This window comes from Oncorhynchus nerka, linkage group LG13 (assembly GCF_034236695.1).
Source record: "Oncorhynchus nerka isolate Pitt River linkage group LG13, Oner_Uvic_2.0, whole genome shotgun sequence".
Lineage (NCBI taxonomy): Eukaryota > Metazoa > Chordata > Actinopteri > Salmoniformes > Salmonidae > Oncorhynchus > Oncorhynchus nerka.
Window position 1 is genome coordinate 55476282 of NC_088408.1, and position 288358 is coordinate 55764639.

The window sequence follows — 288358 nt, forward strand, 5'->3', positions numbered from 1 at the left end:
GTGTTTTACGTAAAAAAAAATTAAAAAAATTGGTACAAAGCTGATTATTATGGGGGAAAAATACATAATGGTTGTTTTTGTTCAGTTCTATTAAATGAAATTAGAATTATTTTTCCAACATCACTTCTAGGTTTCTGTGATTACAAAGTAACTTGTTGTAGTATTTCCCTGTTGGTTGTTTAAAAAACTAAACAGTATGATATGATTATGTAAAGTAACTTCCTGCTTCACGTTTCATGCTTTGTATGCTGTTTTTCATCAATAACGAAATATACCTTTAAAATAGTATTTTGTATTTTAATGTGGGAACAAAAACTAATGAGACCTGTAATATATATATGAGCTAGAGTTTAAGAGTATCATGAGTTCGTAAATGGTATAGGCTACTATTTGTAAATGTGGAGTAAATGCAGGGAACACAAACCATACACACTTGTAGAATGACAAAGCAAAATAAACCAAAATGCATGTCATTATACATTCTTATGTACAAGAGAGGTGTATTAAGACTTAATGACTTTAAAAAAAAACTCTCACTTCAAAGAGACAGTTTGATTTACAAGTAGCATTTTTCGTTTATGTGAAATTAGCACAACGCTATCAATTAGTATCAGATAGGAATACCATGCTGCTTGGATAAAAAAAGAAAAGAAGTGTAGATAAAACACAGATTATGCACACATATAATAACACCGATACAGGAACAAGAAAGACAGTCCCTTACAACATGGAAAACGCTGTTAAATGTACCAAGGGAACGACACATCCACACAGACAGTATGCTAATAGTAACAACAATCACCAGAATATTAGGTTGTAATAAGAGGGACTGATTGAGCCTGCAGACATCCCATCTCTGGTGCTCCCTCTCTTTCCCAGTCCTCCTCCTTGTGGAGTGAAGGATGGGGGGGGGGGGGGGGGGGATCTTGCTAGTCCACAACTGTGTGTTTCGGCCAGCTAGGAGTCTGCCAGTGGTTAGAACAGGAGACACTGGCTTCCCCCACAACACAGCCGAGTCAGAAGGGGAATGAAATTATCGCATGGAATCCAATGGAAGTTGTTCAATGTGCCTATTGAAGTTAAGGGGTCTATGTATGCAGCATGTATACTATGGTGCTTTCACTATATGGGGAATGAGTGTTCAGTCCCTGAGTGTGTGTGTGTGTGTGTGTGTGTCTGTGGGTGTCTAGATGGTCTCCACGTAATTGGCTGGGAAGAGTCCCAGGCGTCCATCTTTACTGAAGCCACGCCACCAGACCTTGTCCACCGTTTCCACAGCACTTATGATGTCACCTGGCTCAAAGGAGATCTCTGATTCGTCCTCTGTGGAAAAAAAGAGAAAGCAAGGTTTAACACACTCAGAGAGCATCATAGAGGGGATAGGTGTGTATGTGGTCCATGGTATGAGTTACACTTGGAACTGACCTGCTTGGTAGTCATAGAGAGCTCGAACACACATCTGTCTGTCTGGAGAAATCTGAAAGAAAAAGCGAGAAAAGCTTTCACAAATGGCCCCAGCCTGGGGAAAATTGAATTTTTCCTATTGTAGAGCCCTCTCTTGGTTCTCATCGACATGGCATTCATATTAAATGAGTCATTCTTCAATCCTGTTCCTGGGCTAGACTTGAAGCACAGTAGTAAATACGATGGCATAGCAGGGGACAGAGGGCCATATTACTTTGTTGATTGTGTTACATTCCGTACCTCTTTTCCATTCTCTGAAATCTCCTGGTCCTCAATCTCTTCAACAAAGTCCTCCTCAATTTCATCATCGAAACAAACAGCCAACTCCGGAGTATCTTGGTCCCTTTCAGGTGGACTCGTGGATCGTTCTGGAAAATAGGAATCATGAGAGGGGTTGGATTCTCATTCCCTACTAAACAAGCAAGTGTGTAGTATTTCAAACCCCTTCATGAGCTTAAAAATCCATGAGGAAGAGGATTTCTGGAAAAGGATAGGGAATTGTAACATAGCATACCGGTATGTCTATTCTACATTATCTCATCAATATAAATCCTGTTTGAGAGCAACTTGGGCAATGTAGGCTAGCGTAGAGTAGAGATAACTAAATGGCTGAGTGTGGTTACATACCTGTACCATTGTGTTCCACCAACTCCCCCTCATCTCTCACCCCATTGGTGGATGGGACCACAACCTCCTGTGTGATTGGCTGAAGAATAACCTCTGCATCTGAACATAACAAGACATGGGTTAGATTGTGTTAGATGTGTCAGACACTCTTTGCACAACCTTCTTATACATACAACTCCTCACTCTTCTTCTCTTTTAATTGTTGTATTTGACCTTTTTGAATTTGTATAACAGGACAGGCCTGTACAAGATACAAAACAATGTACTTTACCTGTGACAGCTGGCTCCTCATCCTCTTCTGAAAGCTCCACCAGCACTGGCTTAGCAGAGGCCTGGACATCATCTGATTGGTCCTCCTTCTCTTGTTCCTCTGCCACAGGCTCCTGCACCGATAAAGAGTCTGAATCTGGTGCTGAGCCCTCCTCTCCCTCCTCCATGTTTGGGCTTGGCTCTGTATTCCCAACACTGGGCTCTGCCTGTTCTTCCTCATCTTCCTCTTCCTCCACCAGTACGGCTTGTACGGCTGTGTACTGCTCTGGATTGGAGATAATGAACCATTGTGGTTTTAAGTACAGTCATGCCAAACTGACAACACAAATCTATAACGGCTTGACAGACACCATTGGTCATTCTACAGTAGGCTGTGTGTATGATGAGGACCTACCTGTTGACTGCAGTGGACTCTCTGGCAGGGGGACAGTGGGAGGCTGTGGTGCTGGTGCAGGCTCCAGGGAGACTAGTGGAGAGGGGGAGCACTCAGGCTGGGACTGGGGAGGGGTATCGGGGGGAAATGGTGGCAGAACCTGAGCCTGGTACTGGTTCTCTGGAATGGTGGGGGTCAGGGTGGCTAGGAGGCCTGGAGAGGCTGGGGGCAGAGGGCTGGGTTGGAGGCTGAGACTGGGGGCTGGGTGATGGGAGGGTAGGCCGGGCTGAGACAGCAGGGGCGGAGTGGAGGGGTGATGTGGGAGGGGACACCAGAGGGGCGCGGGGCTCTGGGGAGAGGTGATTGGGCGGAAGCTGGTGCTGGGTGGAGACATGGTGCGGTGGAAGGGGGAGGAGGGGACACGGGAGAAGGGTGAAACCAATGTTGGACTGCGGGGGGAGGTCGGAGTGGGGCCGTCCCATTTCCCAAAGATGAATGCTGTGTCGGTCAGGCTGCGCTGGTACCGCCTTAATGGAGGTTTGCCTTTGTGGAGAGAGAGAGAGGGAGGGAAGAAAGACCCAAATTAAGAAATGCACTGCAACAAGACCGATAATGGTTGTTTAGGTTCATGCACGATTGACTGACTGGCTTCATAATCACACACTGCGTAGACGAGCCACACCTTGGTTTGCCAATGCTTATTAACAGACACACAGTGAATTTACCTGTACGGGGGGAGCCGGGGCTGGATGGGCTTTGGGACGATGATGATGACAGCTGTCTGAAGAACTCTCTGGGGTTCATGGAGCGCTGTGATACCAGCACTGCTGCCTCCTACGGGTAGGAAGAGGAATCACACCACACTGTTTTACCCGAATGATGTAAAGGAAACTACAGCCAGGTCTCAATAGTCTAAAGCTATCCCCTCTCCTCCTTCTTTCCTTTCCTTCATCTGCACTGGTGTGAAAGAAGTGGACAGGTTCCCACGATAGGCCATATTCCTTTTGACCTATCCTGTGTTTTCAGATCAGTGCAGATGAAGGACAGGAGACAAGGAGAGGAAGCCACTTCAGAGCGTTGGGACACACCATATGACATGAACAAGAGGTGAGGTGTTTAGGGAAGAGTAGTAAGGGAGTTTATTGGGATTAGAGAGGTCAGTAAGAGAGACACTCACTGCTGCTTTCTCGATGGACTCGCTGCGTCTCAAGCGAGCTCTCATGTCCTCCTCATGCTCTCTCTGCTGCAGCTCCTGTCACACACCAACAGAGAGGTCAGAGTTCAGACACACACAGGCACAGAGTTCAGCGTAAAGATGCATGCAAAAACACAGAGTTCAGAAGTCAGAAACACCTAGAGGTCGAGTCGCCCAATAACTTTCTCACTCATTCATTCTTTCTCTCACCCATCTTGATTTCTCCTGCTTCCTCACTTCTGCCTCCAGCTGGGCCTGCATTCTCCTGGGAGATACAGAGATGTCAGAAACCTCAGAATATTAGCCTTAAGTAGCCTTTACTTTGACAACACATTCAAATACCTGATAGTGACACAAGAGAATACCCTTGAGTCAGAGATTGTGTTAGTAAGTCTTGAGTCAGTGTGTGTGTGTGTGTGTGTGCGTGCCCAACTTCCTGACCTCTGCCCTTCGATCATCTGTAGTTTCTCGTTCATTTTCCTCTCCCTCTCGTCAGCCTCTTTCCGTTCCTTCAGCACTCTCTCTTTCTCCCAACGGCGTCTCTCCTCCACTGCTCGCTTCCGCTCTTCCTCCTTCCTCTCTTCCTCCTCACGCTTAGAGAGAGCGAGAGAGAAAGAGGAAGATGGAACACAATAGATGAAGACTTATTACAGTTGACAATGTGAACATTAAAGATGTGACGTGATGTGAACATTAAAGATGTGAAGTGATGTGAACATTAAATATGCGAACATTAAAGATGTGAAGTGATATGAACATTAAAGATGTGAACATTAAAGATGTGACGTGATGTGAACATTAAAGATATGATGTGAACATTAAAGATGTGATGTGAACATTAAAGATGTGATGTGAACATTAAAGATGTGACGTGATGTGAACATTAAAGAGGACAACTACTTTTCTCCTGTTGCATTGACGAATTACTAGAAAAACTGTATAAAACTATGAGGGTAACTGTGACTACGTTTCTGTGTAGGCTACCTCTGCACGTGCCCAGAAGGAGTCTCTGTTGGCCCGTCTCATCTCCATGGCAGCGTTAGTCTTCCTGTAGTTAGTGCCCTAACAACAGAGAGCGGCAGATGCAGAGGAAAGAGAGTGTGACTGGAGAACAACACCGTATGTACATATATAAAACCCAGTTTGTAACTCATGCTATTTGCATAAGGAGCCTTGGTTGTTTGTAACTCATAATTGCTAAAGTATGAAAAAATGTTCAAAACATACAGTAGGTATAGAGGAAGTACAATGCATGACAGAGATTCAAACTGAGAGAATCTAACTGTGTGGGATCCTCCATGTAAAAGCACAGTTCCGGGTTTTGCCCCCTCCTGTGGACAGAGATGGTATTGCAGGAGGAGCACTCACCACTGTCTCCTCCTTGTCCTTGGACCGACTGCTTCTTCTGACATGCTCTGTCTGAGGGCGGACTTTACTGAGCTCAGTGCCTATCTTCTCCTCTGTGACATCCTCAGTACTCTCAGCACTGATAAACACATGAGCCTCCTGCAAAAAAAAGGGAAAAAAAGAAGACAAGAAAGAAGAGAAGAGAAAGAAGAGAGGAGAAAGAAGAGAAGAGAAGAGAAAGAAGAGAGAAAGGAGAGAAGAGAAAGGAGAGAGAAAGGAGAGAAGAGAAAGGAGAGAGAAAGGAGAGAAGAGAAGAGAAACGAGAAAGAAGAGAGAAAGGAGAGCGAGAAAGAAGAGAGAAAGAAGAGAGAGAAAGAAGAGAGAGAAAGAAGAGAGAAAGAAGAGAGAGAAAGAAGAGAGAGAAAGGAGAGAAAGAAGAGAGAGAAAGGAGAGAAAGGAGAGAAAGGAGAGAAAGAAGAGAGAAAGGAGAGAAAGAAAGGAGAGAAAGAAGAGAGTTGCTGTTAATCTTTGTTACACAGTGCCATGACACTTGCTCCAAAGCGTGTAAGCATGACAGCTCGAGTCCCTTCAATAATCTGAGGTCCTGAACATCCTTTCGGTATTTTAGGTGAACATTCCAAGGAAGGACTTCAGCTGTCCAGCAAATTGGTGCATTTTTTTGGCCTGCACACATCAACATTGCCACAGACACTTGATGTCACTTGATCCTTTCCAGAATTTTTGGGAACAAGAATGTCATTTTTATTGGCTGCTATGATCTACGGTGTCAAACGTGTGAAACTTCAAACTCCAATACAATTCTGCTACAGCATTCCAGACGAGGGAAAGAGAAGGGGACATTTCCCCTCCTTTTTCATGTACCCACTGACCCTGTGAATACATATGTGCACAGACGCACAAACACCCAAACTCGCATGCACGCACACACACACACTCTCTCTCTCCGAAAGTAGTTCTTTGAAAGCTTTCCCCCCTCAGTGGTTCCTCTTGGCTGTGGCCTTTGGGCTGTAGCTAAACTATACAGTTGTATATCAGCTTGTAGCTAGTATCTGGCTTACACACTAGAGAAGACAAGAAGGAATCTATTGGTTTGGAAGAGTGTGTAGTGGAGAATTCACAGAGAGCACAAGGAACGTGAAATGAGGTGAGGGGAGAGTGGAGAGAGCAGAGAGGATGCAGAGATTTCAACAATGACAAATGACCACAGAACAGTACACTGTGTTCCACTGCTAAACTGTCACTGTACTGATACACTTCAGATAGGCCTGTGTGTGTACGTGGGTACGTGTGTGTGGGTGTGTGTTTGCACCCAATTCTGTGTGTGTGTTGAGAAATATTAAAACACCCTCACAGGCCCAGCCCCAACTCTAAATCACACACACATGCACACACACACACACACGCACACACAGTGCGAGGTGCCACTGAGGGAGGATGGAGGGAGTTGTGGATGGTGAAGAGGATTTACATGATCTCCTCTGTCTCTCCTAACTGTCTGCTATTATGCTTCAGACGATAGGCCTCTCCCTAATATTGTCTAACACGGCTAAGAGCGTGCTCATTAACCTTACACACACACAGCTGCTACTCCTCCCCTCTTTTCCCCTGTCCTCTCCCACACACCCACCCCTGTCCTTTCCTATTTCATAGAAGTCTCATATCCTTCCATTCTTACTCCTCCCCTCTATCCTCACCTGTACCTTCCTCCTCCTGTCTTGTTCCCTTCATTCTCATCTTCTCCTGAATAGCCCCCCACCCGCCCAAACTCCTTCCACTGTCGCGTCATTTAGCTGATGCTCTTATCCAGAGCGATTTACAGGAGCAATTATAGTGAAGTGCCTTGCTCAAGGACACATCGGCAGATTTTTCAACTAGTCGGCTCGGGTATTTTAACCAGCGACCTTCCGGTTACTGGCCAAAGGCCTACTGGTCTGTACAACATGATAGAATGTACACAGTCCACAATGCAGACGTCCTGCTCAATGTTAATCAATTACTCTCGTCGAGCAACAATGAGCCCATTTGCAAAAAGACTCCCACGCTTAGCTTCGGCATCACCAACTGATACAATAATATTGTTTCACATTAGGATACACATTCAGACACCGCTGGTGATTCACCGTCTCTCACACGGCCCTCTGTTGCTGGTTGAGACTTGCAGAGGTAGATGGAGAGAAAGAGAGACACCAGAGAATAGAAGTGCCACGGGGGCATTCTGACTGTCGAAGCACGTCCTAATCCCGACTATTCATTCGGAGGTTTTTGGGACAAACAAACAATAACAGAGAGTTCTCATTACTCACTCAATCATTCATCCTTCAAATCGACACAAGGATTATTACTAAGCTTCAACACAGAGCAGGATCAGGCTTGCTGGTGGTCCTGCAGTGTCTATTGCACTCGTGCCATTTCCACCACACCACACATGGGAAATAAGACCTAACTCACCAAAGCAGGAGGTTAGGTGAGCTTTGTACTCATCAAATAACGCAGTACCACTGTAGGACACAGGTCTCATGTGGTTTTAGAGACCCTACAAAAGGCGATAAGAGAGAATAGGTTGACAAATATGTGTAGCATCAATGAGAGGCGGAAAGCCTAAGTCTCCCAGAATGGGGTCATCAAATATTGAGGACAGCAGGACTGCAATGTGAAGGGCTGTAAAATGCCACACAGATGCTTTCGTGTTTGTTTAATCGCTTTGGGGCAACTTTCACAACTCTTAGTACAAAACTCAAAAGATGATCGTCAAAAAAGGCAGTTGGTTCAAAATACGCACATTTTCAATTGACTAAGAACAATACAAAATCACAGTCAGTTTTTCACCAAACCTAATCAGTGTTTCATCTATTTGTGTGGCAGATAGCCTAGCGTTTAGAGCATTGGGCCACTAACTGGAAGGTTACTGGGTTGAATAACCGGGCCGACAAGGTGCGAAATCTGTCCTTGAGCAAGACACTTAAACCCCAATTTGCTCCAGGGGTGCCGTACTACTATGGCTGACCCTGTAAAACAACACATTTGACTGCACCTATCTGGTGCATGTGGCGGTCATAACATTTTGTTGGCCTGGTTATTGTCATGCAAAAGTCTGCCAATTAATATAAAACACGTTTAGCATCTCCAATCCTCCACATGTTCAGGCCACTGATTCGCGCCTTTGGAACATCTGCATGTAAAAAAAGTAGAATACATTCATTTAATATATCATCACAAATGAATTATGTATTTGTCAGGTCTAAAGAAACATGATATGAAGAAAATATGAGTTGGCCTATTTTAGGGCTATGTTATGTGGCTATGCTCCATGCCATAGGCTGTAGGCTTCTTCATTTAGCTGACAAGATATCCTTTTAAATCCCATACTATTATTTTACTTTATGATTTTATAGTAAGAAGAATATATACTGGACAAAAATAAAAACCGCAACATGTAACGTGGAATAAAAGATCCCTGAAATGTTCCATACGCACGAAAAGATTAGATCTCCAAAATGCACAATTGTTTCCATCCGTTAGTGAGCATTTCTCCTTTACCAAAATAATCCATCCACCTGACAGGTGTGGAATATCAAGAAGCTGATTAAACAGCATGGTCATTACAGAGGTGCACCTTGTGCTGGGGACAATAAAAGGCCACTCTAAAATGCGCAGTTTCGCCACACAACACAATGCCACATATGTCTCAAGTTTTTGGGGAGCGTGCAATTGGCATGCTGACTGCAGAAATGTCCACCAGAGCTGTTGCCAGAGAATTTAATATTAATTTCTCCACCAACATCATTTTAGAGAATTTGGCAGTTTGTCCAACCAGTTTCACAATTTCAGACCACGTGTAACCACGCCAGCCCAGCACCACATCCAGCTTCTTCACCTGTGGGATTGTCTAAAACCAGCAACCCAGAAAGCTGATGAAACTGAGGAGTATTTCTGTCTGTAATAAAGCCCTTTTGTGGTGAAAAACTCATTCTGATTGGCTGGGCCTGGCTCCCCAGTGGGTGGCCCTACCTCCCAAGTGGGTGCGCATGTTGCATTTATATTTTTGTTCAGTATAATTGAACTTAGCTGAAAAAAATGGAATATTTTATATATATATATATTTTCCCCATTATGGAGCGAGTGCGCATATGAAGTGGCTATGTTGAGCGTAAAAGTGATCATTTGAAACAGGTCCTATATGCTAGATGTAGAGTTATTTGGCAACTTTAATTGTGAATAATACAAACCTTAGAATGTCTTAGAAAACAAAACATATAAAATCGGTTGCATGGTGCGACTACAGGCTATTGATGATTTGAGAAAGTAGCCTTGCCTCCGGCTGCACAGTTATTCTCTCATCAAGTGATCAATATATTCACCCATCAGACTATTCTCAATTTAATCTCGTCTTTACTAATATCACAAATTAGTTTTGATTTAGAATGGCCCATTATCAAATGGGCAGGAACATGGGCAAAAATACATGTCATCTGTGTGCACTCGAATAGTGAATGGAGGCGGAGTGCTTTCCCACACGTTTTGTAGGCGACTTCGCTTTTATGGCTGAGCTGTGCTTAACACGAGCAGCTGAGAAATACATACAAGAACATGTATTTCACTCCAAGCATGAACCACTGCTTGCGGAGCATGGTCTCGCTGCCGACAGGTGATATCCCGCACAAACTGTTGCCCATGGGCTCTCCAACCTTGTTCATGCAGCTACCCAGTGCTTGATTTGGGAAGCTAAGTGAAATCTGTTCGGGAACATTGATAGTAGTTCTTTTCAACAAAATATTGTCACGGCCCCTCCTCTGCAGTGCAGGGGCGGTTCCTCTTGCAGGCAGAGGAGGGTCGTTAGTGATTGGAGTCACCGGTGCTCAAAGTATTTAAACTGTTTCACTAATCACTCTTGTCTCTCTCTCTCTGCTCCTCCAGGTATGATCCTGTTTTGTTTGTTCCTTTGTAGTTTTGCATAGTTTTCACTCAGTCATTCACACACACAGATTCACGCATCCCTGCACTTCACATACACCTTACATTATGATACTTTCACACCTCATTCCATTATCTTTGTTTAAAGTTAATAGTTTTGGTTTACAATAAAGAACCTTTTTGATTGGTCTATACCTGTTGTTCGTGTCTCCTCATTTTTGCCACAGCCTATGAGCCGGCCTGTGACAATATAGTTCACTAAACTGTTGACAGCCCGTCTGCGCGCACGAGAAAGGAATAAAGTAGAGATAGGAGATGGAAACGCATGTCGGTGAGATATTCTGTATGGCTAAAGGTAATGTGTCACCCAATTAAATATGAAAATATAAAAACATGACCTATTGCTAGGCTATTCAAAATCAAATGCACACATTTTTGGCTAACTAAACCAATCAATTAAACAACAGCATCACCTAGGGCTATACGTTCTCTCCGGGACTCATGGATATACATTTTGAAGGGAACAGTAGCACAAGGTTAGCAGTCCTTCCAATATGCATTATAATACAGTCCACACTCAAAGGCGATTACTCAAATGTGTTAATATTGGGAGTATAGGCTAGACCTATTAAGTGCCAAAGATAATCTTAAATCAGTTTGATGTGTAATATGCGGTAGGCTGAGTATTGTATAACAGCACAATCATACTTTTAATTCAGTTTTCTTTTTTTTATAAACCTATGCATATGCATAATCTCTAATATTCATGTGGGTGTTTTGAATGAATCATCATCTTCGAAAGCTACTGTGTTACGCTTTGTAGACATCCACATCAACCATGTTTTACACAGTTTCAACCTGCTGTTTATCCTCTTTCTTGGTTACTACATTACCTTTTGACTGGTACTGTGTATATATACACACGTTTCACATTGCAATACATGTTCATATGAAGTGATTGCCTTCCACAATGCTCACAGTACTTTTAATATGATTCTTTTCTGTTAAAAAGACATTTTACTATTACCTTAATCCGACTGCTCTTAACTGACAATCACTAAAACGTTTGGTAAACCTATAGATTTGACATGTAAACCTGTTTATCTACTACAGAGTTGGTGAACTACATTATGAAAATGTATGTCTGTATTGTAAAAACATTAAGTATGATATATCCTCGAATGTACTTCTATGACTAATATGATTAAAATAAAATCTAATATTGACAATATTAGAGCTGTACTGTATGTAACAAATCAAATCTCAATGTATTGGTCGTGTACAACGATTAGCAGATGGTACAGCAGGTGTAGCGAAATGCTTGTGTTTCTAGCTTCTACAGTGCAGTAATACAATACCAATACAATACCAATAAGCAAATATTCCAGAAGGTTCAAAACAATAAATAAATACACCCCTATTAAAACAAGGATCTAAAATTAAGTTGCTGGGGTCTTTTTGATGGGGGGGGGGGGGGGGGGGGTCACACCCTGACCTTAGAGATCCCTGTTTATTCTCTAAAGTTTGGTTAGGTCAGGGTGTGACTAGGGTGGGTACTCTAGCTTTTGTATATCTATGTTTTCTTTTTCTTCGTTGGCCTAGTATGATTCCCAATTAGAGGCAGCTGTCTATCGTTGTATCTGATTGGGGATCATACATAGGCAGCCCTTTTTCCCACCTTCAGTTGTGGGATCTTGTCTTTGTTTGGCTGCATGGATTTTTGCACGACGAAGCTTTTCGTTCGTTGTATTGTTTATAGTTTTGTTTCGCTGGCTCACATTTCAATAAAATAGGATGAATTCAAATCACGCTGCGCCTTGGTCTACCCTTAACGACGAACGTTACAGGGGGGTTTCACACTGCTTTACTAAAACGTCAGTGGCCAATACAGTACTGTAATACCCGTAATATATGCCATTTATGTAACAGTCCACACATTTTGGTATGTGTTCCCAATGAGGATAGAACCCACAACTCTGGTGTAACAAGTGCCATGTTCTTATGAGCCACGTACAGGACCACTACAATACATAAGTACAATATAATACTAGAAAATACAATGCACAATTAATTCACCACAGACTTGTGAAAATAACACCGAAGCGACAATAAAAAAAAATATGGTAATATGACATTAGTGCAGTCAAAATGCTATATTGTATCTGACTGGAAGTGAGTGTGTGTGTGTGTGTGTGTGTGTGTGAAGCATACATGTGTGTATGTGTGTGTTCAGTTAGGGATCCTTCTCCTCCCACACTTCAGAGGGCTATTCCTACACAAATATGTGGGTTCAGACCCTGTCGACTACAGTGTGTCACCATCAGTATTTTATCAAGGAATGACCCACAGTGCAGCCCAGGGGCCAAGAACACATATAGAAACACACACATTCATATTACGTAATAAACAAACACACACACACATATCTGAGACTGGGGGTCACAGAGGTGCCTGGCCAAATACCTAATTGAGTGTTAAAAAAAGAGAGACAAAAACTAAAATCAAACATTCCAGGGATGCTTCTGGAGTTGACCGGGTGATGCCTTAATATGGAAACTAGTTCAAATGGGGTCTGACTATAGGCTGAATGGACGACCCATAACCTTCTCTGCAGTTAGATGGAAATGTTAAATAAACACCGTTTTAGGGGCACACATGGAGGGACACAGCAGACAGATCTACCAGCATCTGGCCACTTAACACACACTGTGGCGCACGCACACACACACACCACACACACACGCATACACATCCGCTCACACACACACACACACACACACACACACACACACACACACACACACACACACTCCTCCTTCTCCCTGTATTCCCCCATTCCTTTCTCCGTTTCCTGCCAGGCTCTGTCACCACTTAGTAAGTGGTTGTTTGTGTTGTGCCTGTCGGTGGCCCATCTCCCCATCTTGGTGGCACCAGGAACAATAGGGTCAGGAAGAGTGGACCCCAGCCTGGGTATGGGCCCAGCCCACAACTGGACCAGACCAACCTATGCAGTAGGAAGTGCTCTGAGGACCGGAAGACGTACAACAATGGAAGGTAAACTACTGTGTGTAAATATAGAGCATGTGTGTGTGTGTGTGTGTGTGTGTGTGTGTGTGTGTGTGTGTGTGTGTATCTATGTTTGTATGTGTGAGAAACAGAGAGAAGTTGTGTGTGTGTGTGTGGGGGAGGGTTGTGTGTGTGTGCCTGCTGGTGCATATTTACTGATGTATGCGTGTGCCCATAATGCACGTGCTGGTGTGGGTTTGATGTGTGTGTGTGTGTTTCTAAGTGTGTGTGACAACATGACTATTCATTCCCTCGGGCCTGGTCAGGCGAGTTCCACCCTTCCCACACTAGCATCACCCAGCTCTCTCTGTATAGCCTTGACAGTTACTACCGGAGCCCGTTTACCCATTATTCATCGTTAGAGAAACAGAGTGAAGAGACAAAACAGCCACCCACGGAGAGCTACATTCCACAACGGTACCGACACGGGATTGTAGGAGATGGATAGAGAAAGTGAGTGAAAGAGAGAAATCTGTATCGTGCCTCTCCTGAATGCTATCAAATGCTGCAGCTGCAATAAGGCCCCTCAAACTGGCTGCATGACCAACAGACAAACTGGTAGCGCAGGGCAGGGCAGGGATAGGAGTGGTGTGGTACCGTACCTTGAAGAAGGCCTTGATAGCGGGCACATGGCTGGCACATTCCGTCCTGCGGTATTCATCCACGTTTGGCCCGACCTGGAGACAAACACAGGAAACACACAGGGGGTGTTGAGCTCTTTTTAACCCAAGCCTCTGTTCACTATCAGAAAGTCTAGTTTCAGTCTTTTGTCATTAGGTACCTGCATGTACACCATTTGACAATGTTAGGGAGTAAGCATAACGTTATTAGCAAGTTACACATCTTCTACGAGATAATTAAGGTACACTGACATTTTTTTGAGGTACAGTAGGTTTCACAATTTTCACATTTGTGTGTGTGTTTTGACTGGTTACAGATGCACCCCTGACCCACACCACAACATTCCACAAGGTCGCCATAGAGACGGGACCAGCGAAGCACATTGTGAACATTCTAAGCATCTGCTCCCCTGCTTGTGTGTGTGTGTGTTCATCGGTCAAAATATTTGGTATCAGTCAGAAGATAGGCCTGGCGTCCCGAGTCCGCAAGTTCACTGACACATCACACACGTTGACCCCTAACCAACGGGCCAATCAAAACACATCCAACAGTAGCTAGAACCAGTGGGAGACGACAGCTTGAAACAGCTTGCCTATAACCTGATACAGGGTCAGATATTTTTTCATCCTCCTAATGGTTAAGGTTAGGTTTGAGGGTAGAGAATCTGATCTGTGGTTATGGTCAACTTCTACCTCAAGCATCATGTCATTGGAGTTCATCAGGTAACATACTGTATGGCATGTCCATACGACTGTATGAGAGGGCCATGCTGTAGTGGATGACACTCACCCAGCAGATCATGGCGACCCGAGGGCCTCCTGTCTCGGCTGAGCCAGCCCTGCAAAGCCCATACAAAGGCCTGGCTATGTGGAACTTCCCTGACAACTCCACCACTCCACCCGCTGTAGGACAGACATGGGGGGAGAGAGAGAAAGAGAGAGGAGAGAGAGAGCTTAATAAACACCACCAACTTTCCGTCTTTATCATTTAAAGGGGAAAAAGTCACAAAAAACAATTAAGTGGAAAGTTAGAACTGTCCAGTTAGCTTTAGTCATTTTCTGTCATTTCAGCAAGCCATGACACCCACCATCTCACATTGTTTTGAAATGGATTCTGTAGTGAGAAACAGGTAACATTGGCATTCCTGAAACATTATTTTATTGAAATGTAATTTTATCTCAGATAAATTAAGCTAATTGATTGCACCCAAATTGGCTATTTTAATTTATAGGATTCAAATAACAATTAATAAATATATTACCCAACATCCAATTTGGACCAAAATTCTTGATGAGTAAGCCACCCACGGACTCCCCACACCCGTGCCAATCCCACCCCAACAACCAACATACAGTATCAGCTATCTATGTTTGACAAGTAGTATGAAGCTGTGGCTTGGAGTATTGCTTCTCCATACTATGTCATGTATTCCCTGTGAATCTGGTGATTTTTCCCACCCCTTGTTCAGAGAAATGTGTAATTGATGTCCCTTGCATTATCTACCATAAAGTAATGTGAAAGTACCAGGTTCTGACAACTAGACACTGCTGTTCCTGCTATACCACCACACTCTTTTATAAATGTTGCTGGTGTCATTCATTATTATTATTAATTATTATTATTAAATACATCAACTTTGGGTAGAAAACCAATAGATTCGGCTCATGATGAAAATAAATTGTGTGGTCCTCCACACATTTCAAGTCAACCAGTTGTTAGGGTGGGATTGGCATGGGGTGTGGAGGGGGTCTGTGGGTGGCTATTGACACATTTTTGGTGATTCCTCATCTTACTCATTGCAAGGAAGAAGTTTGGTCCAAATCGGATTTTGGGTACTATATTTATTGACTGAATCATAAACATGTAAATGGCCAATTTGGGTGCAATAAATTAGCTTCTCAGATATCAAATTATATTTCACCAAAATAATGTTTCAGGAATGCTAATCGTATCTGTTACTAACTACAGGTGGAACTACCCTTTACCTCCAGAGTCAGCCAGTTTGAGGTTGTTGGTGACCCCATCGTAGGTAAATAGAGCCCTGTGGAGAGATAGAGAAAGACAGCTTAGGGACAGGAGCACAAACACACTACATCATCACAACCATGGATCCAGCGATTCAGTGAGCCAACATTTGGTTTGTTACAGCTTAGCACTAGTATCGCGTTGGCAGGTAGCCTAGCTGTTAAAAGCATTGTGCCAGTAACAGAAAGGTCGCTGGTTTAAATCCCTGAGCCGAATACGTGAAAAATATGTTGATGTAAAGAGCAAGGCACTTAACACTAGCTGCCGAGTTGTGCAGGGTTCTAAGGCACTGCATCCAGTGGTGTACAGTACTTAAGTAAAAATATTAGTAGTACTTAAGTAGTTTTTTGGGGATATCTGTACTTTACTATTTATTTTACTACTTGTACTTTTACTTCACTACATTCCTTAAGAAAATAATGTACTTTTTACTCCATACATTTTCCTTGACACCCAAAAGTACTAGTTACATTTTGAATGCTTAGCAGGACAGAAAAATAGTCCAATTCACACACTTATCAACAGAACATCCCTGGTCATCCCTACGGTCTCTGATCTGGAGGACTCACTAAACACACATGCTTAATTTGGAAGTGATGTCTGAGTGTTGGAGTGTGCCCCTGGCTTTCCATAAAGAAAACAAAAAACAAGAAAATGGTGCCACCACTAAGCAGTTTGAAGAAGGTTGCTAAATATCTCTAGTGCAATTGCTAACTAGTGGTGTTAGCGCAATGACTGGAAGTCTATGGGTATCTGCTAGCACCCAGATACCCATAGACTTCCAGTCAGTGTGCTAGATACACATAAACTCCCAGTCATTGCGCTAACGCTAGTTAGCATTGGCTCATGAAAATTCTCCTAACATAATGGACATGCATACAAATGGTATCCACAAGTTCATCTGACTCTGGGGAGGTAGATAAAGGGCCTCATTGCCAAAATATCATTTTAAGTCGACAGTACACGCACACACACTCATACGCACGCTCATATAAGTACACGTACAAACGCACGCATGCACACACACACACACACACACAGTTGGCATTGGTTGCGGATACATTTGCCTAAATCCTAGCGAGCATTCCCAGAGAGTGATGCCTGTCCAAAATGTGCCAGCAGATGAGCTCTGTTCAAGCATGACTCTCTCCCTTTCCTCTCATTCCATCCCTCGCTCTTTCTTCCTCTCCGTTATGCCTGTTCATAATTTTTTTTTTTACCCTTATTTGACCTTGTTGGCGAAGGGCCCTGCGTAAGACAGTGAGGCACTTATTACACAACATCTGAACAATAGCACACAGTGACATTGTTTCCTCAGTCTCACCTGGAACCCATGTAAGCTATGCTCGGTGCACTGCAGGGTTTTCGTTCCACACAAGAAAACCTGGCCTGCTGCTCTCTGCTCACTCAAGTCACACAGTCTCTCAAAGAGGACTTTCGTACCGTAATGAGATCCCTGAAAATACGCAACACTACACACACACACACACACACGAGATGGCGTATAGGCATAACAGTAGGTTCATTCACATGACCGAGGCTGGTAGCATAGCCAAACATAGGACTTTTGTTTGGCTGTCCCATCAGACCACTTCACCAGTATCATCATAATATAAAATATGTTTTGCTGTCCCATACACCGGATAGGTGCAGTGAAACGTGTTGTTTTACAGGGTCAGCATAGTAGTACAGCACACCTGGAGCAAATTAGGGTTAAGTGCCTTCCACTGAAAAATACTTACTTTCCACCATCATTTGCAAATAAATTCATTAGAAATCCTACAATGTGATTTTCTGGATTTTCCCCCCCTCGTTTTGTCTGTCATAGTTGAAGTGTACCTATGATGAAAATTACAGGCCTCTCTCATCTTTTTAAGTGGGAGAACTTGCACAATTGGTGGCTGACTAAATACTTTTTTTGCCCCACTGTATATAAATAAATACAAATAAGAGCGAGAGAGAGAGAGAATATGTGATCTCTATGCCCTACGAGCAAAACACCATGAACCATTCACCTCACTTTCAAGCCCATGAGAAACAGAGCAGAAACAGTTTACTGTTGAGACAGTGCCTGCCAACCTCTCTCCGACTCGGATTACTTTATGGAGTCACATATAGTGTAGAGCATGACAGGACAGGTAACATTGAATATCACATCATTTGTTCAAGTTACTCCCATTGAGACGTTGATAGATTTTTTTGTTTTTTTTAAAGAGCCCTTTCAAATTTCACCAGTATCAGCACATTGACAAATTAGATTACATCACACATTTGCCTTGTGTCTATGAACACAGAGGCAATGACGTTTTGCTATATGAATCTCCTATACAAGGCATATACAGTAGAGTACAGCAAAGTAGGGACCTCAACAAAGACAGAATAGAAGACGTTATAAGGAAGAGGTCACTGTGGCTAGTGCTGGCCAGAGGCAGGCCATTCTAAAAGACCCACACAGTAGCCCACATACACTGAGGACATTGATTGACCCTTAAACCTCACCTCTATAAAGACCTCAGCAGACAGGCTAACTGGGTAACCATGTCTGAATTAGTGAATGATTGTGAAATCATTGTGCAAAATGAATAAGTCAGTGTGTGTGAGTGTGTGTGTGAGATGAGTGATGAGGAACAGTGTTGGGGAAATGAGATACAAAAGTAACAAGTCACAAAAAGAACAATCTGCAGTAATATGACTTTTAGGAGTAACAGAGTAATTCAAGGAGTTACTGTCTTCAAATATTGTTCTATTATTACAGTTTAAGCAAATGTATCCATTACTTTCAGAATCATCTCTCTCTCTCTCAGCGTGTTATATACATACAAACATACATATACACACACACAGTTGAAGTCGGAAGTTTACATACACTTAGGTTGCAGTCATTAAAACTTGTTTTCAACCCTCCACAAATTTCTTGTTAACAAACTATAGTTTACGCAATCTACTTTGTGCATGACAAGTAATTTTTCCAACAATTGGAAACAGACAGATTATTTCACTGTATCATAATTCCAGTGGGTCAGAAGTTTACAAACACTAAATTGACTGTGCCTTTAAACAGCTTGAAAAATTCCAGAAAATGATGTCATGGCTTTCGAAGCTTCTGATAGGCTAATTGACATCATTACAGTCAATTGGAGGTGTACCCGTGGATGCATTTCAAGGCCTACCTTCAAACTCGGTGCCTCTTTGCTTGACATCATGGGAAAATCAAAAGAAATCAGCCAAGACCTCAGAAAAACAAAATTGTAGACCTCCATAAGTCTGGTTCATAATTGGGAGCAATTTCCAAATGCCTGAGGGTACCACGTTCATCCGTACAAACAATAGTACGCAAGTATAAACACCATGAGACCACTCAGCCTTCATAAAGTTCAAGAAGGAAACACGTTTTGTCTCCTAGAGATGAACGTACTTTGGTGCGAAAAGTGCAAATCAATCCCAGAACAACAGCAAAGGACATTGTGAAGATGCTGGAGGAAACGGTTACAAAAGTATCTATATCCACAGTGAAACGAATCCTCTACCTACATAACCTGAAAGGCCGCTCAGCAAGGAAGAAGCCACTGCTCCAAAACTGCTATTAAAAAGAAAGAAAGACAGGGTCCTGAAATAGGGACGTTTCTTTTTTTGAGTTTATATATACACACACTACCGTTCAAAGGTTTGGTGTCACTTAGAAATGTCCTTGATTTTGAAAGAAAATTTCATTATTTGGCTATTAAAATAACATCAAATTGATCAGAAATACAGTGTAGACATTGTTAATGTTGTAAATGACTATTGTAGCTGGCAGCAGCTGATATTTAATGGAATATCTGCATAGGCGTACAGAGGCCCATTATCAGCAACCATCACTCTTGTGTTCCAATGGCACATTGTGTTAGCTAATCCAAGTTTATACATTTTAAAAGGCTAATTGATCATTAGACAATATTTACCAAGTAGGCTAGAATAAAAAGTAAGAATGATGCTCCAGATACTCAACTCGTCTAAAATAGGCCAGTTTTTTCTTTCTTTAACAATGTTTTTCAGCTGTGCTCACATAACCCTTTTGTAATTTCCTAATGATAAATTAGCCTTTTAAAATGATAAACTTGGATTAGCCGTTTCCAGCTACAATAGTAATTTACAACATTAGCAATGTCTACACTATTTCTGATCAATTAAATGTCATTTTAAATCTTTCAAAAACAAGGACATTTCTAAGTGACCCCAAACTTTTGAAAAGGTAGAGTATATATATAAAACATGTTTAAATTATTATTTGGTTTGGGGCACCTCCGCCTTGCAGGTGGCTGCGGAGGTGTGTGGTACGCCACTGCTTATAACTATAACAAATAGTATCCAGCTCAGACCTCCAGCTATGCATTTGGTTTGCTAACCTGCTAGCTAAGTGGCTAGATGTCAAGGGCAAGCTTCTTGGTTACAGCAGAGACGTTCAATCCCCTCCTGGATCAAGAGCCCTGTTGCCTGTACGGTGCATTTCGGAAAGTAATCAGACCCCTATACTTTATCACAATGTTGTTACGTTACAGCCTAATTCTAAAATGGATTTAAATCAAAATTCCCCCTCAATCTACAAACAGTGCCCCATAATGACAAAGCAAAAACAGCTTTTTAGAAATTTTAGCAAATATATTCAAAATCAAACACTGAAATATCACATTTATGTAAGTATTCAGACCCTTTACTCAGTACTTTATTGAAGCCGTTGGCAGCGATTACAGCCTTGAGTCGTCTTGGGTATGAAACTACAAACTTGATACACACCTGTATTTGGGGAGTTTCTCCCATTCTTCTCTGCAGATCCTCTCAAACTCTATCGTGTTGGATGGGGATCGTCGCTACCCAGGTATTTTCAGGTCTCTCCAGAGATGTTCAGTCGGGTTCAAGTCCGGGCTCTGGATTGGCCACTCGACATTCAGAGACTTGTCCTGAAGCCACTCCTGCGTTGTCTTGGCTGTGTGCTTTGGGTTGTGGTCCTGTTGGAAGGTGAACCATTGCCCCAGTCTGAGGTCCTGAGAGCTGTGGAGTAGGTTTTCATCAAGGAGCTCTCTGTAATTTGCTCCATTCATCTTTCCCTCTATCCTGGGTAGTCTCCCAGTCCCTGCTGCTGAAAAACATCCCCACAGAACGATGCTGCCACCACCATGCTTCACCATAGGGATGTTGCCAGGTTTCCTCCAGACGTGATGCTTGGCATTCAGACCAAAGAGTTCAATCTTGGTTTCTTCAGACCAGGGAATCTTGTTTCCCGTGATCTGAGAGTCCTTTAGGTGCCTGTCAAGTGCCATTTTCTGAGAAATGGCTTTCATCTGGCCACTCCACCATCCAGGCCTGATTCGTGGAGTGCTGCATAGATGGTTGTCCTTCTGGAAGGTTCTCCCATCTCCACAGAGGAACTTTGGAGCTCTGTCAGAGTGATCATTGAATTCTTGGTCACCTCCCTGACCAAGGTCCTTCTCCCCCGATTGCGCAGTTTGGCCGGGTGGCCAGCTCTAGGAAGAGTCTTGGTGGTTCCAAACTTCTTCCATTTAAGAATGGAGACCACTGTGCTCTTGGGGACCTTCAATGGTGCAGACATTTTTTAGTACCCTTCCCCAGATCTGTGCTTCAACACAAACCTGTCTTTGAGCTGTACGGACAATTCCTTCAACCTTATGGCTTGGTTTTTGCTCTGACATGCATTGTCAACTGTGGGACCTTTTGTAGACAGGTGTAGACAATCATGTCCAATCAATTGAATTGAAGGATGATCAATTGTAACAGGAGGCAACTGAGCTCAATTTTGATTCTCATAGAAAAGGGTCTGAACACTTTTTTTTCTTTTTCTAAAAACCTTTTTTTCCCTTTGTCATTATGGGGTATTGTGTGTAGATTGATGACACTGGTTTTTAATCAACTTTAGAATAAGGCTGTAACATAAGAAAATGTGGGAAAGCTCTAGGGGTCTGCAGACTTTCCGAATACACTGAATCTCACTCCAGATATCTCCCTGGACTCATTTAGTAGCAGCTAGATTTCGGAGGTCCGGATTGGATGCATGTCGGAACTGTCCCGTTACAGAGAATACCCTAGCTCCATACAAGAAATTAAGGAAATGCGTATCTGGAACATTTTTGTTCAGAATTGATAAAGATATCCCATGATATTGACCCTAACAGCCGCTGGATGCACGGACCGTAACAGCTTCTGGTTTGTCAGCATTTTGAACTTGCAAACTCGGAGATGTTCGTTCAGGGCACAGATGTCTAGAATGAGGTGTAAAACCCCTGTCCCATTCCGGAACCAGGAAATATCGACTGTACCAGCCGAACAGGGCATCCGGGAAAGTCGCCATTGGTAACCCCAAGCTTCCTCAGGAATGCTTACACGCCTTTCCAGGGAGTTTGCATGCAGCATATGGCAATGCGCATATGGACTGGTTTGAGCGAGGGCCGCCTGAGCGTGTGAATATCTCTCAAGAGAAATAGTATAACCACACGACTGGGGGCATGATCTCGACCCCGAATCCGGCTTAGCCATTGTCGTCTCGGTTGCTTTCTTAGCCATCTTACTCATTGCTCCAGCAAATTGAAGAATAACTAAGTGTTTGTGATTAGGAAACTTGTGAGAACAAATACAAAAACTTCAGCACATAATGTCAAGGGGGTGAGCACGCTCTACCACTATGGGATAGTTTAGTTGGCGCTACGTAAGACAGTCTCGTTTTCCAATTGTTTTGTTTTTGTACCACGAATCGTTCCTATTCAAACCGAGGTGAAGAGCGTATTAATTGATCGAGTGAATCCAAGCCTCGCGCTTATTCTCCTGCGGAAGGTGGGGCTTCCAGCGAGGCACAGATTTCATTGGCCTCGTCAGGCGTGATTGTAGATCATTCAACCAAAGTCGCGAGAGTGCGACTCCCAATAGTATGATGTACCGAAGTTGACTGACTGAAAAGGAAACCCCTGTTAGTGTTTGCAGTGTGCTGGCTCAGCGTGTGACAAGGCAGACTGACACAGCTCTCTCTGGGGGTTGTGGTGGGAACATGACCATACACACACATTCAGTAGCCTGGCTTAGATTCAGCTCATCTCTACCAAGCACAACCACCACAAAAGCCATGCACCCATCCATTGTGTCTGTCTGACTGAGCCTTGTGTCGGTCTGTCTAGCTTCATCATATGAGTGACCTAAGTCTCTGTTTCCCACTTGAGATCAATGTGAATAACTTTGGTGGAAGCCATGCCCTTGGCTGCTCCACTCTGATTAGTGCTAGAGGCATTCCCAAAGGTCAGAGGTCACCGTCTGCAACAGGGTCCGGTTCAAAGGTCACAGAGGCACGGAAGGAATCGTGATTGCATGCACAAATTCTCAACCCACAGGGAGTTGGCTGGCTGTGAGGGTCCACAGTGTTTAACAGGCTTGCTTTGTTAAGGTCTGTGGGAGTCAGGCTCTCACATATAGAGATGCAAATTCAGGCCACAGACATGCTTCCCAGATCAAAAACGCCACAAGTGAATAAACAGATTTAACGATACAATCAATGTAAAATAACTCATGTTGTACTTCACGTCGATAATAGGGTGTGGCTAAATAATACAGTGGATTCAACACATTTTTGCCATGGTGCAGAGAGAAAATGTTGCCGTTTTAAAGCTAATATCCTGCTATTCTACACTTTTTGCCATGGTGCAGAGAGAAAATGTTGCCGTTTTAAAGCTAATATCCTGCTATTCTACACTTTTTGCCATGGTGCAGAGAGAAAATGTTGCCGTTTTAAAGCTAATATCCTGCTATTCTACACTTTTTGCCATGGTGCAGAGAGAAAATGTTGCCGTTTTAAAGCTAATATCCTGCTATTCTACACTTTTTGCCATGGGACAGGGGAAAAAATATGGGATAACTAATAGGATCCAGAGCAAGTTAGAGCTCTCTGTCCCTCTCTTGCTCGTTCTCTCTCTCTCTCTGGATTTACATGAGTAAAATATGTCTAGTGGGATCTCTCTCACAAAATCAGATTTGCAACTTCCCTGGATGTGGTGTGGCCAAAGCCACAGTCCTACTTCATGTGTGGGTGCAGCTGTTAGCATACCGTAAATACCATCGTATATAGAGAAGCAAAATAACGTCCGCAATTCAATACATGAGCTTCTCATCTAAACCATGTTGCACATTTGATTAATGCAATGATTCACAAATGTGTGGGGATTTTAAAAGCCTTTCGTTTTAAATTTAGCTAACAGAGGAAAAAAATACTGTCTGCTAGCATTAAGGCTTTTCTCGCAGGGACACGTGGAGTGGAAGAGCCGTCGTCTTTACACTGTACCAAACATAGATCAGTTGAGCTTGTTCACTCAGGCCGTTTACCATATATAAAAAAGTGTTCATTTAGGTCTACTTAACCATAGACTTCAATGCAATGCAATATCAGCTGGGTCTGGTCTACTTCGTTAATTCACTTTTCATTGAACGAGAAACAAAATGGCGGGGAAAAAAACAGCGAGTGGGGTGTCTCACTTCCTTTTCAATGTCTGACTGTTCCACTCAGGGTTTGTGGTGTAGATGTCTCTCACACTACCTTCGGATGTAGTGTGGGAGACATCTCTTAAAGAGAGTGATCTGATTCTAGATGCGCCTCTTTACACGACGTACTGAGTCTCTCCTGGACCTAGTTGGTGTCGTCTACGCCGTGTAATGTAAAGGTGTCCTGTCTTTCTCTTCACACATGTGGGTTTCCTGCGTGCACAGGCTTATTGGAATAACAGACCAAGCTCTGTACAACAGCCCACTTCTACGCCAGCCAACTATGAGCTCAGACAGAGAGGGAGGGATAGAAGAAGAAAAAAAGAGGTGGACAGCGAAAAAGGGGGATGTTGGGAAGGAGAAAGAAGGAGGGGGGGGGGGACCATTACCAAGGTGGGCAGTGTAGACAAAGTGAGGATAGGGAGAACAAAAGAGAAGGATTTGAAAGGAAGAGAGAAGAGAACGAGAAAGATGCTGTCATAACTAGGAACTTTGTCAAATATTTTTGTGGAAGCAATTAACAATGGTAATTACATTACTGGAGCCGACCAAGCTAACCTCAATGCAGTCATAAACAAACAAGGCGAAGATTGAGCATGCACGTTGTCTTTTGCACACACACACACACACACACACACACACACAGTGATTTCAATGGGTCTTTCTCTATTCTGATTGTTTTATACTGTTCAATTCAACTTCAACCAAAAATAAATTTTCAGCATTTTAAATCAATTTCTGCATTTCCTGCACTCATTCGTGATCCTTTCCACACTACCACGGCTACATTGAATGTTTTCTCTTAGCTACTTCACGTAGGCCTGATTAGCAACAATGATGAGACAGCCTACAGGGAGGAGGTGAGGGCCCTGGAAGAGTGGTGCCAGGAAAATAACCTCTCCCTCAACGTCAACAAAATGAAGGAGATGATCGTGGACTTCAGGTCACAGAAGAAGGAGCACGCCCCTCTCCCCATCCACATGAAGGTAAAAATCTTCAAGTTCCTCGGCGTACACATCACTGACAATCTGAAATGGTCCACCCACGCAGACAGGATCCTCGTCAACCTCAGGAGGCTGAATAAATTCGACTTGGCCCCTAAGACCCTCACAAACTTTTACAGATGCACAATTGAAAGCATCCTGTCAGGCTGTATCACCGCCTGGAATGGCAACTGCACCTCCCACAAGCGCAGGGCTCTCCAGAGGGTGGTGCGGTCTGCCTAACGCGTCACCAGGGGGCACACTGCCTACCCTCCAGGACACCTACAGCACCCAATGTCACAGGAAGGCCAAAAAGATCATCAAGGACATCAACCACCCGAGCCGAGGCCTGTACACTTCGCTATCATCCAGAAGGCAAGGTCAGTGCATCACAGCTGGGACTGAGAGAGAGAAAAACAGCTTCTATCTCAAGGCCATCAGACTGTTAAATAGCCATCACTAGCCGGCTACCACCCGGTTAGTCAACATTGCACCTAGAAGCTGCTGCCCTACAGTATGTACATTGACATGGCATCACTAGTCACTTTAATAATGTTTACATACTGCTTTACTCATTTCATACAGTTGAAGTCGGAGGTTTACATACACTTAGGTTGGAGTCATTCAAACTCGTTTTTCCACTCCACAAATGTCTTGTTAACAAACTTTAATTTTGGCAAGTCGGTTAAGACATCTACTTTGTGCATGACACAAGTCAATTTTCCAACAATTGTTTACAGGCAGATTATTTCACTTATAATTCACTGTATCACAATTCCAGTGGGTCAGAAGTTTACATACACTAAGTTGACTGTGCCTTTAAACAGCTTGGAAAGTTCCAGAAAATGATGTCATGGCTTTATAAGCTTCTGATAGGCTAATTGACATAATTTGAGTCAATTGGAGGTGTACCTGTGGATGTATTTCAAGGCCTACCTTCAAACTCAATGCCTCTTTGCTTTACCTTCATTGTAGAAGGTAAAGTAAAAACCCATACTGGTCCGTGCATCAATTCCGGTATATCGTAAAACACGGTATACCGCCCAGCCCTAACACACACACACACACACACAGAGGGAGAGAAAGAGAAAGCCAGTAACCTCACCAATCGTTTATTTTGGACAGCAGCAGAGCCTGTAGTACCTCCAAACACGCTCTGCTCGACGAGTTCAAAGATGAACATGACATAAGCAGATGGTGCAGTACAGAGGAGAGGGCTAAGATTTTACTTAAAGACACACTCCAGGGGTTTTTGAACGTTTCCTGCGGAAAAGTGATATCCCAAGTATAAATATAATAAAAGTACACACACTAAAGGGTCATTGTAAAACATTTTGAGCAGAATATATATATATATATTTGACACGACTGCAAACTTCAAGGAGTAGAGCATGCATGGACTGAGGCTGATGGGAATTTGTGATGTCATCGGCCTCCCCCCTTGCTTGAGAAACAATGGAGGAAAAGCCCCCCCCCCCCCACCACCACATGTGCTTTGTCCTGACATACCTGGTAAATCAGCTGTTAAATGACGTGAAAAGACTGGAATGTCACTTAATAGTCAAGCTTTTACCATTCGCTAGTCCCTCTCAGCCATTTTACTATCTGTGTGTGTGTGTGTGTGTGTGTGTGTACGCACGACACACCACACTGAACAAAGGTATCTTCCTGTTCCGAACTCTAAACAGACTTGGATCCTAATGTACACTGTATTACCGTCTTTCCGCCGGTGGCTTATTGTCAGATCATTCCAGAATGTTTTGTGAAGTTTCTAAAATTCACGTTTACATCCTTTACTTGAATGATGAGAACAGCAACTCCATGTCTTGCAAAATACTGCCGTTGTACAACAAACAGGTACATAACCCCCCAAAAAACAACAGTCATCATTTAACATTTTTTTATCATCACCCTTTTTTTTGTCTCACTCTCTACCCATCCTACACAAAAATGGCATATCTTTCCACTCTAACTCCCTTGTTTCCACGCTTTCCAGCCTACACCTCGCCTACAAAACAATAGTAACATCCCTAGTCACAGACAAGCCCTCCGTTGAAGACAGTGGAGAGTTGAGAGATTTGTAGGGTGCATACTCGGGTACATGATACAACTTCCTGTAGACACAGAGATAGTGGGGACCAGATGGTTCGGTTTCATGCCAAGATATACTACTTAGAGCAAACTCTTAACGGGATATCTAGGGGAAGCCATCATGTGTTTATGGTATATCTGTGCTCTGGGTATGATAGAACATCAGTCAAGAGCGCTGCCTCCTTTTCCCCCAAAAGGTATCTCTTTGGTGATAACTATGGAGAGAGAGAATGAGAGGTTGTGTTGTGTCCTCCCAATCTTTTCAACCCCTACTTTCCTCTGTTCTTCTTTTCGGTGCCATCTATTGGCCTCTTTGTTTTTCCTTCCCCCCGTTATTCATTTTTCCTCCTACATCTTCCCCTTCATGTTCATTTTCTCTTTCCTCCCCCCATTCTTCCTCTCCCTCTTGGCTCCTGTGTCTGAGTTGTGACCTGGGCTCAGGCTTCTATTTATAGCCATTAGCCAGTCAGTCAAGTCTGTGTGTCTGACTGTGTGTTGGAGTGGAGACAGACTGGAGTTGTGTGGAAGAACACGGAGACGTCGCTCAGCTCAGTACTAGTTTCCTCTCTCCAAACACCAGACAAAAACAGCCAGACCAGAACAGGCTTGGTGCCAGCACAGTGAACCTGTCGGTCAATGACTCCGTCTGTGTGGAACGGCTGTACAGTATACAGGGGTAGCTATGGGCTGCTTCTGTTTCTCCTCCGTGTGAGCTGATGGGGTATCAGAATAAACATCCTGACCGACTTACCTGATGCGGTGGAGCGCCATGGGGCGAACACATTCCTCTAACAGTGGGTCGGGCGCAGACAAAAATAAGTCTTAAAGACTTAAGAAGTGCACTGTGAGCAGTGGAGGAAAAAAAGCGGGGGAAAAATATCAAATGCCTTATTTATTTTTTTACTATATTCACTTGGACAATATTACACTGAATGTGTCCATGTGGACACCATAACAACCAAGCCCTTTTCCCAATAGGGCTTCCGACATTGACCGCAGACCATCACAATAAGAAAGGCCGTTCGCTTCAGTAAGCGCTGACAGGTGGAAGTCAGGTCAGGAGATTTAGACTGTGGCTGAGCCACGGTGTTCATGAAAACCTCTCCGAGCTCATCGAAACCCAATAGGGGAAATGACCTGTGAATAGAGAGATGGAGAGATGAAGGGGGAAAGATAAAAAAAGGGGTAGAGAGCCCCGCTCCAGCTATAGTTATTCTGTACTCATGTACTCAATGACTGTTCATTCAGGTACACCGCAGACAGGGACGGACGGGACGGACAGACACCCACAGACAGAGATCCCCTCACAGAGCCAGCAGCCGTCCAATATAATGAGAGCTGGTGGGGAAATGCATGAGGAGGTACATACAGGGGGACAGGCACACAGGGACGGACGGGGGAATAAAGGAACACACATACTGTAGCCAAGAAAGGAGCAAGCCAAACTGCCTCAGGCCAACACATTGTAATATCCCCTTTATTGTCATCTCAGCTGCTGGTTAGCATTTAGCATGCTAGTCTAACCCCTACAGAGTGGAGATGGACGACCAGGGAGGCCCACAGGAGATGTCGCTGTACTTGTTGGGAAGAAAATAAAACGCATCTGAGGTGCCATTCCCAGTGCCCGTAGTGTTAGAGAATGTGTTTGTCCATTAGTATTATACTCAAGTCTCATTCTGCTTCAGACAATAAACATGTTTTAATTGACTGCATTTTAACTGACTGTAAGTAAACTCTAATCCGAGGAATGTTGGTTTGCCCAAACTATATACCCAAATTGTATGTGTATAACATGAATTCCACACGGGTTGTTCTTTAGTAAAGTCCCTTGTCCTTCCCTTGTCCTGGAGGAAGTTGTGTGTCGTCATAGAGGTTTCACTATAGAGACACCTTGGCACAGATATGCCATACACTGTAGGCATGTTACTGCCTGGCACAGTACAATGCCAAAGTCCCAATCAGCACAGTTTAAGTGGCCAAACACTCTGGTAGACTGAGACCGGTCTACTGGTCTGCTGCACACAAGCCATTTACTCTCAACACTACACATATAAATATCTACTGTTGTATTTATCATTTGTATCATTGGGATATGATGTGCTTCATGTTTGGATTGAATATGACGCACGCCAAAGGCAAGTCCCTATTGTGAGCTGAACTTTTGACTTTTGAACACATTTCCTAATTCTTTGGGAAAAAACAAAATTTCCAATTTAATAATCATAACTCCACAGTTGAAATGGTGTGTGTTTCCTGCATATTTCCCACTGGTTGTAAATTCATACAGAGAGAACAGAAGGGGGACCTTGTGCCGCCCAATACGTGAGAGAGCAGTGGCTGCTGGGATCTGGCTGGGCGAAGGACTCCCCCGAGTAGCCATTACAGGCCAGCAGAGCTATTTGCGGAGAGGGAAAAGGAACGATAGAAATACGAGAGAGGCTCCGTCAAGGGTAGAGAAGGAGGGAATGGAAAAGCAGGAGAGAGGCAATTGAGGAGAAAAGAAAGAAAACAGACCCGAAATGGAGAGAGGCAAGAGTGTGTCAAAAAGACATGCATGGGAAGGGAAGAGAGAAAAAGTTTCAAATAAAGAGAAAGGAATGGCTAGGGAGTGGGAGAGAGTGAAAGGGGGAGAGGGTTAGAGGGAGAGCGGATGGAATGTTGAGGGGAGGAATGGAAATGTCTGCCTTCAGCAAAACCTAGAGCCAGAGAGCTTTAAAAAAAAAAAGACAAACCAAATAAACATATATATATATATATATATATATATATATATATATATATATATATATCTCTCTCTGCCAAGGATCTGCGAGACGTAACAACTGTACTGAACCAGATTAGAAAAGAGGCTAGGGGGGGGGGGGGGAGGTGGGGTCCCCTATCAAAAACATGCCTCTGTTTTTTGACTGTCAGATTATCTAAATCTGGCTCAAAATATCATCTCTAATCACGAATGAAACCAAGATTATCAGGAAGAGTTGAGCTCTAGTTAAACCTGGACCAAACCGGTGAGTGGAGCATTCACTGTAAGGCCATGGACATGGCGCTCTGTCTGAAGGGAGTGGAGTCGAGCGTTGAGAGGACAACAGAACGTCTGCTGTAACAGGGGCTGGCTACTAATCCCAAAATAACCTTATAGCTTCTAATCGTGTAAGTGTGTCACAGAACAGTCATTACTTAGTTACCACAGTCCTCACTCTGTAACCTCATCTATACGGTGTGTGTGTGTGTGAGTGTAATAAGAAAATGGTCATGTGGAGGGCATGCAGTTTATCAGTATATTCCAGTCCGCCTCGAAAGCAACACCAGAAATATATTTCCTTGAGAGCATATAGGTCTTTTTCATGTTAAGGGGAAGTCGTCTAGGCCTCCCCTGGTGTCGTTATCAGTGTGTTAACGGGAGAGAGAGGGACCAAACCAGCTCCCATTTACACACACATGGCATGGCTATATGGAATCAATCAACACTAAAATGACCACTATAGAGGGAATTCACTATACTGAATAACGAGCTATCATTTGGCAATTAGAATATCTCGATTTTTGGGGGGTGAAAAGCCTATGGATGTTGATATCAATTCACGGTCTACCGCATTCAATGGATCTAGAGTAAGATCCCTGAGTTCTACTGTTGAGTGTACAAATGTTCACACTAAATTCAAGAAAGCGCGTTTCCTGTGTGTACAGTACACCGATGCAGCCCTATTCTCCAGGCATTGATGATGAGAGTGTACTATTGTGGGCCCATGGGGTGTGTTGCTAAGAAGAGGGTGTGTAGGGGTGCCTTGACAGGGGTGCGTTAAGGCAAAGGGGGGTTAGACTACACACTGGGAGGGCTTAATGCTAAGGAGGTCTGGGAATTCAAACAAGCACTAAAGGCATAGGTTGAGAGGGGTGCATAGTGCATACAGGGGTTGCATGCTGCTGTTTACACACAGGGAAGGCTATATGGGGTGGTCGCGGGATAGGGATAGGGTGTGTGTGTTCAGAGGGGGGTACTGGTCCCGCTCTCTACAGATGATGGGACAGCTGAGGGGGACAGGTGAGGAAGGGGGGTGACTGATGGCCCAACCTGGTCTCAGAGCATTTCGTATTATTCTGTACGTGTCATTCCATTTAGTATGATATGGTACGTTACGTATGGTAGGTATTCATTTGTGGATGTCCATCACCCATTTCGTATAATACGTATGAATTACAATTATTATTTGTTATGAATTTCCAAAATGTACAATATGTTACGAACTTGCAAAAAGTATAATATGTTATGAATTTGCCAAATGTATGACATGTTTACGAATTCTAGCTAGCTGGCTAGTATTAGCTAGGCAGGAGTTAGTGTTAAGGTTAAGTTCAGGAGTGAAAAATGGCTAATTAGCTAAAATGCTAAAGTTATTTGTCATTGTCAAGATTCAACCTCACAACCTTTGGGTTGCTGGACGTTGACGTTGTACCCATCCACCCTGACTAACCTCCCTACTTTCGTTTTTGCTTTAAGTAACCATTCCAAACGTAACATATCATATTAATTTGAGTGTCCCGCATTTACATTTACTATGTTACGTCTAGTCTATGTGACCAGGCTGGATGGCCAGATGGGCCCCTCTAAATTAGCACTCCTCTGGGACAGCTCTGGCATTTCCTGCCCAGGCAGTCACACACACTCACGATTGCACGCACACGCCACATACTTCCCTATTACGCACAACGTTAAGAGCGATATATACCGAAGCAAGAATCATTCCCTTACCCACAAAGTAGCCCCTCTACTTCTCGCTTTCACAAAACCTCTCCTGCTCTCTTTTTGCTGCTCTTCTTCTCTGTAGCGTACAGTTTCATCTCTTTCATCCTTTACTCTCCTCTTACTTACTCCTCCACTCTTTCCTCTACTACTCTATCACTCTGCTCATCTCCAACCTCTCACATTCTCCTCCTTTCCCCCCTCTATCTCTTCTGCTTCTTTTCGTAAAACACTGTCCTCTGCATTTCTTCCCACAATGCCTCTTCTTCTCTTGCTCTGTGTTCCTCATCTCTACCACTTCATCCCCCACTCTCCATGTCCCTCACTCCCCCTCTTCCCTTCTACTCACACAATCAACAACCTTGGACCTCCCGGCAAGGGTGAGCATGACAACGGTGCCCTGGAACTATTGTTCCAGTGTGAAGCCATGGCTACCACAGAAGCACACAGCTAGCTCGCTAGCCTTCAAACTGTCATGGAATCACTGTCTGTTTTGTTACCACTCCAGTGCTAAATTAGTATGTTAGCATACTTAGCTTTGATGCTACTTAACACCGTCAGACTGCTCGGAGATGAGTGAAGGAAAGGAAAGGAAAGGAAAAGAAAAGAGAGAGAGAGAGGGGGGAAGAGGGTGAAGTAGAGGGATGTGCCTGATGATTTTATAAGAGTAATTATTGAACATTATAACCCCGTTGAACATTGTGGAGAGATTTATTGCTGTCAAACGGTGCTAGGGCTGGTTTGGCACATGCACAAAGAACACTCCAGTCAAGCCAAACCAACACAAAACAAGACGGAGACCCTCCCAAGTTCCAGCATGCCTCGCCTCGGTTAGAATCCCTCACGTCACTCCTGTCAGTCTTCACCCTGGCTCATCATTTATCAAACATTGTTATGTAATGTGGTCTACCTCATTGACACGATCAAGAGATGTGTGTGCTGCCTCATGCAGCAACTGTCTTAACAAAAGGAAGAATTTGAGTTGAGCAGTGATCAACTTTTCAGGTCATATCTGGACTGGAATCATATTTGCTTAGAGTCAGAACAGTTGAAATATCTCCAGAAGATGACCCTCTTCCAGAGCTCTGGCTGAGGCGAAGACTTTAGTAAGAGCATCATTTCCATAACCTCTTAGTTCCTCTGACATGAGCCATCTGTGTGGGAGCAGAACTGGAGAGCACAGTGGAGACGCTACAACAGAGTACATTGTGTTTCTGTCGCCTGGCCTCCACACTTAGCCTCAGCCCAGGCAGCAGCAGCAGAGTGGAATGGGACAGTCTGCTTTATGGCAGCGTACAGTGTTTCCAGTCCCACAAGAGAGGTGGATTGAGGCCCAATAGGGGGTATGGGAATGAATACAATGTGTGTGTGTGTGAGGCTGTGTGTGTGTGTGCATGTTGACTACAGCATATGGGGCGGCAGGGTAGCCTAGTGGTTAGAGTGTTGGACTAGTAACCGGAAGGTTGCAAGTTCAAACCCCTGAGCTGACAAGGTACAAATCTGTCATTCTGCCCCTGAACAGGCAGTTAACCCACTGTTCCTTGGCCGTCATTGAAAATAAGAAATTGCTCTTAACTGACTTTCCTAGTTAAATAAAGGTAAAATAAATATGGACAGTGATGAGAGAGAGAGAGACACTGCCTCCCCATTGCCATTTAGGGCAAAAATACCTTCTATATAAATATATGGATGAGCAATGACAGAGCGGCTGTATGAAATACATTATATACATATGAGATGAGTGATGCAAGAAATGTAAACATTATGACAGTGGCATTAACTTCTTAAGGTATAGGGGGCAGCATTTTCACTTTTGGATAAATAGCGTGCCCAATTTCAACTTCCTGCTACTCATGCCAAGAATATAAGATGTGCATATTATTAGTAGATTTGGATAGAAAACACTCGGAAGTTTCTAAAACTGTTTGAAGCATGTCTGTAAGTATAACATCACTTATGTAGCAGTCAAAACCCCGAGGACTAACCGTTCAGGATTTTTCTTTTTAGGTCTCTGTCTGTTCAGTGAGTTCTCATTGGCAAACAATATTTCTTAGGAACTTGATTTCAGTTCCTACCGCTTCCACTGGATGTCACCAGTCTTTGAAATTTGGTTGAGGTTATTCATTTGTGCAATGAAGAAGTACGGCCATCTAGGAACTGCATAACACTGTTGAGAGTTGCGCAAGACTTGAAAAGTAGCTGGGTTTGTTGTCTTCCTGTATTGAACACAGATAGACCCGTCTTCAATTTGATCGATTATTAACGTTTAAAAATACCTAAAGTGTATAGGCAACTTTTGAAATATTTTGTAGTTTGGAAGCTATTTTTCTTCTTGCTCAAACGCGCCAAATAAAATGGACATTTTGGATATATATGGACGAATTAATCGAACAAAATGACCAATTGTGATGTTTATGGGACATATTGGAGTGCCAACAAAAGAAGCTTGTCAAAGGTAAGGCATGTTTTATATTTTATTTCTGCGTTTTGTGTAGCGCCTGCAGGGTTGAAATATGCTACCCTCTTTGTTTACTGTTGTTCCATCATCAGATAATAGCTTCTTATGCTTTCGCCGAAAAGCCTTTTTAAAATCTGACATGTTGGCTGGATTCACAACGAGTGTAGCTTTAATTGAGTATCTTATATGTGTGATTTAATGAAAGTTTGATTTTTAAATAATTTTCTTTGAATTTGCCGCGCTGCATTTTCCCTGGCTTTTGGCCAAGTGAGATGCAAGCGTCCCCTATACCATAAGAAGTTAAATAATTGGATCACTAGTCACTTTATTAAGTGGCCAATGATTTCAAGTCTGTATGTAGGCAGCAACCTCTCTGTGTTAGTGATGGCTGTTTAACAGTCTGATGGCCTTGAGATAACTGACCTCGCCTTCTGGATGATAGCGGGGTGAATAAGCAGTGGCTCGGGTGGTTGTTGTCCTTGATGATCTTTTTGGCCTTCCTGTGACATCAGGTGCTGTAGGTGTCCTGGAGGGCAGGTAGTTTTCCCACGGTGATGCGTTGTGCAGACCTCACTACTCTTTGGAGATCCCTGCGGTTGTGGGCGGTACAGTTGCCGTACCAGGCGGTGATACAGCCTGACAGGATGCTCTCAATTGTAACACAGCCCAACAGGATGCTCTCATCCGTAAAAGTTTGAGGGTTTTAGGTGACAAGCCACATTTCTTCAGCCTGCTGGAGGTTGAAGAGGCGCTGTTGCGCCTTCTTAACCGCACTGTCTGTGTGGGTGGACCATTTCAGTTTTTCGTGATGTGTACGCAGAGGAAAAAAAATAATCCCCTTTGTGCATGTGCATAACTAAAGAAATCCGATAAACTCTCCTGAGTGATGAAAGTTGGACAGAGGATCTCAAAATCTCTGAGCAAGAAACACTTGGACGAACATCAAAAAACTGTTAGGCTATTTTCTGGCAATTGTGCTGTTATGTGCCAGATGTCAAGACTACAAACCATTATAAAATAGCCCATTTGCGAGATTGACTTGTCATTTCAATAGGCATAGGCTACAGACTCAAATCTGGGTTTACGATTGTAATTCAACATCCGAGCTAATTTATTTAATGCACTCTAGTCCGCCCAAAGTTGTTTACTAGTGTTTTATCGCCATTATTTCTTGTTGTGCATCAGTTCTAGCGTATTAAAATGGTTTACGAAAAAGGGTTGGAAATATGTGTCTACATAATGACAATCTAAATAACTTCTCACCAGTTGTAGGTAGGCTATCAAAGTGCACGCGTGCTGCTCTCTCTCCTCTCACTCACGTGCCTCAGCCCAAAACTGTAGTGCTCCTCCCCCCTCCGTCACTCAGCAGCAGGTCACAGTGAAATATATATTATTTAAAGAGAAACGCCATGGCGGCCGCAGTGAAACTTAGAAATAACCCAAAAACCCTGCAAACCGCGACCAATACATTTTCACCCGCGACATCGTCTTCAAAGTAGCCCAATTTAGCTGGAAAACCGCAAACATGGCAACACTGGCTGCATGAGCTCTGATAGGTTGGAGGACGTCCTCCGGGAAGTTGTCATAATAACAAATTATTGTGTAAGTGTCACGCCCTGACCTTCGAGAGTCTGTTTATTTCTCTATTTTGTTAGGTCAGGGTGTGATTTGAGTGGGCATTCTAGTTTGTCTATTTCTTTGTTGGCCTAGTATGGTTCCCAATCAGAGGCAGCTGTTTATCATTGTCTCTGTTTGGGGATCATACTTAGGCAGCCCTTTTTCCCACCTTCAGTTGTGGGATCTTGTTTTGTGTGTAGTTGCCTTCTGCGCTGCATAGAGCTTTACATTCGTTTTTGCATTTAGTTGTTTTTGGTATCTTTGAAAATAAAAGTAATGTGTACGCCTACGACGCTGCACCTTGGTCTCCTTCCGACAGCAAACGCGACAGTAAGTCTATGGAAGGAAGTGAGAACCATGAGCCTCCTAGATTTTGTATTGAAGTCAATGTACCCAGAGGAGGACAGAATCTAGCTGTCCTCCGGCTACACCATGGTGCAACCCTACAGAGTGCTGCTGAAGACCTTCATTGCAAAACAGTGTGTTTTAATCAAGTATTTGGTGACAAAAAGGATAACTTTGTTTATGTTTCACTATTTTCATTTTTATGAAATTCACTGAGGATGATCCTCCCCTGAGGAGCCTCCACTGGTGTAAATTGTTCAAAGTAGTCCTTGTGCAGCCTCCCGAGTGGCGCAGTGGTTAAGGGCGCTGTACTGCAGCGCCAGCTGTGCCACCAGAGACCCTAGGTTCGCGCCCAGGCTCTGTAGTAACCGGCCGTGACGTCAGTGGGGCGACACACAATTGGCCTAGTGTCGTCCGGGTTAGGGAGGGCTTGGCCGGTAGGGATATTCTTGTCTCATCGCGCACCAGTGACTCCTGTGGCGGGCCGGGCGCAGTGCGCGCTAACCAAGGTGCAAGGTGTTTCCTCTGACAAATTGGAGCGGCTGGCTTCCGGGTTGGATGCGAGCTGTGTTAAGAAGCAGTGCGGCTTGGTTGGGTTGTGTATCAGAGGATGCATGACTTTCAACCTTCGTCTCTCCTGAGCCCGTACAGGAGTTGTAGTGATGAGACAAGATAGTAGCTACTAAAAAAAGAAATGGTCTTTGTCTAGCATATATTTTAAGTGAATAATCTGAGTCTCAGCGCAATATCATTACCGTAGAATTGCCCATATATTCTGTAGTTTTATACAAACAGTGTGTGTGTGTGTGTTTCAGAGTCATGTCTCATCATGCCAGACCTGAGATTACCCGACAGCCTCCACAACAACCCTACACACATAAACAGTGTTTAAGAGAGCAGTAGGCAGTTGTTTAAAGATTAACATCACTTCAGTTTCAAAGCTGACTTAAACACGGGAGCCATGCCCTTTACAGCAACCCCCATCACTAGCATCATCATCAATCAACCTGCCACACACATATCTGGATGCCACCCTGCTAGGCCATCACCTGGGAAAGTGATGCCTAGAGAAAGAAAATAGAGAAATAATAAAAAGGTTACCATAAATACACAATAAATAACAAGCATTTGGCTACATACACAGGGTACCAGTACCAAATCGATGTGCAGGGGTACAAGGTAATTGAAGTAGATATGTACATATAACTAGGAATAAAGTGACTAGGCAACAGCATAGATAATAAACAGTAGCAGCAGCGGATGTGATTGTGCAAGGGCAGAGCTGTGCACCTAACCTGCATACGGGATCCCCATCTCTTCCTGAATGTGTATTGATCAAGCCCCCACTCTCTTTAACCTCTCTCCCACACTCCACCCAAACGTAAACACATCCGGTACTGTAAAAAGCCCTCACCCCCCACCACTTATGATCATTAGAGTGATAACTAACTACAAAGGGAGTGAGGTCTGGGTCCCTGCCCATAAGGACAAATGTTGTCACGATACAATAATTTTGACACAAAAATTGTACAAAAACGATACCACTGCAAAAAAAATACAAGGAGTAGTCACAGAATAACCTCTGGGTATCTTTTGAGTTTTTGTTGTACTTTGTGTGAAGTTCTAGCATGAATATAACGGTAGGCTGACTCACGTTAGCTGTTGGTGGGAGTGGTGGGACTTGACGTCTGTGTTTAAAATAAGAGAAACCAATAATGTATAAGGACAGACGCCGGGGACAAGAAGCTGGTACAGGGAGTGAACATTTTATGAATAACGGACATGAAGCAGAACAGGAACAGAATACGGACAGCGTCTGGACGGGAAACGGAAACAACAAAAATGCTGATACAGAGAACACACGGGGAAGCAGACAGAAATAGGGAAGGCAGTCAACACATTAAAGGAATCCAGGTGAGTCCATCATGCTGCGCGTGATGGTGACCGGTGATGAAGCGCAGATGCGCGTAATGATGGAGACAGGTGTGTGTAATGAAGGCGGTCTGGCACCCTCGAGCTCCAGAGAGGGAGAGCGGGAGCAGGTGTGACAATAGGGGCACCACCCGGCATCCCACCTGGGCGAGCCTGACGGGCCAGCTGAAGCATGGGCGCTGGACAACCTGGCTGGGGCGTAGAAGCCCGATGAACCGGCAGAGGCGTGGGAGCCTGGCGAGCCGGCTCAGGCGTGGGAGCCTGACGATCTGGCTGAGGCATGACAGCCCTACGATCCCCCTGAGGCGGGGAGCCCGACGAACCGGCTGAGGCGTGGGATCCTGATGGCCGGCTGAAGCATGACTTGGGGTGGGCACCTGTCGAGCCAGCAAAAGGTGTGCTGACGAGCTGACTGAGGCACCCCAGTTCCCTTGGCGACGGCACCCGGACCCGACTTCACCAAATAAAACAAAAAAACTCCCTGATGCTTCCTTAGTGGCATCAGCATTCTGCAATGACAGACGCAAGGGAAGAGAAGTAGGTACAGGGTGTGAACATTTAATGAATAACGGGCTTGAAACAGAACAGGAACAGAATACGGACAGCGTCTGGACAGGGGAAACGGAAACGACAACAACGCTGATACAGGGAACACACGGGGAAGCAGACAGAAATAGTCAACACATTAAAGGAACAAAGTCCAGGTGAGTCCAATGATGCACTGCTGCGTGTGATGGTGACCGGTAATGAAGTGCAGGTGCGCGTAACAATGGTGACATAATGAAGGCAGTCTGGTGCCCTCGAGCTCCAGAGAGGTAGAGCGGGAGCAGGCGTGACAAATGAGATGCAGAAACGTAGCCTAAAATCCTTCTACAAAACTACACATGAGACTCAAGAGCAAACAAAATAATTGTGCAAATTAATGTAAAGGGTTTTAAAATGTAATTTGATACATATCAATATATATTTCAAAGTTCATTTTAAGATATCTCACATTTCGAAATAAGACATGGCCCCTTTAAGAAAGATTGAATCTGATCTCCAGGATCCATTTCACCGTGGGAATCTGGTGTGTAACTGTGAATAAGCATAGCTAGAGAAACTCCATGGATACGTTTGTGTTTGTGTGCGTGTGCCTACGGACAGCGTCTGTCCGTGTGTGTGAGAGAGTTTGTGTGTCTGCAGCTGCGATAAGCAGCAAGAAGATCTATGTGGCTCAGACATTGGGATAACTCTAAATAGCAGCCAGAAAGATAATGGTTGTTTAGGTTCACGCATGTTTGACTGTGACCAGCGTCATAATACCACACACACACACACTGCATATGAACACACCTTGGCTTCTCAGTACCACACACACACACTGCATAAGAACACACCTTGGCTTCTCAGTACCACACACACACACTGCATAACAACACACCTTGGCTTCTCAGTACCACACACGCACACTGCATAAGAACACACCTTGGCTTCTCAGTACCACACACACACACTGCATAAGAACACACCTTGGCTTTTCAGTACCACACACACACACTGCAGTCACTCGCCCACACACATGCACGCACGCGCACAAACACACACAGCCCCCCAGACACAGGTGTGTCTTCCACCAGGTAACCTTAAGACACCAGCACCCTAAAGGTCTCCCTTTATCATGCACCGACGGAAGGCCTCCCAAACACAAACACCTGGGATAAAATCACCAAAACCATTTCAAATCAACAGGTGATTCCTCTCACACAAGATCGAAGGCCTTAATGTGACAGATAGCACAGGGGGGGGCTCAGTGGGTTGTTTGATGACTTAGATAAATTGCATTACAGCATTATATTCCCAAAGACTAATCCACCGGATACACAGAATAACAAGGTATTCTAATTCAAACAGGTTAAGCAACATCATAGGGAAATAATATGTCAGAAAAAGGGAGGAAGAGTAGTGAGAATTGGAGGGATGAGGACTTGTTCATTCAGGCCTTTCATGAAACTATAAGAAGTCATACATTACAGGCACTACTCGTTATATATCCAAAGACTGCATTTTGAGGTTTCTCCCTACCATGTACATGGCATGTGTGCCATCCTCTGGAAATGCCTACACGGTCAGATCCTTGAGGAGTTGTCCTTGCCTGTTGCCAACAAGATGTCATTTAAACAACATCTTCCTTGGAACAGGAAGATGAGTGAGTGTGTCACGCCAGATTCAAACCAAAGAGTGTGTGAAAACTATGGCTGGCACAATTACCGTTTAACTGTGTAACCGATGGTTATGGTTGAAGACCGTCATGAAAATAAAATAACTGTCATAACCATAATTTAAATTATATATATATATATATATATAAATTGTCCTTTTTTTGGGAAAAAACAGCTGACTGAAGACGGAATGGCTGAGCATTCGTGCATTTGAGTACGTTTTTGCACTAACATGGACTCTTAAAACAACGTGATTAAACTTTGTTGCTCCTTGCTGAAACAACCAAGGTGTTGTAGAACCTTTAACCCTGGCAATTTGACCGGTAAACTCATGGATACACTAGCAATGGCTGCCTGGTATTGTGATGCAATCATTTCCATGGTTATGTAATGTTCATCCAAATTATGTTGACTGATGTGGCTCATGCAATGGAATGTATTATTTGTAATGTCAGTTGAGTTGAATCAACAAATCACATCACAGTGGGTACACTTTAACTTCCTACTTTGTTCCTATGGGTACATTCACAATTGCCACCAGTCCGCCTGTTAAGCCATAATTGACAAGAATGGGGATTCCCGTTCTATTCATTCTAGTTCTAAGGCAGCACATGCAGTTAGGAGTGGAGAAGAGAAAATGTGCTATTTGAATGGCTATTACAGAGACCACAGTCATTTGGCTGGCCAATTACCATCTTCCAAATTTCCCAAGACCGTCACAGCCTTAGTGAGAACACCAAAGCCAAGAAATGATAGAAAACACTAAAACCCAGATTGTCTTCGGACAGCCTGTGACCCTTTTAACACAATATAATAACACATTCTACCAAATCATTGTGTCATGACTGTCCACGAAAATCCAAATAGGTCAGATCAGGTTTGCAATGAATAACTTCAACCAGACCCCGTCTCCCCCTAGGGGGAAGGAAAGAACTAGTCGGGATTAACAACTCACACCCTGTTGTAAATCAAGGGAGAAGATTCAGCCCTGCGCTCTCAAGATTCACCAAAGGAATGTGCATGTTTCAACAGACTTTTTCCGGCTGAAACTCTAACACATTCAAAAGCGAATACTGGGACAAAATTTCTAACATAGAATATGGGGAATGGTGGTGAGGTGATCCACTCCAGAGGTGATCTATAGACCACTAATGCCATTTTGTGATGTCATTAAAAAAAATATATAAAATAAAATACTTTAACTACATATATGAAGTTTCCATACTCTGCGTTGTGCATGTAATATGAAAAATGATTAAAGTAATTTTGTTAAGAGAGGGAAGCTATAAGAGAGAAGCTATAAGAGATAATAGTTTTACCTAACTTTGCACAGTGAGTAGTTACCGCCCGGAGTGAGGTCAGAGAGCGTGCCGGCCTGCCACCCCTTTCCAGCAAACTGTATGAATGGTGGGTTAAGAAAAAAACACGTTTAAAAGTGGTTTGACCTTTGAATCTCAACACGAGTTGGAGACAATAAACTCACCTCCAAGACAATCACTGGTACTGCTGATTAGCTGTCCTAAGTAAAGTATCTTCGAAAACTAATTTAGGTAGGACCATCCTGTTACTCTGCTCAAACCATTGATACGGCTGGCTAGCCTATCTAACAAGAGCGAATGGAAGGAAAATAAATGATGCTGTTCTGTTCAGGACTACACGACAAGTCACTGGATACCGGAGCCCTACAAAAAGAGGACAACAGTAGAATACTTTTTGGAACCATTTTGGACAATCAGAGCCTTACAAGCATGCCGCGAACAGGCCCAACCCCCTTTCCAAGGCTGCCCTGTCCACCGAGAGACCCCCGGCAAACCCAGGCATTTCACGTAAATACAGTCATGATTTCTTATTCAAAGCAGGCGGCGGTTTGTATGCAAAGTATATGGTTACTGTACGTGAAAGTAGTTTCCGAATGTACCAATGTTAAGTGTCACTGTCCCGCTCTCTTTCTCTCCATCTCTTCGTTAACTGAATCATAAGTAAGGCCCAGGTTCTTGCAGATGCAAGGAGGTTACGACCGTTCAGAATAATTATATGATACGAGGTTATGATTAGTACGTTGACTGTTTATAGATGTGATAAGTAAAGACCTTTCAGAATTTCATTCTGGAGATGGTAACTCTTTAAAGAACTGCTCTCGTGGTGCCCCAGATCCTAATGAGATAATTGTTACATGATTCATTTAATTGGGTAAAATTAAACATAGTTAGATAAATAACAGTTTTCAGATTAATGTTTAAGTCATGACAATTGCAACTGCTCACAAACTTCTCAGTTTAGCTTTGGAAGCGAACCCATCTCACTTCTCTTTTGAAAACACTATCACAAAAAAATGTAAAAGGTTGAAATGTTACTTTGGGCCGTTTGGGAAGTTATCGAATGTGTACCGTATCGCCATCCAAATCAGCAGTGGTTAGATCTTCGCAACTAGTCAAAACCAACTAATTGTGAAAATGCTCCCCCAACCACGACCATCCACAGTCAACACATAGTCTGCCAAGAGCAGTGGGAAGAACAAGGTGTGTTTGACAGTGTTCAAAGTCACCAGAGCCCACAGATGGTTAGATACAGCCCACACCCAAAGGTAATGAATAGGGGTCGCGCCCCCATTGAGCTCTAAATGAATTCCATGTGATAATGTGCAAACCAAAAGCTGTACACTTTTAGTTTGATGAAACATCTATTTAGTGAATACCATTGGTGGTTAATATGAGGGTTTCAGCATGAAATATCCTTTATATATATTTGTTTTTACAAAGATGTATTTATTTTACTATGTCAATATGTACAGTGCATTCAGAAAGTTCACACCACTTGATTTTCCCCCCACTTTTTGTTGTGTTATAGCCTGAATTTAAAATGTATTAAATTGAGATTTTGTGTCACTGACCTAGACACAATACCCCATAATGTCAAAGTGGAATTGACTTTTTAGAATGTTGTTTTTCAAATGAATAAAAAAAAAATCAAAGCTGACATGTCTTGAGCACAATAAGTATTCAACCCCTTTGTTATGGCAAGCGTAAATAAGGACAGGAGTAACAAAGAAAACTGTGTGATATAACATGATGTTTAAATGACTAACCCATCTCTGCACCAAACACAATTATCGGTAAGGTCCCTCAGTCGAGAAGTGAATTTCAAGCACAGATTCAACCACAAAGACCAGGGAGGTTTTCCAATGCCACGCAAAGGAAGGCACCTATTGGTAGATAGGTGAAAATGTAAAAAAAGCAGACACTGAATATCCCTTTGAGCATGGTGAAATAATCAATTACGCTTTGGATGATGTATCAATACACCCAGTCACTAAGATAGAGGCGTCCTTCCTAACTCAGTTGCCGGAGGGGAAGGAAACCGCTCAAGGATTTCCCCATGAGGCCAATGGTGATTTAAAAAAAGTTAGAGTTTAATGTCTGTGATAGGAAAAATGTAGGATGGATCAACAATAGAGCTGTCCCCAACTAAAAAAATCTTGCTTGACCGAGAGTCATCTGTTCTTTCAACATTTACATTACATTTACATTTAAGTCATTTAGCAGACGCTCTTATCCAGAGCGACTTACAAATTGGTGCATTCACCTTATGACATCCAGTGGAACAGTAGTGCAGTAGTGCATCTATGATTCAACCAATCCATTTTACCATATACAGTGCCTTCAGAAAGTATTCAGACCCTTTGACTTTTCCACATTTTGTTATGTTACAGACATATTCTAAAATTGTTTAAATTGTATTTTCCCTGATCAATCTACACACATTACCAAATAATGAAAAAGAAAAAAAAAATTTTGAACATTTTGCACATTTATAAAAAACATCTAAAACTGAAATATCACATTTACATAAGTATTCAGACCCTTTACTCAGTACTTTGTTGAAGTACTTTGTTTGGCAATGATTACAGTAACGATTCTTCTTGGGTATTACGCTTGGCACACCTGTATTTGGGGACTTTTTTTCATTCTTTTCGGCAGTTCATCTCAAGCTCTGTCAGGTTGGGTTGGGGAGCATTGCTGCACAGCTATTTTCTGGTCTCTCCAGAGATGTACGATCGGCTTCAAGTCCAGGTTCTGGCTTGGCCACTCAAGGACGTTCAAGATGGCGCTGACATACATGGCAGCTCTGCTTCTAGCTCCTAAGCAACTTTGCAGTATTTCGTTTTTTGGGATGTTATTTCTTAGATTATCAGCCCAGAAAGTTTTTTTTGTGTTATTACATACAGCCGCAAATAACTATTGGATATCAGAGCGGCGGTAACTCCCCATCATTACAACCAGGAATACAACTTTCCAGAAATTGATCCTTTGTTCGTACGCCAGAGGCTGCTCCAAGACGCCATCGGCAGAGAAGAGGTATTCGGAGTGGACTTCTAGTCTGACTCAGGAGGCGTGCCATTCACTGCTTCTGAGAATATTACTCACTAATGTTCAATCTCTGGACAATAAAGTAGACAAGCTCAGGGCGAGGATCTCCTTGCAGAGAGACCTCAGGGACTGTAACATACTCTGTTTAATGGAATCATGGCTCTCTCCAGATATACTGGATAGACAGGAATAAAGAACTCTCCAGGAAGAAGAAAGGCGGTGGTGTATGTTTCATGATTAACTACTCATGGTGTGATTGTGATAATGTACAGAAACTCAAGTCCTTTTGTTCACCCGACCTAGAATTCCTCACAATCAAATGTCGACCGTATTACCTCCCAAGAGAATTCTCTTTGGTTATAGTCACAGCCGTGCATATTCCCACTCAAGCCGATACCACGGCAGCCTTCAAGGAACTACACTGGACGTTGCGCAAACTGGAAACCACATATCCTGAGGCCGCATTTTTTGTATCTGGGGATTTTAACAATGCAAATTTGAGGAAAACGCAAATTAAGTTCTATCAACACATTGACTGTAGTAATCGTGCAGCTAAAATACTTGACCACTGCTACTCCCCCTTCCGGGATGCCTACAAGGCCCTCTCCCACCCTCCCTTCGGCAAATCAGATCGCGACTCCATCCTGCTCCTCCCTTCCTATAGGCAGAAACTCAAGTAGGAAGCACCCGTGCTAAGGTCTATTCAACACTGGTCTGACCAATCATAATCCATGCTTCAAGCTTCTTTTGATCACGCTGACTGGGATATATTCCGGGTAGCCTCTGAAAATACCATTACAAAGGGAAAACCAGCCAAGTCGGACACCGACGTCTTGCTCCTAGACAAGCTAAATACCTTCTTCGCCCGCTTTGAGGATAACACAGTGCCACCGACGAGGGCCACTCCCAAGGACTGTGGGCTCTCGTTGTCCATGGCCGACGTGAGTAAGACATCTAAGCCTGTTAACCCCGGCCCAGGTGGCATCCCTAGCCACGTCCTCAGAGCATGTGCAGAACAGTTGGCTGGAACTGTTTACGGACAGATTCAATCCATACCTATCCCAGTCTGCTGTCCCCACTTGCTTCAAGATGTCCACCATTGCTTTCTTGCATACAGGAACAAAGGTAACTGAAGTAAATGACTATCGCCCCATAGCACTCACTTCTGTCATCATAAAGTGCTTTGAGAGGCTAGTTAAGGATAATTTCACCATTACCTTACCTGACACCCTAGACCCACTTCAATTTGCATACCTCCCCAATAGATCCACAGACTATGTAGTCGCCATCGCACTGCACACTGCCCTATTTCATCTGGTCAAGAGGAATACCTATGTAAGAATGCTGTTCATTGACTACAGCTCAGCCTTCAACACCATAGTACCCTCCAAGCTCATCATTACGTTTGTGGCCCTGGGTCTGAACACCGCCCTGTGCAACTGGGTCCTGGACTTCCTGGCAGGCCGCCCCCAGGTGGTGAAGGTAGGAAATAACACCTCCACTTCGAGGATCCTCAACAAAGGGGACCCACAATGGGGTGCATGCTCAGCTCCCTCCTGTACTCCTTGTTCACCCATGACTGCGTGGCCACGCATGCCTCCAACACGCCTCCACAACAGTAGTAGGCCTGATTACCAACAATGATGAGACAGCCTACAGGGAGGAGGTGAGGGCCATGGCGGAGTGGTGCCAGGTGGTGGAGGCTGAAGAAATTTGGCTTGGCCCCTAAGACCCTCAGAAACTTTTACAGATGCACAATTAAGAGCATCCTATTGGACTGTATCACCACCTGGTACAGTAACCGGTGGGACCGAGAGACTGAAAAACAGCTTCTATTTCAAGGCCATCAGACTGTTAAGTAGCCATCACTAGCTGGCTACCACCCGGTTACTCAACCCTGCACCTTAAAGGCTGCTGCCCTATATACATAGACACGGGATCACTGGTCACTTTCAATTTTACATTCTGCTTTACTCATTTAATATGTATATAATATTATATTCTACTGTATTTTAGTCAATGCCACTCCGACATTGCTCATCCTAATATTTATATATTTCTTAATTCCATTCTTTTCCATTTAGATTTGTGTCTATTGTTGTGAATTGTTAGATAGTATTGCATTGTTTGAGCTAGGAACACAAGCATTTCGCTACACCCTCAATAACATCTGCTAAATATGTGTATGTGACCAATCAAATTTGATTGATTTGAGACTTGTCCCGAAGCCACTCCTGCGTTGTACTTTGCGCAGCGAGTGTTGATGTCTCTGATGATCTGGTGAAATTTGCTCTACCCTCAACTTCCGGACTAGTCTCCATCTTGTTGTGCTGTTTGTTGCTCCTTGGCTATCTGACAAACTTTTTGGTTCTTACTTTGAATACATTTACCTACGTCTTAGTTTGTTCCTCATGCTACTTTTTTCATTCAACTTTTTTACCCCCGGACGCTTTATCTGGACATGGTTCTACAGGACCTCCACCAGCCGAAAAAGCTAAGTAGTAACATTAACACTATACCATCTAATTGCAGTCGCTGTACTCATAATATAAAGGAGAACTATCACCTTATGGTGAGGATAGCCGTGTTGCAAGCACAGCTTCAGACGCAATCGTTAGGCAGAGGGTCATTTAAGCGTAGTAGGAAAGGATGAAACAGCGTTTGACCCACCAGTAAGTCCAGATAGTAGTATAAATCCCTCCGCACAGTCCCCGCAGCCAGACAATTTTCTCAAGGCTTCTGGAAAGAAATGCTGTTGGCATGCTCAACCGGTCTCGCTCATTCAGCCTGACAAACTTTCAACCGGTTCTTCCCATTAAAGCAACGAGTCAGAGTCAGAGGCCGAGCCTTCTCAGGTATCTCCTCCACCCGTTACGGGGTCTGTGCTGCCGAAGCCTCCCACCATTAGCTCTGACAAATTGAAAACCCTAATCATTGGCGACACCATTACCCACAATATTAGACTTAAAAAGAATCATCCAGCAATCATACACTGTTTACCAGGGTGCAGGGCTACCGACGTAATGGCTAATCTGAAGATGGTGCTGGCTGAGGCTAAAACTGGCGAGTGAAGAGAGTATAGGGATATTGTTATCCACGTCAGCACCAACGATGTTAGGATGAAACAGTTAGAGGTCACCAATCGCAACATAGTTTCAGCGTGTAAATCAGCTAGAAAGATGTGTCGGCATCGAGTAATTGTCTCTGGTCCCTTCCCAGTTTGGGGGAGTGATGAGTTCTACAGCAGAGTCTCATAACTCAATTGCTGGTTGAAAACTGTTTTCTGCCCCTCCCAAAAGAGAGAATTTGTAGATCATTGGACCTCTTTCTGGGACTCCCCCACAAACAGGACCAAGCCTGGCCTACTGAGGAGTGACAGACTCCATCCTAGCTGGAAGGATGCTCTCATATTATCTATGAACATAGACATGGCTCAACTCCTCTAGCTCCACAATGAGACAGCAGGCTATCTGGCCTGCACCCTGTTAGCCAGCCTTTCAGCTTAGTGGAGTCTGACAATAGCACAGTCAGTGTTGTCAGCTCGGCTATCCCCATTGAGACCGTGTCTGTGCCTTGATCTAGGTTGAGAAAAACAAAACATGGCGGCGTTTGCCTTCGCAATCTCAATGGAATAAAGACCTCCTCCATTCCTGCCATTATTGAAGGAGATTGTGATATCACACATCTCAAAATAGGGGTACTTAATGTTAGATCCCTCACTTTCAAGGCAGTCATAGTCAATGAACTAATCACTGATCATAATCTCGATGTGAATGGCTTGACTGAGACATGGCTCAAGCCTGATGAATTTACTGTGTTAAATGAGGCCTCCCCTCCTGGTTCCCGCAAAGGCGGAGGTGTTGCTAACATTTATGACAGCAAATTTCAATTTACAATACTTTTTTTTCTCTGCATTTTGGTCTTTTGAACTTCTAGTCATGAAATCTATGCCTACTCAATCACTTTTTTTTTAATAACTACTGTTTACAGGCCTCCTGATCCGTATACAGCATTCCTCATGGAGTTCCCCGAGTTCCTATTGGACCTTGTAGTTATGGCAGATAATATTCACATTTTTGATGACTTTAATATTCACGTGGAAAAGTCCACAGACCCACTCCAAAAGGCTTTCGGAGCCATCATTGACTCAGTGGGTTTTGTCCAACATGTCTCCAGACCTACTCAATGCCACAGTCATACCCTGGATCTAGTTTTGTCCCATGGAATGGATCTAAATGTTTTTCCTCATAATCCTGGACTATGGGACCACCATTTTATTAAATTTGAAATTGCAACAAATAATCTGCTCAGACCCCAACCAAGGATCATCAAAAGCTGTGCTATAAATTCTCGGACAACCCAAAGATTCCTCGATGCCCTGACAGAGTCCCTCCACCTACCCAAGGCCGTCGGAGTACAAAAATCGGTTAACCACCTAACTGATGATCTAAACGTAACCTTACGTAATACCCTATATGCAGTCGCACCCCTAAAAACAAAACAAATTTGTCACAAGAAATTTGCTCCCTGGTATACAGAAAATACCCGATCCCTGAAGCAATCTTCCAGAAAATTGGAACGGAAATATCGCTCCACCAAACTAAAAGTCTTCCGACTAGCTTGAAAAGACAGTAACGTGCAATACCAAAGAGTCCTCACTGCTGCCCGATCATCCTATTTTTTCAACCAAATTAAGGAGAATAAGAACAATCCAAAGTGTATTTTTGACACTGTCGCAAAGCTAACTAAAAATAAGTATTCAACAAGAGAGGATAGCTTTCACTTCAGCAGTGATAAATTCATGAACTTGTTCGATGAAGAGATCATGATCCTTAGAAAGCAAATTATGGATTCTACTTTGAATCTGCAATTTCTCCAAAGCCTGCACAGAACTGCCAGGACATAGGATCAATGGAGGATCAATGGAGACATTCAAGTTGTTTAATCCTGTATCTCGTCACACATTCATGAAAATAGTTATGGCCTCTAAACCGTCAAGCTGCATACAGGACCCTATTCCAACTAAACTACTGAAAGAGCAGGAAGTATCCTGTGCTTGGCCCTCCTATATTGAACATATAAATGGATCCCTGTCCACCGGATGTGTACCAAACTCGCTAAGTGTCAGTAATAAAGCCTCTATTGAAAAAGCCAAACCTTGACCCGGAATTTTTGTTTTGTTTTTACAAATCAGCCTATATCGAATCTCTCATCTCCCCCCAAAAATATGTTATGCAGAAACTCACTGCCTTCCTGAAGACAAATAATGTATATGAAATGCTTCAGTCTGGTTTTAGACCCCAGCATAGCAACTGAGACAGCACTCACAAAGGTGGTAAATTACCTTTAAATGGCGTCAGACCAAGGCTCTCCATCCATCCTAGTGCTCCTAGACTTAGTGCTACTTTTGACACCATCGAGCACCACGTTCTTTTGGAGAGATTAGAACTCCTAATTGGTCTACACCAGGGGTGGGCAATTCCAGTCCTCAAGGGCCTGATTGGTATCCCAGTTTTGCCCCAGCTAGCACACCTGACTCCAATAATCACATAATCATGATCTTCAGTTTAGAATGCAATTTGATTAATCAGCTGTCTTTGCTAGGGATGGAAAAAAAGTGTGACACCAATAAGGCCGCTCTCCCTCCCTGGCACTCGAGGCCCTGCATTACGCACTCCTGCCACCATCACTACGCACACCTGATTCCCTCGTTACGCGCATCAGCGATTCATTGCACTCACCTGGACTCAAATCGTCATGTTATTACCTCCCCAATATCTGTCTGTTCCCCAGCTCTGTTCCCCTCTTCTGCATTAATGTTTGTATGTCTTGTATACCTGGTTATGATGCTCTTCCTGTCTTGTTCATGTCTGTGCTAAATTAAAATGTTCAACTCTTCGTACCTGCCCTCTCATCTCCAGTGTTGGTTCTTACAGCGTGCATATTATATGTGCCAAACAGGTGCTGTTAGATTACAATATCATTTTTCTGACCATCTGGAACAATGTACACAACACTAAATAAATGCTAAGCGTACCAGAGAGTCTGTTGCAATGTTTAGTTCAAAATAAATAATTGTAAAGCCTTTATTACAGCAAACACTAAAAACAAATTGCATTCATTCGTGAACTCAATTTCCGACATGGACCAGTTTATTTATCGTTTTCGCTAATTATTCAAGGGTAGCTTTATTTTATTTTCAAACGGAAATGCTTGATTTCATTTCAAATGATAAATGACTCATGCTGTGTGATGACATTTATGAATGAATTAATGAATGATACAGTAGCCTATATACGTTTTGAAATATAGGCTTACGTTACGGTATTAAAACTAAACAGTATGTACTCTTTGGCCTAGAGCACGATGGTGGTTCTACAAGGCTGCTATACTAAGCCAACGATATTGCTTATTATAAATGATGATCATCATAATAAGTCATAATAACAAGGAGATCAAGAAAAAGGAGGGTTATTATTATACGTTTTATTTTTCTGACAATTTGGAAGAGTAAACAACACTAAATAACTTATAAGTAATACCAGAGAGGCTGTTCTAATATATTTAAAAAAGTGTAAAGCCTTTATTACAGCAAAGCAAAGATTAAAAACAGACGAATTTGTGAAATTGTTTATCCCACATGTGGTTGCGTGAGGCTTGGTGCTCACAGAATCAGTAGGCTATTGATCAAGCACTCAAACAGAAGCAGGATCTGTCTTATTTCTCTAGATATACAGTATATGGATGATTTACAGTATAAAGCCAGGCACATTTAACAATTAGGCTATTGATTATAGACCTATTGCCATTTCCGCTCTCCTCACTTTTCTTAGAAAAGTATGGCAAGTGCTGTTTTCTTGTCTCCTAACTCGGCTGCTGCCTCCGCCGCATTCTTCTCAACATCAATATGCTGGTTAACTATTATGCACATAGCGTCATGGTCTAAGAAAAGACGGCAATTCAGTGCACTGATATTTCAGAACCACGGTCAGCAATCGCGATCCAATGCGAGAGAAAGCAACATGAATAAAAAATAGTGTTGCACCAATGTTTTTACGTAATATAACCATATACGATTTTAGTAGCACGTCTTAGTGATGGACTGTGCCATCCCCACGGCCTCCACAATGGATTAGTCCACTCAGACAAGCGCGAATCAGAGAAGTGCCTTGTACACCATGAAATTCTATATATGTTTTGCTACTGCTCGACTAAAGAAATATCGACCGACCAACTGCCTATCAACTAAATGGGATCAGCTCTTAACAGCATTGTAAATACTAACCTAAATGACAGGGTGAAAAAAAGGAAGCCTATACAGAATAAAATATTCCAAAACATGTATCCTGTTTGTAATAAGGCACTAAAGTAATACTACAAAAAAATGGAAAATAAAATGTACTTTTTGTCCTAAATACAAAGTGTTAAGTTTGGGGCAAATCCAACAAAACACATCACAGAGTACCACTTTTTAAAAAATATTTACAAGCATGGTGGTGGCTGCATCGTGTTATGGATATGCTTGTCATCGGCAAGGACTGGGGAGTTTTTTAGGATAAAAATTACAGTAATAGAGCTAAGCACAGGCAAAATCTTAAAGGAAGAACTGGTACAGTCTGCTTTCCAACAGACACTGGGAGACAAACCTCACCTTTCAGCAGGACAATAACCTAAAGAACAAGGACAAATATACACTGGAGTTGCTTATAAAGACGACATTGAATGTTCCTGAGTGGCCTAGTTACAGTTTTGAAAATCTATGGTAAAACTTAAAAATGGCTATCAATCAATGATCAACAACCAACAAGAGCTTGAAGAAATGTTCAAAGAATAAATGGGCAAATATTGTACAATCCAGGTATGCAAAGCTCTTAGAGACTTACCCAAAAACACTCAGCTGTAATCGCTGCCAAATGTGATTCGAACATGTATGGACTCAGGTGGTTGAATACTTATCTAAGCAAGATATATTAGCATTTAATTTTTCAAATATTTTTTTTAAATCGGAAAATTCTTCATCCACTTTGACATTGTTGTGGATTGTTGACAAAAAAGGACAATTAAATACATTTTATTCCCACTTTGTAACAAACAGTCAAGGATTGTGAATACTTTCTGAAGGCACTTTATTTGTCGTCAATGTTCGGAATATTTAAAAAAAAAAGTTATTCAAGTATAAATTACCCAAAGTTACGATAGATTGGCATAGATTTTCTGTTAATTACCTCAATTATTGAAGATGCTGGTGACTTTGGTAAATTACTGGTAGCTTTGCAACCCCAGTTATACTGGATTGGTACAACAATACACTGTCTATTTGGTATTCCAACAACACTGCTGCCCATATATGCAGTCTGCCTGACAAGAGTACACCCAAAAACGTCTGCAGAGAAATTACATTTAGATCGTGAAATTCTGGCATAAACATTCCTCAAGTCTACACAGTGCCCAGTCCTTTTGGATGGAAAGTAAATTAAAGTGTGTCTGCCTTTGATCAGCATTAGGAGCATGGCTACTGACTGAGGTATTTTATGGAGTCATGAAAAGTGAGAAAGGGGAATTTTTCAGCCCTTAGTGTGCTGTTGCTAAAATAAGCTGTAGCTGTACTTTTATGAGGGTTACAATCAGAATGAAGAAGTATGTGAGTTAATAGTGTGCGTGAGACAGCTTACAACCATTTCCATTTGCAGCCTTGTACATTGCCATATATGTCTCTTTGGACTTACAATAAGTGTCTGATTTACAAAGTTACAGTAGTAGGGTGTATGTTCATGTCATTTTGACTACTGCTTCAGACACTGACACACACAAATAACACACACCAGTTTGGAGGCTGTGTGCGAAACAGTCTAGAGTCCACAGTCATTAAAGGGAACAAGGAGAGACCTCCGGAGCGGTGTTGTTGATTAGGCAGCCCCTCTATTCTTAGGTGCCTTCCCATACAGAGGCTGGTTCCCCATTCACAACACAAGGTCATTAGATAATACACAGCGGGACCTCAAGACCAACACGGTGGGGGTGGGAGGGCCACGCTACAAAACAACCTTTTCCCCAACTCAAACTCCCCCTTCTCGGTCTCTCTACACACAACACACACACATGAATGATGATGTCATTATTACGCCCCCTTCTCAATTCAGTCCAGTGTTATTCAGCCTTTCAGTGTGGGTTTCCGCTCTCTCGGTGTCTGTTATTAGAGACAGGGCATCAATATACGCTTCTACACCTGCATTGCTTGCTGTTTGGGGTTTTAGGCTGGGTTTCTGTACAGCACTTTGAGATATCAGCTGATGTAAGAAGCCCTTTAGAAATAAATTAGATTTGATTTGATAATGTGACCTACTGTCACAAGAAAAGGGCAACCAGTGAAGAAAAAACACCATTGTACAACCCACATTTATTTTCCCTTTTGTACTTTAACTATTTGCACATCGCTACAACATATGACATTTGAAATGTCTTTATTCTTTTGGAACTTCTGTGAGTGGAATATTTACTGTTCATTTTTATTGTTCATTTCACTTTTGTTTATGATCTACTTCACTTGCATTGGCAATGTTAACATATGTTTCCCATGCCAATAAAGCCCCTTGAATTGAATTGAGAGAGATATCTACTGAGTGTTTGGCCTCAATGGTTTCTCTCAGCTCCCAGCATGATCTATTTTGGTGATGACAAGAACTAATGCTGAGGGAGCACTATGGCCTATTGATTTACACTGATGCTCAGCTCAGGAATGAGTGAGAGACAGAGAGACAGACCAGGTTGGAGAAACAGAAACAGAGAGGAGTGTGAAAACCAGCGAGACAAAGATTTGTAGTAATTGAGCAAACAATTAGGCTTGCGCCCTGCTACAATCCACTAAAGCTGAAGCCTGTATTTTGTTTTATTGTAACTTTAGTTAACTAGGCAAGTCAGTTTAAGAACAATTTCTTATTTTCAATGGTGGCCTAGGAACAGTGGGCGGAACGACAGATTTTTACCTTGTCAGCTCGGGGATTTGATCTTGCAACCTTTCGGTTACATGTCCAACACTCGAACCACTAGGCTACCTGCCACCCCAATTTTAATCCCACTTTGTAACATAAAAAGTCAAGGGTTGTGAATACATTTGTCATCAGTAGGGTATGTGGACACAGCATAGTGATGGTAACAGCCCAGTTCCTGTGGGGATAGCTTGGCAGCCAATGACGGTATGTCTGCCCTTCCTAGCCAAACGCTGTTTGGCTAAGTCACCATGACGACGGAGCTGCCAAGCCTCATTTCAAAAACTCTAGTCTGTGCTCAACTCTGTGGATGAAATCATCATGGAGTTGAGGTACTTGGCAATGACACAATGTACTCCTGCACGCGTACATTTCTCTGTCAACCTTCTCTTTGTCGGAGGTAGACATTATTAGTTCACTGTTTGAGAAAGCATACTTACTCTGGTTGAGTGTGTCAAGAGGTTTCTGAGTCAATAGAGCAGTTATTATGCATTCATGAATCAGCAACGTATTTTCTATGACGTTCAACATCATACGACCTATAAACCTCGGATGGGTGATAGATGGGTGGTAAACCACAAAGCGGAGCCCACAGATCATTATGACATCACCATGGCAACATATCTCTATTATCTATAATTGTGTGGGACCACAGATCACCCACATTCAGAAGTTCATCAAAGGAACATGGCACTAATTGGGCATAATTGAAGGTGTCCTAAATATGTGTCTCTGAGCTATCCGCCACAGGGTTCAAACATGTGGGGATGCAGATTATTTTTTGTCTGCCTGCACTACAGACGCTTATATCGGTCGCTAATACAAGACTAGTAAAGGCCCAGTGCACTACTTTGATGTTTTTTTCCTTTTTTCCCCCCGATTTTTCAGGGGGTGCTGCAGCACCCTCAGCCCTCGAACTTCTCGGAGCTTTGGGTTCAAAGGGAAAAATGGGTCCATTAAAGTGGATTTGCAAATATTTGCCCGCTAATAGAATTCAGGAGGGGAAATAAATAGGCTATTTATTCTCCATTACAATGCATGGTATTCTATGCGTCAATGCTGTTCGTGTGTGTCTCTATGTCTGTGGGTGCGTGTACTGTTTAGTACCTCTCTGTGTTGAATTACAGTCTATCTCAAAGATCGCCATGTATGCAGACACCCGAGCTGTGCGCTGAGCACAAAGAATAAAGTCAAAGAGCCCTGGGGAGAATAGCCGAGTCACTCCACGCGAGGCCAGAAAAAGCGCAGGCCAGGTGCTAAAAGCAAGACGTGCACGCCACACAGGTAGCCAACAGTTTGGCACGCGCACTAACCTCCGTTGGTTGTATGGTAAGGACACTCTGCAGGCTACCTGCACTAACGCCTCAATAATACCTACAGTGAATTGCGCAAAATGGCACGCAGCATCACCTGGATGTGTGCAACAAATGTTCAACATTCACATTCCGTTAATATTTCTGGCAAGCTGTCAACGCATACAATGTGATGCATAGCCTGCGTTCGATAAATCCAAAGTATGCGCCACACAGAACTGCAATGTTGCACGGCAAACGCAGCGTTCCGTTCCATTGGAAATGCATGTTCTTCTGGTGTCCCAGGGTGCAAACAAACACTATCGGTGTGATCGAGGCGTAACTGTGCCACCTGAGTTGCCCTGACTATCAGTGATACTATCACTATCACTTCCTCTATGCCTAGCCTATATCTAGACCTAGAACACAGTTTTATGTTATCCTTTGACTACCTCCATAATATATCCACTCCTGGAACCAATTCAATCAAGTTTGAATTACACAACACCCTTTCTTTTTGTAAACGAGAAAACAAGATCCAAATGCTGGGACCGTTTACGTAGCTCTGAATGAAACCGGATATTTATGTAACGAACTATCAAATAAGTATTTAGAAACTTCCTTATTGGGAGTTTAAAATGCGACTAAAGGTATACTCAACTTGAGCTTGCAACTATATTCAGGCACTGAAGAGCAAATAAGGATGTTTAGGCCTACCAGTTGGTTGATGAGCGGGGGTTGAGAATGTCCTCTTTGGCCGTGAGCAGTGACAGGCTATAGGTATCGAGGTTAATCGCTCGCATCGTGATGGTGAAGTTTTCTACAATCCACTTCCGAAGATTTCTTCACTTCGCAAGTCGCACTAGAAACGTACTAGAAACTGAACACGGCCACACTGACGCGCTTTCACGGCCGGGAGAACGATTAGTAAGTAGGCTTATCTCATGCAAAGTAATGGAAGTTTCAAGTGGAGAAGAAGGTGACAGTCCGCCAGCAAGCTATGCAGGCTGCAAACACACACACTGGGTGGTTGAGGCTGTTGCAGACTTTCTGCAGTGAGATGGAAATACGTTTTCACTCAAAGCCCCACCTCCTCCTGACGAATGGGGGGAAGCTGAGTTACATTCTAGCTGGTCCTGGTCCAAACTTCAACTTCACACACCATTTTCTTCACCTCCATTCCTCACTTTAATAATAAGGTGGAATTGTGGAAAAATATATATTTTTATAATTAAAGCTAGAATCTTTAAGTGAAACAATAGCAAAGCTGACACCACACCTCTGTTTTGGTATAAAGCAAAGGGATTGGCTTGGAGAAATGTAATCACTCTCAAATTCATAGACAGAGCTATGGATGCAAGGACTGACCATCAATGTTTTGAAGCTATACAGGGTTTGTTTACGTTCACATTGTTTACGAACATTGTAGTAAAACAAGCTTATATTTCTGGTGGGGTACAACAGTTGGACTAAGTTCATGAGGCATTTCTAGGTTCTATTTTTCAAGAATCAATCGGTATATACTGTATCATTAATTGATAGGTCCAAAATTGGAAGTAACTAAGGGTTCTAGCATTAACTTGCCTTAAAGAGACATTCTGAACTTTGCTGACTAGGGGTAAGTCATTTTTTTACCTCACGTTTTGTGTCAATGTGTAGTTCATACTTGCATTATATATGAGCAGAATTACTGTCTTACCTCAACTAGCCACGAAATCTTTAGCTTGAAAGCGACTGTTTTCTGGAAGTTTTGTATCGCAATTTTGAGTACTGTGAACTTGGCCTTCTGGGCCAGCACCTAGCAATTTGAGTTCCAGCCAATGAGCTTCAGGCCCTGGCCATTTGAGTGACAAGATGCACATGCACATTGGACGAGTTACACAGTGAAAGAAGAAGGCTGGGCCAGGCCTGCCCAGCATTATCCATTGAGGTTGCATAGCGGGCCCAATGGCTGAGTGACACAGCAGAGAAAGCGAGAGAGAGCAATGATGTACTGCACATATCTGCACATATATGATGTAGTAGGACATTTTCGGGGACCAGTTTTGGTTCTTGAGCTTTACTTTCAGAACTACTGGCTAGAATGTATGATAATATTCCATAAAGTATCTTCAAGTGATGTGCATACAACCACAATTAACTATTTTGAGAGCCATTCATGTACATCATCTCTCACTTTCTGTGAGCTAACATTATCCAGAAAACCAACGGATACACAAGACAGCTGATGATGTCCCCATCAGCTATCCCCATTGAGACCGTGTCTGTGCCTCGACCTAGGTTGGGCAAAACAAAACATGGCGGTGTTCGCCATAGCAATCTCACTAGAATAAAGACCTCCTCCATTCCTGCCATTATTGAAAGAGATTGTGATACCTCACATCTCAAAATAGGGCTACTTAATGTTAGATCCCTCACTTCCAAGGCAGTCATAGTCAATGAACTAATCACTGATCATAAATTGATGTGATTGGCCTGACTGAAACATGGCTTAAGCCTGATGAATTTACTGTGTTAAAATGAGGCCTCCCCTCCTGGATACACTAGTGACCATATCCCACGTGCATCCCGCAAAGGCGGAGGTGTTGCTAACATTTACGATAGCAAATTTAAATTTACAACAAAAAAACAGACGTTTTCGTCTTTTGAGCTTCTAGCCATGAAATCTATGCAGCCTACTCAATCACTTTTTATAGCTACTGTTTACAGGCATCCTGGGCCATATACAGCGTTCCTCACTGAGTTCCCTGAATTCCTATCGGACCTTGTAGTCATAGCAGATAATATTCACATTTTTGGTGACTTTAATATTCACATGGAAAAGTCCACAGACCACTCCAAAAGGCTTTAGGAGCCATCATCGACTCAGTGGGTTTTGTCCAACATGTGTCTGGACCTACTCACTGCCACAGCCATACTCTGGACCTAGTTTTGTCCTATGGAATAAATATTGTGGATCTTAATGTTTTCCTCATAATCCTGGACTATCAGACCACCATTTTATTACGTTTGCAATCGCAACTAATAATCTGCTCAGACCCCAACCAAGGAGCATCAAAAGTCGTGCTATAAATTCTCAGACAACCCAAAGATTCCTTGATGCCTTTCCAGACTCATTCTGCCTACCCAAGGACGTGAGAGTTAATTAGTTAACCACCTAACCAAGGAACTCAATTTAACCTTGCGCAATACCCTAGATGCAGTCACGCCCCTAAAAACTAAAAACCTTTGTCATAGAAACTAGCTCCCTAGTATACAGAAAATACCCGAGCTCTAAAGCAAGCTTCCAGAAAATTGGAACGGAAATGGCGCCACACCAAACTGGAAGTCTTCCGACTAGCTTGGAAAGACAGTACCTTGCAGTATCGAAGATCATCCTATTTTTCCAACTTAATTGAGAAAGATAAGAACAATCAGAAATGTATTTTTGATACTGTCGCAAAGCTTACTAAAAAGCAGCATTCCCCAAGAGAGGATGGCTTTCACTTCAGTAGTAATAAATTCATGAACTTCTTTGAGGAAAAGATCATGATCATTAGAAAGCAGATTACGGACTCCTCTTTAAATCTGTGTATTCCTCCAAAGCTCAGTTGTCCTGAGTCTGCACAACTCTGCCAGGACATAGGATCAAGAGAGACACTCAAGGGTTTTAGTACTATATCTATTGACACAATGATGAAAATAATCATGGCCTCTCAACCTTCAAGCTGCATACTGGACCCTATTCCAACTAAACTACTGAAAGAGCTGCTTCCTCTGCTTGGCCCTCCTATGTTGAACATAATAAATGGCTCTCTATCCACCGGATGTGTACCAAACTCATTAAAAGTGGCAGTAATAAAAGCCTCTCTTGAAAAAGCCAAACCTTGACCCAGAAAATATAAAAAACTATCGGCCTATATCGAATCTTCCATTCCTCTCTAAAATTTTAGAAAAGGCTGTTGCGCAGCAACTCACTGCCTTCCAGAAGACAAACAATGTATATGAAATGCTTCAGTCTGGTTTTAGACCCCATTATAGCACTGAGACTGCACTTGTGAAGGTGGTAAATTACCTTTTAATGGCGTTAGACCGACCTCGTGCTCCTAGACCTTAGTGCTGCTTTTGATACCATCAATCACCACATTCTTTTGGAGAGACTGGAAACCCAAATTGGTCTACACGGACAAGTTCTGGCCTGGTTTAGATCTTATCTGTCGGAAAGATATCAGTTTGTCTCTGTGAATAGTTTGTCCTCTGACAAATCAACTGTACATTTCGGTGTTCCTCAAAGTTCCGTTTTAGGACCACTATTGTTTTCACTATATATTTTACCTCTTGGGGATGTCATCCGAAAACATAATGTTAACTTTCACTGCTATGCGGATGACACAAAGCTGTACATTTCAATGAAACACGGTGAAGCCCCAAAATTGCCTTCGCTAGAAGCCTGTGTTTCAAACATAAGGACAAAACAGAGATGCTTGTTCTAGGTCCCAAGAAACAAAGAGATCTTCTGTTGAATCTGACAATTAATCTTGATGGTTTAAGTCTTTACTGAAGAATAATCTCTTCAGTAGGTCATATGATTGAGTGTAGTCTGGCCCAGGAGTGTGAAGGTGAACGGAAAGGCTCTGGAGCAACGAACCGCCCTTGCTGTCTCTGCCTGGCCGGTTCCCCTCTCTCCACTGGGATTCTCTGCCTCTAACCCTATTACAGGGGCTGAGTCACTGGCTTACTAGTGCTCTTCCATGCCGTCCCTAGGAGGGGTGCGTCACTTGATTGGGTTGAGTCACTGACGTGGTCTTCCTGTCTGGGTTGGCGCCCCCCCTGGGTTGTGCCGTAGCAGAGATCTTTGTGGGCTATACTCGGCCTTGTCTCAGGATAGTAAGTTGGTGGTTGAAAATATCCCTCTAGTGGTGTGGGGGCTGTGCTTTGGCAAAGTCGGTGGGGTTATATCCTGCCTGTTTGGCCCTGTCTGGGGGTATCATCGAATGGGGCCACAGTGTCTCCTGACCCCTCCTGTCTCAGCCTCCAGTATTTATGCTGCAGTAGTTTGTGTCGGGGGGCTAGGGTCAGTCTGCTATATCTGGAGTACTTCTCCTGTCTTATCCGGTGTCCTGTGTGAATTTAAGTATGCTCTCTCTAATTCTCTCTTTCTCTCTTTATTTCTTTCACTCTCTCTTGGAGGACCTGAGCTCTAGGACCATACCTCAGGACTACCTGGCATGATGACTCCTTGCTGTCCCCAGTCCACTTGGCCGTGCTGCTGCTCCAGTTTCAACTGTTCTGCCTGCGGTTATGGAACCCTGACCTGTTCACCGGACGTGCTACCTGTCACAGACCTGCTGTTTTCAACTCTCTAGAAACAGCAGGAGCGGTAAAGATACTCTGAATGATCGGCTATGAAAAGCCAACTGACATTTACTCCTGAGGTGCTGACTTGTTGCACCCTTGACAACTATTGTGATTATTATTATTTGACCATGCTGGTCATTTATGAACATTGGAACATCTTGGCCATGTTCTGTTATAATCTCCACCCGGCACAGCCAGAAGAGGACTGGCCACCCCTCATAGCCTGGTTCCTCTCTAGGTTTCTTCCTAGGTTTTGGCCTTTCTAGGGAGTTTTTCCTAGCCACCGTGCTTCTACACCTGCATTGCTTGCTGTTTGGGGTTTTAGGCTGGGTTTCTGTACAGCACTTTGAGATATCAGCTGATGTAAGAAGGGCTATATAAATACTTTTGATTTGATGATGTGTATCTGTCTGGCATGGTTTATGTCAGGTTCATGAAAAGCCGCAGGAAAACACACCACTTTATATTGGCATTCGGAGGGATGGGGAAAACGTCCGTGTGAGGAGTGCCAGTGAAGGAGAGGTGGTGATGCTGCTTAGGTTCAGAGGAGGCATGGGGGTGGGGGTGTGGGGGAGCTGTCACTCTCTCTTTGTCCCCCCAGCCATTTGAGTAGGCCCCAAGCAGCCCTTGGCAGCTGCCAGAGAAGCCATTTACAGTGAGGGCCATCTCCATCAAGACCCTTGAAGAAACAGAGGGACCAATTTCATGGGAACTGTGTCTGAGGTAGCCAGCATGTAAAAAATGTTTTTTTAAAGTACAGGGGCTTTTTTCTGTGTTTGAGAACAGCTGGGGGTCTGGACAATACATGCCCAGTGCCATACACATGCACACACACGCACGCACACACACACACACACGCACACACACACACACACACACACACACACACACACACACACACACACACACACACACACACACACACATTTTCAGACTCAGTTCTCTGTGATAAGAGCGTCTGCTAAATGACTTAAATGTAAAATGTAAATGAGTGTAGGGGAGGGGGTATGCATAGACCTTACGTTTAGGAAAGTTTCTCAGTATTTTCTTCATTGTAAATTTGTGATAATTCAGTGCAGATGTGTCATTTGATAGATGGTATTTTTGTTTTTGGTGTGCCAATCCAGAGTTTCCCCTTAGATCTTCAGAGATTCAGTGAACAGACAGAGAGTGACTAAGCTCCAGTGAATATCTGCTCATCAGACTCTGGCATATCAAACCATAACCACCTTAAAATAAAAAATACGGAACCATGCTTTCTCCATCTTCCTCTTTTTTTTGTACAATCACCAGGCTTTTGGGGACCCTAAGCGCAATTTGGTTGGAGGGCCCCCTACCTCGCGGCAAAACATTTTAATGGCCCTCCTCTTGACGGTGAAGAGAAGAATTTAAGTTTTAAAGTTAATTTCCTGCAATTCTATAAATTTGCCATGGGGAGTAGATAAAATGTTGCAGTATTGAAGGCCCAGTGCCGGCAAAAACGTGATTTTTCTTTGTGTTTTATATTTCTTATATTTCCACACTGAGGCTGAAATAATACTGTTAAATTACTAACATGAGACCACCTGAAATCTCTACCAGTTTTGGTGGGATGGAGTTTTGGCTTTCCATGGTGATATCCCCTTGCAATAAATGAGTTATCTGACCAATAAGAAAGAGAGTTCCAAACCTCTCTGCCAATAAGAGCATATATTTTTTACAATTTAATTGAAAACAATCACAGTCAGGAACTTAATTGTTACCAAAAATGTATTTGATATTGAAATAAATACAGCTACATTGGACAATTGAAGAATGTTTTCTGCAATTCTACACACTATGCCATGGGATGGAGAGAAAACGTTGAACAAATGTCAGGCATTTATACTCATTTTGCCATGGGGCAGAGATGATTTATTTTCTCCAGTTTTACAGATCATTTCCTGCAATTCTACCCATTTTGACATGGGGTGGAGATATATTTTTGCAGTCTTAAAGTTAATTTAAACTCTACACATTTATGTCTGTCACGATCATCGTAAGAACATTCGGACCAAAGCGCAGCGTGATATGGGTCCCCCCCCCACCCCAAGTTGCGGACTCTGACCGCAAAACCTGACACTATAGGTGGGTCCGTATGGGCATCTAGCGTCTGTGGCGGCTCCGGTGCGGGGTGAAGTACCCACTCAGCTCGCGGATCCACCAGCAATCGGTGGCGGCTCTGGTGCGAGCCGAAGAACCTGCTCAACCCGCGGAATCCGCCAGCATCGGGGGCGGCTCTGGTGCGGAATGAAGAACCCGCTCAGCTCGCGGATCCACCAGCTTTGATGGCGGCTCTGGTGCGTGGTGAAGAACCCGCTCATCCCGCAGATCCAGCCATGGACCCGGGCTGAACACTGTGCCTGGACTGGACCTCTGTGTCAAGGAAGGCTCCTGACATGGAGCGGGACTGGACACCAGCCCTGGCCTGGACATCGGTGCAGAGGAAGGCTCCTGCCATGGAGCGGGACAGGACGCCATATCTGGTCTGAGCAACGGCGCAGAAGAAGACTCCGGCCATGGACCAGGACTGGACACCGTGTTTGGACTGGACACCGGCGCAGAGGAAGGCTCCTGCCCTGGAGCAGGACTGGACGCCTTGCCTGGAAGCTCTGAACCGTGGACCATCGCTGGAGGTTCCGGACTGTGGACCACCGCTGGAGGTTCCGGACTGTGTACCGTCGCAGGAGGTTCCGGACTATGTACCGTCGCAGGAGGTTCCGGACTATGTACCGTCGTAGGAGGTTCCGGACTGTGAACCGTCGCCGGAATCTCTGGACCTAGTGCGTGGAGCCGGTATAGGTGGCACCGAACTGGTGACACACACTTCAGGGCAAGTGAGTGGAGCTGGCACAGGACATACCGAACTGGAGAGGCACACTGGAGGCCTGATGCGTGGAGCCGGCACAGGTGGTACCGGACTGCGAAGGCACACGGGAGGCCTAGTGCGTGGAGCTGGCACAGGACGTACTGGGCTGTGGAGAAGTACTGGAGACCTGGTGCGTATAACCGGCATCAATTGTTCCCGGAACGATGACACACTTCGCAAGGCAAGTGCGAGGAGCTGGCACAGGACATACTGGACTGTGAAGGCGCACTGGAGACATGGTGCATATAGCCGGCATCAATTGTACCGGAACGATGACACACTTCGCACGGCGAGTTTGGAGAGCTGGCACAGGACGTACTGGGCTGTGGAGGCGTACTGGAGACCTGGTGCGTGGAGCCGGCACAGATTTCACCAGACTCATAGCATGCTCCTCAGGACGAGTATGGAGAGCTGACTCAGAGCTGACTCAGGTGGCATTAAACTGATAACACGCTCCTTAGGGAAAATGTCGTGCATCTTCCACCAACTCAAGAACTCTTTCCGTTCTCTCTCCTCCAATATCTCCATCCACTCACTGATGGTCTCTGACTCTCTCCGTTCACTCTCCTCCAGTTTCGGAGGACACATGACTTTCAACCTTCGTCTCTCCCGAGCCTGTACGGGAGTTGTAGCGATGAGACAAGATAGTAGCTACTACAACAATTGGATACCACGAAATTGGGGAGAAAAAGGGGTAAAATTCAAAAAAATAAAAACACAGCGTGATATGGGTTCCTCATGTTAAATGAATGAAATGTACAAAAACAATAAAGAACAAACAAAACTTGAAGTCAATGAATAGCTCACAGGCAAATACACATAAACAAGATCCCACAAAACACAGTGGGGAAATGGCTGCCTAAATATGATCCCCAATCAGAGACAACGATAAACAGCTCCCTCTGATTGGGAAACATACCAGGCCATCATAGAAATAAACACACTAGATTACCCACCCTAGTCACACCCCGACCTAACCAAAATAGAGAATAACAAGGCTCTCTATGGTCAGGGCGTGACAATGTCACTTATGCCTGGAACCGGCCCTGTCAATCCCTTTAATCTGACAAGGCACTCTCTACACACTCTTTACTACTGCATGTACAGTAGTGCTACCACAAACTCCTATCCACCTGTGCCACCTCTGCAGTCGATTTCACTGCATCGCTCCTTAAAATGCTAAACCTCCACGGGAGCCCACCTACAACCCCGCACCTACCACCCCAGCCACCCCCTGGCTCCCCCTCCACTGGTTCATCGCCAAGGCTATAGGACAGAGGGCAAGACATCCCTATATCCCCATGCATCTATTATTCTTACAACTTCCTGTCATTAGGAGCTTCTCTCTGGCCTGTCTGGTGCCCCTGGCTGGATGTGAACTGTTGTGCTGTTACGCTTCACTTCAGACGGCTCTGGCATTTCCTCTGCTTGGGTGCGGTGGCAGGCAGTTTTTGTTGGATGTGGCTTTTAGTGAGAGAAGGGGGAGGTGAGATTCGGAGGGGGGCTGTTTGGGGAGGCGGGGGGGTATTCATTTGACTTTTTACTGAAACTATTTCTCTCTCTAAATTGGCTTAAGAGAATTTGCTGTTGGATGCTTTCCTGTGGCCTGAAATACCCACACGGAGTTTGTTCAGGCTAACAGAGTGTTGAGATGAGTATCCCAAAGGCAACATTCTGTCTCAGCTCTCTCGATTGTGTGTCTAGGCGGTTGTTATTGGTCACTATGTACAGTATATCCATTGCTAGAAATGGTAGGCTCATTCACGTTTATAAGCAGGGTTATAGGCATGGTTGATTACACAGTACATTGTTGCACGGCGATGTATTTCCTTGTAGTATATAAGCAGAGGTTTTCAGCTATAGAAAGGTGTTCTATAATGAAGATGTTATTTTGTGAGTGAAGTGTAATGTGCACAGCTGCCCATACCTTACATGACTAGGTCATTCTTCAGGAAGAGAATATCTTCTCAAAATGTACTTTAAAAACACTTGCGCAGTATGAGCTATGGCTGGTATGCTTTACTGTCTGCTTATTGAACCGATAAGTACAGCCTTTCCCAGGACATTATCATGTTTAGTTGTCTCGTGAATTTACTACTTGCTGGAATGTTTCCTACCTTTGAAGGCTGTGTGCTGTGTTTTGGTCATTACCGTGCTACACAGCATTATCTATCCTCCAAGGAAAACACTGCCATAGGCAAATCAGCAGAGGGAATCATTCTCAGGCATTCAATGCTGTAGTCTTTCCATCTATTCTGATCTATTAAGCTCACAGCCATGTTGAGGTTCAATTATGAATAACGATATGCAGGCTTGGCTGAAAAATATTTATCTTTACACATATCTCTCAAAGACATCAGCACATGATTTGTATGAAGTTCCAAGCTACGTGATCATACACTATATGTAAAATTGCGCACGCAGCCATGCAATCTCCATAGACAAGCATTGGCAGTAGAATGGCCTTACTGAAGAGCTCAGTGACTTTCAATGTGGCACCGGCATAGGATTTCCATCCAGTCAGTTCGTCACATTTCTGCCCTACTAGAGCAGCCCCGGTCAACTGTAAGTGCTGTTATTGTGAAGTGGAAACGTTTAGGAGCAACAACGGCTCAGCCACAAAGTGGTAGGCCACACAAGCTCGCAGAATGGGATCACAGAGTGCTGAAGAGCGTACAAATCGTCTGTCCTCGGTTGCAACACTCACTACAGAGTTCCAAAATGGCTCTGGAAGCAACGTCAGCACAATAACTGTTCATCGGGAGCTTCATGAAAGTTAAAGTTTGCCGCCATTGGACGCTGGAGCAGTTCTTTGGAGTGATGAATGACACTTCACCATCTGCCAATCTGACGGACAAATGTGGGTTTTGGCGAATGCCAGGACAACTGTAAAGTTTGGCGGAGGATAAATAATGGTCTGGGGCTGTTTTTCATGGTTCGGGCTAGGCCCCTTAGTCCCAGTGAAGGGAAATCTTAACACTACAGCATGCAATGACATTCTAGACGCTTCTGTGCTTCCAACTTTGGGGAAGGTCCTTTCCTGTTTCAGCATGACTGCTCTGGACTGTGCTTCCTAACCCAGCTGGGATGAGCTAACACACTGGCAGCCTGATACTAGGTTGTGTTCTGGAAGCACCCTTCACCAGGGTGTGTGTATGTGTGTGCAGGAGAGAGAGAAAGGAGGGAGAGAGAAACTGCACAGATTCTGTCAGGCCTGGGCCCTGACAGTAAATCTCAGTAGGACAAAAATAGTTGTGTTCTAAAAAAGGTCCAGTTGCAAAGACCACAAATACTAATACTATCTAGACATCAGCGCCACAGGTAACTTCCACAAAGCTGTGAACGATCTGAGAGACAAGGCAAGAATAGTTTATTTAATTTGTATTTCACCTTTGTTCAACTAGGCATGTCAGAAGGAGAAGGGCCTTCTATGCCGTCAAAAGGAACATAACATTTGACATACCAATTAGGATCTGGCTAAAAATACTTGAATCAGTTATAAAACCCATTGCCCTATATGGTTGTGAGGTCTGGGGTCCTCTCACCAATCCAGAATTCACAAAATGGGACAATTACCAAAATTGAGACCTTGCATGAAGAATTCTGCAAGAATATCCTCTGTGTACAACACCAAATAATTCATGCAGAGCAGAATTAGGCCCATACCTGCTAATTATCAAAATCCAGAAAAGAGCTGTTAAATTCTGCAACTGCCTAAAAGGAAGAGATTCCCAAACCTAGCTTAACAAAGCCACCACCTACAGAGAGATGAACCTGGAGAAGAGTCCCCTAAGCAAGCTGGGGCTGTTCACAAACACAAAAAGATCCCACAGAGCCCCAGGACAGCAACACAATTAGACCCAACCAAATTGGAAAGAAATAACAAAAAAAACTGAGCAAACTAGAATGCTATTTGGCCCTAAACAGAGAGTACACAGTGGCAGAATACCTGAAGGAAAGCTTTGACTATGTACAGACTCCGTGAGCATAGCCTTGCTATTGAGAAAGGCTGCCGTAGGCAGACCTGGCTCTCAAGAGAAGACAGGCTATGTGCACACTGCCCACAAAACGAGGTGGAAACTGAGCTGCACTTCCTAACCTCCTGCCAAATATATGACCACATTAGAGACACACATTTCCCTCAGATTACATAAACCCACATAAACCCACAAAGATTTCGAAAACAAATCCAATTTTGATAAACTCCCATATCTATTGGGTGACATAACACAATGTACAGCAGCAAGATTTGTGACCTATTGCCACAAGAAAAGGGCAACCAGTGAAGAACAAACACCATTGTAAATACAACCCATATTTACGTTTATTTATTTTCTCTTTTTTACTTTAACTATTTGCACATCGTTACAACACTGTATATAGACATAATATGACATTTGAAATGTCTTTATTCTTTTGGAACTTGTGTGAGTGTAATATTTACTGTTCATTTTTATTGTTTATTTCACTTTTGTTTGTCCATTTCACTTGCTTTGGCAATTTAAACATATGTTTCCCATGCCAATAAAGCCCCTTGATTTGAATTGAGGGAGGGAGGGAGGGAGGAAGGAAGAGAGTGAGAGAGAGAGAGAGAGAGAGAGAGAGAGAGAGAGAGAGAGAGAGAGAGAGAGAATGCAGGCCTGTAGTAGTATATATTATGTGTCTGCTCTCTGACAGGGTTGAAGCTCCTGGCCTCTCAGGTGAGGTCACCCCTCAGCTATGCGCCTCCCCAGCTACTCTGACTGACTTATCTTCCCCTGGAGCCCCAGTGTGTCTTACATACACACACACATGCGCACGCACACACACACACACTTTACACACACGCACTGGCAAAATACTTAGACTTACTAAACACATTGTATAACTCTCTCTCTTTCTCTCCACCTCTCTTTCTCTCTTCCGGTCCCTCTCTCTGTTTGACAAAGACTTTACTGATGAATCTTTGCTACTGACCAATCACCAACGAAGGGGCGTAGACTTTGGCGCCGAACATCGGCTTGCCTCCAGAAAGAAATGTTGGTGCCCGGATAGCCTGAAAAAACCCTCACCGAAATCCAAACAAACAAAAACGTCACAAAATGTCACCATAATGTACGCACAAACTCTACTGAACTGTTTCGGCTGGGAAGCATGCGGACGCCTTTAGAGTCCCCCGTCCATCACAAAGTTGCCATTTCTCTGAGAGATGGGTTGCTTGAGTCGATTATCGATATTTTCATCGCAAGTTGACGTGCTTGCTCTTGAAACGTCAGCTCAAATACATTTCTTGTTAGCTGCATGGCAATATTCTCCCTCCTTTCTTCACAGATTCACATCCTCTCATCCTCTTCCTGGAGAAAGCTCTGAAACGAGAGCCACATGTGGTGGTGGTGATGTCACCGTGTGTCACTAGCTCTTAGACTGCGTTAAACGAGGCTGTGGCGGCAGTGCTCAGTGGGAATGCTGAACACATCCCTGATAAAGCAGCGGACACAGGGTTAAGGCCTGTAATCACTGCCTCACTGACGTCTCTGGCCAGGCGACACACAGCAACCCAGTGGTCACCGCCACACACACACACGTTTGTAAATCCCCCCATTTACTACAATATGAGAAGAAATGACGTCAGTTATAAAGGAGTTTGGGTGGCAGTCGGTTACTGGTGATGCCGGGGTGTTGTCAACATTGTGGCACATGTGAGGGTTGTTATTGCCATCGAACAATTTTGCATGCACGCAGACACAATTACACACTCACCCTGCACACACACACAGACCCGGATTGAGATGGCGTGGGTACAAGAACTCCATGACCTGTAACCACCCACCCACCCCCACTGCCCTTCTAATATTACCCATGAGCCACATCACTACAAGTAACCATGGCAACCCAGCAATCCCCAGCCCAGTTTGCGTGGCGTTTACTAAACGCTTACCAGACTTCCTCTATTAAAACACAAAACTCTGACGGTTGGAAAGACTATATCTTAATGATTCATGTCTGCTATGAATAGACCAGTGAGCAAAATGGCAAAGATTTGCGCTTACTCAGTGTACAGTCTGTCTGTCTGACTTCCAGAACCTTTCAGGAAACTTAGAAAGTAGAATACCATTCTGGATACAGGCAGAATACGAGATGTTTTGTCAGAAAGCCATTACATGTTGGAGGGAACAAGTAGAGCAAGCTGGGGAATGGCATTTCAAAATGAGGTAACGGTTTGGTTTGTGTGGGAATTGTTATTAGACAGTCCACAACCATTATGGGGATATACAGTCACATCCCAAATGATTGACACCCTTGCAAAAGATGAGCAAAAAGGATTTTACAACAATTATATTATTTTATACTAATAAAATTGCTCAGCATAAGAGTAATTACTTTTTTCTTTCAAAAAGATTAAGTGTCAGAAATGTTGTCACTCCTAAAGATTCGTATAAATAAAATCAAACAAAAATGTTATCTGCATTGACATTCTACTTTTTTCTCAATTTAAGGAACTGTATTGTGGCCTTCCATGTCTTCCTGTTTCACTGGGGTATGAAAATGAGGTACACAAATGTGAAATCCCTATGTCATCCATTACCATGGAAAAAGGCAAAGAACTCACAAACGAAAAGATTGGTAAAAAAAAAATATATATACCACTTAATCCCTATTAGGGCAACAATTAAGAAGTTTAAATCCACTGGAACAGTGGTAAACGTTTCTGGTATTGGACTCAAGTGTATCTTGACGTACAGTGAGGAAGATGGTTTGTGATGCAAAGAAAAATCTAAGGGCCAATATATGAGAATTACAGGACTCGGTCACATCTTCGGGTCAACAAGTATCCAAATCTACAATTAGACTCAACCTCCATGCCAATAGACTCTGTGGAAAAAAAGCCTTTATTGAGAGCGACCAAAAATGTGAACGCCTGGAGTTTTCTAAATGGCATTGGCACTTGGATTGGAACCAGTACTATGGTCAGATGAGACAAAAATAGAGCTCTTATGCCACACACACTAGGGGGGGTTTGGCATTGAAAGAAGGATACATATGCAGAAAACACCTACTGTAAAATATGTTGGTTGATCTTTGATGTTATGGGGCTGTTTCGCTTCCACTGGTGCTGGGGCCCTTGTTATTAAGGTCAATGGCATCATGAACTCTAGCATGTACCAGGACATTTTAGCCAACAACCTGGTTGACTCTGCCGGGAGGTTGAAACTTGGCTTTAAGTGGATCTTCCACGAAGACAATAACCCCAAGCACACATCAACATCCACAAATAAATGGTTAATTGACAACGAAATCAACATTTTGCAATGGCCATCTCAGTCCCAGACTCGAACCCCCATTGAAAAGCTATGGTTTGAATTGAATAGGGCAGGCAATAAGGGCAGACCGAAGGACATACATGATAACTTATTAAACTAAATGGTTAAATATAGTATTTGTGTTATTTATTTTATAGTCTTATTTGCTCATCTTTATCAAGGGTGATTATTTTGGACGCGACTGTATAGGTAAACGGGCTATAGTCTACTGATCAGTTCACTGAGTAGATGATCAATATCAATGGGTTGTGTTGATCTCCCACATTTCATCTTGCTCAAATGAGGAACTTCACTGGAGTTGTCGCTCTTTTCTTCTTCTTCCGCCTTCTCTCCACTCAACAATCTGTCTCCTTTATGACAAGAACAGCAGCAATAATAACAGAGCTTGAGGTGACATGCTCAGTGTGCATGTTGTGGCGCTAGAGACAGAAACCCAGTGTGTGTGTGTGTGGTGCTACAGCTTCACGTCGTCATACTCCATTCCCTCTGTATAGGCCAAGGCTGGGATCGTTCCAATAGGTCCACAGGCTTACTGAGACTCTGGCGTTGTTCCTCACTCCAAGGGGAAAAAAACGCTAGAGCATGGAGATCACATGAGCTTATGTGAAGGAAGGAGAGCAGGGTACTGCTGTGGATCAGGTGTAGGTAGGCCCCACTTTTATAGACTTTAGCTAGGACCCAGAGTTTTTCCAGGTCAGGTTACAGGATAGGCCAGTTCTTATTCAAAACCACTGGTGGAAAACGTACCCAGTTGTCATACTTGAATAAAAGTAAAGATACTTTAATAGAAAATGACTAAAGTAAAAGTGAGTCACCCAGTAAAATACTACTTGAGTAAAAGTCTAAAAGTGTTTAGTTTTAAATATATTTAAATATCAAAAGTAAATGTAATTTCTCAAATATACTTAAGTATCAAAAGTAAAAGTTCAAGAATAAATAATTTCAAATTCCTTATATTAATTAAGCAAACCAGACTGCACCATTTTCTTGTTATTTTAATGTACGGATAGCCCTGTGGCACACTCCAACACTCAGACATCATTTACAAACGAAGCATGTGTGTTCAGTGAGTCTACCAGATCAGATGCAGTAGGATGACCAGGGATGTTCTCTTGATAAGTGCTTGAAATGGACAATTTTCCTGTCCTGCTAAGCATTCAAAATGGAACTTTTGAGTACTTTTGAGTGCCAGGGAAAATGTCTGGAGTAAAAAGTACATTATTGTCTTCAGGAATGTAGTGAAGTAAATGTAAAAGTAGTCAAAAATAGTAAAGTAAAGTACCCCCCAAAAACAACTTAAGTAGTCCTTTAAAGTATTTTTTACTTAAGTACTTTGCACCACTGTTAAAAACCAATAAAATGTCGTGATGTTAGGGCTATGCTTGACCCTTTAAATTCAATCCAGTATATCTGCAATGATGTGATGGTTGACTGTGGTTGATGTGGTTATGCAGTGTCCTATAAAACTATACACCCAATACCTTACCTAAACAGGTCTAAGTTTAAATACATCAAACTTGAATTCTCAAAAGGATCTCGATTTGTTGTGATGATTGAGGCATTATTATGTCATAAACTGAGGCAGGAACTATGAGGAAGAAAGAGTAGGAGGCAACATTGATCTCTAGCCCCATCTACTGGTTACATAGATGAGTCTCCTGACACAGACACAGACCAATGACTGTATATATGAACGCACAAAGCCATTGATCACATGACACCATTCATTCCTTTGTGAAGACTCAATAGCCATTGAAGTCAAAAAGTTGGTTACGATGGCATCTCATTGAGACAGAACATGAGCAGTTTGAGCTACTCCAGGAAGTGACGTTGCAGGCTAGCTCAGTGCTGCCCCCTCTCACTGAGTAACTCAAATTGAAGGCCAGCCGGGCTACTGCAGGCTGCCATAAATCAAATCAAATCAATCCAATGTAATTGTCACACACTTCGTAAACAACAGGTGTAAACTAACAGTGAAACGCTTACTTATGGGCCCTTCCCAACAACGCAGAACACAATAAATAATAATGATACAATTTTTTTCTAACACAAGGAATACATACACAATGAGCAATGATAGCGTGGCTATATAAAGTGCCTTCATAAAGTATTCAGACCCTAAGACTTTTTAAACATTTTGTTACACTACAGCCTTATTCGTAATTGATTGAATAAAAATAGAAATCCTCACAGCAATCTACACATAATAACCCATAATGACAAAGCATAAACATGTTTTTAGAAATGTACAAATCAAAAACAGAAATACCATATTAACATAATTATTCAGACCTTTTGCTATTAGATTCGAAATTGAGCTCAGATGCATCCTGTTTCCAATGATCATCCTTGAGATTTTTCTACAATTTGTGGTAAATTCAATTGACTGGACATGATTATACAAGGTCCCACAGTTGACAGTGCATGTAAGATTAAAAACCAAGCCATGAGGTCGAAGGAATTGTCCGTAGAGCTCCGAGACAGGATTGCGTCGAGGCACAGATCTGGGGAAGGGTACCAACAATTGTGTGCAGCATTGAAGGTCCCCAAGAACACAGTGTCCTCCATCATTCTTAAATGGAAGAAGTTTGCAACCACCAAGACTCTTCCTAGAGCTGGCCCAATGGCCAAACTGAGCAATCGATGGAGAAGGGCCTTGGTCAGGGAGGTGACAAAGAACCCAATGGTCACTCTGACAGAGCTCTAGAGTTCCTCTGTGGAGATTGGAGAACCTTACAGAAGTACAATCTCTGCAGCATTCCACCAATTAGGCCTTTATGGTAGAGTGGCCAGACAGAAACCACTCCTCAGTAAAAGGCACATAACAGCCCAAAGGCACCTAAAGACTCCCAGACCATGAGAAACAAGATTCTCTCCTCTGATGAAACCAAGATTGAACTCTTTGGCCTGAATGCCAAGCATCACGTCTGGAGGAAATCTGGCACCATCCCTACAGTGAAGCATGGTGGTGGCAGCATCATGCTGTGGGGATGTTTTTCAGCGTCAGGGACTGGGAGACTGGTCGGAATCGAGGCATAGATGAACGGAGCAAAGTACAGAGATCCTTGATGAAAACCTGCTCTAGAGTGCTCAGGACCTCAGACTGGGGCGAAGGTTCACCTTCTAACAGGAAAACGACACTAAGCACACAACTAAGACAACGCAGGAGTGGCTTCTGGACAAGTCTCTGAATGTCCTTGAGTGGCCCAGCCAGAGCCTGGACTTGGAACCCGATTGAACATCTCCGGAGAGACCTGAAAATAGCTGTGCAGCAACGCTCCCTATCCAACCTGACATAGCTTGACAGGATCTGCAGAGAAGAATGGTAGAAACTCCCCAAATACAGTCTGCCAAGCTTGTGGTCATACCCAAGAAGAATTGATGCTGTAATTGCTGCCAAAGGTGCTTCAACAAAGTACAGAGTAAAGGGTCTGAATATTTAAGTAAGTAAAATGTTTGTTGTTTTCTTCTTATAAATTAGCAAACATTTGTAAAAACCTATTTTTGCTTTGTCATTATGGGATATTGTGTGTAAATTGATCAGAATAAAAACAATGTAATCACATTTACAACAAGGCCGTAACGTAACAAAATGTAACAAGAAGTCAAGGGGTCTGAAAACTTTCCGAAGGCACTGTATTTGGGGTACCAGTACCGAGTCGATGTGCAGGGCTATTAGGAATTTGAGGTAGATATGTACATTTAGTTAGCGGTAAAGTGACTAAGCAACAGGATAGATAATAAACAGTAGCAGCAGAATGTGTTGGAGTGTCAGTGTAAGTACTGTATGTGTGAGCAGAGTCCAGTATGTGTGCATACTGTCTGAGTTATTGCAAAAAGGGTAAACTATTTAGCAGTTTTATGACTTGGGTGAAGAAGCTGTTCAGGAGCCGTTTTCTCCTAGACTTAGCGCTCTGGTACCGCTTGCTGTGCGGTAGCAGAGAGAACAGTCTGTGACTTGGGTGACTGCAGTCTGACAATTTTTAGGGCCTTACTATGACACCGCCTGGTATAGAGGTCCTGGATGGCAGGGAGATGTGAGCGCCAGGGGTAATAGTCATTTAAACAGGTTACCTTGGTGTTCTTCAGCACAGGGACTATGGTGGTCTGTTTAAAACATGTAGGTATTACCGACTGCATCAGGGAAAGGTTGAAAATGTCAGTGAAGAAAGACACTTGCCAGCTGGTCAGGGCATGATCTGAGTACGCATCATTTTAATCCGTCTGGCCCTGCGGCCTTGTGGATGTTAACCTGTTTAAAGATCTTACTCACATCGGCTACAGAGAGCGTGATCAGACAGTCGTCCAGAACAGCTGGTGCTCTCACATATGGTTCAGTGTTGCTTGCCTCGACGCGAGTATAGAAAGCATTTCCCTCGTCTGCTAAGCTCGCCTCACTGGGCATCTTTCAGCTTGTTTTCTCTTTTAATCTGTGATGGTTTGCAAGTTCTGCCACATCCGACGAGCATCAGAGACGGTATAATAGGATTCAATCTTATTCTTGTAGTGACACTTTGCCTGTTTGATCATTAGTCGGAGGGCGTATCAGGATTTCTTTTTAGTGTTTCGCTCTTTGAAAGCGGCAGCTCTAGCCTTTAGCTCAGTGCGGATGTTGCCTGAAATCCATGGCTTCTGGTTGGGATGTGTACATACTGTCACTGTAGGGACCACGTCGTCAATGCACTTATTAATGAAGTTGGTGACTGATGTGGTAAACTCCTCAATGCCATCGGATGAATCCCAGAATATATTCCAGTCTGTGCTAGCGAAACAGTCCTGTACCTTAGCATCAGCTTCATCGGACCACTTCCGTATTGTACTTCCTGTTTGAGTTTTTACTTGCAAGCAGGAATCTGGACGATAACAGTTATAGTCAGATTTGCCAAATGTGGGGTGAGTGAGAGCTTTGTATGCATCTCTGTGTGTGCAGTAAAGATGATCTACAGCCCCCTCTAGTTGCACAGGTGACATGCTGGTAGAAATGAGGTAAAACACTTTTTTTTCCTGCATTAAAATCACTGGCCACTGGAAGCGCCTCCTGTGGAAAAGCATTTTCTTTTTCACTTATGGCCCTATACAGCTCGTTGAGTGTGGTCTTAGTACCAGCATCGGTTTGTGGTAAACAGGTAAACAGCATGGTCTAACTTCCTTAATATTAGAGATTGTGCACCAGTCTTTGTTGACAATGAGACACACCCCACCCCCACGGATCTTCCCGGACGCTACTGTTCTGTCGATGCATGACAAACCCTGTGTATTATCCATGTCCTTGTTTATTCACTCACCACCGTAGTCTTGTCAATGTGCCTGTCTGGTGACCTCGATAACAACGTGTTTTCCTCTTCCGAGTGTCGGGGATTAGGGTCTGCTCTGAGGTGAGCGCAGTATGTCCTGTGCCGAAGACTAATTTATTTAACCTTTAATCAACTAGGCAAATCAGTTAAGAACAAATTCTTATTTACAATGACAGCCTACCCCGGCCGTACCCGGACGATGCTGGGCCAACTGTGCGCCGCCCTATGGGACTCCCAATCACGGCCGGATGTGATTCAGCCTGGATTCAAACTAGGGACTGCCTCTTGCACTTAAATGCAGTGCCTTAGACCGCTGCGCCACTCATTGAAGTAGAAGTCTTCGTCCAGATTGAGGTGAGTGATTGCTGTTCTGATGTCCAGAATCTTTTTTCAGTCATAGGAAATGGCAGAAACCTCATGAACAAAAAAAAGGAAGATCAGCGCAAACTAAATAACAAAATTGGTTAGGAGCCCGATAATTGCGGCTATGCATCCAAGAGCCATCTTTATACAACAATTAGCAGGTTAGCATTTATTGAGATGACTCATGTACTGGATGCAGCTATGCAGAGTGGTCACAAGCTGCATAGCCACAAAGTCATAAAATCAGATTTTAAATCTAACCTTAACCACCTTAAATTAAGTTCAGAAAGCACATTTTCGTTTTCATGAAGTTTTACAATATAGCAATTTTTTTACTTTGCAGCTGGTCCGTCGAGCAGAAACTGCTCATTTCTGCCTCCAGGGAAAGACTCATGACAATAAATGACAAACTGAACTAAATGATTCCTTCTTCGTATGATTTTAAAATAATACATTCAAGGACATACATTTGGTGTATTAGAAGCAACTTTTGGTAACATGATTGTCTTTCAAACATTTCTTTTATTTACACAAAGATTGACCACGAAGATCACCTTTTTTAATTCACTATAATATGGGATCTTGTTTTGTTCTAAAGATGCCTGCAGTACCTGCGGTTGGCCTTGAACCTCCGTGGTTTCAATGAGAGGGCAGTCGCTTTCCCCTGACACAGACACGACACACATTTTACTATCCTAGTGAGGACCAAACAACTGATTCACATTCAAAATCCTATTTTCCCTAATCCCTAACCATAATCCTAATCTTAGCTCCTAAACCTAATTCTAACCCTAACTCCTAAGCCTAAAATAGCCTGTTTCCTTGTGGGTACCAGTGAAATGTTCCCACTTGTCACACACACACACACAGTTTCTAAAACATTTCTGTGCACAAGAAGCATCATGGAGAATTGATATAGAACAATAGGCTCAAAAGACAAAAGGACAAATAGATAATATTTACTTAGGGTTTAATTAAAAGCCAGGTGAAACATTAAAATACTGAAACGGCAAAAAAATTATATTTTGTTTCCTTTTTGTTTTCTTTTTTTACAAATCAGTGGTTAAAAAATATTACAAAGGATTATTCAAAACATTTTTGCAAAAGCAGCAAAACATTCTGATTGTTGTCTTTAAAAAAAGCCCTTAATATTGTGTGTACGTGGTGTTGTGTGTGTCTGTGTGCTTTTTCAGTTTCAGAAACATTAACACAAGCAGTTAATACCAATATTCATTTGAAATGCGAAGAGGGAAACAGAAGTGCATATTAATACTATGTATAAGTCACAATGAAAATGTCACAGAGCAGAGATACACCTACAACCTACCAAGGCTTCTGTCCCTCCCAGCTCTCTCCGTCCTGGGCTAATGACGCATTCATGTGCTAATTGGAACTATTAAAACTCTAAAAAATGTGTGACTTGCTAACTGCTGGTGGTTATACACGTGCCCTGTTCAAGAAGTTAGCAAGTCGGAAATTTCGGAGTTTCCGAGTTCCTGACTAGCGAGTGATCGCGGCGTAACACACAGTTTTGGGTCAAACAAGTGGAGATCAGGTTTACAAAATTAACTGGAGAGTATCGTTGCAGCAGAGGAGCAGTTGTGCCATTTTGTAGACACTGGTAGAAAAGGTAGACACTGTAGTGCTCAACTTCACATTTTGTGGTACTGTCTCCCTTCTTTATTGGTGGTACTCCCCGCCCCTACACCGTGGGACGGTTCACTACATCTCTAATGAATAGCCCAGTTCTACACTAGTGCCATCTCTGCCACAAGGAGAGAGAGAGAGAGAGAGAGAGGGGAAGAGAGAGGAAGAGAGAGGAAGAGAGAAAGAAAGAGAGAAAGAGAGAGAGAGAGGCAGAGAGAGAGAGAGCGAGAGAGAGAGAGAGAGAGAGAGCAGGAGCGAGAGTTGGGTTGAAGCCATTTGTGACTGCCGAGGCAAGCTGGTAAAACTGGGTTTAATAATCCATTAGTACACACATGGTGTAAACTTAAGGCTACATAATAGACAGAAAGGACATGCCTTGACAGACTGCCAAGTGCAAAAGATCAGTTTGTTCATGGATCTGAAATCTGTTGGTTCTCAATGTTTTCTCAACAATTTAGTATCTACAGCCTGGCTTGGTTTGGACGATGTGACGACAAGGTTTGGGTGACATATTTGTAAAGCTCCAAGTCAGGGGCCTTATGCACTGTGTACCCCACAGCTACTGTAGACTACTGTAGGCCTCAACAACATAGGCCCTTTGGTACACAGCATAGGATGGCGGAATCATTGGTCAATCCACAGGCACTAAGAGACAAGGAGGAAACCCGCCTGGTCCAATGTGTGTGCACATGTGTTTTTAGCCTGCATGGTGGGTGCTAACCTGAACCCAGAAGGCATTGGTTTAGAGGCCCCTCCTCATATGTACAGTAAGCCTATAGAGTACCATGGTATGAGTCATTATCGTTTTTCCACCATTCATTTTTACCATAGGAGATTTTAGAAACACCTCAAATAAGGGCTGTGTTTCGTGTAAATCTCTCTAGGACAAGGTGACTTTTATCAAAATATTTGCCTGTATTTAAAAAATGAAATGCTAATTAGAGGCTAATGTGGCTATCATAAAGAACTACAAATGCTTTGATGATCTGGGCGAGACTGCCGAATCGAGGCAAAGGTAAGAATATCTGGATTAACTATCTAATGTTAGCTAAATGTAGTTATGAAAAGCGTCAACATTTATATAAATTGACAATTATGTAAACGGTCTTGTGCATGTTTTAAATTGACACAAAACCAGTTAGCAAAGGTGTCAGTTACAGATGACGGGCATGAGCTTGCAGGGATTTGTAGTCTTTCATGATGTCTACTTTGATGCTAATTAGAATGTTCAAATCTGAAAGTAAATAGAGCTAAATATAGTGATCCAATTTATTTTAAGTGTTTCTAAAATTCCCTAACAGAAAAATGAATGGTGGAAAAAACGATCGGAACCATTTCCCTGTTTGACCGCTAGAGGCTCGACAAGAGGGCGCCAGCATGAGGTCATATCAAAAGGCACAGGAGACGCCAGACCAGGGGCAAACAACAACAACAACAAGGGGTTCTCTGTCAATAAGCGGCACGGTCGAAAATATTCTTCAAATTCTCAGCAATACTCATGTTTTCTTTGGACAATACTACACTCTTGAGCTGATGCAAAATTAAGGTGATGTGAAAGTGACATCAAAAGAGTATGGACTTAATGTGACGTTTCAAATCACAGGTACAGAAATGGGCCAATAGGGGGCAATGTGGGTCAACTATTGACGGCTGTTCAAAGCCAAAGATCCACTTCGTAATTTGTTTCCCTGTGTATACATGCATTTCAGCCCAATCAAAACATTCCTCTCACTGTAGCTCCCAAGGCTGCCCGATTTATAAATAGGACATTCCCAAGGTGTATGAATTCATATAGCGTTAGAACGTGAGCACAACCTACCACAACTGTACCAGCACACTGGGGAAACCATGGTCCCACACCTGGTAAAATACTGCTTTAACACTGTACAAGAAGCAACACATCTTGCTAACGTCAATAACCATTGTCATTAGTTACTGACATGTACACACATTCCTGTGTACCCTCAATGTCATGATGAGATCCCCAATGACGTTACATTTAGGCTGTACTCAAGCCAACTGAACGTATGAGGATAATATTATATACAATTACAATAGTATGACTGACTTGAGAGGCTTCACACATAATGGACAGAGGCTTTCATTTCAGTCACTAATACTACGCTACTACAGCTGAGCCCGGGTTGCCTTTGTATGTGAGCATGACGAGATAGATACACACTCAGTCAAAGCCCTAGAAAGCCACATGGACAGTTGAAGGGAGAAAGGAAGATCCCATGCTACAAAATATCACATTTTTAAAACAACCCGGTTAAAGAATTGTCCATGCCAAGCACAAAAAAGTCAGAGCTAAAAAGACCACAAAAGGAAGGAAAGTGCAACCCGATGCTGAAAAACTGAGAAAGGTGCATTTACAAAACCAAAATTAGGCCATGATGCAAAAATAATAACCACATCCCACAAGTGTTGAACAGCATTCACACAAGGCAACCAGTATTCTCAAGCGTTCGCATCCCCTAGATCACAGGTGTCTAAACCTTGGTCTCTAGGGCATTACAGAGGGTAATCGGCTAGTTTGTAGACTAAATCAGTTTCCCAAACCGAAACAGACTAAGAGAACTTACAATACTAACAGCCCCTTCGCCTACTAACTTAAGGCCTGTGTTTCCACTGACCACCCGAAGACCCAGAAACTCTCCGGGAGTAGCGCTGGGGTCTGCAGCCCCAGAGGGAGACTCAGACGTGGGAGGAAGGCGAGGGAGAGGCCTGCCTCTCTGGCCTGGTTGAGTGGGTGAGACTGGGTGTATAAGCATTAACCAGAGACTGAATCAATCAGCTCTACTATTATCCTTTGTAGAACCTGTCTGCAACTGTATACCACTACCTTACACTGTACATTTTGAGTATACTCCGATTCCTAATAGTGGATGTGCACTTCCATGAGGGAAGGCTTTGTAGGGCATGTCTACCATTAGTAAGACAACTTTAATAGCTCATCCTTGGGGCACTGAAAGGGGACATGGAAGTCAAATAGCTCTATGTTCCTATGTCAACCCCAGATTAATGTTCCAATATCCTAGTCCGAAATAGGGGCGCAAGGACTATTTCAGTGTTCCAATTCCAAATATGCAGGTTTGCAGTTTTTTTGGGGGGTAAAAATCAGCCCAATTCTCACTTGGGTCTCATGAGATCCTATCGCATAGCTATTTCAGTAGCTGTTGATGACTAGAACACGCATCCCGTGAAGAAAAGATTAAAAAAAAAAAAAGTTTCACGCCATCCATCTATCTCCCACAGTCACCTGGGTAAAGGCGGGGGTGGAAATCTCAAACCCACAAATAGAACGAAGGTGGTAAAGAGAAACATGTTACAAAGTCTTCTTTTTTTCCACACAACTACCACTTTTGTGCAAAAAGAAGGCAATTAAAATACAGTAATAATGCCTTGTTAGTTATTGTTTTCTTCTTCTTCCAACTTGCCTGTTGTAATACAATGTCTTGGATTCATTAAGATCTTGACGGTGCCGTGGGTTATTAAGATGTTCTCAGCAGCCCAAAATCCAACTCCATAGCACTCAACTAAAAGACAGTACTACACATTCCCTTTGTTGACAAAATGATTGAAGCAGCACACTCCCTCACAACGAAAACAGAACTGCACTCTGCAGCGCAAGAAATCAAAAAAAGCAAGTGAAACATTTGGTCTAGCGCGGCATTGAAAACGACAGAATGCCGTCAAATAAATGGAAAGATTCAACTTCAAAGCTCATACTGAAAAGACCAACATTGAAATTCATAATACTATGAATATATTCACTAACGTTAATGTGTATTAGACACCTTTTAATAAGAAAAAAAATAACCCTAGTGCAGCACATCTGAATGTAACACTATATGGGTAGATTGAAAGGTTTCCGTATATTAACACTGATGAAGGGCTGAGCAGACATAAACCCCCCAAAATAGTGGACCGAAAAGACAGGTACAAGTGTAAATGTGAGTGTGTATGTATGTATGTTTAAGTGTGTGTGTGTCATAAACATACTGTCTTTTTAGTGGACATCCTGAGCGCCATTTTCAATTCCAGCTAAAGGAGTGGAAGTCCTGCAGTGGCACCTGGGTTTTACCTGACATTGCAGCTTTATAAAAACATACTGAGAGGGGGGGGGGGGGTCAAAAAGTTGATCTTCCTCTATTCCTTATTCCCTTCCTCCCCACATTTGCCATGTTATGGAGGAGGCAAGAAGAGGAAGGCAAGGAGACAGGAGGGAGGGAACATGTCAGCCTCATTTTTTTGGTATAATACATGTGCTTTCAACACTCAGTGAGGACAAAAGACTACAGTTGACTTTCAAATACAGCTGTAATAAAATAAAGTTAAAAGACACTAGAATTAAGGATATATGCAGGCAGGGGAGAAAACTCCTGTTTGCTCCTGGTGAGGGTTGATGATGGAACCCTGAGCAGTGCTGCCCCCTGTGGTACGGGGGAGTTAAGGCAGGCTGGCTGAGGGGCACCCTAGTGGTCAATTAAGACAGAGCAAGAAGAAATCTGTTCAGTTCGGCTTCTTACACCCTCCCATGGCAGTGGTATAAAATAGCCCTCTGATCCAGAAATGCTATCAAGTGTTCACTTTGAATGTCATTGAGGGGGATTTGTTCAGCACTGTTGGCCTCTCCTCTTGGTGTTATGTGGGGGATCACGATGGGTGCTTGAATCACAAACCACCACCTTTGCTTGAGCAGGTACCTCAACCCAGACTAACCACCTCTACTGCCTCTCCCTTGCACAGCTGATTCTAGAACAGAACCTCCAACACGGAGCTTCACTGGGATGAAACCCGGGAGAAAACAAAATGGTGTCAAACCTGTCCAAAGTGGATGACAAAGTCTGTGGAAGAGAAGTCAGACAGGCATAGGTGGTGGTCAGAGACTCTGAGGCAAAACACCCAACTCTGGGATGGGCTCTACTCTAATTTCAAATCCCTAAGCGAAATAAAACCAAACAAAGCATCCTTCCATGTGTTGAAGCAGAGCTGGCGCCCCCTGGCTTCTGGTCTTGTCCAGTGTGCTAACAGTCTAATAGACGTGAAGGCAGAGGTAACCTCCCCATAGGGGAGTCTTAGCAGTGGTCTGTGGAATGGTCTTTAGATTCTGTGTGACTGAGGGGCAGAGAGAGAGAGCCCTTTTGTTCCCAGTCTCGTCACCCCCAGGCTGGTGGGTGGATCTCAGGGGGAGGAGGCAGGACTGGACTGGTCACTGAGGCCCAGCTAGGTGAGACCATCTTGGGCACAGAGAACTGGACTGGTCACTGAGCCTCCCCCCAATACACAATCGTACAGAAGGGAGACTTGGCTCTCCCGTCATGGAGAGGTGGTAGACTCATAGCTGGCTCCCTCAGTCTGGGGTGAGAGGTCAGAAGCAGGAGGGGTCATGGAGGGGTGACAGCCTCAGGAGACATGGGGCGAGGAGGACGGGTGTCTCGAGAAGCACCAGCCTCTCTTGGTGCGCAGCTTGCGTAGGATCTCCTCCTCGCGCTCGCGCTCCTTCTGAGAGCGCAGGTAGCGGTCCTCCTCCTTCAGGAACCACACCGGAGGCCACCGCTGCTTCTCAAAGTGCCTCTGGTTCTCTACAAACAGAGAGAGGGGGGGGGAGAACATAAGAGATGCATAAACAGACATAGAAAGAAAGCGTGAATACAAGGGACCAAAAAGTAACGTTAGAAACAAGTGAGAGATGGGGAGCGAAGTTGGGGATCGGAGGTGGGACTGGAGGTACAAAAGAGATGAAAAATGTAGAACAGAGCGGATGAGGAGACACACACAGACGTAGAGAAGAGAAAGGGAATGCGGTCTGTACCTGGAGACATGACCTTCATGTCTTTAGGGAACTTGCGACAGACGCTGTTGTAGTTGGTGCAGATGTGATGGAGACACCAGGCAGACAGCTGCTTGGCATTGTGGAACTGCAAGGGATGAATGAATAGGTGATCAGTCCATCAAAAAGGTCCAATGGAAAAAAAAGACCTCAAACTTTCTTACTTTACAAATAAGAAAGATGAACTTGAATGGGAAGTGGACAAATGACTTTTAAAGATGAATGTCACCTGCCATTGTAGAACAAAGTTTTCTATAGTTGGGTATCTGATATAGGCCTGAGCTATAGGGTGGTCCGATCCTTCTTGGATATCAATTAGAATGTTCTCTCCAGTGAAATAGTATTTTCCTAACAACAGAATGTAGTATGTGTATTACAGTAACAGTGTCATCAGTACAACTGTCATTCAGAGTATACGGTACGTGTAAAGACTCACCTGAGCCAACTCCAGGTAAGCCAGCACCTGTCCGTCGATGTCCACTCCCTTCATCGCCCACTGGAGCAGCTCATTCACAGCATGCTGCTCTGTGAGGGCAACAAGGCGTGGCAGACACAGCCGGTTGGATAGGACGATAAGCTCAATAGGCTCCAGATCAGGACAGGGTGAAAGCAGTCCACAGTACATGAACTCCAACACTGCACGCATACAGGAGCTACTGGTGTCAGGGATGGACACCTGGAGGAGGGGGAGAGAAAGTTGGATAGAGAGATTCAAATTTTGTGAATTAGAAAATAATAATACTATGTCTTCTAAACTCAGCAAAAAAAGAAACGTGCTCTCACCGTCAAATGCGTTTATTTTCAGCAAACTTAACATGTGTAAATATTTGTATGAACATAACAAGATTCAACAATTGAGACATAAACTGAACAAGTTCCACAGACATGTGACTAACAGAAATGTAATAATGTGTCCCTGAACAAAGGGGGGGTCAAAATCAAAAGTAACAGTCAGTATCTGGTGTGGCCATCAGCTGCATTAAGTACTGCAGTGCATCTCCTCCTCATGGACTGCACCAGATTTGCTAGTTCTTGCTGCGAGATGTTACCCCACTCTTCCTCCAAGGCACCTGCAAGTTCCCTGACTTTTCTGGGGTGAATGGCCCTAGTCCTCACCCTCCGATCCAAATGGTCCCAGACGTGCTTAATGGGATTGAGATCGGGGCTCTTCGCTGGCCATGGCAGATCACTGACATGACACACTGACACTGACCAGCAGTATGGCTGGTGGCATTGTCATGCTGGAGGGTCATGTCAGGATGAGTCTGCAGGAAGGGTACCACATGAGGGAGGAGGATGTCTTCCATGTAACGCACAGCGTTGAGATTGCCTGCAATGACAACAAGCTCAGTCCGATGATGCTGTGACACACCGCACTAGACCATGAAGGACCCTCCACCTCCAAATCACCCCTGGTGAGATAAAACCGCGACTCGTCAGTGAAGAGCACTTTTTGCCAGTTCTGTCTGGTCCAGCGACGGTATGTTTGTGCCCAAAGGCGACGTTGTTGCCGGTGACGTCTGGTGAGGACCTGCCTTACAACAGGCCTACAAGCCAAGCCCTCAGTCCAGCCTCTCTCCGTCTACTGTGGACAGTCTGAGCACTGATGGAGGGATTGTACGTTCCTGGTGTAACTCGGGCAGTTGTTGTTGCCATCCTGTAGCTGTCCCGCAGGTGTGCTGTTCGGATGCACCGATCCTATGCAGGTGGTGTTACACGTGGTCTGCCACTGCGAGGACGATCAGCTGTCCTTCCTGTCTCCCTGTAGCGCTATCTTAGGCATCTCACGGTACGGACATTGAAATGTGTTGCCCTGGCCACATCTGCAGTCCTCATACCTCCTTGCAGCATGCCTAAGGCATGTTCATGCAGATGAGCAGGGACCCTGGGCATCTTTCATTTGGTGTTTTTCAGTGTCAGTAGAAAGGCCTCTTTAGTGTCCTAAGATTTCATAACTGTGAACTTAATTGCCTACTGTCTGTAAGCTGTTAGTGTCTTAACGAGCGTTCCACTGGTGCATGTTCATTAATTGTTTATGGTTCATTGAACAAGCATGGGAAACAGTGTTTAAACCCTTCACAATGAAGATCTGTGAAGTTATTTGGATTTTTACAAATTATCTTTGAAAGACATGATCCTGAAAAAGCGCAGTTTATTCCTGAGTTGAGTAGTTGTTTAAGTGATAATGCCAGAGAAGCCGGTGTTTGTCGGATATATTGGCACGGGTGTTGTTAAGCCCGAGACGAAGTTCGGGTACAAATTTGTTTACATCCCTGTTATTGTGTATTTCTCCTTCGCCAAGATATTCCATCCAGTTGACAGGTGTGACATATCAAGAAGCTGATTAAACAGCATGATCATTACAAAGGTGCACCTTGTGCTGGGGACAATAAAAGGTCACTCTAAAATGTGCAGTTTTGTCACACAACAATACCACAGATGCCTCAAGTTCTGGTCACTGAAGGAATGTCCACCAGAACTGTTGCCAGAGAATTGAATGTTCATTTCTCTACAATAATGTTTTAAAAAAATAGAATTTGGCAGTATGTCCAATCGGCTTCACAACCGCAGACCACATGTAATCACACCAGCCCAGGACCTCCACATCTAGCTTCTTTACCTGTGGGATCATCTGAGACCAGCCACCCGGACAGTTGATGAAACTGAAGAGTATTTTGGTCTGGAATAAAGCCCTTTTGTAAGGAAAAACTCCTTCCGATTGGCTCATGTGAAATCCATAGATTAGGGCCTATTAAATGTATTTCAATTGACATATTTCCTTATATGAACTGCAACTCAGAAAAATCGTTGAGATTGTTGCATGTTGCATTTATATTTTTGTTCAGTATAGACTGATATATAGTCCTATACTGTATATAGATGTCCTAGCCTACCTATTTCAGGTAATACATTCAATGCAGTATTGGCCTTATATTTAGCTAATTCATGATTGGTTATGATTAATAAGCCTATAACGTATAACCTCTGTCTCTTGCACAATACACAAGCACCTGTGCTCTGCTGACCTCTCCTTATAAAAAATGCTCCTTAGCTCTTGGAGTCCCCTGCAGGAAAAGCTAGACTAGAATAGCTTATGGGACATCATTTTTTTTTGTTGCATTTCTTATACTAAGACTATTCCAAGGGACGCAAGCTCTTTTTTTGCTGTATGTTAAATAGAGTAGCCCAATAGAACTCATGGATAGTTCGAAAGAAGAACGAACGCACGATGGCAGTGGGCTATAGCAGTTATTTATTCAGACCCATAACCATTCAATCTTCGCGAAGAGAAGTGAAAGACTTCTGCATCTAATTCAAGTACTATATTATAAGAATGTCATTAGAATGGTGAAGACAAGGACAACAAAACATATTCCATTTAACTGTTGAAAGCGAGGAAGGAAAGAAGCAACAAGAGGGAGAAAGAGGAGGTAGGCTAATAGCATTAGGGGAAACATTATAAATAGGTATATATGCGTCAACCTGCTAATTATACAAATTATATTTCAAAATTAAAATCAAATTCAATAGCCTATACTTGTAACTTTGTAGGCTGCATGTGCTGAACCAGAATCGCATGTTTTCTGCCTTATCATGGTTTGAACAACGTGCGAAATTCCAATCCATACAATACAGTATAATACAGTTCACACTCAAAAATATTAGCCTACTGGAGAAAGTTTCATGTATTTACCCAGGAGAGATAGCCACATCTATGGGATTTTATGTTTTTCTGTCGTACGTAATATGCAGTAGCCTACATCATCTACAGTGCATTCGGAAAGTATTCAGTCCCCTTCACTTTTTCCACATTTTGTTACTGTTACAGCCTTATTCTAGAAGGATTACATTTTTTCCCCACCTCAATCTACACATATTACCCCATAATGACAAAACAGAAAGATTATTTTTTTGCAGATGTAATAAACTGAAAAATGATAATTACAGATGTCCATCACTGGGATGGGGCCAGATTTCCTCCAGACGTCACACTTGGCATTCAGGCCAAAGAGTTCAACCTTGCTTTCACCAGACCAGAGAATCTTGTTTCTTATGATCTGAGTCTTTAGGTGCCTTTTGACAAACTCAAAGCAGGCTGTCATCTGCCTTTTACTAAAGAGTGGATTCTGTTTGGCCACTCTACCATAAAGGCCTGATTGGTGGAGTGCTGCAGAGATGGTTGTCCTTCTGGAAGGTTCTCCCTTCTACGCAGAGAAATCTGCGGCTCTGTCAGAGTGACCATCGGGTTATTGGCCACCTCTCTGACCAAGGCCCTTCTCCCCTGATTTCTCACGGTGGTTCCAAACTTCTTCCATAAGAATGAGGGAGGCCACGGTGTTCTTGGGAACCTTCAATGCTGCAGAAATGTTTTGATACCTTTCTCCAGATCTCTGCCTCGACACAATCTATGGACAACTCCTTCGACCTCATGGCTTGGTTTTTGCTCTGACATGCACTGTCAACTGTGGGTCCTTATATAGACAGGTGTGTGCCTTTCCTAATCATGTCCAGTCAATTTAATTGACCACAGGTGGACTCCAATCAAGTCGTAGAAACATCTCAAGGATTTTAAGTCTCATAGCAAAGGGTCTGATTACTTATGTAAATAAGATATGTTTAAACATTTTAATACATTTGCAAAAATGTCTACAAACCTGTTTTTGGTTATGGGGAATTATGTGTGGGCTCTGTACTGCATTTAGTCTTTTTTGGGCTTGGGCTTATTAATGTAGGGCTCATAAAATGTATTTAATATAGGTCTCATCAGGCTCAGGTAGCATCAGGTTAGATTTTTTAATGCTCTAATCAAATCCAGACATATTTACATGCTTTAATGCTTTTGAATGACACTTCCTGTTTTGGCGGGAAATAACGGGTTCCCTGGGTGAAAAGTGATTTGTTCTCCGGATGGAACATTTGTAAAATACCGGGAAAATATTAAACTCTAACACCAACCTTCAATGTAAGGGCATGGGTGGGTGGATCACGTAAGTAAAGTGATGTCAGAGTGATGTCACAGGAAGTAGCGTGGGGGAATGGGGTTGTGCAAGGTGAAGGGCAGTCCGTCTCCAGGCGAGTAGAACCTTTTGATCCTGCCAGAGATGAAAGCTCCGGGCCCGCCAGGGAGGCGTTGACGCTAGCTAGCACTGTGGCTAAGGGTAACAGCCTCAAAGCACTCCAGAATAACCCCACTCGGCCAGTCGCTGCACGTGTCACAGAAGGCTTGGATGTCATTGTGGGACCGAGCTTGAAGCAGAGCTGTGGGATGGACTGAGGAGAAAACACCTCTGAATGGACCATTTTACGTAAGCACATCCAAAACGGAGCAGTACACACAAAAAGAAAAGCTAATGCGTCCCCATATTACGGATAAAACAAGTACAAAAGTACAGCTACAGAAAATAAGGTAATATTCGCTCACTGTTTGGTTCTCACTGTGTCCTGCTCCAATAAGATTGTCTGTTGTTGGAGCAGTAGCACACAGGCTGACCAGACCTACCCATACAGGCAGAATGGGCTGGGCTTGAGGTGCAATAGACATGTGGCTGTGTGGTTCTTTGAAGAGTTCGGTTCAGGAAAACAGTTAACCTCTCAGGAACACTGGATCAGTGTTAATTTTGTCAACAATAACCATGGTGAAAAATACTCTTCAACAACCTATTTTTCCTGACTAAAACTATGGCGATAATCAGTCGAAATGCTCTGCAAAAAAAACGATTACAAATCCCTTCTCATTTTAGTTGACGAACATCTAACGAGACGAGAATTCCATGTGAGATCAATGGACCTATAATTTGACATGAAGCTGCTTTTCAACAGTTATGTCCAATCCTAAACATGCATGCAGCATATCATCTCATTGGCAGAATTGACATCTTTCAGTTGCACGGTCAGATTGAGCTGATCTGCCCAGCCCTCCTCCTACACAGCCCCCAGGTGGTCACTTAAGTCACTCGTCAATCTTTTGAACTGATGCGAAGCCAGGTCCTTTGACTTGTAACTAACCTCAACTATACTTAAAAATATAAAGTGTTGGTCTCATGTTTTCATGAGCTGAAATAAAAAGACCCCAGTAATTTTACATTACACACAAAAAGTATATTTCTCTCAAATTTTGGGGACAAATTGACTTTACATCCCTGTTAGTGAGCATTTCTGGTTTGCCAAGATAATCCATCCGTCATTGAAATTGATGCATGTTGCATTTATATTTTTGTTCAGTATAGAAGCGATGTTAAACCTCTCACTTTCATGTAGGCTATTTTTGCTTTTATCACATCTGAAGTTCTACTTTTCCATGTGCGTTTCTATTCATTAATCTGTGTTTCCTGCTCTCGTGCCGCGGTCCTCGAATGCAAGTTGCGGTTGCCTTATTCTACTGGGGAAAGAATGCTATTTGTTGAATATTAGGAGGACAGTAATAGTTTGGGGGATTTTTGGAAAGCTCAAATTCTACCCTTTAAGGAAACCAACTTATTTACCCCCTTGTTGGTTATGACGGGGAGAAAATCAGAGCTGTTAATTGTACAACCTGTAGCCAAGGCTTTAAGCCTATATGGTTAATTATGGCATTAGTTACAATCAGCTACAATATCAATGTTGCCAGCCAATCTATACGAGGGGAAAGTAGGCCTAATTGGACAAGCCATCTGCCTAAATATTCATTATTTAATAGAAAAAAATACACGGACTATTATGTGACTAAAATGGTTGGGACTAAAACTAGCCAAACATTGCCTAGAGTTTTAGTCGACTGATAATGACTAAAACTAGCCAAACATTGCCTAGAGTTTTAGTCGACTGATAATGACTAAAACTAACAAAGGAAGAAATGACTAAAATGTGACTAAGACTAAAAAGGTATTTTAAGACTAAAACTAAATCTAAAATAGCTGCCAAAATGATCACTGCCCCACTGAAGAAAATTGACGGAGGAGAAGTTCTGTTAAGAAAATACCAGATTCATGAAGACTACTCTATCCTTAGTGCAGTGTATGAGTTGACGTTAGGCCAAGACCCCCCCCCATCTTGAAACTTGTTCAGAACCTGGAGAGGAACCAAGAGCAAACAAAGGCACACTTATTCCCACAGCCACAGTGACGGCCAAGGAGTTTTACAGGGGGCGATTTTGGGAGGGATAGAAACAAAACTGCTGAGACTGCAGATTGCACCATCGGACCATGGTAACCCCCTTCTCTTCATCTACTCCCACCCGCCCTCACACACATGCGCACACACATAGTATACATTTCTAAAAACGTCAGGGAAAATGTATGGAGTAAAAAGTATATTATTTTCTTTAGGAATGTAGTGGAGTAAAAGTAAAAGTTGTCAAAAATTTAAATAGTAAAGAACAGATATATATATATAAAATAAAAAAACTACATGAGTATTTCTAATGTTTTATTTAATTTAACTAGGTAAGTCAGTTAAGAACAAATTCTTATTTACAATGACGGTCTACCCCGGCCAAACCTGGAAGACGCTGGGCCAAATGTGCACTGCCCTATGGGACTCCCAATCACAGCTGGATGTGATGCAGCCTGGATTCGAACCAGGGAAACAGTGACGCCTCATGCACGGAGATACAGTGTCTTAGACCGCTGCGCCACTCATGCGTTTACTCTAAAGTACTTACAACCTCTGATACCAACAACCCCTCGAAGTGCCTTATTGCTATTAAAAACTGGTTATCAACGTAATTAGAGCAGCAAAAATAAATGTTTATAATACATTATAACTGTGCTTCTGATCAAGGTACAATTACATAATTTGTTTTACATGTCATCCTTTCAGCCTAATATGTTGGTCAAACGGTTCTATTAAAAGAACACGACATTTAAAAAAAGTCTCAGAGCAGTCTCAACACCACTATTGAGCAATGCCATGTGGTCTAGCCAGGAGAGGGTTAGAGGTGGGTAGAGCTATGGGAACCACAGGGGTCCTTCCTCAGTCCCAGGGGTGCCCCTCACCTGCCTGTCTCTGTGCCAATTAGGAGAATGTCAGCATGGCAGTGACCCTTTATTATGGAGGAAAGATCAAGGTAGAGACACAGGTGGACGCTCCTGTTCAAAGTTCTCTTACTCAGACAGAGGAGCGGGGGAATGTATGGACACCAGAGACAGGGAGACATAGGGAACGTTATGGGGGCCCAGGGCAATTTAGGGATTTTCCTGTCATTCAGCATCCTTTCCCAACTCACCCTCGTTGGTTTAGGAAGTGATTAGTGGACAGAAAAAAAGGTAATGGAGACAAGTAACTTTAGAGAACACGACAGAGAAAAGGTAGCCGAGGGGGAAAAAAGTTGAAGTAAGCGGTGTCAAAATGTCAAACGGCACGTCGTCAGAAACCAAACCGCCGTTACCACCATGAGAAAGATTTTGAAAGAAAGAGAGCAAGAGGAGCTGGAGAGTGGTGGCAGTAACACCTCCTACCATTATACTTCTGTTGCAAACGTACACTGTCCCTCCCTCCCTCCCTTCACCCCTTCCATCGTGTCTCCTGTCACCGTTAGTCTTGTGTGAGAGGAATGTGACAGGCTTTCACACTCAACTAGTCAGAGATAAGCCACTGGGGCACACACACTCACATGGAAAACCACAGTGGTTATTATAGTTTTGTGATTTTTCTATTAGCTTTCATTTCTATTCGTTTTTTAGATTTTTATTTTAAATTCTGTTGAGTTTCAGTTAGTTTTCAAACTAGATTCACTCATTTTTATTTAGTTTGAGTTTAATAAAATAATTTATATTTCGTTTTGATATTTTTAGTGTTATGGACAGAAAGTAGCCTTGCGTGTGGGAGGCTAGGAGTCATTTATGTGTCGTAGGCCTATAGTTTGTGTTTTTTGGGATGTCACTTCTTGCCACTGGGTGATGGGTCAAGTCATAAGTTTGGTTAGTAAAATATACGAAGAGCTGATCTGGGAGGACCATGAACAATGAGCAGTAGGTACCAGTGTATATGGTTCCACTGCCACAGGTCTGTCCAACAAGTCCAGATGTCGTTAGAAAAGGTTTATTACAGATAATGGTTCTTTAATGGATGACTCATCCTTATTCTGACTGGACATTCTGTAGTGGTTGCTACCAGCCTTAAGCCAGCAACTAAGGTTTCTTATTCCATTTATGGCCCTTCGACTCTCTACAACCTACCCCTATTTTCCAAGTTTAAATTATAAATCAATCTTAAAGTGACTTGGATTTAAAAGGATAATCGTCATTGTCCAACTCAGACTCAGACATTTCTGCCACGCCATTCAAAGCTATGGCCAGCTCTGGAGGTTGAGCAACGCATGCTGTGCCTTGTTGGAGAAGGGGTGATAGAAGCAGGCTGATATGCCCATAAGCGAAACAGTCAGTCCTTTCTTGATCCATCGGTCTACACACAGGGTTATTTTTCATGGCTCTTTCAAGAATCTCATTAACTTCCTGAGTTGCTGTATCCATTTGCAAAACAATCAACTCGTTTACTCTAGCAGTGACAGGACTTTTACATTTGGGATCAAGTGTTTGGTAGAATCTTCTGAAGGCTGGCTAATCTTGTGGACTTGCCAGACTGGATGAATAAATTAACCAGTGCTTCTTCTCTTTTTTAAACTCATTTGAATTAGGTTGTCATGTTTCTGCTCTTTTAATGCAAACTGCTAACGTTGGTTGTCCTGACATCCTGACAGGCTGTCTTACCATGTCTTTATCCTGAAATTGTTTGTATGATTCTTTGTGAGTGCTGTTCAGATGAACTTTGATGAACTCCTTATCAGAAGGGCATTCAAACCAAACTATCCAATCAGGGAGGGGCTTATTGAGTTTATTGTTGGCAGGACCAGAATAGCAGTGTTTTCACAGCACCGCATGAACACGAAGAGTGAGTCTAAAAATATGTGTGAAGGAAGTGAGAGTGGAGTGTGGCGAGTCAACTCAAAGGGAAAGGTGTTAAAGAAGGCACTGTGCTGGCTGATGGCAGACAGATAGAAATCCAGTCTCGCTCAAACGGAGGACAATTTTTTTGTTGTTGCTTTGCTTAGCAGCAAGGCCGTGGAACGACCGTTTTTTCAGGCTCCGCTCTATTCAGGAGGAAAATAACTCAGAGAGGTGGTCAGGGTTGAAAAGAAGAAAGAAGAAGTGAAACTCGACACACTTTGAAACAGAGGCGCAAGATGAGTCACGGTACAGTACACGGTTTGGTCAGAGACTCCAAAGACTCTCCCCATCCCTCTGACAAAGAGGCACGCTTCTCCACGCGCACCCATCGCTCTTACAAAGACGCACGCTTCTCCATGTGCACCCATCGCTCTGACAAAGACACACGCTTCTCCACGCGCACCCATCGCTCTGACAAAGACGCACGCTTCTCCACGCGCACCCATCGCTCTGACAAAGACACACGCTTCTCCACATGCACCCATCACTCTGACAAAGACGCATGCTTCTCCACGCGCACCCATCACTCTGACAAAGACACACGCTTCTCCACGTGCACCCATCACTCTGACAAAGACGCACACTTCTCCACGCACACCCATCACTCTGACAAGTGCTCTCGCCTCCCACGCCCTTTTTCAGAAGTCTCTTTTCAACCTTTCTCTCGTTTTGTTTTCCTTTCACTCGTGGAGTTTCACTTCTTCTTTCTTCTTTTCAACCCTGACCACCTCTTGGAGTTATTTTCCTCCTGAATAGAGAGGAGCCTGAAAAACGGTCATTCCAGGGCTGTGCTGCTAAGCAAAGCAACAACAAAGAATTGAACTCCGTTTGAGCGTCTGTGTTAAGTGCTACATCAAGTGTCTTGCCTCTGCTCCATTGAGGCTGGCTCAGAAAATAGCCAGACATTCACCAGGCAGAATTTTATTTTTTATTTCACCTTTATTTAACCAGGTAGGCTAGTTGAGAACAAGTTCTCATTTACAACTGCGACCTGGCCAAGATAAAGCAAAGCGACACAAACAACAACACAGAGTTACACATGGAATAAACAAACATACAATAGAAAAAAATCTATATACAGTGTGTGCAAATGAGGTAAGATTAGAGAGGTAAGACAATAAATAGGCTATGGTGGCGAAGTAATTACAATTTAGCAATTCAACACTGGAGTGAAAGACGTGCAGGAGATGAATGTGCAAGTAGAGATACTGGGGTGCAAAGGAGAATAAAAATAAATAACAATATGGGAATGAGGTAGTTGGATGAGCTATTTACAGGTGCAATGATCTGTGAGCTGCTCTGACAGCTGATGCTGAAAGTTAGTGAGGGAGATATGAGTCTCCAGCTTCAGTGATTTTTGCAATTCGTTCCAGTAATTGGCAGCAGAGAACTGGAAGGAAATGAGGCCAAAGGACAAATTGGCTTTGGGGGTACCCAGTGAAATATACCTGTTTGAGCGTGTGCTATGGGTGGGTGCTGCTATGGTGACCAGTGAGCTGAGATATGGGGCCAGTGGAGCCAGTGGGTTTGGCAACGAATTTGAAGCGAGGGCAAGCCAACGAGAGCATACAGGTCGCAGTGGTGGGTAGTATATGGGGCTATGGTGACAAAACGGATGGCACTGTGATAGACTAAATCCAATTAGCTGAGTAGAGTGTTGAGGGTATTTTGTAAATGACATCACCGATGTCAAGAATCGGTAGGATAGTCAGTTTTACGAGGGTGTTTGGCAACATGAGTGCACGATGCTTTGTTGCGAAATAGGAGCCAATTCTAGATTTCATTTTGGATTGGAGATGTTTAATGTGAGTCTGGAAGGAGAGTTTACAGTCTAACCAGACACCTAGGTATTTGTAGTTGTCCACAAATTCTAAGTCAGAACCGTCCAGAGTAGTAATGCTGGACGAGCAGGCAGGTGCGGGCAGAGATCGGTTGAAGAGCATGCATTTAGTTTTACTTGCATTTAAGAGCAGTTGGAGGCCACGGAAGAGAGAGCTTGTCTGGAGGTTAGATAACACAGTGTCCAAAGAAGGGCCAGAAGTATACAGAATGGTGTCGTCTACGTAGAGATGGTTCAGCAGCAAGAGCAACATTATTGATGTATACAGAGAAAAGAGTCGGCCCGAGAATTTAACCCTGTGACACCCCCATAGAGACTGCCAGAGGTCCGGACAACAGGCCCTCCGATTTGACACACTGAACTCTATCAGAGAAGTAGTTGGTGAACTAGGCGAGGCAGTCATTTGAGAAACCGAGGCTGTTGAGTCTGCCGATAAGAATGTGGTGATTGACAGAGTCGAAAGTCTTGGCCAGGTCGATGAATACGGCTGCACAGTATTGTCTCTTATCAAGGGCGGTTATGATATCGTTTAGGACCTTGAGAGTGGCTGAGGTGCACCTATGACCAGCTCGGAAACCAGATTGCATAGCGGAGAAGGTACGGTGAAATTCAAAATGGTTGGTGATCTGTTTGTTAACTAGGCTTTCAAAAGACCTTAGAAAGGCAGGGTAGGATAGAAATAGATCTGTAACAGTTTGGGTCTAGAGTGTCTCCCTCTTTGAAGAGGGGGATGACCACGGAAGCTTTCCAATCTTTGGGGATCTCAGACGATACGAAAGAGAGGTTGAACAGGCTAGTAATAGGGGTTGCAACAATTGCAGCAGATAATTTTAGAAAGAGGGTCCAGATTGTCTAGCCCAGCTGATTTGTAGGGGTCCAGATTTCACAACTCTTTCAGAACATCAGCTATCTGGATTTGGGTGAAGGAGAAATGGGGAGGCTTGGGCAAGTTGCTGTGGGGCGCGCAGAGCTGTTGACCGGGGTAGGGGTAGCCAGGTGGAAAGCATGGCCAACCGTAGAAAAATGCTTATTGAAATTCTCAATTATCATTGATTTATCAGTGGTGACAGTGTTTCCTAGCCTCAGTGCAGTGGGCAGCTGGGAGGAGGTGCTCTTATTCTCCATGGACTTTACAGTGTCCCAGAACTTTTTGGAGTTAGTGCTACAGGATGTAAATTTCTGTTTGAAAAAGCTAGCCTTTGCTTTCCTAACTGCCTCTGTATATTGGTTCCTAACTTCCCTGAAAAGTTGCATATTCGATGCTAATGCAGAACGCCACAGGATGTTTTTGTGCTGTTCAAGGACAGTCTTATCTGGAGTGAACCAAGAGCTATATCTGTGCCTGGTTCTACATTTTTGGAATGGGGCACCCTGATGGCGAGGAAAGCACTTTTAATGAATAACCATGCATCCTCTACTGACGGAATGAGGTCAATACTAGAGGTCGACCAATTAATTGGAATGGCCGATTAATTAGGGCCGATTTCAAGTTTTCATAACAATCGGAAATCGATTTGGCCAATTTTTTTTTTTTACACCTTTATTTAACTAGGCAAGTCGGTGAAGAACACATTCTTATTTTCAATGACGGCCCTAGAAACGGTGGGTTAACTGCCTTGTTCAGGGGCAGAACGACAGACTTTTACCTTGTCAGCCCCGGGATTCAATCTTGCAACCTTACAGTTAACTAGTCCAACGCCCTAACCACCTGCCTCTCATTGCACTCCAAGTTGCTAGCTAGCATTAAACTTATCTAATAAAAAAACAATCAATCAATCATAATCACTAGTTAACTACACATTGGTTGATGATATTACAAGTTTATCTAGCGTGTCCTGCATTGCATAATCAATGCAACGCAGGGGGATGATTTAACAAAAGCGCATTTGCAAAAAAAGCACAATCGTTGCACGACTGTACCTAACCATAAACACCAATGCATTTCTAGAAATCAATACACAGAAGTATATATTTTTAAACCTGCATATTTAGCTAAAAGAAATCCAGGTTAGCAGGCAATATTAACCAGGTGAAATTGTGTCACTTCTCTTGCGTTCATTGCACGCAGAGTCAGGGTATATGCAACAGTTTGGGCAGCCTGGCTCATTGCGAACTAATTTACCAGAATTTTACGTAATTATGACATAACATTGAAGGTTGTAGAATGTAACAGGAATATTTAGACTTAGGGATGCAACCAGTTAGATGAAATAACGAAAGGTTCCGTATTTCACTGAAATAATAAACGTTTTGTTTTCGAAATGATAGTTTCCGGATTCGACCATATTAATGACCAAAGGCTCGTATTTCTGTGTGTCATTATGTTATAATTAAGTCTATGATTTGATATTTGATAGAGCAGTCTGACTGAGCGATGGTAGGCAGCAGCAGGCTCGTAAGCATTCATTCAAAACAGCACTTTTGTGCGTTTTGCCAGCAGCAAGCATTGAGCTGTTTATGACTTCAAGCCTATCAACTCCCGAGATTAGGCTGGTGTAAACGATGTGAAATGGCTAGCTAGTTAGCGGGGTGCGCGCTAATAGCGTTTCTAACGTCACTCGCTCTGAGACTTGGAGTGGTTGTTCCCCTTACTCTGCATGGGTAACGCTGCTTCGAGGGTGGCTGTTGTCGATGTGTTCCTGGTTCGAGCCCAGGTAGGGGCGAGGAGAGGGACGGAAGCTATACTGTTACACTGGCAATACTAAATTGCCTATAAGAACATCCAATAGTCAAAGATATATGAAATACAAAATGGTATAGAGAGAAATAGTCCTATAAATACTATATTAACTACAACCTAAAACCTTGGAATATTGAAGTCTCATGTTAAAAGGAACCACCAACTTTCATATGCTCTCATGTTCTGAGCAAGGAACATAAACGTTAGCTTTCTTACATGGCACATATTGCACTTTTACTCTCTTCTCCAACACTTTGTTTTTGCATTATTTAAACCAAATTGAACATGTTTCATTATTTATTTGAGTCTAAATAGATTTTTATTGATGTATTATATTAAGTTAAAATAAGTGTTCATTCAGTATTGTTGTAATTGTCATTATTACAAATAAATAAATAAAAATTGTCCGATTAATCGGTATCGGCTTTTTTTTTGGGTCCTCCAATAATCGGTATCGGTGTTGAAAAATCATAATCCGTCGACCTCTAGTCAACACCCTTCCAGGATACCGGGCCAGGTCGATAAGAAAGGCCTGTTCGCTGAAGTGTTTTAGGGAGTGTTTGACAGTGATGAGGGGCGGTCGTTTGACCGCAGACCCATTACGGACGCAGGCAATGAGGCAGAGGTGTATTTCAAGGGTTATTTCAAGGGTTCTGCCTGGTAGGTTCATTGATCATTTGTGTGAGATTGAGGGCATCTAGCTTAGATTGGAGGACGGCCGGGGTGTTAAGCATGTCCCAGTTTAGGTCACCAAACAGTACGAGCTCTGAAGATAGATGGGGGGCAATCAATTCCCATATGGTGTTCAGTGCACAGCTGGGACAGGTGGTCGAGAACAAGCGGCAATGGTGAGAGACTTGTTTCTAGAAAGGTGGATTTTTAGAAGTAGAAGCTCAAATTGTTTGGGCACAGACCTGGATAGTATGACAGAACTCTGCAGGCTCTCTCTGCAGTAAGATTGCAACTCCACCCCCTTTGGCGGGTCTATCTTGTCAGAAAAGGTTATAGTTAGGGATGGACATTTCTGGATTTTTTGTGGCCTTCCGAAGCCAGGATTCAGACATGGCTAGGACACCCGGGTTGGCAGAGTGTGCTAAAACACTGAATAAAACAAACTTAGGGAGGAGGCTTCTAATTTTAACATGCATGAAACCAAGGCTTTTACGGTTACAGAAGTCAGCAAATGAGAGCGCCTGGGGAATGGGAGTGGAGCTAGGCGCTGCAGGGCCTGGATTAACCTCTACATCACCAGAGGAGGAGTAGGGCTAAAGGCTATAAGAACGGGTCGTCCAGTGCGTTAGGAAGAGAGAGTAAAAGGAGCAGGTTTCTGGGTGCGGAAGAATAGATTCAAGGCATAATGTACAGACAAGACTATGGTAGGATGTGAATATAGTGGAGGTAAACCTAGGCATTGAGTGACGATCAGAGAGGTTTTGTCTCTAGGGACACCCTTTAAACCAGATGAGGTCACCGCATGTGTGGGAGGTGGAACAAAAGGGCTAGCTAAGGCATATTGAGCAGGGCTGGAGGCTCTATAGTGAAATAAGACAATAATCACAAACCAAAACAGCAATGGACAAGGCATACTGACATTAGGGAGAGGCATGCGTAACCGAGTGATCATAGGGACCAGTGAGTAGCTAGGCGAGCTGGAGACACGGCGATTCAGACAGCTAGCATGCCGGGGCTAGCAGAAGGGCCTTAGGGGGACGTCGCGACGGAAGAGTCTGTTGTAGCCCTCTCGGACGGTTACGTCGGCAGACCAGTCGTGATGGATCGGCAGGGCTCCGTGTAGGCAGTAAAAGGGTCCAGGCCAATTGACAAAATAGGTATTTTAGCCCAAGAAATTAACTGATGGACCTCTTCAGCTAACAGTCCAATATACTCTAGACAGCTAGTGGGCCATGGCTAGCAGGCTAGCGGATGGGCCTTCAGGGGATGTTGCGACGGAGGAGCCTGTTGAAACCCCCTCGGGCAGATTACGTAGGTAGACCAGTCATGATGGATCGACGAGGCTCTGTGTCGGCAGTAAAAGGGATACAGGCCAATTGTCAAAATAGGCATTGTAGCCTAAGGAGTATCTGATGCACCTCTTCAGCTAGCCGGGAGATGGGCCTAGCACGAGGCTAGTTCCAGGCTAACTGGTGCTTGCTTCGGGAGATGAGTCTCAGACAGCACGTGGAAATGCATTAGTGACAAGGGGACCCATCTGCCTGCATCAGGCACAATGGCACTGCTCACAACCACAGCCACATTGGTGCCACTCCAACAGAGGCTTTGTCCATGCACCGCAGGGCCTGCCAGCTAAGCAGTGAAAAAGAGGGATGTGTGAGGGTTTTTGTGCCTGAGATTTCAAACTGAGGTGAGTGTGCAACCGTAAGCATCTAGGACTCTATCCCACTATCCTGGCTGCTCCACTATATAAATCTCACATGCACACACAATGACGGCATCACATTGTCCAGTTTCTCAGTCTTTGTTAGATGTGCACCTGGCCACTGCACTGTGCCAGCGAAACGCCATAAAGAGTGCCACAATGGGACAAACATGAAGCTTTCAGGGTTACCATGGATACTGGCAAGCATCCCGGTAGCCTCCACTGTCGACCCCAACCCTCACTGCTTTTACTGTTTTACAAATGTCCTTATAGACAAAATGACCCTGTCCACTCCACCTTAACCCCCAACCCTCCCTCCCTGTAGATTCTGGCTGTAAGAGCATCTATCGGACCATGCCAGCGTCCTGGGGCTGCCGGCTTCCTGGAAGGGCTGTAACCCAAAGCCTGTAACCATACCTGGGGTATCTAGTTCATCAGAAGGACACAGGCAGCAGACACCCACAGCCCCCAGAGACAGGCGTTCCCCTCCCTGGGTGGGTTGGCCCGGTCCGTAGCCCTGTCCTGGAGGAGTAGTGTTTCTAGAAACCAAGCCGTCAGAGAGAAACTGGGGGTAACCGGACACCCCGTACAGGGAATACTGACCTGGGTATGGGGCTCGGAGAATCCGGAACCTGATAAGAGAATTCTGTTCTCCTGTTCATTACCCAATTCAATTATATTACTCTCAGTCTGTTTTATCAGGATTTGTAAGATACGGATGGAAATGAAAACAGACAGAGGTCCAGCTAAATGGTCAAAAAGGTTTATTCACGGAACGTTCTAATGTCAAAAATACAAAACAATTCATTTTATACTGACTTCTCACACCCACACATACACACAAACATACGCACACACATACGCACACACGCCCTGCTACGCACACACTGTCTGTCTCACTACCCAGCCAACAGAGATAGTGACCTTGTCCTTGAGACGTACTCCCCGTTCTCTCCCAAATCTCTAATCAGGTCGGCACCAAGCTCAGACAGTCTGTGTTTAAAATACCATAAAGACGTATTGTTTTACCCTAATTCTGACTAGGACTACACATTTATTGATTATGATTTTATACATTCTAATCAATTCCATACAATTATATGTTTCAGAGCGGAATATTCTAATCATTCAATTAACAGACAATTCTCACCTATCAGTTCCACAATATCCTGTGTCATGACGTTGGCCTGGGGGTAGGTTTATGACAATCATAAATACCTCTTCCCCCCTTTTTTCCTCTCTCTACCCTACTGATGTTACATTTGCAAACACCTTGGTTAACATAGAGATTCTGGGAACATCAGAAGGTGTGGGGAAATTAACTATATTCTGGTAATCCGACCAATTGAACATATGCGGTGGTACTTAATGAATATGATGTCAGTTCGGTTGTCATCTGAGACATTCTCATCAATGATAAGATGACATAAACTCTACAGTGGAAAGTCTACACAGAGTTATCGGATTCACATGGAATTGTTGTTCAATTTAAATGTTTGAATATGAAATTATTCGTGATGGGATGAAATGTGATTTTAGCTTCTAAAATGTGAGATTTGGGTTTTCATAAGGTAGGGCTCTGCTCAATCAGTGGCCCGCCCCTGTGAAGGGACATGGGCTGTAAAACTTTTCAAACACGCCCTCCTCTCCCTTCCTATATAAAGCCTTGATGACAATATAACCTCCTGTTCCGAGGATGTGAGGACGACGGTCCGATGTCAGAATGGTTCAGATAATAACTACAGAACGAAGCCAACATCAGCGTGAGCTTTGGTTGCGAATGGTATGAACGTTGAACTCTTATTCACTACAGAAGTGATACCTCCTAACCGTTGAGTTAGCAACAGCAGCTGCAAACGCAGGTTAGGAAGGAACAGACAGAGTATTCCATCTACCACACAACAACGTTACTACAACGTATCTAATTACCAGCAGAGACATTCTTCAAAGGACTCGGTTGGGCAACACGGCCTTCCATCTACCAAAAACCTACGGAAGCGCAGCTCAGAGTAAATATTTATTGCATTTCCCTTTTCCAAATGGGTGGTAATTTAGAATTTTATTTTTTATTTTTTCACCTTTATTTAACCAGGTAGGCTAGTTGAGAACAAGTTCTCATTTGCAACTGCGACCTGGCCAAGATAAAGCATAGCAGTGTGAACAGACAACACAGAGTTACACATGGAGTAAACAATTAACAAGTCAATAACACAGTAGAAAAAAAATGGGCAGTCTATATACAATGTGTGCAAAAGGCATGAGGAGGTAGGCGAATAATAAAATTTTGCAGATTAACACTGGAGTGATAAATGATCAGATGGTCATGTACAGGTAGAGATATTGGTGTGCAAAAGAGCAGAAAAGTAAATACATTTTTAAAAAACAGTATAAAAACAGTATGGGAATGAGGTAGGTGAAAATGGGTGGGCTATTTACCAATAGACTATGTACAGCTGCAGCGATCGGTTAGCTGCTCGGATAGCTGATGTTTGAAGTTGGTGAGGGAAGTCTCCAACTTCAGCGATTTTTGCAGTTCGTTCCAGTCACAGGCAGCAGAGTACTGGAACGAAAGGCGGCCAAATGAGGTGTTGGCTTTAGGGATGATCAGTGAGATACACCTGCTGGAGCGTGTGCTACGGATGGGTGTTGCCATCATGACCAGTGAACTGAGATAAGGCGGAGCTTTACCTAGCATGGACTTGTAGATGACCTGGAGCCAGTGGGTCTGGCGACGAATATGTAGCGAGGGCCAGCCGACTAGAGCATACAAGTCGCAGTGGTGGGTGGTATAAGGTGCTTTGGTGACAAAACGGATGGCACTGTGATAGACTGCATCCAGTTTGCTGAGTAGTGTTGGAAGCCATTTTGTAGATGACATCGCCGAAGTCGAGGATCGGTAGGATAGTCAGTTTTACTAGGGTAAGCTTGGCGGCGTGGGTGAAGGAGGCTTTGTTGCGGAATAGAAAGCCGACTCTTGATTTGATTTTCGATTGGAGATGTTTGATGTGAGTCTGGAAGGAGAGTTTGCAGTCTAGCCAGACACCTAGGTACTTATAGATGTCCACATATTCAAGGTCGGAACCATCCAGGGTGGTGATGCTAGTCGGGCATGCGGGTGCAGGCAGCGATCGGTTGAAAAGCATGCATTTGGTTTTACTCGCGTTTAAGAGCAGTTGGAGGCCACGGAAGGAGTGCTGTATGGCATTGAAGCTCGTTTGGAGGTTAGATAGCACAGTGTCCAATGACGGACCGAAAGTATATAGAATGGTGTCGTCTGCGTAGAGGTGGATCAGGGAATCGCCCGCAGCAAGAGCAACATCATTGATATATACAGAGAAAAGAGTCGGCCCGAGAATTGAACCCTGTGGCACCCCCATAGAGACTGCCAGAGGACCGGACAGCATGCCCTCCGATTTGACACACTGAACTCTGTCTGCAAAGTAATTGGTGAACCAGGCAAGGCAGTCATCCGAGAAACCGAGGCTATTGAGTCTGCCGATAAGAATATGGTGATTGACAGAGTCGAAAGCCTTGGCGAGGTCGATGAAGACGGCTGCACAGTACTGTCTTTTATCGATGGCGGTTATGATATCGTTTAGTACCTTGAGCGTGGCTGAGGTGCACCCGTGACCGGCTCGGAAACCAGATTGCACAGCGGAGAAGGTACGGTGGGATTCGAGATGGTCAGTGACCTGTTTGTTGACTTGGCTTTCGAAGACCTTAGATAGGCAGGGCAGGATGGATATAGGTCTATAGCAGTTTGGGTCCAGGGTGTCTCCCCTTTGAAGAGGGGGATGACTGCGGCAGCTTTCCAATCCTTGGGGATCTCAGACGATATGAAAGAGAGGTTGAACAGGCTGGTAATAGGGGTTGCGACAATGGCGGCAGATAGTTTCAGAAATAGAGGGTCCAGATTGTCAAGCCCAGCTGATTTGTACGGGTCTAGGTTTTGCAGCTCTTTCAGAACATCTGCTATCTGGATTTGGGTAAAGGAGAACCTGGAGAGGCTTGGGCGAGGAGCTGCGGGGGGGGCGGAGCTGTTGGCCGAGGTTGGAGTAGCCAGGCGGAAGGCATGGCCAGCCGTTGAGAAGTGCTTATTGAAGCATTCGATAATCGTGGATTTATCGGTGGAGACCGTGTTACCTAGCCTCAGTGCAGTGGGCAGCTGGGAGGAGGTGCTCTTGTTCTCCATGGACTTCACAGTGTCCCAGAACTTTTTGGAGTTGGAGCTACAGGATGCAAACTTCTGCCTGCGTGTATTGGTTCCTGACTTCCCTGAACAGTTGCATATCACGGGGGCTATTCGATGCTATTGCAGTCCGCCACAGGATGTTTTTGTGCTGGTCGAGGGCAGTCAGGTCTGGAGTGAACCAAGGGCTGTATCTGTTCTTGGTTCTGCATTTTTAGAACGGAGCATGCTTATCTAAAATGGTGAGGAAGTTACTTTTAAAGAATGACCAGGCATCCTCAACTGACGGGATGAGGTCAATGTCCTTCCAGGATACCCGGGCCAGGTCGATTAGAAAGGCCTGCTCACAGAAGTGTTTTAGGGAGCGTTTGACAGTGATGAGGGGTGGTCGTTTGACTGCGGCTCCGTGGCGGATACAGGCAATGAGGCAGTGATCGCTGAGATCCTGGTTGAAGACAGCGGAGGTGTATTTGGAGGGCCAGTTGGTCAGGATGACGTCTATGAGGGTGCCCTTGTTTACAGAGTTAGGGTTGTACCTGGTGGGTTCCTTGATGATTTGAGTGAGATTGAGGGCATCTAGTATACATTGTAGGACTGCCGGGGTGTTAAGCATATCCCAGTTTAGGTCACCTAACAGAACAAACTCTGAAGCTAGATGGGGGGCGATCAATTCACAAATGGTGTCCAGGGCACAGCTGGGAGCTGAGGGTGGTCGGTAGCAGGCGGCAACAGTGAGAGACTTATTTCTGGAGAGGGTAATTTTCAAAATTAGTAGTTCGAACTGTTTGGGTATGGACCTGGAAAGTATGACATTACTTTGCAGGCTATCTCTGCAGTAGACTGCAACTCCGCCCCCTTTGGCAGTTCTATCTTGACGGAAGATGTTATAGTTGGGTATGGAAATCTCTGATGGCCTTCCTGGTGGCCTTCCTGAGCCAGGATTCAGACACGGCAAGGACATCAGGGTTAGCAGAGTGTGCTAAAGCAGTGAGTAAAACAAACTTGGGGAGGAGGCTTCTGATGTTGACATGCATAAAACCAAGGCTTTTTCGATCACAGAAGTCAACAAATGAGGGTACCTGGGGACATGCAGGGCCTGGGTTTACCTCCACATCACCCGCAGAACAGAGAAGGAGTAGTATGAGGGTGCGGCTAAAGGCTATCAAAACTGGTCGCCTAGAGCGTTGGGGGCAGAGGATAAGAGGAGCAGGTTTCTGGGCATGGTAGAATATATTCAGGGCATAATGCGCAGACAGGGGTATGGTGGGGTGCGGGTACAGCGGAGGTAGGCCCAGGCACTGGGTGATGATGAGAGAGGTTGTATCTCTGGACATGCTGGTTGTAATGGGTGAGGTCACCGCATGTGTGGGAGGTGGGACAAAGGAGGTAACAGGGGTATGCAGAGTGGGTCTAGGGGCTCCATTGTGAACTAAAACAATGATAACTAACCTGAACAACAGTATACAAGGCATATTGACATCTGAGAGAGACATACAGCGAGGAATACAGTAATCACAGGTGTTGAATTTGGAAAGCTAGCTAAAAACAGTAGGCGAGGCTAATCCGCTAGCACAACAAACAGCAGGTAAAATGGCGTTGACTAGGCAACGGGGCCGACAGGTAAGACAAACTAGCAGAAAGGAGTACCGTGATTAATGGACAGTCCAGCGTGCGTCAGCTATGTAGCCAAGAGATCAGTGTCCAGGGGGCAGCGGTGGATGGGCAGGGAGGCTGGGCTGGCGAGTGTTATCCAGGTTTTTAAAAAACTAACAATGACTAAATAGCTTGTAGCTAGTTAGCTGGTTAGCGTCTGGAGGTTCTTGAGTGTGTCATAAAAATAAAAATAAGAGTAAAAGTAATAGCGATTCCGTATCACATTGGGTGAGGCAGGTTTCCGGAAGGTAAAAATCAAAAAGAGATAGGGAGTAAATGGGGTCAGAGAGTGATTGGGACGCGGTGGTTCAGACGGTTAGCAGGCCTGAGCTAACAAGCTAACAGTTCGTAGGCCCGAGCTAGACAAGGTAGCAGTTAGCGGACCGGAGCTTGACAAGCTAGCCGTTAGCAGGCCGAATTAGCAAGCAGGGAGATAGCGAGGGCTAGAGAGTTAACCTTTGGGGGACGTCGCGATGGGGTGAGTCTGTTTATTCCTCTTCATGCGGTGAGCTGGAGATACAGCGATTCAGAAAGCTCGCGGGCCTTGGCCAGCAGATGGATCTTTGGCGATGTCGCAGCGGAAAAGCCTGTTGAAATCCCCTCGGACGATTATGTCGGCGGACCAGTCGTGATGGATCGGCGGGGCTCCGAGTCGGCAGTAGAGGGTCCAGGCCAATTGGCAAAATAGGTATTGTTGGACCTCTTCGGCTAGTCGGGAGATGGGCTTAGCTCGAGGCTAGCTCCAGGCTAACTGGTGCTTGCTCTGGGACAGAGACGTTAGCCAGGAGTAGCCACTCGGATTGCAGCTAGCTAGTTGCGATGATCCGGTGTAAAGGTTCAGAGCTTGCGGTAGGAATCCGGAGATGTGGTAGAGAAAAAGCAGTCTGATATGCTTTGGGTAGATGTCGCGCTGGTGTCCTAGTTAGCGTTGAAGAGCGCAAGCAGTGGCTAGCTACTAGCTAGTAGCTAGTTAGCTGGCTAGCTTCTGATGAGGGTTCCGATTCTAAAGTATAGAAAAAGCAGATCCGTACCACATTGGGTGATGCGGGTTGCAGGAGAGTATATTCAGCCTGTAGTTGGAAAGTGAGATTAAAATATGTACGAAATATATACAGAAAAAAAACGAGGAAAAACTATATTTACACTATACAGGACGGGACAAGACAAAACACACGTCCGACTGCTACGCCATCTTGGAACCAATGCATAAGATTCTGTACTTACGATAGCACAGATTCACCCTTTGTTCCTCAGTCTTCCCGCTCTTTCACTCAAACCCAGCCCTTTTCTTTTGTGTAACCTGCTGTCATATCTTTTCCGCCCGCTAGCGACGTTTTCCTTTATGACGTAATTTGTAATCAAGTTATGATTAATTATGTGTATGTGTAATTCTTTGTGATTAGTTAGGTAGTAAATAAATAACTAAACCCAATTTTGTATTGCTGATTCAACTTGTTAGCCAGGGTTCGTGCAGATAACCAAGAATTTACAACTTTCAGATGAGACTGAATTAAGATGACGATTAATATTGACTGCTATTGATGTAAAATATTACTAGGTCTTTAAGAGTTTATTCGGAAGATAACAGCTCTATAAATATTATTTTGTGGTGCCCCGACTCTCTAGTTAATTACTGCTAGGTTTAACTGGGAAATGTGTGTCTGGTTTGACATTGTAACCCCAGCATCTCTCTCTCTTAAGGGCATAAAATCTAATTGCGATTTCATTTAACCAAATATTGCGATTGGACTTGAACTGTGGTGCTCGAGTGACAGGGGGCGAAGGCTTGGTGTGTGTGGGAAGCAGCCGCAAGAGGAGAGAGGGAGACGTCGAAAAGAGCAAACCATAAAAATGGACGTTACACATGGCTGAGTGGCGTTTGAAAATATTGCATGCAATATGGATCTCTTGCGATATGGATATTGCATATATCAAGATTGCAATTTGGATGTGCATTTCGATTATTTGTGCAGTCTGACTCCTGACTCACCTCCTCGATGTAGCTCTCCACGAAGGATCCCCGGAACATGGCCGCCATCCAGTCGCAGCTGGAGATGAGCAGGGGCTTGTGGGCCGGCAGGTATCCATCGTCCAGGTGGAACACCACATCTAAAACCAGGGGGAGGGAAAAGACTGAGCACTCATCTCGGAGTGAGCCACAGAGTCGAGGCTACAGAAAGACGGGAAGACAGATGGACAGACACAAACACACAGACAAACGCAGACAGACAGATGCACACGGAGACATAGAGAGAGGTAGACAGAGCATGAGAGAAATCGACAAACGGGAGGGATAGGGTGGCACACAGTGACAAGCAGAGTTTAGATACTAAGTTTGAAACCTATATATGCACACACTTGAAGGGCTCGAACTGTCCCTTTATTCTGTTGGAGGCCGAAAGATGTCCTTCTAAAGAAGAAGCATTCTATAAAAAAAATCTAAACCAATCCCCAGGGCAGACTTATAGACCTCGCCAATCTTCATAGGGCATAGAAACCACTAGAGCGTGTAAATAATTTATATTCACTACATGACCATATGTATGTGGACACCTGCTCGTCGAACATCTCATTCCAAAATCATGGGTATTAAATATGGAGTTCCTTCTATAAACAGCCTCCACTCTTCTGGGAAGGTTTTCCACTAGATGTTGGAACATTGCTTTTGGGATTTGCTTCCATTCAGCCACAAGAGCATTAGTGAGGTCAGGCACTGATGTTGGTCGATTAAGCCTGGCTCGCAGTCAGTGTTCCAATTCATCCCAAAAGTGTTTATGGGATTTTTATGAATAATGACTAAATGATGTATACATTTAACATAGAACTATAACTAAACAGAATACTATTCTGTCACTGTATGAATCTTATTATAATCATAACACTAAATATAATGTGTGTAGTTTTAGTCAAGAATTAGAACAAGGACTTTCTGTTCCTTGTTAGAAACGAATGGAGCTATCGTCAGACCGGCTGGAATACTGTGTTCCTTACAGGACATTCTGTCCCCACCCAGGGAGGGGAGAGACCTTGGGCTTGTAGTAGATTGTTTAACAGGTGGCAGACAATGTAAGAAGGCTTGTGAACTATATTGCCATTGTATCTGAGAGGAGGATGGACATTTATGATGAAAATGTGAGGTATATAAACCAATGTACATGCTATTATGAGCAGAGCTCTCGAGAATAAACGCTATTGGCTAATTTTGGTGGCTGGTCTCTGTCCATTTTATGCAAATAAGAACCTTACAAATTCTTAGAAACGGACAGAGTGTTTTAATTGAATTGGTTAATGAACGCATAAGAATTCAATTAATCTAACAGTGTTCGATGGTGTTGAGGTTAGGGATCTGTGCAGGCCTGTCAAGTTCTTCCACACCGATCTTTACAAACCATTTCTGTATGGACCTCGCTTTGTGCACAGGGGAATTGTCATGCTGAAACAGGACAGGGCCTTCCCCAAACTGTTGCCACCACAATGTTGTAAACACAGAATCGTCTAGAATGTCATTGTATGCTGTAGTATTAACATTTCCCTTCACTGGAACGGCCTATCCAGGACCATGAAAAACAGCCACAGACCATTATCCCTCCTCAACCAAACTTTACAGTTCCAGATCCAACAATAATATCAAGTGCCGAGAAATTCTGGGCTTAAAAACAAAAAGTGTCATTGCACACTGATAATTCATGTTCTTTTAAATCTACCATTTGGATCCCTCTGTAGCCTCATAGAGCATCTAGACAATTTTTCAAACCTCTCTGGATTACAATAAAATTATGATAAGTGTACTATATTTAAGCCCGAGGGGGTGTGGCATATGGTCAATATACCACAGCTAAGGGCTGTTCTTATGCAAGACACAACACGAAGTGTTTGGATACAGACCTTAGCAGCAGTATATTGGCCATATATACCACACCTCCTCGTGCCTTATTGCATAAATATACGACAGCTGTCAGCCAATCAGCATTCTGGGCTTGAACCACCCAGTTTATAATATGCATTGGATCACAAAAAAATACAACTTTTACATTAGCTTGTAGTTTACCAATAAAATGGTCTGATGGTGAAGTGGAAATACTCATTCAATCATATCCCGAAAGAAAAAAATGATCTCAATACAATACATTTGAATAGAAAGTTAGCAAAAATAGTTAAGGTCTTGCTACAGTCGAAAGGAAAATACATGTTTTTGGAAAACTCACCCTGATTAACTCTTAGTCATATCCCAGTTTACCCATTTGCTTATGGCCTTGCATGCACCTAGAAACGTGTTTTTGAAATTATATGAGCAAAAATGTTTCAATTGTTTCAAACGGCATGCCAGACACCTTGGCAACGATTACAGCATCGAGCCTTGGGAAGGACGCTACAAGCTTGGCACACCTGTATTTGGGGAGTTTCTCCCATTCTTCTCTGCAGATGCTCACAAGCTCTGTCAGGTTTGATAGGGAGCTTTGTTGCACAGCTATTTTCAGGTCTCTCCAGAGATGTTTGATTGGGTTCAAGTCTGGGGTCTGGCTGGGCCAATCAAGGACATTGAGACTTGTCCCGAAGCCACTCCTGCGTTGTATTGGCTGTGTGCTTAGGGTCGTGGTCCTGTTGGAAGGTGAACTTTCGCATCAGTCTGAAGTCCTGAGCACTCTGGATCAGGTTCTCATCAATGATCTCTCTGTACTTTGCTCCATTCATCTTTCCCTTGATCCTGACCAGTTTCCCAGTCCCTGCCTCTGAAAATCATCCACACAGAATGATGCTGCAACCACCATGCTTCACCGTAGGGGTGGTGCCAGGTTTCCTCCAGACGTGACACTTGGCATTCAGAACAAAGAGTTCAATCTTGCTTTCATCAGACCAGAGAATCTTGTTTCTCATGGTCTGAGAGTCCTTCAGGTGCCTTTTGGTAAACTCCAAGCGGGATGTCATGTGCCTTTTACTGAAGAGTGGCTTTCGTCTCGCAACTCTACCATAAAGGACTGATTGCTGGAGTGTTGCAGAGAGGGTTGTCCTTCTGGAAGGTTCTCCCATCTCCACAAAGGAATTCTAGAGCTCTGTCAGAGTGACCATCGGGTTCTTGGTCACCTCCCTGACCAAGGCCCTTCTCCCCCGACTGCTCAGTTTGGCCGGGCAGCCAGTTCTAGGAAGAGTCTTGATGGTTCCAAACTTCTTCCATTTAAAAATGATAGAGGCCACTGTGTTCTTTTATATATTTACAAAGCAAATATATGGGGGATTGAAAATGAAGCAGACAATTACATTGATGGAAGCCACAATCTATTTGCTACAATGATCTGCTCCCTAAAAATACAAAAATCAACTTTACAGTTGGCACTATGAATTGGGGCAGGTAGCATTCTCCTGGCATCCGCCAAACCCAGGTTTGTCTGCCAAACTGCCAGATGGCGAAGTGGGATTCAGCACTCCAGAGAACGTTTTCCACTGCTCCAGAGTCCAATGGCAGCGAGCTTTACATCACTCCAGCCGACGCTTGGCATTGCGCATGCTGATCTTAGGCGTGTGTGTGGCTGCTCGGCCATGTAAACCCATTTCATGAAGCTCCCGGCGCACAGTTCTTGTGCTGACGTTTGGAACTGAGGACAGACGATTTTTACTCGCTATGCGCTTCAGCACTCAGAGGTCCCGTTCTGTGAGCTTGTGCATCCTACCACCTCGCGGCTGAGCCGTTGAAGCTCCTAGATGTTTCCACTTCACAATAACAGCATTTACAGTTGACCGGTGCAGCTCTAGCAGGGCAGAAATTTCACTTACTGACTTGTTGGAAAGGAGGCATACTATGACGGTGCCACGTTGAAAGTCACTGAGCTCTTCGGTAAGGCCATTCTGCTGCCAATGTTTGTCTATGGAGATTGCATGGCTGTGTGCATTTTTTTAAATTTTTATTTTTTATTTTTTTTACACCTGTCAGCAACAGGTGTGGCTGAAATAGCCGAATCCACTAAATTGAAGGGGTGTCCACAGACTTCTGTGTATATTGAAAAAGAAATACCCACGGAAACAGACACAATGACTATAAAATAAGGATTGTGGTATGCCAGCTGATGGTAGAAAAGTCTACAGTTACTTTAGAGATGGTATAGGACTCTCACCTTGAGGTAAACGCTATAGCCAATATGCACACACACACACACACACACACACACACACACACACACACACAAACCAGAAATAAGTGACGTAAAGAAACACATGGGCACGGCACACATACGGAGAAAGCAGAGAAGCTCAGCGACACATATTTAGATCGATGACACCAAATGAAGGACAGGACACACAAACAAAATATTGCAGATAGGAAAAGCAATATCTTGGCCACAGATTCAGATGTGTGAATTCATGGGAGAATATTGGAATAAAGTGGGAATGCTAAACGTGCTGTGCACACACACACACAAACGCACGCAAACGCATGCACACTAGCTCTGAGAACGCAGTATGTCAAGGAAAGTGGGGGCAGTGTGTTTACCGGCGAAGGTACCCTTGCTGAGGCACTCTTTGATGCGGTTGGCTCGGCGGACATGGAAGGCCTTGGTGATCTCCTGGTTCATGAAGCTTTCACGGTTCAGCACGTTGGCCACCATCATCCTCAGGTCAAACACCTCCAGCAGCTCGGCGATGGTGGCCACCTGCATCAGGCCCCCTCGGCTCTCGTCCAGACTGCCTGTGTACAGGTACTGCAGCACCGCCTGGAACCACAGCAAAGTTGAAAAAATAATAAACACCCTCTCGGAAGAGTATTAAGCCAAGCAGTGGTATAAATTAAGTTAATAAACACCATTTGATGTGTTTGGATTAACTTCACTTTAATGACCTTTAATTCTCCTTTAAAATGTCTTTGTTGCCCTAAAATGTGTTATGGTTGGAATGACCAGTAGGGGACATTCTTCACAGTGAACTAAAATGATTATACAACCCTGGAACAGTGATGGGAATGGGAACCTCACGGTGTAGCTGGTTTTGCATGATTTAATATAGTGATTTAGCAGACGCTATTATCCAAAGCATCTTGCAAGACTTGTTTTGTTGGTATCTGATCTTACCTGGAAGGGTTCTTCCTGTATGAGACCGTCCATGGAGACCACAGTCATGAGGCGAAGTCGCCCTGTCTCAGGGTCAGCTATGTGCTCCAGGTACACACTCAGGAAGCCCCTCCCCCATCCCGAGAGGCCACGGCCGGCTCCCAGGGGCCCCAGAGGGCACTGGCTCCTGGCGGGGAGGGCGTTATCACTTTTGGAAGTCCTCAGGGAGCCCTGCTGGAGCATGGGTGGCCGTTTGAGTCCCCTGGCGCCCCCCTCCCCCTCCTTATCGATGTCCAAGCTCTTCGTGCGCCCCGCCTGCTCTTTGGCCCCTCTCCTGTTCTGCTCGTCCTCCTCCCCACTCTCGGCTCGCTCCTCTCCCTCCCAATCTGACTCAGTAGCCAGCAGGTCCAGGGTGAAGAGGTCATAGAACTTGGAGCAGGATGTGGCCAGGTAGACTTTGTGTGCGAAGACGCGCGTAGCACCGCCCTGGAGGAGGAAGAGGACGTCGGCGCACAGCGACTGGCAGAAGAGGGAATCAGGGGCCTCTCCATCGATGGGAGGGGGGTCGGGGATGCCAACCACAGGGCGAGGGGGACGGGGGGGCAGGAACGGGGCCTGGAGGAGGGGCCGCTGGACTCTCTTCAGGTGGGACTTCCAGAACTGGAGGTGGCGACGGGAGATAAGGGCAGAACGGATAGCATTGTCGAACACATCCTTTACCCCAAACTGGGCCACGATGCTGGTCTCAAAGTAGGGAATGCCCAGCTCCTTTGCCACCTCGTGGCCTCTCTCTGGAGGTAGGATGTCTGTAGGCTTGATGGGTCTGAGAACAAAGGGAGAGGGTTAGAGAATTAGCAGAGAGATAGATATCTAATGAAATGATTGTGCTATAACTGTGCTATCGTGGGCTGTAACTGAGTCAAGAATGTATTAGACAATAACAAGGAAAGAAACTATGGACAGACAGAAGGCTGGACAGGTATGTTTGCGATTCAATCAAATGCCAAACATCCAGCCAATGGATGTGATGGGACTGCTGCGGTCAAGGTGGTCCAGACCTGGGTTCAAAAACTATTTTAAGTATTTCAATTACTTTCAAAGAGTCAAATATGGCCATTTATTTGAAAATACTGAAATACAGACAAGTGTATTTTCAAACACAAATATTTAAATACTGCATTTGTTCCCTGGTCTGTTTTGTCCTAGGGGATACTTGAGATATATTTGGAAACAAATATTGTTGGCTATTTGAAAATAGTTTCAAATGGTAGGTCTATTTCTAGGAAATAATTTGAAAATACTTTCAAATACTTAAAATAAAAGTAGTTGGATTTGGGCACATTACTTGAAAATAAAAACGTTAAATAAAAAAGTAAATATGCTTATAATGGCGCCGGAGGGGATGGGTGACGATTTACAGGCTCCTAACCAACTGTGCTATTGTGTGTGTTTTTTCGTACATTATTTTGTACATAATGTTGCTGCTACCGTCTCTTATGACCGAAAACAGCTTCTGGATATCAGATCAGCGATTACTCACCTTAACCTGCACCAACAAGCTATCATGTTTAAACACACCAAGACAGTTGTGAAGAGGGCATGACAAAACCTTTTACCCCCCCCCAGGACACTGAAAATATTTGACATGGGTCCCCAGATCCTCTAGAAGTTCTACAGCTGCACCATCGAGAGGATCCTGACCAGTTGAATCACCGTCTGGCATCCGACCGTAAGGCGCTAGAGGGTAGTGCATACTGCCCCCCCGTGATTTTACACTGCTGCTACTCGCTGTTTATTATCTATGCAGGCACTACACCCCTACCTACATGTGCAAATTACCTCGACTAACCTGTACCCCCGCACATAGCCTCGGTACTGTTATTTTCTTGTGTTACTTTACATTTTTTACTTTAGTTTATTTAGTAAATATTTCTTGAACCGCATTGTTGGTTAAGAGCTTGTAAGTAAGCATTTCACGATAAGGTCTACACCTGTTGTATTCGGCGCATGTGACAAATACGATTTGATTTTAAACCAGGGTCTGACATGGACCCGTCTCAGGAAGACCAGGGTGATTGTGGTCTTACTTGGCTAGGGGTCTGCGGGCGCGGTTGACAGCCTCCAGGTCGGCATAGCGCAGGTCCAGCTGGCAGCCCACCAGGATGATAGGGGTGCGGGGGCAGAAGTGCTTAATCTCAGGGTACCACATGGTGCGGACGTGGCGCAGGGAGTTGGGGTTGGCCAGGGAGAAACACAGCACCACCACGTCAGACCTGTGCCACACACAAATAAGAGAGGTAGAGAGGATTGCGAGATAGTTGGGGAAAGGAGGGAGGGAGGGAGTAAGAGAGAGAGAGAAGTACATTCCTGGAGGTCAAAAACATGTCTGAAAAGAGTCTGCACTAGTGCTGCTAGGCACAGTGAATATGGATGGCGACACTGAGCGGGCTGGGGTGTGAGGTCATAGGGTTGTGTGTGTGTGTGTGTCATGTCTACAGGCCTCTGAGGCTGGTGGGCTATGAAGCCCCTTTCTCTCGCTTATGTAAGCCCACTAAGGCTGTAAGGCTGCCAATGACACAGAAAGTGGCTAATAATAGAGCAACACACACACACACACACAAACAATAGCTACAGTGCAGCATCAGCTACTTACTTCCTCAGCCAGTCAGTGCGATGGGCCAGGCTGACAACAGGACTTAAGGCTGTTCTCAACCACTAGTGTCTCTGAGGCACGGCTCTGACGGGCATGTGTGTGTGGCTTCCCATATGTGAATGAATATGCCAGCTACCACATAACCAGCACAGCACTAAGGGAGCCTCTCCACTCTTCCCTGATTTCAGACTAAACAGAGCACTCCGTTATAGTGGCAATGGAAATGGACTTCAGTAAAGATAAATAGGCTAATTGTTATATTTTATTGGGATTTATCCGGGGTCAAAACATGGATTTCACTAAATATATTATAATAATTTGAATCAATAAGTAGGGCTGTGACGGTCATAGAATTTTGGATGACAGTAATTGGTATAATGGCATAATTGGGTGGACCATTGCGAGTGTATCTATAGGAGCGAAGAAGGAATTAAAAGCAGGAAGTCAAAGAAGGAAGTGTATCCATCAATATGTGCTGATAATATTGTTGATTCAACTTAGACATGACAAAAAATACATTCCATTGCATGAGCCTCATAAGTCAACATAATTAGAATTAACATTCTACATTTCAGCACGGAGCAACAACGTTTTAGTACGTTGTTAAGATTCCATGTTACCGCAGAAATGGACTCAACTGCAGGAATGTCCCGCTGACCCGTCTTCAGTCAGCTGTTCGTTCCATAATCATTGGTTACACAGTTATACAGTAATTATGCCAGCCCTAAGGCCAACAACCATGGTCAGATTAAAGGGTTATTAACCCATAAGTGTCTAAATCCTGTCTAAGCTGGCAGGGGAGTGTGTGTGTGTGTGTGTGTGTGTGTGTGTGTGGGGGGGGCAGCCTTTCTTGAAGTATGGGTTGCGACATGTCAGAGTAAATGTATAATTATTTCATGAAATGATTTGGCCAAGTGCAACTGCACTCTCTGTTCAGTGCGCTCTGATTAGCAGCGTTTTCTCTACTCAGTTTGGCAGCTGCGTCAGTGGACGGGAGATCCCAAGTGTGCTTCGAAGAAGATCACTCCGCAGTACTGTCATACAGCAGCAGATGATGGTGCGCCATCAGCCACTTGCCGTGTTCAAGACAACTGGGAACTCGGAAAAATACAAGGTCAAATCATGATTTCAGTGATCTTCAGGTTGGAAAGTTGTAGCTTATAGAAAGAGGCCGAATTGATTTGACCCAGTTGGAACTTGTTTTTTTCCCTCAGAGTTCCCAGTTATATTTAAACTCACTGAAGCTAAATGTGGGAGATTTCCGAGTTCCTGGTTGTTTTGAAGCGGCAACTGAATTGTCATTCCCACTCGCCATCCCTCACCGCTGTCATCAAATGGACTCAAGCTAGCAACAAGTTCTGACTGAGCTCAAATGTCATGAAACGCAAATACAGCGATGAGTTTCTCTCTCTTGGTTTAATACACACTTTGAGAAATAACGAGGAGCGCCCAATGTGTTTTGTGCGGGTTAGTGCTGAATGAGTCTCTCAAAATGGAACAAATTAAAACGACACGTCCCGACCAAACATCCATAGCATGACGGTCAACCCAGGGAGTTCTTTCAGGAAAGGGCAGAATGCTTCAGGAAACAGTGCTTCGACAGTGGATGACTAAATCAGGTGATGGTAAGCAGACATAAGGGAGTATCTCTCATCGTAGTCGATGTGAGTTTCTCTTTCAAACAATCTCCTTGTACACAGCTAATAGCTAGCTAGCTAACATTAGCCAAAGCAAGCTAGCTAGCTACTGATAGTGAAATCATAAGTAACAGTACATATGAAGATGAAACATGATCAGGCCTACTGTATAAATTATTGTTGAAAACAAGTCTCGGTTGGAACTGTTGCTGTTTAAATACAAGTCATATTTTTTATTCTGAACTGCTATAAACTGCAAGGTGGTTTTTGAGGCAAACACACACACACACAGTTCTGGGTTGCTGATCTACAGCAGGAAGCGGTCTCCTGCCTGGCTGTTCTGACCTAGTTTGGCACCACATACTTATGTGAGACAGGGTTCTGGATTCTGGCATACTTAAAAAAACAGCACAGAAACAGATCCAATGCTGAGCATTACCTCAGGGTTGCACTGTCAAAAACTAAGCCCAGAATAGACACGCTTGTTGAAAACTTCAACCAGTCGCACACCTCTCATTAGGACTGTGTGCGCGTGTGTGTTTTCTGGTCTATATCTGTGTGAGGCCTCAAAAAGCATCTGGCTTCAATCAGTTTCTTCCAGTTTCTGAAAGAAAAAGATTTCTTTGTTCTTAATAGCAACAGTTCCAACCTAGACAGATATGTAAGAGTGTTTTTAATGGGAAAAAACAAACATGAATAGTTAATTAAATGGGTATTTCATTTCATTGTTATTTGTCTGTATTGCATTTTTTTTTGCAATGAAATGTACCAATATTTGCATATAGTTGCATGTTTTCATAAGCTTGGGTCCCAGGAAAACACAGACTTTCTCATTTGGATCTCAGGCTGAACAAGTTTAAGAACCCATGGTATATGTAATTGTTTAAGTATGTCATACCAAGGATCATTTAGCTATTTGATTTTGAAGACCCCTTGAAGTATCACACAAAAAAAAGAACGTTTTTGTGAGAACACCGATTTTCTGGATGTCTCATGATCTGACAAACACAGCTCTAGCCCTGTCACTTTTCACCGCAGATGCGGAAATGTAACATAGGCGTATCCAATGCAACAAAAAAAAAAAGATATCTCTAGCTTAAACTGACATATTTATGGGGATTTTTGTATTATGCTAAATCGATTTCGGTGGGGCGTGGACATCATCCTTAGGGGTTAAAGATGATAATGGAAGATGAAACATTCGGGGGATGAGCTCAAGTTCTACTGAAACGTAACCGGTCAACAGAGTCAACTAGGTTTTTTATTTTTTATTTTTATTTCACCTTTATTTAACCAGGTAGGCTAGTTGAGAACAAGTTCTCATTTGCAACTGCGACCTGGCCAAGATAAAGCATAGCAGTGTGAACAGACAACACAGAGTTACACATGGAGTAAACAATTAACAAGTCAATAACACAGTAGAAAAAAAAATGGGCAGTCTATATACAATGTGTGCAAAAGGCATGAGGAGGTAGGCGAATAATACAATTTTGCAGATTAACACTGGGGTGATAAATGATCAGATGGTCATGTACAGGTAGAGATATTGGTGTGCAAAAGAGCAGAAAAGTAAATAAATAAATAAAAAAACAGTATAAAAACAGTATGGGAATGAGGTAGGTGAAAATGGGTGGGCTATTTACCAATAGACTATGTACAGCTGCAGCGATCGGTTAGCTGCTCGGATAGCTGATGTTTGAAGTTGGTGAGGGAGATAAAAGTCTCCAACTTCAGCGATTTTTGCAGTTCGTTCCAGTCACAGGCAGCAGAGTACTGGAACGAAAGGCGGCCAAATGAGGTGTTGGCTTTAGGGATGATCAGTGAGATACACCTGCTGGAGCGTGTGCTACGGATGGGTGTTGCCATCGTGACCAGTGAACTGAGATAAGGCGGAGCTTTACCTAGCATGGACTTGTAGATGACCTGGAGCCAGTGGGTCTGGCGACGAATATGTAGCGAGGGCCAGCCGACTAGAGCATACAAGTCGCAGTGGTGGGTGGTATAAGGTGCTTTGGTGAGAAAACGGATGGCACTATGATAGACTGCATCCAGTTTGCTGAGTAGAGTGTTGGAAGCCATTTTGTAGATGACATCGCCGAAATCGAGGATCGGTAGGATAGTCAGTTTTACTAGGGTAAGCTTGGCGGCGTGAGTGAAGGAGGCTTTGTTGCGGAATAGAAAGCCGACTCTTGATTTGATTTTCGATTGGAGATGTTTGATGTGAGTCTGGAAGGAGAGTTTGCAGTCTAGCCAGACACCTAGGTACTTATAGATGTCCACATATTCAAGGTCGGAACCATCCAGGGTGGTGATGCTAGTCGGGCATGCGGGTGCAGGCAGCGATCGGTTGAAAAGCATGCATTTGGTTTTACTCGCGTTTAAGAGCAGTTGGAGGCCATGGAAGGAGTGCTGTATGGCATTGAAGCTCGTTTGGAGGTTAGATAGCACAGTGTCCAATGACGGGCCGAAAGTATATAGAATGGTGTCGTCTGCGTAGAGGTGGATCAGGGAATCGCCCGCAGCAAGAGCAACATCATTGATATATACAGAGAAAAGAGTCGGCCCGAGAATTGAACCCTGTGGCATCCCCATAGAGACTGCCAGAGGACCGGACAGCATGCCCTCCGATTTGACACACTGAACTCTGTCTGCAAAGTAATTGGTGAACCAGGCAAGGCAGTCATCCGAGAAACCGAGGCTATTGAGTCTGCCGATAAGAATATGGTGATTGACAGAGTCGAAAGCCTTGGCGAGGTCGATGAAGACGGCTGCACAGTACTGTCTTTTATCGATGGCGGTTATGATATCGTTTAGTACCTTGAGCGTGGCTGAGGTGCACCCGTGACCGGCTCGGAAACCAGATTGCACAGCGGAGAAGGTACGGTGGGATTCGAGATGGTCAGTGACCTGTTTGTTGACTTGGCTTTCGAAGACCTTAGATAGGCAGGGCAGGATGGATATAGGTCTATAGCAGTTTGGGTCCAGGGTGTCTCCGCCTTTGAAGAGGGGGATGACTGCGGCAGCTTTCAATCCTTGGGGATCTCAGACGATATGAAAGAGAGGTTGAACAGGCTGGTAATAGGGGTTGCGACAATGGCGGCAGATAGTTTCAGAAATAGAGGGTCCAGATTGTCAAGCCCAGCTGATTTGTACGGGTCTAGGTTTTGCAGCTCTTTCAGAACATCTGCTATCTGGATTTGGGTAAAGGAGAACCTGGAGAGGCTTGGGCGAGGAGCTGCGGGGGGCGGAGCTGTTGGCCGAGGTTGGAGTAGCCAGGCGGAAGGCATGGCCAGCCGTTGAGAAGTGCTTATTGAAGCTTTCGATAATCGTGGATTTATCGGTGGAGACCGTGTTACCTAGCCTCAGTGCAGTGGGCAGCTGGGAGGAGGTGCTCTTGTTCTCCATGGACTTCACAGTGTCCCAGAACTTTTTGGAGTTGGAGCTACAGGATGCAAACTTCTGCCTGAAGAAGCTGGCCTTAGCTTTCCTGACTGACTGCGTGTATTGGTTCCTGACTTCCCTGAACAGTTGCATATCACGGGGGCTATTCGATGCTATTGCAGTCCGCCACAGGATGTTTTTGTGCTGGTCGAGGGCAGTCAGGTCTGGAGTGAACCAAGGGCTGTATCTGTTCTTGGTTCTGCATTTTTGAACGGAGCATGCTTATCTAAAATGGTGAGGAAGTTACTTTTAAAGAATGACCAGGCATCCTCAACTGACGGGATGAGGTCAATGTCCTTCCAGGATACCCGGGCCAGGTCGATTAGAAAGGCCTGCTCACAGAAGTGTTTTAGGGAGCGTTTGACAGTGATGAGGGGTGGTCGTTTGACTGCGGCTCCGTGGCGGATACAGGCAATGAGGCAGTGATCGCTGAGATCCTGGTTGAAGACAGCGGAGGTGTATTTGGAGGGCCAGTTGGTCAGGATGACGTCTATGAGGGTGCCCTTGTTTACAGAGTTAGGGTTGTACCTGGTGGGTTCCTTGATGATTTGAGTGAGATTGAGGGCATCTAGCTTACATTGTAGGACTGCCGGGGTGTTAAGCATATCCCAGTTTAGGTCACCTAACAGAACAAACTCTGAAGCTAGATGGGGGGCGATCAATTCACAAATGGTGTCCAGGGCACAGCTGGGAGCTGAGGGTGGCCGGTAGCAGGCGGCAACAGTGAGAGACTTATTTCTGGAGAGGGTAATTTTCAAAATTAGTAGTTCGAACTGTTTGGGTATGGACCTGGAAAGTATGACATTACTTTGCAGGCTATCTCTGCAGTAGACTGCAACTCCGCCCCCTTTGGCAGTTCTATCTTGACGGAAGATGTTATAGTTGGGTATGGAAATCTCTGATGGCCTTCCTGGTGGCCTTCCTGGTGGCCTTCCTGAGCCAGGATTCAGACACGGCAAGGACATCAGGGTTAGCAGAGTGTGCTAAAGCAGTGAGTAAAACAAACTTAGGGAGGAGGCTTCTGATGTTGACATGCATAAAACCAAGGCTTTTTCGATCACAGAAGTCAACAAATGAGGGTACATGGGGACATGCAGGGCCTGGGTTTACCTCCACATCACCCGCGGAACAGAGAAGGAGTAGTATGAGGGTGCGGCTAAAGGCTATCAAAACTGGTCGCCTAGAGCGTTGGGGGCAGAGGATAAGAGGAGCAGGTTTCTGGGCATGGTAGAAAATATTCAGGGCATAATGCGCAGACAGGGGTATGGTGGGGTACGGGTACAGCGGAGGTAAGCCCAGGCACTGGGTGATGATGAGACAGGTTGTATCTCTGGACATGCTGGTTGTAATGGGTGAGGTCACCGCATGTGTGGGAGGTGGGACAAAGGAGGTAACAGGGGTATGCAGAGTGGGTCTAGGGGCTCCATTGTGAACTAAAACAATTATAACTAACCTGAACAACAGTATACAAGGCATATTGACATATGAGAGAGACATACAGCGAGGCATACAGTAATCACAGGTGTTGAATTTGGAAAGCTAGCTAAAAACAGTAGGCGAGGCTAATCCGCTAGCACAACAAACAGCAGGTAAAATGGCGTTGACTAGGCAACGGGGCCGACAGGTAAGACAAACAAGCAGAAAGGAGTACCGTGATTAATGGACAGTCCAGCGTGCGTCAGCTATGTAGCCAAGAGATCAGTGTCCAGGGGGCAGCGGTGGATGGGCAGGCGAGTGTTATCCAGGTTTTTTAAAAAACTAACAATGACTAACTAGCTTGTAGCTAGTTAGCTGGTTAGCGTCTGGAGGTTCTTGAGTGTGTCATAAAAATAAGAGTAAAAGTAACAGCGATTCCGTATCACATTGGGTGAGGCAGGTTTCCGGAAGGTATAAACAAATTAAAAATCAAAAAGAGATAGAAAGTAAATGGGGTCAGAGAGTGATTGGGACGCGGTGGTTCAGACGATTAGCAGGCCTGTGCTAACAAGCTAACAGTTCGTAGGCCCGAGCTAGACAAGGTAGCAGTTAGCGGACCGGAGCTTGACAAGCTAGCCGTTAGCAGGCCGAATTAGCAAGCAGGGAGATAGCGAGGGCTAGAGAGTTAACCTTTGGGGGACGTCGCGATGGGGTGAGTCTGTTTATTCCTCTTCATGCGGTGAGCTGGAGATACAGCGATTCAGAAAGCTCGCGGGCCTTGGCCAGCAGATGGATCTTTGGCGATGTCGCAGCGGAAAAGCCTGTTGAAACCCCCTCGGACGATTATGTCGGCGGACCAGTCGTGATGGATCGGCGGGGCTCCGTGTCGGCAGTAGAGGGTCAGTAGAGGGTCCAGGCCAATTGGCAAATTAGGTATTTTTGGACCTCTTCGGCAAGTCGGGAGATGGGCTTAGCTCGAGGCTAGCTCCAGGCTAACTGGTGCTTGCTCTGGGACAGAGACGTTAGCCAGGAGTAGCCACTCGGACTGCAGCTAGCTATTTACGATGATCCGGTATAAAGGTTCAGAGCTTGCGGTAGGAATCCGGAGATGTGGTAGAGAAAAAGCAGTCTGATATGCTTTGGGTAGATGTCGCGCTGGTGTCCTAGTTAGCGTTGAAGACCGCTAGCAGTGGCTAGCTAGTAGCTAGTTAGCGGCTAGCTTCTGATGAGGGTTCCGATTCTAAAGTATAGAAAAAGCAGATCCGTACCACATTGGGTGATGCGGGTTGCAGGAGAGTATATTCAGCACTATACAGGACGGGACAAGACAAAACACACGTCCGACTGCTACGCCATCTTGGTTTAAACAACTAAGTAATGCACAGCCAACATGATAGAAGCTAGAAGCTAGATAGAGTCGTCGGCAAAATAGACAACAGAATAACACCTGTTCCATAGACCACAACTTAACTTCCACCAATATGTAACCTACGGAAAATTACACCTTCTCTAAATGTTCGACGTAATCCTGTGCTAAACCATGACATCATAAGGCTAGTACTGACACAGTACGCACAAGTACACACACAAACAGGAATTCCCATTAGCATCCTGTCAAAGTGTCATTTCCATGGCTCAGACTGCTTCAATCTATGTTAGTGTGTTCGTGCTTTTGCCCTTGTGGTAAGGGTTGTGACTATCCCTGCATCTGTCTGATGAATCTGTCCATGTGAATGTTCATACGTCCATGTAGGAGTCAGAGAGGAGAAGACAAAACACGCTGACACACATTGGGAGTCTATATAGCTCACTGACACCGTTGGCCAATCATTTACCAACTGCACGTGAATAAGAACTATTAGGAGTTTTTTGTTGTTGAAGTTTCATCTGGGTACAGATCTAGGATCCCCTCCCCCAAACCTAACCTTAACTATTAGTGGGGGGAAATCCAAAACTGACCCAAGTTCAGCATCTAGGGGCAACTTCACCCTACTCTGTCATTGTCAAGTCAATCTACAAAAGGTCAGCAGGGCTGCTAGCTAACATTATGTAACCAAAGCTAGGTGTTAAGTGTTTTTACAGGATATAGAGCGAGGCTGAGCTCAAACTCCTGACTGACTGTCTGACTGCTTGGTGTATACACAACCCAGCAGAGATCCCTAGATACAGACACACACTTCCCACTGTTAGATTTTGCAAGCACTATGTCACTCCATAATGGTGACAGAAGTGTTAATAACTCACCTATTTAGTCATTAGAGTGACATACTGTGGGCATTAAATCAATAATAGCCTAACTTCTTGATAATGTCTTGATACAAATAAATAAGTAATAAATAAATTAGTAATTGAGACTATAATATATACATACATACACACACTACCACTCAAAAGTTTGGGGTCACTTAGAAATGTCCTTATTTTTTAAAGAAAAGCACATTTTTTGTCCATTAAAATATCATATTGATCAGAAATACAGTGCAGACATGGTTAATGTTGTAACTGACTATTGTAGCTGGAAAGGGAAGATTTTTGTATGGAATACAGGCATAATGTGCCCAATGAGACTGTGCCCATTATCGGCAACCATCACTCCTGTGTTCCAATTGCACATTGTGTTAGCGAATCCAAGTTTATCATTTTAAATGGCTAATTGATCATTAGAAAAACCTTTTGCAATTATGTTAGCATGGCTGAAAACTGTCTCACCGTCAACAGTGAAGAGGCGACTCGGCCTTCTAGGCAGAGTTCCTCTGTCCAGTGTCTGTGTTCTTTTGCCCATCTTAATCTTTTATTTTTATTAGCCAGTCTGAGATATGGCTTTTTCTTTTCAACTCTGCATTGAAGAACTGCATCACAGAGGTGCCTCTTCACTGTTGACGTTGAGACTGGTGTTTTGCGGGTACTATTGGAATATAGGACTGATGGATGCTGATAATGGGCATCTGAACACCTATGTAGATACCCCCCCCCAAAAAGAAATCTGCCGTTTCCAGCTACAATAGTCATTTACAACATTAACAATGTCTACACTGTATTTCGGGTCTATTTGATGTTATTTTAAATAGACAAAAAAATGGACCTTTCTTTCAAAAACAAGGACATTTCTAAGTGACCAGAAACTTTTGAACGGTAGTGTAAATATATATACGCCCTATGATCAAATAACAAACCCTATGAAATACTCTTGTACACAGAGAGGACAGTGTGAGCATACCTATAAGTAGTTGATTGGGGGAAGTTAGGAACCAATATACACAGGCAGTTAGGAAAGCAAAGGCTAGCTTTTTCAAACAGAAATTTGCATCCTGTACCACAAACTCCAAAAAGTTCTGGAACACTGTAAAGTCCATGGAGTAAGAGCACATCCTCCCAGCTGCCCACTGCACTGAGGCTAGGAAACACTGTCACCACCGATAAATCCACGATAACTGAGAATTTCAATAGGCATTTTTCTACAGCTGGCCATGCTTTCCACCTGGCTACCCCTACCCCGGTCAACAGCTCTGCGCGCCCCACAGCAACTTGCCCAAGCCTCCCCATTTCTCCTTCACCCAAATCCAGATAGCTGATGTTCTGAAAGAGTTGCAAAATCTGGACCCCTACAAATCAGCCGGGCTAGACAATCTGGACCCTCTCTTTCTCTACAAGCACATTCATCTTCTGCACATCTATCACTCCTGTGTTTGATTGCTAAATTGTAATTATTTTGCCACTATGTCCTATTTATTGCCTTACCACCCTTATCCTACCTCATTTGAACACACTGTATATAGACTTTTCTATTGTGTTATTGACTGTATGTTTGTTTATTCCATTTGTAACTCTGTGTTGCTGTTTGTGTCTCACTGCTTTGCTTTATCTTGGCTAGGTCGCAGTTGTAAATGAGAACGTCTTCTCAACTAGCTAACCTGGTTAAATAAAGGTGAAATAAATAATACTAAAATAAAAATAAGGGTGCTTGCATGGGGTGGCATGGCGACCTGATAGTGGGTTTAGGGCAAGATGTTGAGCCCCACAACGCCCAAACAGACAGGCAGAGAACAGCTGAGCTGGCACTGTGCTATCAGCTGACTGCAGGCGGGCTGAGCAAACACAGACAATGAGTCACTGACAATTTGAAAAGGAGCAGAGCCACACACACACACAGCCGCGCACGCATGCACACTCTCTGTCACTCAAAACATCCTGCTCTCTCTCTCTGTGTGTGTGTGTGTGTGTGTGTGTGTGTGTGTGTGTGTGTGTGTGTGTGTGTGTGTGTGTGTGTGTGTGGATTAAGTCCTGCTAGCTGGCTGGGTGAGGATCAGTGCTATGTCTGAAAGGTCTGGGTGAGAGGGATAGAGATGATCCCGTTATGTCTGTCTGATGGAGGAGAGTAAATATACATGTACGTCTTCCTTGGAATATAAAAATACCCAGCACTGGAATGAGTAGGTGTGTCCAAACTTGTGACTGGTACTGTACAGTATGTATGTATGTATGTATGTACAGTTGATGTCGGAAGTTTACATACACTTAGGTTGGAGTCATTAAAACTAATTTTTCAACCACTCCACAAATTTCTTGTTGACAAACTATAGTTTTGGCAAGTCGGTTAGGAGATCTACTTTATGCATGACAATACATTTTTCCAACAATTGTTTACAGACAGATAATTTCACTTTCAGTGTATCACATTTTCAGTGGGTCAGAAGTTTACATGCACAAAGTTGACTGTGCCTTTAAACAGCTTGGAAAATTCCAGAAAATGATGTCATGGATTTAGAAGCTTCTGATTGGCTAATTGACATAATTTGAGTCAATTGGAGGTGTACCTGTGGGTGTATTTCAATTACTACCTTCTAACTCAAGTGCCTCTTTGTTGACATCATGGGAAAATCAAAAGAAATCAGCGAAGACCTCAGAAAAAAATTTAGACCTCCACAAGTCTGATTCAGCCTTAGGAGCAATGTAAACTTCTGACCCACTGGTAATGTGATGAAAGAAACAAAAGCTGAAATCATTCGCATTCTTAAAATAAAGTGGTGATCCTAATTGACCTAAGACAGGGAATTTTTACTAGGATTATATGTCAGGAATTGTGAAACTGAGTTTAACCTGTTGCGACGAGCAATCCCGTATCCGGGATCCTATTTATAGCCTCAAGCTCATTACCATAACGCAAGGTTAACTATTCATGAAAATCGCAAATGGAATGAAATAAATATATTTGCTCTCAAGCTTAGCCTTTTGTTAACAACACTGTCATCTCAGATTTTCAAAATATGCTTTTGAACCATAACTAAACAAGTATTTGTGTAAGAGTATTGATAGCCTAGCATAGCATTAAGCCTAGCATTCAGCATGCAACATTTTCACAAAAACAAAAGCATTCAAATAAAATAATTTACCTTTGAAGAACTTCAGATGTTTTCAATGAGGAGACTCTCAGTTAGATAGCAAATGTTCAGTTTTTCCAAAAAGATTATTTGTGTAGGACAAATCGCTCTGTTTTGTTCATCACATTTGGGTAAGAAAAAAACCGAAAATTAAGTCATTACAACGCAAACTTTTTTCCAAATTAACTCCATAATATCGACAGAAACATGGCAAACGTTGTTTAGAATCAATCCTCAAGGTGTTTTTCACATATCTATCGATGATAAATCATTCGTGGCAGTTTGGTTTCTCCTCTGAAGAAAATGGAACACGCATGGACCTAGAGATTACGCAATAATTTCAACGGAGGACACCAGGTGGACACCTGGTAAATGTAGTCTCTTATGGTCAATCTTCCAATGATATGCCTACAAATACGTCACAATGCTGCAGACACCTTGGGGAAACGACAGAAAGTGCAGGCTCATTCCTGGCGCATTCACAGCCATATAAGGAGACATTGGAACACAGGGCATTCAAAATCTGGACCATTTCCTGTTTGAAATTTCATCTTGGTTTCGCCTGTAGCATTAGTTCTGGGGCACTCACAGATGATATCTTTGCAGTTTTTGAAACGTCAGAGTTTTTTCTTTCCAAGGCTGTCAATTACATGCATAGTCGAGCATCTTTTCATGACAAAATATCTTGTTTAAAACGGGAACGTTTTTTATGCAAAAATTAAAAGAGCGCCCCCTATGTATTTGGCTAAGGTGCGTGTAAACTTCCGACTTCAACTATATGACATTTAATCCTTGTTAAAATTCCCTGTCTTAGGTCAGTTAGGATCACAACTTTATTTTAAGAATGTGAAATGTCAGAATAATAGTAGAGAATGATTTATTTCAGCTTTTATTTCTTTCATCACATTCCATCGGGTCAGAAGTTTACATACACTCAATTAGAATTTGTAAGCAATGCCTTTAAATTGTTAAACTTGGGTCAAACGTTTCGGGTAGCCTTCCACAAGCTTCCTACAATACGTTTGGTAAATTTTGGCCCATTCCACCTGACAGAGCTGGTGTAACGGAGTCAGGTTTGTAGGCCTCCTTGCTCGCACACGCCTTTTCAGTTCTGCCCATAGATTTTCTATAGGATTGAGGTCAGGGCTTTGTTATGGCCACTCCAATACCTTGACTTTGTTGTCCTTAAGGCATTTTGCCACAAATTTGGAAGTATACTTGGGGTCATTGTCCATTTGGAAGACCCATTTGCAACCAAGCTTCATCTTCCTGACTGATGTCTTGAGATGTTGCTTCAATATATCCACGTAATTTTCCTGCCTCATGCCGCCATCCATTTAGTGAAGTGCACCAGTCCCTCCTACAGCAAAGCACCCCCACAACATGATGCTGCCACCACTGTGCTTCACGGTTGGGATGGTGTTCTTCAGCTTGCAAGCCTCCCCCTTTTCCCTACAAACATAACAATGGTCATTATGGTCAAACAGTTCTATTTTTGTTTCATCAGACCAGAGGACATTTCTCCAAAAAGTATGATATTTTTCCCCATATGCAGTTGCGGTTTTGGAGCAGTGGCTTCTTCCTTGCTGAGCGGCCTTTCAGGTTATGTCGATATAGGACTCGTTTCACTGTGGATATAGATACTTTGTACCCGTTTCCTCCAGCATCTTCACAAGGTCCTTTAATGTTGTTCTGGGATTGATTTGCATTTTCGCACCAAAGTAAGTTAATCTCTAGGAGACAGAACGTGTCTCCTTCCTGAGCGGGATAATGGCTGCATGGTCCCATGGTGTTTATACTTGCGTACTATTGTTTGTACAAATGAACGTGGTACCTTCATGCATTTGGAAATTGCTCCCAAGGATGAACCAGACTTGTGGATGTCCACAATTCTTTTTCTGAGGTCTTGGCTGATTTCTTTTGATTTTCCCATGATGTCAAGCAAAGAGGCACTGAGTTTGAAGGTAGGCCTTAACCTCTTCAGTCGACCCTCTACTTTTTTGAACATTTTGTTAAAAATCGCGCAACATTTCAGCGCCCTGCTACTCATGCCAGGAATATAGTACGTTCATATGGTTAGAATGTGTGGATAGGAAACCCTCGGACGTTTTTAAAACTGGTTAAATCACGACTGTGGCTATTACATAACGTGCGTTACATCGGAAAGCGCAGGAAAACCTGATCACAGAAAATGGAAATAAATATCCTTGCGCCACTTCCAGCAATTGTTAACAGTGAGCCGAATTAGATAAGACCGAGCATTCAACTCCCACAGCATCCCCATGTTGTCTAGAGTCTTGTGAATTGAATCCTCTTTGATTCTTGGTTGAACCGAAAGAGGGGCACGACTTACCTCCGGTCTCCGCCCAGATCATTCCGGAAGAGCTCTCTCCTGAAATGTTTTCCAAGACGACAGCTAATGATATTTACATCGCCTACGGATGATTTTTATCGCTTATTAACGTTTACTAATACCTAAAGTAGCATTACAAACGTATTTCGAAGTGTTTTGTGAAAGTTTATCGTCTACTTTTTGAATTTTAAAAAATGACATTACGTTGTGAAATCGCTGTTTTTTTCATTTATCACACAGTCTACATATAACGATATCTTGGCTTTATATGGCCCGATTTAATCGAAATAAAGACCCAATAGTGTTTATGGGACATCTAGGAGTGCCAACAAAGAAGATGGTGAAAGGTAATGACTGTTTTCTATTTTATTGTGCGGTTTGTGTAACGCCGAAATGCTAATTATTTTGTTTACGTCCCCTGCTGTGCTTTTCTGTTGTAGTGTATTGGTGCATGCTATCAGATAATAGCTTCTCATGCTGTCGCCGAAAAGCATTTTAAAAATCGGACTTGTTGCCTGGATTCACAACGAGTGTAGCTTTAATTTGATACCCCGCATGTGTATTTTAATGAACTTTTGAGTTTTAACTAATACTATTAGCATTTAGCGTAGCGCATTTGCATTTCCAGAGCTCTAGTTGGGACGCAAGCGTCCCAAGTAGAGGCAACAGGTTAAAATACATCCACAGCTACACCTCCAATTGACTCAAATGATGTCAATTAGCCTATCAGAAGCTTCTAAAGCCATGGCATAATTTTCTGGAATTTTCCAAGCTGTTTAAAGGCACAGTCAACACAGTTCACTTCTGACCCACTGGAATTGTGATACAGTGAATTATAAGTGAAATAATCTGGCTGTAAACAATTGTTGGAAAAATTACTTGTGTCATGCACAAAGTAGATGTCTTAACTGACTTGCCAAAACTATAGTTTGCTAATTAACAAGAAATTTGTGGAGTGGTTGAAAAAGCGAGTTTTAATAACTCCAACCTAAGTGTATGTAAAAATCCGACTTCCAACTGTATATATATATCAATAAATAAAGTTATGAATGTTTTAATGAATATCGCTAGCAACAACAGAGTAAACTCATTTTGAATTCCTACCTACAGTAGAAATTAGTAGAATATCTCCTTTCTAATGATCTCAACTTTATTTATCAACCCCTAGTATTGAGCAAATTACAGTCATTGGAGCCAATAGGCTTTGAAAATCACCCACAAATAGGCGGCTAGTGCGGAAAGCCTTCACATGGCTAACCTTTGTTTAACCAGCTAAACAGCTGCCCTTAGCAAAAACGTATTTGTAGTTACCTTCCTAGTAGCCTTAACGCGAACCAGGCGTCCCTAATGTGACAACGACGTGGTTTTGGAGGTATGGCAACGTGAGACTTTTGTAGCTATTAGGCTATACTCATACTTATGGTATGAGGTTGGCCAGCCTCCCCAAACCACAGCACTAACCTTAACCATTTGGAATTAATGCCTAAACTGCTAACCTTTGAGTTGCTTCTGTTTTAACCCTGTAATCACACAGAATTACTGCGTCACAAATAGAAGTTCATCCATAATACGTTGATTTTCGAAGGGAAACTATGAGATCTTGTTGATACTGTATCTAGCTTTCAGTACGCACATATCAGCCACAATGACCACGTGTGACAGTGCGTGTGTATATGTAATAGTGTGTGTGTGTGTGTGTGTGTGTGCTTAAGCCCAAAAGCCACATCAGTCTCCTGAGGTGAACGGTGGGGAATTTGGGTAGATTTTAGCCAAATTAAATATTGTCAATCCTTTACAATGCCATGGCCTTAGACACTGGAGAGGGGGTGTTGCATTGTAGGGGGTTGCATTATAGCCAGGCAGGTTGAGTTATTAGGTCAGTTACCAGAATCTGTCTGGACAACAAGTACCCTGACCTGAAAGTAGCCACGGCCTCTCAGTGAGTGTGTGTGTGCATGTTTGTGTGCCTCCTCACCTGCCATACGCGAAGCGTCTGTCTTTGTGATGGTCACCGAAGGTGTCCCATAGTCTCAGGGACACACTGACCTCATCCACAACATCCCGTGATCTCTCCAACACCTAGACGGACAGGCACACACCACACCACACCACAGCATGAGACAATTATTTTCAGGATGTGCCTGTGTGTGTGCGTGTGTGTGTCGCATGGGTCCATGCCCACCTCCTGGCACACGCGGTACTGGTCAATGGCCCAGACAGTTGGCACGTGGGTGGCGAGCAGCTGGTACTGTGTGAGGGTGGCATTGCAGGCGCGGGCACAGATGAGCCTAGTCTTGCCCACCGCGTTGTCCCCTACCACAACACATTTAATGGTTTCCACGTTGGGCCGCTCATAGTCTGTGTCTATATCCATGGAGAGGGCCCTGGGAGAGAGAGGGAGAGGGAGAAGGAGAGAGCGGGGGTTAGAAAGTAACTCTGGTCATAGAATATAGAACGACACATTGACACATCCATACCAAAGCGGAATGTTTAAAAAAAGACTTACTAGTCACCAAAGTTCCAGAGCATGTCTTTGAGTGAAGTATTCAGGTACAAACGGAACAATACTGAACAGCTTTTGGCCAAGACAACGTCCAGGGTAGCTCCTAAATCAATCACCAACAGAAAAGCTTGGCCAAGGCTAGAAGCCCGAGTCCGCACTGACCAGTAACGAGCAGCTCCAGCCAAACTCCTCCAGAGTGAACACATGGTACGGGGGCAGAGAAATAAAAAACTGAGTGGCTATTTATGTCATAACAGAAGGAGAGAGCGAGAGAGAGAGAACAAGAGGCAACTATAGAAACCAGAGCACAGCCCCAGTGGCAGATTTGTATTTTTGGAGGAGTGAATGATGATCCCATCTGCTGAGGGGCACTCAGGAAAGACACCACCCCCTCCCCCTCTGCCAGGTGATATATTGATACAGCTGATATGGGCAGACCAAACCTGCAATCCTGTCCTACCACTCTGAACAAACCGTGGTCCCATAAATAGGCCGTTTTGAAAGATTCATAGGCTTATTATTCCATTGACATAGATGCGGCGGTGTGGCACTTCGTCCCTGCAGTGACACACAGTAGCGGCCCAAAAAAATGGCACCCATTCATCGGACACAAGAGACAATGGACAGCGGCAAACCCCCCCCCACCCCCCCCCCACCTCCACTCATTCCCACCAACACCTGCTCCTCTAATACATTTTATGTCCCATTTGCTACAGATCGAGACAATATTGTTTACAGGCCTAAAACAAACAATGTCAGGTCTTGCTTAATAAAAGCTACAAAAAAACATAATGTTCCCGTTTGGAATATTCCATGTCCATTGAAGTCCTAGAGCTGCCAAAGCCACTGAGCGGCAGGTGTTCAGGTGCGGGGCCAAAACAAATGGTACTGTACAGCCTACCTTAGCCTATGTGAGTAGGGAAGAGAGTGAGCCAACCCTGAGAGATTCCGAGGGAACAGAGGGAGTTCCTGTCTACTCTAGGATTTATCTGTGCTCCATCCCTAGTTCTCCTCTCCTCTGTCTGTCTAAGACACATAGTGAGGCATGTGGGTTTACATCAGTATCGCAATAGAGGGAGTCGTAAAAGTTCCTACATCTTATCCTTATGTAACAGTTCTTCACGTAATGGCCAAAGCAGCTGCAAGAGGAGTGGACCAATAACCGCTCTCTCTGAGAGTTGTACGTGGACAAATAGGAGGGAAAGGAGGAGCGGGAGAGAGATCGCAATATTAAATCAAATGGTATCACAGTGAAATGCTTACTTTACAAGCCCTGACCCAACAATGCAGTTAAGAAAAAATAAGTATTAAGTAAAAGTAAAAAATAATTTTATTTTGTAACAAATAATTAAAGAGCAGCAGTAAAATAACAATAGGAATATATAAAGGGGGGTTAGTCGAGATAATTGAGGTAATATGTACATGTAAGTTAAAGTGACTATGCATAGACAATAAACAGAGAGTAGCAGCAGCGTAAAAGAGGGGACAACGCAAATAGTCTGGGTTGCCATTTGATTAGCTGTTCAGGAGTCTTATGGCTTGGGGTAGAAGCTGTTAAGAAGTCTTTTGGACCTAGACTTGGCAATCCGGTACCGCTTGCCATGCGGTAGCAGAGAGAACAGTCTATGACTAGGTTGGCTGGAGTCTTTGACAATTTTTAGGGCCTTCCTCTGACACCGCCTGGTATAGAGGTCCTGGATGGCAAGAAGCTTGGGCCCAGTGATGTACTGGGCCGTACGCACTACCCTCTGTAGTAGAGGTCGACCGATTAATCGGAATGGCCGATTAATTAGGGATGATTTCAAGTTTTCATAACAATCGAAAAACTGTATTTTCGGGCGCTGATTTGCCAATTACATTTTTTACATTTTTATACCTTTATTTAACTAGGCAAGCCAGTTAAAACCTCTTAGAGCTCCCCATCCCGGATCCGGGATCGTGACTACGGCTCAAGCTCATTACCATAACGCACAATGCGAAAAAATATTCCTAAAAATATTTAACCTCCACACATTAACAAGTCCAATAGCTCAAATGAAAGATAAACATCTTGTTAATCTACTCAGCAAGTCAGATTTCTAAAATGTTTTACGGCGAAAACATAGCACATATTTATATTAGATCACCACAGAAACAAAAGGCAAGCGGCGGCCATTTTGTCCCAGAAAAAATACAATTTAAAAGTAGGATTAAAAAATAAATAATTCACTAACCTTTTGAAAATCTTCATCAGATGACAGTAATATTACATGTTTTTTTTCAATAATATGCCATTTATATCCATAAATCTCTGTTTACAATGACGACATTTCAAAAAATGCTACTCAAATGTCCGGAGAAATGATGATAGCTCCGACAGATAACGTCAGATAACAAGCAATAAACATGACTAAATATACATGTTCTACATATATTTACAAAGATACAGTTCTTCTTAATGCAACCGCTGTATTACATTTATTTTTAACATTACAGACATCGTTCACTGGGCTATACAATGAGACGGCGCTCAGATATTAGCAGTATGTCTCCTCTACATTTGGAGTCCACAGAAACCCAAAATAACCACATAAATATTCCCTTACCTTTGATGTTCTTCCATCAGAAAACGTAGAAGGAGTCATACTTACCCAATACATCGTTTGGTTTCACGTTGTGTGTCCCTGTATTAGCATATGCTAACAGCTTCAGCTGAAATGCATCAAAAATGACTTCTGGTCCAGCACTCTTGCGCATCAAAACTTCCAATTTACATATTATATGTCGACTAAACTGGTCAAACGATGTGCAAAATCGAGCTTTATGATGTTTTTATCATGTAGAACGAAGATCAGCGCGAACAAACAAACCGGCTTCAAATGCTGGATCATGGAAAAAGAACGTACTCCAAATCGGCCGCGCGCAATAGAGTGCATGTTTTTCAGAGGGACACGAGCGATTTCGCCCGCCAAACGTGTAGGGCTCGTGGGATTCTCACAATGAACGTGCCATTTGAAAGCAGGCATCGCGCTGAACAGATAGAGACTGTTCCTGGATCGGTAGCTGCCTGGGAGGGTGGGGGCGATGACGTCAAAGTTGACCCAACTTTTCTGTTGTTCACAGAGTGTTTGGGAGAATGGCTGCCCTGAGAGTTCTGCTTTACATACAGACATAATTTAAACGGTTTTAGAAACTTTAGAGTGTTTTCTATTCAATAATAATTTTTATATGCATATATTAGCAATTTTGGGAAAAAATATTTTCAGTTTACTATGGGCACGCACTTTCTCCAACGGGGGCAGTATAGAGCCCTAGGCTTAAGAGGTTTTAATTAAGAACACATTCATATTTTCAATGACGGCCTAGGAATGGTGGGTTAACTGCCTCGTTCAGGGGCAGAACGACAGAGTTTCACCATGTCAGCTTGGGGGATCCAATCTTGCAACCTTACAGTTAACTAGTCCAACGCAATAACGACCTGCCTCTCTCTCATTGCACTCCACAAGGAGACTGCCTGTTACGCGAATGCAGTAAGCCAAGGTAAGTTGCTAGCTAGCATTAAACTTATCTCATAAAAAACTATCAATCATAATCACTAGTTAACTACACATGGTTGATGATATTACTATATATTATCTAGCGTGTCCTGCGTTGCATATAGACTGACTGAGCATACAAGTATCTAAGTATCTGAATGAGCGGTGGTAGGCAGAAGCAGGAGCGTAAACATTCATTCAAACAGCACTTTCGTGCGTTTTGCCAGCAGCTCTTCGTTGTGCATCAAGCATTGCGCCATTTATGACTTCAAGCCTATCAACTCCCGAGATGATGCTGGTGTAACCGATGTGAAATGTCTAGCTCGTTAGCGCGCACTAATAGCTTTTCAAACGTCACTCGCTCTGAGCCTTCTAGTAGTTGTTCCCCTTGCTCTGCATGGGTGACGCTGCTTTGATGGTGGCTGTTATCTCTCAAGAGATGTTAGATCGGGTTCAAGTCTGGTCTCTGGCTGGGCCCGATGCTTCTCCTGCGTTGTCTTGGCTGTGTGCTTAAGGTCGTTGTCTTGTTGCCCCAGTCTGAGGTCCTGAGCAGGTTTTCATCAATGATCTCTCTGTACTTTGTTCCATTCATCTTTGTCTCTATCCTGACTAGTCTCCCAGTACCTGCCACTGAAAAACATCCCCACAGCATGATGCTGCCACCACTATGCTTCACCGTAGAGATGGTGCCAGGTTTCCTCCAGACAAGATGCTTGGCATTCAGTCCAAAGTGTTCAATCTTGGTTTCATCAGACAATCTTGTATCTCATGGTCTGAGAGTCTTTAGGTGCCGTTTGGCAAACTCCAAGCGGGCCGTCATGTTCCTTTTTCTGAGGAGTGACAACCGTCTGGCCCCTCTACCATAAAGGCCTGATTCGTAGAGTGCTGCATAGATGGTTGTCCTTCTGGAAGGTTCTTCCATCTCCACAGAGGAACTCTGGAGCTCTGTCAGTGATCATCGGGTTCTTGGTCACCTCCCAAGTTGAAGAAATATCTCAAGGACGATCAATGGAAACAGGATGCACCTGAGCTCATTTTCGAGTCTCATAGCAAAGGTGCGGAATAATACTGTTGTTTTTATAAACATTTGCAAACATTTCTAGAAAACTGTTTTCACTTTTTCATTATGGAGTAAAATTATTTAACCCATTTTAAATTAATGCATTCTGGAGAGACACGCACCATATCTTCACCCCACTCCCCTCTCCTTCTTGATGCAACATTTTATACTCAAGACATTACTTTCGCACATATTTTCGAAGCTTTTCACTCACAGCCGCGACTATCAGATACACCTATTGCCACGCGCACTACTCAAATCGCAAGCTTCCCAAACACACTTGTGATTCGAAACAATCCACAGCAAAAGATTTTTAAATAAACTAATGGTTCTCTGTGTCTGTCATGCTCTCTGGTGAAGAATTTTGAATGATTTTATTTAGACAGAAGTAATTATACAATTACTTTAGGGAAATCCAGCATCCTAACAGTTCACTGTGCAACCACCAACTTCCCTTTACAATTCACAAGTGGCTGAAACCAGAGATCTGTATATAATGATGAGATGCTCATGTCTCCGCCCTAACAATCGGAGTGTTTGTCCCAAAGGTGGGAAGGTAGGGGACAAGCTTAGGTCTGCATATTACTTCCTTATGTAAGATGGCACCGACAGACATGGCAGCTTTGCTTCTAGCTCCAAAGCAACTTTGAAGTCTTATAATTGTTTGTGTATTATTTCTTACATTTTTAGCCCAGAATGTTTTTTGTGTTATGTTATTACATACAGCTGGAAATAACTTTTGGATATCAGAGCGGCGGTAACGCACTAGCATTACGAACAGGAATACGACTTTCCCGAATTGGATCCTTTGTTCGTACCCCTCAGGGCAATTGAACTTATTCCAGAGGCTGCTCCGAATCACCGCGGGCGGAGAAGAGGTATTCGGAGTGGACTACTAGTTCAACTCAGGAGGCGGGCACACCATCCAACGGTTCCCGAGTATATTACTAGCTAATGTTCAGTCTCTGGACAATAAAGTAGATGAGCTCAGGGTGAGGATCTCATTCCAGAGAGACATCAGGGACGGTAACATATTGGGTTCTCAGTTCATCAGACAGGAATAAAGAACCCTTCAGGAAGAAGAAAGGCGGGGGTGTATGCTTCATGATTAACAACACATGGCGTGATTGTGACAACATACAGCAACTCAAGTCCTTTTGTTCACCCGATCTAGAATAACCCACAATTAAATTAAATTATCTTCGGTTATAGTCACATCAGTTTATATTCCCCCCAAGTCAATACCACGACAACCCTCAAGGAACCTCACTGGACTTTATGCAAACCACATATTCTGAGGCCGCATTTATTGTAGCTGGGGATTTTAACAAAGCAAATTTGAGGAAAACACTAGCGAAGTTCTATCAACACATTGACTGTGGTACTTGTTAAGGGAAAACACCTAGACCACTTGTCACGTTCTGACCTTAGTTCCTTTGTTTTGTCTTTGTTTTAGTATGGTCAGGGCGTGAGTTGGGGTGGGCAGTCTGTTTGTTTTTCTATGTTGTATTTTGCGTTTGGCCTGGTATGGTTCTCAATCAGAGGCAGGTGTCATTAGTTATCTCTGATTGAGAATCATACTTCGGTAGCCTTTTCCCACCAGTGTTTTGTGGGTGATTGTTTTCTGTGTCTGTGTGTTCCACACGGAACTGTTTCAGTTTTCGTTTCTGTCTTTCAATTTGTTATTTTCGTGTTCAGTGATTTTGTTCATTAAGACATGACGAACACGTACCACGCTGCATATTGGTCCGATCTCTCATACTCCTCGCCAGAGGAGGACGAATCCCGTTACACCACTGCTACTTGCCTTTTCAAGATACCTACAAGGCCCTCCCCCACCCTCCCTTCGGCAAATCCGATTACAATGTAGGAAGTAGAAAATAGTAAAAAATAAAGAAAAATCCTTGAATGAGTAGGTGTGTCCAAACTTTTGACTGGTACTGTATGTGGCAGGGTCTATAGACAATCACAGATTACAAAGGGAAAACCAGCCACGTCGCGGACATCAACATCTTGCTTCCAGACAACACTTTCTTCACCCACGTTGAGGATAACACCATGCCATTGACACGGCCCGCTCCCAAGGCCTGTGAGCTCTCGCTGTGAGCTCTCGTTCTCCATGGCCGACGTGAGTAAGACATTTAAGGGTGTTAACCCTCGCAAGGCTGACGGCCCAGACGGCATCCCTAGCCACGTCCTCAGAGCATGCGAATACCAGCTGGCTGGAGTGTTTACGGACATATTCAATCTCTCCATATCCCAGTATACTGTCTCCACTTGCTTCAATATGTCAACCATTTTTACCGTACCCAAGAAAGCAAAGGTAACTGAGGCTAGTTAACAGCTTCTATCCTAAGCAATAAGACTCCTGAACGGCTAATCAAATGTCTACCCAGACTATTTGCATTGTCCCCCATTTTTATGCTGCTGCTACTCTCTGTTTATTATCCATGCAGTCACTTTACCTCTACCCTGTACATGTACATATTACCTCAATTACCTCAACTAACCTGTGCCCCTGCACATTGACTCAGTACCAGTACCCCTTGTATATAGCCTCGCTACTGTTATTATATTGTTGTTATTTTTCTATTTTTAATTGTTTACATTTTTAAAACTTCCATTTATTTTAGTAAATACTTTGAAAACACTCATTTTTCTTAGATCTGCATAGTTGGTTAAGGGCTTATAAGTAAGCATTTCACTGTAAGGTCACTATTCGGCGCATGCGACATACAATTTTATTTGATATAGCCTCGTTATTGTTATTTTATTATGTTCCTTTTTTTAACTTAAATTTATTTAGTCAATATTTTCTTAACTATTTTATTTATTTTTAAAAGGAATTGTTGGTAAGTAAGCACCTAACTGTAAGGTCTACCTGTCGTATTCAGTGCATGTGACAAATACAATTTGATTTGAAATGTTGTTGTTCCACCAAGAACGATGCTGCTTTCCACTTTGCTTCTTAAATAAATAATTCAATTTCTATAATTCCAACAGTTCACCCAAGTGTTCTGGTATATATCGCAAGTCAAATCGCAACTACAATATTTGAAAAAATATATGACACTATTCGCCCATGTCCTGCAGACCTTGTATGTGGGTCTGGCATTTTAATAGGCTTAGGTAGGCTGTGAGGCATGGGGAGGCATGGGGAGATGTGAGCTGTGATGTAACTGGGAGCAGTGGAAAGTTTCTCAGGGGGATCAGACAGAAGTCCTGGAGCACTACACCATCGCCCTGACTATGCAGAGGTCTCTCACACGCACGCACCTGCCTCTCACAGCCAAGCCGTAACTAGACACTGTGAGAGCAGTGTAGGGTTTCATTCACAGCCAGTGACTGATACTATACATATCACGTGTAAAGCAGCAGTCTAGACATCATCTGTTAGGCTGTCACCTGTATTACAGGGATTGAAAATGAAATAGTGGAAAGCAGACACACTGAGGAAGGTGCAGGCCAATACTTTGGGTGTGCTACTGGGACATGTTGCTGTGGAAAAGAGCATACACAAATCCAAATATCTAATATATCTCTATATCAGTGCTGGCCTTATTTCAACCTCTATATTAACAGATTGTTCAAACTTCGTCTGATAATGGAAAAAGCGAGTAATGAAAGGTGGTATTAGATGGGTATGGCTCCATGTGAATGAGAATCCAGTTGTTTCTCTGGTTTGATCAGCTTCTCTTCCCCCAATCCTTACCTTAACTATTAGCGTGGGAAATTCTAAATTGACCCAAGAGCAATTTCTAGGGGAAACTTCACCTTACACACCCTAGATGCCTGTGGCGCAGCGGTCTAAGGCACTGCATCTCAGCGCTAAAGGCATCACTACAGACCCTGGTTCGATTCCAGGCTGTATCACAACTGGCCGTGATTGGGAGTCCCATAGGGCGGCACACAATTGGCCCAGCGTCTTCCGGGTTAGAGTTTGGCCGGGGTAGGCCGCCTAGTTAAATAAAGGTTCAATAAGTATTGACAGACGTCAGACTGCAGTGAGAGAATCACTGTGACACTGCCTGCTGCCCCCTTCATCCACACACTTAAACAAACCTTCTGCTACACTCCGTCTGGCCAAGGAGCAAACACACACACACCACCAACTAGGCTTGGGTGATAGGGTGATATACCGTTTATACCGTATACCAGGGTATTTAGAAATACCGACTGTATTTCAATACCGATTATCAATAATGCGGGATGCGTGCTACGCCACTGCTTATAAGTTAAGTATAACTAAAAGAATTCTATGATGTGTTAAATAAATTATATTCAGCTCAGGGCTCCAGCTATGCATTTGGTTTGCTGACTTGCTAGCTAAGTGGCTAGATGTCAAGAGCAAGCTTCTTGGTTACAGCAGGGACATTCAATCCCCTCCTGGATCAAGATCCCGGTTGCCCCAAATAATGTGTGCGTAAAAAAATATCTGTTGAGGTGCACTTTGAAGATGCTAGAACGATCCATATTTACTTTTCCTCTGCAAACGAGGAATGAAGAAAAATCTGACAACCCCATATTAAAATGGTTTATGTATGTCGGCTTGTTGTTGTGTGTTCTATGCGAGATAAATATTCCTCTCTCGAGGCGCAATCAAGTTACGATAGGGAGGGAAACCTGCATTCTGACAAGCAGTTAATGCACAACAATTCTTGCAATCGCGGGGAAAACTGTAGTTTTAATGGCTTTGTTAAAAAGGGGGTGATCTCAGCTTTCCATTCCTACTTTATTTATTTATCAACTCAGAAATATGCGGGAAGTGCACCATTTTAAACCCCAAGTTTATTTGAGCAACATCATGATGAAGCACTTTACAATTCACCCTGAGTGCATAGGGGAGAGTGGGGCTAAATCTAACATGTGCCAATTGTAGGGTCACTTGGGGTAAAATGCCACCCTACCTCAAAATCTTTTTTGGTGGGTGGGGGTGGGGTGACTTAAATTGTGATGAGAAAGATTCGATTTATAGTTGAGCAACCAGGGAAGGTGTTTAAGGAAAAAAAATGTGATGTGGTTTCCGTGAGAAGTACAGGCATGATGTGGTTTCCGTTAGAAGTACAGGCAGAGGTGCCACACCACAAGTTACCCTGACATGTAGGCTTAAATTATATTAATTGCGTTTATGCATGCTTTTGGGGAGATACTAATTAAAATATCTGAGGGGACCCCCAAAACAAAGGGGGGAGGGAACTCTCCTTCAATGCAACCCCCCCCCCCCCCAATCACTGGTCTGTAGTGCTACTGTCACTGTGCAGGTGGTCTGTGCAGATAAAGAACAGACAAAGACAGCTTCATGCATATTTGAGAGGAGTGTCTCAGTACAGGTTTGGGTCAGTGCAGTGCAGCGGGGGCTTTCATAGAGAAAGACTGAACAACTCAGCTCCCCACCTCCTCAACTCTCCCTTTCTCCATCCACTACTCTTTTCTCTTTCACCGTTTCCATTGCTCACCATCCTTATTGCCCTTTTCTCTCACTAGGCTCTAATTTTACTCTCTGTCCTTTCGACACCCACCATCTCAGATTGTTCTGAAACTGTTCTGTAGTTAGAAACAGATAAGATTAGCATTCCTGAAACACAGTGAATATAATTTAGGCATACCTGTTATGGTAACTTGAGGTAAACCGCCACCCGGGGTAATGCCCCCTGCCTGTACTTCTCACAGAAACCACTTCATGTCACAATTCCCCCCCCCCCAATCAAGTTCCCTGGTTGACACTACTCTTTAACAACTAAAAATCTAATCTGTCTCATCAAAAAATGTTCAGTCACTCCCCCCAAAAAAGATTGAGGTAGGGTGGCATTTTACCCCAAGTTACCCTACAATTGACCTTAGCCCCACTCTCCCCTATGCACTCATGGTGAATTGTGACCCGATTCAGGAGACTAGGCATATGTCGCAAGTCACAACTTTACAGGAGAGCCTTTGAACAAACTTTTTTTTTATTTTTTATCAAAATGTGTTTTTTGGCAGAAATACCTTCTCGAACAATGTGAACTTTCATAAGCCTTAATAACAAACTTGAATGCCATCTGTAAATACGAATACAATTGTTAAAATTACGAGCCTTGTTGGTTAAGCCGCAGAAAAAGTTAGCAACCTTCCCACTCTAGCCATGATTGGCTGAGATAATGAGTGGGCTGGACATGCCAAGAGAGGATTTCAGATTGGTCTGCCACATTGAAGGTGTCTGTCTCTTTGAGCTCATCAGTCTGTGTTGGTAATCCTGTCAAACGTGGCTTTAAAAAAAAAAGTATTGTGTAGTGGAGCTGCATAAGTGTTGCTCTCCATTTTCTGGAGGATCAAGTTTTTGAAATGAGTGGAATTGGAATATGATAGCTAAAGAGATGGAGAAAACACTTGTCTCCAGATTATATTTTCAAACTAAGGGCAACCGTGGTATGGCATTCCCGACAGAGAGACACGTCCATGAGGCATGTTGATGTATGCAGAGAAGATAGCTAGATACATTTTCATATTTTACACGTTTCAAATTTTGACAGAAAGTGGTTTAATTTCAATCTAGTGTTCTGTTAGCTAGCTAGGTTCATTGTTTACCTACAGTTGAAGTCGTAAGTTTACATACACTTAGGTTGGAGTCATTAAAACTCGTTTTTCAACCACTCCACACATTTCTTGTTAACAAACTACAGTTTTGTCAAGTCAGTTAGGACATCCCCTTTGTGCATGACACAAGTCATTTTTCCAACAATTGTTTACAGACAGATTATTTCACTTATAATTCACTGTATCACAATTCCAGTGGATCAGAAGTTTACATACACTAAGTTTACTGTGCCTTTAAACAGCTTGGAAAATTCCAGAAAATGTCATGGCTTTAGAAGCTTCTAATTGACATAATTTGATTCAATTGGAAGTGTACCTGTGGATGTATTTCAAGGCATACCTCCAAACTTAATGCTTCTTTGCTTGACATCATGGGAAAATCAAAAGAAATCAACCAAGAACTCATTAAAAAAAAGAATTGTAGACTGGTTCATCCAGTCTGGTTCATCCTTGGGAGTAATTTCCAAATGCCTGAAGGTACCACGTTCATCTGTACAAACAGTATCTATATCCACAGTAAAACTAGTCTTTTTTATTGATATAACGTGAAAGGCCACTCAGCAAGAAAGAAGCCACTGCTCCAAAACCCCCATATAAAAGCCAGACTATGGTTTGCAACTGCACATGGGGACAAAGATCATACTTTTTGGAGAAATGTCCTCTGGTCTGATGAAACAAAAATAGAACTGTTTGGCCATAAGGACCATCGTTATGTTTGGAGGAAAAATGGGGACGCTTGCAAGCCGAAGAACACATTCCCAACAGTAAATCACAGGGGATGGCAGCACCATGTTGTGGGGGGTGCTTTGCTGCAGGAGGGACTGGTGCACTTCACAAAATAGACAGCATCACGAGGAAGAAAAATTATGTGGATATATTGAAGCAACATCTCAAGACATCAGTCAGGAAGTTAAAGCTTGGTTGCAAATGGGTCTTCCAAATGGACAATGACTCCAAGCATGCTTCCAAAGTTGTGGCAAAATGGCTTACGGTCAAGGTATTAGTGGCCATCACAAAGCCCTGACCTCAATCACATATAACATTTGTGGGCAGAACTGAAAAGGCGTGTGCAAGCAAGAAGGCCTACAAACCTGATTCAGTTACACCAGCTCTGTCAGGGAGAATGGGCCAAAATTCACAAAAAATTCACAAAAATTCAACTTATTGTGAGAAGCTTGTGGAAGGCTCCCCGAAACATTTGACCCAAGTTAAACAATTTAAAGGCAATGCTACCAAATACTAATTGAGTGTATGTAATCTTCTGACCCACTGGGAATGTGATCAAAGAAATAAAAGCTGAAATAAAATCACTCTACTATTATTCTGACATTCACATTCTTAAAATAAAGGGGTGATCCTAACTGACCTAAAACAGGGAATCTTTACTCAGATTAAATGTCAGGAATTGTGAAAAACTGTTTAAATGTATTTGGCTAAGGTGTATGTAAACTTCTGACTTCAACTGTAGCTAGCTAGCTATATGTCTTAAGCTGAAGTGTACTGTTGGCTAGCTAGCTAACTTTAGCTGGCTGGCTGGCTCCCTAGCAGAGGTTATTATTAGTTTCCCAGAGTTGTTTGCTTTTCTAGTTAGAGCCTAATCTTAGGCAGTGTTGGCACTTTGTTCATTGTTGTTTACCTAGCTAACGTTAGCTGGCTGGCTCGTTGGCTAACGTTACGTGACGTGTGTACAACACCTGTTGAATATGGCCGGTGTCAGTAAATGTCTGCAAAAAAAGCATAATGAAATTGTTGCCAGTGGAGCTGGTTCGGCTGTTTTCATGTTATTTAAAGGTAAACAAAGCATTGGCCAGAGTGTCAAGTGTGCGTTCCGAGAGTGAAATGAGATGGGTGGAGGCTAAAACAGGGTGTGAACGATGCTGAATGCGTGTAGACAAAGAAGAGCTCTTCACTAGATACCAAAACATTCAAAGGCGATTTTCTTTAAAGTGAGTTTTTCAAGTTGATCAACTTTCAAAGCAGAATTGCTTACCCATTGTTCCACAAATGCAGTGTATGATATGCCATTTTGTAGCTCTGAGTCTCTACTTTTATCCAATGTAAAAAAACACAAGACCGAATCCAGGTTGTGAGTCATAATTGTAAAGTGCTTCACCACGATGCTGCTAAAAAAAAGTGCAGTTCACATATTTAGGAGTTGATACCATAACTAGATTCACAGGGAATACATTACAAAGATTGAAGAAGCAATACTCCAAGCAGCAGCTCCATATTGTCAGACATAGAGAACTGATACTGTATACTGGTTGTTGGGGTGGGATTGGCTTCGGGGGTCTGTGGGTGGCTATTGATCATTTTATTGGATTCCTCAGGTATTACTAATTGTCAAGAAGAATTATGGTCCTAATCGGATGTTGGGTACAATATTTATTTTATATTATATGAATACTGTACATTAAAAATGGCCAATTTGGGTGCAAACAATTAGCTTAATTTCTCAGAGATCAAATTATATATAAAAAAAATGTCACAGGAATGCTAATCTTATCTTTTTCTAGATACAGAAACCATTTCAGAGCAATCATGCAAAGGTGGGTGACATGACTTGCTGAAATTACATGGAATTACCCATTTCTCTTTCCACCATTACTCCCCTCTGTTTCTCTCTCTCTGTTAGGGCCATGCGAGGAGCAGCAGGCAGACGCGTCTCTCTCCACTCCCTCATCTCTCTCCCTTTGAGTTATGTAACCGTTCCAGTGGTAGCAGCCGTTCGACCCCAGCGCTTCATAAACCCGATCTCTCATCCTGCTCTTCCTCCCCCACCACCTCCTCTTCCTCAGGGCTAGAGTTCACCCTAACACCATGACACAGCTGGCTGCCTGTAACACCCCTCTGAGGATGACCACACACACCACAACAATCCCAAATACGGAAAGACAGATGTGTTATTATAAATGTATGACATTTGCAGAAACTTGGGACCTTTTAAACTGACTGTTAAGTCGCCTCCCTTCATGGAAAATTACTAAATCGCTGATAGGTAGGACACTCACACCTTCGCAAAATGTGAACCATAGGCTATGTATTGATGCAGTTCTGTGTGTGTGCCATGTCTGTGGATCTGTGTGTGTGTGTGTGTGTGTGTGTGTGTCTGAGAGAACACAGACAGAGGGATCTGTGGCGACAGCGGCTGCCACAGGCGAGGGGGGCACAGACTGGTTATATAAGGCGGTAGTCTGGTCTAGTCTGCTGTTTTTGCATGGCTGTATACAGGTCCAGGGGAGAGGCAGGGGCACCCAGCTACATCATCCTGTACTATTAAACTGCCCTGGGGTTTTGGCACACAAATGCATGTACACAATGCACACATCAATACACACATTCACACTTCAATATGCATGCAGCGCTTCATAAGCGCCATGTACACGTCAGCAAAACATCACCTGGGAATACCACTACCACTAACTTCATAAGCGCCATGTACACGTCAGCAAAACATCACCTGGGAATACCACTACCACTAACTTCATAAGCGCCATGTACACGTCAGCAAAACATCACCTGGGAATACCACTACCACTAACTTCATAAGCGCCATGTACACGTCACCAAAACATCACCTGGGAATACCACTACCACTAACTTCATAAGCGCCATGTACACGTCACCAAAACATCACCTGGGAATACCACTACCACTAACTTCATAAGCGCCATGTACACGTCAGCAAAACATCACCTGGGAATACCACTACCACTAACTTCATAAGCGCCATGTACACGTCACCAAAACATCACCTGGGAATACCACTACCACTAACTTCATAAGCGCCATGTACACGTCAGCAAAACATCACCTGGGAATACCACTACCACTAACTTCATAAGCGCCATGTACACGTCAGCAAAACATCACCTGGGAATACCACTACCACTAACTTCATAAGCGCCATGTACACGTCACCAAAACATCACCTGGGAATACCACTACCACTAACTTCATAAGCGCCATGTACACGTCACCAAAACATCACCTGGGAATACCACTAACTGCTTAGGCATATGTAAACACCAAATGCACTTAAAAACACAAACTGTAACTGTCTCTGCGATCTCAAAAGAGGCGACTTATCATTAGAAAGAAACTCCCTCGCAACACTCACACTGTTGTCCGCGTTTAACGTGAAAGCATTGCACTCACAAATGTACCAGGAAACCAACTGCCCACACGAACACCGTGTTACCTTGGACTGCAGGATATTTGTCACTCTTGTGTCACTCAACTCAGCTCAGGCCTTCAGCTTGGGTGCCTCTGCTCTGTCATGGTTGGCAGTCTCAGCCTCTGGCATTGGGCATGACTCTGCCTGTCTGCCACAGTCACCCTCACTAGCCTCTCTCTCCCTCGCTCTCTGTCACTGCGGTAGCCACTCAAGACATACACTGCTGGCTGCCTCTTCCATGTGGGTCAATGCAGCATGTTATCTCCTAACTGTTGACACAGACAGAACAGGCCCATGTCACTATAGTGGCTTGCTTTGTCCTGTATCCTCTAGAACTAATACATATGATAAGGTATAGAATATGAACTAAAGGCAGGCATTCAATGACAGGAGCAGCAGACCATTTTTTTTTTTTTAGCACAATGTTAATTTCTACTTCCTGAGCACAGGGCCTAAGCGGATGGAATGCTATGTGTTTATAACAACATGTTTGGGGAGTACACTACCTCTCATGTCCTCCCTAAGAAAATGTCACCTTTCCGCACATCACATTGGGTTTGGCTAACATATAACCAAAGCATGTTTCAAACATGGGATTTGGAGTACTGACTGACAGTCTCCTTAGCTGTGACACTGCTACAGCCACATAGTGTAATCTAACCCTCTGAATGACCTGGATCACTATTAAGGGCAGATTGTGTGTTATGTTGATCATAAAGCAACAATCCATTTGAACTGCTATTTAGATTTTCTATGAAATTAATGCATGGTAAAACATTGAGGAAAACAAGAAACTGCTGCAGACCATTACATCAATGGAGGGTGTTTTGACTGATTGTCTGTGCAGCCATTCATAACTAAGCATCTGGCTCATTTGTATTTTTTCTACTGTATGAGACCCAGTCTTGTAGGAAACTGATAGACTACTTCATTGCATTTCCAGTGCTGACAAGAATTATCCCCAAAATATACAGGAAACTACACGAAGTCCAACGTCAATCGAGTTAGAATTGATAAACCAAAGCATGTTAACGTAGCGGGTAAGTGGGATACAACCCAAAATAGATGCATTGATACTCTTGCGTAACGGACCCAGCCTATTGCTGCACCACAACGAAATGCAAGCAGCTTTCAAGCAGCAGGACACCTGCGCACAACAACAACAAAAACTACCGTCATTAGTCGTGTTACATTGGAGCCTACAAGTCTCCCGGAGCGAAGAGGCTAATTGTAGCCTATTGTTGACAGTTCCAATTTTTCGGAACCAGTGAGATTATTTCATAATCTCATAAAGTAAACCGAAACACAAAGTGAACACGTGACCATGTGCATGCAAAACTGTGGTACTGACGTTTCCCCCCTACCTTCCGACTGTTCCGGTATTGACCCACATGCCACTCCGCGCCAAGTTCGACCGAGCACAGGAGACGAGCGGAGGCAAGAAGACTAACTCAAGACTAACTAACTCAAGAGCCTTGAGAGAACCAACGTTACTGTGAATGTTGCCCAAAAACTCAGCGCTGTCACAAAGATAGCATCTTCCTTCTTCTCGCTGTTGTCTTGCAATGATTCCAGGCCGCTCACTAACTCCTTTGCATCTAGCTAAACCACTAACTCTGAACTTTTACATAAAACTGGGGTTATTTGGTGAAATATTAACCATCGCTAGTTCTAACTATGTCACCTATGAGGCACCCGTCTGTGTTTTTGTTTCTCCAGCTGATTTGTTCTAAAGCACACCCCCATGGGTCTGCGTCATGAGATCGGGATGGATGGGAGCCAATGGTAAGGAGCTGTGCTCTTCCTGTTACCGCCCCGAAGCAGGTTTCCCCGCCCCGTTAACTCAAAACACGCCACTTCTGTCTTCGGTCTTTCTGCTTTATTTATAAACAGCAATGCCACAAATTAAAATCGTGTCTTTTGACTTTTGACGCACACTGTAGATGTAAACAGTCAGGTTGAATATCTATCATTTTGAAATACTTGACACAGCCTATTACACAGTTATTGATGTCGCATTACTTGATCTAATATTGCAAGCTAACCAAATGACTATAGGGTACTTCACTCACCAAAAACAACACACAAACATTTCAAATTCAGCTAAATGTTTGCCAAACATCACTGTGAGGCTCTCTGGCTAGTTAAGTAAGTTCAATGGTATGGCAACTACATACCACACACAGTGACACCAACAGTCATGTGCTCAGCCACTGCTGATATAGGAGCACATACTGTAGATGGCACTGTAGATGAGAAAGGTAAGCCTCCCCACCTGTATAATGAATTAGCCATTCTTTATCATGGACGGAACGCCTGGGAATTCAATGCCTGGAATGTTAAGCTTTCCCACAGGGGAACATACTGTAGATGGCACTGTAGATGAGAAATACTTGACACAGCCATGCTCTACAACATCCGCAGAGTACGACCCTGCCTCACACAGGAAGCGGCGCAGGTCCTAATCCAGGCACTTGTCATCTCCCGTCTGGATCACTGCAACTCGCTGTTGGCTGGGCTCCCTGCCTGTGCCATTAAACCCCTACAACTCATTCAGAACGCCGCAGCCCGTCTGGTGTTCAACCTTCCCAAGTTCTCTCACGTCACCCCGCTCCTCCGCTCTCTCCACTGGCTTCCAGTTGAAGCTCGCATCCGCTACAAGACCATGGTGCTTGCCTACGGAGCTGTGGAGGGAACGGCACCTCAGTACCTCCAGGCTCTGATCAGGCCCTACACCCAAACAAGGGCACTGCGTTCATCCACCTCTGGCCTGCTCGCCTCCCTACCACTGAGGAAGTACAGTTCCCGCTCAGCCCAGTCAAAACTGTTCGCTGCTCTGGCCCCCCAATGGTGGAACAAACTCCCTCACGACGCCAGGACAGCGGAGTCAATCACCACCTTCCGGAGACACCTGAAACCCCACCTCTTTAAGGAATACCTAGGATAGGATAAAGTAATCCTTCTCACCCCCCTTAAAAGATTTAGATGCACTATTGTAAAGTGGCTGCTCCACTGGATGTCATAAGGTGAATGCACCAATTTGTAAGTCGCTCTGGATAAGAGCGTCTGCTAAATGACTTAAATGTAATGTAAATGTAAATGCCCAAAATAAAAAATAATCTAATGGAATGCATTACTTTGTATTTTCATTATAAGGGCATAGATTTAACACTTAATACCCATACACTGTGACCAGACAATGTGTCCTGTAGGATATTAATTTTGGCATCACAGGTCATAAGGTCATTACTATGGTTACGATAATAAAAGTCACCATTAGCCTTTGGCCTATTCATGACAGTGCTGAGGTTGGCCCACTATTGACAATGTGCACATCCGATTCACAGTAAATCAAGGAAGAACAGGTTGCCATTATATCTGAGTAGTCTCGAACCTACATGTCCAATGTTTGATCAAACACTATAACCTTGTTCAACATTCAAATTAAAATGCCTGTGGTCATATACACTTATGTAGGTATAGTCCAAAATGTAGGTGCCTGACTAATGATACATACATGATGCTAATGATACATACAAGAACAGAAAGGCCCTCACACTGTATGCTACTAATTACCTTCTTTAATGAAATCAAACAGGACCTGAGGAAGATGACCTCTGACCTCTTGATGAAAATGTTGTCATTAAAGGTGGGAATTAGGACCAACATTTAAATGAGCTACCCAAAAAGCCTTCACTACTGCAGTGTTTCCCAACCCTGGTCCTCAAGTACCCCCCGGCAGGACACCGTTTCGTTGTAGCCCTTGACAAACACACCTCATTCATCTCATTGAGGGCTTGATGATTAGTTGACAAGTTGAATCAGGTGTGCTTGTCCAGGGTTACAATAAAAATGTGTACTGTTGGGGGTACTCGAGGTTGGGATACACTGCTCTACTATGTATAAGGAAAAGGCTGACATCCCCTGGTGGATCTAGGTACTGCATTTTCCAAAAGAAAGGCTTGAGGAGTGTAGCCTGTTATTGCTAGGGAACAGCTTAGTTTACGCCCCCTGTTCCCACAGTCTTGTCAATGCATTCACTCAGCCCTGTCCGTCAGCCGACACACACACACACACACACACACACACACACACACACACACACACACACACACACACACACACACACACACACACAAAGCCCTCACCATACAGGGGTGGGAGCAGTAGAGGTGCAGGGGTAAAATCACAGTGGAAGCCATGCCAAGCCAGTAAAGAAAAGCCATATCACAACCTATGTTGTGATAATTGCGTTGTTTGTTCTATAACACATTCGTTCATACGCCACCGTGATATATAATAAGGCTGTGACAACAGAAAGACAACAGTCCCACAGTGCCAGAATAAATGAAACTACACATACGTCACAAAACTGGAGAGCAACATCTGTTCGGTGAAGTCACAAAGCAAATATTGCATGTATGACCTGCAGCATGGTCAAGCAAGTTGATGTTTTCGACAGTTTTACTAAATAACTACTGATTTAGAACCCCCAACTAAGCACAAAGACAACAGGAGCACTGCCTGGCAAAACGGTCTATGGCTCTGTCATACAATACGCTTTCAGTTTTTATTGTCATAGTCTACTGAGCTAAAATACTTGCCAGCAGCCTAACTTCCTCACATGGGCATCAAGGAAGCAACTAGTTAGCTAACTTAGCTAACTTGTGCCTACTAGGCTACATCTAGGCTACATATTGAACTTCAATCGTCTCAGGCCAGCGGCCTAACATATTAAATGATCCGAATCGGAAGAGACAGAGGGGCGCTGTTTCCCTCGCTCGGATGATTTCTCCGGTGAGATTCAGCCACTTGCTAATTGACTGAAAATTATGAAAACGCAGAGCTACATTTAAAAATAAAAAATTGGTCAAATATTTGGAGAAGCCTGGCTTCCCTTGGCATCCATGAATACATGCCACTGACTGGGAGTGCCTATAGCAGTGCCCACAGCAACCAGTCCTGAGAAAGTGATGCCCCCTGGCCCCTCTGGCATGGCTCAAATGGAACGCCATGAATGATGGGGTTGGAATGTTGTATAAAATGGGGGGTCTTGGTTTTGCAATCGGGGTCATAGAATTTGGAAAGGCAGCGCTTGTTAAGGAGAGACCTTGTGAGCGAACTTTCAAATGCATGCTGTGGTTGTGGTTGCCCTATTTCAGTTGCAAGAAGCACTAGGCTTGTATCAGTGTTTTATGACTATGTTATTAAAATTGCAGGCCTGCGTAACATTATCGTTAAATGTGTGTGGAAATGTCTCCTTGCTGGTGTACTGTAATGAACGGTGGGTTGAGAATGAGATGGGGCCATAGATCAAGGAAGGGAGTTATATTATCGAAACAAAGTCTTTTTAAAATTTTTTTACTCGCAAGTGTTCTTAAGGAGACTCTGCCATATTTGTTGATTTAGCTCTCTTCAGTGCGCGCTCGCGCACACACACACACACACACACACACACACACACACACACACACACACACACACATACACTACATCAAGGTTGGAAAACATATTGAATTCCCAGGCTGCTGGAGCAGTAGGGGTGCCTGGATGACCGGGCCACAGAGGTCAGTTTGAACTGAGCCGGTCTCTGTATGTTCTAGTAATGTCTGTCTGCCTGTCTGCATCTCTTTCTCTCTGTGCCCCGAGAGCCCCTGACCCTGAGATATACGCCCCAGAGCTCACCAAAAGGAGGCACATTCTTTCACACACAGACACTACTCTCAAAAGCCCGTCAGCTCACCCCAATGCCCTATGCCCAATGCCCATACTGGAGCTTACATCTAGCTGTCAAAACACCAAGCATCTTCCACCACACCCACAGAGAGCTTCCCTCAGTCAGACACTATGCCAGCGGCATCGGCCTCCACACTCTGACACAAGTAGGTCCGTGCCAAAGTGGGCCATCCAACAGTCCCCCAACACTTGAGGATATTTCAAAGTCAGTAGGGAGGGAGCTTGCTTTTTTCTTGCACAGGGAAGTGGAGTTTGCTGCTTGCTTGTCCTCAGGGAAACTTAGAGGTCAAGGGTGAAGGGTGATGATGGTGTTATTGGAGGGGCAGGCAACCTTGTCGAAAAGAGTGAAGCTGGCATTCCTAAACATGCACGCATGCACACGCGCTCGCACACACACGTCGCACTGGGTCTGAACCCCCCCTGTGCAACTGGGTCTTGGACTTACTGATAGGACAACCCAAATGGTGAAGGTAGGCAACAACACCTCCACCATGCTGATCCTCAACACAGGGGCCCCACAGGGGTGCCTGCTCATCCCCCTCCTATACTCCCTGTTCACCCATGACTGCGTGGCCACGAACGTCCCCAACTCAATCGTCAAGTTTGCTGACAACACAACAGTGGTTGGTCTGATTACCAACAACAATGAGACAGCCTACAGAGAGGAGGTGAGGGCCCTGGCGTAGGGTGGTGCCAGGACCATAACGTTCCGCTTTAAATGACTTTCGGCTCATAAAGCCTTCATAATGCCTTCATAAAGACGACATAAGTGTTACAAAGCATCTATAACTGTATGCCATGCTTTATAAAGGGTTCATAAATGTGGCAAAACTGTGGAAAATAATCATCAATATCAAATGTGACATCAAATCAAACTTTTTGTCACATGTGTCGAATACAACAAGTGTAGACCTTACCGTGAAATGCTTACATACAAGCCCTTAACCAACAGCGCATTTCAAAAAGAGTTAAGAAAATATTTACCAAATAAACTAAAGTAAAAAATAATAAAAAGTAACACAATCAAATAACGAGGCTATATACAGGGGGTGTGCGGGCGTACATTTTAGCTGAGGTAATTTGTACATGTAGGTAAGGGTGAAGTGACTATGCATAGATAATAAACCGAGAGTAGCAGCAGTGTACAAAACAAATGGGGGGAGGTGGTGTCAATTTAAATAGTCCGGTGGCCATTTTAATTTTTATCAATTGTTCAGCAGTCTTATGGTTTGGGGGTAGAAGCTGTTAAGGAGCCTTTTGGTCCTAAACTTGGCGCTCCTGTACCGCTTGCCATGTGGTAGCAGAGAAAAAACGCTATGACAATTTTATAGGCTTTCCTCTGACTCTGCCTATTATATAGGTCCTGGATGGCAGGAAGCTTGGCTCCATTGATGAACAGGGCGGTACTCCCCAACCTCTGCAGCGCCTTACGGTCAGATGCCAAGGAGTTGTCATACCAGGCGGTGATGCAGCCGGTCAGGATGCTCTCGATGGTGCAGCTGTAGAACTATTGAGGATCTGGGGGCCCACGCCAAATCTTTGTCGTGCCCTCTTCACAACTGTCTTGGTATGCTTGGACCATGATAGTGTCCACATCACCAATGAACTAAGTAACTTGAAACTCTCGACCCACTCCACTATACCCCATCGATGTTCAGCCTGTCTTTTCCTGTAGTCCACGATCAGCTGCTTTGTCTTGCTCACATTGAGGGAGAGGTTGTTGTCCTGGCACCACACTGCCAGTTCTTTGACCTGCTCCGTATAGGCTGTCTCATCGTTGTTGGTGATCAGGCCTACCACTGTTGTGTCGTCAGCAAACTTAATGATGGTGTTGAAGTCTTGTTTGGCCACGCAGTTGTGGGTGAACAGGGAATACAGGAGGGGACTAAGTAACCACCCCTGTGGGGCCCCAGTGTTGAGGATCAGCGAGGCAGATGTGTTGTTGCCTACCCTTACCACCTGGGAGAGGCCAGTAAGGAAGTCCAAGATCCAGTTGCAGAGGGAGGCGTTTAGTCCCAGGGTCCTTAGCTTAGTGAGGCGCTTCGTGGGCAATATGGTGTTGAACGCTGAGCTGTAGTCAATGAACAGCATTCTCACATAGGTGTTCCTTTTGTCCAGGTGGGAAAGGGCAGTGTGGAGTGCGATTAAGATTGCGTCATCTGTGGATATGTTGGGGCGGTATGCGAATTGGAGTGGGTGTCGGGTATCCGGAAGGATGCTGTTGATGTGAGCCATGACCAGCCTTTCAAATCACTTCATGGCTGCCGATATGAGTGCTACGGGGCAGTAATAATTTAGGCAGGTTACCTTCGCTTCCTTGGGCACAGGGACTAATTTACAACATTAATAATGTCTACACTGTATTTCTGATAAATTGTAGGTTATTTTAATGGACAAAAATTGTGCTTTTCTTTAAAAAACAAGGACATTTCTAAGTGACCCCAAACTTTTGAATGGTAGTGTATATGTTTCATTTGTTTTTTAAAGAAAAGCACAATTTTCGTCCATTAAAATAACCTACAATTGATCAGAAATACAGTGTAGACATTATTAATGTTGTAAATTACTATTGTAGCTGGAAACGGCAGATTTTTTATGAATATCTAGAAAGGCGTACAGAGGCCCATTATCAGCAACCATCACTCCTGTGTTCCAATGGCACGTTGTGTTAGCTAATCCAAGTTTATAATTTTAAAAGGTTAATTGATCAGTAGAAAACCCTTTTGCACTTACGTTAGCACAGCTGAAAACTGTTGTTCTGATTAAAGAAGAAATAAAACTGCCCTTCTTCAGACTGGTTGAGTGTCTGGAGCATCAGCATTTGTGGGTTCGATTAAAGGCTCAAAATGGCCAGAAACAAATACTTTGTCCTGAAACTTGTCAGTCTATACTTGTACTGAGAAATGAAGGCTATTCCATGCGAAAAATTGCCAAGAAACTGAAGATCTTGTACAACGCTGTGTACTACTCCCTTCACAGAACAGCGCAATCTGGCCCTAACCAGGATGTAAAGTGGGCGCCAGTGTACAACTGAGCAAAAGGACAATACAAGAGAGTGTCTAGTTTGAAAAACAGACGCCTCACAAGTCCTCAACTGGCAGCTTCATTAAATAGTACCCGCAAAACACGTTAACGTTGAGACTGGTGTTTTGCGGGTACTATTTAATGAAGCTGCCAGTTGAGGACTTGTGAGGCGTCTGTTTTTCAAACTAGACACTCTCTTGTATTGTCCTTTTGCTCAGTTGTACACTGGCGCCCACTTTACATCCTGGTTAGGGCCAGATTGCGCTGTTCTGTGAAGGGAGTAGTACACAATGAAGAGGCGAGCTCTCTAGGCAGAGTTGCAAAGAAAAAAGATATCTCAGACTGGCCAATAAAAAGAAAAAATTAAGATGGGCAAAAGAACACAGACACTGGACAGAGGAACTAGAAGTCCAGCATCCCGGAGTTGCCTCTTCACTGTTGATGTTGAGACTGGTGTTTTGTGGGTACTATTTAATGAAGCTGCCAGTTAGTACTAGTTAGGCGTCCTTTTTATCAAACTAGACACTCTAATGTACTTGTCCTCTTAATCAGTTGTGCACCGGGTCCTTCCACTCCTCTTTCTATTCTGATTAGAGCCAGAATTTCTGGTCAATTTGATGTTATTTAATGGACAAAAAGTGTGCTTTTCTTTCAAAAACAAGGACATTTCTAAGTGACTCCAAACTTTTGAACAGTAGGTTAGGTATTACAGACTCGGTCAGGGAGAGGTTGAAAATGTCAGTGAAGACACTTGCCAGTTGGTCCGCGCATGCTTTGAGTACACATCCTGGTAATTTATCTGGCCCCGCGGCTTTGTGAATGATGACCTGTTTAAATGTCTTTCTCCTATCGACTACCTAGATCGTTATCACACAGTCGTCCAGAACAGCTGGTGCTCTCGTGCATGCTTCAGTGTTGCTTGCCTCGAAGCGAGCATAGAAGGCATTTAGCTCATCTGGGTCGTCTGAGGGCATAACGCGTTTTCTTATAAGCGTCTGGATTAGTGTCCCACTCCTTGAAAGCCGCAGCTCTAGCCTTTAGCTCGATGCGGATGTTGCCTGTGGCTTCTGGTTGGGATATGTATGTACGGTCACTGTGGGGACGACGTCATCGATACACTTATTGTTTAAATCCGGTGACTGAGGTGGTATACTCCTCAATGCTAATGGATGAATCCCAGAACATATTCCAGTCTGTGCTAGAAAAACAGTCCTTTAGCATAGCATCCCTGTCATCTGACCACTTCCTTATTGAGCGAGTCACTGGTACTTCCTGCTTTAGTGTTTGCTTGTAAGCAGGAATCAGGAGGATAGAATTATGGTCAAATTTGCCAAATGGTAGGTTGGGGAGAGCTTTGTACGCATTTCTGTGTGTGGAGTAAAGGTGGTCTAGAGTTCTGCCGGTGCATCTAAGGTGGTCTATCTGTTCTATCTGTTCTGCCGGTGCATTGAAAATCCCGCCAGCTCTATATTATCCGTGTCGTCGTTCAGCCATGACTAGGTGAAACAATAGATATTACCGTTTTTAATGTCCAGTTCGTAGGATAATCGTCGGTAATCAATTTTTGCACTTTAGACAGTAGAACGGATGGCAGTCGGAGTTTACTCGCTCGCCTACGTATTCTCAGAAGGCATCCTGACCTGTGGCCCCCTTTTCCTCCGTCTTTTCTTCACACAAATGACGGGGATTTGGGCCTGTTCCAGGGAAAGCAGTATATCCTTCTCATCGGACTCGTTAAAGGAAAATCTTCTTCCAGTAGAGGTTAGTAGTCACTGTTCTGATGTCCAGAAGTTATTTTCAGTCATAAGAGTCGGTAACAGCAACATTATGTACAAAATAAGTTTAAAAAACAAGTTACAAACAATGCAAAAAAACTAACAAATAGCACAGTTGGTTAGGAGCAAGTAAAACGTCAGCCATGCTCTTAGGCGCCATCTTAACATACCAACTATGTCGAATATGATATAAACATGTACTCTATGAAGGGTGACATGTTGAGCTGAAGGACAGCATATACTCTAAAGTGAAGTTATGTAAGTCACATTTACACCTAATCTCATTCGGTTAGTGCTATCTGAGATTCTTGGGACGTCCCTCTCCTAAACCCTAACCCCTACCCTAATCTTAACCATGACCCTTACCTAATCCAAACCTTAACCATTTTAAATTTCACTTTCAATGGGGTAGGGACATCCCAAGGATCCCCGAATGGCAGAGAAACAATCTCATTCCCAGACACTTCCACCTCAAATGTGCGGAAAGGTCTGTTAGACCAACACGTCAAACTTGGCCTTAACCAATGCAGAGTGCCCAGTTGAATCTCCCGGCGCATTACTCTTTGGCTTAATCTACCAACCAATCATCTCCCACAACATCTTCCACCATGTGTCTTGTGCATCATATCGGTGCGACATCTTGGCAACAAAGAGATTGTGTTTGTAACTCTTATTGGTATGGTTTTCCCCACAAGCGTGACACACATCGAGCACAGATTTTAAGGGTGTAATCTTTCTTCTTCTCGGTGGAGCCATTAGCTAGCTAGCTATGTCCTTTGCTAATAAGATAGCTGGAAGGTAGGACCTGGACCTGTTTTTTTTTATCCCTTGAGGCCAGGGGGAATGGCTTCCACTAGATAGCACAGCCACAAAGTCAGAATTGGCTAATATCATAAAGATTTATGAAAACAAAAAATGAGCTTTTTGGTCTTAATTTAAGGTTAGGCATAAGGTTGTCACTGTTTTTAAGGTTAAGGTTAGTTTTAAAATAAAATTTTAAGAAGATACGTTTTGGAAATGGGCGGGGTTTAGCCATAATTAAGGCTTTGTGGCTGTGTTAATTAGTGACGACCAGGGGAAAATGTTTTTGCTAGCCTGATGACAAATACTTTACCTAGTAAGGTCACTCCCATAGAACAATATGGTCACTCCCACTAATGCCAACTTTGACTGGTTGATATCCCAGGCGTATACAGTGCATTCGGAAAGTATTCCAACCTCTTGACTTTTTCCACATGTTGTTGCTTTACAGTCTTATTCTAAAATAGATTAAATCGTTCATTCCTCATCAACCTATACACAATACCCCATAATTACAAAGCAAAAACTTAAATATCACATTTACATAAGTATTCAGACCCTTTACTCAGTACTTTGTTGAAGCACCTTAGGCAGCGATTACAGCCGTTGGTCTTCTTGGGTATGACACTACAAGCTTCGCACACCTGTATTTAGGGAGTTTCTCCCATTCTTCTCCGCAGCTCCTCTCAAGCTCTGTCAGGTTGGAAGAGGAGCATCGCTGCACAGCTATTTTCAGGTCTCTCCAGAGATGTTCGATCGGGTTCAAGGACATTCAGAGACTTGTCCCATAGCCACTCCTGTGTTGTCTTGGCTGTGTGCTTATCCTGTTGGAAGGTGAACCTTCACCCCATTCTGAGGTCTTGAGCGCTCTGGAGCAGGTTTTCATCAAGGATCACTCTGTACTTTGCTCCGTTCCTTTCCCTCTATCCTGACTAGACTCCCAGTCCCTGCTGCTGAAAAACATTCCCACAGCATGATGCTGCCACCATTGGGATGGTGCCATGTTTCCCCCATACTTGATGCTCGGTATTCAGGCCAAAGAGTTCAATCTTGGTTTCGTCAGACCAGAGAATCTTGTTTCTCATTGTCTGAGAGTCCCATAGGTGCCTTTTGGCAAACTCCATGCATGTGCTTTTTACTGAGGAGAGGTAGTTCTATCTGGCCACTCTACCATAAGGGCCCGATTGGTGGAGTGCTGCAGAGATGGTTGTCCTCCTGGAATGTTCTCCCATCTCCACAGAGGAACTCTGGAGCTCTGTCAGAGTGACCATCGGGTTCTTGGTCACGTCCCTGACCAAGGCCCTCCTCCCCCGATTGCTCAGTTTGGCCAGGCGGACAGCTCTAAGGATTGGTGGATCCAAACAACTTCCATTTAAGAATTATGGAGGCCACTGTGTTCTTGGGGACCTTCAATGCTGCAGATATGTTTTGGTACCCTTCTCCAGATCTGTGCCTGGACACAATCCTGTCGCTGTGGTGTACGGAGAATTCACTCAACCTCATGGCTTGGTTTTTGTTCTAACATGCACTGTCAACTGTGGGACCTAATATAGTGCCTTTCCAAATCATGTCCAATCAAGATAGTTTACCACCGGGGGACTCCAAACAAGTTGTAGAAACATCTCAGGGATGCTCAATGGAAACAGGATGCACCTGAGCTCAATTTCGAGTCTCATAGCAAAGGGTCTGAATCCTTGTGTAAACAAGCCTTTTCAGTTTTTTTTACATACATTTGCAAAAATGTGTAAAACCCTGTTTTCGCTTTGTCATTATGGGTATTGTATGTAGATTGATGAGGGGATAAATGCATTTAATCCATTTTAGAATAAGGCTGTAACAAAATGTGGAAAAAGTCATGGGGTCTGAATACATTTGCGCAGTCTTACACAACTTCCCCCACCCCTGACACATTTTATGGCTGGCACTCGCATTGCCTTCATTGTTGGCTTCCTTAAAAATAATAACTTTGGACATGTGTGCTGTCATGAATCTCCTGTGACGATCTGAAGGATCCGGTTACAGTCGGTCCCCTCTACAGCGCCCTCACTCTCCCGTTTCTGGCCATTTTGAGACTGTAATCGAGCCCACGGACCCACAAAACAATTTCAGCTGTGCTAACATAATTGCAAAAGGTTTTTCTCTAATGATCAATTAGCCTTTTAAAATTATTAACTTGGATTAGCTAACACAACGTGCCATTGGAACATAGGACTGATGGTTGCTCATAATAGACCTCTGTACGCCTATGTAGACATTCCATAAAAAATCAGCCGTTTCCAGCTACAATAATCATTTACAACATTATCAATGTCTACACTGTATTTCGGATCAATTTGATGTTATTTTAATGGACAGAACAATAGTTTTTCTTTCAAAAACAAGGACATTTCTAAGTGACCCCAAACTTTTGAATGGTACTGTATGTATGGAGCATAATGTATTTACAGTGTTATTCACGTTTTCATGTACTGTGGACAATTCATGCATACCAATTTATTGCATAGATTGTAATGGACACCTATGATGTGTGTAAAATACTTTTTTGAAGGTTGTACTGATTATGATAAGCTCATTTTATTTTTATTTATTTTTATTTCACCTTTATTTAACCAAGTAGGCTAGTTGAGAACAAGTTCTCATTTACAACTGCAACCTGGCCAAGATAAAGCATAGCAGTGTGAACAGACAACAACACAGAGTTACACATGGAGTAAACAATAAACAAGTCAATAACACAGTATAATTTTTTTTTTAAAGAGTCTATATACATTGTGTGCAAAAGGCATGAGGAGGTAGGTGAATAATTACAATTTAGCAGATTAACACTGGAGTGATAAATGATCAGATGGTCATGTGCAGGTAGAGATACTGGTGTGCAAAAGAGCAGAAAAGTAAATAAATAAAAACAGTATGGGGATGAGGTAGGTAAATTGGGTGGGCTATTTACCGATGGACTGTGTACGGCTGCAGCGATCGGTTAGCTGCTCAGATAGCAGATGTTTAAAGTTGGTGAGAAAGATAAAAGTCTCCAACTTCAACCATTTTTGCAATTCGTTCCAGTCACAGGCAGCAGAGAACTGGAAGGAAAGGCGGCCAAATGAGGTGTTGGCTTTAGGGATGATTAGTGAGATACACCTGCTGGAGCGTGTGCTACGGATGGATGTTGCCATCGTGACCAGTGAACTGAGATAAGGCGGAGCTTTACCTAGCATGGACTTGTAGATGACCTGGAGCCAGTGGGTCTGGCGACGAATATGTAGCGAGGGCCAGCCGACTAGAGCATACAGGTCGCAGTGGTGGGTGGTATAAGGTGCTTTAGTAACAAAACGGATGACACTGTGATAAACTGCATCCAGTTTGCTGAGTAGAGTATTGGAAGCTATTTTGTAGATGACATCGCCAAAGTCGAGGATCGGTAGCATAGTCAGTTTTACTAGGGTAAGTTTGGCGGCGTGAGTGAAGGAGGCTTTGTTGCGAAATAGAAAGCCGATTCTAGATTTTATTTTGGATTGGAGATGTTTGATATGAGTCTGGAAGGAGAGTTTACAGTCTAGCCAGATACCTAGGTACTTATAGATGTCCACATATTCTAGGTCGGAACCATCCAGGGTGGTGATGCTAGTTGGGCGTGCGGGTGCAGGCAGCGAACGGTTGAAAAGCATGCATTTGGTTTTACTAGCGTTTAAGAGCAGTTGGAGGCCACGGAAGGAGTGTTGTATGGCACTGAAGCTCGTTTGGAGGTTAGATAGCACAGTGTCCAAGGAAGGGCCAGAAGTATACAGAATGGTGTCGTCTGTGTAGAGGTGGATCAAGGAATCGCCCGCAGCAAGAGCAACATCATTGATATATACAGAGAAAAGAGTCGGCCCGATAATTGAACCCTGTGGCACCCCCATAGAGACTGCCAGAGGACCGGACAACATGCCCTCTGATTTGACACACTGAACTCTGTCTGAAAAGTAGTTGGTGAACCAGGCAAGGCAGTCATTAGAAAAACCGAGGCTACTGAGTCTGCCGATAAGAATACGGTGATTGACAGAGTCGAAAGCCTTGGCCATGTCGATGAAGACGGCCTGCACAGTACTGTCTTTTATCGATGGCAGTTATGATATCGTATAGCACCTTGAGTGTGGCTGAGGTGCACCCGTGACTGGCTCGGAAACCAGATTGCATAGCGGAGAAGGTACGGTGGGATTTGAGATGGTCAGTGATCTGTTTGTTGACTTGGCTCTCGAAGACCTTAGATAGGCAGGGCAGGATGGATATAGGTCTGTAACAGTTTGGGTCCAGGGTGTCTCCCCCTTTGAAGAGGGGGATGACCGCGGCAGCTTTCCAGTCCTTGGGGATCTCAGACGATATGAAAGAGAGGTTGAACAGACTTGTAATAGGGGTTGCAACAATGGTGGTGGATAGCTTCAGAAATAGAGGGTCCAGATTGTCAAGCCCAGCTGATTTGAACGGGTCCAGGTTTTGCAGCTCTTTCAGAACATCTGCTATCTGGATTTGGGTAAAGGAGAAGCTGGGGAGGCTTGGGCGAGTAGCTGCAGGGGGGGGGGGGGGGTGGAGCTGTTGGCCGAGGTTGGAATAGCCAGGAGGAAGGCATGGCCAGCCGTTGAGAAATGCTTGTTGAAGTTTTTGATTATCATGGATTTATCGGTGGTGACGTGTTACCTAGCCTCAGTGCAGTGGGCAGCTGGGAGGAGGTGCTCTTGTTCTCCAAGGACTTTACAGTGTCCCAGAACATTTTGGAGTTAGAGCTACAGGATGCAAATTTCTGCTTGAAAAAGCTGGCCTTTGCTTTCCTGACTGACTGCGTGTATTGGTTCCTGACTTCCCCGAACAGCTGTATATCGCGGGGACTATTCGATGCTATTGCAGTCCGCCACAGGATGTTTTTGTGCTGGTCGAGGGCAGTCAGGTCTGGAGTGATCCAGGGGCTATATCTGTTCTTAGTTCTGATTTTTTTGAACGGAGCATGCTTATCTAAGATGGTGAGGAAGTTACTTTTAAAGAATGACCAGGCATCCTCAACTGACGGGATGAGGTCAATATCCTTCCAGGATACCCGGGCCAGGTCGATTAGAAAGGCCTGCTCGCAGAAGGGTTTTAGGGAGCGTTTGACAGTGATTAGGGGTGGTTGTTTGACTGCGGACCAGTAGCGGATACAGGCAATGAGGCAGTGAACGCTGAGATCCTGATTGAAGACAGTGGAGGTGTATTTGGAGGGCCAGTTGGTCAGGATAACGTCTATGAGGGTGCCCTTGTTTACAGATTTAGGGTTGTCCCTGGTGGGTTCCTTGATGATTTGTGTGAGATTGAGGGCATCTAGCTTAGATCGTAGGACTTCCGGGGTGTTAAGCATATCCCAGTTTAGGTCACCTAGCAGAACAAACTCTGAAGCTAGATGGGGGGGCGATCAATTCACAAATGGTGTCCAGGGCACGGCTGGGAGCTGAAGGGGGTCGGTAGCAGGCGGGAACAGTGAGAGACTTATTTCTAGAGAGATTCATTTTTTTAATTAGAGGTTCGAACTGTTTGGGTATGGACCTGGAAAGTATGACATTACTTTGCAGGCTATCTCTGCAGTAGACTGCAACTCCTATCTTGACAGAAAATGTTATAGTTGAGTATGGAAATCTCTGAATTTTTGGTGGCTTTCCTAAGCCAGGATTCAGACACAGCAAGGACATCAGGGTTGGCAGAGTGTGCTAAAGCAGTGAGTAAAACAAACTTAGGGCGGAGGCTTCTGATGTTGACATGCATGAAACCAAGGCTTTTTCGATCACAGAAGTCAACAAATGAGGGTGCCTGGGGACATGCAGGGCCTGGGTTTACCTCCACATCACCCGCGGAACAGAGGAGGAGGAGGAGGATGAGGCTAAAGGCTATCAAAACTGGTCGCCTAGAGCGTTGGGGACAGAGAATAAAAGGAGCAGATTTCTGGGCGTGGTAGAATATATTCAAGGCATAATGTGCAGACAGGGGTATGGTGCGGTGTGGGTACAGCGGAGGTAAGCCCAGGCACTGGGTGATGATAAAAGAGGTTGTATCTCTGGACATGCTGGTTGTAATGAGTGAGGTCACCGCATGTGTGGGAGGTGGGACAAAGCAGGTATCAGAGGTATGAAGAGTGGAACTAGGGGCTCCATTGTAAACTAAAACAATGATAACTAACCTGAACAACAGTATACAAGGCATATTGACATTTGAGAGAGACATACAGCGAGGCATAAAGTAATCGCAGGTGTTGATTGGGAGGGCTAGCTAAAACAACAGGTGAGACAACAACAGCTAATCAGCTAACACAACAACAACAGGTAAAATGGCGATGACTAGGCAGAGAGGGTCGGATTAACTACACACTATACACCTGAGTTCGCGGCTGGGGCCAACAGATAAAATAAATAAACAGAATGGAGTACCGTGATTAATGGACAGTCCAGCAGGCATCAGCTTTGTAACCAGGTGATCATAGTGTCTAGGGGGCAACAGTAGATGGAACAGGGAAGCCGCCACTACGCTAGCGACACAGCGTTTAAAGTTAGTAGCCCTGGGCTAGTAGGAGCGTCTGCTCCAACAGAGGCCGGATGAAGGCACAGCGGATGGAGTATTCGTCGGCAGACCAGTCGTGGTGGTGCGGCGGGGCGCCGTGTCGACAGAGAATCCAAGGCAGATGGCGAAAGAGGTATTGTGGAATTTAGTTTGCTAGCCGGGAGATGTGCCTGGCTCACTGCTAACTGGTGCTAGCTTCGTGGCAGTGGCGTTAGCCAATATATCCAATCGGTAGCAGCGGTGATCCGGTGCCAAGGTCCAGAGTTTATAGCAAGGATCCGGTGGAGTATTGGGCTCTAGCCGTGTATGAGTGTGGTTCGGGTGAACAGCTGAGTAGGCCGGGAGGTGGACCACAGGGATAGCTTCGGTACTGGGTCACCACGGTGAGTGCAAGCTAGCTGTGAGCTAGCTAGCTGGAAGCAAGCTAGCTGTGAAGATCAGAAGTAGTGGTCCAGGGATTACGGCAGGAATCCGGCGTTGTTGTGGAGAGACAGTCCGATACTGGTAGACTAGAGAGTAATTATCCAGGCTAAAACAGGGCTGGTATTTGTGCAGAAGGTAAAAGCCGCTAGCAGTGGCTAACAATGACTAAATAGCTTGTAGCTAATTAGATGGTTAGCATCTGGAGGTTCTTGAATGTGTTATAAAATTTCAAATAATAATAATTGGGTGAGGCAGGTTACCGGAAGGTATAATTGAATTAAAAATCGAAAAGAGATTGAAAATAAATTGAAATATGTATACAAAAAATACGAAAAATACAAAAGTATGCGAGAGGACAAAACAAACACGTCTTCACTGCTACGCCATCATCTACGCCATCTTTGAATAATGCTAAGCTATTTGCCAGCTATGTGTGATGCCATGTTTGTTGACATTATACACTGCATTTAGGGTGTCACATAAACTGTCAAACCAAAGATGTTATAAGAAAATGAGGTGAAGGAATGGTTCACTCATCTTTCGAGCAAACTTCTGGAATTGAATGATCGTAGACGGCACTCCCACTTCAACATGCATACTGCAAACAGACCAAACTCATCTTGTCTCCTCTTCTTATCTTTGGTTGACGCGAAAAAACAAACATTGTGGCATGCATAAACTACCCATCGTCTTTTTTTTACCCCCTCGCCCCTCCACATGTTGAGGGTCAGTGTGCCGGAGGTGTTGTTGCCTACCCTTACCAACTGGGGTCGGACCGTCAGGAAGTACAGGATCCAGTTGCAGAGGGAGGGGTTCAGTCCCAGGGACCGTAGCTTGGTGATGAGCTTGGAGGGGATTAGGGTGTTATGAACAGCATTCTCACATAGTTATGTCCCCTCTTATCCAGGTGGGAGAGGGCCGTGTGAAGTGCAATTGAGATTGCGTCATCTGTGGATCTGTTGAGGTGGTATGCGACATGGAGTGGGTCTACGGTGTCTGGGATGAAGGTGTTGATGTTTGTCATGACCAGCCTTTCAAAGCACTCCATTACAGATGTGAGTACTACAGGGCGATAGTTATTTAGGGAGGATACCTTGGAGCTCTTTGGAACAGTGACAATGGTGGTCATCTGGAAACTTGTTGGGATTACAGACTGGGACAAGTATAGATTGAACATGTCTGTGAAGACACTTGCCAGCTGGTTTGGGAATGCTTTGAGAATGCGGCTTGGTATTCTGTCTGGCCAGGTGGGCTTATGATTGTTAACCTGTTTAAACGTTTTTCTCACTTTGGCCATGGAAAGCGAGATCACAGTCAACCGGAAAAACAGGGGTTTTCATGCAAGGCAGTGTTAAATTCCTCTAAACGAGCATAAAAGGCATTTAGCTCGCTTGGAGTTCCACATTGCTGGGCAACTCATGACTAGGTTTCATTTTGTAATCCGTTATCGTCTTCAAGCCCTGCCACATACGACGAGTGTCGGAGACAGTGCAATAGGATTCCACCTTCCTCCTGTATTGTCCTATTGTATGTTTGATGTCTTGTCAGAGGTCGTAGAGGGCTTTTTTGTATCTGTCGATGTCCGTGTCTAGTTCCTTATAAGCGGTAACTCTAGCCTTTAGCCCAGTGCGGATATTGCCTGTAATCCATGGTTTTTGGTTTGTACATGTTCTTATAGTCACTGTGGGGATGACATTGTCTATGCACTTATTGATGAAGCCCACGACTGTTGTGGTAAACCCCTCAATGCTATCGGATGAATCCTGGAACATATCCCAGTTTGTACTAGCAAAACAGTATTGTAGCCTTGCGTCTGCTTCATATGACCACTTCCGTATTGAGCGCATCACTGGTACTTCCTGTTTGAGCTTTTGTCTGTAAACAGGAAGCAGGAGAGTGGAGTCATGTCAGATTTGCCAAAGAGAAGACGAGGGAGGGGGTTGTATGCGTTTCTGTGGGTAGAATACAAGTGGTCTCGAGTTTTAGCACCCCTAGTGGGGCAGGAGACGTGTTGGTAGGTGAAGTAGGACAGTTTTAAGTCTCCCCGCGTTAAAGACTCCACCCAGCAGAAAATCTGCCTCTGGGTGAGCTGTTTCTTGCTTGTTTATGGCCCCATATACACACAGAGAGGGTGTCTGAGACATGTTGGCAGAGCAGACATGCTAGGACTTGAGTGTTTTGCTGATTGGTGAAGAGCATGTGAGCATCGTGTGAAAACAACACAGAGTTTGATAAGGCCAGAGAGAGGGCGAAAGAGAGGGCAAATGGGAGGAAAGAAAGAGAGAAAAAGATGGAGAGAGATGGTGATGACATGGATAGGGAGGTGGGGGGAAAGATGTGGAGAGATATAGAGAAAGGAAGAGTAAGCGAGTGATAGAAAGTGAGCTAAATAAAAAACGTGAAACATTGTTTAATTGGTGCTTTATCTCATGCAGATTGCATTATCGACAGTCAATGTCAAACTCTGTGTGTGTGTGTGTGTGTGTGTGTGTGTGTGTGTTAGCAACCGGTGGGTAGGACAGCTGTCAGGAAACAGTGTGTCTCACTGTGTTTTAATGGAGACTTATCAGTCACTGCACACAACACATATCCTTTATGATACAGGAAACACGCTTATATTTGACTCCTATATACACTATTAATACAAAAGTATGTGGACATCCCATCAAATTAGTGGATTCGGCAATTTCAGCCTTACCCATTGCTGACAGATGTATAAAATCGAGCACACAGCCACGCAATCTCAGCCGCGAAGTAGCATGCCACACAAGCTCACAAAACGGGACCGTCGAGTGCTGAAGCACGAAGCACGAAGGGGTTGCAACACTCACTACCGAGTTCCACAATGCCTCTGGAAGTAACGTCAGTACAAGAACTGTTCGTCGGGAGCTGGCTTACATGTAAACTGACCCACTGGGAATGTGATGAAAGAAATAAAAGCTGAAATAAATCGTTCTCTCTACAATTATTCTGACATTTCACATTCTTAAAATAAAGTGGTGATACTAACTGACCTAAGACAGGGAATCTTTACTAGGATTAAATGTCAGGAATTGTGAAAAAAACGAGTTTAAATGTATTTGGCTAATGTGTATGTAAATTTCCGACATCAACTGTATGTGTCACGCGGTGGGTAACTAGTGCAGTGAATCAGGCGCAGAAGAGCAGAAATGAGTGTACAAGGTATTTACTTCCACGACAGCACCAGTATACAGACAATACTCAAGGTGCGGAGAAATACCGGTCACTCGAAAATAACGGGCGTAAATACATAACCCGGCAAACATAACCAGCCGACAAGTACCAACATGAACAATCAATAAACACGCACATTAACATGTGGGAATCAGAGGGTTAAATAATGAACATGTAATTGGGGAATAGAAACCAGGTGTGTAGAAAACAAAGACAAAACAAATGGAAAATGAAAAGTGGATCGGCGATGGCTAGAAGACCGGTGACGTCGACCGCCGAACGCCGCCCGAACAAGGACTGACTTCGGCGGAAGTCATGACAGTATGTGTACGCCTTTTGCTCAGTAACTTTTTGGTATGCACTGACAAAAGGCCTCTCTGGATACGATTTTGGCCCATATTCACAAAGCATCTCAGAGTAGGAATTCTGGTCTAGGATCAGTTTTGGATACGGCCCTGCGTTACACTGATAGATGATTATAATCCACATGTCCAGGTCTGTAGCTGTGATAAGAGGTTGTGATAGGGAGCTATGCAGGGAATGTGAAGTGACATTAGAGGGAGGGGGTCGTGTTGTGTTTAAATACCTTGTGTCTCAGTGCATTAAAACAGGCCTCAGATGATGATGCCAGCGGTGAGTTTTATCAGAGGTATCATCCATGCCAAGCAGAGCTGGGTGCACAACCAACTGGACCCAACCCCCTGGCATGCCATAGAGCAGAGCAGGCAGTCCTTTCACACCAGGGGCACTGCCCATTTATGTGGCATCTCTGCTCTCTTACCCTCATCCTTTACCTCTAGATAAAAGGAGGAGGGGAGGGGGAACATGGGAGGAACTCAACTGTGAAACTCCTCACAGTGCTCAAGTATAAACACTTCAGCCAGAGACTCCAGCCATTCTTTGCTAGCTAAATAGTTTCTGTTTTGCTTCAGCCTTTGAAATGCCACGGCCCTGAGCGCAAAACAGTTTATAACAAGGAATGGGATAGGGGAGGTAGAGGCGGAGGGGGTTTGAAGTGGATGCTCTGAATTCTTGAGAGGCACAAAGCTGCTTTGATAGAGACAAACTGCACGGACCGATGTCTGTGGATGGCCTGCCGTTTGTCAGCATCGACCCCCAACTCACTTACACACAGACACATACCCCACCCTATACCTACTGCCTCGAGGGGAATGAGGTTGGTCAGGCAGGTCTGATAGGGACAAACACACACACACACATCATCCACTCAGCAGGGAAAGGGACACACAGGTCAGCAGAGGTGCTCCTTATTGCATGGCCCGGTCAAGTGGCAGGTCTAATCTGATTAAGGATCCACTCAGCCTCTGTTCTAGGGGCTTAATTACGTGATGGGGCTGGGTCCCGGCCAAACACAGACACACACACACACAGGCATGCACGTAAAAACACACACACGTTTGTTTTACTGTCCTTGTGGGGACCAAACAATTTATTCCTATTCAAAATCCTATTTTCCCTAACCGTTAACCCTTAACCTTAACCATAACATTACCCCTTCCTCTTAACCCTAACCATAAACCTAACCCCTAGTTTAAAATAGCCTTTTTCCCTTGTTAGGGCCAGTGAAATGCCCCCACTTGTTCAAATGGTCTTTGTTTAACTATCCTCGTAAGGGCTTCTGGTCCACACAAGGAAAATAAAACCAAAAACACACACAACCATACACACACACACACACACGCAGAGCCCCACAATCTGCTTCTGCACTGGACACACACACACAAAATGCTGATTGGGTACCTCACCCAGGTAGGCCCAATGTATGATACAAGCCAGCCAGGGACACACCCACAACTCTCAGGTTTAGTGATCAAAACATCTACGTCCAAAGATGAGTGTTTAACAAGTACAATCCAGTGAACATGTTACTTCTATCGGCCTGCATAAAAATCACTGAAATTGAGATCATCTGCTAGAATTGTTCCCTATCAACCTCATTTAGTGCATCCTTTAGTTGCCCCATCACCGTGGAGCCACTTAACATGGGCTGCCGTGTCATCTGCATACTGAGAGGATCCTGACACAAGCAACCCTGCTTCTGGGCCTTTAATCTTTCCACAGGCCTGGCTCAACATGCACTTACTAAGCATTTGCAGGTCTGTGCTACTTCTGGGATTGTTGGAATGTTCTTAACCAGTGTGAACGTCGTACAGATCCAAGCCGCTCATCACACTTTGGCGAGGACGTGTCACAGTAGACCTTGGGCTGGGCTTGAGAGCTTGAGACGATACAACAGAGGCAGAGATAGTGAATCTAGCACTGATGTTGCTTTCCCTCAACCTGACCATCCAGGATGAGGAAGAGAATGATACGATGCTGCTGGACTGGGACACGGTTGATGATAAATGGTCCCTTATGTCATAGTAATGACATGATGATAGATCTATTGATGTGTTTAGGAGGGGGAGTTGTACGCTACCTCTGTAAAAGTGAGTGAGAAGATTAACGGCTGAACAAGTACTACCGAGCAAGATCTGCGAGAAGGAGAGAGAGAAAGAGAGAGATGGGGGGGAGACGGCGAGGGAAAGAAAGAAAGAGAAAGAAGGTGAATGAGGGAGAGAGAGAAAGGGAGAGAGAGAAAGACTGAGAGAAACATACTGATGAAGAAAAGGAGTAAGAGTGATATTAATTGAAGAAATAAAATGTGCTAGAGAGACGGCGATAGATAGAGGCCTTGGAGAGTGGGGCTAAAACACCTCTGCACTTCAGCCTGGTGGTCCCACTGATCAGGTTGTACACACTCACAAGCCTTCTCACAGTACAGCTCTTTATTCACACTAACACACTCAGGTCTTAACACACTGTAATGTTTCAGAGAAAGTCTACAAAAAGAAAGATAGAGAAAAATAGAGAGAGAGGGGAGAGGAAGGGACAAGGGAGTGAGAGAGAGATGGGGGAGAGGAAGAGACAGGGGAAAGAGAGAGAGATAGGGAAGAGGAAGAGAGGAGGGAAACAGAGAGAGAGAGATGGGAAAAGGAAGAGAGAGAAAGAGACAGACAGACATAGAAAACATACTGTGTCACCAGACAGTCTAGTTCAGGAAGAGAGACCCCAGTCCCCCACTGCAAACAGGAAGGGCCTTTGTTGTGATTAGGCCAACTAGCTTGAGTGTTGTTTGTCTGATTCTGTTGCTCTGTTAGTGTGTGTTCCTCTACACACACACACACACACAAACACACACACTTATTAGATAAACACACACAGCTACATCTCGTTCATTGACAGTCTGGTGCACTCGGCTACACAGTCAGAGTGAATGGTACGCTCTAAAAAGAGTAATGGAAAAATCTATACTGGAGTCCGGATATTTCTGGACCAAGCGGTCGCCTGGCGTTCTTCATTGGCTACTGACGGTCACCACACACTGTGACCACATGTCAATGACCGCGACACTGAGTGCACTGGAGCAGAAAGAACCAGATTATTGTAGGCCTACAGCAAGAACATTTGGCTATGGTTGCAGTAATAGTATTTCCCTATGATTTATGACACATTTGTATCTTACAGTTTGCATTTTGGATAACAATTGACTGTAGGTGTCTTATGCATGTACTCATGTAAAGCCTTTATTAAAGCCATATAACATTATAATATTTGCCCGTAAACTGTCATAAGTAGTTTTAAATAGTTATGAGTCAAGGCACGAGATGCAACAAGACCGTTTATAACGGGTGTTGAAAATGACTGTTCATCCAGTCATATGGTCTAACGTCAACATGTTAATAACAACTGCTATTGTACAGTCTGCATGACAACATACGTCATATGTTTTTACATGCTACATAAGAGTCCACATACCAGGGTGTTATGTCATTTACCAACCTCTGTGTCACATTATTACATTGAATGGAATGATGGGCACCATAACCATGTCATATGCCCTTATAGAGTGTGTACAGACACCTTAAGTAAAGTGCTATTCATTTGAGGTGTTGAGGTGAAACAGTGAATGTGCTTAGATCAATTCCTCAGTACACACAGTATGTCACCAGAACGCACCGTTAATCCCTGTCATTTCGGTAGATCGGTAGAAATGGTCGGATAAATTGTAAGCTTCCGCAAACTTGAAACTCACACACCTATGGTTTTTACTATAACACCGTTTTTGTGTGTGTGTGTGTGCACAAGGTCCTGTGAAAAAAAATGGGCCCCTCGCCTAGGGAAATCAAATGCCCGTCCAACTGATTGGTTCTGGTGACGGCCCTAAATCCCACTCTTCTTCTTCCAATTTCAGCAGGGTAGCCTAGTGGTTAGAGCGTTGGACTAGTAACCGAAAGGTTGCAAGTTCGAATCCCCGAGCTGACAAGGTACAAATCTGTCGTTCTGCCCCTGAACAGGCAGTTAACCCACTGTTCCTAGGCCGTCATTGAAAATAAGAATTTGTTCTTAACTGACTTGCCTAGTAAAATAAAGGTAAAAAAATATATATATATATATATATATATGATTAGCTGAAACAAGAGCTCTCAATAACTTTACATCGGATCTGCAAATTGTCTATTTGTGTCAGCAAATCATATAGCTGAAATTTCATGAACAGTTTGGAGAACCATCGAAACGTTACAGAGCGTTTGTGCCAGCGAATCATATCGCTGAAATCGGAAATTAGGGTGAGATTAACATTAAATGGGAGAAGAGTTATTGGCTCATGTTGCAAACCTAGCTAGCTAGCTAGCTACTCAGCAAATAACATGGATAGCTAACAATAGCTTGAGTTAAATAATGTGTATTAACAGGAAACGGTCATTGCGTTTAAAGTGTAGGAGGATGTTAATGTGCTACAGAAGAGTATGTTTTTTAATTACACCTGTAGCTAGCTAGCCATCGGTAGGTTGACGTTGCAATTCTTAAGTACATCTGTGCTCCCATTTCCCCATGTTTCTCACTAGTGTGTGATGCAGCCCACAATTCCGTGCGTTCCTCCCATGTAGGGATTCCTGCATCTGCAAAGCTCAAGGAAAAGGTTGGCTACTTTGTAGAATCTCAAATATAATATAGATTTTGATTTGTTGAACACTTTTTCTGGTTACTAAATGATTCCATATATGTGTTATTTCATACTTTTGATGTCTTCAATATTATTCTACAGTGTAGAAAATAGTAAAAAATAAATAATAAAAAACTCTGGACTGGTACTGTATATTTAATATACTCTATATACACTTAGCAAATATTACTGCCCACTAAAGCTTCCCATCTCTTCCTTCTGTCATGGTGAAGACGATCTGCATGATGTTGTACAGGTACAGTTACACAAGCTAGTAGGAGTCACCATAGACCTGAATGACCAGAGAGCTGACGGAGTCTATTATCAGAGCTCTGAAGATTTATGAGCAGTCAAAATCTTTATTCACACAGAGGAAATGACTCACACCTATATATAGTGCTGTGTGACTTTTGTCACTACACCTGTGCTATACCCTAACCCATGGACACTGTTTTATTGTATCCAGGGGCCCTCCTTTACTTTTTCTCCTCCATGATAATGCAGAGATTATAGTTGTTCCACGGTGACCTCCCACTAGTATCAGCCGGGCTGGGAGTCGGCCACAAAGGCTGACGGAGAGAGAATGTGGGAGTCTCTCCCACTGAAGAGACTCTCAGACTCAACCTGTGGTTTGGGTGTCTGACTCATTCACTATAGCCGTGATGTTACATCAGTCTTCCCAATTAAAACAAGTGCCCTCTTACACAAGCTTGATTAGGAAGGCCAATCTTCTGGTTTCTTGGATGGCTTGAGTTCGTGCATGTGTGGATGCATGCGTACACGTGTGTCCTTTCAAAATCCTGTTTTGTTTTTTATGTCTTGTCAATGCTGATTGGTGGTAATTGCCAACCTCCTGATTGTCAAACACTATTATGGCGCAATTCCACTGGATGAACGAAACCATGGTGGGCTGTGCCGGAACCAGAACAAACTAGCCTTGTTGGTTCTTGTTTGTTTTCCATTTGCAGTTGAACTGAAAACAGGACTAGGTTTAATTGTCGAGAAAAACTGTTAGTGTAAATTTTAAGACAGCGACCGATGACGCAATTCAACAGCGAAATTGTTGTGATCCTTGGTGACTGGCATTTTTAAGTATGGAGGAGTTGGCCGGGCTATTTTGTGTCATCCTTTTACATTTTATTAATGGGCAGCAATCTAGACTGAACGAGAGGAGACAGCTGAAAAGAGATGGAGAAATACACAATGTATTTACATTTACATTTAAGTCATTTAGCAGACGCTCTTATCCAGAGCGACTTACAAATTGGTGCTTTCACCTTATGACATCCAGTGGAACAGCCACTTTACAATAGTGCATCTAGGTCTTTTAAGGGGGTGAGAAGGATTACTTTATCCTATCCTAGGTATTCCTTAAAGAGGTGGGGTTTCAGGTGTCTCCGGAAGGTGGTGATTGACTCCGCTGTCCTGGCGTCGTGAGGGAGTTTGTTCCACCATTGGGGGGCCAGAGCAGCGAACAGTTTTGACTGGGCTGAGCGGGAACTGTACTTCCTCAGTGGTAGGGAGGCGAGCAGGCCAGAGGTGGATGAACGCAGTGCCCTTGTTTGGGTGTAGGGCCTGATCAGAGCCTGGAGGTACTGAGGTGCCGTTCCCCTCACAGCTCCGTAGGCAAGCACCATGGTCTTGTAGCGGATGCGAGCTTCAACTGGAAGCCAGTGGAGAGAGCGGAGGAGCGGGGTGACGTGAGAGAACTTGGGAAGGTTGAACACCAGACGGGCTGCGGCGTTCTGGATGAGTTGTAGGGGTTTAATGGCACAGGCAGGGAGCCCAGCCAACAGCGAGTTGCAGTAATCCAGACGGGAGATGACAAGTGCCTGGATTAGGACCTGCGCCGCTTCCTGTGTGAGGCAGGGTCGTACTCTGCGGATGTTGTAGAGCATGAACCTACAGGAACGGGCCACCGCCTTGATGTTATTTGAGAACGACAGGGTGTTGTCCAGGATCACGCCAAGGTTCTTAGCGCTCTGGGACGAGGACACAATGGAGTTGTCAATCGTGATGGCGAGATCATGGAACGGGCAGTCCTTCCCCGGGAGGAAGAGCAGCTCCGTCTTGCCGAGGTTCAGCTTGAGGTGATGATCCGTCATCCACACTGATATGTCTGCCAGACATGCAGAGATGCGATTCGCCACCTGGTCGTCAGAAGGGGGAAAGGAGAAGATTAATTGTGTGTCGTCTGCATAGCAATGATAGGAGAGACCATGTGAGGTTATGACAGAGCCAAGTGACTTGGTGTATAGCGAGAATAGGAGAGGGCCTAGAACAGAGCCCTGGGGGACACCAGTGGTGAGAGCACGTGGTGAGGAGACGGATTCTCGCCACGCCACCTGGTAGGAGCGACCTGTCAGGTAGGACGCAATCAAGCGTGGGCCGCGCCGGAGATGCCCAACTCGGAGAGGGTGGAGAGGAGGATCTGATGGTTCACAGTATCGAAGGCAGCCGATAGGTCTAGAAGGATGAGAGCAGAGGAGAGAGAGTTAGCTTTAGCAGTGCGGAGCGCCTCCGTGATACAGAGAAGAGCAGTCTCAGTTGAATGACTAGTCTTGAAACCTGACTGATTTGGATCAAGAAGGTCATTCTGAGAGAGATAGCGGGAGAGCTGGCCAAGGACGGCACGTTCAAGAGTTTTGGAGAGAAAAGAAAGAAGGGATACTGGTCTGTAGTTGTTGACATCGGAGGGATCGAGTGTAGGTTTTTTCAGAAGGGGTGCAACTCTCGCTCTCTTGAAGACAGGAGGGACGTAGCCAGCGGTCAGGGATGAGTTGATGAGCGAGGTGAGGTAAGGGAGAAGGTCACCGGAGATGGTCTGGAGAAGAGAGGAGGGGATAGGGTCAAGCGGGCAGGTTGTTGGGCGGCCGGCCGTCACAAGACGCGAGATGTCATCTGGAGAGAGAGGGGAGAAAGAGGTCAGAGCACAGGGTAGGGCAGTGTGAGCAGAACCAGCGGTGTCGTTTGACTTAGCAAACGAGGATCGGATGTCGTCGACCTTCTTTTCAAAATGGTTGACGAAGTCATCTGCAGAGAGGGAGGAGGGGGAGGGGGAGGAGGATTCAAGAGGGAGGAGAAGGTGGCAAAGAGCTTCCTAGGGTTAGAGGCAGATGCTTGGAATTTAGAGTGGAAGAAAGTGGCTTTAGCAGCAGAGACAGAGGAGGAAAATGTAGAGAGGAGGGAGTGAAAGGATGCCAGGTCCGCAGGGAGGCGAGTTTTCCTCCATTTCCGCTCGGCTGCCCGGAGCCCTGTTCTGTGAGCTCGCAATGAGTCGTCGAGCCACGGAGCGGGAGGGGAGGACCGAGCCGGCCTGGAGGATAGGGGACATAGAGAGTCAAAGGATGCAGAAAGGGAGGAGAGGAGGGTTGAGGAGGCAGAATCAGGAGATAGGTTGGAGAAGGTTTGAGCAGAGGGAAGAGATGATAGGATGGAAGAGGAGAGAGTAGCGGGGGAGAGAGAGCGAAGGTTGGGACGGCGCGATACCATCCGAGTAGGGGCAGTGTGGGAAGTGTTGGATGAGAGCGAGAGGGAAAAGGATACAAGGTAGTGGTCGGAGACTTGGAGGGGAGTTGCAATGAGGTTAGTGGAGGAACAGCATCTAGTAAAGATGAGGTCGAGCGTATTGCCTGCCTTGTGAGTAGGGGGGGAAGGTGAGAGGGTGAGGTCAAAAGAGGAGAGGAGTGGAAAGAAGGAGGCAGAGAGGAATGAGTCAAAGGTAGACGTGGGGAGGTTAAAGTCGCCCAGAACTGTGAGAGGTGAGCCGTCCTCAGGAAAGGTGCTTATCAAGGCATCAAGCTCATTGATGAACTCTCCGAGGGAACCTGGAGGGCGATAAATGATAAGGATGTTAAGCTTGAAAGGGCTAGTAACTGTGACAGCATGGAATTCAAAGGAGGCGATAGACAGATGGGTAAGGGGAGAAAGAGAGAATGACCACTTGGGAGAGATGAGGATCCCGGTGCCACCACCCCGCTGGCCATGCGGTGTGGAGCGTTTGTATGGTCTGTGCAGAGAGGAGAGAACAGGGATAGACAGACACATAGTTGACAGGCTAGAGAAGAGGCTACGCTAATGCAGAGGAGATTGGAATGACAAGTGGACTACACGTCTCGAATGTTCAGAAAGTTAAGCTTACGTAGCAAGAATCTAATTGACTAAAATGATTAAAATGATACAGTACTGCTGGGGTAGGCTAGCTGCGTTGTTGACACTACCCTAATCAAGTCGTACCGTTGAGTGTGAAGTTTCTACAATGCTGCTTTTCGGGAGCTAGCTGGCTAGCTAGCAGTGTTGGTTACGTTACGTTGCGTTAGGAGAACGACAATAGCTGGCTAGCTAACCTAGAAAATCGCTCTAGACTACACAATTATCTTTGAAACAAAGACGGCTATGTAGCTAGCTATGTAGCTAGCTACGATCAAACAAATCACACCGTTGGGACTGTAATGAAATGAAATGAAAATGTGATACTACCTGTGGAGCGAAGCGGAATGCGACCGGAATGCGAAAGTTCTATTCAGTAGGCGTTAGCTGGCTATTGGCTAGCTAGGAGTGTCTCCTACGTTAAGGACGACAAAATAGCTGGCTAGCTAACCTCGGTGAATTAAGATAATCACTCTAAGACTACACACTCTAAACTACACAATTATCTTGGATACGAAGACAGCAAAGACAACTATGTAGCTAGCTAATACTACACTAATCAAGTCGTTCAGTTGAGTGTGATAGTTACTACAGTGCTACGGTAGCCGGTGAACGTATGCTAGCTGGCTAGCTGCTAGGCAGATAGGAGGACGACGAAATACGATAATAACGCAATTATCACTCTAAGACTCCATACTCTAAGCTACACAATTATCTTGGATACGAAGACAGCAAAGACAACTATGTAGCTAGCTAATACTACACTAATCAAGTCGTTCAGTTGAGTGTGATAGTTACTACAGTGCTACGGTAGCCGGTGAACGTATGCTAGCTGGCTAGCTGCTAGGCAGATAGGAGGACGACGAAATACGATAATAACGCAATTATCACTCTAAGGCTCCATACTCTAAGCTACACAATTATCTTGGATACGAAGACAGCAAAGACAACTATGTAGCTAGCTAACACTACACTAATCAAGTCGTTCAGTTGAGTGTGATAGTTACTACAGTGCTACGGTAGACGGTGAACGTGTTGGGCAGATAGGAGACGACGAAATACGATAATTACGCAATTATCTTTGATACAACGACGACTATGTAGCTAGCTAAGAAGAAATTGCTAAGATTAGACAAATCAGACCGTTGTACTATAATGAAATGAAATGAAATGTAATGAAAAAGTTATACAACCTGCAGACCGAAGCGCGGATGCGACCATATGACCATAGCGCATGATTTAACTTACAATGTAAGTTATTGACATGCGAGGAGAGGATCGAGTCAGCCGGTTGAAAGACCAGCTTACAAAACAAATGCTCCGTGAGAGGTACAGAATGTGCTTTTATCTGTTTAGCTAGCTGTTGTGTATCTGTCTTTGTGAGTTCCTCAAAACTTATTTGGAATGAGGCCAGCCATTACAGTTTCTTGCAATAAGATGCAGTCCTGCAATACGGTATTACTCTTGCAGTATGCTGTGTGTGACAGGACCCTAGGAAGTATGCACATTGTATCTATCTAGCTGGCTACATAATGTGTATCTGTCTTTGTGATAGATATACATTGTACATACCTAGGCCTACATATTGTAAGTGTAATAATGCAGGACTGTACCTTATTGCACGTGTAATAGCTAGCTGTCCTCCTTCAATACTGCAAGAGTCATTTAGCACTCCTATGAGAAACACTTCCTGACCTAATCAGATGATAAATAATCAACCCAATCAACTATCATTATCTCCAACTATGCTATGGTGAGTTGATGTCCCACTGACAAACAAACACAATGTTTAATGACAGATTTTCTCTTTTTTCCTTCTTTATGATTTTCTCAGACACCCAACTCCACCAACACCGTTTGGACAACAAAGCGCCTGGACCAAAACCAAACTATTAGCATGACAGACCAAGCCTGATCACTTGGTTCAGTGGGTCTCTCCCTTTTTGGTTACTACACCCCCTATCACATGATTTTACCCTGATTAATAAAGTACTGATATACTCCCTTGTGTTCATTTTACCATTAGACATATGTTCTTATAAGTTTTGTTTCTTACTTCCTGTGAATAACCTACTACACAATTATATCTTCTATGTTCGACCAACGTTTGTTGTTTAATAAAAGTGTGTAAATAATGTCTAATCTTTATTTCCTACATTTAAAATCAACACAAGCATGTTTAAGAAATGTATTGCTCCAACATGTATATTTTAATTGTTTAACCGTAGGCTAAATTCAATGAACAGTAATTGAAAGCCACATTCACAATGCATTTGGTGTAGAGCAAATTTAAGAAAATTAAAAAAATAAGCATTTTACATAAGAACTTCAGCCAGTTTAGTCTAGTGACACGTTGAGCTTTTATGGCTTGGACAAACTGTCCAAATACAGCTATGTAGTTGTTATTAAACAAGGCGGTCTGGGCCATCTCAGCAGCCCTGGCTGTCCTGTCTGCTGCCTCATCTTCACACAGCTGATTAAAGAGCTGATCCTGCTGCTGACACTGGGCCTCAAGTGTCTCCAGGTATGAGTCCTCAGTCTCACTCACAAAATGCAGGTATTCACTGGTTTTGCTTGCAGTGCGTTTTCTCTTCCCCTGGGAAAATATTTAGGCAGAAGTAATGACATGCAAAAGGTCAGGAATGATAAGGTACACACTCCAAAGCAAACCTGAGGGCAGCGAGTGTGAGTTCAGTTTTGTTCTCCAGCCGTAACTGTCTCATCAAATGTATTAAATATTATCCCGGAAAGGCCACTGTGGGGCCAAGCAGATCAACCAGATACACCAATGATGCAAATAAAGGTAAGGTATTGGGCCATAATTTGATTCATTGAATCAGTGTTTACAGTTTTATATATAAATTCCTAGATCCACACTCCTTGAATAATGTTTAGGATCATAATCCTGCCATGACAAAAGCCCTCTGTGGATGAGATTGCCCACCCCTGTTGAAGACTGCTAAGTTGTGCGATTAGGGCTAAACAATTGACAGTGAACTGTTTAACAACCAAGAATGGACCCTTGGTGCTTGGGGGTGCAGGGATCAGGAGTTGCAGGAGCATTGATTGTGTCGATGGACGCCGGGTGTCTGGGGGTGCAGAGCTCTGAGGTCGTAGGTTCACTATTCGAGCATGCAGCTTCCTCTGAGTCAGTAGGTTCAGGAATGTCCTCTATGTATGTTTGTATAATGTAAAGTCAGATACTCCGGCTAACGTCAAACATGTACTAAGTCCACAGCGTTGGCCTTCCATGGATATTTACATGACAAGTTGTCATCCCTAGTTCACGTCTCGCACAGTGCTCACTCTCACAAGCTACAGCTAGCTACGCTGAAGACATTGGTAGCTAGCTAGATAGTAATTTAGCTAAAAAACAGTGTATTGCCGTGCTGATCATCGCTGCTCGGCGTCATCATGGCTTCAAATATCACTGTCTGATCCACTGTTGCTGTTGTGGTCTTTTTATATTTTTATATTCTTCTTTGAGTTTCTGAATTTTTTCCCTGCACTGTTTTACTGACCGATGGAATCCCATCTCGGCTACTGTATCCAGTATGTTTTTGAAGATCTTTTCATTCCTAGTGGGAGAATCCAGTTGCCACTGGATTCTCCAACTGACCAATTTGCTGCTTCCATTATTTGTTTTTGGCTTGAGAGTTATTCACTAGTGTCGCTGTACCAAGTTCTATCTTTGGCTGTACCGTTCGTGGTCAGATTGACCTTCTCTTATAAAAATGGCGCCAGTGACTTGTACATGAGTGTCAACATACGCGAGCGACACTGCGATATAATTGAACAAGACCAATCATTGAGTACGGCCATTTGTAAACCCACCCACCAGCCTACTTGGTTCGAGGTCAGTACCAGATATCAAACAAGGCTGAATATCCTGCTTGGTTCCAGGAATCAAGCGGACCATGGGCAAATGGAAATGAAATAGGAACTGTGATATTCACGGCCCAGCACGGCACTGCCCTGCAGTGGAAAAGCATCACTAGTTACCTAACAGTGTGAGGGCAGGCGAAAGCACAGTAGGACAGAGTGTGAAGGGAACAAGAGTGAATGGCCCTCAATGTATAGTAAGGGCATTTGAGGACACTGCCCACCACTGCCCAATTGCAATAATATCTAGTATCTAGCATACTAGAACCTACAGGCATCAATATCCAACACATAAAGCAGATATTTTTCACCACTTCTTAGTGTTCACACTGTGAGAGCATTACAAATGCAGAGGGATAATGTCATTAGGAACTGGGTAAGTGTATATGGTGTACCTTTGAATTGCCAAAAGAGGAAGGTGAATGTCTTGAACACTCAATATGTCTTGGACACTGTCTTGGACACTCAAGTCCAAGGCAAGGTTAGGCCGCATGTAAGTATCATCAGGAATGGCTTCACCAGGTCTGGCTGATGTAACAATGCTACAACCCAGTGTCGGAAGCCAAAATACCCATAGAAGAAACAAGACACACATAGCTGTGCTGAACCTTTGGCCCAGAAGCGCTGAGCTCTTACCTCATAGTGTGTCAGTTGAGAGTTGAGCAACAGGCAGGCTTATCTGTTACGTCACCCTGGACCTGGGACCCAGACTGGACATCCACTCAGGCCCTGTCCCTAGCCCAACCTAGGGCTCTCAGAGCGGGGGAGAGGTCAGAGAGAGAGCCCCCCCTCTGGGAACACCAGCTGGGCTTATCTCTACTGCTGCCCCTCTCTTGTCCTCTGTCTGTCTGTGTGTGTGTGTGTGTGTGTGTGTGTCAGAGATTCTGAGTACTATTGTGAGTTTCTGTGTATGTATGCACTATACAGAGGGCTTGAATATGTTTCTGTGTGCTTGTGAGCATACAGTTGAAGTCGGAAGTTTACATACACCTTAGCCAAATACATTTAAACTCACGTTTTTCACAATTCCTGACATTTAATCCTAGTAAAAATTCCCTGTCTTAGGTCAGTTAGTATCACCACTTTATTTTAAGAATGTGAAATGTCAGAATAATAGTAGAGAGAATGATTTATTTCAGCCTTTATTTCTTTCATCACATTCCCAGTGTGTCAGAAGTTTACATACATTCAATTAGTATTTGGTAGCATTGCCTTAAAATAGTTTAACTTGGGTCTAATGTTTCTCGTAGCCTTCCACAAGCTTCCCACAATACGTTGGGTGAATTTTGGCCCATTCCTCCTGACAGAGCTGGTGTAACCTAGTCAGGTTTGTAGGCCTCCTTGCTCGCACACACTTTTTCAGTTCTGCCCACAAATGTTCTATGGGATTGAGGTCAGGGCTTTGTGATGACCACTCCAATACTTTGACCTTGTTGTCCTTAAGCGATCTTGAAACCACCACTTTGGAAGTATGCTTGGGGTCATTGTCCATTTGGAAGACCCATTTGCGACCAAGCTCTAACTTCCTGACTGATGTCTTGAGATGTTGCTTCAATATATCCACATCATTTTCCCTCTTCATGATTCCATTTATTTAGTGACGTGCACCAGTGGATATAGATACTTTTGTACCCGTTTCCTCCAGCATCTTCACAAGGTCCTTTGCTGTTGTTCGCACCAAAGTACGTTCATCTCTAGGAGACAGAACGTGTCTCCTTTCTGAGCGGTATGATGGCTGCGTGGTCACATGGTGTTTATACTTGCATTCTATTATTTGTTCAGATGATACCTTTAGAAATTGCTCCCAATGATGAACTAGACTTTTCTGAGGTCTTGACTGATTTCTTTTGATTTTCCCATGTCAAGCAAAGAGGCAATGAGTTTGAAGGTAGGCCTTGAAATGCATCCACAGGTACACCTCCAATTGACTCAAATTATGTCAATTAGCCTATCAGAAGCTTCTAAAGACATGACATCAGTTTCTGGAATGTTCTAAGCTGTTTAAAGGCACAGTCAACTTAGTGTATGTAAACTTCTGACCCACTGGAATTGTGATACAGTGAATTATAAGTGAAATAATTTGCCTGTAAAATATTGTTGGAAAAATTACTTGTGTCATGCACAAAGTAGATGTCCTAACCAAAACTATAGTTTGTCAACAAGAAATTTGTGGAGTGGTTGAAAAACGAGTTTTAATGACTCCAACCTAAGTGTATGTAAACTTCCGACTTCAACTGTATGTGATTAACATGAATGTAAGCTTTCATGCATGATATACAGTACATGAATTTGATGTGTGTGTAAATATATAATTGTATATTATTACAAACGGTATATTTGTTTTTACTACAATAAAATATTCAAATCAAAAAATATGTATCTATTGGAAAGGCAGTGCTTTGCAGATGTGTTATTACATAACTATGCACAAAAGTTGTGAAGTAGCAGCTGCAGTAGCTTCAGACCTCTGACACATACAAAGTAACTTGAGTGTCCTGATTAATGAAATTCAGATGTCCAATGGATCCCTAAGAGGCTCTACGTTTTAAGGGGCTAATCCAAACTTCCACTGAAGTCTTTCTACGAATTTTCACTTAGTCATGCATTATTATCAATGGGAGACTGAGTGAAGATTCTACTTAAGTGGAAGTTAGGATTCACCCCGAAGAGCAGAGGATGCTGGAAAGAACTAGAAAGCTAGCGGCCTACTACTGTAAGAGACATGGCAAGTAGATTACTCTGTCTGTCTGTCTGTCTGTCTGTCTGTCTGTCTGTCTGTCTGTTATGCAGAGCATCGGGTTTTCTATGTTTTTGCACAAGGTGTTGTAACTGACCTAGTGCCTGACTCCCAACTCACACAATATATTGTACTGGCAAAACAAAGGCTTTCCCAATATCTAGCCCTCTTGTCTCAGTGTCTGGTTGTGTGTTACTCTCTGTTCTCTGTTGTTCCCCTGGCCATGTTACCCCAGAAACCCAAACATGTCCTTTCTCTCTTCCTTAGGATCTGTGCTCTTTCTTTCCTCTCTGGGCAAACACTATCACGGCTCCAGTTCTCCTCTCTGCCACCATACAAACACACACACACACACACGCACACACACACACACACACACACACGCAGGCCGCGCACACATTCTTTGCACACGGACACCCTGTTTAAAAAACAAAACCGGGTGGCAGCCAAACAAAGAGAGAAAGAATAGAACAGAAACTGTATGACTGCCATCCCTCACTCTCTCACAATCACCTGCTTCTCTTCCACCGCCTTCTCTCATTCTCTCCCTCTCCCTGAGACGACATTACTGCAGCAGAGTGACAAACATCATGTGGTTTAGAGAGAAGAACTTTGATCTGGCGTATCTTTGTGAGTCTCTCTGTGAGTGTATGATTGCCAAGGTGACAAGGGGTATGTATGTGTGAGAGAGTTTCCACATGTGTGCACTATGCAGTCTTTGTGTGTGTCTTCCTTTGTCTTTGCATGTAACTTTCCAAGACTGAATCAGACTGTTATGAAACATCCCTTGGTTTTGGCAGCTCTCTGTCCCTTGATAGAGAGTAGAATGCACACACACACAGCCCTCCCTACGTCCTCCTGCCCCATGCATTGGTCGGGGTATGCAGAGTTGAACAGTGGGGGGGTCGGAGGGTGTGTGTGTGCATGCTATTGCTCAACACACAGACAAACAGCGTCTTATATGGTTCCCGTCTGCACGGAGCTGGCCCGCTAACCCTCCATTCAGCAGCCTGGAATGTTTGGTGATCAACTCCACTGGAAAGCCCCGTTTATCAATACACACTCCCAGCCCCCTCAGGAGACTAACATATTCCACAGAGCAGGAAAGGCCTCACCCAAGGAAGAGAGGTTCAAATTCCACAGCTGATACAAAAACAGAGCAGAGGAACCGATGTCAACACTATCTGAACATCCCACCATTCACATCTAATGAAGTGGAAAATCAGACAGGGAGACAGGGAGAGAGAGACAGGGAGAGAGACAGGGTGAGAGAGAGAGAGATAGAGAGAGGGTGAGAGAGAGAGATTTTGGTCACACATGCTCCTAAATATTTGACCAAGTGGTCAAAAATGTCCATTTCAAAAAAACTGTTTTTTATCCTTCTGAAACTTTAGGACTAAGTCAAGCAACAAGTTGTTGACAAAACAAAATCTGAAAACAGAAATATGGAGCCATCCCAGATCTGGGGGGCTTGGCAGCCACGATAACAAACAAACAAAAAATATATATATATAATAATTCAAATACATATTTAGCTCCCAGTCAATGTCAGTATAACAAGACAAGAGTCTCATCTATTCAGATGCAATTGGAACCGAGTAGATAGCCCATAGAGTTCCAAAGACAGAGCTAAAAGTCTGATGGCACCAGCGCCCATATCGCCCATATCATTGGCCATTTTAGGTCGCACTGGTATGTCAGATTAGCTCAATCGTCAGTTTCTCAGCCTCGGAGTGTAACAGAAACACAACTCTTTGAATGAATAACAGACAAATGTTCATAACAAGCGGCCATGGATGACATTTATAAGAAATTAAAAAAGGATCTGTTTAAAACACGAAAAACTTACACAAATGCATATGTTGAAATATCACATTTTACAATTGTATTTGGGGGAATTTAAACCATTTAGGCCTACTTTCTGTCTCTTTGACAGAAAGTGTATTTCTTTTTTACCATCATTTACAATTTGGGGGGGGGGTGTTAAAGGACCCACATATCATAGATATTGTCATACAGTGGTGAATAATTATAAAGTAGGCCTCGCTAATTGGTACACAAAACAACATTTAAAAAAAGTTGTGTTTAATTATTCATGTAATAGCCTAAGGTAGGTTGCAAGTAACAGCAAAATATAGGTGTATTCAACATGCTTATACGGTTATGCAATCCAATGCAAGCGTGGTCAGTTACTTCTGTTACGTTTTTGCTGCATTGTTTATTCTTGTGATAAGACCTAGGCTAAATTCTATAATTACGGCACTCAACCAGGTGCTTACCTTCAATGGTCATTCGCCTCTGGAATCTTTACTGTTCTGCGTGGTCCACTTCACAGTCCTCGCTTTCCCTGTATTTAAGTTATTTTGGACAGCGCTCGTCTATTTCTCTTTCCATGTAGCTGCAAGGCACAACACACAATAACTATTCAGTAAACTACAATCCTGTATGATACGACATTTGTGAACACTTCATTTCTACTGGCAAGTTTTCCTTCTTGGTGAGACTTGACCCCTGTCTTTAGATGCCTTTTGAAGTGGTTTTGCTGAGACCACTACGCTCTGATACTACACTCCAGACTTTTCAGACGCCAGAAGGAATGCAATTACATGGAGCCTATTGCATATTGCAAAAAAAGTGCAGACAAACTTGTATTTTCCGGATATAGTCTTAAAATTATGAAAGTGTCATCCAATAACAGTCGCTATCAGGGCTGTCAAATCTGTCTCTTTCGTCTGCCTCTCTGTCTGGGTGTTTACTGGTGCTGATGCGAGTTTTTCCACTTTCCTTTTGTTTCTTTCAAACCTAAACATGGGCTTTGTAGAAGCTTGCGCCCGACTTTCCTTGTCTAATTCATTCTCTTGCCTCCACCAAGACAACGCTGTAGACTACATATAATTTTGCGGATATTTCTTATTCGCCTATTATCTATTCTAACCAGTGACTGGTCCTTTACTTACGTTCCAAATCGAACTACTGCCTACGCGCAAATGTGTTTGCAATTAAGCCTATGACGAAAACACACGTGGTATCCACAACGTGATTCGCTTTTACATAAATAAAGGCTATACCAGTATTTATTTGTCAATGATGTAGTCACATTTTGAGACAAAAAAATAAATTACATCTCAAGTCTTTGTTTCACCTCCAATCACACCCCATTCAACGCGATAGTGCATGCGTTGCAAGACTGCGGTGTATCCTCACCAAATTGGCCCGAAGTTCCTGGAGTCTCTGTGGTCTCTCCGTCCTGTCTCTCGCTCTCTGTTGCCACATGCTGTAAATGAACCCAGTTTCCTCCAGCCCATCCAGCGACACAAACGCCAGTGCCTATCAACGAGAGCCGTGACGGTGACGACAGCCCGGCGCCAGTTCGCGAACGATTGGTTCTTTTTGAACGACTCTTTCTACTGACTCGAGAGTCATGATTCGTTTTGCTGAGTGACTCGTTCGTTTTAGCCATTTGTTCGATCTGCTGGCCGCAATGAATTATACAGCAGGGTTAATACTCGCCCATCCGTTGACTCTAGAGACGTGCTCCAACCGATAACTGGCTGTCTGGTCCGGCGTTATGGGCCTGGCTCGCCCTACCGTACCGTGTTGCCCGTCGAAATTAAATATTTTAATATTTATCAGTTATTTGACCGAGACGCGCGCGGACAGAAAGACGCATAAATCTCAGTTAAAGCGTCCGAGCGAGCGAAACAGCGCCTCTCTGTCTCAGTATATGTAGACTATGTATCTGATGCTGTCTGGACAAAAAGAGCATCCTCTGGAATGCCATACTATTTCTGTCCAGGCAGCATCACATAGATGGGCTACATATAGTAAGACAGGGGTGCACTGTTTCGCTCGCTAGTTTCAGCAGAGAGGAAGAGGCGAAGCGAGCAGGCTCACTCTAGCCAAAATCCGTCCAGAATAAACCCAATGCGTTTCTATGGGCATAATATGCAGACCTAAACTTGTCGCCTGCATTCCCTCCTTTGGTACAACGACTCCCATTTTTAGGGATGGTAGTAATACAGTCGTACCCTGTTGCATTTGTGGTTGGTTGTTGGAGAGAGAGGTGAATTAAACCTGATCTAAATGCTCAAGCTATAGCCTACCAACTATGCCAATTGCCGAACTTGATGACATCTTTATAGTGACTATGCTTAATCAAATTCACGGCATCTCTGTCATATTCTTTACCTCTGGATAAATATATTTGGCCTAGTATGCATCCTGAGTATAATGTATCTCTCTTCCTTGCTCAGCCCATGTGTGTGTGTGTATATGTGTATGTGTGTGTGTGTGTGTGTGTGTGCAGTGAAGACATGCCCACGTTTTATCATGATTATAAGGGGTTCCTTCCAATGTGAACAGAGCAAAGAAATGCTGGGCAGATTGTTAGATACTCAAGTGTGTGCAGTATCGTCAGTGGAGGAGGAAAAAGAGTGTATAGTGAATTTTATTTTTATTTTTTATTTCACCTTTATTTAACCAGGTAGGCTAGTTGAGAACAAGTTCTCATTTGCAACTGCGACCTGGCCAAGATAAAGCATAGCAGTGTGAACAGACAACACAGAGTTACACATGGAGTAAACAATTAACAAGTCAATAATACAGTAGAAAAAAGGAGAGTATATATACATTGTGTGCAAAAGGCATGAGGAGGTAGGCGAATAATTACAATTTTGCAGATTAACACTGGAGTGATAAATGATCAGATGGTCATGTACAGGTAGAGATATTGGTGTGCAAAAGAGCATAAAATAAAATAAATAAAAACAGTTTGGGCATGAGGTAGGTAAAAATGGGTGGGCTATTTACCGATAGACTATGTACAGCGGCAGCGATCGGTTAGCTGCTCAGATAGCAGATGTTTGAAGTTGGTGAGGGAGATAAAAGTCTCCATCTTCAGCGATTTTTGCAATTCGTTCCAGTCACAGTGAAGCACAGCGTTTGGTTTGATTTTAGATGCCGTTGATGTGCAGTCCTCACAGGATTTGTGTTAATAAATTCAGTTGATCAAGCTACAGTATGTAGTCTATTAATTCCTTTTTGATTAATAAATAAACTGACAGGTTTTGTTGTTTCTCTGTAATTACTAGCCACCTAGCAATTTTATGAAGTTGGCATACACAGCAAATTTGAGATCAGAATTTTAACACCAACAGGGTTACGTTAAACACTTCCTTAGTGTGTATATGTGACCCACTGAAATAGTCTTAATTTAAGGAAAGAAATTTCACAAATTTACTTTTAAGAAGGCACACCTGTTCATTGAAATGCATTCCAGGTGACTACCACATGAAGCTGGTTGAGAGAATGCCAAGAGTGTGCAAAGCTGTCATCAAGGCAATGGATGGCTACTTTGATTAATCTTACATTTAAAATATATTTTGATTTGTTTAAACCTTCTTTGGTTACTACATGATTCCTTCCATATGTGTTATTTCATAGTTTTGATGTCTTCACTATTATTCAACAATGTAGAGAAAAACCCTTGAATGAGTAGGTGTGTCCAAACTTTTGCATGGTACTGTATATTTTTTTTTACATAGAATTAGGCATAATGATTATGGCTATAGATTGCTGGAAAAATATGTTTCAGGTGTTTGGAAAATGCAAAATTCTCCAACCAGGACTTAGTGCCCCCTCTAAGTACTAAGTACTAATGCCCCCTCTAAAATAATGGGCATGTGACACCCATGTGTGTGTTAACTAACACTGATAATTCTAGAAAGTTGAGTGAAGTTCAATCTTGTGCTTTTCTGCGCGGGCTAATATTTCTCCTGCACTGCAGTCCTGGTTAGAAATGACATTGCCCCTCACTATAGCTGCACTTTTACACATGGCCAGACATAGTGGTCTTCTCTCCTTTAAATGTTCTTCTGCTCATCCTTGAAAGATGCCATAAGGTCTGAATTAGACACCAAAGTCGACATACTGTACAGGCTAAGTAATACAAAATGATTTGTTGATCTACTGCTATGCTAACTATCTAGCTAAAGTGTAGTCAGTGGCTAGCTAAGGGGATGGAAGAGGATCAACACTTTGTTCAATTCATTTCAATACTGCACATTGATTCATCATGGACTGGGCACAGGTCTCAGATCGTGCTGGTGAACGGTAAATGACAGTGTCGGCTAGAGATGACGTGCAGGAGCTTCCTGCAGGGATTTGTCTTACTGAGGTCTTCGTTGTAAATTAGCATTTGAAATTTGAGAGCAAATTGAGGCAAATATACTGATCAAATTCACCTTGTCCGAGGTAAGCCAACACCAAACACATACTTAGTTTGAAGTGTTTGTAAAATTCACAATGTGAAAAATTATTGGAACCATTTCCGTGTTTGACCGCTAGGTTTGATGGGTATTTCTCCAAGTCACAGTTGAGCTTCAACACCGGCGTTCGTCCTTGTTTCGCTGCCTATATGACACTTATCTTTGAATTTAAAAAATTCTCCAAACAGCTAACCCCACTGTCTCCCTCTCCTGTGTGGAGGCAAACTGCTGATTCCAGGGGTGGGAAAGGCCTACATCGGCTAAATCTAACAAAGCTGGGGTGGCTCATGCCACAATCATGAAATGGTGGTACTAATCCCACCCAGATTGATTTCACTCAGAAACTCTTTCTGTGCCACAGAGCCCAACCCATTCTGTCTGCTGATCCCTCTGACAAAGCAACTTTACAGAAGTGCCAATTGAGCTTGAACAATCGCTTACAAAAGGGAGGCACTCACTCGGCCCACCCCACTGACCATACGTACCCTAGCACACTGGGTAGCAGCCAGCCAGCCAGCCAGACCTGTGTGCTAGGGGGACTGGGTGCCCGTTGTTCACTGTTCAGCTGAATTAGATCATTTTGCCCATGTGTGTGACACACCAATTGATTGGAGATGAATAAGCTAGTAGGTCAGTGTGTAAGAGAGTCACTACAAATACACAAATACAATTTATTATACAGGATCAAAGGTGATCCTGGATGCAATCCAGAGCCTGAGGTCCCCCTTTGTGATTGAAAGCTCATAAGATTTGGGTCATAAGCTCTGTGACTAGACATAATACATTCTGTCTCTGTAGGGCAGTACGGAGAGCAGGTGTCACTCCCAGAGTCTGGAGCAGGATCAGAGCGAGATAGAGATCAGGTCCACGCCGTGTCCCTTCGTACACCTGCCCACTGCCACACCACCGCCTGGGCCCTCGTCTGGGCTCCAGAGAGGGGGGTATCAACCACCCTCGTCAGGACCCAGCATCTGAGCCCAGTCCTGGCTCGGTGCAGAGTGCTATGAATAGCCACGCTCATGAGAGGAGCCAGGTTTTGGCACGTGCGGCTCAATGCCGCTCAGCATAGCACTCCCAGTCGTGTCACTACTTCAACGGTACTTTGGGGTTGCCATGGAAACAGGGACCAGTACCGCTGCCACTGCCCTGACATGGTTGCATGAGCTGACTGAAGATTCCTATTTCACGTTGAGACTCTCGCTCTCTCCCTATACTTTCTCCTTTATCTCCTCTCCCCCCTCTCTCTCATCTCACCAAACTGGTGGGATTAAGACTTGTGAAGCTCAGAGAGGAACTAGAGATTTGAAATGTTTTCTGGGGGTTATCTACTCAGTGTCTCTGTCACTATGTGTTTCTGGGTGCATAGCTGCACATGCATGTCATGTTCTTCCTGTGAAACTGAAAGGGGCACACCTGAGAATGCTCATGATTGTGTGTATGAGTATGTGTTCAACAAGCCGTTGAACAGGAGCTTCTCAAACTCCACAGATACAAGGGGGACTGCCACGTTGCTCTCTTTCTCCCTCTTTCCCTGCTTGCTTGCTTCCTTCCCTCCACAGCCACACAGAGTATGAGGGATCCCCTTAATGGACATCTCTGTGTGTTTGAAGCTTTGACCTTTTATTGATGTCTAGCAGTCCCCCTGTGTTCATTTGTTTTCTATGGCTCTGAGGCCAGGCTGTGTGCTCAGTGCATGCATTGCTAAATTACCAGATTGAAATATTATCACGATTGTACCCTGGCAGGCAGATGGGCATACAGGCAGGAAGGTATGCAGACAGATAGAGCAGTGGTGTCAAACATACAGCCCGGGAAGTCCAATCCGGACCAATGGATCCTCAGTGCATCCCTCCGGACCTCGTTGACGACCAAATGCCCCCCCCCACCATGGAAAATGAAATTGACACCCCTACTGTAGAGTCTGGTTCCACTCAAAGTTTTATACCGACCAAGTGGCATTTTCCTTTCCACCCTCACCTTGGCTAGTTCTTTTGATTGTTTAATGGCTACCCTCTAGGCACACCGTGCCATTTCAATATTTGGTTGAGACGCTGATCAATGAGATTGCAGCCTATAAAATCACCCACTCAAAATGACAGACAAAAGTTAGTTTTCAATGTGTTATCACTATGCGTTCAACCAATTAAAAACAATGTCTGATTTTCGGTTTAGTTGTCACCCAAATGTCTATCACTGTGCATTCAACCATTTAAAAGCACAGACAAATTCAAATTGAAATATGTCAGACATTTTCTTCATTTATACGAAACAGATTGTGTTACCACTTTGATTCATCCAATAACAGAACCAAATGATGTGTCACTGATGTGATCTTCCTGTCTGGGTTGGCGCCCCCCTCTTGGCTTGTGCCGTGGCGGAGATCTTTGTGGGCTATACTCGGCCTTGTCTCAGGATGGTAAGTTGGTGGTTGAAGATATCCCTCTAGTGGTGTGGGGGCAGTGCTTTGGCAAAGTGGGTGGGGTTATATCCTTCCTGTTTGGCCCTGTCTGGGGGTATCATCGGATGGGGCCACAGTGTCTCCTGACCCCTCCTGTCTCAGCCTCCAGTATTTATGCTGCAGTAGTTTATGTGTCGGGGGGCTTGGGTCAGTTTGTTATATCTGGAGTACTTCTCCCGTCTCATCCGGTGTCCTGTGTAAATTTAAGTATGCTCTCTCTAATTCTCTCTTTCTCTCTTTCTTTCTCTCTCTCGGAGGACCTGAGCCCTATGACCATGCCTCAGGACTACCTGGCATGAGGAATTCCTTGCTGTCCCCAGTCCACCTGGTCGTGCTGCTGCTCCAGTTTCAACTGTTCAGCACCTGAGGTGCTGACTTGCTGCACCCTCGACAACTACTGTGATTATTATTATTTGACCATGCTGGTCATTTATGAACATTTGAACATCTTGTGCCATGTTCTGTTATAATCTCCAGCCGGCACAGCCAGAAGAGGACTGGCCACACCTCATAGCCTGGTTCCTCTCTAGGTTTCTTCCTAGTTTTTGGCCTTTCTAGGGAGATTTTCCTAGCCACCGTGCTTCTACACCTGCATTGCTTGGGGTTTTAGGCTGGGTTTCTGTACAGCACTTTGAGATATCAGCTGATGTACGAAGGGCTATATAAATAATTTGATTTGATGATTATCTACCAAGGGAATTCTCTTCGATTATAATCACAGCCGTATATATTCCCCACCAAGCAGACACATTGATGGCCCTGAACGAACTTTATTTTACTCTATGTAAACTGGAAACCACATATCCTGAGGCTGCATTCATTGTAGCTGGGGATTTTAACAAGGCTTATCTGAAAACAAGACTCCCTAAATTCTATCAGCATATCGATTGCGCAACCAGGGCTGGTAAAACCCTGGATCATTGTCATTCTAACTTCCACGATGCATATAAGGCCCTCCCCCGCCCTCCTTTCGGAAAAGCTGACCACGACTCCATTTTGTTGCTTCCAGCCTACAGACAGAGAATAAAACAAGAAGCTCCCGCGCTCAGGTCTGTTCAACGCTGGTCCGACCAATCTGATTCCACACTTCAAGACTGCTTCGATCACGTGGATTGGGATATGTTAACATTGCGTCCAACAACAACATTGACGAATACGCTGATTTGGTGAGCGAGTTCATTAGAAAGTGCATCGGCGATGTTATACCCACAGCAACAATTAAAACATTCCCAAACCAGAAACCGTGGATTGATGGCAGCATTCGCACAAAACTGAAAGTGCGAACCACTGCTTTTAACCAGGGCAAGGTGACCGGAAATATGACCGAATACAAACAGTGTAGCTATTCCAAGGCAATCAAACAAGCTAAGCGTCAGTATAGAGACAAAGTGGAGTCGCAATTCAATGGCTCAGACACAAGAGGTATGTGGCAGGGTCTACAGGCAATCACGGATTACAAAAAGAAAACCAGCTCCGTCGCGGACCAGGACGTCTTGCTCCCAGACAGACTAAATAACTGTTTTGTTCGCTTTGAGGGCAATACAGTGCCACTGACATGGCCCGCTACCTAAACCTGCGGACTCTCCTTCACTGCAGCCGACGTGAGTAAAACATTTAAACGTGCTAACCCTCGCAAGGATGTAGGCCTAGACGGCATCCCCAGCCGCGTCCTCAGAGCATGCGCAGACCAGCTGGCTGGTGTGTTTACGGACATATTCAATCAATCCTTATCCCAGTCTGCTATTCACACATGCAAGGACCATATCACCTCCACCCTACCTGACACCCTAGACCCACTCCAATTTGCTTACCTCCCCATTAGGTACACAGACGACGCAATCGCAACCACACTGCACACTGCCCTAACCCATCTGGACAAGAGGAATACCTATGTGAGAATGCTGTTCATCGACTACAGCTCAGCATTTAACACCATAGTACCCTCCGATCTCGTCATCAAGCTCGAGACCCTGGGTCTCGACCCCGCCCTGTGCAACTGGGTACTGGACTTCCTGACGGGCCACCCCCAGGTGAGGGTAGGTAACAACATCTCCACCCCGCTGATCCTCAACACTGGGGCCCCACAAGGGTGCGTTCTGGGCCCTCTCCTGTACTCCCTGTTCACCCACGACTGTGTGGCCATGTACGCCTCCAACTCAATCATCAAGTTTGCGGACGACACTACAGTGGTAGGCTTGATTACCAACAACAACGAGACAGCCTACAGGGAGGAGGTGAGGGCCCTCGGAGTGTGGTGTCAGGAAAATAACCTCACACTCAACATCAACAAAACAAAGGAGATGATTGTGGACTTCAGGAAACAGCAGAGGGAGCACCCCCCTATCCACATCGACAGGGACAGTAGTGGAGAGGGTAGTAAGTTTTAAGTTCCTCGGCGTACACATCACAGACAAACTGAATTGGTCCACCCACACAGACATCGTTGTGAAGAAGGCGCAACCTCAGGAGGCTGAAGTAATTTGGCTTGTCACCAAAAGCACTCACAAACTTCTACAGATGCACAATCGAGAACATCCTGTCGGGCTGTATCACCGCCTGGTACAGCAACTGCTCTGCCCACAACCGTAAGGCTCTCCAGAGGGTAGTGAGGTCTGCACAACGCATCACCGGGGGCAAAATGCCTGCTCTCCAGGACACCTACACCACCCGATGTCACAGGAAGGCCATAAAGATCATCAAGGACAACAACCACCCGAGTCACTGCCTGTTCACCCCGCTATCATCTAGAAGGTGAGGTCAGTACAGGTGCATCAAAGCAGGGACCGAGAGACTGAAAAACAGCTTCTATCTCAATGCCATCAGACTGTTAAACAGCCACCACTAACATTGAGTGGCTGCTGCCAACATACTGACTCAACTGCAGCCACTTTAATAATGGAAATTGATGTAAAACATGTATCACTAGCCACTTTAAACAACTTAATATAATGTTTACATACCCTACATTCCTCATCTCATATGTATATAATGTACTCTATATCATCTACTGCATCTTTATGTAATACATGTATCACTAGCCACTTTAAACTATGCCACTTTGTTTACATACCCTACATTACTCATCTCATATACTGTACTCGATACCATCTACTGCATCTTGCCTATGCTGTTCTGTACCATCACTCATTCATATATCTTTATGTACATATTCTTTATCCCTTTACACTTGTGTGTATAAGGCAGTAGTTGTGGAATTGTTAGGTTAGATTACTCGTTGGCTATTACTGCATTGTTGGAACTAGAAGCACAAGCATTTCGCTAGCACAAGCATTTCGCTCTCACGTACATTGAATATAGTTGCGGAGATCCTAGGTTCAGATCATACAGGCAAGAAAAAAACATCACCCAGATAGGCCAGTCATGTGAGAAACTCGTCCTTATGCAAGCGGTCAAACAAGTGAAAATGGTCAGTAAAGAAAACTTTAAGCTCGTCTCTCAATTTTGAAAAACGTGTCAATAATTTGCCCCTTGATAACCAGCGCACTTCCGTATGTTGTAAAAGTGTTACATGGTCGCTGCTCATATCATTGCATAATGCAGAACATACATGAGAGTTCAGGGACCTTGCAACTGCTTGCACGCGCATTACCACTCCACTATGGTCTCCCTGTCATGGCTTTTGCGCCATCAGTACAGATACCAGCACATCTTGACCACCAAAGTCCATGTCACAAAGATGTCTAGTATCCTCTTCTGTTGTCCTGGTTTCCAGTGGTTTGCAGAAGAGGATGTCTTCCTTAATTGGCCCCCCATAAAAATAACGACATATACCAGGAGCTATGCCAGGCCCGCCACATCTGTTGACTTATCCAGCTGTAACGTATAGAAATTCAAAACATCTCCTGTCATGTCACTGATGCGTCGTGAAAAAGTGTTGTTTGATGAAGGCATTGTCTGTATTGTTTTCTGGGCCTTTTCCCTCAGCCATATCCGTGGCAGCAGGAAGAATTAAGTCCTCCACAATAGTATGGGGCTTGTCTGACCTAGCCACTCGGTAGCTCACCATATAAGACACTTCTAGCCCCTTCTTATTAATGGTATCTGTTACTTTTATACATGTCTTACTACTCGAATGAAGTCTTCATTCTCGCTCAAAAATCTCATGTGGCTTATTTTTCAAAACGGCATGTTTTGTTTCTAAATGTCTGCGCAAGAGTGAAGGTTTCATTGAGTTGTGAGATAGTACTTTTGCACATATATACACACTGTGGCTGAGCAAAGGCACTACTCCCAATATAAGTGAACCCCAAATCAATGTAGTTCTCATCATATTTGCGCCTCTTCGATGGGCCAACATCCCTGTAGGTTGCTCGGTGCTTTACGGGGTAAGGAGGGGTAAGGAGGCAGTAGCTCTTCGCCTACAACAGATTCACAATTGCCATTGTGTCCATGCTAGCAACAAATGATGCTGATGCTAGCATTGGATGTGCTCGTGGAAGCAGAACAACTTATGGTCGGCGACATGTGCAGGTGTAGTACTGCTGGTAGTAGCAGTACTACCAGTAGAGCTGGTATGTGTCTGTGTGGACACGGGCCTTACTTTTTTGAACAATTTATCAATTTTCGAGCAAACGGAATGAGCAGGAGCTATGTTTGTCTACATATGGACTGTTAGTGGAATTCCCGCAAGAGAGTAACGGTTAATGTGATTGGATGTTAATTATATGACATTAAGGCTACCTGTATTTGACATTGTTTTTGTTATTTCACTTTTTGGCAGTGAAACAAGGCTACTCAGGCGAGAAAGAAAACATCACCCAAATGTATAGCCCCCGTTGGAAAATATAAATGGACTGTTGTGAATGTGAACCACATTTTTATTTGGCAGCATTGTGCGTACCCTTGTATCTCTAAAAGGTTATTAATGATGTAAGGTACAGCGGGAGTTTTTACAAGAGAGCTTTCTAAATGAAAAGAGATCAAAGCATCAACCTACATGACAGAGGGCCAGACTATTTTCTGGTAGAGAATGGACTGATGTGTACTAAACCTGTCTCCCATAATAAAGCGAACGGCACCACAGTAAACTGCTTTTAACGGCTTTAATTAAGTGGCAGCTGTATTCATAAACATGAATGAATGGTGCACTTCCTACTATTAAGCGAGCGGCTTGACCTACTCATCAATATGCTTTTTTAAAAGACAGCTTCCCGTCTATCCAGATGCCTAGATATTGATGTGGGCACCATCCAAAGTACACATTGTATGCTTAAGCCATGGTCATGTGCTTTAAAAAACAACATGGCTTTACCCGCATTTAATACTATTTTAAAAAGGACAGAGTTTCCGTTTATGCCTTTCAGAGACTAGTGTGTAGTGTGCACGTACAAGCACACACACACACACACACACACCTGTGGTGTGAGTGACAGAGCAGCTGTGACATGAGTTATGTAATACCTGAGGAGGGGCTCCATGCTGTCTGACTTGTGTGCTGCTGGATCCCAGGAACCTACAGTAATATGTGTAGGAGCCTCATATGAGACAGAGACTCATCTGTGAGGAGAAAAAAACTAATATTGAGTTCATGCAATGCCTGAGCAAGTGACCTTGAAATGAATAGTGTGAGCATACATCCCTAGCCATACAGGACCTTTCGCCTGCCTTTTGTCCGTACAGTGCCTTGTGAAAGTATTCACCCCCCTTGGATTTTTTCCCCCATTTTGTTGCCTTACAACCTGGAATTAAAATAGATTTTTTGGGGGGGGGTTGTAAAATCATTTGATTTACACAACATGCCTACCACTTTGAAGATGAAAAATATTTTTTCTTGTGAAACAAACAAGAAATAAGATGTTCATAACTATTCACCCCCCCAAAGTCAAAACTTTGTAGAGCCACCTTTTGCAGCAATTACAGCTTCAAGTCTCTTGAAGTATGTCTCTATAAGCTTGGCACATCTAGCCACTGGGATTTTTGCTCATTCTTCAAGACAAAACTGCTCCAGCTCCTTCCAGTTGGATGGGTTCCGCTGGTGTACAACAATCTTTAAAAGTCATACCACAGATTCTCAATTGGATTGAGGTCTGGGCTTTGACTAGGCCATTCCAAGACATTTCAATGTTTACCCTTAAACCACTTGAGTGTTGCTTTAACAGTATGCTTAGGGTCATTGTCCTGCTGGAAGGTGAACCTCCGTACCAGTCTCAAATCTCTGGAAGACTGAAAACAGGTTTCTCTCAAGAATTTCCATGTATTTAGTGCCATCCATCATTCCTTCTATTCTGACCAGTTTCCCAGTCCCTGCCGATGAAAAACATCCCCACAGCATGATGCTGCCACCACCATGCTTCACTGTGGGGATGGTGTTCTCGGGTTGATGAGGGGTGTTGGGTTTTCACCAGACACAGCATTTTCCTTGATAGCCAAAAACTTAATATTAGTCTCATCTGACCAGAGTACCTTCTTCCATATGTTTGGGGAGTCTCCCACATGCCTTTTGGCAAACACCAAACGTGTTTGCTTATTTTTTTCTTTAAGCAATGGCTTTTTTTCTGGACACTCTTCCGTAAAGCCCAGTTCTGTGGAGTGTACGGCTTAAAATGGTCCCATTGACAGATACTCCAATCTCCGCTGTGGAGCTTTGCAGCTCCTTCAGGGTTCTCTTCGGTCTCTTTGCTGCCCCTCTGATCAATGCCCTCCTTGCCTGGTCTGTGAGTGTTGGTGAGTGGCCCTCTCTTGGCAGGTTTGTTGTGGTGCCATATTTTTTCCATTTTTTAATAATGGATTTAATTGTGCTATGTGGGATGTTCAAAGTTTCAGATATTTTTTATAACCCAACCCTGATCTGTACTTCTCCACAACTTTGTCTCTGACCTGTTTGGAGAGCTCCTTGGTCTTCATGGTGCTGCTTGCTTGGTGGTGCCCCTTGCTTAGTGGTGTTGCAGACTCTGGGGCCTTTCAGAACAGTTGTGTATATATACTGAGATCATATGATCATGTGACACTTAGATTGCACACAAGTGGACTTTAACTATGTGACTTCTGAAGGTAATTGGTTGCACCAGATCTTATTTATGGGCTTCATAGCAAATACATATCCAAGCACCACTTTTTAATATTTGTTTTTGTTGAAACAAGTTATTTTTTAAAATTTCGCTTCACCAATTTGTACTATTTTGTCTATGTCTATTACATGAAATTCAAATAAAAATCTATTTAAATTACAGGTTGTAATGCAGCAAAATAAGAAAAACGCCAAGGGGGATGAATACTTTTGCAAGGCACTGTAGCTATCGTAAAGCGGATATCCATCTTTTTTGTATATTTTTTCCATCACTCACAAGAGAAGCATATATACTGTTGTGTCCTAAATATTCTACCTTGTAGAATATAGCAGGATTTAATCCAACAGTGAGTAGGACATTATTTATTTTGAGACTGTTCGAAACTTCTGACCGGCCAGATTGATAAGTTAAACCTGTTCAAATTGCATGATCAATTCAGTCTCCCTTCAGTTAAGGCATTTGGATTAAATGTTTCGCTGTTCTTATCTCAATAAATGAGCCATTTACGATTTGAGTTCAGCTCCTCTAGAAACGCACCAGTGAATCATGCCCAGCAACTTGTATAAGAGTTTGACATCAGAGTCATTCCATATACAGATAGATTTTTTTTATTTCACCTTTATTTAACCAGGTAGGCAAGTTGAGAACAAATTCTCATTTACAATTGCGACCTGGCCAAGATAAAGCAAAGCAGTTCGACAGATACAACGACACAGAGTTACACATGGAGTAAAACAAACATACAGTCAATAATACAGTATAAACAAGTCTATATACAATGTGAGCAAATGAGGTGAGAAGGGAGGTAAAGGCAAAAAAGGCCATGGTGGCAAAGTAAATACAATATAGCAAGTAAAACACTGGAATGGTAGTTTTGCAATGGAAGAATGTGCAAAGTAGAAATAAAAATAATGGGGTGCAAAGGAGCAAAATAAATTAATTAAATACAGTTGGAAAAGAGGTAGTTGTTTGGGCTAAATTATAGGTGGGCTATGTACAGGTGCAGTAATCTGTGAGCTGCTCTGACAGTTGGTGCTTATACAGTAGCTATTGCAGTGAAATAATAAAATGATGTTGTTTGAGGAGAGTGCACAGTTATGAACTATTAATAAACCAATTAGGCACATGTAGGCAGTCTTGATACAACATTTTGAACATAAATGCAATGGTTCATTCGATCAGTCTAAAACGTTGCACACACACAGCTGCCATCAAGTGGCCAAAAACAAAATCACGCCTAACCTGGAATAGTACATCGTGACCTTTCTCTTGCATTACAAAGATGGGAAAAAATGAAATAAATCTTTGTTTTATCTTTTACCAGATCTAATGTGTTATATTCTCCTACATTAATTTCACATTTCCACAAACTTCAAAGCACTTCCTTCCAAATGGTATCAAGAATATCCTTGCTTCAGGTGCTGAGCTACAGGCAGTAAGATTTGGGTGTCATTTTAGCAAAAAAATGAAAAAAAGAGTCCAATCCTTTAGACTGCTCCAGATTTCCTCTCCAACTTAGTATTGGTTTTCCCAAAAATTGACAGAGTTGCTCTGACCAACAGATAGTGTTATTTTGTACTTTGTATTGTATGGAATACCTCTATTACATTGAATGGCTCTAAAACAACCTCACAACCTCGCCTCCTCTGTAGCAACCAACTAACATTGTTAACTTGTTAATCTGCCCTGGGCGCTACCAGGGCTACCCACCATGTGCCTGTGTGCCAGGGCTACTGCCAATATAAAGTGAAGACCTGGTATACAGCTCATCCCTGCCATCCTTAGACCCCAGACGGAGTGTCCTGAGAATTGGTCAGCAGAATAGCCGGACAGGGATAGTATTTGTCTCAGATGGAAATGGATACCAAGTCGTGGGAGAAAAGACAGGTCCGGAGCTGGCTTGGGGGCCTGGGTCCGCGTCTTTGAGACCATGTTGGTGGTGCTGGAATGAATATACTGCAGTGGAGGCAGCAGGGGATGTCGTCATTGTGTCCCTCGGGTGCGTGGTGTTGTCATGCAGTAGGCAACATGGGTGGAGGTGGATGAGGTTGTGGTCCTGGAAGGGAGAGCAGCCAGTAGGTCAGTGTAAGAAAAAGGGGCACGCAGGAGAGAGCAAAACAACAAGTTAGAGAACAATCATGGCTTGACGGATGCCATGCAATGACACAAAGATTTCTAGAGTGAGAAGGCCAGTCTGCAGGGTGATAGTATTTGGCCAATATATGGTTGAATTTTGCTACAAACTGATATGTGTGGCCTGCCGTTACATGGATTGTGGCAAGTGACCCTGGACATTAATTATGAATGGAATAACGAAAAGGCCAAGCAGAACTTTTATCAATTACCCTTAACGTGAATGGAAATGAATACGGAATTACTGTACTGGCGATGGTTGAGACTCGGATACAATGGTTGGCAGCAATGCATCACTGGTCCACCGAAGAGCGGGGCATGTGGCCGGAAGTTGCACTTGTGCAGGCCATGGATAGTCAGGAAATGCTGAGCACGCTGTGAACTTACCACGGAGCTGGCCGGCTTGGTGGAGAGAAAATGTTGTGAAAGCAGTTAGCTTGCTGGTCCGTGATATGACAGAAACGAGGGATATAAAGAGCCTGAAGACAGCAATTAAAACACAATTCTAAAGCATGAAAATGTCAAGAGCCAACTGATTTCAACTGCGTGGCTGAGAAACTAACAGAGTAGAGGTTAGTGGATGAGGTGCGAAACACAACAAAACATTATAGTTAACTTGCTGAGAGTGGAGAACTCGCTCAGCTAAACTTGATAAGGCTCGTAATGCACAGTGCCGTGCAACACAATACGCACTGCAGAACAGAAAGGAGGAATGTTAGTCTGGTCAAGCAGTGGTGGCAGAGGTGATAAAGTGGTGTTAGGACAGGTGTGGAGGCTGATTAGCAATGTAGCGGCTGGTGCTTGTTGAAGAGCTGCATTCAAGACAACTAGTTAGTGTCGCATTCAAGTCCTGGATTTTAGTTAGTTAACTCTGTCAATGGTAATGGATGCCATGATATAGTTGTTGTTGTGGTTCTATTTTGGGACTCGATGGTTCACACGTCACACTTGTATCATACCAGGGAATGGAGGATACCTTTCTGAAACCCTTACACTTGGAAGGGACGGACACATGCTAGAGAGACGTTAGAGAGTTAGAGAGACGTGGCTCCTGTCTGGAGCCTTAGTCTGGAAAATGAATCCATCATCATGTGAGTGCTGCCATCACACACACACACACACAAAATCCTCAGAACACCCACGTCAGACCATCCAAACAGAACCCGGCCCTAGGCAACCATGTCATCCCAGCACAGATGGCAGTGGCTGATCATGTTTATTTTCCTGCACTTAAGCACAGACGACTCCCCATGTCTGCGAATTGGCATAAGTAGGGGTACGTATTGGGGTGCCGCTGGTATATTAATGTGGAGCATCTGTAACGTGAAGGGGAGAGTCAAGGAAGCAGAAAATGGCACTGTGACATCCAACCGTATGAATTAAATTCTGACCTACCGAAATGAAGAAGTGTGTGTGTGTGTGTGCTATGGTTTGCAGCTTGGCAGTCTGGTGGCGTGGCAAGCTTGTTATAAATCAGTGTGGATCTGCACGCAATTCTAAGTTGTTTCCATGCTGTTTAAGGTGCTGAACATCGACTTTAAACGGTTAACTTTAAAAAAGGGACAAGGGTCATCTTTCACTTTATTTCCCGATAATTTTCCCTTCCTTGTCTCAATTGTAGTTAGGTGGGAGAACATGATAGCTTTTTAGATTTCACCATATTTATTTCATGCATCAAGACTCTCAGACTTTGGTTAAGGTTGGAGACAAGTAGCTGATGCATATTGGAACAGTTGGTCCCAACCTCAGTGTTGGACTTTTCTCTTTCCTGTAACTCGAGTATCCCTGCACCTCCCTGCTTTCACTGATCTTCTCCAGCTGTTTTCCTCTGTGCTGTTTTCCAGCCATTTTCTCTTGCCCTTTCCTGTGGGTTGTAGTTCAGGAGCCATCTGGTGAGTCAGATGTGTGGGAGACAGCATTTCCCCTTAATGAGAATCCCAGGCAAGCTTTGGGTGTGTCTCATACAGAGGAGGCTGGTGGGATGAGCTATAGGAGGACAGACTCATTGTAATGTCTGGAATGGAATTAATGGAACTGAGTCAAACACGTTTGACTCCATTCTATTTCATCCATTCCAATGAGCCCGCCCTCCTATAGCTCCTTCCACCAGCCTCCCCTGGTGTCATGTACAGCAATGCACAGCAACGTACCAAGCCTGCTAGCCTGGGTTGACTGAGGTTTGCCAACCATCCACCTGAGTCATAGGGCTTGGTCGTTATGTTAAAAAATGCTATTACCCTCAGTCTTTGAAGTTATAAAGGGTATTTTCTTAGTCACATGTAGGAACCGATCCAATGAATCATGTTTATATAGGTTTAGATAGCAGTATATAAGGCTTTATGTAAGGAACAGCCTTTTGGTGCTCACTTCAGACCGGTGCTTATGCATCGAATTTTGACTGTGACCTCTCCTTCTTGCTGACAATAAAGAGTGCTTCATTTAATATTGACTTCCAGTGTCCTGGGTAAAAATGTCTACAATCAAGTTTATAGTATGCATTTCTCCATGTCATTGCCTGTTTTCTATCTATCACTCATCTCATTCTGAGGAAAGATTCAGTCAGATACACATCACAGGTGCACGCTTCAGAAAGACAGGACCCCCCACTTAAACAAACACTCCAATCTCCAGAGGAAAACAAACCTAATGAATCATTGCCAGAGAATTGAATGAAAAACACGGTTCTCACTTATGCTAAAATTCCACCAACCCCTTCTGTCTCCTTCCTCTCTCTCTTGTCTCTCACTCTCCCTCTCGGTGTGTTTTGATAGCAGTCTATTTGCACAGCGTGGCGTCTGTCTGTTTCTCCTTTTTCTGTGTGTTTGTTTGCCGTCCAGCTTGGAGGAGCTTTAGACTGTTCATCCCCTTGGTGTGCTTCTTTCCCCAACAGGCTTTGCTGTAGTAGCCCAGGCAGCTGCCAGTGGGCTGGATGATTTTAGATTTGATTGGGATCCCCATTAGACGACACCAATGGCGACAGCTATTCTTCCTGTTCTGGGACTGAAGAGACCCCTGGTGGCTTAAACACATCAAATATGGAAACCCACGTTTGGCGCCATTCCATTTCGGCCATTACAATCAGCTCGCCCTCCTATAGCTCCTCCCACCCAATTTGGAAATGAACACTACATCTCTCACAAAAACAAGAATTGATGCAGTTAATCTCTCATCAACCCTCAACCAGGAAAGACTGGCATGGATGTTGTCGATGAGATGTTAATGCTGTACCTGGGCACATCTACATTTCACACCTGATTGATGTCTGAAGCCTTTTGTTTTGTGTTGTGGCTGTGTCATAGGGCTTGGTCGATACCTCTGCAAAACAAGGGGCGGCTCCTAACACTCTTTTGATAGGATATTAAAAGGTGACATTTTTCCAGTCACATGCCATTTCAAGCTGTTTGTAGGTTCCGTAATAACTCTAGTTCAAAGGGTGAATGACTCTCTCCTTTGCAGAACTGGTTCATTGTTTTTCCACATAAAGCGTTGGAGATATTTTGCTATTCTTGTCACTCATGAATAAAATATACCTGTGTCTGCTGGGTATAGTGAATGGGGTCATCACTTCTATCCCACCTCTACTGCGTACAGCACACATGCACACACACATTAAATGCCTGTCTGTACATAACATAGCTAATATGTCCCACTTCTGGCAAACAAAACATTCCAAACCATGGTTGAGAGATGTAAGCTAGTCCCCATCTCCTCACCCATAAGTACACTGTATTGACTGGTATATTGTATTATGCTAAAATGGATGGCAGTACACAGCATACAGTATGTCAGGGGCCAGAATAACACAGAGCCTCACCCAGCTGAGCCTGTCACTGTGGCCCGGTGACGTTTTATGTTGCTTCTATCCCAAAATTCCCTCATACCCTTTCTATCCTTATCGCTTACCCCAGTGTCATACATGAGTTTTCCTATGGGGTTGTTCCATCTCAAAAAGCACGAGGATTTTGAGAGGATTTAGTCAGAACCTGGTAATATCTAGATGTAGGATGGGACATGAATAAACCTAAAAACTTGAATGACTAATTTATCTGAACAGGGAATTTTTTTATTTTCTTATCACCAAATTCACTGGGAATACATTACTTAGGATGAAGAAACCATACTCAGAGCAGCAGCACCATACTACTTGTCAGACATAGAGAACTGATTGGTATGGAGGGTCCATGGGTGGCTGTTGAACAGTTCTTTGGATTCCTCATGTGTAACTCATTGTTAGAAAAAGGTTGAATCCAAATTGGATGTTGGAGACTATATTCATTGAATATTATATGAATCCTATGAATCAAAACGACCAAATTGGATGTTGGAGACTATATTCATTGAATATTATATGAATCCTATGAATCAAAATGACCAAATTGGATGTTGGAGACTATATTCATTGAATACTATATGAATCCTATGAATCAAAACGACCAAATTGGATGCAATCAAGTAGCTAACATTCTCAGATTAATTTCTCAAATAACATTTAAACAAAATCTAATTTGATCTGTTTCTAACAGAAACTATTTCAGAGCAATGTGAGATGGTGGGTGTCATGGTTTGCTGAAATGACATGGAACAACCCTATGCTCTTACCCACCCCCCCTCGGTCTCTCACATACCCTGTCCCCCATAACCTCTCTTGCTCCCCCCTGAGCTCTTTCTCTGCTCCAGTAGAGTTCTGTAATACTAATAGCACCCATGTGATTGGGGATCTCATCGACTCCACTGTTCCACTGTCCGACCAACCAGACTCCTCAGGCCATTCTAACAACCACCATTGATTTTCTGCTAGTCATTTGATCCCATCATCAATTATTAGTTAACACACTGTGTCACTCAGTGGTTACCTGCCACAGTTAAGAGGTTTACACGACTTGGCTGTGGTGTGGAGGCTTATGACAACCCATCAGCTGACATTCCAAAAGCAGCGTTGACAACAATGACGCGGGAACAGACCACTGGAATGTAATATTCCACACTGACCTACATGTTGTTATCTTGTCGTGATAAGGGATTGTAGCTGCTTGGGATCAACCTAGATCCCGGAGATTGACTCAAACTCAGTTGTTGAGTATAGGAATTTATACCACGTTTCCAGTGGTAGATGAGCTAATTATGAACAATCAATACATCGAAGTTGCCTCCACAACACCACTGCTCAGAATGCTGCGGGAAAAAAAGGGGACTTTGTTACAGCCACTGATATAACAAGCAGATGATGACATTAGTTTGAAAGTTGGACCTCATCTCAAACTGCTCTGCAACACCCTGAGCACACTTGGTGAGAGAATAAACAATGTTAAGTGATCTCTAAGCCCTGCGAGTGCTTAACTTTCTTAACATTTACTCTATTCCACAAAAGGATCCAACTCATTCCAACTATGTTGGCAAAGAACTGATGCGGAGCATCATCTACTGGCATATTGGTGAACTGCAATTCACCACATACCATTACATTTACAGGTACTGCATCTCAACATGGCAGCTTCTATTCTCAGCTGTTCCATTGCAGACATTGGCAAATGTCAATTAAAATGAGAAAATGACATTTTCTGAAGAAAATGTGTGTGCTTGCATGTTTTGAAGTAGTTTTATGGGGGGTAGAAAAGGTTTTATAGTAGTGGTAGTGACTGCAGTAGTTATGGACTGCAATAGTAGTGATTGCAATATTAAAGACTATGAGGCAGCAGTTTTGCCACCAACATCAGCCTGTGAGGCAGCAGTCACTTGTGCATTTCCTTTGACCAAGCACACACATGTTGATTTTTGACAATATGTTTATTTTGAAGAAAACAAAGTATTTGTGCTCATCTTTAGGTATAGCTAGCTTCTGGCTCACACTCCATCCTGATTGAGTCATAACTCTAATCACAATAGCATCACATTTGATTATTTGATCTCAAATTTGAATTTGCCTGGAGTATTGAGGCCAAAAATTGAAATCCACTATCCAAATGGACATTGTACACGCATCATTGCAGTTTCATCACTTTTGCTGCTATGTATTTTTTTTCTCTTATTTTTTTTTTACAGCAAGCACACAAAAAATACGAGATACAATAAATATTCAAGTTGATTCATAGTTACAGTACATTTATAAAGTGATGCTGTATATTTAAGACTTAATAAGGAATGTTACCTTTTAAAACTGAATGCTGAAGGAAGTCAACATAAACAACATCTAATACAGATACACATAGTACATATTAACAAGGCTATGCTGAGACACCTGATTCATTGAGCTGCTTTCAACCACACCAAGTGTTTGCAGTATAGCCTTCTCCCTTTTATTTATCCATAAGATCAGATTTATACACACTAATCCTGTAGTGTCATGGTCTGTTACTGCTTGCATTTGCACACACACACACACACACACACACACACACACACACACACACACACACACACCTCAACATATGCCAGTGTGTGATCAGTCAAAATATACAAGCTAAAATCGTACTAAAAGTCCTCTTTCTCACTATATATCAAAAGATGTTTCACTCTTTCTTTAGCACATTGATGGCTACAAAGACATACACTGAACAAAAAATATAAACGCAACATGAAAAGTGTGTGTCCCATGTGCTGAAATAAAAGATCCCAGAAATGTTCCATACTGTCACATTCTGACCTTTATTTCCTTTGTTTTGTCTTTATTTAGTATGGTCAGGGCGTGAGTAGGGGTGGGCAGTCTATGTGTGTTTTTCTATGTTTTTCTATTTCTATGTTTGGCCTGATATGGTTCTCACTCAGAGACAGCTGTTTATCGTTGTCCCTGATTGAGAACCATATTTAGGTAGCCTGGGTTTCACTGTTGGTTTGTGGGTGTTTGTTTCCTGTGTCAGTGTTTGTGCCACACGGGACTGTTTCATTTAATTTCACTTTGTTGTTTTGTATTCTGTCGTGTTCAGTTTTTCTATTAAAACATGGACACTTACCACACTGCGTTTTGGTCCGATCCATGCTACACCTCTTCAGATGAAGAAGAGGAAATCTGTCATTACACATACGCACAAAAAGCTTATTTCTCTCAAATTTTATGCACAAATTTGTTTATATCCCTCTTAATGAGCATTTCTCCTTTGCCAAGATAATCCATCCACCTGACAGGTGCAACATATCAAGAAGCTGATTAAATTGCATGATCATTACGCAGGTGTACCCTGTGCTGGGGACAATAAAAGGCCACTCTAAAATGTGCAGTTTTGTCCCACAATACAATGCCATAGATGTCTCAAGTTAAGAGAGCGTGCAATTAGCATGCTGACTGCAGGAATGTCCACCAGAGCTGTTACCAGGTAATTTAATGTTAATTTATCTACCATAAGCCGCCTCCAATGTCATTTTAGAGAATTTGGCAGTATGTCCAGCTGGCCTCACAACCGCAGACCACGTGTATAGTCTCGTGTGGGCGAGCGGTTTGCTGATGTCAACGTTGTCAAGGGTGCCCCATGGTGGCAGTGGGATTATCATATGGGCAGGCATAAGCTACGGTCAATGAACACAATTGTATTTTATCTGAATGCAGAGAGATACCGTGACGAGATCCTGAGGCCCATTGCCGTGCCATTCGTTCACCTCCATCACCACGTTTCAGCATGATAATGCACGGCCCCATGTCACAAGGATCTGTGCACAATTCCCGGAAGCTGAAAATGTCCCAGGTGTTCAATGGCCTGCCTACTCACCAGACATGTTTCCTTTTATGAACTGTAACTCAGTAAAACCTTTGACACTTTGTTCAGTATATGTAGGAAACTACTTGATTATGACAATATTCTTCTATCTGACCGCTGGACCAAAGTTCATGTCCATGGGAAAGAAGAGGTCGGTTTGGTTGTTAAAATATTATCACAGTTTTCAATTAGATATATATTTTTTTATTGACATTAAAATGCATTATGAAATAACATTACAATTATTTTCGAGCTTTTTAATGGAAATTCCAAAGCCAAAAATTATGAACATTCAATTGCAAAAATATAGAAAATATTCCTTTGTCTCCATCAGATCCACATTGGGTAGACATCAATAGAAAAATAGGAAATTACTATGAAATATTTCATTCAGTCATCTCATCTATTGAATTATTATTATTTTTAAAATCAAATTTGTAGTTCCCATATTGTTTCATCGCTGCAACTCCACAATCGGCTCGGGAGAGGCGAAGGTCCTCATGCGTCCTCCGAAACATGACACGCCAAGCGCGGTGATTCTTATCACACTGCTCGCTTAACTCGGAAGCCAGCCGCACCAGTGTCACTGGACTAACGAACACAGTCAGCTTGCAGGTGCCCAGCCTGCCACAAGGAGTCGCTAGAGGGCGATGAGCCAAGGAAAGCCCCCCGGCTAAACACTCCCCTAACCCGGATGGCGCTGGGCCAATTGTGCGCTGCCCTATGGGGGCTCCCGGTCAATGCCGGCTGTGATACCCCAGGCTGTAGTGGCGCCTCAGCACTATGGTGCAGTGCTTTAGACCACCGCGCCACTCAGAAGGCCATCATCTCACCTCAGCTCAGGCAGTAGCAGCTAGCCAGACAGAACATTGAATGTTCTCTGTGCTCCCCAAACTGTACATTTCTCTTTCATGCGGTCTATGCAGTCTGTGTATCTAACCTAACATAGCAGGCGTAAAAGTGTATCCATCTCTGTCTGAACCAGAAAGACCAGGCGCAATGGATTATGGTTATTGTAATTAATTACCACTTTTCTGTTCTGAACTAGGTTGAATATTTGTTTAATAAAAACTACAACTCCCTTAAGCCCAGCGTCCCACATAGTTTTTGACTTGATTTCTTTCGGGAATTATTTGATTTCGTTCAGCACATTGGGCTCACAAAAAAAAAACGAAATAGAATATCAAGCAATTGAAGGCAAATCTGTCAACAAACCACTCCCCCTCCCCCCGAAATATCGCTCAGCACTACTGGATCCATATCCATTATGGATCCATCCGACTCGTACATCTGGAACACAGACACACCTGTGAAGACCTGAGCAACGGGCAGAAACAGCAGTGGACGGCACTGTATATGGCCACTGCCTCACATGCGCACACACACCTGCATGCGTTTCTGAGAGGTGAGCACCAGGATATCACAAGAGAGGGGGACACACCAGGCTGTCTGTAAAGTAGTGACAGCAAGTTTCCCCTTCAACAAAAGATTGCATATGCATTCATGTCAATCTAACATGGCCAATAATGAATAAAGTACACCCATAGCATGATCCAGCTCTTGGCCAGTGATAATAATCTACCTGCATGATGAGAGAGGAGCTGGTAGTAATGTTGGCCTTGTTGGAATGCAGCTGGCGGTGGGATAAGTTGAGTCTATCCCAAAAATCACTGACCATATTGGCGTGTACCACTGTGAAATAGATCATGCTCCACAGACACACAGTTTTTAATCTGGATGCTCTCCTCTTTGTGTTACATCTTTGAATTTGATCAATTCAAATAGGGAGCTGCAAATGACTCTCTCTTTACTGAAAGTAAGCATTCTTATCTAGATTAGCAAGCAACCTTTTATGTTTGTGTGGGTGCATTGTGTTGTGTCCACTTAGCCTAAGCCTGAGTGCTGTTCAATCACGACAGCTTCAAAGAGATTGTTCATTTCTTGTTACAAAAGGTGGTTATTGGTCTATCTAGCTTGCTAGCTATGTATGTGTCTCAAGACACGCTACCACAAAAACCCAACATGTGCATGAATTATGTGAACAATAAGCTCAACATAACAAATATTTTCCAAAATCTTAGATAATTAATTCGTACTCTGTAATAAAGTATAGCTTTTAAATGTTGGCATTATGTACTTTCGAGGAAAATAGAGATGTTTCTCGATTTATAACCTGAATTTTAAAAGGGTTTGTGTGAGGATAGCTTAGAAACTGACAAGGTAAATATGTGTCGTTCTGCCCCTGAACACGGCAGTTAACCCACCTTTCCTAGGCCGTCATTGTAAATAAGAATTTGTTCTTAACTGGCTTGCCTAGTTAATAAAGGTTAAATAAAAATAAATAAAATAAACTGCCTGATTGGTCGATAGCCTGCTGGACAGAGCTGTATAGTTTCTCCATTCATTTCCCCCTGGGATTCTTATCTCCTCCTTTGCTAATATCTCTGCAAAGACAGTACAGTATGAAGATTGCCTAAAACTACTTCTCCCAATAGAAATCCCCGATCCCACTTGTAGGCCATGTCATGGCGACGTTGGGTAGCTAAACTCCTGCGTAGAAACACATAAAATAAAAACTTTCCCTTCAATGTATAATTGTCCGTGGGTGAGGTGTTGTCCTAAGACTGGGGCAGGTGTTGTCTGATGATCTCTCTGGACTGGGGAGGGGTCTAACGGTCCTATCCCGCCGAAATGCGAATGTGCACGCCTTCAAATCAAAAAGCACTCCTTCCATATAAAGGTGTTTTTGACACAAATGAAAACGTGTTAGTTTGTCACTTTCTCGAGGTTGGAGTAATAACATGTTCAACTACTTAAGACATTGGCTCGAATCTAGGATGAGCTTTTAGATTTCGAGAAATTGTATTGTATAAGAATTGTATATTTGTCAATCCCAGCCTGGGCTGTTTGGTCTGTTTCGGAAGTGTTCCCGGAAGTCCCGTGATATTAGTCCTCTGGCTTTAAAAACTCTGCATCAACCCGAAATTGCTCAAAGCAACGCATGTTGCGCTTTATGGGAGCAGTTACACAGAAACGAGCCAATGTTAAAGCTGTGTTGCCTGTCGTAATGCGCTGACGTTTGACTGGCTCTGTCTACATGTGATAACTGAGCCGACAAAAACCAAAAGTTGTCATATGCACTAAATTAAAACTATTTCTTATTGATTGAACAACCAATTACGAAAAAAAAATGAAATCAACAGTTGATGAGCAGGTACGTTACCTGGTGTACTTTTTCGTCTTTGGCATGTGGGCAATGGCAGCTAGTGGCAACGGGTACATAGCTAACTACCTGCACATACTTAGCCTAATACATCACTTTTATATCAATACTTGATATATAGTCTGAAACATAGCAATGCAAATCAAGTTCTCCTTACAAGCTGGAATGTTAAGCGCGATTAAATGTCAACTTACTTTGCCGGGTGTCTGTGCGGTTGGTCTTTCAGTGTATGACATTTTGAGACAAAACATCGATAGGAAAGTATTGTTTACCCGACTTGTAGCCATATTCAGTGGTAAAGTAAAAATACTAACCTTAAATGATATTGTCAAAACTATACGGTATATTTTCAAACAATATCCCAATAAGTAACTATCGACCCCCCCCCCCCACCCAATCACTATACCATACCAAATGTAATATGTCATAATAATTTGAGTATCCCGTTTACCATGTTACGTCTACCCTTTAGTCCAGGTTGAACTACTCAACTCCACAATTTTACGATGAAGTTGAGCAGCGACTAGTGTGGGCAGACTGGAGATTCGATTTCACATAACTATGTTTTTTTTTTAATAAAAAATGATGGATTTCAACATCCAAAGAATTAGCATGCAATTTCTGAAATCTGTAGTCTTTCATAAATTATATGTTATGGGAAGTCGAAGCTCCAGGCCGTCTCACCGTAAATCGTGAAGTTGAGCAAAGTTGGCTAGCTTGCTATATTTTCCACCACAGCATAATCAATATGTGTGTTGTATTAATATTACACATCATGTTTCTCACATTTTAAACATGGATCAATCTGAGTCTTCCAATTGTGAGGAAGATGAGGGCCCGACCAGGGCCAAAAGGGGTAAGCCCGAGGTGGCCCAGGAAAGGGACTGGTTCCTCAGTCCCGTGCTGTGATCTGTACAAACCTCCCACCGCAGAGACCCTGAACCAACTGAAGGAGGAGGAGAGCCTCTTCCACTGCAACCTGCTCAAGATGCAAGTGAAACCAGGGTTACAGTCGGGTGGGAGTCATGTTTTTTTGTGTGTAACAGTATAACTTTAGTCCGTCCCTTCGCCGGGCTCAAACCAGGGACCCTCTGCACACATCAACAACTGACACCCACGAAGCATCGTTACCCATCGCTCCACAAAAGCCGCGGCCCTTGCAGAGCAAGGGGAACCACTACTTCAAGGTCTCAGAGCGAGTGACGTCACCGATCGAAACTCTATTAGCGCGCACCACCGCTAACTAGCTAGCCATTTCACATTGGTTACACTCACCCCCATTTTGATCTCCCCTTTTCCGCAGTAACCAGTGATCCGGGTCAACAGCATCAATGCATCAATGTAGAAAAGACTGTCAATACTCTCTATTTTCAGATAAATCACTTCGGTTTTCATTGTGTTTCCATATCTTATATCCGCGGTGTTCTGTGGGGGTGTAACATGTTCACCCACACTGCCCCCCTCTTGGCGTGAGCATGTTAGTTTTTCCAGGAGAGAATTCACTTTGTTCAATGGAGCCTGATCACTGTTAATGGGTGTAGCTGAATTATCATGACCGACTGCTTGTTGTTGAGTCATACACCAGGCGTCGGGCGTCATCACAACTTCTACCTTGGCAGTACATTGCGCCCGGTAACTGCTTGTCTCTGTGATGGCTGTCAATCATTGCCTGCAAATCTCCAAAGGTCCCATTTTCAATAAGCCTGCACCTAAGAGCGGCATATAATGCTGGATCAGGGCAGTGCTCTTTGCAAGCACTCATTGGCAAGGTCAATTGCTTTGTTCAGTCTAACCCAATAATCCAAGCAGCTCTCTGACTGTCTTGGTAAGGTTTCATAGAAGTATCCCAATGGAATCGTTGACGAGATTGCTTCTCCAAAGTGCTGCCTCAAGATATTGTATATGGCTTCAGGGTCTCTGCTTATGTTAACAAGAGGGTTTCCACGGAGCCCAATTCTGACTGTCTTTAGCCTATCCTCTATCCTGTATCTCTTGACCCTGTTCTGATATACTGCATCCCTTCTTTTTCAAGTAAACTTGCATAAGTTCTTGCCATTCAGTCACTGTTCACCGGTCTGTGCTATCACCCCGGAAGTGGGGTGGTTCTCTGACGTCTGACTTCAGAATTAGGTTGACCTTTGACCAATCAGGTATTTCTACTATTGGTTGGGGAGGGGGAATGCTTGCACCAGCCCTTGCTAGACTAATTTCACTGCCCAGTTGTTTGACTAACTCTGCTAGGGCTTGCAATTGGGTTCGGTTTTCATTTTCACCCTCTATGGCTTTCTGGGACTCTTCACTGTTATCGTTGCCTGGTTGGCTACTGCTAACATGCTCTGGTTGGCTACTGCTAGCACTTGGCACTCTAGTATCACCAACACCTGATATGTCTTCTCTCTCCTGTTCTGTAATCTCATACAACTGAGGTGTACGCAACATATTGTCCAAAGTTCACCTTGCCCTCAAATGTTCTAAACGTGTGATGTCGATCCAGTTCTGTGTAGGGGTCCCCCGGCAATCTGCTGCAACTGATCTGTTGATCCGGGTCACGGCACCAATCTGTCGTGGGTTTCTTATGTACCACAGGAGAACCAAGAAATGAAGAGCGACACCACGGCTGTCTTTTAGGCTTTATGTTGATCTGCAATAGTATTTTGAAAAGACAGGATAGGAACACATCAGTCTCCAATGCACCATCTGACAAGTTGTTCTTTCTCTCTCAGTGTTTTCTCAGGCTCACACAATCACACTCATACATAAAGCCATAATGTATACTATAAAATAATAACCAGTCCTTAATACAGAGAATGAATAATCTTAATTCTTAGACAATAGGACTATACCTGCAATAGTATTGTGAAAAGACAGGACAGGAACACAGTCTCCAATGCACCATCTGACATGTTCTACACAGGAGCATGAAGAAAGGTAAAACACATATCCTGTCTCACATCCCCAATACATTGCTAGGTGCTTTCAGTGTTGACAGTACCAAAATACAACAACTCATGTACAAAAGACTGCAACATAAACAAGTTACAACATGAAATCGCCTCTATTCCATTCAGACTGTGGAGGACCAAACTACATCTCCCATAATGCAACGCCAGCACCAGTCGGCAGCTCAGCTAACCATCTGCATCACAGAAAGGCATGCTAGCTAGCAACAGCAGCACTTTTAACACTCTGTAAACTATATTAATAACAATAAAACTCTGAAAGTTACATGTTTCAATAGTCCCACACTCCCTTATAACAATATCTACAGCAGTAAACTTGGGATGTTAATTTATTTCACGTTATGGACTTCTACAGAGGAGTAAATCTGCAACATATAACTTTCTCTCAGTGTTTTCTCGGACTGAGGAGAACGGGAGCTACGGGTAGTACCAGGGTGTTAGTAGGTGACACAAGCAACCAGATGAAATAAAATACATTTAATGAAACAAAACACAAATATGTTAACATCATTCAGCTACTGTAGTTGCCTACCTAACATCAACAGGCAGCACCAGTAGCGCAACAATTAAAAATAGACACCAAAAGAAAAGTTCCTGGCGATCATAGCGATCTGACTCCCCCCTTCTGTCTGAACTTGGAATATTCCTGTTCGCAGGCTTTGGCCACTGACCCTCAACCTGCTTGTTCTGTTCTGCGTTGTGTACTATTCTAATCATTTGAAGTTTGATGGAATAACCATTTGAACTCTACTACATGTGTACAGGCATGCATGATCAAATCAAATGTTATCCGTCATGTACACATTTCACTGATGGTAAAAAAGGTCCAGTGAAATGCTTGCGTGCTAGCTCCATCAACACTTCAGTACAATGTCAATCAAAAATAAGTCATTAAATGAAGTTGGTATGCACAGTATAAATTATGAATGTGCTATATCAAATATGACTTTGTTACAAATGTAAAGTTAGTGTCTTGGTCAAACAGTTGAATAAATATTATATAATCGAACAATAGACACAAGCACACACACAGTTAACACGAAGGGTTGAATATATGGAGAGTCAGGGAAAAGTTGTCCATGCCTGTATTTACACACAGCAGCACATTTCAGGTCACTGAAAAAATGACAGCTACCTCCTATGCATATACATGTGTTAAAGGGCTACTGCACTTCCTGTTTTGGCCTCGTTTTAGATTTGGTTCATTATGAAATTCTAGCTGACATGCCTGAATTCAAACGTAAGTGTGGTTTGATGTGGGTGTCTATTGTGTGTTCACAGGTAGGAAGAGTTGGCCAAATTATTTAGCCAATTAGCTTCAGCCGAATAGTGTGACCGTGGCAAAGTTGGTTTGACTTTAGATAGCATATCTCCAGGCTAGTTATGCACCGTCAATAAATTGAACAATGTAAATTAGATTATTTTAGTTTGCTCATTAAATGCTTTCAATATTTGCATTTGAATTTTTACAGTTTATAGTTGTTTTGAGGTTAAGCCATTGAAATTTGGAGCTATTGGAATTTTTACATATTGCCCAATGTATATTGTGTAATTTATTGATGGTCCCTAACTAGCCACATAGGGATATCCAAAGTCAACCCAATTTTACCACTGGCATTACGATTGGGTCAAGTGCTGCTGCACTCCAAATTGATGATTTGGGCTGTGGGCAGGATTCAAACAAACCCAACCGTCCCAAATGTCACAACCACAAAACTCTGTTTTGGACGAGACTGACTTTATGACCAAAATTATCCTATTTACACTTATAATAAATGTTTCTAGATGAGAAGTTGTTTTTTTAGGGGCATTAGCTATTTAATCTCCATTTTATCTCTTTGCCGATGCCAACAGATGGCAGAACTGCTGAAGGAGGAACTGCAGATGGAGGAACTGCTGAAGGAGGTTATGTTGAGTGAGCGCAGGAAGCATCTGAATCGACTCTTTTGTCCAGAAAGTCACTGAGCAGCTCCACACTGTACCACAGACTCATGAGGTGGAGAAGGTATGTTAGTGACACCGTGTCCAGGGGATTAGAACTAATGGAAACTTGTTGTATTTGGTCTGAACTCAGTGACCTCCATAAATGTTTCAATGCCAATCATCTTTTTTTTCTCTCCAGCTGAGGGACCTGTCATGGTTGTCAGGGGTAGTACAGGTCTCCTTTCTCCTGGTGCCAAAAGCAGACAAAGGCAAGTTCCACATGGGCATCTACCCACTGGGAACTTGCACCAAACCAGACATCTCAGTCGATCTGGCAGTCACTATTCCTGCGGTACGTAACACCACAGTATTCACTCTGAAACATGGCAGTCATAATTCGATCATACAACAATAATGACATGCATCTATTCACATTTTCCTTCCAGGATGTCCTGCACCCTAAAGATGCCCTAAACCAGAGGTACCCACGGAAAAGGGTCCTCTCGCGACATTGGGACCATGCGGTTTTCGTGTCTCCATGGCAACCGTCTCCGCCCCCTCCTGTTGCTTACTCCTCCAGGTACCTAGCAACATACTATAGAACTACACTGTAGCATCTGTTACAGAAGGGTGGTATAGGAATGGAGCCAAGTCATGTAGTCTATTTCACTGTTTTTGTTAACTCAAAGTCAAAGGTTTGTTGGCTTTGCATGCAACCCATATTTTTATTTTATTTTTTATTTCACCTTTATTTAACCAGGTAGGCAAGTTGAGAACAAATTCTCATTTACAATTGCGACCTGGCCAAGATAAAGCAAAGCAGTTCGACACATACAACGACACAGAGTTACACATGGAGTAAAACAAACATACAGTCAATAATACAGTATAAACAAGTCTATATACGATGTGAGCAAATGAGGTGAGATAAGGGAGGTAAAGGCAAAAAAAGGCCATGGTGGCAAAGTAAATACAATATAGCAAGTAAAACACTGGAATGGTAGATTTGCAGTAGAAGAATGTGCAAAGTAGAAATAAAAATAATGGGGTGCAAAGGAATAAGAAATAAATAAATAAAATAAATACAGTAGGGAAAGAGGTAGTTGTTTGGGCTAAATTATAGGTGGGCTATGTACAGGTGCAGTAATCTGTGAGCTGCTCTGACAGTTGGTGCTTAAAGCTAGTGAGGGAGATAAGTGTTTCCAGTTTCATAGATTTTTGTAGTTCGTTCCAGTCATTGGCAGCAGAGAACTGGAAGGAGAGGCGGTGATAGAGTGATAGACTGCATCCAATTTGTTGAGTAGGGTATTGGAGGCTATTTTGTAAATGACATCGCCGAAGTCGAGGATTGGTAGGATGGTCAGTTTTACAAGGGTATGTTTGGCAGCATGAGTGAAGGATGCTTTGTTGTGAAATAGGAAGCCAATTCTAGATTTAACTTTGGATTGGATATGTTTGATGTGGGTCTGGAAGGAGAGTTTACAGTCTAACCAGACACCTAGGTATTTGTAGTTGTCCACATATTCTAAGTCCAGAGTAGTGATGTTGGACAGGCGGGCAGGTGGAGGCAGCAATCGGTTGAAGAGCATGCATTTAGTTTTACTTGTATTTAAGAGCAATTGGAGGCCACGGAAGGAGAGTTGTATGGCATTGAAGCTTGCCTGGAGGGTTGTTAACACAGTGTCCAAAGAAGGGCCAGAAGTATACAGAATGGTGTCGTCTGCATAGAGGTGGATCAGAGACTCCCCAGCAGCAAGAGCGACATCATTGATGTATACAGAGAAGAGAGTCGGTCCAAGAATTGAACCCTGTGGCACCCCCATAGAGTGCCAGAGGTCCGGACAGCAGACCCTCCGATTTGACACACTGAACTCTATCAGAGAAGTAGTTGGTGAACCAGACGAGGCAATCATTTGAGAAACCAAGGCTGTCGAGTCTGCCGATGGGGATGTGGTGATTGACAGAGTCGAAAGCCTTGGCCAGATCAATGAATACGGCTGCACAGTAATGTTTCTTATCGATGGCGGTTAAGATATCGTTTAGGACTATATGTTATATGTTTGTTAGCAAGTACCTATTCAGTTAATTGGCTGTGTGTCAAGGGTGATTCAATGATATGACTATTTCTCCATGGAAAGATTCCTCCAGTTTCATCTTGAGGCTCCAACCCTGCCATCCTCTGGGCTTCTTCAAGCCCAGCCTCTTCCCCCCCCCAGAGGAACAACATCCACACTGACTGATACACTGGCTTGGAGAGCTCTCGGCCAGGTGAGGGGCACTACCCAAAGCCGAGCAGCTTCGATATAGTTTTTCCTGTTCCAGTTCCATTCTGATCTGGAATGTTAATGTACACAGATGGTTACGGGATGAAAGCTCCTTGTTGATGGAGATAGTACACTGACCGGAATTATACAAGAGGTGCACTGGAGAGATGCTTCAGTTAAAATCAGACCTCAGCCTACATTCTCACCGATTCCTATTATGTGTGTTTGTGTCGATATGAGTGAGCCTCCCCACTACAACAGCTCTGTTCTATGCGACATGCTCCCCGGGAACCACCTGCTGTTCCTGACTGCTGTGAGCTCCCAGTGTACTGCCTTTGCAGAGGGAGTAGCCCTGCTCAAAGTGTGGCTCGGACAGAGGGAACTGGACCAGGTTTGGGCCCCTGCGCCATCAGCTCCCTCTCTATCAACACCGGTTTATCAGGCTGAACCCAGCTCTTACACTACTCTCTCTCCTCCCGTCCCCAGGGAGCAGGGTGTTTCAGTGGTTTCCTAGGCTCCATGTTGCTGGCCTACCTCTCAACCCGCAGAGTCAGCAACACCATGACCACCTACCAGCTGCTCCTCAACAGCTTGCACTTCCTGGGTAAGATGCATGACGTCTCAACCTACCTGTCTGTTTGCTCCTACAGTTGGAGTAACATCGCATGTACCATAAATACTGTGCCAGATTAACAGGAAGAAACAAAAACAAGAAGGGAAAAGATGATGATGAACTCTGAGTCACGGATGGCTGCAGAGAGGGATTTCCAAAGTCTTTGAGCAACTTTGGAGAAGGCCCTGTTGCCGATGCTCTGAAGGGTAGACCTGGGAATGGCAAGTTGGCCTGCTGAGTGAGCTTGTGGGTTGGTAGGGGAGATGAAGGTAAGGGGGGGCAAGGAGGTGGGTGTTGGAGAGCCTTGTAGATCAGTAGGAGGTGTTGATGCGGTGGGAGCCAGTGGAGTTCACCTAGGATGGGTTTGATGTGCTGCCAGATCTTAGTGTGGTCATATCATTATGTTTCTATATGTTTTCTTCCCTCTCATTTGTCATCCCTCTCTTCTCTTCCTCATCCCTCTCTTCTCTTCCTCAGCTTCCACCGACCTGACGGAGAATGGAATTACCCTCGCTGAAGACCCAGATTCAACAGTGGTGAGACAGGACTAATCCAAATGTCCTTAATGGGGGGATGAGTGTTGCGTAATTTCTCAATTATGGATCACAATCACATTTTATTCCTTTCTTTCCCTCCCTCAGCCCTCTCTCGCCGAGTTCCACAGTGCTTTCCAGGTTGTGTTTGTCGACCCCTCTGGACACCTCAACATGTGCGCCGACATGACCAGCTGCACCTACAATCAGGTGTGTGCCCTGTGCCAAGACGGTTTCAAATTGGCTGGTTGGCAGTAACGTTTCCTCTGATTGGTTAACTGTACCCTATTTGGCTCTCAGGATCAGTACGAGGCGTCGCTGTCGCTGCAGTTTTGGGACGACCCCACTGTGGATGAATTCCACGCCCTACTCATGATCCCCAAGCCCATGATTAGGATCAGTGACCATTTCTTCCAGTAAGTACATTGTTCAGATACACACCCCTTCCACACACTTCTCGTTCTCTCCTCTTATGTGTCAACTTTCCAGCTGTGTGAGCTGGTGAAACTGCAGTGCTGCTGTAAGAAGCTCGACCTCCTCGGTGAACTCATGGACCACAGCGGAAACTACGTCCCCACTGCGCTCCCCTTTATCCTCTCCCTCCTGCAACGAGGACTAAGCCAAAGGGTCTGCCTCCTCACCCACTCCCTGACCCCCTGAGGTGAACATTCTCCTGCCTGTAGGGCTGTTGACTGGAACAGGCCAATTCAGTACTTTTTTTAGAGAGAACTGTTTTCTTGATAAAATTCTGAGTGGGTATTCTGGCCAACGTGTGTAACGGTGGTCGGTGGAGAGTGAAGCTCTGAAGCACAATGCCCAGCCGCCCCTGTCCTTTGGCCTGCTGCTCAACCCAGAACAGGATGCCTCTGTACTGGAGAGAGGACCCCCTCCAGCTGGCAGCTGTACGTACCTCAACCCCTAATCACTGATCTAGGATCAGATTGTGTGTTGAGGCTGTGTGTTGTGGAAATACTGTTGCGCTATTCATCAACATTTCTGCATCTACACTTTTTGAATGGAAAGCCTCTTTGGTAAATGTCCACTATCTCTACCTTTTAAAAACATTTGTTTTATTAGCCGTGTATACCGGGATACTCATGGTGTACACCATCCAACGACATGCTTGCTTGTAGGTTTCTTCTCAACAATGTGGACGTAATAGAATATAAGAATACAAACATAAAAGTAAATGGAACAATATAATGAACATTTTAGCCTAAGTATAATACAGGAATGCAGTTTTTACACATGTTTTGGGGAAGGGGGGTTTGGAGGGCAAGTGTATTTTAAATTGTGCAGTATTTAGCAATCATAATAAGAGTCTGGTTGCAACAGTTGTAATGTGTGTGTGTATAGGGCTGTGGCGGTCATGACATTTTGTCAGCCAGTGATTGTCTTGCAAATAACTGATGGTCTCATGGTAGTTTATCGATTTTGTCACGATCGTCGTAAGGAGCGGACCAAAATGCAGCGTGGTATGTGTTTATGATGAATTTTTAATAAAAGAAAGCACTGAACACTGAATACAAACTATACAAAACAATAAACTAATAACGACCGTGAAGCTATAATGAGACCTGTGCTGACACAAGCAACTAACATAGACAATCACCCACAAACAAACAGTGAAACCCAGGCTACCTAAGTATGATTCTCAATCAGAGACAACTAATGACACCTGCCTCTGATTGAGAACCATACTAGGCCGAAACATAGAAATACCCAAAATCATAGAAAAACAAACATAGACTGCCCACCCCAACTCACGCCCTGACCATAATAAATAATGACAAAATTAAGGAAATAAAGGTCAGAACGTGACAGATTTCAATAAACATAAACAAGTTTAGCAATTCCGGCTCCCACGCATAGCCTACAAGCCACTGATGAGGACATTTGGAACATCTACATTTTAAAAAGTCTAAAAAATCCATTTAATATAGCCTACACCATCACAATAAATCCATTATTTTAGGCAGGTCTGATGAAACATTATGACATGCATCCTATTTCAGAAGAACGGAATAGCACTTTCTGAGTCGTGCATTCAGACCCAGCAGTCAGACCCCCTTGACTGTTTGCACATTTTGTTATGTTACAGCCTTATTCTAAAATTGATTAAATCTATACACAATACCCCATAATGACAAAGCAAAAACAGATTTTTAGAAATATTTGCAAAAACTGAAATGTTACATTTATATCAGTATTCAGACCCTTCACTCAGCACTTTGTTGAAGCACCTTTGGAAGCGATTACAGCCTCGAGTCTTCTTGGGTATGACGCTACAAGCTTGGCACACCTGTATTGGGAGATTCTCATATTCTTTCCTGCAGATCCCCTCGAGCTCTGTCAGGTTGGATTGGGAGCATCGCTGCACCGCTATTTTCAGGTCCCTCCAGAGATGTTCAAGTCCAGGCTCTGGCTGGGCCACTCAAGGACTATTCAGTGTCTTGTCCCCAAGCCACTTGGGTGCCAGGTTTCCTACAGATGTGAAGCTTGGCATTCAGGCCAAAAAAAGTTAAATCTTGGTTTCGTCAGACCAGAGAATCTTGTATCTCATGGTCAGAGTCCTTTAGGTGCCCTTTTCACAAACTCCAAGCGGGCTCTACCATAAAGGCCTGATTGGTAGAGTGCTGCAGAGATGGTTCACCTTCTGTAAGATTCTCCCATCTCCACAGAGGAACTCTGGAGCCATGTCAGAGTGACCATCGGGTTCTTGGCCACCTCCCTGACCAGGGCACTTTTCACCCAATTGCGGCCAGCAAGAGTCTTGGTGGTTCCAAACTTCTTCAATTTAAGAATGATGGAGGCCACTGTGTTCTTGGGGACCTTCAATGCAGCAGACATGTTTTGGTACCCTTCCCCAAATCTGTGCCTCGACACAATCCTGTCTCGGAACTCTATGGACAATTCCTTCGACCTCATGGTTTGGTTCACTGTCAACTGTGGGACCTTTTTATATAGACCGGTGTGTGTCTTTCCAAATTATGTCCAATGAATTGAATTTACCACAGGTGGACTCCAATCAAGTTGAAGAAACTTCTTAGGGGGGGGGGGAACGGTTTTCGCTTTGTCATTATGGGGTATTGTGTGTAGATTAATATTAATTTAAACCATTTTAGAATAAGGCTGTAGCGTAACAATGTGGAAAAAAGGGAAGGGGTCTCAATACTTTTCGAATGCACTGTGTACACTTAATTTAGTCATTTATGCAACTTTAGTTGTGATACAAAAGCCTATATATATATATATATTTTTTTTTTAATACCTTCTGAGGTTGCATGATGTGACTAATGATGATTTGATAAAAGGTGCATGAAAGGCAAGCGTTCTGCTCTGTTTCTTGCGCAGGCTGCACACACTTCGTTCACATTTTGACAAGCACTTGAAAATATTCTCACCCATCAGACTAGTCTAAATGTAATCTGTTTTTTACATAAGCCTGCTAATACGTGTGGGATTTTTTTATTTGATTTAGAATGGCGTCATGTCTGGAATAGCAAATGCTGGTTACGTGCAGTTACGTTTTTAATATGCCAGGTAGGCTACGCTGCTTGTAAAACAGATGAATGTGTTTTTAATTTTGAAAGAATTTAGCAATAAATATAGCAGCATAACAAGGCTCGTGTTCTCTATTTTCTTTTAAAAAAGGAAAAAAAAGTGTCTGGTCACAATTCTGTTTTCACACATGATTGTGCAATGACTAGGTTTATAAGAACACATGTTTCGCTAGGCTCTGTAGGCTATGGACTATCCAACCGTGTCCCAGGGTTCTTGGACCTTTAGACTATAGGTTATTTAGCCACTTTAGTTGCGGTACAAACCTTATCAAAACATTTAGGCCTATGGGCTCGGCTACATGATGCATGCGGCTATGATTTGAAAAAGTCCCCCAAAAAATGCATGTTCTGTTTCTCGCTGGGCATCATTCACAGGTGATATTTTCACCCATCAGACTATCAATTTAGTCTTCTCTTTACATATACTGAAACAATTGTTTTGATTTACAATGGCCATTATGCACCTGTTGGAACTGGGACAGGGTAAAAAACAACAACAAAAGAAACATGGCAATCCATATGCACTTGAATTGCGACTGGAGGACGCCCCCCCCCCCCCCCCCCCCGTTTCATTTTCATGCCAGTCAGGTAGGCTACTCCGATTTGGTAAAACAAAGGCAATGTGCTTAATTATTAGGACATTTGAGAAATAAATATAGAAAGCTGATTGAGATCCTCTTTTTAATAGAGGCCATCATCTCTGTTTTCTCATGCAATTGCATAGCCTATAGAAACACTTTTTTTTTAAAATCATTCCATGAGGAGCTGGCTCTTGCTGAACAACCGGCAGTAGTGGAAAAAGTAGCCAAATGTTATACTTGAGTAAAAGTATAGATTCCTTTTTAATAGAAAGTTACTCAGTAAAATACTACATCAGTAAAAGTCTAAAAGTATTTGGTTCTAAATATACTTAAGTATAAATAATTTCAAATTCCTTACTAATCAAAGCAGATGGCACCATTTTCTTGTTTAAAAAATGTACAGGGCACGCTCCAACACTCAAACGATGCATTTGCGTTTAGTGAGGCTGCAGATCAGAGGCAGTTCAGAGGATGACCACTTGTTCTCTTGATAAGTGTGTGAATTGGAATATTTTCCTGTCCTGCTAAGCATTCAAAATGTAACGAGTACTTTTGGGTGTCAAGGAAAATGTAGGGAGTAAAAAGTACATTATTTTCTTTAGGAATGTAGTGAAGTCAAATAGTAAAGTACAGATACCCCAGAAAATGACTTGAGTAGTACCTTTTAAAGTATTTCTCCTTAAGTACTTTATTACACTGAAAACAGGTGATCCTATTCCACTCAAACTCTGAATGCCAGGGCTCTCATGAAATGTTTGATTTGATTTGCATATGCATTGATGTCAGTGATTTAGAGGGACATTATAAACTGGGTGGTTCGAGCCTTGAATGCTGATTGGCTGACAGCCATGGTATATCAGACCATATACCATGAGTATGACAACATGTATTTAGACTGCTCTAATTACAGTGGTAACCCGTTTATAATATAAATAAAGCACCTTGGGGGTTTGTGGTATATGGCCAATATACCACACCTCCTCATGCCTTATTGCTAAAATAGAGTGCTGAGTACTGGCCATTAGCAACTTGCAGCAAGTTTGGTAGGCTACTAATGACTGTATCAGAGCGCAGTTTTGCAGAAGCCTAGTTACCGTTACTCAATGGCCACATGGAATTTGACTGTGGTTATGATATGTAACAGGCTCCTTTCTCCTCTCCTCAGCCATGCAGACATACCAGAAACCTGTGTGAGGTACATTGGAGGGATGCTGGATGAAGTCATCAAAGTAGGACATGAGGTTGGTCAGTTTTTCTGTAGTAGTGTGTCTTACCAGCAGGGGATGCTGGTGTGGTTTGATGACTCCCTCCATCCAAACCATATCTGAAACCTACAGCTGTGTGTGTGTGTGTTCCCCAGGGGTGCAGCACAGGTGAGGAGGAGAGTCTGAAAGTGGTGCAGTCCTATGATGACCTGAGCAGGAAGCTGTGGAGGCTGGAGGGGCTGCCTCTGTCCCTCACCTCAGTGCAGGGGTCCCACCCGGCCCTCCGCTATACCCAGGTGACCCCCCCATTTAGACACACTCCAGGGTGTAGTTTCCCCTAGGTACAAATCTAGGATCACTGGATTGGTCGCCCAGTCCTAACCTTAATAGTGGGGGAAATGCAAAACTGTCCCAGGATCAACTTCAGACACAATCTACAGGCCTCATCTCCTCTTCAGCTTCATGCAGGAGATCCATCATTTCAAAGTTTGTTTTGTACATTCTTCCTCCATCACACAGGTGTTCCCCTCCCCCAGTGCCCCTGAAGCTGGATTACTTGCTTTTAGACAGAGAAAAGTTTTCCCGGTTGCTGGTGCCCCAGGAGGACAAACCATGCCCTGTGTACATCGCGCCTGTCAAAGGTACCTCATCACACGGCGTGTGTGTGTTCTGTACTATGCAGACTAAACAGAAATGTGTTGTTGTGGATCCAGGGTATATTTTTTTGTTTTTGTTTTGTTGTGTGTGTGTGTTCTACTTTGAGCCCCTCTCTCGTCGCCTCCTGTTGTAGTGATCTGCCACATGGAGAACAGTGGGAAGTGGCCTCACGACCGGGTGGCCGTCCGCCACATTAAAGCAGCCTTCCACATCGGCCTGGGAGAACTGCTGACCAAACACCACCGCTACACCTGCCAGCCCAGCCCCACACACCTGGACGTGTGGAAGGTAGGGGCCCTGCTTGCTGTCTGTGGGGGTGGGAGCTGGCCTCGACATTAATGTTTTTCCTGGACAAGTAAATAGTCTGACAAGAAGAATATAGATTCAAGTTGTCGGGGAATGGACAAGTCAAAAAAAATATCATCACAATCTTCAACAATTACTCTGATCAGAATTGGATCAGAGAGGCCAACATTGAATATAGATTTGAATATTATTCCAATGTACATAAATAAAAAAGCCTACATGTGAAGGTGATATGCATAGGCCTATTGGCTACAGCCTCATGTACCAACCGATGCTGACATGAGGGAGGTGCCAGAAAATGTAGCCAAACGTTAGACTATTAATTACATAAAAATCGACTAATCGGAGAGTCTTGTGACCATTTGCTCATCGCACCATCACCCATCTTGAATCTGAGCGTAGGCGGTAAGCATTTTGAAACTATTTCAACCATAACACTTGTTTTAAACAACCAAGTTTACGTAATTTTATGATGCATGTTTTATAACAGTACCTTGTTTTAAAGTGGCCTAGCCAAAATACGACCATAGAAATGTTAAGATAATTATTCATATACCATTGAAACTAGTTATTTTTTTCAATGTTATTTTATTGTCCAGCAGCCAAAGCCAAAGTCCTAGTCAAATTACTAGTAACCTATGCTAGTTGATGCATCTTTAGAGCTCCCTGATTTCTTCATTTCTAAAACCGCTCGCTTTGTGCAGTGCGCATTTGAGAACGACGTTTTCACGCTAATTGTATTTTGGAACATTTGCACGTAGTTTACAGCCATGTGCACATTGCTGAGCTTATACTATTAAGAGAGAGAACTTTATCAACATTTTAAGCTAAATTGTTTGATCTGCCTCATTGCTGTAATTTGTGCAACGGCCTTCCCTGGAGGGAATTATTTTTTACACTTAAATACTGTAGTATTTGGTTGTAATTGTAATGTACAATATTTTATAGGCTTCAAAGGGTGGCCAACCATCCTCCGGGAGAGTCTTTTTTAAAGGGTCGTTGTTGTATTTTGAGTAATTTTTGTCTGATTCTCTACGGTAAAGATTAACGTATTTTATTTCGTGAAATTATTCCTTGCATCATACAACAACGCCCCTTTAAAAATACTCTCCCAGAGGATGGTTGGCCGCCCTTTGTAGCCTATCAAATATTGTACATTACAATTACAACCAAATACTATTTAAGTCCCAAAAATATTTTCTCTCCAGGGAAGGCCGCTGCACAAATTATAGCAATGGGTGTATGGTTAGAGGTGATGTTCATTCATGACTAGTATAGGTAAAGGAAAGCATAGGCCTAATGGACAAAAATGAATGGCAAGTTATTGCCATTGGGTGAACCATATTGCACTCAAATGGGCTGCAGATGGTGCAAAGCATATTGCAAATGGGACATGGGACATGCCGGGTGTAATAAACCAAAAATCCAAAAGGTGGCGAGCATGCTCCACCGTCTGAAACATATATGGGAAATGGACAAAGTCACTTCTCAAGGGTGAAATGACAACCTTAAACTTGATAGAAAATGTGTTTTGGACCGATTTTATTTGTCCGGGCTCCAATTATACATTTACTAAAGAACCATATGGATATAGATTTATCTTATTTTTAAAAAATTTAACTAGGCAAGTCAGTTAAGAACAAATTCTTATTTTCAATGATGGCCTAGGAACAGTGTGTTAACTGCCTCTTCAGTGGCAGAACGACAGATTTGTACCTTGTCAGCTTGGGGATTTGAACTTGCAACCTTTCGGCTGCTTGTCCAACGCTCTCACTAGGCTACGCTGCTGCCCCAAATATAAGGCCTATGTTATATCCATATCAGGCATATAATAATGCAAATGTCCACTTGTCACACATTATACTCCAAATGGGTAAAATGTCCATTTGCCATATGATCATAGGAAGTCAGTTCCGAACGCAAAAGTCAGTGAACCATGTCCAGATGGCTTGTATGATGGCCAAATGATATAAACTCAGCAAAAAAAGAAATATCCCTTTTTCAGGACCCTGAATTTCAAAGATAATTTGTAAAAATCTAAATAACTTCACAGATCTTCATTGTAAAGGGTTTAAACACTGTTTCCAATGCTTGTTCAATGACCAATAAACAATTAATGAACATGCACCTGTGAAACGGTCGTTAAGACACTAACAGCTTACAGACAGTAGGCAATTAAGGTCACAGTTATGAAATCTTAGGACACTAAAGAGGCCTTTCTACTGACTCTTAAAAACACAAAGAAAGATGCCCAGGGTCCCTGCTCATCTGCGTGAACATGCCTGACACTTTGTCCAACTCGATTTAGAAGCCAACTATCACATATTTCATAGTGCCTTCTTTTAAAACCGTTAAAAACATAAAAACCTTAACACATAGTTTCATTCGAGCTGTGGGTCCCGTTCTGACATTGTGTATGCTTAGCCGAGGCGACCCCAAGTTTCGGCTCGATAGGTAATTCAGAGCCTGAGCAGTGCAGAAAATGCACTTTTTTTTCTGGGGACCCTAAACGAGCTATTGGCCAGAAACTTGTCGGGTCCGTTTCTATGGGCCGAGGTGGTTTCAATGCACCTAGTCTTGTAATTCTCTGTCTTTTCTAAATGTCATATTCTTGATGTTTTAAAATGAAATTAATATTGCAAAGGGACAAGGTTGTTTCTCGTCCTGAGAATCTGAAACAAAAATCCAGAAAATCCCATTGTATGATTTTTAAGTAATTAATTTGCATTTTATTGTATGACATAAGTATTTGATACATCAGAAAAGCAGAACTTAATATTTGATACAGAAACCTTTGTTTGCAATTACAGAGAATTTGTTTCCTGTAGTTCTTGACCAGGTTTGCACACACTGCAGCAGGGATTTTGGCCCACTCCTCCATACAGACCTTCTCCAGATCCTTCAGGTTTCGGGGCTGTCGCTGGGCAATACGGACTTTCAGCTCCCTCCGAAGATTTTCTATTGGGTTCAGGTCTGGAGACTGGCTAGGCCACTCCAGGACCTTGAGATGCTTCTTACGGAGCCACTCCTTAGTTGCCCTGGCTGTGTGTTTCGGGTCGTTGTCATGCTGGAAGACCCAGCCACGACCTATCTTCAATGCTCTTACTGAGGGAAGGAGGTTGTTGGCCAAGATCTCGCGATACATGGCCCCATCCATCCTCCCCTCAATACGGTGCAGTCGTCCTGTCCCCTTTGTAGAAAAGAATCCCCAAAGAATGATGTTTCCACCTCCATGCTTCACAGTTGGGATGGTGTTCTTGGGGTTGTACTCATCCTTCTTCCTCCAAACACGGCGAGTGGAGTTTTGTCTCATCAGACCACATGACCTTCTCCCATTCCTCCTCTGGATCCAGATGGTCATTGGCAAACTTCAGACGCGCCCGGACATGCGCTGGCTTGAGCAGGGGGACCTTGCGTGCGCTGCAGGATTTTAATCCATGACGGCGTAGTGTGTTACTAATGGTTTTCTTTGAGACTGTGGTCCCTCTCTTCAGGTCATTGATCAGGTCCTGCCATGTAGTTCTGGGCTGATCCCTCACCTTCCTCATGATCATTGATGCCCCACGAGGTGAGATCTTGCATGGAGCCCCAGACCGAGAGTGATTGACCATCATCTTGAACTTCTTTCATTTTATAATAATTGCGCCAACAGTTCTTGCCTTCTCACCAAGCTGCTTGCCTATTGTCCTGTAGCCCTTCCCAGCCTTGTGCAGGTCTAGAATTTTATCCCTGATATCCTTACACAGCTCTCTGATCTTGGCCATTGTGGAGAGGTTGTAGTCTGTTCGATTGAGTGTGTGGACAGGTGTCTTTTATACAGGTAACGAGTACAAACAGGTGCAGTTAATACAGGTAATGAGTGGAGAACAGGAGGCTTCTTAAAGAAAAACTAACAGGTCTGTGAGAGCCGGAATTCTTACTGCTTGGTAGGTGATCAAATACTTATGTCATTAATTACTTAAAAATCATACAATGTGATTTTCTGGATTCTTTTTTTTAGATTCCGTCTCTCACAGTTGAAGTGTACCTATGATAAAAATTACAGACCTCTAAATGCTTTGTAAGTAGGAAAACCTGCAAAATCGGCAGTGTATCAAATACTTGTTCTCCCCACTGTATGTATCTTATCATATTCGTGCATTACAAAAAAAGAACCAATGGGGTTGTTCTCTCTCTCGCTGATGTGCTTCATATGTAGACTTACTTTTCCCCCACTCTCTCTCCTCACCCCACACTCTCCTCATCCCACACTCTCTCTCCTCATCCCACACTCTGTCCTGTCCTCATCTGTAGCGGCTGACGACACTGAGAACAAGAATGACTTCATCGTCTCCAGAGTTTCTGCCTGTCATGTTCGTTGCCACGCCCAAAGACAAGAAGCTGTCAATCTGGACCAAACAGGCTCCATCTGAACTGGTTAGAACATGGACACACATCCAGTATAGTCACTAGTACAGTCATCCAATAGCATTGTACACAACATAGTAACAGACTCAGACTTCAAAGAGAAGAAATAGAATACAAACTTGTTTCAAATGACACTGTCAAAGACCGGCAAAAAAATATATATATCCCGTCTGTGTATTGAGTAGTTTCGTCAAGGCTCTAAAGTGCAACCATTTTGGTCGCATATGCATCTAAATATTTTGCTGTGCTACCTACAATTGCAATTTTGGAGCACCAGTGCACCTACAAGAGAAATGACTCGGATAAGATTTTTTTCTAATGATTATACTTCACTCTACTGGTGTTTTCCGAGTGCCCTAGAGAAACGATTGAGTGAATATTCGTTAGCATCATGGTTGTACCATTTTTACAATAGCAAAAAATGTATTGTTTCTAGCTCTAGCAGTCCAGACGATATGACCCAAATTACCCACACATTTTTTTTTTCCTATAGCGGATTATATGTCTGCGTTTTTACTTTCATAAACCATGTCTCGGGCCATTCTTAAGCTACTCGTGGGCCATTCATTTACGCCTTGTTCAGTCATGTTACCTCATTAGCTAGCTAGCTAACAACCGGATAACTTTACCAGTAAATGTATTCAAACATTTGGGGGCACAGAAAGAGAGGAAAAGGGCTATATCTTTTTCAGGAGATCAATGATCATAGTAATGAATGACTGATCTCTTGCATGTCATCACACACAATGTTCTTAAAGGGATAGTTCACCCAAATTGCAAAATGAATCATTGGTTTCCTTATCCTAACGTTTTAGCATTTCTGGCACAAATCCCATTTAAGTCATGGGACCGATATGACATTTTTTCGTGCGTCATGTCCAAATCATCCGAAAGTATCTAAAATCGAATGTGAAGCTCAACAAAGTAACTAGTAGATGATTTGAACTTGAAACATGCTAGCATCATTCCTCTGACTTTAATGGGATTTGTGCCACAAATGCTAAACCGTTAGCATGTGGAAACAGTGCCAGGGGAAACTGGATGCTGTCATACCTTGTCCACAGACCGCTTACAGGGTAAGGGAACCAATGTAATTTGGGTGAACTACAATTGTCCACGTAATGCATCTGTCACACCCTGACCTTAGTATTCTTTGTTTTCCTTGTTATTTTGGTTAGGTCAGGGTATGACATGGGTTTTGTATGTGTTTTTTGACTTGTCTATGGGTTTTGTATGTTTATGGGGCTGTCCCCTTTCTAGGTAAATTGTATGTTTATGGTTGCCTAGATTGGTTCTCAATTAGAGGCAGCTGTCTATCGTTGTCTCTGATTGGGAACCATAATTAGGCAGCCATAGTCTGTGGGTACTTTGTGGGTGATTGTCTATGTTAGTTGCTTGTGTCAGCACAGTTCTTATTATAGCTTCACGGTCATTATTTGTTTATTGTTTTTGTATTCAGTGTTCAGTGCTTTAATTAAAACATCATCATGAACACATACCACACTGCATTTTGGTCCGCTTCTTACGACGATCGTGACAGCATCTCAACAAGAAAATTGTGCTTTTATACAATGTTGAAACTTAATATTCTACAAATGCCATTTTAGCTTTTAATAAATTAACAAATATATTTACAGGGTTACATATTAGTTTCTAGGGCACAACATGTGCTTCAGAAGTATCTAGAATACATGTAGGCCAAATACAGGCTATAGCAACCGTTACATTTTTTATTTTTTACAAATATTTCCGGTGCTCCTAACTTTTCGAAGTTGGGAGCACCAGTTTTACCAATGATTTTTTTTTAACATTTAGAGCTGTAACTATAGTAAATCTAAAAGTAGAGGTGCCATCATAAACAGCGGAGTAGAAATGAATTACATGGTCTTGTTAGTCGGAAGTCAGTTTCCCTATTCTTGGACCCTTCCTCAAGGCACACTGCTCTCCTGAGTCACACTTTTGGAGGGTCCACTCATATCATTATCACTATTACTACTTAGTAAAAACGGTAAAGGTAGAAATGATGTATCTCACTCACCATAGGCAACTGGCTGTTTCTTTTCATGATACGGACCCCTATTGCTTTTTAACTTTTCAAGCATCTCTTATAAATCACTCATCTGTAATGCCATGCACATTCCGTTTTTGACGTTATATCACCAATACAATATTACATTCATTCAAAATGGCATTAAGATTTTTTTTCTTCTCAATTTATGCTGTTATAGACATACAATGGATATGGCTTATATGAAAATAAAAAGTTAATTTAATGCTCACCAATTTGCTTTTTGTCCCTGTCCACTTCCGGAAGGAAATCAGTTGAAGATATTTTTTTCATGTCTGCTGTTTGATAGAGTACGTTGAGAAATACGGCAGCACACCGCAACATGGGGTGATAAAGCCGGCAGCTTCCCATCTCCCTCATTTAGCTTCCCAGCTCCACCTCAACCACTTGATTACAATGCTCAAACTAGCTGTTCTCCAGACCTGGCATCTTTTCATGTGTTTCTGTCGAAGAGCTTCGAATTCAGGTAGTCCTACCTCGTGACGTGCAGAAGAAGAGTCATAAACGAACACGTTCATGTGCCTTGAGGAAGAACTTGTGCGTTTGCGCCATCTGCCACTTTCACATTGATGGCAAATGTGCACTTTAATTTTGGAGCACTGCAGTGCACTCACAGTGAATGAGACCGAAACATAGATTGAAATGCACCAAGGCTGCACGGTAGCACTTGCCTAGTCAACTTATTAATTGAGAGGCAGATTGAGCCGAAGCAAACAGGCACACGTATCAATGGAACAGCTATTAATTGTTCCATTGAAGCCCAAAGCCTTCAGCCCACTGCCTTCCAAGATAAAGACAAAATTCTGAAGATAAAATTTCTGCTTATACATTTCATTGTGTACCCCCCCCCCCCCCGCCCCCCCCCGGTCATGTGTCTCGCCCTCTTCCAGACCTCACAGATGGTGGCTCATCGTGTTGAGGTGAGTGGGGAGGCTCCTCACACTGTCCCCAACGTGGAGGCCATCAGGGTCATGGGCCAGGGTCTGGTCAAGTCAGTGGAGGCAAGGACTGGTGAATGGGTGGTGTGGACTGAGCACGTGCGCAAACACACACACACCCTCGCACACAGAAACACGTACGGTAATTGTATTTTAACTTAAACAATCACATTTTGAAATGGATTACCCCGTAGCCAGCAAAACGTGTCCACTTGTTGACACCTTTTTGTCAAAATGAAATCAACATGTTGTAACACAGTCATTGTATATCCAATTGTGTGCTAAACGCAAGCCATGCACATTTACTGTGTTACTGTTTTGTACGCACAGTGTGCTCCGTATGTATTGGGACAGTGACACATGTTTTGTCTCAACTCCAGTCTCAACTCCAGCACTTTTGGATTTGAAATGATACAATGCTTATGACATTAAAATGCAGACTGTCAGCTTTAATTTGAGGGTTTTTTCATCCACATTGGGTGAATCGTTTAGAATCTACACCACTTTTTATACATCGCCCCCCTCATTTTAGGGATCAAAAGTATTGGGACATTCACTTGTGTATTAAAGTAGTCAAAAGTTTTAGTTTTTGCTCATATATTCCTAGCACACAATGATTTATATTAAGCTTGTGATTACACTTTGTTTGGTTGCATTTGCTGTTTATTTTGGTTACGTTTCAGATTATTTTGTGCCCAATAGAAATGAATGGTCATTTCGGAGTCACTTTTTATTGTAAATAAGAATAGAATATGTTTCTAAATACTTCTACATTTAACATGGATGATTCTGGATAAGAATAAGCTCCAGTAAGATGGATAACTATTGAAAGATGGCTGATATGCAGTTTTCTACACGGTGCAACCTTTTGGTAGCGTTTGTATATCATAGGAAAAGACACCGCATTTACACAAAAAAATGACTTATTGACATACATTGTTGTCGAATCAGGAGAGAAACACCATGTAGTACATCCTCCTGTAGTATCCTCCAATTCTGCTCTAGCTATTACCACGAGCCCACCTCCCCAAATCAGATGCCAACAACCTGTGCTCTGTACATAGATTTTTAGACTAGGGTAACCAACACAGGGTACGAGCCCAGGTCTCCTGCGCACCAGAAAAGCATAGGCCTGCTAAACTGAAGCCTAGGCATTGACTCTGGGAGCCAAAGCAACTCTTCAGGTCTTTGGTAAGGCCTACTCATACATGTGTGTTAACTGAACCTCCTCCGTTACAATTCACCATCCTTTGACCTCTTCACATTGACCCATCTGAGCCACAGCATAAATATGAGTGACGGTTCGAACAAGGGTCTTCTGCATCAGAAGAGCACATAAGCCCGCTAAACCAAAGCCTACCCTCTGGGCAAAAACTGGTTGAATCAATGTTTTTTCCACGTAATTTTTAAATAAAAATGTGATGTTGAATCAATGTGAGAAACAGATTGGATTTGCAAAAAGTCATCAATGTAAGGGAATTTTGTATTTCACCCAACTAACCTAAATCCAATGAAAGGGTGACTTTTTTTTTTTTTTTTTTTTTCATATTGAGTTCTCTCTAGTTGCCAATTCAACCGAATGTAAACAAAACTACACATTGAACTGTGCCCAGTGGCTATAGCCAATGCAACTCTTCAGGTATCAGGTAAGATTACTCATTATGCGACTAACTAACCAGAAAGAAGTTGTTCGGTGACCACAAAGATGTGATGAGTAACTTTGCCTAGTGTTGAGTTTCTGCTTGAGACCAGAAAAAAAGCATTGGCTCCCCAGGCTGAATTACCTAAGAGTTGGTTTAGCAGGCTAAGATGTTCTTCTGGTGTACAGGACACCAGGTTCAAACCCCATCAGTTACACTAGTCTAATATCAATGGGCATAGTGTGTGACATGGCTAGGATATCACTGCATTGTGGTGTCATGTTGCTCTCCTGGTTCACGCCTCCAGGAAGCAATTTGCATACAGTTTGAAAATGAAAAGAGAAAATGCTCAATTGGGCGGTTGGAAAGTAAAAACACACACTCCATTTCACTTTGCACATAGCAATTACCGTTTTCTGTTAACCTTTCGCCAATTTATTTACCATTTGCAATTATCCATTTTCATTTTAACATTGCAATTTCATTGTGGCATGAATCATGTGCACTAAAATGAAAATATAAATGTGTTTATCATTTTCACATTTCAATTGAGCATTTAAGCATGGCATTTTTTTGAACTGGCACCGACCCCTCCATGTATGCCTGCTAAATGTATTTTCATCTTGAAGCTTTCTTTGGAATAAGCTCCTTGTGATTGCGATTCCTGCTAGTGCTATGTTCAGTTTGGCTCACTCAACTTCATTATCCCGCGGGGGATATTAATTTGGTCATCACACTGTACACAGACGTTGAAAAGCGACAATCACCATGAATGCATGTATAAAAAATGTAAAAAATGTGTTGACATACTGACTAGATGTTGAGGAAATTCCAAGGAGAGGCGACGTGTTATACCTAATCACGCTCCATTGTGTCCATCTCCCACATAATCATGTCACAATGGACAGATAATTGTCCGGACTTATTTTGTACTCGCCCAATGTTGTTAGCTATTTAATCATTACAGGATTTCCTGCTCAAATCGTGACTCCTCGCACGTTGGGAATTATCTGGTTGCCTGGTTCAACTTTTTCAACAGTCTTGTCCTTTACTTTATTTATTGTGTCCCCACAACTGCTTGCCTAACCAGCTGTGACTGAAGTTTGAACTCCCGTTTTAATGTGATAACTTGCTTTTGACTTGACTGTTGTATATTTTCCCATTTGGGATGTTTTATCACTATTCATCAGTGATTTATGTAGTTTAGTCGACAGAAACACGTAGAATGTTAGATCTGCACTGAATGTCTCCTGGCCCCTCCTGTCTCAGCCTCCAGTATTTATGCTGCAGTAGTTTATGTGTCGGGGGGGGCTAGGGTCAGTTTGTTATATCTGTAGTACTTCTCCTGTCCTATCCGGTGTCCTGTGTGAATTTAAGTATGCTCTCTCTAATTCTCTCTTTCTTTCTCTCTCTCGGAGGACCTGAGCCCTAGGACCATGCCTCAGGACTACCTGACATGATGACTCCTAGCTGTCCCCAGTCCACCTGGCCGTGCTGCTGCTCCAGTTTACACTGTTCTGCCTGTGATTATTATTATTTGACCATGCTGGTCATTTATGAACATTGTTCTGTTATAATCTCCACCCGGCACAGCCAGAAGAGGACTGGCCACCCCACATAGCCTGGTTCCTCTCTAGGTTTTGGCCTTTCTAGGGAGTTTTTCCTAGCCACGTGCTTCTACACCTGCATTGCTTGCTGTTTGGGGTTTTAGGCTGGGTTTCTGTACAGCACTTTGAGATATCAGCTGATGTACGAAGAGCTATATAAATCAATTTGATTTGATTTGTCCCTTAATTGAACAAATACTTTGGGGGAAAATGAGCCCATCTATGGGATGCTGAAGTAGTGATGAGATGTGAGACCTGCTGAAGTGTAGTGTTGTCCAAAAAGGCTTGATCAGGGTGGGTAGTGAACCAGCTCCTAAGAGGCTATTTCCATCATCAGTCTGTAAACGATTGCATTACGAAAACATGTTTCACAAAAATGTCACCTATTCCAAAAGTGGATGTCTGGCCATGTGAGGAATGACACACAGACACGCTCGATCTCAGGTTTACCAACCCTCCTATAGCCTCTTAGAAGGAGCTGGTCTAGCATGTGTCTGTGTGTAGTCAAGGTGAGGAACTCTATAGTTTTGCACTGTCAATGCAAAAGCTCCACAGCTGTTAAGGTTGAGGTGGAGTTTTATGAGATGTATTTTTCTTATGGTAAATGCTACCCTAGTAAAGTGAGTTTTTTGCGTGCGTGTGTTTTGGATTCTAACTGTTTACGTTAACCAGTTTACTCAGTCATTCAGAGTAGGCTACGCAAACTGCTCACCTGCAGTTCCTCACGTGGCCATACATCCAGTTTTGGAATAGGTGACATTTTTGTGAAATATGTTTTCGTAAAACATAACGCAATCGTTTACGGATTGTACAACATTTTTGTGCTACAGTATCTCATGACAGTGTTTGGAAAAATAGGTGTTTGATTATCAGGCCAAATTAGGGTAAGGACTTTCCTGAATGTCACTCGGGGAGAGATGGAGGAGTAGCCTTGTCTGTATGAATGAATTATATATCAAATCAAGGTCACATGCACCGAATACAACAGTTGTAGACTTTACTGTGAAATATGAGTCCTTTTGCAACAATGCAGACTTAAAAAGTAAGAACAATTTGCAAAATAAAAAAATAAATAGTTACACAATAAAATAATAGTAACGAGGCTATATGCAAGGAGTACCGGTACCGTGTCAATGTGCAGGGGTACGAGGTAATACGAGGGTAAAAGTGACTAGGCAATCAGGATAGACTATAAACAGAGCAGCATTGTGTCTATGTGTTTGTCATCAGTGTGTGTGTGTGTTTGAGCATATGTACTGTCTGTGTGGGTAGACTCCAGTGAGTGTGCATAGTGCAAGAGAGTCAGTACAACAACAACAAAAGCGGTCAATGCAAATAGTCTGGGTAGCCACTCGATCAACTGTTCATCAGTCTGATGGCTTGGATGCAGAAGCTGTTCAGGTGCCTTTTTGGTACCGCAGGGAGAACAATCTATGACTTGGGAGGTTGGAGTCTTTGACAATTTCTATCCAATACCGCCTGGTATAGAGGTCATGGATGGCATGGAGCTCGGCCCTAGTGATGCACACACACAATCCACTGTAGCGCCTTGCGGTCAGATTCAAAGCAGTTGCCATACCAAATAGTGATGCAGCCGGTCCTGATGCTCTCAGCTGTATAACGTTTTGAGGATCTGAGGGCCCATGCCAAATCTTTTCAGCCTCCTGAGAGGGAAGAGGTGTTGTCGTGCCTTCTTCCCGATTGTGTTGGTGTGTTTGGAGCATGATGGGTCCTTATTGATGTGGACACCAAGGAACTTTTAAGTTCTCGACCTGCTCCACTACAGTCCCGTCAATGTGAATGAGGACGTCCTCGGCCCTCCATTTCCTGAAGTCTACTATCAGCTCTTTTGTCTTGTTGAGGTAGAGGTTGTTGTCTTGGCACCACACTGCCAGGTCTCTGACCTACTCTCTATAGGTTTTCTCATCGTTGTCTGTGATCAGGCCTGAGGGGCAGCCGTGTTGAGGGTCAGCATGGTGGATTTGTTGTTGCCTACCCTCACCACCTCCAGGGCAGCCCGTCAGGAAGTCCAGGATTCAGTTGTAGAGGGAGGTGTTCAGTCCCAGGGTCCTTAAATTAGTGATGAGCTTGGAGGGCACTATGGTGTTGAATGTTGAGCTGTAGTCAATGAACAGCATTCTCATGTCGGTGTTGCTTTTGTCCAGGTGGGAAAATAGCAGTGTGAAGTAAAATAGAGATTGCATCATCTGTTGAACTGTTGGGGCGGTATGCAAATTAAAGTTGGGTCGAGGCTGTCTGGGGTGATGGTGTTGTGAGCCATGACCAGCCTTTCAAAGCATTTCATGGCTATACATGTGAGTGCTACGGGGCGATAGTCATTTTGACAGGTTACCTTGGCGTTCTTGGGCACAGGGACTAGGCTCTGTTTGAAACGTGGATATTCCAGACTGGGTCAGGGAAAGGTTGAAAATGTCAGGTTAGAAACTTGCCAGCTGGTCGGCGCATGCTCGAATGACATGTCCTGGTAATCCTTCTGGCCCTGCGGACTTGTGAATGTTAACCTGTTTAAAGGTCTTACTCACATCGGCTATGGAGAGTGTAATCACACAGTCGTCCAGAACAGCTGGTACTCTAATGCATCATTCTGTGTTGCTTGCCTTGAAGCGAGCATAGAAGGCATTTAGCTTGTCTGGTAGGCTCGCATCACTGGGCAGCTAGCGGCTGGGTTTTCTTTTGTAATCCATCATAGTTTGCCAGCCCTACCACATCTGACCAGCACCAGAGCCAGTGTAGGATTCAGTCTTAGTCCTGTATTGACATTTTACCTGTTTAATGGTTCATCGGCGGGCGTAACAGGATTTCTTATACGAGTCTGGATTAGTATTGAGCATTTCACGGGTACTTCTTGTTTGAGTTTTTGCTTGTAAACAGGAATCGGGATAGAGTTGTGGTTCAGATTTACCAAATGGAGGGCTAGGGAGAGCTTTGTAGGCGTCTCAGTGTGTGGAGTAAAAGGTGCGAAAGTTTTTTTTGCCTCTATTTGCACGGGTTACATGCTGGTAGAAATGAGGTAAAACAGATTTCAGTTTTATTGCGTTAAAATCACTGGCCACTAGGAGTGCCGCCTCTGAGTAAGCATTTTCTTGTTTTCTTATGGCCCTATATAGCTTGTTGAGTGTGGTCTTAATGCCAGCATCAGTTGTTTGTGGTGGTAAATGGTATGGTCTACAGCTTATAATGAGGTATCACAACTCAGGCGAGCAGAACCTCTAATATTAGGGAAGTCTTGACTTAAGTAGACTACTTTCACTCTGTGTGCTTTGCTACTTCACAACAAAATGTTCTATTGTGTTGCAATCAGTGTTGGGGAGTTGTGAACTACATTTAGTTCAACTAGAAATGTTTGGTGGTAGTCTTGGTATTGTTTTCAGTAGTTAATCACTTTTTTTCCATGTAGCGATGTAGCTAACTACTGGAAGCACACACTACTTTTTTTCCCAAAAATAAAATATGGGTGAAGTAGGCATGAATGTCTTCTTTTTTGATATCAGACCTGCCTAATTCTCACTTGAAACACTTTTTGTGTGCCTAATTCTCACTTTTTGTCTTTAATTGGCTAAACTAACATTCTGTTAACATCTGACTCCAGAGTGATCTGTTCTTGCAATTTGTAGTCTATGACATTTCAGATTTAGATATGATGATTTTTGACAAAGTAGTTTGTGCATCGTGAACTACTTTCTCTAAGTAACTTCAGTTAATTAAGCTATATTTTTCTTCATAATTCCTCTTAATGGTAACTTTAGTGAAGTTTACTTCTTCCAGTGTGAAGTCATTGATAGCTTGGTAAACTATATTTTCAGAGTATCTTCCCCAACACTGGTTGCAATATAAAATACAATGTTGGATATAGCAGATAACAGAAAAAGAACATGAAGGTAGATCATATTTGATCAAGAAGTGAATGCTATCTATACTGTCAGAGTCAAGTGGAATGCAATGTACTCCAGTGCCTCAACAGAATAGACAAAAAAGTTATTCATGTTAGAAGCAAACCTTTTGAGCAGTTATGGGGATATAATGACTCACTCCTCTATTCAAACCAGACAAAGCAGCAAAAATACATGGTGATAAAGTTTCAGGTAGAGAGGAATAAAACAGGATGGACGAAAAGGAGAAGAGAGTGAGAGACAGACAGAGAGAGGGTGTGTTTGAGTTTGAATCAGTGAGAAAGATCAGAGGATGTGGGAGTTACGAGAGAAAGAGAGAGAGACGGAGGACGGGAGAAGAGGGAGAGTGAGTAAGAGCGAGAGAGTAGGGAGGGCTCGTGGGGGCTGGCTTTGGCAGGAACCACAGGAGGTCCAGGTCCTATAAGAGGAGGCCACTGCATTAGCCATCACACACACACACAGTAGGACCTACCTACCCGCTGTCACCCAGTCATAATACAGGAGGTTAGCTGAGCAGCACTGAACCATGGGAAAACAGAAGATATTCATGGACAAGCTGGCACAGACTTTCCAGATCCGTAACTTGCTGCTGCGCCAGGCCATGGCAGAGTGTCTGGGTACCCTCATCCTGGTGGTAAGAGCTCTGCCATCTTTTCACCTCACTGACATCCTAATTTACCAAATCGATGTTCAAGTTATCCTCACTCAAGCCTTTCTCAGATGAGTAGATTGCATGTTTCACTGTGATGATTCGTTGCCACAAGAAATATTAGTTTGTGCATATTCAAACCTGCAGACAAAATGCTACTGGATTAACAAGAACCTGTGTATCAACTGTTGTTGTTATGCCTAGATGTGAGAGGGATGGATACTGGTAAGTGAAACCAACGTTAGTGAGCTGCTCACAATAGATCTTCCTCCATGGCCCCACACCGGTCTCGAACCGGTGTTCCTCTGATCATATACACGTGACCATCCTCCTTGACAACGTAACAACCATTTGAGTTATACAAAAGGAACTAATTGGGTTGCTCCATCGGCAATATTTCAAGCTAGATGTGAAGTGAACGTACTCTACGTTCTTAACACCATCAGATAAGTTCAGCATGGCTTTACAGCTTGTGCTAGCCTTTGCACTGCTAGCCTTTGCACTGCTAGCCTTTGCACAGCTAGCCTTTGCACTGCTAGCCTTTGCAAATTCTCTGGGGTCGGGAATGTGAGCCTCATAGGCACCTATAAATTACACTCCTTGAGTGTGTATGAAAATATGATTGCTCTTGTTGACGAGAACATGGACACATGATCTTTACTCTGCATAATGATCCAGGATTCAATTTGCAACCCCGTGCTCTCCTGCTTTCGTATTTGAGGGGTGTGCATGTTTACAGTCCATAAGGAAATAGTCTTTCACATTTTTCTGCCTTAAAATGAAGTTTAAAAAGGGGAAAAAATGAGATTTTATTTTCTCTAGCGATATACACAACCTACATTTTCAAAGTCAATTTTTTTTTCTGTGGATATGGCCAGTGCAGGTAGTCAGAGCAGATAGGCCATACAGATAGTACGGGTAGCCATCGATTAGCTATTCAACAGTCTATTTGCTTGATAGAAGCTGTCTCCAAGCACGTTGGACTTACACGATAAACATTTTGCCAACATGATGTTCAAATAAACATCTTTATTTGAATGTATTTTTAGCCTCAGCTTTTTAATTATTCCTGCAACATGCGGGTCTCGATCTCTTCCGGTATTCTCATTTTGACTCCTACGCACCTGGAACCGAAAATATTTAGTATGAGGGACCTTACAGTAGCACCGACGGCCTCCTATCATTTACATTCAACTGGTAAAAGTTGATTGTGATACGATTAAGTCTTTGGCAATTTTCTGTGTCTTTCTTAGACACAGCCTGGTATAAAGGTCTTGGATGGCAGAGAGCTCGGCCCTAGTGATGTATTAGGCCATCCGCACCACCCTTTGTAGAGCCTTGCGGTCAAGGGTGGTGCAGTTGCCATACCAGGCGGTGATGCAACCTGTCAAGATGCTCTCAATGGTGCAGCTGTAGAACTTCTTGAGGATCTGAGGTCCCATGTAAAATCTCTTCAGGGGGAAGAGGCACTCTTCAAGACTATGCAGGAGTGTGTGGTCCATGTCAAAGGGATAATTCATGTCTTAAGGCCCATGGTGACAGAATCCACAATAATCCATTATTTACTTCTCGTTACAACCTGGAGTTAGCATATTAGCATCGTCAGATATCACGAATGTAATAAGACAGACCGACGTTAGCAAAGCTGCACCCGCAAGCCAAAACGTTAACAAATACTCACAAAGAACCTGACCGTGTTGAATTCCCTTCGAGACTAGGTATTTTTGTAATAAAAGTCACATTTTCGAATGTTTAATACCTTCTATGTTTACTGTTCAGTTTTGTTCACACCTGGTAATCAATCCAAGTCTATTTCCTGCCTCAGGGGGAGTGTCTTTACTCGCATCACTTTTAGCTAGCTACGCCCCATTGTTTGGATATTAGAACCTTGTTTGTTAGGGAGAGATAATAAACGAAAGAACTGAGATATGCCTGACTACTTAGAGGAAGAGGCAGAGCCCCCTCCTGTTTCCTGTAGTCCACGTTCAGCTCATTGGTCTTGCTGATGTTGAAGGAGAGATTGTTGTCTCTGACCTCCCTGTAGGCTGTCTCATCGCTGTCATGCTACCACCGTCGTGTCATCGTGATGGTGTTGGAGTCAAAAGGGAGTACAGGAGAGGGCTAAGCACCCCCCCCCCCCCCCCCCAGTGAGGCCCCCCGTGTTGAGGGTCAGTGTGACCAGAGGTGTTGTTGCCTACTTGTAGGTTGGAGGGGGAATATTATGTTGAATGCTGAGCTATAGTCCATTAACAGCATTCTCACATATGTGCTCCTCTTGTCCAGGTGGGAAATTGCCATCTGTGGATCTGTTGAATTGGATTTTTGTGTGTGTGTGTGTGTGTGTGTGTGTATAGAGCTTTAAATTGTCTTTAATGGAACTGACAGATAACATCTCCCCTCGGTTACTGACAGACCTTAGCCATCCGCCATGTTAAATAAACAAACAAGAAAAACTAAACAACCCCTGCAATTTTTTGTTGTTATCTTGCTCTAGCAGTAAATGGCCACTTAAGAAAATGGATAGTAGTACTTTAAGCACCTACCAGATAATACAGCCAGTGTAGCCAACAACCTGCAGGCTTTTTAGGCAGTTAAGTTTCACTTTCTTTGCTCAGAGAGAAATAATTTGTTAGGGAGATGACTCAGTCTTACTCACGGTCACAGGCTCTCTCACACCTGTTTTACAAAGCGTTTCTTCATTGCCTAATGTTATTGCAGTACATTCTCTCACGCTGCGACAGGACCTCTACCATCGACGTCCATCTAGAAATGGCCTTGCATTTGGTTCCGCTAAAACAGGACCAACTTTCAGCGTCGGAAAAGTAACACAAGCGTCAAACTTGTTGCACCGGTTAAGAGTTGTCTCAAGTACCATTTTATTATAAGATTGTTAATGGACGTAGACAGGCGTTGCACTGCTAATAGAACAATGATGTAAATCTCCAGCAGGAGCATGGATGGAAAAGCACTGTGTATTAAGACCTGTTACGTCTTTGTCTAAGGCACTAGTAGCAGGTGTGGCATGTCTATTTAATAAGTGCTATGTCAAACATGGACTGCAGTATTGGGAGTGACAGCAACAGCGCAATGGGTGAAACCTGAACATGCCAAATATATTCACGCCCTCCAGGACATATATAGACGTCACCTGTCGTCAAGATATACTAAGGACTGAGTAATGTAATGACTGCGTGAACAGACAGGCGCTCTCGACTGATACTCAGGTAAAGGGAGGCGAAGGAATGGGCAGGGTGTGTTTATGTACGTGTGTGTTTGTCATGTACAGAGCTATACCCCTGCATATGGAGAACAGATCTCAGCAATGGCAGGATTTGGATTTTACAAAAAGTAACGTACATTTTTTAAAGTTGCTTTTTCACACAACTTTGAACCTAAATCCAATGACATGGTGACATTAGTTGTTGATTTCGTGTTGAATTCACCTGAGTTGACAACTTAACCAAATGTAAATCAAAACTAAAAGTTGAACTGAAGACTGTTCCCAGTGGACTACCCGTGGCACCTTTGTGTGACAGGACACATGTCCTTCTGGCCCCAGCGATGGTGTGCATGTGCACCATCCAGGGAACAATGCAGTCCTTACATAAACCGAAGAACTAATGGGTGGAGAAAACAACAGCAATAAGCTTTGTCTTTATATGAAAGAGTCATTGTGTGCTATTCTTTGCTTAAATTGAAGGGATGAGACACCACATGCTGCCACACGAAACCATGGCTTACCACCCCAAATCATGACTTTCCATACCATGTTACTAGGAGTGATGCTCCACTGGGAAAAGTTTGACGACTTCTTCACACAGTATTTTATTCACACACTTCCCTCTTCATTTCCTTTTGTCCCAATAACAGTTTTAATGTATCTGGATGTTGGAAAAGACTGGCGGCATCAAAAGCTACCCCGGAATTTCCTCTCCCTGTGACTTCTTCCCTCCCTCCATTGCTGTTCACTAAAAGGGAACGCATGAGTGACCAGGTGTATCGGTAGACACTCTGAATTAGGACACAGCATGAACTGCCTGACAGTCTGGGGGAGTAAGTGTGCAATGTATTCATGTAATGTCATGGCGTAATGCTGTCATGACGTGCTGCCGCTATCACCACCAGGCCACTTAGAGAGCTGTGATTTAATTTAGGTTATTATCCTGTTAGATGCCGTCTTTTAAAGTCATTTCTTACGGCGTCATGAATCTTAGTGAATAACCTTTTGGTGGAATTTGATCAGGCTAATTCAGTTGGCATTTGGCTCCATACTGACATGTTATCAGATGCTTCTGACATTAAGATCCCTTTGACATTTAACTTCATGTCTAACTAAAGATGGGCCCCTCTGAAGATGTTGTATTTTTCCAGCCAATCGGAAGCATGAGGCCCGCGGGGCTAATCAGGAGCCAGAGTTTACACTGACCCCAGCGATGTTAAACCACCCGCTAGATGCCAAGCCTTCTGTCGAGACCACAGTTCCTTGCAGCTCATCTCAACCAATGTGCCCTGTGGTCTGAGATCAATGCATCTGCTTCAGGGGGCCTTGCGACAGGCTGTTTCAGCACATGCCACACACTACTATTATCCCCATAGTAATGGACACACACACGTGCACATATATACAAGTCGGCGTGCAAACACACAATGCGGTATGACCACCTTGGCAACTCTATAGCTAATTCACGACCATGACAGCAGCTCCCAAAACGGACTTCTTCTCTCTGCATCAATCCTTGTTTCCATTCTAGAGCATATAAAACACGGTGTTTCCTGCCAGCATATTCATATCAGGGCAGAAATATGTAGTACACTTGTTTTTATCAGATACATCGGTATCTGAAAAATGCCCATCATTTGGCCTGGGACCATCAAATGTCAACACGGACAACAATTTCACAATTTCCTCCCCTCATACCTGTTAATACACAATAGAGCCCATTTAAATCATCATGGCGACCAGTTTCACTGATAATGATCGTATCCCCTTTCCGACCTGCACATACCTTCAGGGATGAAAAGTAGTAAATCTAGGATATCCATTTGTGTAACATGTATACTGACAAAGCCTCTTGAGGGACCTCTAGAGTGGCTTGCGAAAGTATTCACCCCCCTTGGCATTTTTCCTATTTTGTTGCCTTACAACCTGGAATTAAGATATATTTTTTGGGGGGGGTTGTATCATTTGATTTGCACAACATGCCGACCACTTTGAAGATGCAAAATATTAGTTTATTGTGAAACAAACAATAAATAAGACAAAACTAGCCACTGGGATTTTTGCCCATTCTTCGAGGCAAAACTACTCCAGCTCCTTCAAGTTGGATGGGTTCTGCTGATGTACAGCAATCGTTAAGTCATACCACAGATTCTCAATTGGATTGAGGTCTGGGCTTTGACTAGGCCATTCAAAGACATTTAAATGTTTCCCCTTAAACCACTCGAGTGTTGCTTTAGCAGTATGCTTAGGGTCATTGTCCTGCTGGAAGGTGAACCTCAGCCCCAGTCTCAAATCTCTGGAAGACTGAAACGGGTTTCGCTCAAAAATGTCCCTGTATTTAGCACCATCTATTATTTTTTCAATGCTGACCAGTTTCCCAGTCCCTGACAATGAAAAACATCCCCACAGCATGAGGCTGCCACCACCATGCTTCACTGTGGTGTTCTCGGGGTGATGAGAGGTGTTGGGTTTGCGCCAGACATAACGTTTTCCTTAATGGCCAAAAAGCTCAATATTAGTCTCATATGACCAGAGTACCTTTTTCTATATATTTGGGGATTCTTCCATATGCCTTTTGGCGAAGACCAAACGTGTTTGCTTATTTTTTTTCTTCAAGCAATGGCTTTTTTTCTGGACACTCTAAAGACCAGCTCTGTGGATTGTACAACTTAAAGTGGTCCTATGGACAGATACTCCAATGTCCGCTGTGGAGCTTTGCAGCTCCTTCAGGATTATCTTTGGTCTCTTTGTTGCCTCTCTGATTACTGCCCTCCTTGCCAGGTCCTTGAGTTTTTCCCTCTCTTGGCAGGTTTGTTGTGGTGCCATATTCTTTCAATTTTTTAATAATCAATTTAATGGTGCTCCGTGGGATGTTCAAAGTTTCAGATATTTTTTTATAACCCAACCCTGATCTGTTCTTACATTTACATCATTACATTTAAGTCATTTAGCAGACGCTCTTATCCAGAGCGACTTACAAATTGGTGCTTTCACCTTATGACATCCAGTGGAACAGCCACTTTATTCTTCTCCACAACTTTGTCCCTGACCTGTTTGGAGAGCTCCCTGGTCTTCATGGTGCCGCTTGCTTGGTGGTGCCGCTTGCTTAGTAATGTTGCAGACTCTGGGGCTTTTCAGAACAGGTGTATATATACTGAGATCATGTGATACTTAGATTGCACACAGGTGGACTTTAACTAATTATGTGACTTCTGAACGTAATTGGATGCACCAGATCTTACTGAAGGGCTTCATAGCAAAGTGGGTGAAGACATATTACACGCACCACTTTTCTATAAAAAATTAAATATATATTTTTTTCAATTTTTTACTTCACCAATAGGAACTGTTTTGTGTATGTCCATTACACGAAATCCAAATAAAAATCAATTTAAATTACAGGTTCTAATGCAACAAAATAGGATAAAACTACAAGAGGGATGAATACTTTTGCAAGGCACTGTATATTAACTGTATGTGTGTTTACATAGCAATGAGTAAATGTTTGGCTCTGCTCTGGCTTTAAACACACCGAGTGCTCCTAATATGCAGTCTTTACAACCTTTTTTTAAAGGCAATGTTGATGATCATTGTTTGTTGGTACCCATGTTATTTCTTTTTGTTTCTTCCCTCTCTTGACAGATGTTTGGTTGTGGTGCAGTGGCTCAACTGGTGCTTAGTGGAGGATCTCATGGCATGTTCCTAACTGTCAACTTTGCTTTCGGCTTCGCTGCCACCCTAGGGATCCTGGTCTGTGGCCAGGTATCAGGTACAAACCTCATATCAGCAATACATGCAGATGAATTAACTCACCAACATGTTTAGGTGTAGAGGTTCTCCTTGAGTGGATTTTTTACCATGAGTTATTCCAAGGCTGAGTCATGTCTCTAAGTCGTGATCCTAAATGTCTGTCCCGCTTTAATGTTAACAATCTATCAACATGTTTTTTTTCCTAGGAGGCCATCTCAATCCGGCAGTAACCTTTGCCCTCTGCCTGCTTGGGAGAGATCGCTGGAGAAAGTTTCCAGTCTACTTCGTCTTCCAGACACTGGGAGCTTTCCTGGGCTCCGGGATCATCTTTGGTCTGTACTATGGTGAGTCCTCGGAACTGTCCACGGATGGACAGGAAAGCATCTGTCGGAGTCAACTCTTTAAAAAGTCTTAACTTAAGGTTGAATCTGTGTATAGCGTAACACCTCGTTACAGTTGATGTTATATCATAATGTGTGTGTGTTCTCCTCTCAGACGCTCTGTTGAACTATGCTGGTGAACTCATTGTTACCGGGCCCAACGCCACCGCTGGCATCTTCGCCACCTACCCTGGCAAACATCTCACATTGGTCAACGGCTTCTTCGACCAGGTAAGCCCCGTTCTTCCGCATACAACCCCCAAACTGGTTCGATCAGGAATTAGAACTACTAGTATATTCGGAGTTCTCCATGTTAATGGAGGTATCTCTATCACAGACGATTGGCACTGCAGCATTGATCGTCTGTATCCTGGCCATCGTGGACCCCCATAACAATCCCATTCCCCAGGGCCTGGAGGCCTTCACAGTGGGCTTTGTGGTGCTGGTCATCGGCCTGTCCATGGGCTTCAACTCTGGCTACGCTGTCAACCCTGCCAGGGACCTGGGGCCACGCCTCTTTACCGCTCTGGCAGGCTGGGGCACCGAGGTCTTCACGTGAGTCCTCCCACAATCCTCTTTCACTCTCTGCATGCATCTGGTTCTCTCTTCACCTCTCTGCCCTCTTCACATGTATTCTACCACTCAGTATCCATTTCCTGGTTAGAGGTTTGTACATTATTGATATAACGATGAAACAAAATGGGAGATGGTGACGATGGATCAAACGGGTAAAAGCAGAGGAGGCAAAGATTAAGAAAGAATCTTCTCTCTCGCACAACTTCTTGGATATGTCTCTCTCTCACTCTCTCGCTCTCTTTCTCTCAGTGCCAACAAGTGCTGGTTCCTGGTGCCCATCTTCGCCCCATTCCTGGGCGCCATCATTGGTGTGGTGGTCTATCAGCTGATGGTTGGCTTTCATCAGGAGGGAGAGGTTCGTGACAGGAAGAGCCAGGATGAGAGAGTTAAACTGACCAACATCAACTCAAAGGACGCCTTAAAGGAAGAGATGATATGAGCCTCAAAACCTCCAGCATCCTCCATTCTCCACCACTACCACTACCAGCATCCTATACCCCTAAACTCTGCCTCAGTGGGGTACAGTATGGTCTCCTTGAGGGCCGGTGGGTCCCTTTTCACTCTTAACTCTGACAGCTGTGTGTCTGTTAGTCTGTAAGGAGACAACTACAGTACGCACACACATTATGGACCTCAATCTTTCTCTATAATGTTGCCACAGTATATCTATCTCTTGTCTTACATTGTAGCTGCATAGTGTCCTTAAGTAAGAGGGGAGGAAGTAAACACTCAAACACAGAATTATATTAATTCAAAATGTTTGGAAATAATCCAAGTTTATAGCCTAGTGTCTTTATCTCTTCTGTTTGGACCGTATTTTATGTTTTATACTAACATAGCGTTTGAATGATTCCGTTGTATTTATATGCTGTGGACAGATAGTACACGTGTCCCAATCAAATGAAATATGTACGTTTTAGTGAGTCCATGAATTTTAATGTCAACCAGAGGCCTCATGTCATAAGATGTTTATACTTTATTTTTTATTCATTACTAAACTTAATTTTTAAGCCCACGTTTTATCAGAATTATTTATAAAAAGATCTGTCAGTGTGTTTCTCTCTAGTAAGCGGTTGCTTCCAAGGTGCACCATGGCGCAAAGATATGCTTGGCAGGATGCTATATACTCTAGTGACTGCAGACAGTATCGTCAGTGGAGGAGGAGAGGGGAATGTTGAGTGACACACACAGATTTGATTTCAGCTGCAGGTGAGGGGCAGGACTTGATTATAAATGAATTTGATCAAGCTATGTAGCCTATTGATTCCTTCTTGATGAATTAATTAATCTCTGTAATACTAGCCACATAGCAATTTTATTAACTTGCTTTAGCTAGCCAGCTAGAAAGGTTCCCAATCTCCTAGCCCCATAACTAGCTACCAAGCCATTTCAGGCTATCAATCAAGTTAGAGTAGCTTGTCTATCTTAGCCGGCATGCCTGCCGACAAGGTTGCTAGTCTTTAGGGTTATAATACTATATACCAGTGTGGCAGTTGTACTAAACTCCTAAGGCATAAAAGTTCTAAGGAATCAATGAGCATCATTCATTAAAATGGCAATTGAACAGGTAAAGAGGTATACTTAAATAACCTATGCAGAACAATATACATATTTTTTTATAATATATTTTTTACATAGAATTAGGCATAATGATTATGCCTCTAGATTGCAGGAAAAAGCTGTTTGAAAAATTTTGTTTAGCAGATGTTATTGTGGGTGTAGCGAAATGCTTGTGTTCATAGTTCCAACAGTGCAGTAATATCTAATAATACACACAACTCTAAAAGTAAAATAATGGAAGTAAGAAATATATAAATATTAGGATGAGCAATGTCGGTGTCCGGAATATGTGTGTATATATACAGGGTTGGGGAGTAACGGATTACATGTCATCGGTTACATGTAATGACCCCAAAAAACTGTAAATGTACCAGTCAAAAGTTTGGACACACCTACTTATTCAAGGGTTTTTCTTTATTTTTACTATTTTCTACATTGTAAAATAATAATGAAGACATCAAAACTATGAAATAACACATATGGAATCATGTAGTAACCAAAAAAGTGTTAAACAAATCCAAATATATTTGAGATTCTTCAAAGTAGCCACCCTTTGCCTTGATGACAGCTTTGCACACGTTTGGCATTCTCTCAACCAGCTTCATTAGGTAGTCACATGGAATGCATTGAAATTAACATGTGTTTCTTGTTAAAAGTGAATTTGTGGAATTTCTCTCCTTCTTAATGTGCTTGAGCCAATCAGTTGTTTTGTGACAAGGTAGGAGTGGTATACAGAAGATAGCCCTATTTGGTGAAAGGCCAAGTCCATATTACGGCAAGAACAGCTCAAATAAGTGCTGGTTCCTGGTGCTCATCTTTGCCTCGTTCCTGGACGCCATCATTGGTGTGGTGGTCTATCAGCTGATGGTTGGCTTCCATCAGGAGGGAGAGGTTCGCGACAGGAAGAGCCAAGAGGAGAGAGTCAAACTGACCAACATCAACCCAAAGGACGCCCTAAAGTAAGAGATGGTATGAGCCTCAAAACCAACCAGCATCCCCACCAGCATATGTGGGAACTCCTTCAAGACTGTTGGAAAAGCATTCCAGGTGAAGCTGGTTGAGAGAATGCCAAGCATGTGCAAAGCTGTCATCAACGCAAAGGGTGGCTACTTTGAATAATCTCAAATATATAAAATATATTTTGATTTGTTAAACACTTTTTTGGTTACTACATGATTCCATAGGTGTTATTTCATAGGTTTAATGTCTTCACTATAATTATACAATGTAGAAAATAGTAAAAATAAAGAAAACCCTTGAATGAGTAGCTGTGTCAAAACTTTTGACTGGTACTGTGTATATCTATGTGTGTGTGTGTGTGTGTGTGTGTGTGTGTGTGTGTGTGTGTGTGTGTGTGTGTGTTTTCTGCATACCTCTTTACCTTTTACCTGTCCAATTATCCTTTTAACGAGGGTGTCATTCTGACTGTTGTCAATCACACATCTCAATGCACTGCACTAACATGACTAGAATATTACATCCAAATTGCAACACAGTACATGGGATCATAACACACATCCTCAGTACATGTGGTATATATCATGGCATCATAATTAATACACAAATATCATGATATTATCATAAGGTGGCAGATTACATTTTAAACAAAGTCTTTTTCTGAGCTGTCTGTATGTTACTGATCATCCGTGTGTCTTTTTTTATAGTTTTGATGCCTTATTATTATTCTACAATGTAGAAATAGTCAAAATAAAGAACAATCCTTGAATGAGTAGGTGTGTCCAAACTTTTGACTGGTACTGTATATATATATATATATATATATATATATCCATTGATACTTGAAGAATATAACTTATAAATGCCTCATGAGCTTAGTTCAACTGTCTCATGAGCTTAGTTCAACTGTCACACTCCATGAGAACCCAACACATAAGCTTGTTTTACTCCAATGTTTGTAACATGGTTAAAACTATACTTTTTATATAATGGATGGCCAGTCTTTGCATCAATAGCTCTGTCTATTCATCTGAGAGTGGTTATAATTGACCGTTTTGTTATTGTTTCACATGTGGATTTGCCCTTTAATAAATCCTCTACTGACTCCCCATCCCACATGCGGGAGCGTAATCATCGCCTGACACTAATTAGCATAACGCAACGGACATAAATATCCCTAGAAAATATTCCTATTCATGAAAATCACAAATGAAATATATTGAGACACAGCCTTTTGTTAATCACCCTGTCATCTCAGATTTTCAGATTTTCAAAATATGCTTTACAGCCAAAGCTAGACAAGCATTAAGCTTATCGATAGCCTAGCATAGCATTTTGTCCAGCTAGCAGCAGGTAACTTGGTCACGGAAATCAGAAAAGCAATCAAATTAAATCGTTTACCTTTGAGGAGCTTTGGATGTTTTCACTCACGAGACTCCTAGTTAGATGGAAAATGTTCCTTTTTTCCAAAAATATTATTTTTGTAGGCGAAATAGCTCCGTTTGTTCTTCAAGTTTGGCTGAGAAATCGCCTGGAAATTGCAGTCACGAAACGGCGAAAAATATTCCAAATTAGCTCCATAATATCGACAGAAACATGGCAAACGTTGTTTATAATCAATCCTCAAGGTGTTTTTCAAATATCTATTCTATAATATATCCATAGGGACAATTCGTTTTTCAGTAGGACCGATTGGAGTAATGGCTACCTCTGTATTTTACGGAGAATCTCTCTGGGGGCATCAGGTGACCACTGACCACTTACGCAATGTAAGCCGCCTACGGCTATTCTTCAACATTTAGAAAGTAATCTACCCAACCCTGTGTGTGTGTGTGTGTGTGTGTGTGTGTGTGTGTGTGTGTGTGTGTGTGTGTGTGTGTGTGTGTGTGTGTGTGTGTGTGTGTGTGTGTGTGTGCGTGTATATATATATAGCGTTCAAGCAGCATCCTTTGATTGTTTCATGGCGACACAGCCCTTTGACATCTCATGGGTCAGAGAGGTGATTACCACTCTGTTCCGTTCCTTCATCAGCCAAACCTGATGGCTTTCCCAACATATGAATACAATTGAGTTCATTGGGTTCGATTGCCAGCATTTCTTGCTCGTGAATATTTGCAGTATTAAGACATGTCAATAAAACCATTGCCATGTGTGAACTTTATGTGTACTGTTTTTTGTAGTTTCATGTGGCACTCTACATGTACTATTTTTACAGTCAATCAGTTTGTGGTCAAACTGTTGAATTCTGTCCTCTGAAAGCAGAAAACACATGACCTATAACTCTTCATCTGGCTCTTGGTTTTCAACTGGAGAATCTGTGCCTTGTGTGTCACTCTACGGTGCTAAATGCCTGTGTTGTAAGGCCATTTGTATTTTGTTAGTTGGTCCAGGGATATTTTTTTTACTGTCATTATAGTAAAGTGATTTTTATCATGTGTAAATGTAGGTAATGGGATGAGGTTTCATGTCTTGTCCTGTTCTCTTCTTCTTCTCCTTTCTGACGTCGGGTACTCACACATGACTGTCTGCTCACTCTGCTGCGTGGCAGATAAATGTTGTTGCTTTTTGTCTAAACTCAACCGACATCCCGTGTTTCCTCATTGTCTAGAAGTATAACACTATTCTATGAACATCCATTCATTTCAACTTCATTTCAATTGAGTGAAAACTGTAGTTTCCTGTGTCAAACCCAGTAAGTCAACCACCAGTTCCTTCTTACTGCAACTTGTATCCCAAATATCCGTAACAGTAAAGGGACTGGTTATACCCTGCACTTCATTCGTACAGGCACTTCCATCATCTGTCCTAAACTGATCTGAATACAGATATTACAGACATATCCTTTCCCAAAGGGCAACGGGAGATGACATGGTTCTTGTTAACTCTTTACTACATTCCAACTGAGCTCAAGTTTTCCATAGAAGTGGCAGTAAACCGTAGTATACACCTTGCTGATGTATCGATGAGGTTATTGGATAACAAAAAGTACTGGGGAGAAGAATATAATCCCCCTGAATTTGTATGATTGAGGTTTTGGCTTGGCAGCAGGTCAGAATCATGGTATAACTCATAAAATGCTACAGGTCTGAGCAGACGCAGATATGCACAGGTCATCTGGTGATGTTATCGCAGATGCAGGGAAATGATTATGTTTCTAGCTCCAACTGGGCAGTAATACCAAACAATACCCATAAATCCCAAAAATGCAAACTAAGAAATATCAGAACGAGCATTGTCAGTGTCCAGAATGTTTATGATGGTGAGAATGTACATTATATGAATAGAAAAGGTGTGTACAGCAGTAGATATACTATAGGATGAGCCTTGACTAGAATACAGTATATACATATGAATTGGGTAAAACAGTCTGTGAACATTATTCAAGTGACCAGTCTTTAATGCATGAGGCAGCAGTCCCTAAGGTGTAGGGTAGAGTAATGGGTGGTAGCCGGCTAGTAACAGTGACTAAGTTCAGGGCGGAGGCCGACAAGTGGTGACTATTTAACAGTCTGATGGCCTGGAGATAGAAACTGTTTTTCAGTCTCTTTCGGTCACAGCTTTGATGCATCTGTACTGTCTCCGCCTCCTAGATGCTAGCGGGGTGAACAGGCCGTGGCTCGGGTGGCTGAGGTCCTTGATGATCTTCTCGGCCTTGCTGTGACACCGGGTGCTGTAGATGTTCTGTAGAGCAGGCCATGTGTCCCTACAATACCACAAGTGTTGCTCTCAAACGATCAAATTCACTTTAAAGTCTTGCTCATACTTGGATTTCTCCCCTGCTTCTTGTTGACCTACAAAGACACAAAGTGTGTTATTGCAGAATGGGATCTGTGCTGTTACATTTTAGTGTTGGTGAATCCGGTAAATAAAACAAACAGCAACCTGTAAATAAATGATATAGAATAAGAGGAAAGCGGAAGTAAGTGGCTAATGAGACAACGGATACAAAGATGATCAAATTCACTTTTACATTTCCATCTTACACGTATCTGTGATATGTTTTGTGTTTGTTGGGTCCTTCTGTGTGATGCACAGGTATGGAATAAGGCCAATACGCCTGATGTATTTCTTCCTCTGTTAATGCTGTTTGAGTAGAGCAGCAAACACACACACACACACACACACATACAATCTCTCTCATTCTCTATCCCTCTCTCTTACGTGACAGACACACATATTTGGGTCAATAAGTCTGTCATCTTTGTGGCCTGCATTGGACTAGGCCATGTATCAAGTTAGCTGTTCACTAACAGGATCACTAACGTATGACTCGATGGTAAGGTGTAGTAAACTCTGAGTATGATACAGTAGTTCATTGTGTTGCATGCCATGTATGCCTTCAGAATGTCTCAAACAGGTATATCAGCTGAGCTTCTCTTACGAACCTCATATCACAGGTGACTGGTGGCACCTTAATTAGGGAGGATGGGCTCAAAGTAATCAAATAAATGTAATGGTATCAAACACATTGTTTCCATATGCTTGATACCATTCCATTCACTCCATTCCAGTCATTATTATGAGCCGTCCTCCCGTCAGCAGCCTCCTGTGCCTCATATTATATTTATGATCTCTTCTCCTTTTGGTAAATGTAGCCTTCCACCTTTCAATACAGTGTATCCACCATCTCTATCTCTCTCTCTCTCTAAGCCCAGCAAACCTGGATTCATCCACTAACCGACTGCTACAGTAACTGACTGCCTGTGGTGGGGTTGTGTTCTCCATCATAAGCAGCATTTGCTCGGATAGGACTCATAACAGTGTTATGCATACCTCCGACTAGACATCCGATATGAGTCGTAACAAATTGTGTGTGACTGCAAGTTACATTCTCACCCAGAGGTGGAAAATGCTCATCCAGAGGTGGAGTTCCTTGTGGCCAATGATTTTAATGCAGGAAAACTGAAATCCATCTTACCTCATTTCTACCAGCATGTCACCTGTGCAACTAGAGGCTGAAAAACTCTAGATCACCGTTACTCCACACGCAGAGACTCCTACAATGCTCTCCCTCACCCTCCATTTGCAAATCTGACCATAACTCTATCCTCGTGATTCCTGCTTGCAAGCAAAAACTCAAACAGGAAGTACAAGTGACGTGCTCAATACAGAAGTGGTCCGATGAAGTGGATGCTAAGCTACAGGACTGTTTTGATAGCACAGACAGGAATATGTTCCGGGATTCAGCCGATGGCATTGAGGAGTTTACCACACCAGTCACCGGCTTTATTAATAAGGGCATCGATGACGTCGTCCCCACAGTGACCGTATGTACATATCTTGGATTACAGGCAGCATCTGAGCTGAGCTAAAGCCTAGGCTGCCGCTTTCAAGGAGTGGGTCACTAACCTGGATGCTTATAAGAAATCCTGCTACACCCTCCGACAAACCATCAAACAGGCAAAGCGACAATACAGGACTAAGATCACATCCTACTACACCGGCTCTGACACTCGTCGGCTGTGACAGGGCTTGCAAACTATCACAGATTACAAAGGGCAACCCAACCGCAAAATGCTCCGTGACACAAGCCTTCCAGATGATCTTAATGACGTCTACGCTCACTTTGAGGATATCAACACCGAACCATCTGTGAGAGCACCAGTTGTTCTGGACGATGTGAGTAAGACTTTTAAGCAGGACACATACCAGGACTACCAGGACGCGTACTCAGTGCATGTACTGACCAGCTGGTAAGTGTCTCCACTGAAATGTTCATCCTCTCCCTGACCCAGTCTGTAATACCTACATGTTTCAAGCAGACCACCATAGTCCCTGTGCCCAAGAATGCCAAGATAACCTGTCTAAATCACTATCGCCCCGTAGCACTCACTTCTCTAGCCACGAAATGCTTTGAAAGGCTGGTCATGGCTTACATTATCACTATTATCCGAAATACCCTGGACCCACTCCAATTCGCATACCGCCCCAACAGATGCACAGGTGACACAATCTCCATTGCACTCCACACTGCCCTTTCCCACTTGGACAAAAGGTACACCTATGTGAGAATGCTGTTCATTGACTACAACTCAGCATTCAAAACCATAGTACCCTCCAAGCTCACCACTAAGCTATGGACCCTGGGACTTACCACCTCTCTCTGCATCTGGACCCTGGACTTCCTGATGGGATGCCCCCAGGTGGTGAGGGTAGGCAACAACACATCAGCCACGCTGACCCTCAAGACGGGGGCCCCTCAGGGGTGCATGCTTAGTCCCCTCCTTTACTGGGTGAGGCAGGGTAGCCTAGTGGTCAGAACCTCAAAGAGTTATACAGCTGCTCCATTGGGGCTATTTTGCCTCGCTGATCACCGCTTGGTATGGCAACTGCTTGGCATCTGATCGCATGGCGCTACGGAGGGTGGTGTGTACGGCCGATGCTGGCACTAAGTAGTTCTGTTGTTCATGTACCCTCAGTTTACAGTAATCAGACCCTATTTTCACCTGCAGTGCAATACCATAACCTTAGCTTGGGCTTGTATTTCCCTTAGGCCAGGTTGTACCAGCCAAGGAGGTTGTCTGATCAAAGTATTTTCACCTGGCCTAATGTCAACATTGTACAACACGTTTATAAGCCAAAGGGATTGTGGGAAAAACGTATATTTTTTAAATGTTCTTCAATGTGCCTTTATTTCATCAATCAGAGCAGAAGAAATACATGAAGACAGAAGCTTACCCACCTGAGAATGCATTGTTCTCAAACCTCTCCTATAAATGTCTAAATGATTCACTGTAACCTTTCATGTCAAAGGCATTGTACTGGCAACTGTAAACTCCTACCATTGGACAAATTCTATGTTTGAGTGGGGGGGGGGGGGGGGGGGGGGGGGGCGCTACATCACAACCTAGTAGGTTCTCCCTCCTGATTGAGGAGATTTGCATCAATGTGCTCAGTCAAGAATGTGCCCTTAAGACAGGAAGTGAATCCAATACCATTCAGTAACAGCGTTATGTATCTTTGAATGTTTTCTGTCAAAACTAAATTGTTATCATAGCTACTAACGACTTGCAGCTCAGACCACAATTGACACAGAGTATTTAAAATCAGCTTCACCCTACCTTACAGTCATTATATTGCTTTCAGTTTTGGCCTGTAAAAACATGTTTGTGTCGTTTAAGTGGGTTGTCTCCCGTTTAAGTGGGTTGTCTCGCACAGTCTCTGCTCCAAGCAGCCTCTCAAACCCAGTTGCTGCTATGGGGGGGGGGGGGGGGGATGTAGGACGCCATGTGCGGGCCATGTGTGCTGACCCAAAAATCCCTCTGTACCAGCACTCTGGTGCTATAATACACATCAAAACCCTGTCCAAGAACCAATGGAAAGAACAGGGAATGAGTGAAAACAGAGGCAGTCATCTTTGGCCATTTGACAGGTCAACTAGTTAGCGTACCTGTACACAAAAGGGTTTGGCCTTTGGGTTTGGCATGCGAGCATTAACAGTAATACTTTGGAAAGCAGCACGGAAATTCTTTCCCACATGTGTTCACTGATATATAGAGTGTGGTGTTTTGTTTGTCTGAGAATTCCAGGCAATTCCTGTAGTCCGCATGTGCAGTCTAATTTCGCCTTTTTACCATGTGAAGAACTCTGCTCACTGAGTGAACTGTCTCTCTGTAGTGTACTATAATCCTTACATCCCTCAGAGTGGACGATCCTCTCTCAATATGAAAGTCGAATGTGTCCTCCGCGCTGTGTCAAATATGGTGCCTTCCATTATTGTTCATATGAGAGGGACTTTTGAGAAGCACATACATTCCCATAGCATTTTTTGTGGGGTCTGGTCGTCAAAATGGTAAAAGTCACACAGATAAGATGGAGGTAAACCACCAAGAACAGGGGCAACAGTTCACTTCCTTTTGCATTTCTCTGAAAGAAATCTCACCTGACAGTTCGGTTGTGTACCTCAGAACATTGCACAGGTCTTTCTGAACGCTGCATGTCTTGCTCACTGAAGTAGTGAAATGACCAAACCCTGTGAGACCAAACCCTTATTTTCTTAGGCGCTGATTCCAATTTAGGAATGTAAGCCTTTCTTACACATGCCTTTCCCCATGCACTTCTCAGTATTTGGTGTTCAGACTTACCTTATTCAGTCGTGTAACGCGCTCTGCAGGTGTGGCTACCTTGCGGGCTCTGAAGAAATGTCATTCAACCACTGAAAACACATTTTCTCCTGGAGTTTTCATTCATTAGGGTTTCTCAGTAGATGTATCTTAAGCCATCCCTTTAAATATGGTTTACCTTTTAGTTTGCATTTTGTCGACGGACTCGAGAGAACGGTTTCAGAATATTAAGGATCAATGAAAGAAAGGCATCTAAATATATGCATATTCGTCTCCGTTTCAGCACCAATTTCAGGTCAATTTCAAAAATACTCTGATCTTGTAGATTATTTAGGTTTAGGGAAGTATTTATGAATCATAAAAAAACGGATTTGGAGAGCCTTTACACACAAAAGAAAGAAAACGGTAGTTTGATTAGTTCAGTTGTTCAACCCATGGCAATGTGGAAATATGAGTCTACATACAGTAGAATTATAGTAGGGAGAATAGTGTACAATAGTAGGCTATACCACAGAGTTTCTAAACCCAGAGGTGCAACATCGCGAGACTTCCGGGAGCACTGGCAAAACAGACCAAGCAGACCAGGCTGTTGTTTGGGGTTTGAGAGGTCAATGAGAGAAGTGAAAAAGGATTCCTTAGTTGTACATTTTCTCAATCTGAAGGCACAACCTATAATCAAGCCATTGTCTTAGGTAGTTGAACAAGTTATCACTCCAACCTCGTGAAAGTGACGAACTGACACATTTTCATTTTCGTCAACTGCCTGCACTAACCATGGAATTGTGTGACGACATGGCCAAGAATCGCACCATGTATTTGTTTTTATATTATCAACCGTCACCAATGATCCTCAGCAACAACCACGAAGCCGTGACGGCATTTACAGAGGAAGGAAATTAAGATAAACTAAACAATGTAATTAAATGTAATGATCATGTAAGCTATACCAACTGAAGGGAACTAAGAGTACATTGGCAGTTGAATATGTGTTGTCATTAGGCCTACTGATGGTCAAGACTGATTGTGGCTAATATTTAACATGATAGAAATAGGAAACAGAGAAAGTCAGGGTAGTCTACAATTAAGACAATCGAGAGTGCCTGTCCCAGGCAAGTTAAAAGGCGGTATAATTTCATTTCAATTCTGCATAACGGCACAGCATTTCAACCTTGAGGTATACTGAACAGCCTACTGAGTCAGACATTGTTGGGCACTATGTTGATATGCTGTTATGCTTCAGTTTGCTGCCATTAGTGTCATTCATATTTACACTTCCTTATCCAAATGGATTACTCATTTATCTAGCTCTTATCAATAGCTCTTATCAAGCTGGAAATTACAGTGCATGGAGAAGAGTGTTATTTCTATTGAAAATAATAAAGTAGATGCTATTCCCACGTGGATCCGGTAGGTTCACGAGACCTCATTCATGGTTTCCTCGCACACAAAGGTGATGGAATTATTAGGGAATTACGTCAAGGTCAGAAAGGGCATATCAGTAGACGCACCTCGGCCACACCTTCATTTATTCAATCTCCACACCAAATGAATTATGGGTGAATAGCATGCTATTCTCATGCTTAAGTTCAAAGGTCAGAATACGCAGAGAGAGAAAAGTGCATAAAAAAAGGGAGTTTTACGTTCCATTTACGTGCTCTTAACTTGGGTCAGAAACGGGCCCATAGTGACCATCTCTAGACCGTGCTGCATTATGTGTTTGATGGGAGGCCCTGATTGTGGAAAGAGAACGAGACGGTCCCGGGGAAAGATAAGAGGGTGACGCAGGGGGCACGAAGGAGGAAACGAGACTCCATCCAAATCCAGTCACGTCCACACTGACTAGATCTGAAGTGATCTCAGTGGCCCAGGTTAGAAGCAGTCAAAACAAATAACTAATCACACTGACTGTTGCCTGGCCTGGGTACTGGACATGCTCCCAGAGGAAATTTTGGGGAGAAGGGGGAAATTAAATTGGGATATTGAATTAGTGAGGCCATCTTGGAGAGTACTGAAACAGGCTGACGTCAATGACCAGCCTTGTCCACGCTTTTCTCAATCAGATAGCCATTCAGCATAAACTCTCTGGGAGGAGATGTTTACAGTTCATTGGCAAACTTCAACTGAATCAGTGAGTGGGGAATTTTCTGTGATTTTCATGATAATTAAATGAAGTTTTACAAACTGGAAAATGCCCAACAATGTCTGACTCGGTAGGCTGTTCATTATACCTCATGGTTGAAAAAAACAACAACCCTCAGACTCAATCTTCCTCACACACCTCTTAAACATATAAGTGCCACACCTCTCTGCTCCAGCTGGAATCACATGCTAAAGAAAACTGGGCGTGTGCCACCTATGACAATATACTCAGTGCATATTGAAACAGCAGGAGAGAAAAGGGACAGTGGGCATCCCCAAAGTGTTACTGTACTTTCTCCACCACAAGGTCAAAGTGCATCAGGGGAGTAAAACGTCAGAGGTGGTGATGATAGAGATGATACCTACTTCTGTGGGAAAGGACACACACATTCCAGCTGTAACATCTACAGTATAAAATGACATGTTGGGCTCAGAGAATTCCTCTTTACTGTTAGCATTTTTCAATTTCCTAGAATCAACGCTTACGCCTTTAAGCCCGCCCCTCATTCCTCAGTAATGCTAATTATTAACACAAATTATTCAATATTCAAATCTTAAACTTCGACACCTGCCTCTCCCAAAACAACAAACAACATCATAGAGAAGTAAACTGACTCCTCCTGCTGGGAGCTGGTAAACTTCCATGCCACAGGGAAATACACTATGCATAGATAATAAACAGAGAGTAATCAGTGTAAAAGAGGGGGTGGGTGGGGGACAACGCAAATAGTCTGGGTAGCCATTTGATTAGCAGTTCAGGAGTCTTACGGCTTGGGGGTAGAAGCTGTTAAGAAGCCTTTTGGCCCTAGACTTGGCGCTCCGGTACCGCTTGCCGTGCTGTAGCAGAGAGAACAATCTATAACTAGGGTGGCTGGAGTCTTTGACCATTTTTAGAGCCTTCCTCTGACACCGCCTGTTATAGAGGTCCTGGATGGCAGGAAGCCTGGCCCCAGTGATGTCCTGGGCCGTACGCACTACCCTCTGTAGTGCCTTGGGGTTGGAGGCCGAGCAGTTGTCATACCAGGCAGTGATGCAACCAATCAGGATGCTCTCGAGAGTTGCCTCCTCTGGATGTGCGTTTTCCTGTCTGCTTATGGCCTTATACAGCTCATTGCGTGCGGTCTTAATGCCAGCATCCATTTGTGGTGGTAAATAGACAACTATGAATAATATAGATGAAAACTCTCTTTGTAAATACTCTGGTTACAGCTTATCATGAGATACTCTACCTCAGATGAGCAAAACCATCGAGACTTCCTTAATTTGGTGTTAGGGGCAGTATTTTCATTTTTGGAAAAAAACGTTCCCGTTTTAAACGGGATATTTTGTCAGGAAAAGATGCTAGAATATGCATATAATTGACAGCTTTGGATAGAAAACACTCTAACGTTTCCAAAACTAAAGATATTGTCTGTGAGTATAACAGAACTGATGTTGCAGGCGAAAACCTGAGAAAAATCCAATCCGCAAGTGCCCCAGGTTTTGAAAGCGCTGCGTTCCAATGACTCCCTATTCAGCTGTGAATGTACCATCAACGAGCTTACGCTTTCTACGTATTCCCCAAGGTGTCTACAGCATTGTGACGTAGTTTTACGCATTTCTGTTGAAGAATAGCCGTAGGCGGCCACATTGCGTAAGTGGTCACATGGTGGCTCCGAGAGAGATTCTCGAGTAAAATACAGAGGTAGCCATGACTCCAATCGGTCCTAGTGAAAAAACAAATTGTCCCTACAGATATATTATCAAATAGATATTAGAAAAACACCTTGAGGATGGATTCTAAACAACGTTTGCCATGTTTCTGTCGATATTGTGGAGCTAATTTGGAATATTTTTCGAAGTTGTGGTGACCGCAATTTCCGGCGATTTCTCAGCCAAACGTGAAGAACAAACGGAGCTATTTTGCCTACAAAATTTTGGGAAAAAAATTAACTTTGGCTGTCTACCTGGGAGTCTCGTGAGTGAAAACATTCGAAGTTCATCAAAGGTAAACGATTTAATTTGATTGCTTTTCTGATTTCCGTGCTATGCTAGGCTATGATAAACTTACACAAATGCTTGTCTAGCATTGGCTGTAAAGCATATTTAGAAAATCTGAGATGACAGGGTGATTAACAAAAGGCAAAGCTGTGTTCCAATATATTTCACTTGTGATTTTCATGGATAGGAATATTTTCTAGGAAGATTTATGTCCGTTGCGTTATGCTAATTAGTGTCAGATGATGACAACGGTCCCGTTCACGGGATGGGTTGTCACTACAGGTTAATATTCAATTTTGTTCACCAGTTGTTGTCTACAAATATACGCACACCGCCACACATTGTCTTAACGGAGGCGGCTGTTCTATCTTGCAATGCAGCATATACCCGCCATCTGTATGTTATCCATGTCGTCGTTCAGCCACGACACGGTGAAGCATAAGATATTACAGTTTTTTTTCAGTTTTTACCCATTGGTAGAATATTTGTGATCGTAGCTCGTCTATTTTGTTATCCAATGATTGTACATTAACTAATAGGACTGATGGTAGAGGCAAATGACCCACTCGACGTCTAATCCTTTTTTTTTTTTTTTTAACTAGGAAAGTCAGTTAAGAACAAATTCTTATTTACAATGATGGCCTAGGAACAGTGGGTTAACTGCCTTGTTCAGGGGCAGAATGACAGATTTTACCTTGTCAGCTCAGGGATTCAATCTAACAACCTTTTAGTTACTGGCCCAACACTCTAACCACTAGGCTACCTGCCTCCCCAAGGCACCCCAAGCTATGTCCCTGATATCTCTGTCTCTTCTCATGTGAATGACAGGGATTTGGGCCTTGTCTGGTGTCTGAAGTAAATCCTTCACGTCTGACTCGTTATTTAAAGAAAAAATCTTTGTCCAGTACGAGGTGAGTAATCGCTGTCCTGATATCCAGAAGCTCTTTTCAGTCATAAGAGACGGTGGCAGAAACATTATGTTCAAAATAAGTTACAAATAACCCGTAAATCACACACGATAGCACAATTGGTTAGGAGTCTGTAAAACGGCAGCCATCTCCTCCTGCGCCATTACAATCTCTCTCATTCTCTAGTAAAGACAATTTACTAGTAAAGTAATAAAAAATGTAGCTATCGGCTATATTATCCATGACCTGTCGTTATTTGTGCAGCTTCAAATGTCGAACAAATTTGGAAATTTTTGCGCCTCCGTTTGTAATTTTCTTCCTGCACGTTTTTGCAAGTTGCAATCCTTTTTTGTTGATACAGCATTGTCTTTTTATCCAAAAATAATAATTTTGGGTATCATCTTTCCAAGGGTTCCATCTGAATTCACCCGCCAACATTCCTCTGCAATGCCACGCACAACTTTTTCTCAGCTGGCACAATTTGATTGACTGCTGTCCGATTCAATCCGTAATCCGTTAAATGAAGCGTTGATGCACTGCACATCTTTTTTTAATAGCACAATTTTTAATATTTGAGCTTGGGGAGGGTATCAAGTCAGGTCGAGTCATAAGGCTCAAGTCCAAGTCAAGTCACGAGTCATTGGTGTTAAAGTCAAAGTCGAGTTGCAAGTCATCATATTTGTGACTCGAGTCTGACTCGATACTACTTTCAATATACTAATACTTTTCAAATACTACTACTTTCAACCATTAACTAACCATTAACATCCTTTCTGGATGGTAGCCTATTGCTGTCATATTAATTCTAATTGCTAGAAGAATAAGTAATCAGAAACAACATTAGGCGATTAGCTTACATGTCGTAATTGAAAAGACAGTGCTTTAAAAAAAATCCTGTAATGTACTGCATCCATGGTCTATGCCAGGAGTACTCAAATAGTATTTGAGAAGGCCCGTTCACACAAATTTCCTAGTTGGCAAAGGTCCGGATGGATAGTGTAATTTACTTAACAAACACAACATAGAATACATGTACTTAAATAATAATTATTCTACTGTTCAATTGATTAATAACTTCTTGCGTCAAGCAATCCCGTATCCGGGAGCGTAATCATAGCCTCAAGCTCATTACCATAACGCAATGTTAACTATTCATGAAAATCGCAAATGAAATGAAAGAAATATATTCACTCACAAGCTGAGCCTTTTGTTAACAACACTGTCATCTCAGATTTTCAAAATATGCTTTTCAACCATAGCTACACAAGCATTTGTGTAAGAGTATTGATAGCTAGCATAGCATTAAGCCTAGCATTCAGCAGGCAACATTTTCACAAAAACAAGAAAAGCATTCAAATAAAATAATTTACCTTTGAAGAACTTCGGATGTTTTCAATGAGGAGACTCTCAGTTAGATAGCAAATGTTCAGTTTTTCCAAAAAGATTATTTGTGTAGGAGAAATCGCTCCGTTTTGTTCATCACCTTTGGCTAAGAAAAAAACGAAAATTCAGTCATTACAACTTTTTTCCAAATTAACTCCATAATATCGACAGAAACATGGCAAACGTTGTTTAGAATCAATCCTCAAGGTGTTTTCCACATATCTATTCGATGATAAATCATTCGTGGCAGTTGGGTTTCTCCTCTGAAGCAAATGGAAAAATGCACGCAGCTGGAGATTATGCAATAATTTCGACGGAGGACACCAAGCGGGCACCTGGTAAATGTAGTCTCTTATGGTCAATCTTCCAATGATATGCCTACAAATACGTCACAATGCTGCAGACACCTTGGGGAAACGACAGAAAGTGTAGGCTCTCTCCTTGCGCATTCACAGCCATATAAGGAGACATTGGAACACAGCGCCTCAAAAATCTGGCTCACTTCCTGTATGAAATTGAATCTTGGTTTCGCCTGTAGCATCAGTTCTGTGGCACTCACAGATAATATCTTTGCAGTTTTGGAAACGTCAGAGTGTTTTCTTTCCAAAGCTGTCAATTATATGCATAGTCGAGCATCTTTTCGTGACAAAATATCTTGTTTAAAACGGGAACGTTTTTTTATCCAAAAATTAAAAGAGCGCCCCCTATATCGAAGAGGTTAATGTTTAATGTTACAAGATATAACTAGATTTTTTAACCCTCCCGTCGTCCTCGTATTGTGTCTAGACCCCGCGTCCTCCGGGTCACCCTGTCCCGTATTGGCTAAAGGCCCAATGGGCGCAAGTGTGACAGTATGCGTGTGAACATCCTTTGCAGATGTATTTCTTACACCTGCAGCACACCTTGTGTGTCTTGGAGTCCTTCTTCGGTGGGCAGAGCTGACAACTCTTCCTCTTACCAGCCCTGGTGGCCTGGGCAGCGCGTGGGGCAGCGGCCGGGGCAGCGGTGGGCTCCTCGGGTTGTTGATCACGAGCCGCCGTAGCACCCTGTAGGACTTTGCCACTTCGGTGTGGGGGAGATGCTGCCATCTTTGGATCAATGGTTTGACAAGCGCCTTTTCCAGCTGCTCCAGGAAAACCCTGTGCTTGTTCCGCTTGTGAGGCATCCAGTCAGGCTTGATCTCGCGCCATATGCGCCGTCGTCGCTGTATTTTCTCGCCCCGTGCAGATTCGTCAAGTCCACAAACTGGTGGAAGGTGGACACGATGTCGCGGGTGCGCGACATGGCATAGGCCGTGGGACCCCAGAGTCTCGTCCGGCCCGGCGGCGGCCGTAGGCCACGGGGGACCATTTGATTTTGCCATTTTTTTCGACAGCAGCGGCGTCGTCTCCCTTTAGGGGCTTCATCGCGTTCGTTCTCGCGGTCGTCCTCGCGGTCGTCCTCGCGGTTGTCCTCGTGTCCGTCCTCGGGTGCTTCCCCCGGGTCTTTCTCTGAAGAGCGCGAAGGCGCCTGGTCGGCCTCGCTCTTGCATTCCTCCGTATCTTCATCTTCCGAAACCTCTTCCTCCTCGGAATCGGAGTAGTCTTCTTGGTCGACGCCGGAGAAGATCTGTTCTAGGACCTGCGCTGCGATGAAATGCACGGCCATGGTGGCTCGGGTCCACTGATTGGGTCCACTGAGCAGCAGCGGGGGAGAGCACGCGGCACGGGGGGGTAATGATGACTGTGTTCCGATGACAATATTAGTATCCTCTCTATGGCCAGCTTACGCTGGAGACGACGTGAATAGATGAGGCCCCTGTCGCGCCCCTGCCGCGTGTGTAGCCGTGTGTGCAGTTCACCCATGCGCCACTGGGCTGTCCTCTGGCACACACACACACACACACACACACACACACACACACACACACACACACACACACACACACACACACACACACACACACAGCTGGGCATGTCTGGACGTGTGTAGCCATGGCTGGGTCGAGCACAGCGGGGGAGTCCCCAATTCACACAGTACACACAATAACACACACACCTTGATAGTGCTGGCTGGCTGGCTGGCTGAGCAGATGGGTCACGCTGACCCCCAGGACGGCGCAGCGGGGGAAACCTTTGAAACTCAGGGCCTGGGTCACTCTGACCACCAGGACCATGGCGCAGCGGGGGGAGCCACCGCACACGGTACACACAATAACACACACACCTTGCTAGTGCTGGTTGGCTGGCTGGCTCAGCGGTTGGGTCACGCTGACCCCCAGGACCACAGGAGGTTTAAACTATCTGAAAATAACAATAAAAACATGAGATGTACGAGTAGCTTCAATTTATAGCTACAACGTAAGTAATCAATCTTCTTGTAACGGCTCTCGTTGGTAGAAGGAGACCAAGGCGCAGCGTGGTAGGCGTACATCGTATTTTTATTGATGACACCAAACAAAATAACAAAGACAAAAAAAGATGCACGCCGTTCTGTAAGGCAACAGCAACTAAACAGAAAACAAGATCACACAACCTGGAAAACAGGCTGCCTAATTATGATTCCCAATCAGAGACAACGATAGACAGCTGACTCTGATTAGGAACCACACTCGGCCAAAAACAAAGAAACAAGAAAACATAGAATTTCCCACCCGAGTCACACCCTGACCTAATCAAACATAGAGAATAAAAAGGATCTCTAAGGTCAGGGCGTGACACTTCTACTCTTCTAATTGTTTGTTTTTAATGTTTAATGTTACTAGATATTTCTAGATTTAATACAACTATCTGAATTAAACGAGACAATGTGAATATTTTATCCTGGAGTAGTTCTCAAGACACAAGACAGTTCATTTAAAATAAAAAGGAGTAAAATGAAACTATTACAGTGTGTGTGCAGGCTGAGCATGGTGGGTTGAGCGTGTTCAGGATCTGTGTTTACTGGCATCTCTTGTTATGTGACTGACCACAGACTCACAGAGACATCAATGCCATTAGGCCTTTTCTAACATTTGCTGCAGATGATGTTGCGTTGTCAGGTGCGATATAAACTGGTGGTTGCTCAAGTCCCTCCTGTCATTCGATCCTCCTTCGTTCCTCATCCCAGGGATGAAGGTATCCGCATTCATGGATCTCACAAATGTTTTGGAGGACACAACATGCCTGAACAATTTCAGAGACCAGCGCAACATTCACATCTACCTGCTTCATGATGCGTCGCCACCTGCCTTTGAGCTAACCAAAATCATTTTCTACAAACACAGGTGGTTGAAGTCCTTCTCCGATTCGTTAGACGGGAATCCTTTGGTAAGCCACCTTTTCAGTGGGCAAGCTGGATCGCCAGTGATGACCGTGGGGACCTCAGTCCCACCAACAATCTGTGATTTATATAAGTAATACATGAAACAAAACAAAAGATGTAATAATCAAGCTGGCTACCCCATGAATTTTGCTTAGTGACTAGTGATTTTCAGGTAGGCTACCAGTCCTCCCCCATTTAACCCGCCTAAAATGCATGCTATATTGTCCATTGGTTGGAACGGGAATTTGTCTTCTGCCTTTCCCAACACCTGTAGATATGAGGGGTTAAATGTCTTGCTCAAGGGCACAAAGGCATAAGATGATAAGTGGGATCAGAGACCAGCAGTCTAACTAAGCTACTACTTGTGCACGTGGCATTGAACTTGTGCACGTGACATTAAAACTTACAGTAAGCACAAAGCCCAGTAATAATCCCCTACCTCCTGTGGGAAAAGGTAACTGTGGCGATGTTCCTCTGCCAAAATGTACAAGTCAGAGTTAAGAAGTACTGTTGCATCGTGGGTCTTGCCAGGCCATCCAACATAAGTATCTGTGAATTGTATATATTGTATACAATTACAGTTGTATCACTGTAACATAGGCTAACCTTGCAAAATATTTGAACATATATATTAATCTTTCAATATTTAGCAATTTGTTATATGAGTATTGACATTTTGCCAATGTGACTCAATATGAATGAGTGTGATTGATATGGTTGTTAACATAACCAGTAATAATATTGTGTATTGAGTGAATAGTAGTGAATAGTAGTTGCTTACCAATATGTGTGAGTACGATTGAGTGCCATCCTTTTTTTGTTGTAATAATCAGCCTGATTTTCTTTAGGGGCAATAATTGGTATGTGTTTGCCATCTATAGTACCGGCACACATAGGAAAGCCTCTTCTCTGGAACCCTACTATGGTTCTATCAAGTTGAATAACCGTTGGCAATTTGATCTATGTTTATTTAGTATTTTTTATTTACCCCCTTTTTCTACCCAGTTTCGTGATTACGATCTTGTCTCATCGCTGCAACTCCCAAACGGGCTCAGGATAGATGAAGGTCGAGTCATCTGCCCTCCCGAAAAATGACCCGCTCACTTAACCTGTCAGGAGGAAACACCGTTGCACTGACGACTGGAGTCAGTTTGCAGGTGCCTGGCCCGCCACAAGGAGCAGCTGGAGCGCAATGGCCCAAGTAAAGACGCCAAACCCTCCCCTAAATCGGACGATGCTGGGCCAATTGTGCGCAGCCCTTATGGGACTTCCAGGCACGGCCGCAATACTGGGATGCAGTGCCTTAGACCTCTGCACTACTCGGGAGGCCATTGATGTATGTTTTGTACATTATATAATTTACCACCCTACAGACTTTGTGCGCTAGACCACCTGATGCTGATATGCCAATGCCAACGAGAGTTGCCAAGGTCCGATATTCGCAAGTAGTTGTGAGCCACCACAACACAACGGCTATGTGCTTCTAATAGCCAATGGCATTTCTCCATCTGGTGTTCTGCTTTTCAATGTAAGGGGCGAAACTGGGATGCGAGGTATTCAAATTACCTTTCCGACATCAGACCACAGGTTAATGTAGTCATATTTATGTAAATCATCTTCCTCCTCTAATTCAGCTTGTAGGTATGAAATCCAATCAAATGTTATTTGTCACGTTGCACCGAATACAACAGGAGACCTTACAGTGTAACGCTTACCTACTGTATATGCCCTTAACCAACAATGCAGTTTTAAGAAAAAGTAAAGTAAAAAATAGATAAGTAAAAAAAGTTGTGATCTCTTTGTGTTAAAGAATGCACGTCTTCTGTTCCTTAACTGCACATTGTTGGACGCTTGAAGGTAATGCACTCGAGAAAGAAAAAAAGACTGAGATTGGGAAAGCAAAGGCAAAATAACGAATAATGGATCCATTTTCATCTCCAAATCTTCAGTGGGTTGCATGTTTCTCGAATTTTGGAAATTATATTAGGAAAACTTCAATCAGCAACATTTATTGTTGTCAGGGAAACAATACAGAACATTGGGAGCAGAATTCCACGCTTCAGAAGCTCCCCTTTTTTTAATTGTCCGAATTGCTATCGACTTGTTACTGTAGCGATGTCTTATACAGTGCAGCGGAAAGTATTCAGACCCTCTTGACTGTTTCCACATTTTGTCAATCAATCTACACACAATACTCTATAATGACAGAGCAAAAACAGGTTGTTAGAAATGTTTGCAAATGTATAAAAAAATAAAATAATAATATTACATTTACATACGTACTCAGACACTTTACTTAGTAATATGTTGAAGCACCTTTGACAGCAATTACAGCCTCACGTCTTCTTGGGTATGACACTACAAGTTTGGCACACCTGTAATTGCAGAGTTTCTACCATTCTTCTCTGCAGATCCTCTCAAGCTCTGTCAGGATGGATGGGGAGCGTCGCTGCACAGCTATTTTCAGGTCTCTCCAGAGATGTTAGATCGGGGTCAAGTCCGGGCTCTGGTTTGGCCACTCAAGGACATTCAGAGACTTGTCCCGAAGCCACTCCTGCGTGAACCTTCCAAGCCACAGTCTGAGGTCCTGAGCACTCCGAAGCAGGATCTCTCCAGACTTTGCTTTGTTCATTTTCCCTCGATCCTGACTAGTCTCCCAGTCCCTGCCGCTGAAAAACATCCCCACAGCATGATGCTGCCACCACCATGCTTCACTGTAGGGATGGTGCCAGGTTTCTTCCAGACGTGACGCTTGGCATTCAGGCCAAAAAGTTAAATATTGGTTTCATCAGACCAGAGAACCCTGTTTCTCATGGTCTGAAAGTCTTTTGGTTCCTTTTGGCAAACTCTAAGCAGGCTGTCATGTACCGTTTACTGAGGAGTGGCTTCTGTCTTGCCACTCTACCATAAAGACCTGAATGGTGGAGTGTTGCAGAGATGGTTGTCCTTCTGGAAAGTTCTCCCATCTCCATAGAGGAACTCTGGAGTTTTGCCAGAGTGACCATCAGGTCACATCCATAACCAAGACCCTTCTCCCCCGATTGCTCATGGAGGCCACTGTGTTCTTGGGGGCCCTTCAATGCTGAAGATATGTTTTGGTACCCTTCCCCAGATCTTTGCCTTGACACAATCCTGTCTCTGGGCTCTATGGACAATTCCTTCGACCTCATGGCTGGGACTTTATATAGACAGGTGTTTGCCTTTCCAAATCATGTCCAATCAATTCAATTTATCACAGCTGGACTCCAATCAAGTTGTAGAAACATCTCAAGGATGATCAATGGAAACAGGATGCACCTGAGCTCAATTTCAAGTCTCATAGCAAACGGTCTGAATACTTACATAAATAAGGTATTTCTTTTTCTTTTTTTTTTGGAATACATTTGCAAACATTTCCAAAAACCTGTTGTCATTATGGGGTATTGGGTGCAGATCAATGAGGAAAAACATTTATTTAACAAGGCTATAACGTAACAACATGTGTAAAAAGTGAAGAGGTCTGAAATACTTTTGCGAATGCACTGTATATGAAAAATGTATCAGTTAGAGGGAGAGGCTGTTTGTCCAGTTCATCTGGGGTTTGTACTATAACGTAACGATACTTCAACCAGGCCCAGCTATATCTTCTAGCAGGACTTCTTTGCTACCTTTCATCTCAGTTTGGCCAGATACTTCTGAGGGAACTCAGTGCTTTCCAGACATTCCATGAGGTGCGTGTGTTGAAAATGTAACATAACCACCATGCCGACTCACATCAATAAACTTCTTGTGGAACCGAATATTGAAATGCAATGCATTGAAATGTGTGTGCTCACTGGGCACTGGGTACCTCTCAGATTTTACAACAGATTCTCAGATTCCATTTGTTTCTCTTTTCTTTCACACAGGCACAAAGACACACACACGGACACAGTTGTCCTTCTTTCAGCCAGGTAACAGTTGTGGTCGAACAGCGGGGTGAGGGTTCCGTCCTTCCACTCGATCACGGATCTCTCCGCAATGTAGGGATTGAGAGTGGGCTGGCTGCATGGGATGCTGCGTTAGCGGGGCTCTCTCGCTAGGTAAAGGGGACCCCGGCTGACTCAATACCCCCGTAGGAGTGTAAAACGTCAGCACACACACAACCTTCTTCTTCCTGGGAGATGGAAACCATGTATTTGTAGTTACACACAGACACAAGTCACACCGAGTTTTCTTCATGGAAAATTACCATCTAGTTCTCATTTGTAAATTTGCAAGTGAGTGTGGGCAGTTGTGGGTATAGTAGTTTTAAAAAGTAGTTTGTGATGCAGTTGTAGTTCTGGGTTATTTAAGAAACATTTGAGAAAAAAAATCTTACTGACTACAGGGTCATCAACAATCTTTGGAGCATAATTCACATTCAGGGGGAACTTAGACAATTCTGAATGGAATTCAGAATGTAGTAGGCCTAATACTGTTCATGGATAGTGTTACTGACAAGCTACATTTCCATTAGTCCCCTTGTTAATGGACCAGTAGTGGTACAGGGGAGCAGACAGCAGTGTGCAGGTTCTCACCTGTTGTGGTGGATGTTGAGGATGAGTATGACAGTCCCCAGCGCCAGAGCCAGGGAGCTCAGCACCAGCACGGTCACTTTCCAGCCAAACTCTATACAACACACACACAGATGGACAAACTCACAGAAAACAGTTCAGACTCAACAAACATTTTTAAACTGTAGCAAGCTTCTGGACCCTCATGTAAAGGTCTTTCAAACTCTGGGATTCTCTTCACTAGCGCCACCCTATGGTGGATAAGTGAAGGAGTAGAAGGCCCCACAGTCAATCTGGGCAGAGAGGTGTGTTTTGCTCTTTGTTTGGCTTTTGTTTTCATTTGAAGGTATGCTCAATGCAAACCCATAAACGTTACACCTGACTTTCAAGATTATAAACCTCGACAGGTTTATAAAGGCAGTTATAGTTTTCCTTCCACACCCTTCCGTATGGCTTTGTTTTTTACATTTATGTTTTGATGTTGGACTTCAACACGTATAGCACTTCAGCACGTAGGGCGCACCGATTGGTGTCACCTCGTCAGTCAGTTTGTGTTTCACCTGTGCTGGTTTTCCATCTCGTTAGTGGGAAGGTGATTCGCCTGCGCTGGTCCAGGTGCTATTTAGCAGTGTCTGGCCCAGTACTCCAGTTGTCTTGAGAGATGTGGAGGGTCAAAACCTTCCTTTGTATGATTTTGTTTTGTGCCACTTTTTTGATTTGCTTCCTGTCTTTAAGCTTGGTGAGGGTTTTTCGTTTGTTTGGTCAAATTTAGTGGGCGCTCATAGTGGGTGCCTTTCAGGTTCCACTTGTTTTTTCTAGTCAACTTTAAGTGGACACCCCCATGAATATCTGTCAGAACCCCTCCTAAAACCCCACCTGTTTCGTTTTGGTTATTGGTCAGTGACTTTGATAGTTCCCGCTTCTTTTTGAGCGACATTTTTAATTTTATTTCTGGGGAACATAACAAAATGGGGGCTTGTCCGGTATGTTGTTTCCCATGAGTAGGGTAGTCTCTGAACCTTCTCTGAACCTCCGCCGTTCCCAAATATGAGTGTTCAAAATACACTTGTGGTAGTTTGTCACTGACATCCATCCAAAGGGGTTATACGATTGTGAGAATTGTTTTGAACGTTGCAAAGGCTAAGACAATGAAGCCATGGATTTTAAGTCAGAAGTGTTTGTGGAAAACCCTACATGGGAGATGCTAGATAAATGTACCAAGGTGAATCTGCTCACCATTGCAAAGCGTTATGACAAAGTGGCATCTGGTGATCCAAAAGCAGTAGTCATAGAGTTGATCGGTACCGCTTTGGTGGTGGAGGAAATCCTTCCGGAGAGGGAGGTTGATGAGATGGGTACTATGGGTAGTGGGGGGTAAGTCCCATAGACGTGCAACTGAGGGAGATATAACTAAATGCAAAGTTGGAGCAACACAAACTGGAGTATGAGCACAGGGAAAGACAAGGCTGGCTTCTGGTTTAAGCGGGCATTTGTGTCAAGAAGCAGTGCGGCTTGGTTGGGTCTTGTTTCGGAAGACTCACGGCTCTCGACCTTCGCCTCTCCCCAGTCCGTACGGAAGTTGCAGCGATGAGACAAGACTGTAACTACCAATTGGATACCACGAAATTGGGGAGAGATACATTTACATTACATTTAAGTCATTTAGCAGACGCTCTTATCCAGAGCGACTTACAAATTGGTGCATTCACCTTATGACCTCCAGTGGAACAGTAGTGCATCTAAATCTTTTCAGGGGGGGGGGTGAGAGGGATTACTTTATCCTATCCTAGGTATTCCTTAAAGAGGTGGGGTTTCAGGTGTCTCCGGAAGGTGGTGATTGACTCCGCTGTCCTGGCGTCGTGAGGGAGTTTGTTCCACCATTGGGGGGCCAGAGCAGCGAACAGTTTTGACTGGGCTGAGCGGGAACTGTACTTCCTCAGTGGTAGGGAGGCGAGCAGGCCAGAGGTGGATGAACGCAGTGCCCTTGTTTGGGTGTAGGGCCTGATCAGAGCCTGGAGGTACTGAGGTGCCGTTCCCCTCACAGCTCCGTAGGCAAGCACCATGGTCTTGTAGCGGATGCGAGCTTCAACTGGAAGCCAGTGGAGGGAGCGGAGGAGCGGGGTGACGTGAGAGAACTTGGGAAGGTTGAACACCAGACGGGCTGCGGCGTTCTGGATGAGTTGTAGGGGTTTAATGGCACAGGCAGGGAGCCCAGCCAACAGCGAGTTGCAGTAATCCAGACGGGAGATGACAAGTGCCTGGATTAGGACCTGCGCCGCTTCCTGTGTGAGGCAGGGTCGTACTCTGCGGATGTTGTAGAGCATGAACCTACAGGAACGGGCCACCGCCTTGATGTTAGTTGAGAACGACAGGGTGTTGTCCAGGATCACGCCAAGGTTCTTAGCGCTCTGGGAGGAGGACACAATGGAGTTGTCAACCGTGATGGCGAGATCATGGAACGGGCAGTCCTTCCCGGGAGGAAGAGCAGCTCCGTCTTGCCGAGGTTCAGCTTGAGGTGGTGATCCGTCATCCACACGGATATGTCTGCCAGACATGCAGAGATGCGATTCGCCACCTGGTCATCAGAAGGGGGAAAGGAGAAGATTAATTGTGTGTCGTCTGCATAGCAATGATAGGAGAGACCATGTGAGGTTATGACAGAGCCAAGTGACTTGGTGTATAGCGAGAATAGGAGAGGGCCTAGAACAGAGCCCTGGGGGACACCAGTGGTGAGAGCACGTGGTGTGGAGACGGATTCTCGCCACGCCACCTGGTAGGAGCGACCTGTCAGGTAGGACGCAATCCAAGCGTGGGCCGCGCCGGAGATGCCCAACTCGGAGAGGGTGGAGAGGAGGATCTGATGGTTCACAGTATCGAAGGCAGCCGATAGGTCTAGAAGGATGAGAGCAGAGGAGAGAGAGTTAGCTTTAGCAGTGCGGAGCGCCTCCGTGATACAGAGAAGAGCAGTCTCAGTTGAATGACTAGTCTGAATGACTAGATAGGTCTGGAAGCACTCTGAATCCAGTCAGGCCATCCTGCACCCCCAACAGAGTTTGATCTTGTGTCGGAACAAGTACCGCCTTTCAACAAAAAGGAGGTGGATGTATATTTTACTTTGTTTGAGAGGATTTCCACATCCCTAAAATGGCCACGTGATATTTGGTCACTGCTCGTCCAAGGTGGTCTTGTGGGAAAAGTTCAAAAAGTGTACGTCGCTTTATCTCTTGACCAGAGTTCAGATTTTGATACTGTTAAAGTTGCTATCCTTCAGGCTTACGAGTTGGTCCCAGAGGCATACAGACTACAGCTCTGTAAATTACGAAAGACAGAATCACAAGGCCATGTTGCGTTCGCAGGGGAACAAGCTTGTCTTTTTGATCGGTGGTCTGGAGGGTGTTTTGCCTTTGTCTGACACCTCAGAAAGTGGCTACAGTGTGTTAGTACAAGGCGTGGAGATGGGTTGCATGGAAGTTCCATTGTATAATGTGGAACTCGAGTCTGATCTTATTTCTAGTTCCGTTGTCGTTGGAGTGAGGCCTAGCCTACTGGCAGGGTCCGAAATTAACATCCGCCGAGCGCAAAATGCGGTTCGATTTTCTGTTGGTCGAGTAAATCTCAGAAGGCTATCTGCCAAAATAGTCATGTATTAAAATATCTGGCATGATGGCTCGGGGGAAATTACGCATGTTTGCCAGCCACAGACCGTCTCTAGTGCTCCTAGTTTCACGGCACTGTTTACCATACGGGACATCAGCTACTCGACATCGCTCACTTGCCACGGGTCTGCTGCTAGCTACTGTTCATTTAATAGCTGTTATGTGGAGACATTTATCTGGAGTAATCCAACCTTTGAAACAAAAACCCACACACGAAAATGATGAATCACATCAAAAAATAAAGTTTTGTGAGAAATGGAGGTTTGGAGATAAAGGAGTTTCAAGTGGCTGGCGACAGTATGATGCTGAGGCTGTGGTGATGAGTAGTTCTGTGTGTCGCCAGTATGCTAAAGATAAAAGCAGAAACAACTAATTTGTCATCGGGATTAAAATTATGAAGTTGGAGAACATTTGTGACCATGAACACAACAAGTGTCACATTGCCTGCGTGTCTTTGTGTCCTGGCCTCTCCTCTTGACACCCTCTGAGCACTAATGGAAACATCAGAGCAGACCAGCACGAAGATGAAGATACTGTTTAGGACTGTACATGCCATTGGCAAGAAGGCGAGACCGCTTTCTGACTTCGAGTGGATGTGTGAGTAAGTGAAAATGTTGTTACTCTTGTAGCTAGACTAGTACTTTTGTAGCTATTTTTTTCAAGTCTATTTTGCAGACGTGGTCCAGTATTATTATCCAGGTTATTTCTCAGCTCTTGATAAGCTTTGGTTCACCTCAAAGTGTATAAATATCATCAAAATATAAATATCATAAAATGATAGGCCTACTGATGCTGACATGGATCTCCATGCTTTCCTATGGCTCTGTAACATTCTATTTTAATGTTTGTCTCCAGATGCTGTTCATTTTAAAACATTGGGACACAATTGACTTTACCAGCCTTATAGTGTTGATCCTTAAGTAAACAAAGGGTAGAAGGCTAATTTAGCACAATCAACTGCCAGCTATATTGGATAACATGATTGTATATTTAATTAATATTGACTTGATTAGTTTGATGTTTGATTTTTTGCAGTTTGAATGAGGAAAAAAAGGACTCGCTGTGGGCTCAACATATAGAAATGAGAAGCAGGCCAAATAGTTTATGCACCATATTGCAGAGGTGGAGAGAAACAACGTAAAAACATTTTTTTTAAACCCATCATATTTCTCTCCATGTCAGATGGCTCCACAGACAGTTTTGTGAAAGAGGAGGAGTTAGTTTGTCAGATTCTGTCCCAAGGGCAAGATCGAGTCGAAGTTTGTTGGCAGCAAGTCGGTGGAGAAGGCAGACGCGGCATATTTAAGCAACTCCATCAGTGCCATCGTGGAGTGCGTGTGTGATGAGTGGGGGAGCAAGTTGGTCGCTCTGGGAACAGATGGAGCTGCTGTGATGACCGGAGCCAAGAATGGTGTGGTCAGCTGGCTGAAGGGGGACAGGGCCTAACATCATCGGCATCCACCGTATGGCACACCGCCTTGAACTGACCTTTTCTGATGCCATGCGGTCCAACGTGGTGTTTCAGAAAGTAGAAGACCTCCTCAGTAGGCTCTACACCTTCCACCACACCAGCCCACTGAACAGGGAAAACCTGGTAAACAGCCCCCAGGCTCTTGAACACACACCACTGGTGAACACCAGAATTGGTAGGACACCTATTGTCACGCCCTGGCCTTAGTATTCTGTGTTTTCTTTATTATTTTGTTTAGGCCAGGGTGTGACATGGGTGATTTATGTGTTTTGTCTTATCTAGATTTTTTTGTAGATTAATGGGGTTGTGTTCAGTTCTAGGTAAGTCTATGGTTGCCTGGAGTGGTTCTCAATCAGAGGCAGGTGTTTATCGTTGTCTCTGATTGAGAACCATATTTAGGCAGCCATATTCTTTGGGTATTTTGTGGGTGATTGTTTCCTGTCTCTGTGTTCTCTGCACCAGTTAGGACTGTTTTGGTTTTGCCACGTTTTCTTGTTTTGTAATTGTATAGTGTTTTCGTCTTTATTAAAGATGCTTAACAATAACCACGCTGCATATTGAAAATCCGTTACACCTATTGCGTGCACTGGCTCACTTCCTGCGAGGTTACCAGGGGCGTGTCCAGCACCTGGTACAGGTAGTGGCTCTAGATTACTATGCTAAGTACTCCAAAAGGCATCATCAATATATAATGTCCAGTAAATAACAACAAACACGGTTACAATTGGTAACGTCATGTTTCAATGTTTTATGCACTGATAAAATGTGTCATATCTAATATAGTTTTTTTTTGGACAGCAATTAATTATCTATTTGTATGTCTTTGTTCTTTATGTATTTCAGATTCAATCTGCTGATGCCCAAAATGTCCGAGGTGTCCAGCCGGTAAAGGCCAGGAAATACTACAGTACTGCGATGGAGGCTGTTCTTATCCGCTTCTTTGGCTTCCTGCATGACACACTAACACACCTGAGCAATCTGTCTGCCTGTCTCCAGAGGTCCACCATCACCATAGCAGAAGCCCACTGCTCCTTGTGCTCAACACAGACAGTACTTAAGAAGTAAAAAAACAGGTATGTTTATTTAAGCTGCAATAAGAAAGACTTACCTTAAGAGAACTAAGTCAATAAGAGAGGGAGAGCGACTGAGTGAGAGTGTGTTGTAAAAGAAAATTCTGAAAGGATGGCAAAATTAGCCATTTATCACCAGAGAAGGGTCAGAAAAGCGATTACTCACCACAGACTGGAAGAAACCTTTTCCTTTAATGAGTCCGATCAGAAGGATGTCCTGCTTTCACGGAACAGGGCCAGATCCACGCCTTTTGCTCGAAGAAAAGACTCCGGAAAAGGGGATGCAGATCCGGAAGCGAACGAGCAAACTCCCAAGGCATTCCATTCTCCATGCTAATGTGCAATCGTTGGAAAATAAAATGTATGACCTACTATTAAAATTATACTACCAACCTGACATTAAAAACTGCAACATCTTATGTTTCACCGAGACGTGGCTGAACAAAGAAAAGGACAATATAGAGCTGGCGGGATTTTCCATGCACCGGCAAAACAGAGACACTACATCTGGTAAGACAGGTAAGGGGTGGGCGTGTGTATTTTTGTCAAAACAGCTGGTACGCAATGTCTAATATTTAAGAAGTCTCGAGGTATTGCTCGCCTGAGATAGTTTGGGTGACAGCTTATCATAAGGTACTCTATCTACCAAGAGAGTTCTCGTCTGTATTATTCGTAGCCTTCTATTTACCATCAAACAAGCAAAGCGTCAATGCAGGATTAAGATTGAATCCTACTACACCGGCTCTGACACTCGTCTCATGTGGCAGGGCTTGTAAACTATTACGGACTACAAAGGGAAACCCAGACTCAAGCTGCCCAGTGATGCGAGCCTACCAGATGAGCTAAATGCCTTTTATGCTCGATTCGAGTTAAGCAACACTGAAGCATGCACAAGAGCAACAGCTGTTCTGGATGACTTTGTGATAACGCTCTCTAACGCCGACGTGAACAAAACCATTAAACAGGTCAACATTCGCAAACCTGCTGGGCCAGATGGATTACCAGGACATTTACTCAAAGCATGTCTTCACTGACACTTTAAACTGCTCCCTGACCGAGTCTGTAATACCTACATGTTTCAAGCAGACCACCATAGAACCCTGTGCCTAAGGAAGCGAAGGTAACCTGCCTAAATGATTACCGCCCGTGGCCATGAAGTGCTTTGAAAGGCAGGTCATGGCTCACATCAACAGCATCCTCTCGAACACCCTAGACCCACTCCAATTCACATACCACCCCAACAGATCCACAGATGACGCAATCTCAATCGCACTCCACACTGCCCTTTCTCACCTGGACAAAAGGAACACATATGTGAGAATGCTGTTCATTGACTACAGCTCAGCGTTCAACACCATAGTGCCCATGAGGCTCATCACTAAGCTAAGGACTCTGGGACTAAACACCTCCCTCTGCAACTGGATCCTGGACTTCCTGACGGTCCACCCCCAGGTGGTAAGAGTAGGCAACAACACATCTGCCACGCTGATTCTTAACACTGGGGCCCCACAGGGGTGTGTACTTAGTCCCCTCCTGTATTCCCTGTTCACCCACGACTGCGTGGCCAAACACGACTCCAACACCGTCATTAAGTTTGCTGACAACACCACAGTGGTAGGCCTGATCACCAACAACGATGAGACGGCCTATATGGAGGAGGTCAGAGATCTGGCAGTGTGGTGCCAGGGCAACAACCTCTCCCTCAATGTGAGCAAGACAAAGGAGCTGATTGTGGACTACAGGAAAAGGCGGGCCGAACAGACCCCCATTGGCATCGATGGGGCTGTAGTGGAGCGGGTCGAGAGTTTCAAGTTCCTTGGTGTCCACATCACCAACGAACTATCATGCTCCAAACATACCAAGACAGTTGTGAAGAGGGCACGACAAAACCTTTTCCCCCTCAGGAGACTGAAAAGATTTGGCATGGGTCCCCAGATCCTCAAAAGGTTCTACAGCTGCACCATCGAGAGCATCCTGACCGGTTGCATCCCCGCCTGGTATGGAAACGGCTCGTCATCTTGATCGTAATGCGCTAAAAACATTCCTTTGTCTGATTTTTGTTTTGCTCCACCATTTTGGTTTACTTCCTGTCTTTAAGTTTGGTGTGTGTTTTCTTTTCTTTTGTTTGCCTCTTCTTGGGCAAATTTAGTGGGTGTCTTCTACGTTCCACTTGTTGCTAGTCAGCTTTAAGTGGACACCCCCATAAGTGTCTTTCAGAACCCCTCCTAAAACCCCACCTGTTTCGTTTGGTTGTTATTGACTTTGTTAGTTTCCTCTTCTGTTTGAGTGCCATTTTTGGTTTCTTGCTGGGAATGTAACATTTCCCAACCCACCGTACTCAATGGTGAAGAATGTCATTGAGGGGTCCTCAGAGTCCGTGGCGCTTTGAGACAGTTGAGAGGGCTCTGTCCCAGGGTCCATTTCAGTAGTGTTAGGGGCAGCCACACCATCCCCTGGAACTGGAGGGGGAGGAAAGACATCAGCATTAGAGTAGCAAGGCTCAAGCCACGCCCACCTTAGAATACACCTCTCGTTGCCATCATTTGGCCATATTTGAGAAGTGGATAATCTACTTGTCAACTATTTGTCATTTCACGATTGCTTTCAAAATAGAAACGGACAATATTCATACGTGTTTTATCTCTTAACACTCAAAAGTTGGTTTCTCCACTGACTGTTTGATAAGGGGAACCATGGGGTGTTAACAACACTCGGTGGAAACTAGAGTTTTGACTGCCAATGTGTTCAGCCTGAGACATGGCATGTAATTATCCTGACACTCACACCTCACCATTGTTACAGCCCGACCTTCCTTTGTCACAGACCCACTGAAAATATATTGAAAAATATCCTGAAAAACTCCCCAGTCCTTATGTCTATGACTGAAATGACACCCACTCTGCATTTAAGAGCATGCTGTGTTGGTTGTGTCTCAACCGATGGCGGGCACAACTCAAACACCTCCATTATGCAAAATAGGGCCTACACTACAACATATGCAAACATCTATATTATAATAGAAGTTTATGAATTGTTTGATAATTGATGTTAAATGATATAATAGTTTGACAACCCCTGTTCGTAAGCTTTTAAATGATATCAAACACAACCTTTTATGTTTTCCCGTGATGATGTCATGGATATCTCATGGTAGGGTGGGGTACGGAAAATGGGTCAACTTTAAGCCCCTATCTCCTAAATGTCTTGGCATTAGGTCCAAAGAGCTACTTTTCTGTGGAAAGTATTAGGGCCAAGTGAAGAGAACAAATAAATAAAGAGTGATGGGTGGTAGTACTTGGATTTTTTTTCACATGGATTGTACTTAAAAAACATATATATTTCGAGAATAAAGGTGAAGTACATTTGATTTAGGCTTGCCGTAACGAGGGTTGAATACTTAAGTCAAGACACTTCAGCTTTTCATTTTTAATTAATTTGTAAAAAATTATGGGGTATTGTGTGTAGGCCAGTGACACAACATCTTGATTTAATCTATCTTAAATTCAGGCTGTAACACAACAAAATGTGGAAAAAGGCAAGGGGTGTGTATACTTTCTGAAGTTGGAGACAAATGGGTTGTGTGTGTGTGTGTGTGTGTGTGTGTTGGAGGTAAAAAAGTAGGTGCAAAACAAACAGCCATCAATCTAATGATCTAATAACTTGTTCAAACAGGTTTCAGTACACACACAGTTTCCCCCTGGCAACTTCGACTACAGGCATACACTCTTCCAACGGCCATGGTACGTTATGAGAAAACACAACTATCTTGGCACTCTCACTGACTCCGAAGAGACCTGGGGTTGATTCCCTGTCAGTCTGCCCGCCGAGGTCATTACAATGTTTTGCTGCGTAGCGTAGGCAAACACCTTGCATAGCCTACATACACTGGGTACCAGTCTTTTAGCTAACAATCCGCTCATTGCCAGTCCTGTCTTTGACAAATGACAGGAGCGGCAAGGAGTGTAATGTGGTAACTGAATAGAAACGGCAAAGCTGCCATACATTAGGTTAGAGAATCTTACTGCATATGGATGT

The 288358-nt window shown here is 43.6% G+C and overlaps 2 protein-coding genes, 1 long non-coding RNA gene and 2 pseudogenes across 8 annotated transcripts; 3 read left to right on the plus strand and 2 right to left on the minus strand.

Annotated features, from left to right (window-relative positions):
- Positions 1-283: 283 nt before the first annotated feature.
- LOC115139718 (drebrin-like protein A) lies at positions 284-57500 on the minus strand (annotated as a pseudogene).
- Positions 57501-78128: 20628 nt separating this feature from the next.
- On the minus strand, positions 78129-190190 carry LOC115139719 (rho-related BTB domain-containing protein 2-like). 6 transcript variants are annotated; one of them, XM_029677413.2, is made up of 11 exons: positions 190001-190190; positions 189076-189194; positions 133869-134070; positions 133662-133765; positions 116896-117081; positions 114830-115631; positions 114256-114475; positions 109762-109880; positions 85546-85785; positions 85092-85197; positions 78129-84861 (listed from the first exon to the last, which is right to left on the minus strand). In XM_029677413.2, the coding sequence occupies exons 3-11, from the start codon at positions 134058-134060 to the stop codon at positions 84683-84685; spliced, it is 2148 nt and encodes a 715-aa protein (XP_029533273.1). In that variant the 5' UTR covers positions 134061-134070; positions 189076-189194; positions 190001-190190; the 3' UTR covers positions 78129-84682. The 6 variants fall into 6 exon arrangements, with proteins under 6 accessions (XP_029533273.1, XP_029533276.1, XP_029533275.1 ...); XM_029677416.2 differs by having other exon boundaries at positions 189939-190190; XM_029677415.2 differs by having other exon boundaries at positions 189919-190007.
- LOC115139720 (uncharacterized) lies at positions 176836-182314 on the plus strand. The gene is made up of 2 exons (XR_010465594.1): positions 176836-177233; positions 182012-182314. It is a non-coding gene; the product is annotated as an uncharacterized LOC115139720 (long non-coding RNA).
- A 25366-nt stretch (positions 190191-215556) lies between the features above and the next one.
- LOC115140640 (nucleolar protein 6-like) lies at positions 215557-242803 on the plus strand (annotated as a pseudogene).
- A 2416-nt stretch (positions 242804-245219) lies between these two features.
- LOC115139721 (aquaporin-3-like) lies at positions 245220-256630 on the plus strand. The gene is made up of 6 exons (XM_029677418.2): positions 245220-245399; positions 252277-252403; positions 252591-252728; positions 252880-252995; positions 253102-253319; positions 253590-256630. The coding sequence occupies exons 1-6, from the start codon at positions 245292-245294 to the stop codon at positions 253777-253779; spliced, it is 897 nt and encodes a 298-aa protein (XP_029533278.1). The 5' UTR covers positions 245220-245291; the 3' UTR covers positions 253780-256630.
- Positions 256631-288358: the final 31728 nt, after the last annotated feature.

Bases quoted from the DNA above. Each gene is read 5' to 3' on its own strand.
- LOC115139719 (XM_029677412.2), bottom strand. From the start codon at position 150,907: ATGTGGGTCAATACCGGAACAGTCGGAAG. The intron at 115,632-116,895 runs GTAAGACCACAA...CTTTGTTCTCAG, and splicing joins GCCCGCAGACCCCTAGCCAA to ACCCATCAAGCCTACAGACA. The intron at 85,198-85,545 runs GTGAGTCTTTAC...CATCCCTTGCAG, and splicing joins CTTACCTGGAGTTGGCTCAG to TTCCACAATGCCAAGCAGCT.
- LOC115139721 (XM_029677418.2), top strand. From the start codon at position 245,292: ATGGGAAAACAGAAGATATTCATGGACAAGCTGGCACAGACTTTCCAG. The intron at 252,996-253,101 runs GTAAGCCCCGTT...TCTCTATCACAG, and splicing joins TCAACGGCTTCTTCGACCAG to ACGATTGGCACTGCAGCATT. The intron at 253,320-253,589 runs GTGAGTCCTCCC...TCTTTCTCTCAG, and splicing joins TGGGGCACCGAGGTCTTCAC to TGCCAACAAGTGCTGGTTCC.